The sequence below is a fragment of the Cricetulus griseus genome, chromosome 6 (assembly GCF_003668045.3).
Source record: "Cricetulus griseus strain 17A/GY chromosome 6, alternate assembly CriGri-PICRH-1.0, whole genome shotgun sequence".
Lineage (NCBI taxonomy): Eukaryota > Metazoa > Chordata > Mammalia > Rodentia > Cricetidae > Cricetulus > Cricetulus griseus.
Window position 1 is genome coordinate 58,405,243 of NC_048599.1, and position 256,177 is coordinate 58,661,419.

Here is a 256,177-nt window from a genome sequence, read left to right on the forward strand (position 1 = left end):
TTCCTAGACTGTTCAAACCCCACACACACACACACACCACGATTCTGCTGACTTTGACTGTATTGTCCCACCCTTGTGTGTTAGTTTTCTGCATGTCACAGAAACACTTGACTGAAGTCAGTTTCTAGGAGAGAAAGTTTAAATTTGCCAACTGTTGGGAGAATTCAGCTCAGAGAAACATGCAAAGGTACATTCAGCTGACTCCATTGCTGTGAGCCTGAGGTGAGGCAGGAGCACATGGCAGCCAAGAAGAGAGGAAGGGCGGGGCGTTGGTGGCGCATGCCTTTATCCCAGCACTCAGGAGGCAGAGGCAGGTGGATCTCTGTGAGTTTCAGACCAGCCTGGTCTACAAGAGCTAGTTCCAGGACAGCCTCCAAAGCCACAGAGAAACCCTGTCTCAAAAAACAAAACAAACAAACAAACAAACAAAAAAAGCAAGAGAGGAAGGAGACCCAAGACAGGAGACACACAAAGGCAAGCCTCAGTGACCCTGCCTCCTCATCACCCATTCACCTTCATCCATGGGTAAAGTCAGGGCCCTTAGGTCCAAACACCTCTCTATTGACCAAGCCCTCAGTACTTTTCATATCCAAACCACAGGCCACATCACCCCAGTTTTCAAAGACGCCACCTCAGAGTGTTTATACACAGGAAGAAAGGTGGAAGTGTGTTGTCTGTGACTACACTGCTATTTCATGCTTTCCCTGGTTCCAAAGACCATGTCTGTAACCACTATATGGCACTGGATCACGGGATCCTCTGCAGGTGAGGAGAAGGGAGCTCTTCAGCTAGGTCCTGCCCTCCTCGCCTACCAGTGAAGTCCTGCTGAGCCCAAGGAGAAGGAAACTGGACTTGGCCACGGGGTAGCTCGTGGGGTAGGCAGATGGCCCGACAGTATCACCTCATGCTTCAGTGCAACAGCAAGACCCCAGAATGGGGAGCCTGAGTTTATTCAAGTAACCCAAGGCCCAATTGAAGAGCTTGTCAGATTACATAGTATTTGGCAACAGTAAATATGCAATGCCTCTATTTTTTTTTTATTTTTTTTATTTTTTATTTTTTTTGGTTTTTCGAGACAAGGTTTCTCGAAAACCTTTGTAGCTTTGGAGGCTGTCCTGGAACTTGCTCTGTAGGCCAGGCTGGTCTCAAACTCACAGAGATCTGCCTGCCTCTGCCTCCCGAGTGCTGGGATAAAGGCATGTGCCACCAACCCCCAGCTATTTTTTAAAATCTTATTTGAAAGTGTTGATCCACAGTGGCTCTGGCTTCTTGTAGCTGTGCCCACTTTTCCAGAGCAAAGTGGTCCTTTGGGTCCATTTTGAAAGGAGGTGGAAGAGTCCAGAGAGGTGTGCCTCTTCTCCTTGCCATCTGTGACCCCAGTCCCTCCTGCACCCTGCTGAGGCTCAAACCTCACCTGAGAGAGATCGAAAGTGAAGGCTGAAGGGACTGTGGGCATGGGTACTGCTGGGTTGTGGGGTGGAGCAACGCTGAGCACACTCCTAGATGCAGAACTCTGTCACAAGCCACAAGTGTGCACCATCTGTGGGGACACAGGGCTTTTCCCACTGTCACCCATGTGCCCTTGTGATGATGCCAACATGGACTGTCATTCACGGCATAGTCCTTTTTCATTCTCACCCCAAACCTTGAGGTTTGGGTGTAGTAGAGCCCTCCCCTTGTTCCAGAATGGGTCCTATTTAGCCTAAGTCAATTAAAGTATTTCATCCCCCCAGGTCAGAGACACCAGTTCAAAACAGTTTTCCCAATTCAATTCTGAAGAACCACCACCCCAGCATTTAGGAAGGTGTTCCTTATTCCCTCTTCTCTGGAACTGTAATGTAAAGCAGGGGCCTTATTGGTACAACGCTATAAATGGCATTGAGAGGAGGGGACTAGGGGAGGAGGCTGGGCTGGCAGAAAAGAGGCATTGAGCAAGGAAACCTAGATCTGCAGTGACATCATTTGGGATTAGCATCCTGAAGTCCTATTCCTGCTAGGTTGTTTTCAATTATGGGCCAATACACTCCATCTATATAACTCAATCCAGCTCAAATAGAAAATACAGTCACAGCCGGACATTGGTGGTGCACGCCTTTAATCCCAGCACTCGGGAGGCAGAGGCAGGCGGATCTCTGAGGCAGGTGAGTTCCAAGTCAGTGTGGTCTACAGAGCAAGTTCCAGGACAACCTCCAAAGCAATACAGAGAAACCCTGTCTCAAAAAAGAAAGAAGGAAAGAGAGAGGGGGGAGGAAAGGAAAGGGAAAAGAAAGGAAAGGAAAGGAAAGGAAAGGAAAGGAAAGGAAAGGAAAGGAAAGGAAAGGAAAGGAATAAAGAAACTGCAGTCACTTGGCAAAGATTCCAAACAGCATTGACCTTTTACCAAGGGCTTACTCATTCACAGCCAAAGAGGAGCTGGTCCTTGCACAGTATCAGTAGCTCTAGACAGGGAGGTGTGGGGAGGAGAGCAGTCCTCTAGTCCTAATCCAACAACTTCTTTTTGTAAGATTTATTTTTATTTTATGTGTACAAGGCTTGCCTGTGTGTATGTGTACTGCATGGGTACCTGGTGCCTGCAGATGCCAGAAGAGAACACCAGATGCTCTGGAACTGGAGTTGCAGGTGGCTGTCAGTCACATGTGCTGGAAACTGAACCCAGGTCCTCTGCAAGGGCAGCCAGTGCCCTTAACCGCTGAACCATCCCTCAAGCCCCACATCCAACAACTAAACCGTCACCTCTGCTTAACCCTATCAGCAGAGCGCCATACAGCTCAGACCTCAGACCTCACATCACACAAATCTGGAGGGGCCGAGGGCTTTTCTGAAAGCTTTCCCTTACAGATGAGACTGGGCACCTTCAGCATGGAATGGCTGAAGGTGAGGCTTCCCCTACCAAACAGGAACTGGACCTGAAAGACCGACATCTCCTCCAGAATCTTCCATGGAGCTGACCATGGTCTGGGGCTCCAGGCAGGCCATGCAGAGGGCCGTGAGATCCCGCCTGTGCTGCAGTCAGAGGAAGAGTGAGCTCCTGCCCTGGGGGTTACACACAACTAACTAAACTTGGGCCATAGTCTCTGAAATGTCAGTGAATGTCCTTGGAGGCTCTGGGAGTGGGTACAGGGAGGTGTTCCTGTGTCAAAGGCTTGTGAAAAGAGAGAGCAGGGCCTCTGGCAGGCAGCATTTGGAAGGGGATTGTTGCTTACAGAGGAGCTGCTTTGCTGGGAACCCTCTCCTGTCACGATGCATCTGTCACTGACTGCCTTCTCAGTGCTTGGCTGAGCTGAGCTTGTGGCCCAGATCTGGCCAGAGCCTGGGAAACTGGAGCACAGGACGTTATGGTTCCCTGTGTCTGTTCTCAGGCTAGGGAGGGGCTGTCAGTCAGTTTGCTCCTTCCATCATGCTAGGATGGGGTGTGGAAGAGGACGTGAGTCCACAGCTTTCAGCCAGAAGCCCTGGCCCTTGATGTCTCATTCAGACTTCAGCATCCTGCAGTGTTCTCACCATAGCCAGCAAAACTGCCAGCAGGGGAAGCAGCCAGGGGATGGGGTATAGAATGAAGGAGGAGACCCCCTAGCAATGAGCCTAGAGCATTCTTGAGCCACCCCCTCCTGTCTGGGCTCCACCCTGTGGCAGGTGGGAGGACAATGCTGCCTGTGTGTCATTACCCCTGACAGGCTGGCAAAGGGGAGGGCCACACTGTTGTTCCAGCTCCAGACTGACCTTTCTAGTTGCCTCTCTCCCTCACTCCCCGGGCCCTGCTATCTTGTATCTCCATCTGACAGTGAGGCTTCCTAGCAAGGACCCAGACATCAACTGCCAAGGTGAGCAGCCCCTGTCTTCTTCCCTCTGCCTGCCAAAATTAAGCCAAAGAACGGGGACCAACGGCTGTGGTGGTTAAGACTAGCAGCAGGGGTTCAGAGAAGAATCTGGGAAGTTGGGGTATGGGGTTGCCGGGTCATTCAAGTGCAGGCTACCAGTCAGGCTTCTTAACCTGCTTAGGCTCCAACCCATAATTCCTATCCTTCGTGGGGACAAGTGGCAGGACAGGCCTCCGGCTTCTGGCAGGAGGTTCATCAGTGCCCACAGTGCTCCCCAGCCTCCATGCTCCCCATATCCAGACACAGGGAAATGTCCAGTTGCCATTCACTCTCAGAGAGCTATGGGTTCATAGGCTAGTTGCCCTTCAACCTTCCGGTTCCTCAGCAGCAGTGTCCCTGAGGAGGAGACCCAGGCCCGCAGCTCAGCCCTGCTGAGTCCAAGCTTGGCCATGGACTCTGAGTATGAGATTGGCCATGTCCGCAAGCTCCAGGCTCAGCATGCACAGATGCAAGAGAAGACCTTCACCAACTGGATCAACAACATCTTCCGACTGGGCCGGGTGAGTACGGCCCATGTGCCTCCAGTTCTGGCCAGCGGCCTGGGGTCTGCTCTGGGATCGATCCCCTGCCTCTAGCTGTTCTGGCTTGCCCCTTGGAGGCTTTAAAATGGGGTGGGCAGGAGATGCTGGGCTGACCCCACCTCTGTCCCAATCCACTCATCAGGTGGGTATCAGGATCCAGGACCTGTACACAGAGCTTGCTGACGGTGTCCACCTGCTGCGGCTGTTGGAGCTTATCTCTGGGGAGGCCCTGCCAGCACCCAGCCCAGGCCACCTGCGTGTGCACTTCCTGGAGAACAACAGCCACGCACTGGCCTTCCTCAGGGCCAAGGTTTGTTCTGGGAAGGGGATTTCGGGGTAGATAGCTGAGTAAGCAGCAACCAGAGGTCATCATCTGAGGGCTAGGCCTCAGGCAGAGCTGGAGATCTGGGCTGAATACCAGAGGTGCAGCCGAGGTACAAGAGCTGGGAGTAAAGCCCTCCTTGCACAGTGCACTTGACCTAGAGAGCCACCAGCTGGCCACAGCAGGAACAATCTATGTCCCTGTGAGGACTGAAAACATGCCGGTCTAATAAGGGAGGATTGCAGGATTCTTCGATGAAAAAAATCTGACTGCCCTTAACCTTCTCCTTTCTTAAACCTGACATGTAGATCCAGAATGATTTACCAGGCAGGATCCATGGTCAGCCAAGTAGCAGAGTCCAGGTGTGTTTGTCCCCACAAGAGGCTGGCATAGAGAAGAGCTTCAGGAGGGCACCAGAGTCACCTGGAAAGGGTCAAATCAAAGAGATGGTCATTAAAAAGAGGCAAGAGTTCCCACGGCAGAGGGGCCCTCATGGCCAGTGCCACTGGGCTGTGCAAGGTCCTTTTATATTGGTGAGCTGGCTCCTGGCCTTGGGTACTGAAGATGTGAGGTAGTTGGCCCAGAAGTTGTAAAGCAGTAGAGCTGGCCCAAGCTGGGTTGAGGCTAAGTGTGCATGACTCCTACATCCTGATGGAAGTGACATGCAACACTCTGGAGCCTGGAAACAAGGGGGACAAAAGCCACTGGAGGGAGAGCAACTGCCAGCACCCAGAGGACCAGAAAGCCAGCCCTGTTCAGATCCAGGGACAATGGCCCTGTGAGCCAGTTATCCCCCTGCAGGAATCCAGGATGGATGTGAGCACTGCGGCTCTTCTTGAGCCTATTGTTGTTTTTGACAGGTCACACTGCAGCCTAGGCTACTAAAACTCCTGTATCATATGCTGGCCTTAAATCTTGACCCTCCTACCTCCACGTCCCAAATGCTGGGATTACAGGAATATACCTCCATACCCAGCTTCTTTATGAGTTTTGTTATACAACAGGCCACTGACACTTGCGGCGGTGATATCCTCACTCTCTGGACATCCAAGGCGACTGTACTCAAGACTGGACAAGGGAGTTGCCCCAAGCAAAACCACAGCTTTGATTTCCCCCTAGAGTCAGTTGTTGAGCAATTCCTGGGCTGGGTGTGGACCTTCACATCATTAATACCAGCACAAAAGAAGCTGAGGCAGGAGGATTTCAAGTTGAGGTTACCCTGGGTAACATAGAATACTAATACTGGATGTGTGTTATCTCAACACACATATGCATATATAAACACACACCACCACCACCACCACCACCACCATCACACTAAAGTCTGAATATTTCCTCCCACCACGATCAAGTTCATTGATCAGCTGATATTGCTAAAGCCAGAGTTGAGGGAATTGACTCTGGAGAGCTGGAAGGAACAGATGTGCACTCCTTTAGCCAGGTATCATACCTCCAAGCTAAGGTGAATACAGAGGAATGAGTGGGCCAGGGAGAGAGGGAAGTGTTAGGTGCATTCCTGAGTGTACCCACAATGCCTAGTGAAATTCCATAATGGCTAATGACCAGCTCACAGCTGTTCTGGTCTTACAGGACGTCTCTCCTTTCTTTGTTCATTCAGCTCATCGTTACTACCTGGTATGCGTTACTACCTGGTATTACTAGGACTGAGGATGTATTGGGGAGCAGAACCCACATCCCCACTACAGAATTACATTGGGTGTTTGTTTGTGTAGCAAAAGATGGAAGCAGATGTGTAGTATGTTGAGGTGGAAGGGAAACATGGTTTCAACTGCAAATAAGATGGTCAGAGTAGGCCGTGTTGGCAAAGCAACGCCAAACTAGAGGCCTCTAGTTTGGGAGGGAAGATAGGGAAATAATCAAGTGGACATCTGACGGGGTAGTATTTTCAGACAGCTGAGACAGCCAGCCTGTTCAAGGACACTAAGGCCCATGTTAGAATCAGGCACTGGGGATGCCACAAGCAGAGCCGGAGTGCTGATCTCAGAGTTCTTCCGCCTTGGTGCTGTGTTATTTGGTAGAGAACATGGAGCCAGAGGGTACCACGCATATTCTGTGAGATCCTGCTGTATCTGTCCCAAATTAACCAGTCCTCTCCCCTAAGGGACAAGATCTGTTTGCTCAAATGCAGATTCCTGGGCCTCGGCTCTAGAGGATCTGGCTAGGTGGAGTTGGGGAGTTCTAATAGTTAGATTGGAGAGGAAATACTGACTGAAGACTAACATTTAGGGGTGATCCAGGGACCCAGCCACCCCCTTGAGATGCAATGGCATTGGGAGAAGGCAGACTCTGGCTGTTGTCCATTTAGCTCATTGAGAACTCTCATTTGTAGCCCCACATATCAGGGTCCATTACCCAGGCTCGTTTACCTGCTTAGAGACCACCCAGGGAGATTTGGACCAATGTCCCAACTATTGAAAAAGCCATCCTTTTGCTGGCATTGTCCATTGCCTGCTCTCCCTGGAGGACCTCTGGCTGGAGGAGGCTGGATTCCAGGACCCTCCCATCTCAGCCTCCTGGACTCCAGGTTTCTCGGGAACACAGGCTTCATGGTTTAGCCCAGTCAACCATGCCCACAGGTGCCCATACCCTTCATTGGGCCGGAAAACATTGTGGATGGAGACCAGTCACTCATCCTGGGACTCCTCTGGGTCATCATTCTCCGTTTCCAGATCTCCCAAATCTCCTTGGACAAGGTATGTCTCCCTCTCCAATACCTCATGGCCTCGCCCAGCCATGGCTTCACCTCAGGCCTCTGGGGACAGAGCAGTTCCACCCAGGCTAATGATCCCACAGCTGACCCCTGGTGTTCGTTAAATGAACATTCACTCTTCATCCAGGAGCAGTTGTCAGGTCTAAAACAAGACCTAGAGTCAGGGCTTCAGACTGACAGGAGACAAGTCACTCACTGGGGAGGGGCAGAGTGGCTGGCCACATCCCACTTCCATTCCTGGTCTGTTGTTTGGCCCTGAATCCTTGCCACCTTCACTACACCATAATGTGCCTGCAGAGGAAATTAGATACATAAAGGGACTCTAGCTCAGAGGCTTATGAAGTCCCCAGGATCTTGAAGACCACTGAGACAGTATTTTCGTGGTCTCCATCTTTTCCTATCCCTCCTTTCCCCCTCTACCTGGGTCAGAAAATACAAGCAGAATGTCCATTTATCTATCAAGTTTCTGTTTTATGATTTCCAAAGCACCACCCCCAACTCCACGCCGGTGGGTTGGGCAAGACAAGCTGGAGAGTGAGACACTAATTAAAAAGTCACGGACCCCTCAAAACTCACCATCTAAAGGCCCATGAATTGGCTCAGTGGGCAAAGGCCCTTGCTGCTAAGCCTGATAACCCAAGTTCAGTTCCCAGAGCCCTCTGCAGCCACCTCAGGCCTTCTCCCCGATTAGCTGGGACCCAGACAGTGTCCTAGCTTCTCTTACACACCTCACTGGCACCACCAGAGGAAATTAAATATATAAAGAGACTCCACCTCAGTGGTGTGTGAAAGTGTATAAATACCAACGGTAACTGCCACAGAGTAGAGAGATAAGAGGTCAAAAGGCCTTGTCCCTGGCCTATGGAAAGCCTGGATGACCGGAGTGAGGTGAGACCCACTTTGTATTTAGTTCAGTTAGCTCGTGGTTGGCCCATCAGAAGGGTTGTTGGTTAGTGAAAAGAGCAGACATGTTACTCTTCAGGAATTAGTTTTATTAGGAAGGGCCTTGAGATAGGAAAGCATGAGAAAGAAATATACCAAATACAGTACTAAATATAGTACATCACACTAAAAATACCATGATAGAGCATTAATGGGAAATAAGCAACTTTCTTTTAAAAACCTGAGGTGTTAGACCATAGGCCTTTTCCTTAAACCTGATCGTGTAGTCTGAATCAGGCCACACCTCCCTCTGCTCCCTCTGGGACAGAGTTATGAAATAATCAAGGCTGTGACTTGACAGCTCTCAATGTATGATGTGTGGCTCCTTATGTTGCTGGTCACATATGCTATACTTAACTAAGTCACATGTTGCCAGTCTTCCCTCCATCCCTAAAAGGTTATATTTAAAAAAAAAAAAAAATCAGACTTTTCCTTTGTCCTGTGAATCTGTCCGAGATCCCTCGGGAAGCCTGTTGGGTATTTGGTCCAGAGATGAAAGCTCTATCTTCAGAGGCTCCTCTGGCCTTCCCCAGCATCCTTTCATAGAAAGTCTCAGTGTGTCCCTGCCATTGTCCCCACCTTCCTATAGCTCCCTATAGCTCTCATTTTTACTCTTTTGGGGGGTTGATTTTGTTTGTTTTGAGACAGGGTTTATCTGTAGTTTTGTAGCCTGTCCTGGAGCTAGCTTTATAGACCAGGCTAGCCTCAAACTCATAGAGATCCTTCTGTCTCTGCCTCCCGAGAGCTGGGATTAAAGGTGTGTGCCACCAACGCCCGGCCTCCCATTTTCACTCTTAATAAAGCCCCTATGCAGGCTTCAAAGCCTTTCCCTTGTTACAGCCTACAGGCTCTCATGCCTTCCACCCACCCCACACATTGACCACACTGCCCTGTTCTGCCAGGAGGAGTTCGGGGCCAGTGCAGCTTTGCTGTCTGCTAAGGAAGCCCTGCTGGCCTGGTGCCAGCGGAAGACAGCGAGCTACACCAATGTGACCATCACCGACTTCTCTCACAGCTGGAGCGATGGGCTTGGCTTTAATGCCCTCCTCCATGCTCACAGGTGCCTAAAAGCCTCCACTCACTGAGCCCAGAGCCCCAGGGCTGGAATGTTTCCTGCTCTTCCACACAACCTCTGCACTCAGGGGCCTGGAAAGAGAAGGACAAAGGGGGCCATAAATGGAGAGTACCTGGTCTGATCCCTGCTCTAGGCCTGCCCCTCTTCCGTCCCTTAGGGGCCAGCTTTGCCTTTGACCCATGCCTTCTCTGCTTCCTGTGCTTTGTCTCCTTCCTGTCCTCTCTCTAGCTAGTGTCTGCCCTTTGGGGGTCACCCCACTACATCCTGTGTCCTAGCCCCTCTGCCACATTAACCCTCCCTCCTATCAAGCCCTGCCTATGCTCCAGTGTGAGGCTCACAGAACTATCAGAAGAAAACGTTACCACAATAAGCAGTGATGGCTAATGTAAACCAAAGCAGGCCACTCTTCTGAGGAAACTTCCTGCTCTCTGCCCAGGCCAGACCTGCTGGACTATGCCTCACTGAATCTGGATCACCCTGTGCACAACCTCTCCTCTGCCTTCCGAGTGGCTGAGCAAGAGCTAGGCATTGCCCAGCTGCTGGACCCTGAGGACGTGGCAGGCCTGCATCCAGATGAGCGCTCCATCATGACCTATGTGTCCTTGTACTACCACTATTTCTCCCGCCTGCACCAGGGGCAGACAGCCCAGAGGAGGCTGGCTAAGGTTGGTGATAAAGGGGACAGGTCTGCCTGACTGTCCCTGTGCCTTACTGGCTCCATGGCCTTGGCCAAATTGCCTCACTTCTCTGTGCTCCATGTGTGACATACAGGTGACAACTCCTGCATGATGGAAGGCTGTTTAGTGTCCAAGGGAGTGTTAGTAACTACCTAGCATGGTGCCTGGCATACATGAGAAGCCAGGGGAGCAGTGACCCTTTCTGGCCTTCTGCCTCCACTGCCCTCAAAAACTGTTAAGCTTGTAATGGGATTAAAGGGCTTAGAGAGCCAAATCTTCAAGGACAGGCCTCGAAGAGGCTCTGTTGAGCAGGCACTACACTGCGTCCATGCTTTTGGGGGGCTCTCTCACACTATGGATGCGATGGCAGAGTCTGAGACCTGGAAGGGCTGTCCTCAGGGTTAGTGTCCTAATGTTGGTGTGGGGTCAAGAACTGGGAGCTCATTTAAGGGGGGAGGCACAGGGAAGGAGGGGCAAGAAGGCTGAGGGAGCTCAACCTACAAATAAAGCTGAAGGGGTAAAATTAGATGGAAGAAGGCAAGACGTGATCTTGGCCCAGTTGTGGAGAGAGTACTGTAGACTCGTGGGTCTGAGTGTACAATGTCCCTGCCACCCTGTGGGGTGCGAGGGGGGTATTCTTGTGCATCCTCAGATGAGAGAAGGAGCTCCAGCCACCTGGACAGCTCTGCCTGGCATTTAGCCCCCAGTGATAGGGCTTTTATCCTGAGGCCCACCCCGGGTGCAGCCTGACCAGAGCTCTGCCCTCCACCAGATCCTGCTGCAACTCCAGGAGACAGAGGAACTGCAAGCTCAATACGAGCAGCTGGTGGCTGACCTGCTCTACTGGATTGGAGAGAAGCAGATGCAGCTAGAGGCTCGGGACTTCCCGGACTCACTGCCTGCCATGCGCCAGCTACTGGCAGCCTTTGCCTCCTTCCATGCCCAGGAAAAGCCACCTCGGCTGCAGCAGCGAGGAGCCATAGAGGCCCTGCTCTTCCAGCTGCAGACAACACTCCGAGCCCAAAACCGAAGGCCATTCCTACCTCGAGAGGGCCTGGGCCCTGCAGAACTGGCTCAGCGCTGGGCAGACCTAGAGAGGGCAGAGGCCTCCCGGAGCCAGGCCATGCAGCACAGGCTGCTACAGCTAGAGCGACTGGACACCCTGGCCTGCCGCTTCCAGTGCAAGGCAGCCCTCCGGGAAAGCTTTTTAAATGAGTCAGCGAAGATGCTAGACCAGGCCAGAGACTCCCTCACCAACCCATCCACAGGGGAGGCAGCCACTCAGAGGCTGCACATGTTGGAAGCTAGCATCCTGCCCCAGGAAGGGCGCTTCCAGGCCTTGGGAGAGATTGCAGACATCCTGCAGCAGGAACAGTATCACGGCTGGGTAGATGTGGCCCGCAGGTGAGCTCCAAGCAAGTAAACCCATCCTCACAGCAAGCCAAAGACTCCCCACAATGCACAGAAGAGTGGGGTGGTCTGTGGCCTCAGGGTTCCTGCTAATGAGATAATCTCATGAATGCACAAATTCACACCAGGTGTAATTTACCCACTCTGGTAAAGCACTGGTCTTTCTGGTTAGCCTCTCATTAGTCAGCACACTCACCAAACGGCATTTATTCAATGTCCACACTGTATCCCTGCACACCATTATCAAACACTTAGCAGTGCTGTGGGCAGGCAAAAATCTCTCCCCTCCTGAAGCTTAAAGCATTCTCAAGGAAAACAACAAAGAAAATAAATCAATAAGTATGTGAAAGCAGTTTAAAAAATAAGGGCTGGGGCCAGGCAGTGGTGGCACACACTTTTAATCCTAGCACTCGGGAGGCAGAGGCAGGTGGATCTCTACGAGTTGCAGGGACAGAATGCTCTACAGAGCAGGTTCTAGGCCAGCCAGAGCTACCTAGTGAGACCCTGTCTCAAAAACAAACAAACAAAAATTAGGATCTGGAGTCTACCTCAGTGGTAGCATATGTATAGCATATGCAAGATATGCAAGGCCCTTGGTTCAGGGAGAGAGAGAGAGACAGAGAGAGAGAGAGAGAGAGAGAGAGAGAGAGAGAGAGAGAGAGAGCGAGCAAACATGGGACTATAAGAGGTCAGTGTAGAATCCTGGGTGGGAAGCAGTGCGGTGACGAAAGTGACAGCATTCTGAATATGACTTTATTTTGCTTTTGAGGCAGGGTCTCAAACAGACAGAACTCACTATATAGACCAGGCTGGCTTCAAAACTGGCAATTCAGCATCTCCTTTGTCCAGGGATTACAAGTGTGATAGCCCAGACCAGGGATATATTTTGACGATAGTACCAAGCAGGATTTGCAAACAGATCTGGGGTTAAGAACTGAGCTGTTATAGTTTTAGTCTGTGTATCTGGAAAGATAGTTTTCATCCATGGAGATGGACTAGACACCAAAGAGGTGAGGATCTGGGCATCTGAACTCTCCAGGCTCCTTCTGACTGTGAACATACTCTCCCATGCCAAGCCTTTGACATCTATACCCTACCCTGGCTCCAGAGGCGTCACTGTTCCAGGACAGCCGAACTCCCTTGCTCCAGCCTGCTGGAGCTCACCTCCTGTTATCTAGGCAGAAGGAGATCGCTGGGCGCTGGCGGAAGCTCCTGCAGTGTCTACAGGAGCAGAGGAAGCAGCTGGCAGACACACAGGCTGTGCTGAGCCTACTGCAGGAGGTGGAGGCTACCACCGACCAGCTTGGGGAGCTGCAGGTGGGCAGATCAGCTGAACTCTGGGAGGTCCTCCTGCCTCCCCTCCCCCCCACACCTGCTGGTGCTCACAGGTACCCAGCACCTGGAAATGCAATGAGACTCCTCTCTGGCCAGGTGCTGGCCAGCTCCACAGCCTGTGGGCAACAGCTGGCCGAAGTAGTGTTGCTGCTGCAGAAGCATGACCTACTGGAGGCCCAGGTCTCAGCCCACAGGACCCAAGTGAACTGCCTTGCCCACCACACAGCGCAACTGAATTCTTCCCAGGGCACCCATGTGCAGATGCTGCAGGCTAAAGCCCTGGCACTGGTTGAGCTTCACCACAGCCTCGTGTCTCTTGTCAGAGCCAGGTAAGAGCCCGCCCCAACTCCTCACCCGTCTGTAGCGCTTTCCTGAAACTTTAATTATCTCTTGCCCAAGCCGAAATCCTGGTCTGGCAACCTCCGCTATACTGCTCCTGAGCCCCCAAGACTTCAGGGCTTACTTGTTAAGCCATTCTGGGGAAATCCTACCTAAGGTGCATGCATGTCTGATGCAAATGGGCCAACCCCTTTCTGTGCTCTGCTCTTCCCCAAACCCTTCCTTGGCTTTTCTGTCCCTCAGACGCACCCGGCTAGAGCAGACCCTGCAGCTGGCACAGTTCCTGCACAGCTGTGAGGAGGAGGAGGCCTGGTTAAGGGAGCACAGACAGCTAATGGAGAAGGCAGCCCTGGGCCGGGACCTCTCTCAGATCTCTACGGCTCTGCGGAAACACAAGGTGGCTGTCCACTCCCTCGCTCTGACTCTGACATCCTGACATCCTGACATCCTTGCCTGTCAGACTTGGAACTGTCACTCTCTCCCTCTCTTCACCCCCTAACCGTGCTAGGCTCTGGAAACCGAACTCCATCGCCACCAGTCTGTGTGTGCAGATCTCATGCAGAGGGGACGCAACCTCAGTGTCAGAGGGCCCCCAACACAGCCAGATCCTCTGGAAAGGGCTGAAGCGGTGCAGGGAACCTGGCAGCTGCTCTGGACTGAAGCCTCAAGGAGGCGCGCCCGGCTGCAAAGTGCACTGTTGGTTGAGCAGGTAGAACGTGCAGGGCGCGGGGCGCGCAGGGCGGGGCGGGCGGGGCGGGCGGGGCGCCGGGGCACCTGCTAGCTGTCAATCCTTTCCCACCTCCACACAGTACTTTTCTGACTCCGCCGAGGCAGCTTCTTGGCTTCTCCTACGGCAGAAGCAACTAGAAAACGCATCCTGCGGGAAGGACCAGGCAGAGGCCGAGGCCCTGCTGCAGCGCCACCTGGTCCTGGAGCAAGGCATGCGCGCCTTCGGAGAGGAGCTGCGCGAGCTAGAGGACCAGGGGCGGGCTGTGGCAGCTCTGGTGTCACTCAAGGTACGCTCCTGAACCTGGAAAGGATTCAGACTCCTGTCTCCTACACTAAATGTGAGGCACACGCTGCTCCTTCAGTGAGGGTCTTTGTGGTCCTCCCAGAGCTGGTTGTGCATTCCCACCCCCCACCCCCACCCGTCTCCCATCCCCAGTCTCAGGTCATTTGGAATTCTGTCTGTGCACACCAGTCAAGGGTATCAAGTTCTCCCAAATAGCTTTATTTTCACGACCCTGAAGACCCTTTTAGTTCTCTGATTTGACAACCTTAAAGATGCCCCACATTCGTCTCCCCTTGTCTGCCCAGCTGGGTCCCATACACTCTCTAAGCTGTGTTTAGGCCTGCAGATTGCTTCACCTAACCTAGCGATAAAATTGGTAGATGAATGGAGGAGAGACCTTGACCCCCGCCTGCACACAGTGAATCTCACTCCCAGACCTTACTGGCCCACCGATCCCTTTTCCTTTGTGTTTACTCTCAGACCACATAATTCATCATTTTAAAAACAGATCTATGTGTTAGCAAGCCTCTAGAACATCCACCACACTTTACAAATAAGTTAATCAAGGTGAGGTGGGGCAGGCTACTGCCTAAGGACCCAGCGATCTCTGCCAAAGAGGCCTTTGGATTTCTTGTCCAAGGCTGTTTGTAAGCATACACGCCCCCCCCCCCCACACACACATGAGCAGCTTCACTCCTCGTACTTACATTCTAACACAATGCATTTGGTGCGGTGCTTTCTTCCCACTCTGTGCATCCTGCTTTTCCAGTGTGTTGCTTGTTAAACAACGGGAGCTGTCTCATCCCTTTTGTGTGTTCTGTATCCCCATCTGGTGCAAAGATAGTCATGCAGGCCTGGCTCCTGGCCTTCTCAGTCCTTTCTCACTATTGCAGGAGAGGTTTAGAGTCTGCCCTTCTGCCAGGTGGGGAGCCACTTGGTCACCTAATCAGAACCTTTGTCCCTCTATACAGGAGGAACCTCCAGAAGACTGGAAAAGGCTTGACAGAGAAACAACTGGAGAACCTCAGGGTGGGGTCCAAGTTTTAGCAGCCACAGGCAGCCAGTGTTCACACCAGCAGATGCCCTTCTCCTCCAGAGGTACAAGGCCATGACCCTCACGAAAGCCTGAAGTCTGTCAGGAATGAGGTTAAACATCTGCTCTGTGGCTGTGTCTGGGGCTTCCCAAAAACAAATGGAAGAAGTTCCAGGGAGGCCAGTTTGATTTCAGCAGAAAGAAGTAACTGGGGCTATCTGGAAGCACCCTGTGTGCTCAGAGTAGCATGTAACTGCTTCTAGACAGTCACAGGAAGGTGGTTATCACACCACCAAAGTTTAGATGAGATGGGCTTGTTGGCTCTGTGGAGTTTGAAATTCTCTGGGTCTTCCCCTGATTTCTGTTTTCTTCCCCTCGCTGTACCTACTCTTTTTTTAAATTTTATTTATTAAATATACAGTGTTCTATCTGCATGTTTTGCCTGTACACCAGAAGAGGGTACCAGATGTCATTATAGATGGTTGTGAGCCATCATGTGGTTGCTGGGAATTGAACTCAGGACCTCTGGAAGAGCTCTGTGCTCTTAACCTCTGAGCCATCTCTCCAGCCCCTGTACCTACTCTTTTACAGTATCCATAACCAATTTCCGAGTAGTCCGCTTGCTGCTGCTGCCCTCCACACTTGCCCAGGGACAGAATACAGAAAGATAGAGATGGTGTGCTCATCTTCACAAGGAGGGGTGCGAGCCTGTGCTTCTTCCCTGCCTAGCTGCCGCCGCCACCACCACCACCACCACAGAGCTTTGCAAATGTGTCTTCTTGGGCAGACTCCAGTGGGCCTTGTCTTGCCCTCTTTAAATACCCAGACCATCTGGCCTTTCTTTTCCCCAACACCCATGGTACTTATTTCACATGGCAACACGCCTTGCCTACCTATGTATATCCCTGGATAGTGTCCTGCCTGTTCTGGATCTGTGAGCTCTACAGTCCTGAGGGTCATGAGCCCCAATGGGAAGGTCCAGTCTCAAGCCTTTTTGCCTCTGAAAGCTCTTCACACAGGACCAGGCACAGGGGAGCAATGGGTACTGAACAACCTTGACTTACCTTGTAGTGAGCTACTGAGTAGTAAAGAGAGGACCCCAAGCAGCCCTCGAGTCCTGTGCTTTCATGACAGTATGTGTCTTGTCTTCCAGAAGAGGCCCTGAATACTGGGGAGCTGAAAGACTTGGGGAACAGCCAGAGCAGGATGAACATCATCCACAGCTTAGAACAGAAACCCCAGGTATGACCACAGGCCCCATCGTGGTGGAGATCCAGCCACTTGGTGGGAGCTAGGTGTGGACACACTGCCTTCCTTTTGCACAGGTGGTGTCTGCCGTGTGCCTTCTAGGGGAAGGCCCAAGGATGGCTCTCCAGACTGAATATGACTTTGATGTAGACACCAACACCATACTCCAGGCACAGGCTCATTTGAGCCAGAACTATGAGAACCTATGGGCCCTGGCAAAGGTAATGCTCTTCATTTAAGCAATGTCCATAGCTAAGCATGTGGCATGTGTCTTTATTCCCAGTTGCTCCAAGGGCTGTGGTAGGAAAATTGCATAAGCTCAGGTGTCCATGACCAGCCTGGGAAATACAACAAGATGAAAACCCCCAAAAGTGAAATCATGCTTGCCTGGCATACTTGAAGTCCTAGGTTTCAATCCCTGCACCAAAAGAGAGAGAAGGGCTAGAGCATTGTTCTCAATCTGTGGGTCATGACCCCTTGGAGGGGGTCAAACAACCCTTTTACAGGGGTCACATGTCAGATATCCTTCATGTCAGAAATTTACATTACTGTTCATAACAGTAGCAAAATTACAGTTATGAAGTAGCAATGAAAATAATTTTATGGTTGGGGGTCACCACAGCAAGAGAGCTGTATTGAAGCAACAGGCAGCCATTTAGAAGGTTGAGAAACCCTGTTCTAGAGCCTGTGCATGATCCTAGGAACAAGCAGTGATTGATATGTTCCCTGCTCTAAAGGAACTTACATGATGACCAAGATGTCAACAATTTTTTTCTTCTTTTTCCCCCCAAGAGATTTTTTTTATTAGTTCAACTTAGAAACAAGCCTGCTTGTTTCACATGTCAATTCCTTCTCCCTCTCCCTCCCCTCCCCCTAACCCCCACCAGCCCCTACCTCATCCCCCCTCTGTTCTCCAGGGAGGGTAAGGCCCTCCATGGGGGTTCCCCAAAGTCGGTCATATCATCCTGGGCAGGGTCTAAGCCCTCCCCCAGTGTTCAGGCTGAGAGAGCATCACTCCAATGTGGGATGGGTTCCTAAAGTCCCTTCTAACGCCAGGGATAAATACGGATCCACTACCAGGGAGCCCCATAGAGTGCCAGGTCCTCCTCGTTGACATCCACGTTGAGGGGTCTGGATCAGTCCCATGCTGGCCTCCCAGACATCAGTCTGGGGTCCATGTGCTCCCCATTGTTCAGGTCAGCTGTTTCTGTGGGTTTTACCAGCCTGGTCCCAACCTCTTTGCCCTTCACTCCTCCCTCTCTGCAACTGGGTTCCAGACTTCAGTTCAGTGTTTCTCTGTGGGTGTCTTGACTCTGCCTCCATTAGCCACTGGATGAGGGCTCTAGGATGGCATATAAGGCAGTCATCAGTCTCATTATAGGGGAAGGGCATTCAGGGTAGCCTCTCCACCATTGCCTAGATTGTCAGTTGGTGTCATCCTTGTAGATCTCTGGAAATCTCCCTAGTGTCAGATCTCTCCTCGAACCTATAATGGCTCCCTCTGTTATGGTATCTCTCATCCTGCTCTCCTCTATTCTTCCCCGACTCGACCTTCCTGCTCCTCCTTTTCCTCCTCTCCCCTCCTCTTCTCCCCCTCACTTTCTCCCAGCTCCCTCTCCCCTACCCTCATGCTCCCAATTAGCTCAGGAGATCCTGCCCCTTCCCCTTCTCCGGGGTCCATGCATTCTTCTGTTAGAGTCCTTCTTGTTTCCTAGTTCCTTTGGTAAAGAGGATTATAGGCTGGTAATCCTTTGCTCTATGTCTAAAATTCATATATGAGTGATTACATACCATGTTTGTCTTTTTGTGGATGTCAACAAATTTTAAGTGGATGTGGTACAGATGTGGAGTTAAGACTTGATCCTGCTCGTGGCTGAGGATAGATGGGGCACACCCAGGACCTCTCTGAGCGCCTTCCCCGCCCTCTTCAGCTTCACAGGGCCCGACTAGAGGAGGCAGTAGCCCTGTTTAGCTTCTACAGCTCCTGTAGGGAGCTCCAGTCCTGGCTGGAGGAGCAGACAGCGCTGTTGCAAACATTGCAGCCCCAGGGTGACAACTTAGAGGTCACACAGCTCAAATGTGAGGTAAGCTGCTGAGCCAATGGAGACAGAAGTTTGCACCGCCCTGGCATTGCTTCTGTCTCCCTGTTACTCACTGTTTTTCCCCATTCTTCACATTTGTTCTGGTCCTTTCTGGGGAGGGTCCCAAGGCGGCAGGCCTAACTCTGAGGGCTAGTGACTCACAAGCTTTCCATCTCAAGGCTAGCAGGATGAGTGTTTTAGAGTCAAGCATCCCAATGCCCTTTGTGGTCCAAAGTGGGGATGGGGAGAGAAGAGCCTGCCTCCCAGGGGTCTGGGTCCTCCTCCTCCTCAGAACTTTCTCATGACCTTGGCCATCGGAAAAGGCCACTGGGCCGAGGTCATCAGCACTGCTCAACAACTGAAGCAGAGATGTCCAGGACACACCTCGAAAATCCAACAACAAGAGGAAGACCTGAACCAGAGGTGACAATAAAGGGTGGAGATGCAGGTGGGACAGGGCCCTAGCTTGGTGCCTCCTACCATACCAGGTAGAGAGGTTAGATGGTGTTGAAGACAGTGAGGAGTGGGCAGAAGACCACCAGCCTAGAAGCCTCGATCTTGTCTAAGACCTCAGCTGGGTGGGTGTCATTGGATGGATGGGAGGTGTGATGGATACATCCCTGTATCCTCTGCTCAGGTGGCAGCGGCTGGAGGCCCTGAAAGAGGAGAAAAGCCTGCAGCTGACAAACACCATGGAGGTGTGCCGCCTTCTACAGGAGTCTGAATCCACACGAGCCCAACTGCTAAATATGATAGGCAGGCTGAGGGCTCTGGGACCAGGAGGCTCTGAGGACAACCATGGTACTCTGCAGTGGACCCAGCAGAAGGTGCTGGTACTGGAGAAGAGGATCTCCTCCCTCCAAAGAACAACTATGGAGTATGGCCAGCTCTAGGATGGTGGTGGTGGCTGGGGAAGTGGTGAGGGCAGAGGGGAGGGGCAGGAACTGGGGTGAGGAGAAGATGGCCGCAATGTGCTATTGGAAGGCTGCTGGCAGAAGCCAGAGACTGTTGGCATGAGAATGTGCTGTCTTGACCTGGACCAGCAGGTCATTCTTCAGTGACAAATGAGTCTCAAATGAGGGGGGCCAGGAGATGAGATCAAGACAAAAAAAGCTGGGGTTGGGAGGTCTTGCACAAACTGCCTTATGCCAAGCAAATTTATTAAGAAATACAGAATCTCGTATACTATTTTCAGGGAGAGAATGGCCAGGGTCAGTAGAAATCTAAATCAGACAGTGACAGCCAGAGGATGCAGGGTATCCGACAGCTGCTTTAAGACTGATAACCACAGCATTTCAGAGGGGAGTGCTGGATTCCCAGGAACTGACACCTTAACTCCTTTGAGGCCCAGACCCCAGACTGGACCTTTCAAGGTCTACCACTAGGCAAGGACACAGAATTAGTGTTCTCCTTGTCCTTTCATTAGGACCTCTGAGAAAGTCTTGGATTGGATCTGGCTCCCAACATTCAGAGAAAGGGAGAGCCCCAGGCTCATGCTGCTTCTAGCTAGGGGTAGGGTAGACATTCAGAACCGTCACCATTTCCCTGGGAGACACAGGCCTGGTGTGCTGACTCTGGTTAACATCCTGCAGGGTGATGGGGTCAGGCCCCACAGAGGGCTGGCTGCTTCAGGAGCAGGTGCTGGTGCTGCAGGATCTGCTAAAGCAAGCGCAAGGGCAGCTGGCCCAGCACGTCCAGATCCAGACTGAGGCTCGGGTCCAGCGAGGCATCCTACAAGAGAGCCAGAAGTTGTTGCTGTGGGCGGAGGGCATCCGGGCTCAGCTGTGTAGCAAAGAGGAGCTGGAGGATGTGACCTCAGCCCAGGAGCTGCTGAGGAAGCACGGAGGCCTACAGGAGGAGACCTGCCTGTGGCAAGAGAGGTCAGGACAGGCCGGAGCGGGTTGAGTTCATAAAAGGAGGTCATGAGCCAGGCTGGTATCTGGCATGGCACTGCAGGCAGGTTTCCAGGAGAGAGCCTGGCCTACGTCAGGCAACTTGAATACTTTGGAAGGCACCCCCAGACATCGAGCTGCCAGAGGGGCTCTGAGTTCCAGCCCAGCCACTCTCTTTCAAGCGTTAGGATGGTGTCCCCAGTCTGGCTTCCCATTCTGAGCAGCGCATATCCTGCTGGCCTCTACAGTCAAAGGACCCAGGAGCCACCAATGGGACTAATATTTCTACCTCCTCACTTCCTTCAGAAGTGATGTACAGCCTTATGAGCAAACAGAGCCACCAGGTACACTCCTCAGACTGTCCCCTGCTCCAAGGAGCCAGACAGGTATCAAGTGGGCCCTGAGAGACAGACACCTGGCTTCCATTTATCACACACCCGCTACTTTAGGGTTACGGCAGCTTAAAGGAAATGCTGGTTTTTCCTGCCCCACAGTCATGCCACCCGTTTCCAAAATGCAGGGGTAGCATCCAGCCTAAAGGGGCACCTGTTCTCCTGGGTCAAAGGCTCCAGTGGCCCTAACAGCAGGCATGTGCGGATTGAGTGATTTTTTGCTGAGTTGTGTTGTCCCAGCCTGCCACCAGCCATCTAAATAGAGGACAGTATGATGTAGGTCCTGGGCACTCCACCTAGCCTGTTGCATTCCATCTTATTCACAGGTCAGAACACAGCTGTCCTATGAGAAAGGAACCAATAGGACTGAACAGCCAGTTATCTTCACTTCAGAGCTCTGTGATGAAGGGCTGAATGAGCTGGTGAGAAGGGCCAGGTATGGTTTGGCACTATGTTTGTTGTTTTACACAGGCTGCAGCAGTTGGAGGCTCAGGGCCAGCTGGTGGCAGTCTCAGACTCCCCTCAGTCCCAAGAGGTGGCCAGTGCCCTAAGGTTCCTAGGCCAGCAGGGCCAGCAACTGAAGGCTCTGTGTGGGCTGAGGCAGCAGAAGCTTCAGAACAGGCTGGAGTTGCAGAGGTTTGCCCAAGAAGTGGATAGCTTCATTGCCACCTGTGCCAGCCACGAGGCCTTCCTGCACCTGGACAATCTTGGGGTAAAGAGTTGGGGAAGTAAAACTGGAGTGCCATCCTATTGCTGCTAGAGGGAGCTGGTCTCCTTGGGCTCAGAAGCCAGGGTGGGCAAGAAGGCTCTGAGGACGACCTGACCTCAGGTCTCTCTATCAGGAGGACCTAAGGGAGACCCAGAGCCTGCTGCGGCAGCACCAGGGTTTTGGGTGGCTCCGGAGCACCCTAGGATCTCGGGCTGAGGCCCTGCGGGTTCGTGGTGAGAAGCTGCTCCTGAGCCAGCATCCTGCTGAGCACAAGTGAGCCATTTGCCTGCTGCAGTCTCTGCACGGGGACATACTGCTGCCCTGGAGCTGGGTGGAGTGGGGTTCCCTTGGGCTAGGGGTGGGGTAGGGCAGAGAAGAGCAGTCTCCTCTCCCACACTCCAGGATCAGAGAGCTGCTGCACAGTGCCCAGACATGGTGGGCCAGGGCCCAGGAGAGGAGTGAGCAGAGAAGGGAGCAGCTGCTGGTCTCCCTCCAATTGCAAGTGAGTCCGTACTGCAGTGTCCAGGAGCCCACCGCTACACTCAGGCAGTAGGATCCTGTTTACTGAGCACTTTCCCCACCTGCGGGTGTTTCCAAGAGGGCGCTAGAGCTGTGGTCACTGTGCTTCTCTGAGAAGCACCTCTTGACTAACGGCCCCTTTCATCCTACTGCACACTTGCCCTCACTTCTGACACACCAGGGTTTGCGTGGGTGAGGGAAGCAGCTATAGACCTTAGCCTTGACGCTTGTTCAGGCCCCAGGGCCAGGCCAGGCCTTCAAGAACATCAACCTATTTAGATCAAGAACCACGCGAGATCTGGTGTGGTCCAGAGAAGTGGGACCCCACAGGTATTTCTCTTTCTGGGCACAGTGCCCTTGCCTTATTTGGGGACCAGAAAAATCCAAGCTCTACCTCCCCTGTACCTGAGAATCAGCACTGGGTCTTGTTTTTCCCCCGCAGAGCCCTTCTCTCTAGAGGTAGGTGTGCTGCCCCTCACCCTGGGCCCTGAGACCCACTGTCTCCTGATTCTTCGGCAGGAATGGAAGCAGGCTGTGGCAGAGTTAATGGTGTGTATGCAGGAGAAGTGGCCCACGGTGGCCGGTGAACCCTCCCAAGCATGCTGCAACATTCTTCAGAAACTCAAGTGGCATAAAATAACTAAGAGTGAGCTGTTAGCTACCCATGGGTACATGGAGGACCTACAGCAGGTGAGGAGGCTGGACAGAAGGTGCAGGGCCCCCTTGTCTTCCGATTCCCAGCACGCACTGCTCTATAGAGCACAGCACTGAAGGAGGGTCCCCTCTACCTCCTTCACTTAGCTGGGTGTCCCCCTAGATAGGCACCCAAATCAGCTCAGAAAGCTGCCACCACCCCAGAAAGCTAGGGGAAAGCACTTGTAGCCAGCAACCTGCCTGTGGGTGCAGCATACTGCAGTTGGTGATGGTCCTAGTGGCTCAGCAAGATGGCCTGGCCTCTGTCTCCACTGCAGGCTGGGAGAGAGCTGTTGCATAGCCACCCATCTGCACAGGAGGACATACAGGACAGACTTCAGGGTCTGAATCACAAGTGGGAGGAGTTGCATTCCAGGATGGCAGAGCAAGGGGACAAGCTACAACAGACAAGACAGCAGGAGCAGCTCGTGGAGCTACTGCAGGTCCCTGGGGAATGTGGGATGGGGCGAGGACACAGAAGGAAGACAAGGACTTGGCTGGGGCAGAATGGGATCAGGCAGAACAGTGTGGCTCCACAAAGTCCTGCACAGAGCTCGGGCACAGAGTAAGCTAAGCATGGCTTTGCCCAGCAGCAGGCTACCACACGAGTAATTTCTGTGTGTCTAGCACACGAGTATCACAACTTGAGTACTCCAGAGAGGAAGGTGCATGAGGGGATGGCTTGCACACTACTAGTTGGTAGGCCATGATGAATCTGGGGCTAGGAGCACTGTGGACTCAGAGCCCCACAGGGTGGCCTGCTGGGCTACAGTGGAAAGGTGAATGCAGCCTCTTGTCACCCTCTCCAGGATGTCAGGGAGATGCTGGAGCACCTGGAGGGAGCCCTGCAGAGTACTGAGACAGGGCAGGACCTGTGCTCCAGCCTGAGGCTGCAGAAACAGCACTGTCTACTAGAGGACAAGAGTCAGGCCCTGGCCAGCAAGATGGCTGCCCTCATCTCTCAGACCCACCGTGCATTCACTTCCCTGACCATCCTGGAGGAGAGCCAGAAGTGTCTCCAGAGGTGGCCATTCCATCCTCACTGTGCCTGAAGGCCATGCTTCCCCCTCCACACACAGCTTGTGAACCTAAGGGCTGAATGCCACCTAAAGAACCTGAGGGCATCAAACCCCTTCCTTTCTGAGTAGAATTGTTCTGGGGTGGAAGGGATCCAGAAGTTTCCATCCAGCCCCTGATGTTCTTCTTGGGTCCCTGGTGGGGATGAGGAAAGGACCACGGCCTTGTCTTTATTCTTTCCCCCAGCCTCTTTATCTTTTCTCCTTCTACCAGGTTCAAGTCCCTGCAGAGCAAGCTGGCCACCAGGCACCTGCAAGTGCAGGCATCAGTTGAACTGTACCAGTTTAACTGCCTTCACAACCTGGAACTCACATGGGTGGCTGAGCATATGCCCAGTACTAGTCCCACCTGCCCTGCCCATTGCTGGCATGATGCCCAGAGCCTTCAACATAAGCACAAGGTAGTGTCACCTGTTTCCTCCCAGGGCCCCCAACACATCTCACTCCCCAAACTTTGAAGCCCCCTGCCACTATTCAGGGTATCCTGGCCTCTAAATCCTTCTCCCTGAGTGTCCTGGTTTCCAAATACACTTTGCTCCAGCCTGGCGATCTAGAACCTAGAGACACAGCCACGACTCTAATCTGGATTTCTGTGGCTAAGGGAATCACATTGTTCTGTGGCAGGTACTCCAGGTGGAGGTGAAAACTCACCTGGGACACGTGCATAGGGTACTACGTTCTGGCCAGAGTCTAGCAGCCTCTGGGCACCCCCAAGCTCAGCACATTGTGGAGCAGTGCCAGAAGCTAGAAGGCCACTGGGCAGAACTGGAACAGGCATGTGAGGCACGTGCCCACTGCTTACAGCAGGCCGTCACTGTCCAGCAGGTAGGGGGCCAAGAGGGTGAGGTCTGCAGAGTGGTGGGAGCTGGGCCAGCTGTGGGAGAGGGGAGCTGTAGGACCTTCACGGAGGGAGGCCAGTGATGAGAGCTCTGTGCCAAGTTAGCTGGTTCCAATAAGGGTCCAGAAGCCTCTCTGCTGGCTGCTGGTGACCACGACAGGTGACGCAGGTCTCAGCTAAGATCACCAAGATGAGTCACCATCTTTTGCAGTACTTTCTGAAGGTGTCAGAAATAGAGACCTGGGTGGAGGAAAAGTGGCCTCTGGCGAGCAGTCAGGAATATGGCAGCGATGATGCAGCTACCTTTGGGCTCATTAGGAAACACCAGGTACTGTGTCCTGAACATCTCCATGTGAGTGAGACTCTGAGCCCTGCCTGCTGTTTCCTTCCTGAACATGTGGCTAGCCCCGTCCACCACCCACCCTCCTCCCCTGAGCACACTCTTCTGCCAGCACAGCCTTGTGACTCAAGAGTGTGTTTACCTTCTATAGCCCTCCTGGACTTGACTCTTCATGCAGACTTGGGATGCCTCCGTCTCCTCTTGCTTCATCTCCTTCCCAACACTTTCCTACTCCTCAGAATCACCTGCTTCAGCCTGCCCCATGCCCTTCATATGTGTCCTTCTCTAGGGCTCTGAATGTCATCCTGTCTGTTAACCCAGTCACCATCCTAAAACCCATCTCCTCCCGCAAGCATTCCTGGTAGGAAGGAGGGATGGAGGCCAGAACGGATTCCTAGAACCATCAAGCTCCAAAGCCTCGGCCCCACTGCACTCCTGCTTCTTGTCATGGAATGTCCTCTTGTCACTGTTTTGTGTTATCTTGTGGATGAGGATTTTCAGTGAGCTATTCCTGAAGGGTGTGCCTGCAGGCTTGGCCTCATGCAGCCTCCACGTGCCAAGCATGCAGAGAGGCTTGCTCGGTTTGGTCTATTTTTACACTTTGATATTGGGGTCCAGCATGATGCCTCCTGTACCATCCGTTCCTTGGGCCAGTCTTCCCACTATTTACCTTTCCAGCTAAGTAGTGAACCCTCTTAGCGTGGAGAGCATATCTTCACTCTGTAAAACAGTAAGTGTGCCATCAGTATGGGGTAAGTGGGTAATGGGTGGTGAAGCTGACTGGATGGAATGCAGATGGTTAGATAGATGGGTAAGTACATTGGTAAGTAAATGAGCTGAGATGTAAGCAGATGAATGTATGAGTTGCTGAATGGATGCCTGGGGGGATGAATGTGTAGGTTGTGTTGGGGGTAGATGTACAGAGAGATGAAGAACCACCGGGTCTGGGTTCTTACATTGGCAGATGCTGCAGCAGGAATTAGCTCTTTGTTGGAGCTCCGTGGAGGATCTTGAGCAGAGATTCCAGACACTCCCTGGATTTGAGGCCTCTGAACAGCTGGGTGTGGTACGGGAGCAATTGCAGGCGCTACAGAAGCTGGCAGACGCAAGGTGAGGGGCATTATGGACCCTCTCATCCATGGGCACAGAGGCCCTAACCACAGCCTTCCATCCCCTGCCATGGCCTTATCATGGCGGGAACCCAGGCCTTTAGGATGCTGAGTTTTTGCTATGTGTTGCTTACCTATCTATAAGTTCTTCAGTAAATGCCCACTAAGCAGGAACTTGAGCCCTCAATTCCCAACTCTCCATCTCTTGCCAACATCCTCTGTCCCCTACTCTGGCCTTACTATGTCTTCTTCCCAAGTCAAAGGCTTGGGCAAAGATCATGAATAATTCTATTCTTCAGCCCCCCTTCCCTTCAGGTCCCCGGGGGATGTGTAGGCAGCTAACATCTAGGGAACCCCTGACTGTCACAACAGGGGCCAGGAGCTGGAGGGGACCCTGAAGCTACATGAATTCATGAGAGAAGCTGAGGATCTGCAGGGCTGGCTGGCCAGCTGGAAGCAGGTGGCCAGAGGAGGGGACGACCTTGGAGAGGACCATGAGCACGTTCTGGTGAGGGGCTAGGAACAGGGAAGACACATGAGGCAGATGCTGGATGATGGGGCTAGTCCCGCCGAGCTGAAGGAGAAGGCATGGTAGAGTCATGGGATATGCCTTTGGGGTGGAGTGTGCTGGTACTGTGGCCACACAACTCTGCATTGTCACTGAGCACCTTGACTAGGGCTACCCTGTCATCTACTCCCCTCTCTCCTCAGCAACTTTGCACTAAGTTTGCAAAGTTCCAGAACAAAATTGAAACTGGCGCCCTGCGAGTAGAGACCTGCCAGCACCTGGCAGACAGCCTGCTAGAGTGTGGGCACAGCGCTGCCCCCAAGGCCCACCAGAGGCAGAAGGATCTGCGGTGAGTGTGATGGCCCAGGCAAGGGTCTAGGTTTGGAGGAGGGTGCTGGCCCAGTGTCTTGGAATGTTAACAAAGGGTGACCCACTCTGCAGGTCACAGGGCCCTGCTTGCAGAGCTAGAGAGGGCAAGGTCTTGAGATGCTAAAGCCTCCCCTGTGCTCTGTGATGGAAGATGAGGCTGGAGAGACCAAACAGTTACTCCCATCTCCCCAGGGACACTTTTCTCAGTTATTGCCTCCTTGGGTCTGCAGGAGGAGTTGTAGAAAGAAATTACCTGAGCTAGAGAGGAGGCCTCCCATGAGCTCTGAGCTTCAAATTCCCATGCTCACAGCCCTTCCATGCATTACTTCTAGGTCCACCACCTGCTGGTATGGGGCCTTCTCTAGCCTGTGAGCTTAAGGCAAGCTCAGATCTTCTCATGACCCTCAGCCTAGAAGAAAAGTCTAGCCTAGAAGAAGCCTTTGAGCACAGTGAGAGCATGTAAAGGGGGAAATGGAGGAAAGATAGGGACTCTCTGCTCAAGGAATTTGTAATGGTATCATAGTTACCGTGTATTGCTGTAAAGAGACACTATGACTACAGCAATACACTTATAAAGGAAAACATTTACTTGGGGCTGGCTTACCGCTTCAGAGGTCTAGTTCATTATCATCATGGTGGGGCATGGCAGCACATGGCAGCATGCAGGCAGACATGGTACTGAAGAAGGAGCTGAGAGATCTTACTTCTTGATCCACAGGCAACAGGAAGTGAACTGTCTCACACTGGGCATAGCTTGAGCATATATGAGATCTCAAGGCCCGCCCCCTCAATGACACACTTCCTCCAACAAGGCTACACCTACTCTAACAAGGCAACACATTCTAATAGTGCCACTCCCTACAGGCCAAACATTCAAACTCATGAGTCTATGAGTCTATTCAAACCACCACAAATGGGATGAATCAACATACTGAAAATCAGACACAAAAGATGGGAGCAGTGCTAGAACGGAGAGAGTTGTGAAGTGCTGAGATACCAGGACAGTTCACAGCAACACTCCCTGTGAAGCTAGAGAGGCTTTGGGGAAGAGAGCAAAGTTTGTAGGATGCAGAAGGTTCAAAGGGAAAGCCCCATCCAGGAGCTTTGGGAAATCCATGGATTCCACTCAGAGATCAGACCAGGGCAGGAATGCAGGCTGACCCATGGCTGCTCTTCTGCGTGGTAGGGCTGCCTGGTCCGAACTGTGGCAGTTGACCTGTGCCCAAAGCCGCCTGCTCCATGACACAGAAACCACTCTCAGAGTCCACAGAGACCTTCTAGAAATCCTTACTCAGATTCAGGTATGAACTCTAGAAGTGGATCGCCCAGGCTCAGTGCCCCACCCTCCCTTCCTACCCTGCTCTGATCTTTTTATACCCTAGGAGAAAGCAACAAGCCTCCCTAATGATGTGGCCCAGGACCTTCGCGGGGTAGAGAACCAGCTGCGGAGACACGAGGTGCTGGAACGTGAGCTGGCAGGCATGGAACAGCAGGCACGTAGGCTGTTAGCACTCCCCTCAGGCCCCTACAGACCCTCCAGTCTGACCCACTTTTTCTTCCCGCTGGGCCTGCTGTGCGTGCCAGAGCATGGCCCATCAAGGTCCCAAGCTTGAGTACTGAGACAGAAACTGCTCTCCTCTCCTGCCCCTTACCTGCTAGCTGCAGGAACTGCTGAAGGCTGGAGGCAGGGTGCAGAAGCTGTGTCCGGGTCCCCAGGCCCTCACCAGTGTTCAGCAGAAGCAGCAAACAGTGACACAAGCCTGGGAGGCCCTCCAGCTGAACATGGAGCAGCGCAGGGCCCAGTTGGAGCCAGCACACCTCCTGCTCCAATTCCACACAGCGGTGAGGACTTTCTCCCCTTGGGAGGGGAGCACATGTGCACAGATGAGTACATGCACTGAAGCCCTCCAGTTCTTGAGGGAAAATAAGTATGGCCAGAAAGGGCAAGAGCAGGGGTCTGTGGTCCTGGAAGGACTGGGTTGGATGATGACAGAGAAACCAAGTGACAAAGACTTGTGAGTCACCAGAAGCCCTGTCTCAGACAGCTTGATGTCTCTATATGTGCATGGATCAGGCAGACTGCAGTTGTTTGCCGCCAGCCCCATCTCAAGGGTTCCTCTCTGTCTCTGGGGGGTCAGGTGAGGGACTACACCTCCTGGGTGGCCAGCATCCATCAGGAGCTGCAGACGGAGGAGTGTTCCTGGGAACCCAGCAGTAGCCTGCTCAGGCTCAGAGCCCACCAATGGCTGCGGGCAGAACTGGAAGCCAGGGAGGAACTGCAGCAGCAAGCTGCTAAGCTAGGCCAGCAAGCACTTCTGGCTGCGGGGATACCCACTAAGGAGGTGGGCACTTTCCCCATGCTCCCAGCCTACCCTGTCCTCCTTTGGACTGTCTCCTTCCCACCCACCCCCACCTCTTCTCCAAGGCTTCTGTGGGGATCTACTAGTAGCCGTCCCCAACCCCACCTTTCCACATTCTCGTCTTCAGGTCCAGGATGGGCTTCAAGCCCTACAGAAGGAACGTGACCAGGTATTCAAGGCCTGGACACTCAAGCAAGAGAAGCTGCAGGCCATGCTTCGAGAACAGCGCCTCCTCAGACAGTGTGATCAGCTGGCAGAGATCCTCACAGCCCAGGAGGCAGGTCTTGTAGCCCCGAATCTAACCCTCCTCCTCTTCCATGCCTCTGTCTGCTCCTCCCTTCCTTCTGAGTCTTTGGCTTTTTCTTGGACACAGAGCATAGGGGCTTTGGGTGAGTCCTCCCTGGAGGCTAGTGTAGATCACCAGGGCACCATGGCCTCCACTAGCACCCCCAAGCCAGATCTAGCCCTGCTCTTCCTCAGCCTAGACACTGGACTGAGACCCAAGGAGTTCGATAGAGGTTGCCCATAATCTCCACTTTGTCAGAGGTTGAGGTGTTGCCGGCCTCCACTCTGGGCTCCTGTCCCCCGCACCACTCCCCTGCCCATGTGCAGTGTTCATACCTGCTATGCAGGCCCCGGGGGTGCTGCCTCGGCACACAGTGCCGGCAGCCTTCGTGCCTCTGACCTTTCCACATACTGATCTAGGTATTCCTAAAGGCCAGTACCCTGGGGAGCTCAGTGGAAGAGGTGGAACAGTTGATCAGCAAGCATGTGATCTTCCAAAAAGTGCTCACTTTCCAGGACAAGAAGGTGATGGGCTCAGGGACTCCTGAACATGATGATGGGGGCGTCTTCAGGAGGGGTACGGTGGCTGGGTGCAGAAACAGCATTGGTATGTCTGTGGAACTACGGGTAGCATTGTACATATGGCTCAAGAAAAGACCCAGGCTGGGGTGCTCCACACTGCAGGGGCCCCAGGGAGCATTTACTTAGTCTGAAGTCACTGAAAGGAGAGTGGTTCTGGCTATTGCCAAGGCCATCAGCCAGCCCTTAGCCATGCAGAGCTGGAAGTCAATGGCCAGGTTGCCAGGTAGACCAGTAGACTGTCTGTGTTCCACAGGAGGCAGCTCTGCGTGAGCAGTTGAAAACCGTGTCAAGCCCTAAGGGACAGAACCTGGTTTACCATGTGCTGGAGCATCGGGCTCAAGTGAAGGAGCTGGCAGAGAGCCGGGGACAGGCCCTGCACACCTCTCTGATGATAGCCAACTTTACCAGGGCTGCAACTCAGGTCAGAGGACCATGCCCTGACTATTGCCTAAACCTTAAGAGCACATATGAGGTGGCATTGATACCATAAGGCTATGATGACAAAAAGAGGTTTGGGGAGTTAAGTGGCTTCCTAGGGGCCACGGAGCCCAGAACATTTGATTCGAAGCCCCTGTGGGCTGAGACTCATCTTTTGCTGAGCACTGGCAGAGCCAAGGCAAAGAAGAGCTATAGGAAGAGGAACATAACTGTACAGGTTCCTGGAACAGGGGGCTCACACCTCTGAAATGGACTCCCATCCAAGTTGCTTGCTCAGCCTAGCCTGCAGCACGGCTTCCTGGGCTAGAACCCTGGCTCGTGTTTACCAGATACTCCTACTTTTGCCCGAGGCCAGTAGCCCACAACCTGGACTTCGCTAGTGTGGAGGGGGAGTTGAAGGGGAGTTGGAGGTCCTACAGGATGGATCTCATAGCATTTGTGCCCCTCCCTAACAGGCTGAGGACTGGATCCAGGAGCGGGTCCAGCAACTGAGAGCCTGGAGCCCTCTTGGAAACCTAAAAGATCATCCGAAGCACCTGCAGAAACACCAGGCCTTCAAGGCTGAGGTCCAGGCCCATGAGCAGGTCATCACCTCTGTCGCCAAGGTAACCCCAGCTTCAGCCCAGCCTACTCTCAAGTGTTGATGGCCAAGGTCTCCAATAAGATGAGAGGTTCTGAGCTCTCCCCTATTCCTGTCTTCCAGCAAGGTGAAGGGCTCCTCAGACAGAGCCATCCCCAGACTGGAGAGGTCTCCCAGAAGCTGAAGGCCCTGCAGGAGCTCTGGGAGAAGCTGAGGCAGGCAGTGAGTCTGCAGGGCCAGGCCCTGGAGGACAGACGCAGCTTCCTGGAGTTCCTGCAGAGAGTGGACCTCGCAGAGGCCTGGATCCAGGAGAAGGTGAAGGTTCCACTGAACAGGGCATTTGGGAGCTAGGAGTGGGGATGGGTGACAGGAGCTAAAGGATGGGGTGGGAAAGAGCCAGGCCTGTAGTTCTCTGGCTCCCTGATGGTAGGAGCCTTGGTGGGAAGTCCCAAGCCTGTACCTGCCCTGACAGTGCCCCTGACCAGAGCTGAGCATTGCCCCAACCCTTGGCCTCCACAGGAGAGGATGGTGAACAGTGGTGACACAGGCTTGAACCTTGAGCACTGCCTGCAGCTCTGCAAACAGTTCCGAAAACTACAGGTAAGAGGCTGTGTTCAGGAGGGGTTGACACAGTGTCTGTCATTGGGAGATTTGTCTGATGAACTCCAGAATCCAGAGAAGGCTCAAGCTCAACTTTGCACTACTTCAATACACCTAGGCAAGCTTCCTCATCTGGCCAGTCCTTAGTTTCTTCATCTCTGAAATGGGTAGCATACCTTCCTCAGAGGCGAGGGAGTGCATGTGTGTGGTGGTGGTCACATGATTCTACACACCTGTAATAAAATTATGCCTCTGCTGGAAGCATTGGTAGTCCAGTTTCAATGTTATGGTAAGAAGCAGGGGAGGTGCACGGAGCCACTGCAGGGGAGGTGCGTGGAGCTACTGCAATTTTGTGAACTTATACAAAATTGTAATCATAACTTACTGTTTCAAAATTCCAAAACAAAGATACAACCTATGCTTGGGTGTGGTAGATAATCCTTATGCCTTCCTTCAGTGTGAGTCGTTCAGCATCTCCTCACCCACACCACTGACCAAACACACCAGGAGTCTATTTCTGTAGTACAGAGCAGGGGACGATGGTAAATATGTTCATAGCCAGGTGTTGAAGATGGAGTGTGCTAACCCACCTGTGGGTCAGCTTCATACTTGTGCTAGCCTTGCTATAGGTGTATGGGATCTGTGTAAAGGCTGCAGTCTTAAACCCAACACATCCTTAGCTGGTGGCGGCACTGGGTGGATGCTGTGTCCTGGTCCCGAGTCCTGACCTGCCACAAGTGACCACCATGGCCCTCTGAGTCCCGCTGTGCTCTGGGATCACCTCTCAGATGAGCGGCTTCATAGATGGTGCTTGTAGGATTAAGAGGAGTTAAATGTACCAATGTCGGGAGCAGGAAGCCTGACATCCACCTTGCTGGGGCTCCTTCCCGATATCTGTAAGCCTGCCTGTATCCAAGCTCCATTTTTAACTTTAAACACTACTCATGGGTCTGTGCCCACCTTCCCCTGCCTTCCCAGTCCTCATTCTGAGAAGCCCGTTTCCCCACCCGAGAGACTTTAAGATTGTAGATTCCAGGCTGGTCTTCCTTACTGGAGCTGAGGAGATGGCCTCCAGCACCTGCACTCCACCTCCCACTCCCCAAATGTGCTGTGGATGCTAAAATTCCTTTCTAGGGAGGAGACATAAGCCATATCTACCCCTTCTCCCAAGGCCACAGTGACAAACCAAGACATGAGGCAACGCTCATTCTGGGGTTTATTGGGCTTCCTTAGGGAGCATGATACAGGAATGTGGGTACTCCTCCCCTAACAAGCTGCAAACCATTACCCAAAAGGGATAGATGAGAGCTTGGAAGGAGCCCCTGCCATACTCTTGCCATGTGTACATGCTCTAGCTTCTCCCTAGGCCACGTGCAATTAAGGCAGAATTACATACACCAGATGCTGTGGAGCACCTGGAGACTCAGGTGAGGGTCCTGTGGCCCTCCCACCCGTCCATGAGGGAGTATAAATGGTCAACAAGCCCAGCCGGGATGATCTTGGGCGAGAGACACACCTGAACTCCCCAAGATGGTGGGGAGTGATTGGGAGTGCCCCACACCTTCACCTCCTGATAGGTCACGGTGGATGACACCTACATCAGGAGAATCAGAAACTTGTCACTGCAACTCAAGAATCAGAGCCCTGAAGAATCCGAGACCATCAGCCAGCGGCAAAACCAGCTCAACAATAGGCTAGTCTCAGACTGGGGAGGGCCGTGGGGCTGGAAGAGGGGCCGGGTGCCACCTCGGGCTGTAAGGTTCACCCTTATTCTGTGGTCAGGTGGAAGACTTTCCATGGCAACCTGCTCCTGTACCAGCAGCGGCTTGAAGCGGCCCTGGAGATACATACATTGTCCAGTGAACTGGATGACATCACTGAGCAGATCAGGGAAAAGGTAGGTAGTGAAAAGTCCCCTTGTGCACTGAGTTGGGAGTGACACTGCCTTGAATCTCCCATGACCCCAGTCCCTGGTCCATCTCTGCTCTTCAGCTGGTTCCCACCAGGAGTCTACCAGGGGACTGATGAGAAGCATACTACACCCCACCACCACCCTCTCCTACCACACACGCACCTCTGTGGCTCCCAAGCCTCCTTCTATCCCAGATATGTGATGGGTCTAGAGGCCAGAACACTCCTGTTTTCCTTGACCCTAAGCAAGTCTAAAGTCCAGAAGAGGTTTGGTCCAGGATGGCTCAGTTCCCATAGAGACAGGGGTGGACTGAAAGCTGGAGAATGTACACATAAGGCCTCTGCTACCTGAGAAGTCCCCTGAGGGACAGCACCCTCTTCTACTGCATCCTGCCCTTACAACTATCCCAGGCCTCTGTCCTTTGAGATCCCTCCCCAGATGGATGAGAGTTGAAGAGACAAAATGCCAGGACGTACCACACATACCTTACCAGAGAAAAGTCAAGACCCAAAGTCCTGCCCCAGGACTCTTTTGTTCCTTCCGTGGAGGAAATGCCTCTAGTCAAGTCCAGGGCCCTGCTCCAGTCCCACCCAGTGGACAGGAAGGGATTCCTGAAGGTGCTTGCATTCTACACTGTCACCCTAGGCCAGGCTTCTGTGGTGAGGGGACAGCTGACGCTGTGGCCTAGCCTGTAATGGCTTCCCCTCCCACCCTACCAGGAATCCCTGATCCAGGCCCTGGAGAGTACAGAGGATTTGGAGAATGTACAGAGGCTACCTTGGAAACAGAGAATGCTGCAGCAGGGGATGGCCCTCATCCAGACTCAGGTGGAGGTGTGCAGTTGGGGGACCAGGCCCTAGGTACATCCTCCAGAGCCCTGGCAGACTCCTGAGAGCCAGGCCCCTGCTGCCCAGCCCTGACCTTTATCCCTACAGTCTCTTGAAGGTAAGGTTGGCCACCTCTGCAAGAGAAGTCCGGAGGTTACCCGCTGCCTCCTCCATAAGCAACAAGAAATGCTGGGCCGCTGGTGGGAGGCCTGGAGCAGGGCCCAGAAGTGGTATGAGCTCTTGGGCCTTTGTCCCATGCTGAATGGTCCCCTCCCATTCTCAGACCACACACTTCCCCTTGGCCCCTCTTTTTCCTGAGTTTCTGTACCATTTACCAATTAATTCCCAGCCCGCAGACCTTCTGTGCTGAGGGGGTTAAAGGATACGGGGCCTGAGGGAGAGGGGGCTCCGTGATCCTAAAACTAACTAAGCAGTCCTGTGAGCAGGAGAGAGTCCCTGGATATGGGCCACAAGGTTTGGAAGCTCCGGATATTGCTGCGGGATCTGCAGGACTGGGCACAGAGACTGAAGGCTGAGATGGACATGAGGAGCACCCCATGCAGCCCCGAGAGAGCTCTGTACATGCTGCAAGAGCACCAGGCACACAAGGTGAGCTGCAGTCTCAAGGTGCTAGGCCTTTCAAATGTCACCCCTCACTATCCCCCCTTCCTGTCACCCCCTACTAGTACCTTTCTCTGTCTCCCAACCACCTCTGTCCTTTCCCATCCTCCCCTGTCCTTCCTGCTGGACCTCTGGTAACCCTGATAGGCCTCAGCCTACAGGGTACTGACCTCAGGCCTATTACAGGTCGAGCTGGACATCCAGACAGACAGCCTTAGCCTGGCCCGAGGCAAGGGGCAGCAGCTGCTTGCATCTGGATACCAACTGGCCTCCGGGATTCCACAGGCCCTGGCTGCTGTGGAGCAGGAGTTGAGTAGCTTGGAGGAATCGTGGCAGAGGCGGCAGCAGCAGCTACAGCAGGCCCTGGAACAGCAGGTGGGCCCCAGGCCAGCTTCCAGACTACTCTACTATCAGGACCTATAGTGTCTCCACAGTCCTGGTCAGGGCCAAAGCTGAACAGACTGCCTTCCTTGGGTATTCCTGCCATTCAGCCTGCTACTGTACCATGGAGCCGGGCCCCTGGTTCTCTAACCGGAACCACCAGAAAGGTCACATACATGCCTGTGTAGTCACTGGGCCCTCTCCAGACTTTCCCTTGTCTTTTCACCAGCTACTTCTGAGCTCTGTGGAAAAGGTGGAACGCTGGCTTGACAGTGAGGAGCCCTCTCTACCTAGTGAGAGACTGGTGGTAAGTGCCCAACAGGAGTGGGGAAGGATGGATGAGAGCAGTCGAGCTAGTCAGAACCATTGAGTTCTCTTGGTCAGGGTCTACCCCACTGCTGAGCAGTTACCATCAGGCCTAAGTGTTGCTCTCCTACCACTCTCCTTGCCTCTGTCCTCATTCCAACATCATCTCAACCCCAATAACAGACAAGCATGACTCATGGAGACCTGGGAGAATAATCAGGCCGACATAGTCTTAGAGTGTGGAGGAGAGAGAGAAGCACCCGGCCTGTCTTGGAAATGGACACAGATGCTGTCTCCTCTATCCTAAAGCTAGAGAAACAGCCTTGTGGGGTTTGAGTAATGCCTTTGGAGAACAATCGCTTTGTAGAAAGGGGTTCCAGAGGGAAGCAGATGGTTCAGGGTGGAATGGGGGAACCCTATAGTCGGCATGAGCACCCCACTTCCACCAGGACTCCTTGTCCACGGTGGAGACCCTTCTGCCAAAGCACAAGAGGCATGAGCAGAAGCTTAAGGCAAGGGCTGAGGAGATCAGTGCACTGGAGGCCACAGCCCACAGCCTGCACCAGAGTGGACACCCTGAGGCCCACAGCATCCTGGCCAGGTGCCAGGCCCTACTCCTGAGGTACCTATGGCTGTGGGAGGATGGGAACTGGGGTGAGTCAGCTCGGACATCTATTACCCAAGCTCTTCCCTTCCTGTTCAACCCCTTCCCCCAACTACTAGCATTTCCCAAAGCCTAGGATCAGATACTGGGAATACCCACCACGCCTGGCCTGGCCTTTTCTCCATCAGACCATATATGGCATCCACTTCCCTCATCCCCAGTCTCATCCACTAAGAAGCTCACACTAGAAAACTGAGAGGAAGTGACTTAATGACAGGAATATGCTAGGTTAGTCCCTCACAGCCACAGTCCTACGTCTCTCTGCTTCCCAATAGGTGGGACCCGAGGCAGATTCCACTGTCCTAGTTAAGTCTTAAATCTGCCTCTGAGAGGGCCATGGTGTCTTGGCATGGTGCCTGTCCCTCCTGAGTAGGCTGAAGATCTCTCCTGCAACTGAAGCTCAACCATAGACCTTCATGGTCTGCCCATTTCATGACACTAGCCTTGCCTTCTCCCTCATTGCAGCTCAACTGGCTCAGCTCCTCCAGTGTATAGACCAAGGCAGATACAGCCAAAAGCCATGTCCCAGACTGGCTGGGGCAACCTTCCAATTCTGTGGCTTCTTGTGTTGGTGCTCTACCAGGAACTAGTATAGCTCCTCTTGTTTACTTACTGTTTGTTTGTTTATATTTCATGTGCATGGGTGTTTTGCCTGCATATATGTCTGTGCACCATGTGTTTGCCTGGTACCTACCTCCAAAGGCCAGAAGAGGGCATCAGGTTTCTTGGAACTGGAATTTTAAATGATTGTGAGCTGCCATGTGGGTGCTGGGAATTGAACCCAGGTCCTCTGTTTTTTCTGAGCTACTTCATAGGCCCCAGCCCTCTTCATTCTTGTAGGTAGATTTCCCTGGGTACCCATGGAGGTCTGAATGGACAAACAGCAAGTTAGTTTACCAGTTCTATTACCTTAGGTGGTTCCTGCAGTTGTAGTCAACCCCAGCATGATGGCATTGACCCCTTCCCTCTCCCTAGGCTTGTGCCATACTTGGGAGGGTGTTCAGCTTCAACCTAGCCTCTAGTTTCCCCCAGTTCCATGTCCTTTGGTTAACACCAGTGGAGGGAAAAAGCTGATGAACTGTTCATGGGCCATGGGATGGCGATAATAAAACTTTATTCTGTGTGCATCTGCTAATGTTTTTCATACATTGTTTCAAAGGTATATATATTCCATATATATATATATATAATATATATGGAAAATATATAAATACATATATAATTAATATATAATGTAGCTTGCATATAGTAAATGTTTTAAATGTACTAAAAGGTGTGGTTGTGTGTGAGTGTGTGAGTGTGTGTGTGTGTATGTGTGTGTGTGTGTGCGCGCGCGCGCGCGGACTCTTGTTCACAGCAATCAAAAAAGTGGCTAAAGCCAGATTGTTGCACACACCTATAATCCAGTACTTGTTGGGGGGCAGGCACAGGAGGATGAAGAGTTTTGAGGCCAGTTTGGGCTGCATAGCAAGTCTGAAGCCCAGTTGAGCTACACAGGGAGACCCTGTCTTAAGAAGAAATGGGGGTGGGATTATCAAGATGGCTCAGCAGGGAAAGTACTTGCTGTGCAAGCTTATTGCTGTAACCTATGGGGGAAGGAGAGAACCAGCTTCCAAAGCTGTCCTCGGACCTCCGCATTCACTCCGTGATGTACTTGTATGCATGCATGCACACATACACAGACACACACACACACACACACACACACACACACACACACACGAATACATATATGCACACACATATATATATATGTATATATATATATATATATAATAAAATCAAAATGTAAAAATACCATAAAAACAAAACAGCTCTAGTGGCCTCAGGCCTGTGATCCCAACTAAACTGAGGCAAGGAGATCCCTAGACTTGCCTGGACTGTGGAGTAAATTTATGGTCAGCATGGAAAAGTTACTGAGACCCTGACTCACAAGGTTTAAGCCAAAGGAGGTGCAGTTCAGTGGTAGAGCGAGCACTTGCCTAGCATGTATGAAGTCTTAGGTTCACTCTCCAACACATTAAAAAACAGAAAAAGAAAAAAGTTGTTTAGACACTGTATTAGTTTGGACTATTGTAACGAAATGCTATAGGCTGAATGACATAAACAATAAAAATTATTTTCTCACAATTCTAGAGGCAAGTTCAAGATCAAGGTGTTAGAAAGGTCTGTCTATCTTTGGATTACAGTCTTCTCCCGTGTTCTTACATGGTCACTCCTTTGGGTGTGTCCTGCCTTAATCTCCTCATACAAGGACCCCTGTCCGCTCAGATCCCAGCTGACTTACCTCCAAATACAGTTAATGTCCTCAGATTAGGGTTAGGACATGACTATAAATGACACTAATGTGGAGGGGAAGCATGTGTGTCTTTGCTTCAAGGGAAGCCTCTGATTCAGGGCATTGTGATATGGAACATGAAAGGCTGGGCTACACACGTGCACACACTTGATACAAACACCACACACACACACGCACACACATGGGGAGAGGCAGCACGCAGTTGAGCCTGGGAGGCCATGAGACCCTCTTCTTGCAGGAAAGAGGCACTCACAGAGCGAGCAAGGGCATGGGGTCGCCAGCTGGAGGAGCTTCGGACTTTCTTGCAGGATTCTGATGAGGTTCCCATTGATTGGACTGAGGTGGGCGGGGGTTCACCTTCCTGGGGGCCCTCGGGAGGTTTGGGAAAGCAGAGCCTCCTTCTGTCCTTCTGTTAGGTAGCTACATGGCTGAGGGAAAAGAACCTAGTAGCTCTGGACAGGGGTCAGCAGGACCCAGCCACGATGCAAACACAGTTGCAGAAGCAGCAGAATTTCCAGGCTGAGCTGGAGGCCAGTGTTTACCAGCAACAGGAGCTGCAGATGGTGAGGTTCCATGGGGGCTGGGGGGCCACAGCCCAGCCCCCTGTACCCGGCTTTGAATGATAGTAGTGACAACTGCTGTCCTTTGCATGCTTTCTATGTGCAGGTACTGTGCTAGGCTGTGTATAGATACTCCCTCTTCAAAACTGGCACCTTTCTGATAATTTTATAGAGAGTATATTGAAACAATAAGACACAGCCCTGGAGCTCAGGATATCAAATAGAGTATTGCTTTTTGTTATTTGCTTGTTTTTGTTTTAAACATTCCCTTCTCTACCTGGAAAGGAATGTTACCCCAATATCAAATGCTTTGCTAAGTGTTCAGTTACCCATTGCTACTCTGTTGTATGGAAGAGGACAACGAGACTTAGATCAAGAAATTTGTGAAGCTGGGTGTGGTGGCACACACCCATAATGCCAGCACTGTGAGGCTGAGGCTAGACAGTAGCAAGTTAGAGGCCAGCTTGGGCAGTTTAAGCAAGACCCTGTCTCAGAAACAAAAGGACAAGGAAGAAAGGAGGGGAGAGACAGCCTGGTGTGTGGGCCATTACCCCAGTACTCAAGATTACAGAGGGCGCTTGCAGCAAGTCTGAGGCCAGCCTGGGCTGAGTAGTGAGACCCTGACTCAAAACAGAAAAAAAGGTGGGGGGTGGACACTAAGAGGGAAGAAGGGATGGAACTTTGTTCCACGTCACACAGTCAGAATACAGGAGGGTAATTGGTACCAGGGTACCAGCATCCTTAATCCAGAATATGTGTACAATGTATGGTGTAGGAGGGGCAGAGGCTGCTACAAGGAGGCCACCCGGCCTCAGAGACCATCCGGGAGCGACTTCAAGAACTAGGAGGCCTCTGGGCTGAGCTGCAGACCAACTGCCAGAGGAAGATGGCCAGACTACAGGGAGCCCACAAGGTGAGGCTATGGGCTATGAAGCAACTCACTGGACAGGACTCTAGGACATACCCCCTTCCCACTCTCTTATACTCTTCCATTCTGCCCCAGGCTCTGCATCTGCAGAAGATGCTGGAGAAACTGGAGAGCTGGCTAGAGTCCATGAAAGCAGAGCTGAGAGTCCCTGTCAAAAGCCAGGACCTGCCTGGGGTGGGCGAGCTTCTGGGGAAACAGGGAGAGCTGGAAGCAACTGTTGAGAGTCAGACCAGGCAAGTGCAGGAGCTGCAGGGTGAAGTCCAAGCCTGCGTTCAGGAAGGCCACTGCCTCGCCAAAGGTGTGGAAGAGCGAGCCCAGCAGCTGCTTCAGAGGTAGACTGCCCAGGACCCTGGTTTGATACCTTGGCCTCCCTTGCCTGTTGTCTTGGAGGGGCATCCCTCCTGCTTCCTGCTTCCTAACAGGTTCTCAACTTTTCTCCTGCCCACACTGAAGGGCACAGAGTAAGCGAGCACTTTGTTATAGACTAAAACACGGATGGCCGTGCCCCCCTCTGGTTCCCTTTCAGGTTCCAGAGCCTTCAGGAGCCCCTTCAAGAGCGCCGGGCAGCCCTGGAAGCCCAGAGCCTACTCTTGCAGTTCTTCAGGGATGCTGATGAGGAAATGGCCTGGGTTCAGGAGAAGCTACCCTCTGCCACAGCCCAGGACTATGGCCAAAGCCTAAGCACTGTGCAGCACCTGCAGGAGAAACACCAGGTGCTGGTCCATGCTGGGAGGCTAGAGAGGGTTCCCTTGGAGCTGCTGGAGGCTCACAGTCAAGGACAGGACACAGAGACCCAGCAAAGCCTCTGCTTTGTGGAACACTTAGTTCCTTTTGGAAACCCCGGGGTGGGGAGTCCTTGTAAGTCTGTAGGATCTTTAGGCCCAACTCAAGGTGTAGGTTCCCCAATTGCTAGTACATCCCTGGCCCTTCTTTCATTGCAGAATTTGGAGAATGAGATCAGTAGCCACAAGGCTCTGAGCCAGGTGGTGATGGGTACAGGTCAGAAGCTTGTGCAAGCTGGACACTTTGCCGCTGAAGAAGTGGCTGCCCGTGTGCAGCAGCTGGAGGCTGCTCTAGAGCACCTGCAGACAGAGGCAGCATGGAGGAGGGGGATGCTGCAGCAGGCCCTGGAGGCCCAGCAGATTTTGATGGAGGTGAGAAGGATGCTGTGGGATGTCGGAACTTCCCGAGAGTGTGGGACTTGAAAGATGACTCCAGGGGCAGGCAGAGCGAGGCGTCTGTGCTTCCACTGAGCACACTGAGCTCATTTGCTTTACTTTCACTGTTTCTTCCAAACCTGGGGGGTGGGTGGGAAGTTTTCTCAGCTCAAACTGTCAGAATCACTGGAACCCCTTGCAACTACATCTGAGCCTCCCCACAAACTAAACAAGTAACAAGAAATGTGAGCTGTGTACTCTCAGTGCCTAGAAGGCTGAGCTGTATAGTGAGACCCTATCTCAAACAAACAAAGTAATTAGAAACCAGGGATGGTGGCTCATGCTTACACACAGTTGCAGTACTCAGGAAGCAGAGACAGGGGGTCCACTTCAAGTTCCAGGTCAACCAAGGCCTACAAAGTGAAACCCTGTCTCATAAGACAAAAAATAAATGAAAAGAAATGAAGTAAGGACTGTTGGCTAAAATTTGCTTTTATTTACTTATTTTAAATATGCTTTTATTATACTAAATAGCAGCGCTGTCTCTGAGAAGCAAAAATGAATTGTCTTTATGTTACATGGAGAAAAAGGAGGGAATCACATGGATTCCCTCAAGGTCCTTCCAGAACGGCACCTTCTGGAAGGTGCCGGGGAGGAGCCATGAGAGCTCTCCAATTTTCCCATGCAACTGGCTGAGGACACCCTCCCCAAATCCCATACCATATTCCCTAGCTGAAAGCTGAACCCTGGGGAGCCCTCTGCTCAAGTCTCAAAGTGAAGTGCTGTGCCCAGGAAAACTAATTCCTGCTGTCACACTGCCTAGCTCCTGGAGGCAGGATCCTGGCTAGCTGAACGGGGTCGTATTCTGGACATTGAGGACCTGGGCCAGGATGCTGAGGCCACACAGGTTCTTCTGCGGCGCCTGGAGGCCACCATGAGAGACTTGGAGGGGTTCAGGAGTCACATTGAGCGGCTACAGCAAACAGCAGCCCTTCTGGAGCGTGGGAAGAACCCAGGCAGGTATGCCAGAGCCACACTCCTGGAGAAAAGCAGTGAGGAGGGTGTCCCTGCCACAGAGGCAGAGGACGTTGGTCCAGCCTGGAGAGGGAGGACTGTAGTCTATGCTGTCCTTTCTTCCTGTCACAGTCCTAGGGTGCTATCCCAGCTGCAGGCTGTAAGGGAAGCCCATGCCCAGCTGCTGCAGAGAGCAGAGGGCAGGGGACAAGCACTGCGGGAACAATTGCACCTACACCAGCTGGAGCGAGAGGCCCAGCTCCTGGATGCCTGGCTGACCGCCAAGTTGACTGTTGTTGAGTCCCAGGACTGTGGACAAGACCTAGAAGGCATCAAGGTGGGTTGGTCCTCAGACCCAGGGGAGCGGAGGGAGAAGATGCTTTAGGTGAAGAAGGCATGCATTTGAAGATGGCAGGATTCTGAGGGGTGAACAATGGAGATGCTGGAAGAATCTGCAGTTCTAGAACTCTAGAGCTAAGTGATGTTGGGGCTGCTGGTGCTGCCAGACCCCTTAGTGAGCTCCCTAGGCTGCTAGTAGAAACTCTACAATCCCTGGGCTTACATTCTTCCAGGTGATGGAAGCCACATTTGCTGCTTTTAGCAGAGAAGTTCAGAGCCTGGGGCAGGCAAAGGTGCAGACCCTGAGGGAGCTGATGGCCCCCCTGGAAAGAGGAGCACCCAGGTTCTACCCCCAGATTCAAGCCCAGAAGTATCGCATCCAGGCTGCTTGGGAGAGGCTGAACAAGGCAGTGGAACTCCATAGAGAGGTAGACCATGTCTCAGGGAGCATGGAGCCATGGAGCCCAGCACAGCCCTGAGGAGGTTCTCCCCCCTTCTCTCCCAGAACCTGGCTGCAGCCCGTGAGCTTCAGAGCTTTGAGCAGGCCGCCTCAGAGCTCCAAGGTTGGATACAGGAGAAGACCACCCTGCTGGAGGGAGAGTTCCAGGTCCACAGCCTGTCACCTGCACAGCCCCTGCCGCAGAAGCATAGGTGTCTGCAGGTAAAGGCCTTACCCAGGCCTGCTCACCCCAGCCCCAGTCTTCCAGGCATAAGATCTGTGTGCCTCAGTCCCTCATCAGAGATGACAGGTAACGGCTGTCCACCCGAGCCACTTCTCCAGGATATCGGACCACTCCCCTCTAGCCCAGGGACTAGGCTCAGGTTTTAGAGCAGAACAAAGGGGTCTCCACCTTTGTTCAGTGGCCAGGAGCCACTGAATAGGGGAGCATGTCTTCCCGAAGAGTGAGGTCTGACCTTGTGTTCTGGTTACAGAGAGAACTGACAGCTATTGAAAAAGAGGTGGCAAGAGTCCAGATGGAGGCCCATCGACTGGGCCAGAATTACCCTGTGGCTCAGGAGGGTCTGGCTGAGTGGCTCACCAAGGTGCAGGGGGCTCAGGCCAACCTGGAGGCTAAAGTCCAGGAATGGAGCCAGAAGCTGTCGCAGGCTACCCAGAGCCACACCTTTCTTGGGCGCTGTCGGGAATTGCTGTAAGCAGGGGTCCTGTCCGTACTGTTAGCTCAGCTCTGCCCTATCCTGGCTGTGGGGGAGTAGCATTCTGCCCTTGTCCCCCAAGCTGTCTCACCAGCTCTGTAAGCATCTCTCTTTCCTTGCCTGGCAGAGCGTGGTCTCAGGAGCTGGTTTCCTCAGGGGAGCTGGCTGGGGATGTGGTGGCGGCCAAGCAGTTCCTTGAGCAGCATGAGGAACTGGACCAAGAAATTGAGGAGTGCTGCCTTCAAGCCGAGAACACATGGCAGGAAGGACAGCAGCTGCTAGACAACGGCCACTTCATGTCCCTGGAGGTGTGAATGGAGGGTGAGGAAGGAGGAGAAAGAAAGATCTGGCTTGGCTTGGCTGTCCTGCTGGCACTGCCAGGGTGGGAGCTCTGCCCAGGCTCTCCTGGCAGCAGCCCCTTCCTACAGGTGGCAGAGTGTCTGCAGGAGCTAGAAAGACATCTGCGGGAGCTTCAGGTAGCACGGGACCTGCGTGGGCAACGCTTTGGGCAGAGCCGGGGCCTGCAGCAGCTCCGACAGAGGCTCGAGCTGGCTGAGGCCTGGCTGGCTTCCCAGGAAGGCCTGCTGCTGGACCCCAGCTGTGGGGTAAGTGGAGGCAGATCTTGATGCTCCTGCTCACGGGCCCCTGAGCTGAATGTGGAGGGCAAAGGAGGGCCGGCACCCCAGAGCTGAGCCACATACTGACTCATTTCTGTCAGCGCTCAGTGACAGATGTGGAACACCTGCTCTGCAGACACCAGGCCTTGGAAAAGCTACTGGCGGCCCGTGAAGAGATGTTCACCCAGCTTCAGACAATGACAGAGGTTCAAGGGCTGGATGAGGGGAGGCTGGGTGCACTGAGAAGATGCATATGAGGTAGTTGGGAGGGACAGTTCCTCAATCTATAGGTTAGGGCTCCTGAGGGCAGTGAGGCCTCATGGAGTCTTCCTCAGGGTTTCTCCTTCAGGAAACCAACCACCCCTGCTACCCCAGGGCCCTGGGGAGAGGTGTAAGTAACCCTGTGGGCTAGCAAGGACAGAAGACTCTAAAACTGAAACACAATCATGGAGGAGACCAGCACTCTTGAAGTAGGAGAAACAGGGAAGGATTAAGGTTAATGGTGTACGTGTACATACACACACACACACACACACACGCACACCACACTTAAACATACAATGTGCAAGAGCTGGCAGCCAGGTGGAGCCTTCCTGTGGAGTCTCTCTCAAGTGGGTGGGTGGGTGGGGGTGTTGGCTGCACATCTGGCTGAGATGAGGGACCTACTATAGACTGATGTCCCCACTGGACCACAATTATCTCCCTGGAGCATGTAGCCAGGCCACAAGGAATCGGGACATCTTTAGTCCACATTTTAGAGCAGGCGTATAGGGGCCAGGAGCTCTAGGGCCCACTAGAAATGAGGAATGGGTATCTCCCTTTTCTTGTCTATACTGAGCCTGACATCTGGGCCCCTGCCTTGTATTTTCAGGAGGTGAAGGGCACTCATGTCATGGAGGGGCCTGTGGGACTTAAGCAGCAGCCTCCCGCAAAGGGGAGGCAGGTGAGTTCCAGCCCCCACTGTAGGCAAGCCCATGTGCAGTGGCCTGGCACTGTGATTACCAGTAGACCCCTGGGTAGCTTCCTAGGTGATTTCAGGGAAGACCCATAGTTCCTATCCACAGGAGAGAGGGGAAGAGAACCTTCTGGGTTGTCCTGTTAGCCTTTCCTTGCCCCCTCTTTCCCATGAAGACCATAGGCAGTACTTTCCTGGAAAGGCCTGGGGCCTTCTTCCCCACAGCCCAGCAACTAGCTTCTGGAACAGTAACTGTGGGACCATGGCAAGCAGAGCCCTGAGCCTGTTCCCAGGTATGAGGGAGGCAGTGGAAGTACCAGGTGGCACTGGGGTAAGAGACCAGTGTCAGGGGGGAAAGATGAGAGGTCCCACGGGAGAAAGCTTAGGTGGCTCTGTGACTCCTGTATCTCCTCTCCCCCCGGGAGCTAGCTTACATAGCCCTCCTTATGCCTGAGCATGAGAGACTGGAGGACAGGAAGCATACTTTCTCCCCAGGGTGAGGACTGTAGGCCTGGCCGCTGACAGCAAGCTTGGCTGAGGGGCTGCAGGCAGAGGCCCTGAGCCGGAAGTGGGGGAGTTTACTGGGGCCTGTTTGGGAGGCAGAACAGAGATCTGTTTGCAGTACTATCTGAAAAGCAGGCTGCACTCCGGCATGGCAGGTGGGCTGTAGGGAAGGAAGAAGGTATAGCAATGTCATACATCTAGACTGACGCACATTCCTGTGCCTGGAAGGCTCTTGTGATGCTATAACAGGTGACGGCCACAGCTGTGGTTTCTGACAGAGCCATCGCCTCTCTTGCAGGACTCCTGAACTCCAGCTTGATTCAGATGGTGTGTAGATGAAAAAACAGGATTTGTTCTAGACACATTAGTTTCTGGCGGTCCTGGGAGTGAGCCAAGGGCATTGTGCACATACTCTACCATGGAGATATAGTCTTGGCTAACTTACTTTACAATTAAGTTGTCTAGAGTAGCCTTGAACTTACTCTTGTAGCCCAGACTGACTTTGAACTTGTGATCTTCCTGCCTCAGTCTCCTGAGTAGCTGGGATTACATTTCAAGCATCCCAGCTACATTTCCAGGGCAGGGCCTGAGAACCACTTGCCTGGCTGACAGAGCTTTCAGGACCATGAGAATCAAAGTTGTGACATCCCACTCATCTCACAGCTCCTACTAGGAGCAGGTGGGATGTTCCAGGGAGGCAGAGGGCTGAATACCATGTTTAGTGGGGGATTCTATGGTTCCTAATCTCTGTTCTCCCAACAGGTTTGAACCTTGAAATGAATCCTGGGGAGCCACTGGCCCCAAGGCACCCTCTCTGGGCTGCTCAGGACCAGCTTCTAGAAAACATCTTGTTAGAGGATAAGCACTGCTGTTGTCATGTTGGTACTGGCTATGCCCGGATGAGCCTGAACCTTTTTACTGGACCAGGGCCTCACCCCAAGGTCTCTGTTTGGACAAAGATGGCAGTCTGACCATCTGGACAGGGCTGGAACTTCCATGCTAGTAACCTCTTGGAAGGATGTCCTGTGGAACTAATAGCCTGGTACAACAGATAGTCTTGGGACACGCCACCCAAGCGCCTCCCATTTATAAGAGCCCCTGAAACACGTCATAGCGTCCTTGTCATGTAACCAACACTGTCCCATTTCTAACCTCTGATGAGCCCCAAGTCCTTCCCAGGGGTGAGCTAGGCCACTCCTGGTGCCATGAGTGATGATGGCCCTAGCTCTGCTTGCAGTTTACGGCCTAGACTATGTGACACAGGACTGCTGACAGGCTTAGTGTCACCTCTGGGGATTCCAGACACGTATCTTTGTGGAACTGGACCTGGACATCAGGGTCCCAAGAGGCTCTGGAGCAGCACTTGGTGATACTTGTCTTCAACTCAGAGCAAAAGGGAAGGAGTGGAGGGTAAAGGTTCCCAGGTAGGAACCCCGCCAGGGTATCTCAGCCATCACTCAGGCCTGCACTGTTTGCGCTGTCTCCGCCGCTGCACAGCCTGCTGCAGGGCTTCCCGCAACCGTTCCTGGTTGTTGCAGATATTGTAATGTGTAAGGCGTAACAACTTGTCCACATCCTCCTGGCTGTAGGTCACTTTTGTGTAGTGGTATGGGGAATCAGAAGAAGAGAGGTTCACCTTCCCAGCTGCCTTCTCCTCCAATGCCCGTGGCACCCCTGTGGAGAGAGGACAGTCTAGGCAGGAGGCCTGGGGACACCTGCACTGAGGCGAGTCTGGAAGAGTTGGTCATGGCTCACCAGGGGCCGAGTGGTCCTGGAAGGAGTCATTAACCAGAGGGAAGTGCAGCACAGCTGGGGCTTCGGGCTGGGCAGGGTCACAGAACACATGGCACTCCTGAGGTTGGCGCTGCTCCTCGGGGCTGGGTGAGATGGGGGGGAAAGGGATGCCCTGCTCCTGGCAGAACTGGCTCACAAGCTGCAGCTGCTGCTGGGCAGGCAGAGGGGGCATTAGAGGTCCAGTGTGCAAGGCAGACTACACAAGGGCATTCGCTAAGATGCACAGGACTTGGTGCTCAAAGACCAAGTTGGAGACTTCAGTGGACCTAGAGTCCCACAGTCTGACTGTGTGCCCCCTCCCAGCTCCTGAGGGCTCCCCTGAGATATGGCCAACAGCCCTCTGAAAATGGGAGCCACTCAGAAGCAGCAGGCATGTCAGGATCTCTTCAGGGTCAGGTACAGCAAAGAGAACTGTGGTACAAGATAGGTGAAGATATCAACCAGCTACTCAGCACTCCACTCCCAGAACAGAGTTAACTTCCCCTAGTAAGGGGCTGCCCTAATGGAAGCTGGGCCAGATAACTGGATCCTAAGCAGATCTTATTAGGTTCCTAGAAGACAGGCTAGCCTAGCTGGCCCACCATCTCCCCAACCTGAAAGGCTCCATGGAGGTTATAATCCAGCGACAAGATGAGGTCCACATCCCGTGTTGGCTTCAGGAGTGGTGGGCAGCTAGTATTGATGAAGTAGCCAACATCCAGGAGGCAGAGGTGGGGCTCCATGGGCGTCAGCTGGTTGGGGAACCCATCCAGTTTGGTAGCTACAAAGGTTTGGGGTGGGAGAAGTATCAACCGTCATTGTGGGTCCAGGCCTCTTTAGGCACATAGCAGACGGCACATAGCATTCCCATACATCCTGCCAGAGCAGCATATCGCAGGGAGAGAGAAAAGGAGGTGGTGGGGTGTCCTAAGACCAAGGATGCTGCAGAGCCCAGGCTGAGCAGGGTGAGGTGGGGTACCTTTCCAGGTGGAGAAGTGAGGGTGATGGAAATAGTCCTTGTGGAAATGGAGGCCACGCATGAAATTGTGGGTGGCCTGGGCAAGTGGCCGTTTTGTCAGGAGGTTGGTGAAGAACTCGGCGATCCTCCCAACTGTTGGCGGGGGTTCTGTGATCTTCAGATGGGGGACCCGTTCTTTGTCTGCACAGGAGAGAGTGGGGGTGAGGTGACAGGTGACATTAGGAAAAGGAGGTCTCTGGTCCTTTATCCCAATCTCTATGGTGACCCTTGAAGGGAAGCAGCTGAGGTTTACCATGTCTCAGACTCCCAATTGGCTGCCCATCTCTCTTACAGAAAGCCCAAGCACCTACCCAGGCTGGCCCGATCCTGGGACCAGCGGTCCCAGAACTGTTTGGGTTCAGAGGCCCAGTACAAGCTGTCTTGGAGGCTGGCTGCAAACAGGTTGCTCCAGATACCTGAGGAAGGGGCATCAAGTGAAAAGCTCTCACCTGCTATTACGGTCTGAACCCGGCCTCCCTCTCACCCAGGCCCCCTTTGCCAAGCTGCCCATTATCTACCCTCCTCACCTTCCAGGAAGCAGATGCGGGACTCGGGGAGCTGCTTCACCAGTCGCCCCATGAAGAACTCGGAGCCAAAGAGCTCAGAGGGGATGAAGGCCCCATACTTGGGAAAGCCAACTTCATAGGGAGAGAACTCACACCATTCTGTGAGGACAACACACACCACAGCCATGGAGCCCAGAAACCTTGAGCACCCAGACACCCAACAGGGTCTTTAGTTTAGCTCAGGGGACTAGAAGGCTCAGGCCACGTTACAAGCATGGGACTTAAGGTCTCCTCCCCCATCCCAAGGTTGTAAAGGAGCTGGCAAGATGACAGTCTTTGGTACTTGGACCTGGAGAAGTGGGCATCAGATTCACTTCTTACATACAGGACTAGACACACTATACCCTACCACGCATAAGAGCACAGGCCCCAGCTCTGAAGCCACTCACCCCCAAATTCAAAGGTGGTCAGGCCCCGCTCCTTGCTGTTGAGTGCACAGTAGATAGGCAGAGGGTTCTGGCCTTGACTCAGAGCCTCCCGTTGATCTGAGAGTTTGTGTTCATGGGGCTGAGGGAAAGAGGAGCTCAGCCTAAGCCCTCAGTTTCCTGGTGCTAGGAGTCTTTCCCACATCACCCAGGGATACATCCCTCTCCAGACAGCTTTACCTTTCCTAACCCAGGGCCCTCTCTCCCTGTACCTCATCATGCAGCAAGGCCTCATTGATGAGGGCCCACAAGTTGGTGAAGCAGGTTGGGTGGCCCAGACGGGTACGCTCAGCCAGCTCCTGCCGGTACCTCCACAGCTGGCTGGGGGCCAATGCGCCCAGCTTGCTCTTTGTCACCTGGGTCTTTAGCAACTCGGTGGGCCCTGCCAGGTCCTTCTGAGACCATTCTGGGTCCTCATAGAGGTTGGCCAATGCCCTGAGGAAAGCCAAAGCTTAGACGTAGGGGAATGTTGTCACCAAAGGACCCCATCTGGACTTCACATGTCTTTGACTTTCTCTTGAAGGCCATCAGTCTGGCCAGTGCCTACTTGTTCCCTGGAGCACACTGCACCCTATTGCCAGCCTTTTTCCCAGTCCATGCAGTCTGCACAGGGCCTGTGGGACTTTCACTACGTTCCCTCCCTGACGCCTCCAGCACTCAGCCCCCAACCAGCTCACCAGGTGGATCCTGAGGCCCCAGTGATGTAGGAGATGCAGTCCAAGAGACCAAGCTCCCTCAGGCCAGCCAGCTGTCCATATAAAGAAGTCATGGCCCGGATGCCACCACCAGTGGCCATAATAGCAATCACGGGTATCTGGAAGAGGAGAGCCAGGTTCAAAAAGGCCTGAGGAGTAGAAAAGCCGCACTCTGGGAAGAGATCATGATTACCAAGGGGCCAGCCAGTCAAGATGTGATCAAGTCTTGGGACCAGCTCTGAGTCAGCCCTGTTGAGATCTAGTCTGAAACAGCCTCCCAAAGGCCTCACTGATTCAAACATCAGGGCTCCAGAAGTATGTCCTAACAAGTGCCAGGCCACAAGGAGCCTGCGAGCACTTTCTGGAAGCCCACAAGGTCCTGCTCTCCAGTGCTGGAATTCATTTTGCTAGGAGCCAACTCAGGCTGGTCTGAACCTCGGAGACCATTCTGAGTCAAGAGACCATCCTCATATGAGGTGTGTCTCAGTCAAATCACCTCACTCATCAGTCAGGTGAGGGACCAAAAGCCACAGGGAAGGCAACTCCCATCTGTGAGTTGCCAGTGCCTCATGTACCACCCTGACAACATTGAGGAAGAGGAACAGGGCAGGCAGAGCTTGCCAGTGACAGGCCCCGAGCTGATTCCAGCTCTGGGCTGCACAACCCTGGGCTTAAGCAGACATGAGGAAAACTCCACCCAGTTGTGCTCAGTCCCCAGACCTCATCCTCTTGCAGGTCTTGGTCCAGCTGTAAGGCCTTTTTCAGGGCAGCAGCCACCACCCGCTTCCTCTTGCTTAGGAAGGCCTGCTCCTCAGGGCAGAGCCCACAGCCCAGCCGCACAGCCAGATCCTTTGGTCTGGGGAGAAGGAAGAGACCCAAAAGCAGTTCTCAGTACCACCACAGAAAAAGAAACTGGTTGGCTTCATCTGCCAGACCCTTGCTCTCTCTCCTCCCTTCCCAGTCCTCACCACCACTTGCTGTGGAGTGAGGGGAAGGAGAACCCAGGGCCATGCACACATGAGACTGGTAAAGCATACCATGGGACTGAGCACACCTAGGGTCTAGGGCTGGGCACCTCTTCCAACTCAACTCTCACCCACAGCTCCAAAAATGACAACAGGGTCAGAAAACAAGGCCCGCTGCCCCCACCTATTTGTGATGAAAAGCCACCCCCCCAAGGGCATTTAAGGTCCCTCCTCAATAGCCTCCATACCAAGGGGCATCTCTCCCTCCCCCTTCCTCTTGGTGTCTTTGCTCATTGTCCTTGCCTTCCCACCTGCTTATCTGGACAGACACTGATCCTGGAATTCCCAGGATGTGTGCTGGGCAGGGCACAGAGCCCACACCCATACTGTAGCAAACCTAAGTGGGAACAGTAAGAACAGCCTGTCCATACTGAAGCCTCCTCCTGATGCAAAGCCCCAGGCACCCAGAAACTGCTGCATCTCCCCCTCCAGATCAGAATGACCTTCACCACCCCTGCTCTCCCATTCCCCAGGCAGGCTCTTACCCTTCTTCCTTCTTCAGCTCCAGCCTCATTAGTGGCTCCTGAAAACCGTGAGTACCATGATCAGAAAGGCTGGCTACTTCTATCCCACTGTGGCCTCAGGGCACCCCAGACCATCCTTGGGCCCCAAGAACTGTCACAGGGTCCACACCTCCACCCACTGACTGACTGGGGGCATGGCCTGAAGGGAGACTCCGCCACAAAAGCAGGGTGATTGCTGCAAGGCCAGGCTAATGACAGCTCAGGCCAGTGACAGCCCTGTCCACAAACCCAGCTTCTCTATGTGACCAGTACCTGGGATGTAGGGAAGACGAGTCTCACCAACTGTGAGGAGGGTAGTGTGCATAGTGGTACCTTCAGTTGCTCGTGGGGGTCATCCTTAGGAGTAGGAGGAGAAAGGACCCCCACGAGTCATTACTCCTTTCTTAGCAAAGACCCCACCAACTCCCTGTGGCGGGGACAGAACAGTAGGGAAGGGAACAGGAGGCTAAAGTCATCCCCCAAATGTGACCGGGCAGGGGAAGCACAGCTCAGGTTGAGAGGGTTGCTGGGAGAAGGGAGGGGTCTCAGGAGCAAGGCACACTACCTGCAGATGAACAGTCAGCTCTTGCTCCCAGCAGGTTGGGTAATGGAAGAGGAAAGATCCGGCGCCCACAGAGGCATCCTGTGGGCCCTCACAGGCCCCAGCAACCACAAGTTGAACTCTGTTCTCTGACCCTAGAAACAGGAACCAGAGTCAAAACTCAGGATGGGATCTCTGTCTAATGAATCCCTTATCAAGTGTGCAGGGAAGTCCCTCTGACATGGTCCAGGTGGAGAGATGGAGCCCAGGGGAGTCCCAGCATGGACTTACTTCCCAACTTTTTCTACCTGAAAGCAGCTAGTACAAGGTCACCCCCCTTAGAAAGGGGGTGAGGAGGAAGAGACAGGAAGAAAGGTGGAAGGGCTGCCTAAAGAGGATGAACTCACCCTTTGGGTCTCCTGTCTTCTTCAGCTGAACATGCAAACGGGAGAGCTCCCGAGCCTGTGGCCAAGAGAACCCCTGAGACACATGCTGCACCCCCTCTCTGGGACCCTACATTGTGGGTTCCTGGTTCCTGCTCCCCAGAACACTGTGACAGCACCCTCAGTTATTAAGCATTTGCTTAAGATTTACTCCCTTGGGGAACGTGTATACCAAAGTCCCCAACTCAGCCGAGATGACCCAGGCTGTGGTGAGCCTATTCAAGGCTGGGAGAAAGGCAGATAGCAAAGCTATGAGGGGAAACCCCAGGTTCCTCACTCACCACTAGGATGCCATTGCTGATGAGCTGTTCCTCACGGTCTGTCCTGGAAAGAGGCCCCCAGTGACTGTCTGCAAGAGCCCAGGCACTCCTCCTCTACCAGGGAGGGGTACCAGCCTCAGTGAGCTGGCACTGCCCTTCCCAGAAGGAAGCTCCCAACTGCCACCCACCAGGCTCCCCGGAGTCCTACTCACAGATTCTGCAGCTGAAATTCAACTTCCAGGTGTCCATCCTCCTGGAAGAGAAGCAAGTCAGAGGGACTGGCAACCCAGATGGCAGTGGGAGATGTTGTGGCTACAGCGCTGGGGAAGGGCCATTGTCCCTTTCCAAGCCCCTCTACCCACACTCCTTGGACTGTTCTCAAGAAGCTGTGCTTCTGATCAGAGGCGAGAAAGAAGTTGGGAACAGGGCTGCTCCTTGGTGAAAAGTTGCCTGGGATGCCTGGACCACTCCCTGAAGTAGGGGAGCTTATAAAGTCCTATTCTCAGAATTGGGGACCCCCCCAGTTCCCTGAGCATACTTCACCTGAGTGCTCAGTGAGAAACTCTGGCGCCGAGACTCCCCAGCTCTCAGAGTCCCCACGTCAAACAGCACTGACAGGACAGGGTCATCTCTGGTCACCAGGTCCTGGTCAAAGACTTTCAGTTCCACAACATTCTGGAAGAGGCAGATGGAGCGGTGGCTTATATAGGAAGGAGTGGGATGAGAGGGTAACAGGGCAGGAAATGGCAAACTGGGAGACACAGGTGGCAGTGGGGCCCGGGAAAAGGGCAGGGTCATACTTGATGCCTGGGCTACCTTGAGCTGCCTGTGGATCCGGAAGTGGAAGTTCTGATTCCAGACAGGGTTTCTGCTGTTCTTGACTGTACGTGTCTGTAACGTGTGGCTGGAGGCCGTGGGCAGGCCCAGAGTCACATAGCAGTCAGAGGATGTCACTGCAGGAAGGAGGAGCACGTGTCTTATAATGATCAAGAATCCTTTCCTGCCCACCACTGAGTACTTCCTTCTTCCTGAGACATCATATCCACAGGGCTGAGTCTTCTTCTGCCACTTTGGGGACCCTTCTCTCTGCCAGACCCCTGCAGGGCCTCCTGCCAGCTCAGTCTTCTTTGCAGCCCCTCCCACTGGCACTGACTACTCTCAATCAGCTCCCAGCTGTTCTCTGAGCTTTGCGAAGGGCCAGGGAGGCAGTGTGCTTACCTAGGTCCTTGGAAGGCAAGCCATTAGCCTGGAGGACACGTACAGTGAGCAGGCATGTCCCTGTCACCTTTGCCTGCAGACAGATGGGGCCAAATGTGACAGGGCCACAGGGGAGGTTGGGACAATCTCTCAAGGTTTAACTCTCTACCAAAAGGACCAGGTCCACCAGAACCCATCAGAATCCTGAGTGACAAGAGACACTGTATCTACATGATGACACCTTCTCAAAAATTAAACACCACACTGTGCCAGCTCCATAACAAGGGCTCAGCATATATTTACTAAATTATCATACATCCTAAGAAGGATGCTATGACAATGACCAACCGTAAGAGGAAGCCGAGGCCACTCTCCTGAGGTGTGGTTAGGACTGGAACGCAGACAAGGTGGCTTGTTAATGGCGCACACTATTTCTAGGTATGATACCTTTTCTTTGTATCCCACTGCCTCACCACCCCACCCCACCCCCACCCCACTCCAAGAAGCTTTGAGGCTGGTCTGAGGTGTCAAGGGACAGAAAGGAATACATTGGGGCTTAGGCACCATGAGTGAGTTGCAACCTGTGCCATCTACCCCATCCTGGGAATGGATTCTGCAAGGTCAGGGTAGCATCACCCCTCTCAGGCCACCCCCACATTGCCCTCCTCCAGATCTGATGGTCTCCAGAGCTCCTTCCAAATCCCCTCTGCTGCTGGGGATGTGGACACTTGCTAGTGTGCCAGGGCAGTGGAAGCCTGTGCCACCTGGAAAGGTGCCAATGGTCAAGTTGAGGAGCAGAGCTGAGGAAGTTCATCTCTGAGGCAGCCCTGGGTTCCAAATGCCAAGTAACCAAGTCAGAGGCATGGAGCAGCTACTTCTTTCTAAGCCCCCAGGACAGTGGATAAGAAAGATCTCAGGGTTCCTAGGGTCTGAATCCAGGGAACTCTGCCTGGAACCCATTCCCAGGACAGACCCCATCCCAGTTCTGGCCTTGCCCCTGGCTTCCACTGCCTGGTCCTGAAGCTGGAAAGCATCCTTCCTCTGTTTAGAGAAGCCCACAACTTCTCTTAGAAACAATAGCCACCAGGCCCTGGATGGGGAACCAAGTCAGAAATGGAAGCCCAGTGCCCTATGGAGCCTTACCAGAGCCATGAGACCAAGTCCACAGGAACAGGAATGATGGGGCAGTAGCCACAGGACCAACAACCGTCAGCTTTAAACCCAGAGCCAAGGTGAGCCAACTGGCCACACATTCCTCTCAAATCCCTCCCACAGACTCCTCCGCTCCACCCAAGCCCCACACCCACTGTTGACCCAGCCACCTGCCCAGGAAGTGAGACACCTTAAGCCAAAGCTGGAGTCAGTGACACCTCCTGGAGTTAGCCACAGGCTCCCTGAAGCCCCACTCTCCCAACCAGCCCTAATTTAGAGGGGGGATTCTAAGAGACCTTGCTGTGGTAAAGCCGAGCAGTCAGCAGACTGTGGCCCCCCAAACAGCAGTGAACAGTGGAGCCGAGCATCATGTCGTCGTGGGTCCTTTCGCAACCTTCCCAGTGCCAGTACGACAGGAATGCCCAGTCTGAACTGGAGCCCTGGGCAATCTCAGAAGAGTACCTCGGGCCCCATCACAACCTTGAAGGGGAGTGGCTTTCACATAAAACAGCTCTTCAAAGCCGTGTCTAGGCTGCCTCCACCTGTGGAGATGGGTGACCAGAGATGAGGCCTGTGGGTTGGCATGTGGGGATAGGGGCTCTCCCTGCTCTTCAGCTGGGTGAGAAAGAGTCTGAGTGTGGAGATCAACTCTTTCCTCAGAGAACAGCTCAGGAGGAACATGGTTCCCATCCTTCCTGTTTATACTTGTAGAATAGGGGTCAGCCTCAGGGCTCCAGACCCACAAGTTTCCCTGGAACTAGGGGAGGAAAAGCAAACAGACTGGGACCAAGCTAGAGATAGCATTGGTGGCCCTGAGCCAATCAAGTCCCAGCCAGCCAGTTGTAATACATCTGTTGTGGGTAGCATCCATAGCCCGGATCTGGCCTGCACACCTCAATCAGGGTCACCATGAAACTTTTACCTGAACATTTAAGCCCTCAGCAGGCCATGGAAGGAAACTGTGATGGGGGATATGAGAACAAACATATCAACGCCACCTTTTATTGACTGCTTCCTATGTTGGTCCACGTCTATCCCCATGACAGCCCTGGGAGCTAGAGCCATTATTATCTCCACTTTACAGCCAGACTGATCCCAACATGCAGTGACTCACCCAAGGTCATAGCACTGGTGAGAAGCATTGCTGTACCTGATCCATGCTTCCTTGTCACCTGTGTGGCAACTTCCTGGGCACCCTCACCCAGACCTGTCTGGTATCTCCTGTTCCTCCAACTATATTCCAAATTTCTTTAAGGCTGATCTCAACCCACACAGGAACCAGGCAACAGCCTGAATCAACCCCCCACATCAGCTGTCCTTTGCAGTGTCTGTGAGGGTCCCATCAGTCAAGGCCTGCAGCCCTAGTGAGGGAGTCCACCAGCTGGAAGTAACTGTACTTGAGGTCATACTCCATGTCATACCAGAAATTCACTGTGGAGAGGAGAAGAACCTGGATGTGAGGGCCCCACTTTTAAGCCAGAGTCATCCCCACCCATACCTGGTTGGGCCCTGGGTGTTCCTTACCAGCAATGCAGCCGTGGGACTGCTGGACATGGTGGAACCACATAGCTGGCAGGTACAACAGTTCGCCTGCCCGAACTGTGCAGTGAAGGGCGTGTGCCAGGCTGTAACTGGGGTAGCGGACCAGGTCTGGAGCCAGGGGGTCCAGTGGGATCCAGGGCACCTAGAGATACAGCAGCTACCAGGCCCCGAGGCTCCCAAGATCTCTAGCTCTGTCCCCTCTCCTCCCAGCCTCCCCACAGACTTGGGATTTTCAGTGTGGGATGTCACCTCCCCAGACCCTGTATGCCCATTCCCTGGGAGCCTACCCCTTCCCCAGAGCCAAGAACAGAACAGATACCTTTTCCATGGCCTCCTCGTCTACCACCCTAAAAGTGCCCTCTTCAGTCAGCTGGTAGGTTGCTGGTGTGTACAAACCTAAAGGCAAGGTCAGGGAGATAAATAACCAACAGCACGCCAGGCTCCCCCACCATAACCAGCCCAGTGTTCCCCGAATACAGAGACCAGAGGGTGGGGCCCTGAAGCTGCACCTCAAGCCTGGGCACCCAGCCTGCCCTGGGCTTTTGCTGCCCCCCCCCCGCCTCCGGCTACCAGCTCCTTTTAGGCCACGTCACTTACCATAGGGGATGAAGGGCCGGTCACTGGGTGGATGTAACAAGAAGTGTTTCTCGCCAGAGACCACACAGTAGAGATTCTCATAGTGGTCCTTGTGCACTGCCAACACACAGAGGCCTGGAGATGAGGGGAGGAGAGCAGCCCAGCCTGTCCTCCGCCCCACACCTCAACAGAGCCTACAGAGAAAGGAAAACCCATACAGGATCGGAATTGGGGAGACTCTGAGGACTCTAGCAAGCATCACAGAACTTGGCCACCAGATACTGGAGGTGGGCTCCCCTTCATCAGGAAGGGAAGCAGAACCAACAGGCTCTAGTTCCCAAGCCCTGCTCTCCTAACTATCTGACTTTTGAAGAGGCTTCTCGAGACCTACAGGGTGTGGTATACCCTGTCCCCAATGGCCCTGCTATAAGGAGAGACCCTTTGTGGTGGCCTAGTCCCAAAACACCAAAAGTAATCTGGGCCCACCTATCTTCCCCTGCACCACCAGCTCCCTCCCCACTTCAGGAGTCACCACACCTACAGGATGTCACCGCAGCTGCCTCCCCCAGCCAGAAGTTCACAGCATCAGGCATCTTTCCTGTGGGACAGAGTGAGTTAGTAGCAGGCTGAGGACCACAGGGCAGCTTTTCAGAAATCTGAGTGGGAGCAAAGGAAGGTCAAGGAGTCTAGGAGAAGGTGACACTGGGAATGTGACCCCTGGGGCAGAAGGGACAGCAGCCCTTTCAGGGTTTCTGCTTTCATGTCCAAGCCTGGTGGGCAGGTAGGTGGCACCTGGGCCCAAGGAAACAACACCAAAGCAGAGAGTGATCAAGCACACTGAACCCTTCCCCTCACTTCATCCCCATCCCCTGCCTCTTACCCCCTCCACTCACCCAGTGACTCAGAGGCCCAGGGCACATGGGACTCCATGTCTGACAGAAGCTGAGGCAGTTCAGTGGGCAGATTGGAGCACTGTTTCTGCACATAGAGGACTCCTGGGTGCTGGGCCTGACCCTCCAACACATCCAGCACATGGCTCATGGGCAGGCGACGTTCAGCAGGCATCACAAACCGGTCCCCTCGCACAGCATCCGCATATCCATCTGGGGTCACAGCCACACTCACCTCCGTGGAGCCCACTATGGCTCTGAAGGCATGGATACTTGGTTTGCAGCCTGCCTCTAATGGTCACTGGTCTACCCCGCCCCACAAAGAAAGCATTACCTTAAGTAGGATAGGGACCACTTCTGGAGGGCTGGCCAGTGCTGCAGGGCATTGCGAATAATACAGGGCCTATTGGGACACACCCAATCCCGGTAGAAGCAGAGTGGACTTGGGGGCTCATCCAGGTAGGGCACAGCACGAGGTACACTGAGGTCTGAAGAAAAAATGGGGAAGGGGTCTGAAATCAGCGGTACTCAACTTCTGTCATACTGTCTGCACAAGACATCCTTTAAATGGACATCCGAGGCAAGGCTGCTGCTGCTGCCCGAGGAAGCCTTCGGAGACAACCCTCACATCTTTACCATGAAGAAGCAATCACTCAGCAGCATCCATTAGCAAAGGGAGTCACTGAGCTGACGGCCACGGGCTAACTGGGATGGGGCCTGCCCAGTGTGGATATCAGAGGATGACACTATTGTCTCAAACAATTCAAGGCCTATCTATCCAGGGAGATAACTGCCCAATAACAACAGAAGACAGGTAGGGGCTGAACTGGGTCTCTTGGAACAGCAGCAGCGCCCTTAGCCATCTTGGGCCAACACTTGGGCACTGTGCCACTTACAGAGACATTTAAGTGGCTCTGTGTCACCTTTAAACTGGGTATGGTGGCTCATGTGTAAAGCCAGCACCTGGGAGGTGGCAGCAGGAATATCAGCTCAAAGTCACCCTCAGCTACAAAATAAGTTCAAGGCTATCCTGCATGTGTGACACCATGCCTGGCTCTGAAATCACTTTTGATTTATCCTGCCCTTGGCCCAGCTCTAAGTCCTATTGATTCTACCCTTTTTTTCTCTCAAACCCCACTTTCCTTCTGCTGCTTTGGGTCCAACGTCACACTGATAGGCCTCCTTCCCGGACTACCCTTCTCAAACTGTCACTTGTTAGAAACAAGCCACACTCACCTCCGTGGAGCCCACTATAGCTCTGAAGGCATGGATACTTGGTTTGCAGCCTGCCTCTAATGGTCACTGGTCTACCCTGCCCCACAAAGAAAGCATTACCTTAAGTAGGATAGGGACCACTTCTGGAGGGCTGGCCAGTGTTGCAGGGCACTGAGAATAATACAGGGCCTATTGGGACACACCCAATCCCGGTAGAAGCAGAGTGGCCCAGCTCTAAGTCCTATCTCTTTGCCTATTTTTCTCCACAGATTTATCATTACCTGACCCTGTAGAGTTTTTTTCACCCATTTATTGTCTGTCTCTTTCTGCAGAATAGAAATACTACCACAATGATTTGAATGATGGTCATGTTTCCTGGTACACTCTAGCGCCTTAGCACACAGTAGGTGCTTAGCAAATATAAAGTCAAAGGGAAATGCCCCACACTCTGGTTGGGTGGCTGCTGTGGTGAACAAACTGGTCTTTCTGGTGGAATCCCACTCCCTTCCAAGAACACCAATCATCTATCTGAAATGCAATCTTACCTCGTCATACACCTTTGATGGCTGGCTCACTGCTACCCCTGGCAGGATTCAGTCCACCTTGGCATGCATTCAAGCTGTTCCACCACTGAGCCCAGCCCATTTTTTTCCAGTCTGATTTGCTCCCATCTCATGCCTGCCCCTGACCTCATGCTCTCTGCTCTGGCTGGGCTTTGTTCCTGCCGCTCACTCCCTTGGCTTTGACGAGCTTTCAGCTTCATGTCTGACCAAATGCTTTGGTGCCAATCAGCAGTTACTGCAACCCTTGCTAGATGTCTATGGCATTCATTTTACCCCCCAAGGTCATGCTCACTCATTGTTACATCTCCATCTGACTACTGTCCCTTGCAATTGGTCAGAAAGTGAGTACCTTTCAACTGGATGTTGGGACCACATGGGAAGACATTGGTGGGCCCAAGAAAACTGCAAAAAAAAAAAAAAAAAAAAAAAAAAAAAAAAAAAAAGCTAGTAATATACTTGCTGCCCCAAATAGGGGTAAGATAAGACTCACCAGAGGGAGGAACAGTAACCCCACAAAGCAGTAATCTTAGAAAGGAACTGGGGCTCAACACAACTAAGTTGCTCTTCGGGATCTGTTTATGCAATGCTTAGGATTCAACCCAGGGCCTTCTACATGCTAGGAAAACACTACAGCTGTGTTACTCTACCCTGGAGTTTATAAATGTGTAGAAACTGCCTTTTTTTTTTTTTTTTTTGAAACATGGTTTCTATGCATAGCCTTGACTGTCCTGGAACTCACATTGTAGACCAGGCTGGCCTTGAATTCAGATATACATCTGCCTCTGCCTCCCGAGTGCTGGACTAAAGGTGTGCACCAGCACTGCCTGGCTGAGACTGCCCTTTTCTATCCTTTGGATTTTCTTTAAGTATCCCAGTTTTATTTGCTCACTGTTCCCTTTAATGAATGGCTACTTTTCACCCCTAGAGCTTCAAATTGAACTCCAAACAATTCCTGTGACCCAGAAATCCTGTTATGAATTTAACTGACAAAAATAAACATAACCAGGGAGTCTGCTCCAGGCTCACAGTCCTCACTGTTTCGTATATATAGCAGGTATACTCCCGTAGTGGGCTCCAGTGACCCTGCAACCATCCTCTGAACCACTTGGGTGACACAGCTGGTATGCTCTCATAATTGCTTCCTGAGAAATTGTATGGAGACAGGGAGACAGAATTCTCACTCTCTCTTCGTGTGTGTGTGTGTGTGTGTGTGTGTGTGTGTGTGTGTGTGTGTGTGTGTGTGATATGCCTGGGGGGGGGGCAGTATGTTGACACCAGGTATGTACCTGGAGCTCAGCAGTTGATAGGCTGGCTAGCCAGCGAGCTCCTAGGGTCCTTCAGTCTCTGAACCCCCAGCTCTGGAACTGCATCAGACATCACCATCAGGTGCTGGGGATCTGAACTCAGGTCATCATGCGCTTAAGCACTTGACCCACTCAGCCCTCTCTCCAGCCTGTTTGTTTCTTTATTGATGTAACCTAAATACCCTCGGGCTGGTGAGATGGCTCAGCAGGTAATGGGATTTGTTGCCAAAGTTAAAAACACTGAACACACACATTCTGGCACACAGAGATCCTTAAATTTTGTTAAATGAACAGTCAAGTATTTGCCGCAGAATTATTTAAAACAAGCGGTTGAAATACCTGCATGCCTATCAATAATGGGTGCCAGGTTTCACAGGTGTGAAAATTTGAGGCAGAGGCACCTGGGATGCCCTCTAAAGCACAGTGTGGCAAAGTATGTTTAGCAGGAACAATAAAACAGGGAATGAAGCTTCCTTTATTTACATTGCAGAAAGAGGTGTCTGCACTGCTGTTCAGTAGCAAATGACGTAGTAAGCAGGGGAAAAGAATGAAGGAGGTAGTGAGGAGCAAAGAAGAAACCTAACACCTAGAGGTGGAACAGACAATATGGCTTGGGTAGGTCTCTACGACCCTCAGAGCTTGGAGTCCGCTTTGAGTGAACGAGGACAGTCGAATGACTGCTTCTCTCCTCAGAACCCACCGGCATCCGAGATATTTGAAGCTGAGTCTTCTGTACCGAAAATGCAGCAATGCAGAGCGCAGGGAGTCGGCACCCCCCGGGCCTTGAACACAACCACAACTGCACCCCACGTGTGACCAAGAGCAGCGCACTCGTCCGCTAGCTAGAGAAGGGTGACTGACACACGAAAATGTGAGGCCGCCAATAGGCCACTCGTGAACACACGTCCTGAGCTCCGGTACCCCAGGCTCTCTCCACGCCGTCTTGGCGCTGACGCCACTCACCGCGAGCCGCCGCCGGGAACTCTTGCAACACCTTCCGCACCGTACCCAGCGCCGCCTCCGCCATGACGCTCGCGGGAATAGAACCCGCCCCTATTTCCGCTCTAGGCTTCCAGCCCCGCCCCATTTCCGCCCTCGCCGCGCCGCGCCCCGCCCCTCAGGAGGTGCGACCAGCGGCGCCTTCTTCAGAGATTGCTAGCCAGTTAACAAATCATTGTGTTTATTGACAATTTCATACATCGGTACAAACGAGACGTTAAAACAGCCCCACCCCGTACAGCCGGGGAGGAGACAGGCGCCACAGTATAAAAGTTATAAATAAGGGGCTTTTTAAAACCGGGATGGGACAAATCTGGACGTGGGCAGCAGTGGCCAGTGGCCTCCGACATGCAAAGGGAACCAAGCACCACTGGCCTCAAGACCCCATCCGTGCAGGCTAGAGCGCAGGGAAAGACCGGCTCCCTCAAGAAGAGCAGGCTGGCTAAGGTCAGGGCAGCCCTAGCAGTAAGCAGATATCTAATCCTGACTGCCAAAGGGTCCGCCCCAGCCGCTGCTATTCTTTGGACTAGGAGTTTGGTCAGGCCGGTAGTAAAAAATGGGAATACATGGTTTGGATGTACTTGGGGCACTCAGGCCGAACCACCAAGGCTAAGCACCCATTAAAGCTGTTTCTTTCTAGCCTCTGCCTCCAGAACTTGGAAGGTGCTTCAGCAGGTTTTGTTGTCTAAATCCTGTGAAATGTCATTCTGCGTTACCTAATGCAGAGGGGGGAGGGCCCGGAGACACACACTCACTCCAATTCTGCAACCACCTCACTACTTGTTCCTACCTACAGCCTGCCTATAGCTTCTCTTTACCCTCTAACAATTACCTTAATTCTGTCCCCCTACCTCTGCCATCTACCTGTCCACCTATCACTTTTCCAGCGTGTCTCTTGCCCACAGCCTCCACTCCACAATCTCCAGTACCCAGTGTCTCTGAGCACCCAGTTCTGCCTTTGAAAAAGAGCCTCCTCTGTGAGCCAGGTATCCTATAGCCATCTCCTGTCAACCTGGCTTCGGACACCAAGATTCCAGAATTTTAGTGTGCTCCTTCTCATGTTTCTGGATAAGAGTTCTAACTAAGCCAGGCTAGTGAAGCTGAGGCCAAATGTGATAGAACCAGGTACCTACCAGCCAGGCAAGTATTCTAACAATGAACACTCCAACTGTGTATACGTGTGTGTCTGTGTGTGGCCAAAGTCCTAGGAAGGTGGGCTAGTGCCCTGTAAACCATGAGGGAACTCCCAATACAGTTTTCTGATTGCGCATTGCCCAGGATATAGGGAGAAAGCGGTCCCTGGGGCTTCAGTAGTCCTCTAGGGACCAGGGTTAGAGAATGAGGAAGCCCAAAGGGCTGAGAAAAGTAGGCAGGCTTTGTGTTTGCTCAGCAGAGGGCTTCACTGTCCTGCAGCAAAATCCCACAACTGGCTCCACAAGGAAAAAAAAAAAGGGATTCGGTAGAAAATACTGGGGCTCTCTTGCAGGGAGAATTGGAGTGGAATGTGCGGCTCAGGCCCTGACACCAACTCAAGTCTTCTAAGGGCTGGGATCCCCTGGAGGGCCAGGCAGCTCTACCTTTCTCAACTGCCAGGAATAGGGTAAAACCACTCCTGCTTTGGCAGCCAGGAGAGTGCAGCTGGTGTGAGGGCAGAGGTAAGGGTCTACAGCTGGCTTGAGGGCACTAAGTGCCTCATCTCCTCTCACCGCTCCCCCAGAGTGCCCTGTGTACGCTCCACCCCAGGGAGTACCCTGTGTATGCTCCACCCCAGGGAGCTGATCCCTGAAGTAAATTCAAATGGCTTCTAAGAAGAGAAGGCCAGCCCTTCCCAGTGCCCCCAGATGAGGCAGGCTGCCCTCCTACCCCTCACAGCACCAAGAAGACATAGACTCAAGACCTGCCCTGCTATGAGCCACTGGAGGGGCTTTTGAGGCAGGAGTCCCAAGGAAGTGAGGCAACAGTCATGGAAATAAATTAATAAATACAGGGGCCCCTGAGCAGCAGCTGGGAAAGCTGCTTTGCCTCTGAGCACTGACCCCTGCTGTCCACTCCAGACATTCTCACAGGTTCTGATGAGTGGAAGAAGGGTTACAGGTTCAGTGGGGAGCATTCATTTTGGACAGGCTTCTGGAAATCAAAGTCTGCGCTCCATACGCCGCTCCACAGCTCGAAGTAATAGCTCTGAGTACTGCTCCAACAGGGCTTGAGTTTGCTCAGCCCCCACAGCCCCGGGGCTGCCGCCCGGGCTAGACAGCACAGCTCCAGTCAGGGCCTCTAGTTCCTGCCGCACTGAAGAGAAGGTGTCCCTCAGGAGACGGGTGATGTGGCTGTGCTCTGCTGAAGGTGTCTTACAGCTGGTCACCTGCAACAAGAACACTGCAAGTGAGGTGAGGTTCAGTAGAGAATGATACAGAAAAGGGGGCCCCACCTGGGCCTAGCCTGTCCAGAAGGGACACGCACCACCAGTACGATCAGAGTCACTCTGATGGGTGACCCAGATGAAAGTCTCTCTAGACTAAATAAAACCATCTACTTCTTCTTCTTCACCACTTTCCCCAACAACTCAAACAGGCCGTACTTTCTCTTTCAAACGTGGGCACTGTGAAGTTGTTTCCTACATACAAAGAGCCCAGACCATTTGGGGGTATGAAAAAGCATACTATTAATAGCTACACTGAGACGACGGGCATGATTTGGGATTTTCTTGAACAAGATGATGTTCTAAGTGACCACCCTGTCTTGACTGCTCCAGTTCTTAGCCTGGGTTTGAATGACCAATAGATTCTGGGGTTGAGGCCTGGCCTGGCTTCTGACCCTCTCATTTACTATTCTCAGAATATTTTTGAGCGCTCCACCCAGTATGGAGAAGAACCCTTACTGTTACTGTTCTAGACACTCAAGCGTGTAGCACTGCCGAGAAGCTGTCTTCCTACCATTGCTACCCAACACTCACCAAGTGGTAGAGCTGCACTGCCTGGCGTACATTCCCCTGGAGCTCTGCCACAAGCTGTTCACATTGTTGCAGACTCAAGGCCAGTTCTGAAGGACAAACACCAGTGAGGTCCAGCTGCTCTTTCAGGCATCCCATCCCAGGGCCTCGAGAGCAGTGCCGTAAGCCCCTTCAGCCCACAGTCCCTGCCCGGTGCCTCATTCCCTTCCAGCACCTTTCCTGACACCACATAGACAAGGAAAGCTTAGCGGGAAAACCCAGCCCTAGCTCTAGCCCCAGAGCCAGCCCCAGTATCCAGAATTCACTAAAGGGTTGAATGGGTCATAGGAAGATGATGAAGGGTGGCAGGAGTGTCTCACCATCAGGGGTGTATGACTTATAGACCAAGACAGGAGCAGACAGGATGAAAAATGCCAAAGGCTGGACGCACAGACATGAGATGGAGCCAGAGAGAGACCAACAGAGACAGGGAAGAGGATGGGGTGAGAGATGCGGCTGGGCAGCTGTGCGCACCTGAGTCCTGGCTCAGGGCTGCCCCTGGCCTGGTGCACTCCATGGGGTTAGCAGTCTTCTCAGGGGATGGGGGCTGAAAGCTCTCAGGGCCTTGGAGGAGGTTGCTGACCGGCAGGGCACAGGGGTGGTTGGGGCCAGGGTCACCCTGGCCCTCTGTCCTAGGTTTAGGAGTGGCACCCTCCCCTGAATAGGCCCGCCTTTCAAATGTAGTGTGAGCCTTTCCTAGGCTCACCAGGGAGCCAGATTGTTCTGCTTCATTATGGACTCGGCCCTTGGTTACAGGTGAGAATGTGGTCAAAGTAGGACGGTCAGGCAGTGGTTTGGGGATGTCCAGGACAAGGTGAGCCCGGCTAGGCAAAGCTAGTTTGTTGAGCGGTGAGATTCGGACTGGTGCAGGAGCTTGAGGTTCAGTCGCCAGGCCCGGGTTCTCCCCAACAGAAATGCTACGAGCTAGCTTGGCCGTATTGGTGGTGGTGGGGTTCTGGTAGGAGTGTGTCTGAGATAGGCAGCTATCAGCTTGTGGCAGGGATCCTAAGCTGCCCTGGATCTCCACCTCCCGGAAGAGCAGTGGACGTGATGAAGGCACCTCATCTGCATCGGAGGCAGGGACAGCTGCAGGTCAGGCTGGTATGCCAGACGCTAGGGCTCAATCCCTAGTTGCTACTTCCCCCAAACAAGACCACCAAGGGACATGCAGTGGCAAGCATGGGGACACACCACCTTCCTCCAGCATGCCCACATACATGTCCCACATTTCCCATACCCTGGAGCTAAGCACACCAGGCTCCTCACCCTGTGGAACAAGGCTGTGCACAGACTGGGCTTTCTGGAGTTGAGCTAAGGGGCAGGTTGTAGCCATTTTCTTGGGGGCCCAGCTGTTGTCGAGGTTGCTACGCCTTCGTGGCAACAGCACAGGAGCCACCTGCTGAGGGCCGGAGTTGCCAGAAGAGGGTTCCATTTCTGGGGGTGCTCCTGGGGGAGTGGCACCATTGCCTTTCAGCTGGTCACCAGATATCTGTGACACCTGGTCAGGTCTTGACATCAGGGCCAAGCTTGAGGACGACAAAGATGATTCCCTACAGGGAGAAAGGGTTTGGAAAAAGGTCCAGAGAAGGCTCGGTGTTTTCCTCCCTCTAAGATGTTCATATGCTCTCACAGACAGAAAGGCACCAGAAGAGGACAAGCACAAAGCAAGACAGAGTTTGGGTGAGGCCACTTGTTCCAAAGCTGGGAGTTCAAAATACTCTTCGGGACAGGAGGGAAGAAGGCTCCATGCTGTGCCAGGTGCAGGAGCAGCAGGTCAGCAGAGCCACTTGGGGTGTACCTGAGTGGGGAGGTCTGCACTTGCAGCAGGAATCGGGATGAGATGCTCCGAGACTCTGTCCTTTCCAGGACCCGTGCTGGACCCCCTGCAAGTGGCACAGAAATCATGAACTGAGTCAGAAGTTAAGTTCTTGCCCCAGGTTTTGCCTCTCCTACAAAGAAACCTAAGGCCCTGCCTGCCAGACCCTCCCTCTCAGCTAGGCATGGGAAGGATGGCGCAGACTCCACTGACTGAAGACTGGCCCACTGACCACACCTGGAGCAGCCCCATTGGCTAGCGTCTCAAAGTGCTGTTTCAGAAACTGTTCCTGATCCGGGGTATGAGGGCTGCCTCCTTGTAGCCCACAGAGGCCAGTGCCTCCCTCCTCTTCCTCTTCTTCATCACCCTCGGCTGGCTCTTCAAGGTCTGAGGAGATGCCATCCACACTTAGGGGCTCTGTGCTCTCAGAGTCTGGATGTGGGGGAGGGGAGAGGCATCACACTGTACCTGTCTGTCACAGGTCTGCCTCCCCTGCTTCAGCCAGTTGTCCCTTCCTCACGTTGTAGCCTTACCTTCATTGGGGTGTTCGGGGCTGGAAAGCCGGCTGCTGCTGTAGTCTACAGAGCACGCACTGTCAGGACTGTGTTTTTCTGAGCCCCTGGTGCCTGGGTAGACTCTTCCTAGGGATCCTCTGGTTGGAGCCTGCACCTGGAACGCACTGCCAGGAAGGCCAGCAAAAGAAAGAATAAACAGTGAGCAGGGGTCAGTTCCACTGTAGGAATGAGGTGGCAGGCAAATCTTGAGTGGCCTGGAGACCAACCATTGCCTAACTGAAAAAACTCAGAGGGGAAGGAACACTGAGGGCTACATGGCCCCATGAGCTCTGGCCATGGCACAACCCTTGCCTGGTATCCATGGTAGGGCTGTCACTGGGTTCCGGGTAGACAATACCATCTTCAATGGGTGCAGGCTCCAGATCTTGGGCAAAGACTCCTTCCTCTTGTGATAACAATCGGATAATGTGGGGGCAGGAACAGGGTTGGGAAGCCTGAAGCCGAGGAGCCTTTTCCTTCTGGAAACACACAAAGAAGGGGTACTTGTGAGGGTTGCTGATGTGAAAAGAGGGTGTTGAGAGGAGGTAGAAGTTGGCGAGGGTTTGGTGAACACCAGTTCTGGGAAGAGGCAGCAGGAAGCCAGGCTGGACTCTGGCTGGTAAAAGCTAGCTCACCTGGCTATCACATGAGAGCTCAGGGGGCTGTGAACCATGCTTCCCAGGACCAGATGGGGACACAGCCAGTGAATCCTGGCTGGGACCTCGAGGGCTTGGGGCCAGGGTCTCCAGCTGTCTCAAGTCCAGCATAGAGCGAACACTCAGCTCCACACCTGGCTGAGCCCAGCGCCCTCTTCTTTTGGGTCCTGTGTTAGCTACAGGAGTTGGGCCCAGGAACTCCATATTCTCTTGCGCCTGGTGGTTGTAGGTGAGAAAGGAGTAATAATTAGAATACACAATCAACAAACAAACATCTATGCATGTATAGTTTGCTTGCCTGGCATTTTCCATGTACTAGCTCATTTTACCTTTACAACAATGTTACAGAGAAGGCAGCATCATTATCCCAGATCTCACAAGTGAGGGAACCAGAAGCACAGAGAATTTCAGTGACTAGCCTAAGTCCTCATAGGATAGTAAGTGGCCTGCAGGCTAGGTTGGCTCTAGAGTACATGCTCTGAGCTGCACTCTAGACCCTCAAAAGGAACCTCTCTAGTTTCTGCCTTTTTCTTCTTCTATAGTCTACAGTTAGGATTCCAAATAATCCTATTCTCTGAAGATGCCCCACAGAACCCAGAGTCCCTTCACAGCAATAAGGACAAACCAACAACAAAGAACGGAGACCCTGGCGTGGCCAGAGTGCACCAGATTCCACATCACCAACAGAGTGCTAGGCTCAAAATAAAACTTGGGACATGTGAGGACAGGGCTGCTTTGGGGCTTGCTGAAAATATCTAGCCCTCTCTGCCTCTCTGAAATAGTCACAGCAATGTGTCCTCTTGCAGCCCTTCCCTCTGACTGTTCTGAACTTAATGCCTCACTGGGGTCTTCAGAACTCGTTTCCCTACATTTTTACTTGCTGGGCCCTTGGTTTTCCTAGACTTTCCTTCTAACCATGTGACTCACACCACTTTTTGACTCCTCACCACATGCTGCTTTGTTTGTTATTGTTTAAGCAGAGCATGGTAGTGCAGGCCTTCAATCCCAGCACTCAAAGGCAAAACCCTGTGGGTCTCTCTGAGTTCCAGACCAGCCAAGGGCTACATAGTGAGACCCTGTCTCAAAACAAAACCAAGCTACTCTTGGATGGGATTTCTCCTAGGCTCCTGGCAGATGAGGTAGACACCTCCTTTAGTGTAGCTAGTCATCTGATACAAGAAGGGAAGACTACTGCTCCCTCATCCCTTATCCCAGACCACACCAGCTGCCTGACTTCAATAAAGGCCTCCCTTGGAAACAGGATTGGAGGATGTAGGCAGATGCGATACCCAAATGCCTCACGAGGAACAAAGGACTTTGCTGCTACCCCCCTCACTTCCAGTAACCTTGGAAGCAAGTTTCAGTGATGGCCACTTACCCGACTCATTTCCCAGTGGGACAGGCTTCGGAGCAAGGCTGGACTAGAGACTGAGGCTAGACAGAAATAGGCAGTCAGAAGTGTTTCCGACCTATCCACCTATGGGACCAGGGGCCCACAACATCTTCCCCTGTGTGATCACTGTGATGGCCCAGTTTCCTGAGCCCGAGGTCCAGATGGGGCTATCTGGCCACTACACCAGCTAGTGCCTGTCTGCCTCACACCTGACTGCCACAAACCTGGCTCTTTCTTGGTACTCTTGCCAAGAATGGGTAGAGCTGGCAGTTCTTCTTCTTCAGTACCCTCATCTTCTCCCTCCTTGTCACTGTCTGATGAAAGAGCTGGTCCAGAAGGAGGTACCACTGGAGCCTGGTGCCTGAGTCCAAGACAATAACACAGGGAGATGAGATCCACTAGGGAAGAAGCCAACATGATAGGCTTGTGCATGAGAATTCTGGGAGGTCTAGGGAGACACAGGAGTTGATGAATGCCAAGTTCTAAGCGAGGAGGAGCAGGGAGATCACCAAACTATGTGGACAACAATCAGCACAGCCAGTCTCTGGCCCACTTACTGTTTGGGTCCAGAAGCCCTTTGGGGAGAGGTTGGTCCTTGCTGCTTGCCCCCTCGCTGACGCTGGCGCAACTCAGCCAGGCGCTGCCTCATGCTGATGGTCATCTCAGAGCTCAGGCGCCAGACAAATATGCAGCTAGAGTGGAGCCACAGCATTGGGTGAGGACTCTGGAGGTAGCAGTAACATTCGTCCCTACTTCCCAGGAATTGGCAAGGAGATCCAAGCCGCCCTCCACTGCCAGGCCAGGCCCCACCAAGAAATATCCCTATGTAGACCCACTTCCCAGAGACACCATGAGAGGAAGTGAGAGGAGGTCAGGGTGGCACAGAGAAGAGTCTGTCTCTCAGGGAAATTGGCTTCTGCTCACCTGTCCCCTGACACAGAGATGAGATGTTTGCAATCGTTACTAAATTTCATGCCAGTGACAATCTCTGTAAAGAGCAAAGAATATAGTGTATGAATGCCATGAAAGCATTATTGACCCTAGCCAAATTCCTGCCTGGTCTAGCAGTGAAGATGGGTGTTGGCTGGAGGGGAGAGTGGGGTTCTATTCACGCTTAGGGGCTTTGTGCTCTGACAGTCTGGATGTGGGGAAGGGAAACATACCACACTGTCCCCATCTGCCAGCATGGCTTCCTACCCTTGCTTCGGTCAATTGATCCCTCCCAGGGTAGAACGACAGAATCATAGGGCGGCAATAGACAAGGGAACGAAGTAGAATTCTGGACGAGGAGGTGGGTGCTACTCACCTGAGTGACCAAACATAGTGGCCACACATTCACCTGAGGAGAAGTCAAAAATGGAGAGGTTCTTATCAGAACAGCTGGTGGCAATGTAGATCCCCGAGGGGTCTGTCTGCACCTGAGAAGACACAGTGGAAAGAGGAGGGAAGTAGCTCACCCTCTTCATTTAGTACCTACCACTCCATCCCCGGGCCATCTGGTGTTGTCCCGCTGGGCCCTTACCTTAATGAGAGTCCCGTCCTCACCCTGTGACCCTTTAAACAGCTTTTTCTGCTTCCCACTACTGATGTTAAAGATACTGTAAAGGAAGGCACCTGGTCACACACAGTAGGTGTGAGGATCAAAGCTCACATGATACAGGCACGAACAAGCATTCACTCTCCATGCGATCTGGGAGATCCCTCTCACCACCCAAGGTCTACTCTCTCAGGTAAGGCAAAGTACTTTGCTGCCTGCAAGAGGTTCAAAACCTTGGACAAAAAGACAGGTGATATGGGGAGCGAGCTGCATGAAAGAATGTGGTCCAAAATCTGAGAAGTGGGGACCAGCAAAAGGACCCAGAGGGTAAAGCTACTTGCTGCAAGCCTGATGACTTAAGTTTGATCTTCAGGACCCATGAGACGGTAAGAAAGACACCAGCCCTGAAAACAGTCCTTTTGACATCCACAGGCTTACCATGCACATCACCGCACACAAAATAAATGAATGAATGAAGGAAATGCCCACCGAATATTTCGGTCTTGGCAGCCAATGGCTGTGTATTTCCAGCTGGGCTCTACATCCATGTCATAGAGGGTTGTCTTCCGTACCACGTGGTGTGTTCGTGTAAACTGTACTCCTTCTCCAGACTGCAGCAGGGAGCATGTGGGTAGACCACACCCCAAAGCATCACCCGGTCAGAGCTTGCTTTCTCTCTCTTCACCTCTTGTAAGCTGAGACCCCGCTCCCACCCTACTCTGTCAGGGACACCCAGCGGCCTTACCTTCTGCGCCGTTCGGAAGTAAATGCTCTTGTCTGCTCCACAGCTGATCATGCGCACTTGCCCATCACTGGCTATGGGGACAGGGACCCGGCTGCTTCCACCACATGAAGGCAGCCTCTCCTACCTTCCTTCCCTTCTTTTCCCCAATCAAGCTACTCTACCAACTGATTAAAATGGAATGCATTCCACTAAACCTATGTCCACTAAACCTCAGCCCAGCTTATCTGACTCAGAGTCTCCAAGACTGAAAGTCTGTATTCTACCTGTCTTCTCCACCCAGCCTTATGACTCCCAGCTACGTTCCAATACGTCCCCCCTACCAGAAGACCATACAAGTACAGCAAGGGGATAGGTGGAAGATTGAGGTAGCCTCAATCCCCAGTCCCCACCTGCAAATTTGACAGCAGTGATGGAGGATGAATGCTCGTCTAGTGTCTGTTGTAGACTATACTCCCGCCCAGCATCCAGCACATGGATCAGACGGTCCCGGCTTGCTGAGGCCAGCAGCTTCAAACCTGGAGTTGGAAGAACACCATCAGCTCACATGAGCAGGCTTCTCAATTCTACCCAGTAAAGAGCCCCAAGGGGATGGAGTCTCATATCCCTAAAGCTATATGAACCATGGAACAGGGACAGAGTTACCCTGTGGTAGTTTGAAAGAAAATGGCCCCCAAAGGGAGTGGCGCTATTAGGGAGGTGTGGCCTTGTTGGAGAAAGTGTCTCTGTGGTGTTGGGCTTTGAGGTCTCCTTTGCTTAAGCTTCACTCAGCTTGACACTCAGACCACTTCCTGTTTCTGCCAGGATGTAGGATTCTCAGCTACCTCTCCAGCACCATGTCTGCCCACATGTCACAATGTCCCACCATGATGATAATGGACAGAACCTCTGAACTGTGAGCCATCTCAATTAAATGTTTCCCTTTATAAGAGTTGCCATGGTCATGCTGTATCTTAACAGCAATAGAGACCCTAACTAAGACACACCCTCTTCTTAAAATCCTGCTAAGACCAAAGGATCCAAAGATTACAGCACTCAAGATTATCAGAAGCCAAGACAGGCATGAGTGGTACTGGCAGGGCAGGAGGGGCCCTGTGCCAGAGTAGACCTTACCTGTGTCTGGCTTAGAGTACTCCAGGCACAGGATCTCAGAGTCATGGGCTTCCACCTTCAACATTTCACTCAGGGACTGCAGCTCATGCACCCTGCAAAGATGAGGAATCACTGAAAAGCTGCAAGAGGAGAGGCCTCCTTCTGTTACATCCTCTTCCCACCTTTAAACAAATACTTTTAAGCTGAAAGGAAATTTTCCAATAGTATAGGAGTTCTTTCTATATTTCCCTTGCCCAGTTCTTCTTAATTAACATGCATAACAACAGCATATTACCAGAGCCAGGGCATTTACTAGTAACTAAATATCATATTCATATGTCACAATTTTTCCATATGTCCTTACCTAATCCAGGAACCGACAGAGTCCAAATAGCAATTAATTATCACTCTTAATCTGTGATAGTTTTTCCATCCTTTCTTACCCTTCATGACCTTAACACTTTTGAAGAACACTGACAGTTACTCTGTTGTATGTACCTCATTTAAGTCTCTCATGAGTGAGCTGAGTTATATGCTTTTTTTTTTTTTGCAAGAACACTATGGAAACAATACTATGTCCTTCTTAGAACCCCATATCATAGGCTTCCTCAGGCTGTGCCACTTTCTTGAGATGGCTTTTCCTGAGCTCTCTACCATTAGCTCATTCTTTTCCTTTCAGGGAATAAATATTTTGTTGCTAGATTTTTTTGGGGGAGACAACCCTTCCTAAACGACCTAACTACCCCAGCCATCATGGAAGGCAATCAGTACCTCGCCCAGAACTGACATTACCTAAGCGTCCCCATGCGGTCTCCTGAAGCTAGGTGTTGTCCGTTGGGGCTGATGCACACAGAACGGATGCCTACTCGAGGATCCATCAGGGACCCATCAGCTTTGTCTCCTCCAGGTAGCTCAGTGTCCAGCAGAGCCTGAGTGTTCCCATCCACATAAATGATCTTAATGAGATCCTAGTGGGAAATAAGAGGAGACACAGCTAAGGCAGGACAGCAAGCACAGAGGGATGCTGGGAAAATGTCAGCCCTTGGCTCATAGAGCCCAGCCAAATAAAAGCTGAATGATCAAGAGTGAGGGAGACGGTTCCTGAAAATAAGGTCACAATCTGTAGGTATGGGGACACTGGGCGTGAAGTGGGGGCCCAAGCCTCTGGCTCACATTGCTGAGGATGTTTCGGTGCAGGGTAGAGCCATGTACCCCAGAGCTCTCCGTGTTCCACAGGCGGATGGTGTTGTCTGAGGAGCAGGTAATAAAGGAACTGGGGGGCAGACAGGCCTGATTGCTGTCCTTTACTTCGGGGTAGACCTGAATGGACAGAGGGTAAGAGTTACACTTCCATTTGGAGACAGATTTGCCTATTCAAGGAGATGGAAATGGGAATAAAATCCAAGTCAGAGTACTAAGACTTTGCCAGATGCCTGACATGTGGTAAGGAAACAAGACAGTACTATTATATACACAACATAGTGAGAAAATGCCCATGAAACCAGCACCCTTTATGCCATAATGTCTCAATTACATCATTTCATTTCATTGTTACAACAATTTCATAAATTGGGTACATCATGTTACAGCTAAGGATTCTGAGGCTTGGTTAAGTTTAGTAACTCATCCAAGATCCCTGAGCACAGGATGAGGCAAACCTCAGGCTAAGCAGAGGCACATAAGCAGAAGCCACACAGGTACCAACATTCAAACCCAAGCCCCAGTGTCCTTGACAGAGAAGCTATTGAAAACAGGGAGGCAGAAACCTAAGGCTGTACTTGGTGCTCTCTATTTTCTATTCGCACAATGGTATTCCAGCAAACCCATCCCACATACCTCCACACTCCAGACACAGGAAGAATGATACAGAGCTGAGTACACCTTGCCCACTTTCTTGGGGTCCCTCACATCCCAAACATAGATGCTGTGGTCGTTGTATACACAAGACAGCCACTGATTAGTTGGATCAAAGGTCAAGGCAATGGTGTCTGGGTACCTGGCATTGGCCCCTCCAGAGAAGAGGCGACTGTGGGAGAGAGGACAGAAAGTTATAACAAAGGAAGGGATGGAGCGCTGTCTCCAGACCTACAGATTTGGAAGTAGATCTGAGAAGACAAAATCAGTCCCTAGAGATACCACCCAGGAGCTGACCCAACACTTGCTGCTGAGCATGGTGGGAACACTAACAAGTTCACAGACCACCAGTATCAGATGAGGCAATTCTGTGGACACAATGGGGCACAAATTGAGATGGTTCTATAAGCACTTTGGCACAGAGATCAAAACAAGACCATCATGCAAGTCACAAAGATGAGGCTGGGAATACAGCTCACTTGTCTAATAAGCAAGGTCCTGGGTCCTATCTCCAGCACCTCAAATCACCACCATCACCATCATCATCATCACTGTCATCATCATCATCTACTGAGGGCACGGGCCTAACCATAAAAATGACCAAACACCACTCTTCCCCTTTTAGCATGATTGGTGGCTGTGTCTTTACCATAGTACATTTTACCTTCCAGTGCTTAAAGATTATCAATTTCCTTACATCATCCAACCAGAAGACTTCAATCCCTTGAGTCTTTTTGTTTGTTTGCTTGTTTTTGTTTGTTTGTTTGTTTTTCAAGACAGGGTTTCTCTGGGTAGCTTTGGAGTCTGTCCTGGAACTCATTCTGTAGACCAGGCTGGCCTCGAACTCATAGAGAGAGATCCACCTGTCTCTGCTTCCCGAATGCTGAGACTAAAGGTGTACGCCACCACTGCCCATCCCTTGAGTCATTCTTAAGACCTCTAAGAAGAGCCCAGACTTTATAACAGTTCTTCCCAACACTCACTCAGACATTCTGTAGTTCTCTATGCTATTCAGCCACCTTGGGTCTGACAAATACCAAGAAGCACAGATTTCTTTGTCTACAGAGGTGTTCCAGGTGATCTTTAAGCATTGATATACTCTTCATTCTATTCCCTGAAGTATTGACTAAAGCTCCGAATGGGACAGTGGGCCCCACATAGCTCACCTGGCCTCAGTGATGCTAGCAATGTCTGTTCCCAGGGCATGGGGTCTGGGTAGGGTACTGAGGAAGTGCAGGTTGGAGGGATTGAAAAGACGCACGGTGCCATCAGCACAGCCACAGAAGATGTATTCTTGGCTCACAGAGATGCAGTGGGCCACAGTGGTCTGTGGGCAGATGAGCTTGGGTCAGTAAGGGCCACCTTCCTATTTAGCCTTGTTTGATCCTTGCCAAGCCCTCTGCAGCAGTCACTTGTAAAAGGAGAAACAGGCCAAGGCAGGGGCAGCCCCTCAGTTGTCATCCAGAGATGCCCTCCCTCCAGCAACATGTAGCCAGAAGGCCTAGAGCCCTGCACAAGCTGGGAGGTGGGTTCAAAACTGGAACCCTTCTAGGCATCAGAGGGCCCAAGATGGTAAGGCAGGGAAATCCCAGACAGGAGAAAAAAACAGCCTGAGGAAGAGAGGAAGGCCTAGGAGCACTTACTGTGAAGCTGTCTGTGTTCTGAGCACAAGAGGAAGGCAGGGGAAAGAGACGAGAAAGAACAAGAGGAGGTAGTCATAGAGATCACAGGACCAGCCCTGGGTCTCCTGGAGTCCCCTCCAGCATGCACAAAGGCCCAGCCCTGTGTCTACAGCCCCAGATCTCCCCTAATTTGAGATTTAACCGGACCCTGTTCTGGAGCGGCATTACTTACTCTCAGCTCCACCCATTTGTCCAGAAGCCTGCGGTCGCTGAATTCGCATAGCAGTCCAGATGATGTGATGCAGAAAGTGCTGTCGGCCTTTTTTCCTCGGCCACAGGCCACATCAGTGAACAGGTTGTTCCGCAGTTCCCCCAGCAGTCCCGAGCGGCCCAGCAGGGGCACAGTGGCATTCACCTGTGGAGATACGCCACTACAACCATCTTCCCCTGGAAATGAAGTGCTCAGGAGAGGGCAAACACAAGCTCCCTGTTCTCTGAGACTACTCCTCAGCCCAGGAAGATCAGGCCCATCCAAAACTTGTGACTGCTAAGCAAGCCAAGGGCAGCTGGCTGGAGCAGTAGCCAGGGGAACAGGGTCTCAATCCTCACCTTTGAGGTCTTACTGTCATCGAGATACCAGAACTTGATGTGCCTGTTGCCCGCGGTGACAAAGTAGCTGCAGTCTTCAGAAAAGGACACTGCGGTCACCCGACTAGATACTTTGTTGGAGGCTACAACGATGTTTTTCTGGAGGGAAAGTCAATGGAAGCATCAAAGCTCTGCCCCTGGGGACTCTGAGAATGGAGAAGAGCTAGCAAGAATTTATGCTTGGAAAAAAAAACAAAACAAAACAACTTTCTAGTATTTACTGGTTAGAAAAAAAAGACAAGCAAATCCCTTTCTAAAGGAATTCAAAGGTTTAATTCCTCAGGAGTATGGGAAACACAAAGCCAGCCCCTCTAGCAACACCCTTGGTACCCAGGGACTATTTTCTACTTCAAATACTTTTCAAGAATGAGATGGGAATCAGTGAGTAGATGAAGTTGCTCAGGTCAGCAGTTTTTCTGACTCCCCATGAGGATGCCACGGTATTGGCACCCAGCCCACTCACCTTCCAGGCCCACACGTTGACAATCATATCGTGCTGGTAACCCACAGACACAATGTACTTGGCACTAGGGGAGAAGGCCACACAGGCCACGCCATACTTGTGCTCCTGTAGTTCTGCCACCTGGCTCCGTTCAGTCACATCCCAAACCCGCACAGCAGGCATGTGCCCACTCTGTAGGAAGGCAAGAATGTGAGTAGGGTGTTATGCAGCCTCCTTGCTCTAACCTCCTCAGCTTCTAAACAGTGCTTCTCCTATGGGTCTCTGCTCAACAGCAAAGAGAAGACAAAGGCACAGAAGAGGCACAATAAATATTCAAGGACACCAGTGCTTATCAGGATGAGACTCTGCATCTGGCCAAAGCTCCTTGAATGACTCAGGTAAGCGGCCAGACCTATGAATGAGTACTATCTGACCACTACTGAGCTGACTGTCTCCTTCTAAGACAGAGGGCTGTGTTCCTGCTGTGCCCAGCAGGGGGCATCTGGAGAGAAGAGATATTTTAGGGTGGTGGTTTTCAGAATGTGTGTCCTTAACCATCCCACCCCATTAGAAGCTATAGGGAGGAGGAGGTAAGAGATGGATGGCTTCAGCATGTGAAGACATTTGACGCCAAGCCTGTTGACCTCAGGGAGCTTTGCATGCCCCCTTCCCCACACAAATAAATGAATAAATATTTTGGGTTTGTTTTGCTTTTAAAGAAAAGCTATCTGGGGAATCCCAGGTTATAGAATCAGACAACTTGGGAGCAGGGGCCCAGGTGTGAGCACTTTAAAAAGCCTTCCCAGGGATTCTGATCACATTAAGCATAAGAACTACTGTTTAAGACACAGCAGAAGCCAGGGCATCAGCCCAAGAAGCTAGAGTGAGTGCACCCTAACTGGACACAGGATTGTGGCTTTTTGTTGAGGGCAGGCCACCCATAAGCCACAATATTGTTGACCTGTTCCTCACTCACCTCACCAGTGACCAAGAACTTGCCATCAGGGGAGAAGGCGAGGGCAGTAATGGTTTTCCTACAAGAGACAGGGCAAGCTTAGTTGTACCTAGTAAACTAAGCCCTCTCCCCTACCTAACACACTCCCTTCCTCCCTCCTTCCTGCATAGTTTCCAAACACAAGACCAAAAGATTCCAGGATATATGTGACACTTCTCTATCTGGCCTCAGGGCCAAACCAGGTCCCCAACCCCCAAGGCCTTAGATCCCTTGGGGCCATGCCCACATACCTGGAACTGTTGAGGATATGGTGCTGTTTGTGTTTCCGGGGGTTGAACAGCACAACAACACACCTGAGAAGATGAGCAAGATGTTAGGCTTAGCTCCCAACCATAGTTCCTTCCAGAGCCCTCTGGGACTTCTGGTCACCCGGCAGAGGGAACAGGTCAATCAAGCTCAGAGTTTCTCAGCAGTTTCGGGCTCTCCATGGAAGCACATTCATCAGGACCCTAAGGAGCAGCCCCATCTCTGATCATAAGCACAAAGGAGAGGAGGGACAAAGGCCTTCCCACAACCTTTACACACATCTCAAGGAAGGAACAGAAGATGGAAGAATAATGCCATTTGATCAGCTTAGGCCTCAGCTTGCAACCAGTTCTCAGGTTTAGAGCCATGGCTTAATCACTGTTATAGACAGTGTGCCTCCACCTACTGAGTAAGAAAGAAAGAGCATGAGACTATACAAGACACTAGAACTGCAGGGAGCCCGAATAAACTGAGGTGGAGGGAGCAGACATAACGTGAGAGAGCCTTGGGCAAGACTTGAGAATGTCTCAGAGCTTCCAGCTGAGCCAAAGGACCCCTGAGCTGCCGGGCCTGAGGAGGGCTTTCTGACCACCAGAACAAGGCAAGTGGAGATTCTGCCCCCATTTCACACACGCAAAAAAAGGTTGTTGGGACAAACTTTCCACCCAGGGAACAAGGCTTCCAGATGGGATCAGATCCAGACTGACTGTCCAGAGGCAGCTCTAGGGAGAGAAGCTGGCAGGAGTCAGCAGCAATAAGCTAGAGGTCAAGAGCGGGACAGTGTTCTCAGCAGGCTCCTTGATTGTGAGCAGGCCCCAGCCTGCTGTCCAGCTGTCTACTCTCTTAGCATTGGAGTAACTGGAAAGAACAAGGTTGGAGGCGGCTATACCAAAGAGTGGGAGGAGCAGCGAGCAGAGGAGACTGCAGGGAAACGAAGGAGAGGTGCACACTGATACCAAGCACTTAGCACCTCAGGATCAATAGGCTAATCCAGTGTACAGAGCCCACATGTTCTCTGGAGACACTGGGCCTTTGATGGGACCAAACACACGCAGAACTTCAGCAACCAACAGATTTCAAGTCTTGAGTCTCATCACCACCCCTTCCCTCTTCCTTACCTGTTTTCTTTCTCCTACCCTCATCCCCACTCTTTCCAAGTCGCCTTCTTCTCAAGTGCTATGGTCAGAAGGGTTTTTAGTATGATAAAAGCCATGTTCAGGGGCATAGCTGTCACCCCAGCATTTGGCAGGCTGAAGAATTAAGCTTTGATTCTTCAAATGTGCAGTGTGTAATTTATCAAGTTTGTAGTGGTTTGACTGAAAATGGCCCCCACAAGCTCATAGAGTGTGGCTCCATTAGGAGGTGTGGCCTAGAAGTGTGTCAGTGAGGGTGGACTTTGAGGCTTCAAATGCTCAAGCCAGGCCCAGTGTTACTCTCTTCCTGCCTGCTCATTAGATGTAGAACTCTCTCTCCGCTACCTCTCCAGCACCATATCTGCCTGTGAGCCGCCATGTCCTCCACCATACCAATAATGGACTAAACCCCTGAAATGTAAGTGAGCCTCAATTAAATATTTTCCTTTATAAGAGTTGCTGTGGTTATGGTGTCTCTTCACAGCAACAGAAACTAACTAATGAAGACAGAGTTCAAAGCTAGACTGGGCTACAAAGTAAAACTTTGCCTTAAAAACATAAATCATGCCTGGCGTTGGTGGCACACGCCTTTAATCCCAGCACTTGGGAGGCAGAGGCAGGCGGATCTCTGTGAGTTCGAGGCCAGCCTGGTCTTCAGAGCGAGTGCCAGGATAGGCTCCAAAGCTACACAGAGAAACCCTGTCTCGAAAAACAAAAACAAACAAACAAACAAACAAAAAACCATAAATCATGACAAAATCCAAGATGGCTATGGAAATTTTGTACTCTATCACTTCTGAACAGGTGTATGAAAATGTATGTCAATACTATTCATTGTGTGAAAAATAATATCCTCTAGACCTGCCATCATCAACTTATAACCCACAGAGTTTGTTTTCTGACCTGCTGAAGAGACCTCTATAGGCTCAGCTCTAGCAAAGGTGGCTTTCTAACAGGTTGTGGGCTTTCTGACTAGTAACAGATGAACAAGGGCAAAGGACTTCTGCTCTCTGAGACACAGCTCCTCTAACTGCAAGGATGACACAAGGCAGCCAACCACACTCCACATGCAGAACAAGCTGGTGTTGTGAGTGTTCCCTCCCTTAACCCTACCACCCATAAGACTGCTTAAAACACTCCAATCTGGTTTGGTGTCACACACTTGGGAGGTGGAGGCAGGAGGATCAGAAGTTCAGTCATCCTTGGCTATATAGTGGGTGTAAGATCAGCCTGGGCTGTATAACAAAACAAAACACCAAAACCTTTCTAGTCACTACACACAAATTCGAGTCTTCATGGAACAATTTCTTCTGTTTCCTTTATCTCGTAAGTTTAAGATCACAGAGGAAAGAGGAAGTAGAGCAACTGTGTGTGTGTGTGTGTGTGTGTGTGTGTGTGTGTGTGTGTGTGTGTGTCAGAGAGAGAGAGAGAGAGAGAGAGAGAGAGAGAGAGAGAGAGAATGCAGGCAGAATGATGACTGGCTACAGGCAGATGAGCAGACCCCACCACCCTCCCCACCCTTTGCCTCGTATAACAGGAAATTTTCAGGTATAGCAGGGGTTGAAACACACAGAGCGCAGCCTTTATTGTAAACGTTTTACTCCTATTATTATTAACCCTCAGAGAGAAAGGGAAACACACTGAGCACACATGTGATCTCCCTATGGAGAGCTGGGCCCATGGATGGTAGATATATGCCCAATTCACTTAAGTCCTTCCAAGGACACAGGAAGACGTATTCTCAACCCCTGAGGAGCCTTTTGGTCTTCTTTGTAACTCAGTCAGCTAGGGAGAAGAGAGTGGGGCACAGTTGTCATCAGTCATTGGCCCTTCACTTCCAATGTCCTTGCCCAGCAGGGTAAACCCTTACAGCAATACTCACTGAAATCATCAACAAAGGACTACTGGGTTGGGCTGGCCCAACAGGCTGACTCCTGTAACTTAGAACTTGAGGGCACAGAGAGATTGCTCATCCTCACAGAGGGAGGGTAAGTCTCTTAGGGCCTCAGTTCAGGACACTAGTGCCAGGAAGGGGCAAGAGCTTGACAATCCCAACCCTGCACAGGCCCAGGCTTGCTTCATTCTCACAGGATCTATCTTGTACCATTCTCCATCTTCCAGAGGCAAAGCCAAATGAACACCAGGATGAGCCATGAGTAGAGCAGCACATACATGAGCAAGCCCAAGCTGTTCAACAAAAAACAATGTGCCCTCAAATTTCTTTCAGGCTAAGTAAAATCAGAAGACCACATGGAGGCACACGGGCAGTCCCTTCACGAATGACTCAAACGCCACCCTCTAATCCTATTATTAAGCCTCACCCCCACATTCTTTATTGCACTTTTCCACCATTACTTATTCTTTCTCCAAAGCATGTAGCAACTTACAATTTTCTACATAATTTACTGTGTGAGGAGTGCCTATCATTGCATTTTGAACTCAGCCAAGATGCCATTTTTTTGTGTTTTGTTTACTGTTAAGTCCCCAGTCCCAGGAAGACAGACACTCAGTATTTGTGGAAGGTGTAAATAAATCTTTAAGTCACTAATAAACCAGGCATGGTGGTACATGCCTATAAGCCCAGCACTCAGAGGTAGAGGATCAGAAACTCAAGTCTGCATAATGAGTTTGAGGCAGTGTGGAATACGTAAGATCCTGAGAAAGAAATGGGGGGGGAGGGGTAAGAGGAAGGAATAGAGAAAGAGATAAAAGAAGAGAGGGAGAAAGAAATTAGGAAAGAAAGAAGAAAGAGAAAAACAAGCTTTAAAACACTAACCACAGGACCTCCAAACTCTGCTGAAAAGCCTGTCAGACCTATGACCTAGAGCTGCAGGGGCAGATCCATAGTTCTCCCATAATACAGCCATAATGCACTGGTGCCCAAAAGCAGTATAGTGACAGAAAAATGAAGATCACTGTGGCCAGATAGACCCATCTGCTAATATAGTGTGGCCTGGAACTTGTTTCTTTACTTTCAAAAACCTCTGTCTCCTCATCTGTAAAGCACAAGTTCCTCACAGAACTTTGTGGACACCTCAACCAGTATGGTATTCACTACAGTCTTTACTGTCACCTACCTTCAGAGACTTTAGAATCACCACAGTAACATGCCTCTCGGCACATCTGCAAGTTTTCAAAATAGTTTAACTGAGGAGGCAGACCCACCCTGAATGTAGGTGGCATGAAGCCCATGGGCTGAGGTCTAGAATTGAATACAAAGAAGAAAGGAAGCTGAGCATGGATTTCATCTCTGCAATGTGCTCAGCTGCCTCTCACCTGCTGCCATGGTGTCCCTGCCACCATAGGCTACAGCTTTCTTTTTAAGCTGCTTTGTCATGGGTTCTGTCACAGAAACAAGAAGAGTAGCTGTCTTAGTCACTGTTCTACTATTGTGAAGAGCCACCTTGGCCCCAGAACTCTTAAAAAGAAAGCATTTAACTGGGGGGCTTGCTTACAATTCAGAGGCTTGGTCCATTATCATTATGGCAGAGAGTATGGTGGGGAGCTGGGCACTGGGGAAGTAGCTGAAAGCTCATCCTGAGCCACAGGCAGAGAGACTGGGCCTCAAAGCCCACCCTCAATGACACACCTAATCCTTTCAAATGGTTTCATGCCCTGGTAACTAATCATTCAACTATGGGCCCTATGGGAGCCATTCTTACTCAAACTACCACAGCAACTAATAAAGCAAACTGGGACAAGGGGTTGCTATGATAACCCTTAAGTGGTTCATAAGGTTTGCCTGAGGAATGTGGAAGTGAATAGAGCTGCAGGCTAGAGAAGCCCTGGGATGCTGTGGGCAGAGCTTATTAGACTAGTCTAGGGAGTTTGAAAGATCAGAATGCTGAGGAAAATATGGCAGTCATGGCCTGTTCATGAGGCTTGAAAGGGGAACAAGGACTGTCTCAGGAACAAGGACTGGTCTAGAGGCCATAGGTGTTACAATTTGGCAAAGAACCTAGCTTCATTTTGCCCAAATCCTAAGAACCTGAGTGTAGCTGAATTCAAAAGTAATGGACTAATTTGCCTTGCAGAGGAAATTTCAAGACATGATAGCATTCAGGCTGTGCTACGTTTACTGCTTACTGATCTGATCCAGGTCTGCTTGGAGAAAGAAAAGTAAGTGTGACAGAAATGTATAGATAATGTGTGGTTTGGCAAAGAAAGGAACTGAAGAGTTTAAAATTGTGGATGGAGGGAAAGCTGCTGAATGGTTACAGAATGTCCTTCTGGAGTTGGAACACAGCAAAGGTAGGGAGGACACCAAGGGTCCAGCAGGTAACAGTGCAAACAATGGCCACCTGGAGAATGTTTCCCCAGGTTAAGTTTCAAAGGCACACCGAGCTTACTGCAGCTGTGGTGGGAGGCTTGGGAAAGTTGCATCTCACACTAGCAGTAGAACCTGGCAGCATGGTCCCTGTGTGGCTGGTTCTGCAGGCATGGAAAAAAGATGCAAAGGTGAGGGGATCATGGAGGCTTTCACCAAGGTTTCAGAAAGCTACTAAGGCAAGCAATGTGTAGCAGAGCTGGGGTTCCTGCAAAGAGGCCCTGAGAAGCCACTGCATGGACCTGGGAAAATGAAGCCTACATTCCAAAGAAGACCTTAGGAAATTGAGGAATACCAAAGCTAAGTGATATCTACCTAAAAAAGTAGCAGATATGGAGTGAAGTTAGTCCAATAGTCTCTACACTGCAGACAGGGAGGCAGCAGAGCTGGAGGGACGAAGCTCCAAGCTGTTGGAATTCAAAGGACTCCATCAGGAGACCCAGAAGCTGGGTACGTAACTACAGTGTTTGGTGTTTGCCCTCCTGGGCTTTGGTCTTGCTTTGGGGGTCTATACTTCCTCTGCTCCCAGTTTTCTCCTTTTGCAATAGGAATATTTTCTCTGTGCTGTTTATATTGGAGTATAAAAATTGCTTTTATTGCTGGGCATTGGTGGTGTAAACCTTTAATCCCAGCACACAGGACACAGAAGCAGGTAGATCTCTGTGAGTTCAAGGCCAGCCTGGTCTACAGAACAAGTTCCAGAACAGCAGGGCCATTACAAAGAGAAACCCTGTTTCGAAAAACCAAAAGAAAAAAGAAGAAAGAAAATTGCTTTTATTTTAAAGGAGCTCATAGTTAAGAGACTATCTTGAGTCTAACAAGGGATTTTGGACTTTTGAAGACTATTGAGACTGTTAAAGACTATGGGATGTTTGAAGATGAACTAACTAAATGTATTTTTGAAGTATGAGATTAAAATGAGACTTGAGGTATCATGGTAAAATGTTATTATTTAAAGTGGTGTGTTTGAGTGATACGATGATAAGAGGTAGAGTTATGATGCTTTATCTTGTCAACTTGACAGGTTTAGAATCACATGGTAACAGGTAATGAATGCTTCTTAGCATATCTATGGGGGTGTTTCCAGAAAGGTTTAATTAAGGGGAGGAAGCCTACTCTGAATGTAAATGGCTGGGGTCCTGGACTAAAGGGAGAAAACTGGCTACTGTCAGTACTCGTCTCTCTGTGTGTATCACTGCAGACACAGTGTGTTCCACCACCTCATGCCCCTGTCACCCTGACTCCCCCTCCATTTTGGACTGTACCCTCAAATACGAGCCAAAACAAATCCTGAAGTTGCTTTGTCAGTATTTTATTTTAGCAATAAGAAAAGTAACTAATACAGTGTTCTTGGCAATCTTCTTTAAGGAAACCAGGAAAAGATTACCCAAGGTTACCTTCTGTAACAGGAAGCCCATACATACGTAGAGCATCCCGCAGGACACTCCCTACAAACTAGTGAGCTGCTGCTGTTGTCCAAAAGCTGAGTTACAGACAATGCCCCATACTTGCTCTAATTCTTCCAAGAGATAAAGTGGCTAGTGCATGACCTGGAGCACCCCTGGTTGTTGTCCTCTTGAGATATCTAGAATTCAATGCCTTCCAAACAACCCTCTCGGGCCAGGATGTGGAACCTATTAATGTCTGTTTATGGGACACTTTACAAACCCCTCCTCAAAAACATGTGAAAACCTAGTTGTGAAATGGTAATGTGTCTGCACAGATCAGAAAAACATAAAAAAGACTAACTGTTAACTCCATGACTCACACAGCTAATGGTATTGGGCTATCACGATCATTTTCTCTACCTAGAGGACTCCAAAGATATTTCTTTCCCCAACAAGAGGCAAATCCTTGTGAGCAGCAACATTTAAGAATCAGGACATAACAATGGTTCCTAAGCTCCCTGCTTCCCACTCACTCTAGACTAACCACTAGCTGACTGGTTCCTATAACAAAATAATTCCTCCCGCCCTTATAATCTTTGCACTTGATACTTCCTCCATCCGGAACATTTTAGCATAAAATCTCACATACTGCTTCCCTCTTGTCAAGTTATCAGTTCAATTACTCCCCACCAAAACCTGACCACTCAATTACATTTTTTGTTTCATTTATTTTACATGTATAAATATTTGCCTGAATGTATGCATATGCATGTATGCATATACCCACTTGGTACCTACAGGGGCCAGAGGAGGGCACTGGATCCCCTGGAACTGGAAATAAAGACAGTTTGTAAGCCACTATGTGGATGCTAGGAACAAAACCCAGGTCGTTTGCAAGAGCAGCAAGTGCTCTTAACCACAGAGCCATCTCCAACCACTCAATCTAACACTAGCATCATCTTTAGCTCCCAGTTATTTATGTGTTGTCTCTGCCATCACCCTGATTCTCTGATCCTCCCTTGCTCACTAACTTTTAGAACTCAGTTTAGGAGGAGACTCTGTGACTTACCACTTGTCAAGTTTATAATGCTAGGATTTCAGCATAAATTCCAATATGGGCATACTCGGGAGTTTCCCTCTCTTCTCCACTGACAAACCAAGAGGCTTCCATTTACTAGTATAAAGGTCCAGTCTCTGCAGTCCTACCCCAGTGGTCAAAAAGCTGCTCTGCTCAGAGTGCTCACTAGGTTATGCTGGCAGTGGGGCCAAGGCCAACCAGCCAAGGAGTCAAAGGACTATGACACTAGCTAGAGGGAAAAGCCTAGCTCAACTAAGAGAGTTCAACCAAACCAGGTCCCTCAAAGAGACTGCATGAGGACTATGTTGGCATCCTAAGGTAGGGGTGAATGATAGTAAATATTGATTGTCAGTTGGACAGGATATAATCATAATCTATAATCTACAGGAAACAAGACCTATAATCATGTAGGAGACAAAACTATGCATGTCTGCAAAGAGTCTCTAATTGTAGGCAGTATCATTCTGTAGGCTGGGGACCAAATAAATAGGAGGAGGCAAGCTGAGCACCAGCATTCCCCTCTCTCTCTGCTTTCCACTGTGACCAGTGACCTTATTTTCTTGCTGCCATGCTGTAAGAAGGAAGGGAAGGTTTGTTTTAGATCATAGTTTGAGGGTACCCCTAAGCTGTTCTCTTTTTTTTTTTTTTTTTTTGGTTTTTCGTGACAGGGTTTCGCTGTGTAGCTTTGGAGCCTATCCTGGCACTCTCTCCGTAGATCAGGCTGACCTCGAACTCACAGAGATCCACCTGCCTCTGCCCCCCCAAGTGCTGGGATTAAAGGCTTGAGCCACCAACGCCCAGCCCCTAAGCTATTCTTGTGACATATTTTGTCACAGCAAGGAGAAAGGTAATAATACAAGGAGCTTCAGGTATGACAGCTAAGGGGTGGGTTTCCTGTGGGATAACAAAAGGTAAAGGAAAGCTCTGGAGAAGAGAAGCAGGAGCCACTAAAACTGAGGTGCCTTAGCCCAGAGACGCCGTATTCACTCAAATCCCGCCCACCTCTGCCTGACACACGCTGCTCCCCCCACCCCTGAGCTGTTTTCATTTCCTCTCAGAAATTTTGTTTTGGTTTGATAGTTGCTGCTAGCTCTCTGGGAAGATTCTGAGTTTTGTTTCTCTTCTTGTTTCTAGGATACCTGAGCTGGCTCTAGAGCAAGAGCAGCAGGAACAAGTGTGGGGGCTGAGGGTGGTGCTTGGCAAAGGAGGGAGGAGAGCCTGCCTTCGAGCACACATAATTTGTGGTTCCCATGTGCCCTAGGAGCACAACAGTGAGCACCACCACAGAGAAGTACCAAAGCTGAAGCAGCCATTTGCCTAGAGAGAAACCAAAATTCTAAGAAATGCACAGGTCAGAGAACGGCTTGGGAGTTTTGCCCAGGATTAGCCAAAGCCAAGCATACTCATGAACTCTCCTGAGACACCATACCCAACCCAGGAGGAGGATTCCCAGGCAGCACATTGGGCTTCAAGTGCCTGTAAAGATAAGCACATACTCCAAAGCTCTAGGCCTAGCATCCAGGAGAGAGGGGCATGGCAGGAGAGAGGGGCAGAGTCCAATTCTTCCCAAGGCCTGGACACTGCTCAGCATACCAAAGGCAGTACCCCAAGCTTTCCTGCACAGACTCTATCTAGCCCTAGCCCCACTTCCAACAAGAAGAGACCTGGTTTTCCCTGGCAGTGGCAGGCAGGGAATGAGTGGAATTCCCCTGAGGCAGGCAGCACTAGGTTATTTAGCAGGGCAGGCCTTTCATCAAGTCACTTGGGGGAGGGGTGTCCAGTCCTTTCCAGGCTAAGCCATTGCAGCAACCACAGGGTCCGGACTACGGACACTCAACACCACAGAGCCCCTTAAGAGAGACACCCAACTCAGCACCCAAAGACAGAAGCCTCCCTGGCACAGACTAATCTGGCCATAAACTCAAATGTCAGGTAGGCAGTTTAGAGGAAAAGCAGAAAGCCTGGCCTTTCCTTACTCCATGCCTTGAAGAGCCAGACCTCTATGGTCAGACTACTTAGACTTAAACCTCAATACAGACATCGGCAATGTGATTTTGAAAAAACTGCTTCACCTTGAATCTCAGTTTCCTCCCCTAAACTATGGGGTTGCTAACATACCAACCTCAAGCTCCTATGCTCAAGTGGTCCTCCTGCCTCAGCCTCTCGAGAACTTACTACCACAGAGAAGTCATCTTACTATACAGAGTCTCTGGTCTAAAGTGGATTATGGTGATGGCTGCAAAACTCTAGAAAATTACTAAAATTCATTGAGTTGGATCTTTATTTTGCTGGGAATCAAAACTAAGGCCTTGAGAATAGGCACGTGCTCTGCCAATGAGCTCTATCCCAGCCACGAGTTAGACATTTTAAACATCTGGTGTCACATCACACTAAAGCCGTTAAAAATTACTAGAAGATAGTATTAAAGATGGTGCTGGGGTAGGCCACTGGTGCTGGAGCTGGAGGGGTGGCCAGCAGTGAATAGCACTGGCTATTCTTCCAGAGGACCAGAATTCTATTTCTAGCACCCACATGGTGGCTCGCAACTATCCAGAATTCCAGTCCCAGGGCACCTGATGGTCCTTTTCTGGCCTCCATGGGCACAGGGCATGCACATGGTTTACAGAAGGTAGGCAGAACACTCATACACATAAAATAAAGTTTTAAAAAAGATGGTGTTGGGAATCCTATATAAGAAAAGTACACATCTATATGTGTGGATAGTTAGGAGTGGTAAGATGAGCAAATATCAATGAGTACAGGGCACAGCAAGAACACTCAATAAAGAGTTTTTACTTAGACTGCATTTTCTTCACAGAAATGTCAAAACATTAACCTCGATGTATCTCTCAAAAGATCCCAGACACCTACTGTCCTCAAATGGTCTGGCATAATTATAATTGACACTCTTCTCCCGAGGCTAAAGGATCACCACAGAAAAGAGGGTGGTAAGATGGTTAGGGCCAGAGGCAGGGGATGACTTCAGGGAAACTGTTTTCTGGATACAACATGGCAATTGCACACACGAACTCACAGCAGTTGTGGCTGCATTCACAAGATCTGAGTAAGGACAAGCCAGGCAAAATCCTAACTTGCGGGGGGTACAGAAGTGGTGAGGCGGGCCCAAAGTCCCCTCTTTACTGAGGAGCTATTGGCATTTGACAGCTACTGGGAGAGGGAGAGTCCCTTTTCTTTAATGGTGTGACCCTCTGGTAGGTTGACCACAGCCAAGGACAGACCCCAGACTCACGAGTAGTTGAACAACACATATTTGACTTCATGGGTCTTTAAAAGAAAGAGGGAGATAGAGGAGACAGAGAAGAGGAAGATGGAGAAGAAAAGGAGGGGGGCACAAAGCTGGATGGATAGGAAAGTGGAGTGGACCTGAGAGTAGTAAGGGGAAGGGAATGAATATTACCTAAATAAAATGCAATTCTCAAAGAATTAATAAGATGTTACTAAAAATTAAAAACATAAGCTTTCGTACAACAAGATCTCTTATAAAAGCACTCACCCAGCAGGGTAGGCAACTAAACCTGATCGGGGATCACAAGCCAGTCCGCTGCCTCCAGACACTGTTACTCCCAGCACCTTCTCCAATGTCACCTGTTAGAGCAAACCAGAGAAATGACTTGTTATAGACACAACAGGGCCAAGAGGGAGGTGGTGACAGCACCTACGACAGACACCTGTGCAGCACTGTCCCCTACAAACCCATTCTTCAGGAAACCAAGCCCATGACTTCTTCACGGTCAAAGCCCCTTGATCATATGAGAAAACTCCAGTAGTGAGTATCACCTGCATTTAATAGGCTCTACCTCTGGTTGCCATGGGAAAGAAAATGCAAGGGTTAAAGTACAGGTTCATGACTAAACAAACATTCTCTCAATGCAAGAAGACATCAAGTCCAAGCTACAGACTGGGATCTGGGGTCTGTGGGATTCACATGAGGTCATTGACCTTCAAGCCTTTGCAAACCACTGTGCTCTACCTACCAACAGCCAGAAGCATGTTAGGTATCAATTTGATCTTTGAATCCCATCACATGCTACCCTCCATCAGCGGACCCCACCTCCCCATGTCTGCCAGTTCACACAGTAAGAGTCTAGGAGGCCAAAGCAGGGCTTAATGCTGTGTTTTGCGAATCACAGATTCACAGGGTACTCTGATTATTGTTATTAAGCCACAACTCCCACAGAGATGAAAGGGAAGCCTGTCTAAGATGCTGGGAGAGTATGAGAAGACATGACACATGAGACATTCACCACCTTCATCAACAGGGTTACTGCTGCACGTTGTCTGCAGGCCAACAGAACCCCTGCTAGACTAACCTCAAATTAATTCGTGCGTCTTTCTGTAGATAAGGTCGTGTGAGACCCATACTTCCCTATAACCTCATATAACCCATGGCACTCTTTGTCACACAGTTTTTCTGGTTACTCCAGATCCAGTCCCCTCCAGGGCTGTGTTGAACTTCCTGCATGAGCCTTCCCTCAAGGATGTTCTTGTTCTTCCTTGACTTAGAGTGAGAAGCTTCTGCCTGCAGAACATCCGTGTAAACAGAGTGTGCTTCCCTATGAAAACTCTGACCTGGAGAGCCTCGGAGGGCCAAGGAGTGTTGTAAACCAGAAGTATAGGGCAAGATAGAATCTACTTTGACAGGCCAGTTTCTATAGTGGAGAAGCCCAGAATCAACTTGAATAGTTTTTGGATGTACCTTCTTTTACTGGCCTAAAGGGAGAAAAGTTGAAAGGGTTTTTAGAGATCCTGTTAGACTCTTACCTCCAGAGGTCCTCTGACCACACACATTCACTGTGGAACATATGAGCATGTACACACAATTAATAAACATAACAACAACAAAGCTAAACTCTTACCTCAAAGACCATTTTATTTTGAATTAGGTGGAAAGGAAATGCCCTGTGGTCAATAAAGACTAAAATAAACAAGCCTCCCAAGCAGTACAGTTAAAACCTACAGTCCAGTATAAAAGGCTGGGTTCAATCCCCAGCAACTGAAAATCAAACAAAATGCAGTGGTATAATTACACATTTGTAATCTCAACACTTGGGAAGCTGAGATATGAGGATTACCTTTTGACTTTAGAGTCAGCCTGAGCTATAATGTGAGTTCTAGGCCAGCCTGGGCTAATGATCTATCTCAAAAAACAAAACAAACAAACAAAAGTCAAACAAAATTTTCTCACAGAGTTCTCTAAGAGTCATTTAGGCTTCTTATAGATATAAGCCAAGAATTCCAACATGTGTTTACTCAACTGTAGCTGTGGTTTAGTTACAGTGCATCAGCCCAAGACCCAACTGTTCACTTATCCATAGGCCCAGCTGAGGTACTAAACTCAACATGACATACGTTAATGTTAGCCTGCCTATGCTAGACATCTGGCTAGTAGTGAGCCTGAATTTCTCTTCCATTCTTTGTCTCAGCCTCACACTCACCGGGTGCTGACTGAGAGCACAAACTCACCATAGGGAGACTATGCCATTAGTTATCACAGATTGGGATCTTGGCACTGTGCCTTTAATTATCCCAGAGGAAGGGGTGTTCTGCAACATTCCTATTGTACTTTCTGCCTAAGACGGAGATGAAAGAGGAGCCTAAAGTCACTATGTCCCACACGGGATGCAGAGGTCATTTAACCAAGTCCAGCTATACTCCTCCTGTTCTCTTCAAACTAATATAATTTGAAGCAAATTCTTTAGATTCAAATGTGTACAATCCCTTACCTCCCTATGGTTCAGTGTTGGACCCAAAGAATCAGATCAAGCCTGCTGGTTCTCAGCTGCCCTGCCCTCTCATAGGAATGTGGGTAGGTGTTCTGTGGGTAGAGAATCCAGTTCTATAGAGAATCTTGAAACTAGTTTGTCATTTCCAATAAGATAAAGCAGAGAGATTCAGTTTATGCACACCCAACAGACCAGTTTTCATAGCAAAAAAAATACCATTTTTTAATATGATCCATTCATAGTTAGAAACATGTTTTATATAGTGGCCCAGTGTGTACATACATGTATGTGTGTAGGTAAACAAAACTGAAGTACAATTTTCATAAAACAATATTTAATTACAACATATGCTTTAATGTACTCTAGTGTATTCCTTTTAATTCTGATCATGTTCACTTTATCAATTCCATGACCTACAAACGGGCTGGAAGATTAAGTTTGGGAAGCCTGCCACACACCACTACTTCCTGCCAGGCCAAGGGACCAGGCTAACCACTGGAATCTTTATGTTTTGTCACTTTCCTCTCAGGGCTCTGCACAGAGGAGCATTCTTCCTGGCTAGGAATCCCACAAGCAGGAGTTTGCCTGGGCTAAAATCTTGGCTCATTTTCAAAGGGTTTCCGGGTTTGGGTTTTTTCTGGCGTTCTAAAGTAGTCATCTAAGGGAGGAGAAGCAGTTTCCTTTGGCTCTCTGAAGGGAAGGAGGAGCAGAGGAAAACATTCAGGGGCATCAGCTGGTTTTTATTTTATGTTCTTAACTCAAACCAGCTTCCTGTTTGCAGGGAGGTTTGGGACTAAGCTCCTTTCTCAAAGAATCTGAGAGTCCCAAGCTCTTTTGAAGCCTGCAGCAGCTAGCCTCACTCTGCAATACTCCAACACAAAGGACTTTGCAAAATGGCTCTCCCCCACTGATAACTTTTAATCCCTCATCTCTCTTCAAAAAGATAGTAGAGCTCCCCCTGCTCTACAGAGTGGAGGTAAGCCTGGGCACCAAGGCTGAATGCAACAGAGCAGCATCAGTCTTGCCCAGCAGTGGGCTCGCATCAGCTCACCAACATTGATATGCACAGCTTTTCCCACAGCCAGCAACAGCACCGGCAGTCTTGGCCTCTCAATGGTGGGAGTACTTTACCATGGCGATCAGTCTAGGATTCTCCCCCATTCTCAAGGATGCTTTACTATTTACTAGTGACTATCAGCTTTCAGTTGAATATTGACTGTAACTCCCAAATGTTCCCAGCTTCAGGCCTTGCCTACTGCAGTCTTTTCTCAAAATGGCAGGCCACACTAACTCTTTTAAGCATAAATGAGACCATGTCATTATTCAAATCCTTCCAATGGCTTCCATCTCCCTTAAAGTTCAAATTCAAACACTTGACTCAAACTTAGAAAGGCTTAACTCACCCAGCCTCTGGCTATTTCTCTGAGATCATTTTCTATACTCTCTCTTCACTCCTACCCCAGTCACCTCAGCTCCCACAAGCATCGTAAGCAGACTCTAGTGTACTCCTTCATATCTGCTATTCCTTGGATTCAACAGTTCTTCCCTTAGCTACTCTCAGGCTTTTGCTCAGAGGTTGTCTTCTCAGAGAAGGCTTTGCAGAATTCACTGTCATCACTCTGGCCTTTCCTTAGGTTGATTTTACCTGAGAACACACACAGGCAGGTCTGCCCAGCTTCCTAATCACACAGGAGCCCTCGAGGACAGGGTTTAGATTCTCATTCATGTATCCTAAGCACTTAAAAAAACCAATTTATTTTTATGTGTATGAGTGTTTGCATGCATGTATGTATGTGTACAACATGCATGCCTAGTGCCTGAGGAGGTCAGAACAGGGTGTCAGACCCCTGGAACTGGAGTTACAGATGACTGTGAGCTGCTTGGTACTGGGAACTGAACCTAGGTCCTCTACAAGAACAGCAAGTGTTCTTAACCACACAGCCATTTCTTCATCCCCATCTGCAACACTTGATGGCAAACCTACTACTATTGTACTTCGAGACTGCAGAGTATCAAGGTGCCTGCTAAATTCACACCTCTCTACCTGTCAATTAAGAGTAGCTGTCAGACCTCAGACCTCATAAGAGACATTCTCTGTGCAATGGATGGTCATTAACTCAAAACTAGCCAGGCAGTGGTGGTACATACCTTTAATCCCAGTGGGAGGCAGAGACAAGTGGATCTCTGGGAGTTTGAAGCCAATCTGCTCTACATAGAGTTCCAGGACAGTCAGGGCAACATAGTGAGATCCTGGAGAGAGAGAGACTGGAGGGGGGTGGGCACACTCACAACTAGTCAAAGCACAGACAAAACCAGTGGAGTTCTCAGCTATAAATGGGACCTCTATTACTACACACACTGGCCAAGACTCAGTGACCATCCAGAAAGGAGGTATAAAGGCTGGGGAGGATCAGAGCAAAACAATGCTTTCTGGACATGACAGGAACACTGTGCACATGAACTCATAGCAGCCGTGGTTGCCTGTACAAGACCTGCAAAGATCAAGCCAGTCAACATTCTAGCATGTGGGAGGAGGGAACTATTGACGGTTAATGGCTTCTGTGGGAGGGAATGTCAGAGTTGTGGTTTTTATTTGTTGTTGTTGTTCTTGTTGAGACAGGGTCTCTCTACATAGCCTTGACTATCCTGGAACTCACAATGTAGATCAGGCTGGCCTCACACTTAGAAATGCCTGTCTCTGCCTCCTAAGAATCAGTTTTCTTTAAGGGAGGTTCACCACCTTTCAGTGGATGGCCCCATACCGGTCTGTATGTGGGCAGCACAACAATGACTATGGATTATCAAGAAATGGAGGGATGGAGAAACGGAGGATATACCTGGGAGGAGTTAGGGAGAGGCCCAGGAAGGGAGTGACTAAAAGGAAAAAAAAGGCACTTGATAGACTTGATGAATTGTGACTGTCTGGCCAAGGTTTCAGGAACAGCAAAGGATCAGTCATGAAAAAGCCCAGAAAAATGGGGGTATTTCAGTTAATAGAGTTGTTCTACTCTAAAACTGGTTGGACTAGCTAGTTTTTTGTTTTGCTTTTTAATTTTGTTTTTATACCCCAACAAAAGCCCCCCCCCACACTCCTCCTCTCCTGTTTCTCTTTGGATACAGGCAGACATCCCATGGGCGCCAGCCAGCCATGGTATATCAAGTTGCAGTGAGACTAGGTTCCTCCTCTTCTATTAAGGCTGCAAGAGGCAATCTGGTAGGAGGAAAAGATCCCAAAACAGGCAACACAGTCAGAGAACAGACCCTGCTCTCACTGTGAGGAGTCTCACATGAACACCAAGTTACACAACTGTCACATGCATGCAGAGGATCTAGGTCAGTCCTATGCAGGCTCCCTAGTTGTCCGTTCAGTCTCTGTGAGCCCAGGTTAGTTAGTTCTATGGGTTTTCTTGTGTTATGTTTTGTTTTACATTAACTTAACAAGCAAGAACTATCTGGGAAGATAAAGCTCAATTGAGGAAATGCCTCCATCAGATCATCTGTAGGCAAGTCCGTTGGGCATTTCTTGATCAATGATTGATGTAGAAGGGCCTGGCTCACCGTTGTTGGTGCCATCCCTAGGCAGGTGGTCCTGTGTGCTACAGAAAGCAAACTGAGCAACCCAATAAGTGGAGTTCCTCCATAACCTCTGCTTCCATTCCTGCCTCTGGGTTCTTGCCCTGACTTCCCTCAGTGATGGACTACAACTGAAAGTGAAATAAAACCCAACCCAGGCTGGTGAGAGGGCTTAGTAGGTAAAAGAATGTGCTGTTAAGCCTAATAACTTGAGTTTGATCCCTGGGACCCAGGTGGTTGAAGGTGAGAACATACTCCAACGAGTTGTCCTCTGGTTTCCATATGTGTGTGCAATGCATACATGCAAGCAACATACCCATACAGACTCTGTGTGTGTGTGTGTGTGTGTGTGTGTGTGTGTGTGTGTGTGTGTGTGTGTGTCTGTGTGTGTGATTTAAAAGTATACAGGGGATAGAACTGAAGAACTCCATCTACATAGCTTTGGGGAAATCATCATCCATCCCGGGGCGCACCTGTTGGAGGGTGTCACAAATGCCCCCGAATTTAAGTCCAGTCAGCTCACTTGTTCACCAAAGTATACTTGGTGGAATCATTCCTTTATTATACTAGGCGGTGTCCTACCTTCTATGAGCAGACATCTGTTTATATCTCCCCAGGAAAAGTTAAGACAACACTGGACTTGAACATGACGCAATCCTCCTGCCTCAGTTTCCTGAGTGCTAGGATTACAGATGTATATCACCATGTACATACATGATATATAGATGTATATCACCATGCCCAGATCTAGTGTTATGAAAGAAACAAATGGCAAGAAAACACAGCCAGGGCTGGAGAGATGGCTCAGTGGTTAAAAGCACTGCTTGTTCTTCTAAAGGTCCTGAGTTCAATTCCCAGCAACCACATGGTGGTTCACAACCATCTGTAATGAGATTTGGTGCCGAATACTGTACACATAATAAATAAATCTTTAAAAAAAAAAAAAAGAAAACACAGCCAGCTTAAATGCCAAGAAACATGTACGCTAGTTGTTTTCAGCCAGTGACTTTGGGATACAACTGCATCAAAGTAAATCCACTGCTCTAGAAACATGATTCCCACAGAAGTGAAGACTCAAGAACAGAACACTCACTGTACACCCTGCCATGGTCTCCATTTCCACAATGCAATCTAAAGCTGGAAGGGCACCATGTTAAGAGCCTGAGGCAGCTCTTGCTTTGGCAGGTGGAGAGTGTTGAAATGGAAGAGCTCCTTTCCCAGCCCGAAACTGGTGTCATCTTTCCACCGAAGCAGGGCTCCTGGAGGGCAGGTTTCTATAGTAGCCTATGAGAGAGCTGACACACCCACCACTCCCCATGTGAACTAGACATATCCTCAAGAGACAAAGGAGGTAGGCAATATTTCCCTCACTCTAATAAGATAAAGGGGGTAACGTCGTAACAGCTTATGAGAGGAGAGAGAGAGAGAGAGAGACAGAGACAGAGAGAGACAGAGAGAGACAGAGAGAAAATAAAAGTCTGTGTTTTAGGTGCCCTTCCTGCTCTCGTTAAGAGCAGTGGGGGAAGCAGGTGGTTCAGAGGCATGCATGACTAGTCACTAATTCATACTAGATAAAGCTGTATTTTCCAACTGTAACTTATGAATAGGACTTGAAATCAATTTAGTTAGTAATGAATAAGCAACAAAAATAGATCATGCAGAATCAAGTCACAAGGTAAAGTATATTAATGAGTGTTTTCAAAAATCTGAAAGCTGGGGCTAGAGAGACTGATCATCAGTTAAGAACACTGGCTGCTCTTCCAGAGGACTCAGGTTAAGCTTCCAGCTCCCACTTGTGGCTCACAACTGTCTTTAAATCCAGTTCCAGGGATCTGATGCTCTCTTCTAACCTCCAAGGATACTGGACACAAATGGTGTAGAGATATACACATAGGCAAAAATACTGTGAAATAAAAATAAACCTTTTTTGAAATTTTAATTTTTTTAAGTTATGTGTCTGTGTGCAGGTGTTTGTGCATGAGTGCAGGTGCCTGTGAAAGTCAGATGCCCCTAGAGCGAAGGTACAGGTGGATGTGAGCCTCCTGACATGGGTGTTGGAAATCAAACCTGGGTTCTCTGGAAGAAATCAGTATGTGCTCTTAACTGTTGAGCCATCTTTCCAGCCACAAACTGTTTATTTACAAGTCTGGAAGCCACCAGGATGTTATGGGGATCCCATCCACACTCCTCAAAATCATCAGGGATGGTCTATTACAGAGTAATCCAGTGTGTGACGAAGGTCACAAAAAGAACAGTCTTCAACAATAAGACTGGTGACATCTGGACAGGTTTACAGAAGGCCTAATGGTACAGACTGGGGATTCCATGTTTCCTTGGTATTTAGAGATGAGGTTTCTTTCAAAACTTTGAGGCTAGGCATTGTGGCACACACAGGATTTATTTTATTACATTTATTTATTTTGTGTAGACCTATGTACCATGGTGCACATACATCATTTAAAGGAGAACTTGGGGGAAATCTTTGTTCTCCTTCCACCAAGTGAATCCCAGGACTCAATCCTGGGCCATCAGGCTTAGCAGCAAGCTAAGCCATCTTGCTGGTCTCCTCATAGGACTCTATGACAGGTGAAAACACAGAAAGAATTCTCAGAGGAAGCTGTGTGAGGAAAAGTCTGGTGGCAGGAGACAAGAAGACAGTAAAATTGTGCTCCAGAGAATTCTAAGTCTAGAGAGGCAGAAAGCAAGGGGGCCAGGAAAAATTGCTTGTTTAAGGTAGGTCCTGGCTTGCCTGATACTTGCTACATAGCTCAGGCTGGCCTCAAACTCATGGCAATCCTCCTGCCTTAGACTCCTGAGTTTTGGGATCACAGGCACGTGCCACCATGCCTCACTCTGAAAGGAACTCGAGTGCCAAACTAAGAGGGGTAATCTTTAGGTCCTGGAGACCATGGGAGAAACCCAAGCCAAACTCCAACACAAGCTTACACAGGAGAAAGTTATGAGCTGCCAGAATAGCTCAGGTGAGAAGTAATAAAATCTAGACAAGCATAAAGACAGTAGCAGTAGAACAGAAATAACATCCAAAAGACACAAAACAAATAAAACTGGCAACAAATGGGCACTGTATAGCTGTTGAGGAAAAATACAACACAATTCTGAACCTCCGAAATACCAAAGTAAAGCAGTGTCAAACAGTCAAAGGTCAAGGGACAGGGTGCTGGGGATATTTAGAAGGAACCACAGAACATTCCATTCTGCAACATAAATAGGATGAAGTCTTGGAGAGGTTAGGACTAGACATAGGTATAGACAAGTATTCAAACAAGACAGGAGAAGATAGAAGACAGGAGGAAAGACGGCAGAACTTCAGAGAAAACCCACTTTTACACTACGGAAAAGATGAGGTATCTGGCAGTAGAAAGGGAGAACCAGGAAGCCAGTAGTTTCTTTTCTTTGTTTTTTGGGGGTTTTTTTGTTTGTTTGTTTTTCAAGACAGGGTTTCCCTGTGGCTTTGGAGGCTGTCCTGGAACTAGCTCTTGTAGACCAGGCTGAGAGGGAGAGTTTCTACAGGGGAGCGCCAAGACTCCTCAGATTTCAGAGCCATTCATCCCAGTTCCAAGAAGCCCCAGACTCTTAAACTAAACGCAGCCCAGAACTGTAGGGAGGGCCTCAGCTATTTCTAGTCAGGCTCTCAGTCTCCTGCCTCTGGCTTTCTCACTTGCTCTGATAAAAAGGGACTCCTTGCCTGGACCAGGAATAGACTGTGAAGGTTTTCTCTTTCTTAGTGTGAGGGACCACCACACCAGGAGTCTGACCATGCTGTGATGGGACTGCCCCCTCATGATGGGGAATTAAGAAACCAGAATCACTTTGAAAAAGCCAGGGTCATCTAGGATTGGGGTGACCTCAAACTGATGAGAAACCCCCAACCCTGACAGGAAAATGCTATCTGCTTTTGTTGTCATCTTGTCGTCCCCAGCTTCCTTTTTCCCCTCTTCTTTCCCAGCTTCTCAATCCACTCAATGCAAGTGATAAACCCCAGCATGTAAGTCATTCCAGACAAATGGTAGCCTGTTGCTTCCATAAACAAGCACCTCTCCTAACTGTTCGTAGCTACAAAAGCTACAGAGCAGAGGAGCCCATGGCCAGCAGGCTTTCCACAGAAACTTTGGCAGCTGTGCAGACATCCAGTGGCTGGGCCTGGGAGACAGGAGGACGCTGGCGATTCAGAGGCCAAAGTGTCATCTGGTCAGAGGTAATTAAGAGCAAAAAGGATCCTACCAGGGCAGGCAAACACACCTGGATTTTCAACTCTGCCCCTAGTCTTTACCCACTGTGGATAGTTTAGAATTATACTATCTTCCGCAAAGCCCACCAGCAACCACTGACTCCAGTATGACAGCCACCAACCAAGCTTTCCTGCTCAACAGTTCAGATGAGCGGAGCTGAGTCAATTCTCCTGTGCTGGGATTAAAACAGCATCAGCTTCCAGAGGTCAGTCTGCTACTGCATGGAAGATATAATCGGAGAGATCTCCTGTCACGAGTCCCTGGAGACCAGCCAACTAGAACAAAGGCTACCCAATCTTGGCCCAGCAACAGAATTACTTCAAGACACCCCACAGGCCCAGATAGCAGTTTTTTATCCGTGACTTCATCCCTTGTCCCTGTCCCACGGTTATGGGCATCCACATGGCATTTTTTTTTTTTTTTTGGTTTTTTTTTTTTTTTTTTTTTTGAGACAGGGTTTCTCTGTGTAGCTTTGGAGCCTATCCTGGCACTCGCTCTGGAGACCAGGCTGGCCTCGAACTCACAGAGATCCGCCTGCCTCTGCCTCCCGAGGATTTAAAGGCGTACGCCACCAACACCCAGCTATATATGGCATCTTCTATAGCTTCTCACCTTATTTTTTGAGTCAGGCATCTATTTCCGAAGCTGGAGCTTGCTGATCCGGCTGATCTGGCTAGCCAGCAAGTCTTAGGAGCCAATGCTGGCACAGTGTGTGCCAGTGTCCATTTTTTTTAAGTAGGTGCTGGGGATCAAACTCAGAACCTCCTGCTTGTGTTGCAAAAATTTTACTGACTCACTTCCTTAGCCCCCATCACTTTTTGTTGACATAGGTCTCCCTATGTGTCTAGAATGGCCTCAAACAACCTTTCTACCTCAACCTCCAGGTAGCTGGGACTACAGGTGGACGAAACTATAGGTGGCTTTGCAAGGTGCTGAATAAAACACAAGAAAGGGGTTATTCATCTGCATGTTAAAAGCTCCCCAGAGTCACACCTGTAGTTCCTGCTCTTTCTGGAGTTGAGAGAGAAATGCTTGAGGCCAGGAGCTATAAGTGAGCCTGGACAACATGGAGAATCCCTGTGTCAAAAAAGAAAAAAAAAGAAAGAAAAAAGAAAAGCTTTAAGTGGTCCTAAGAATCAAGGTTTGAACTGTAATATTTATTTGTTTGTTTGTTTGCTTATTTAAAGACAGGGTTTCTCTGTGTAGTCCTGGCTGGCCTGGAACTCACGCTATAGACCAGGCTGGCCTCAAACTCAGAGATCTGCTTACCTCTGCCTCCTGAGTTCCAGAATTAAAAGTGTGCACCACCACCCAGCTTAAACTATATTTAAAGCATTTTGTCATTTCCCCCAAATCTTAGCCCCTGCTGGGACCAAGAGGAAAAACTAGCACTTCAGATCTTGAGACAATACCTGAAGGGACAAAGGGTCTGTGCAGACGTGTACTACAGCAACCAGAGCAACCATTCAATGGACACATGACCTGCCTAGAACTACAACTCTAAACACTCATACTGAGTAAGTAGCTAATGTAACACTCTGGACAACTTTATGAAGGACTAGCATTATACCCATGTCATAGATTGTCGGGGCCCAAAAAATACTGATTATAAAGTTTTGGGGTTCAAACCTCAACTCCATTTTCAGGAGCCTGAATCTCCCATTGTCTTCCAGAAGCTGGCTAATTACCACAGGATGGCTTGGCCTCAGAGAAGAATGTCTCCTAGTTTGCATAACAATAGACCTAGGCCCTGGGTGTGCCTGCACCTGTTCTGAGGGCCTGTTTAGGTGTGCCTCTAAGATTAAAAGAATTATTTGATATCAGCTTTATACATGATAGTAGATGTCTTCTGTGGTCACCCCCAGTGTAGGAAAGCTATTTAAGAGGATGCTTGAATAAACCGTGGACTCCAGACTCCAGCATGGACTGAGAGCCCTCCTAAAATGACAAGATGTCTGTGTCTCGTCTTTAACACCGTTGGATAGCTAGGAGTTTCCTGGTCCAGCATTCCCTGACTCAGGGATGGACCCAGGGCCATTCAGCTGGCTCCGATCGCAGCCTCAAAGACATCAGTCCAGAATAGATAGCCTCTGTAGCGTGGGACTGATACAAGCCAGGTCCCGGCAATAGATAAGTAAAATAAATGAAAACTATGTTAATTAAATAAAATAAATTAAAAAAAAAAGAATCAGGTAAACAGTGAATGTAGACCCAGAGTGGCCTGGTAGCAGAAACTATGGTGCCCTGAGGAAGAGGTCCAGGTTTTCCAACACTATCAGATGTTGTCATTTATGCTTGAAGACACTAGGAGTCACCTCACCTTTGGGTGCATATCAGAGACAGGCCTGAAAAAAAGGGAGGCAGAGGGTACCGGGGCACAGTGACAGGCATGTCTGTCCTTGTGGTACTAGCTACTTGGAAAGTTAAGAAGCCCAAGAGTTCAAGTGCAGCCTGGGGTTTGGGGTAAGGCTAGATAGAGTGACACACATTTGTAATCCTAGCATTTTAGAGACTGAGGCCAGGAGGATCATTGCAAGTTTGAACTTAGCCTGGGCTACATAGCAAGTAGTGAGTTCCAGGCCAACCTATCTCAAAACACACAAAACCACTAGAAAATGGGAGACATAGGGCATCAAGATAAAACAGGGGTAAAATATATGCCTCTCATGCTAGTTTCATATTTTTGTTTTGTTTTTAAAGATTTATTTTATTTTATTTTTTCATCTTTATTTAGAGAGAGGGTGTGTGTGTGTGTGTGTGTGTGTGTGTGTGTGTGTGTGTGTGTGTACACTAAATGTGTGAGCATTCCTGGATTCTCTGGACTGAAGTTAAAGGTAGTCTCAAGCTGCTTGACAGTGCTGAGAACTGGATCTGGTCTTCTGTAAGAACAGTTCGTCGTTTAACCACTGAGCCATCTCTCCAGTCCTGGCTTCAATTTTTTTTTTTTTTTTTTAATGTCACTACTTGGACTTAATTTAGTGATGTATGCCTTTAATCCCAGCACTTGGGAGACAGAGGCTAGCCTGGTCTACATAGTGAATTCTAGGACAGCCAAGGCTATGTAGAGAGACCTGTTTCAAAAAACAAAACAACCAAAAAACAAAAAAGTCACACTTTATTAGTAGCTGAAATAAGTCTATAAAAGTGGGCTCTGGATTCTCCTCAGTAGATGGCTGCAAAGAAAGAGAAAAGGAGGTTTTGTTAATGCCAAACTTCGGATGTGGTCAGAACCTGGCCATGTCTGGGCCATACTGCAACCTATGGTCAATATGGAGAACTGACACCTGCTTCCAAGGTAACCTGCACTTCAGTGTTAGGAGAGTGTGATTTTCATCAGCCCAAGAAAGCAGGTAAACAGTTAAAGAGCCCAGTTACAGTACAGTCACCATCACGTGCCCACAGCCAGTAAGCAGCCTTAACAGCACAGTGCCTGGGCAGAGGAAGCCTTCTGACTCTCTCTTAGTTTTCCATGGTAACCAGAAAAGCAAAGATATGAGACAGTTCAGTTCAGACAGGATCAGGGAAGGGGATTTTTCCCCCTCTAATGTCAGACTTCTCTATACTAAGACCAGAATCACAAAGCTCTATGAACTGAAGTCTGGTCCTCAAAAGAGCCAAAGTAAAGCCAGATATGGTAGCATACACCTTAACCCCAGGGGTTTAAAGGCAAGAGAAATAGGAACTCAGCTACATAGTGAGCTTGAGGACAGCCTCAAATTATATGAGACTCTGTCCCAAAACAACAACAAAAAAGACGCATTTACCAATCTACATAGCTGAGTTGTTTCCCTTGATCTTCTGGTTTCCACTTTTGTCAGCAGGAAGAATACTAACAGTTCCTGGCCAAGATGACCTGGGTGAAGTGAACCTGTGACTGAGAAGATGGGGGTGGGGAAGCCCTAGTGCTCCAGCTGTCATGCAGACTTGGGCCTCAGGACTCCTTCCCACACCTCAAGGTCTACCTCACTTTCCCGGATGTAGCAAGGGCTTTCAGAACAATCCCCTTCCGTGGACTTCGCCCTTTCTTCTTGCTCAAAAACTGTCCAGGGGTCCTTGCTGCCAGTTAAATAAAGTGTAAATGTTTGTGTCTAGCATCACCACCCCCAAATCTAATTCAGTAAAAACTCACCCAAAAGAAAGATGCACATTTGTCAATTCAGGTTACTCATTATTCCTAAAAGGAGCCTCAGGGTTTTAGTTTGTATTTCTTCTGCCAACAAACACATACCAAAATCCTAGCTTTCAAACACAGATCAGTTCAAATGTCACATATCCTGAGTCTGAACGTTCAGTAGTCTCTCTGCATGCTGAAATTATGGGGCATGTTCTTCACGATTCTTTTTTACTTTACCCATGGGTAAACTCTTTCCACAAAGCATGTGCCTGTCGCTTAAAAAGCATCAAAACGTTTTTATTTGTTTATTTGTTTATTTATTTTGGCTTTTCAAGACAGGGTTTCAGCGGGCGTTGGTGGCACACACCTTTAATCCCAGCACTCAGGAGGCAGAGGCAGGTGGATCTCTGTGAGTTCGAGGCTAGCCTGGTCTCCAGAGTGAGTGCCAGGATAGGCTCCAAAGCTACACAGAGAAACCCTGTCTCGAAAAAACCAAAAAAAAAAAAAAAAAAAAAGAAAAAAAAAAAAAAAAAAAGAAAGAAAGAAAGAAAGAAAAAAAAAGACAGGGTTTCATTGTGTAGCCCCAGGCTGGTCTTGAATTCACAGAGATCTGCCTGCCTCTGCCTCTGCCTCTGCCTCCTCAGTGCTGGGATTACATAGTATGCCTGGCTTGAACACACCTGGCTTGAAACAACACACCTGCCTCGCTTGCATCAAAAGATTTTATTGACTAAACATCAACAAGAAAAAATTTCTAAAGATATGAGAAGTAAAGCATCTCAAATTCACAAGGCTAGCTCAGACTCTTGAGAAAAAATTTTTGAAGAATCTATTTTTACTATTTTCGTGCGTGCATGTGCGTGTGCGCTCACGTACGTGTGTGTGTGTGTGTGTGTGTGTGTGTGTGTGTGTGTGTATGTGTGTGTTCGGGTATGTGCACATGAGTGAAGGAGAACAGGGGGGCAGAGATGTCAGGTCCTCTGGGGCTGGAGTTACAGGTAGTTGTAAACTGTGCTCTTAACTATCAGGCCATCTTACCAGCCCCAAGGAAGTATTTTTATGTCCCATTAATACTAATATGCATGTTATATATCCCAAACCACTAAGATCATTATACCAGACATATTTTCAGTAACATTTGTGTATAACTCATAATAAATATAGATTTTAGATTTTGAACTTTGTTTTGTTTTGTTTTTCAAGACAGGGTCTCTCTGTGTAGCTCTGGCTGTCCTAGAATTCACTCTGTAGACCAGGCTGGCCTCAAACTCAGAGATCTGCCTGTCTCTGCCTTGAATGATGGGATTAAAGGTGTTTGCTACCATCCCCAGCTGATTTGGAACATTTTATATTTAAATTTGAAACACATTAAAATTTTTTAAAAATTCACCTTTACTATTCAAATCTTCTAGAATATCAGTGACAGTTACCATAATCTAACTCTCCCTGAAGTAGCCAACTGCTATTATAGCCTCACTTTTTTCTGTACATATACTACTAGATATGTATGTTTTCACAGAAATATAAGTAATCAACAACAGAGTGTTTTACAGCTTGCTGTTGCTCTCCACATGTATCGAATACTACACTGCACAGCAGTACAGAAAGACTGACTTCATCCTGTTCAGCAGATAGAAGGAATCTCATTTCATACAATATGTTACTCTGTCCAGAGTTACTTGGAGAAAATCAGAATTCACTATTGCCAGGTGGTGGTGGTGGTATGTGGCAGCAGTGGCGGCGGCGGCGGTGGCAGCAACGGGGCACGCCTTTAGTCCCAGCACTCAGGAGGCAGAGGCAGGTGGATCTCAGTGAGTTCAAGGCTAGCCTGGTCTACAAAGTGTCTTCTAGGACAGAGGACTGTTACACAGAGAAACTCTGTCTCAAAAAAATTTATTTCTCTACTCTGTTGAAGGCATTGCTAATATAAAACATAACCCCAGTAGCTTTGATCTAACATGGAAAAGTTAGGGCTCACCCCTACCCCTGTGAATTCACTAGTCTGACTTACTTTACATGTATGAGTGTTTGCCTGAATATATGTCTGCACACCACATGCATGCTTATGTGTCCAGAGAGGCTAGAGGTGGGTGTCAGAGCCCCTACAACCTCTGGAGTTACACAGATGGTTGTAAACTGCCATGTGGATCTTGGGAATCGAACCTAAGTCCTTTGAAAAACAGCCAGTGCTCATAATCATAGAGCCATCTCTCCAGCCCCTAGTTTGACTTTTAATTGCAACAAACTTAATGCTATAGCAAAGAAATTAATTATAATGTAGTTAGTATCAAAGGGAAACATCAGGGGCTGTAATAATGGCTCGGTGGGAAGGAATGTTTGCTGTACAAGCTTGACAACCTGAGTTCACATCTCCAGTACCATGTAAAAAGTTGGTGTGATCCTGTAACCCTGGCACCATGTGGGTAAAGGGAAGATTTCTGGGGAATTCTGGTCATTAAACTAGTTCAATGATTTTGTCTGAAGGGAATAAGGCAAAAAGTGATAGTGCAGGACACCTGACTTCTCAGGTCTCCAAGTGTGAGCATGCGTTCACACATGTGCAAATATACTACATATACACAAAGAACATTAACTAACCCTTTCAGTTAGTATTGTTGACACAAGTTAAATCATTGGCAAGGAAAAGGTACTAAGGACAAAAGATGCTGAACCTGCAAAAAGGGACTTCTCATAAATGGAAACTAGAAGAAAGTTCCTTAACATTCTACAAATCTTTGAACTCTGTTACTATTAGCAATCCCTCACAGCTGTCAAGTTATTTGGGTCTTATATTGCCCTTTCATGGTCACTAAATCTCAGTTAAAGTCTCATCACAGCACTGGAAGGCAGGCCTGGGTGTGAGCAATGCAAGGAAGCATGCCTTGAGACCCATGTTTCTGCACTTACAGTGTGGTCACACTTGACTACTTGAGAGAAGAAAAAAGCAAAACCATACAGATCTGAGGTCAGGAAAGAGCAGACATCTGCTGGAGGAAATGCATAAACCTGGAGCCTATGCAGACAAAGGGAGTTGACTGAGCAGGTGGCCTCGTCTCTGCTCTGTACAAATCCACCCAATCCTGTCATTCAGTATTCTCCATGGTTTCAAAAACAAAGTTGGTTATGGACTAAAATAACAAACAGGTACAGTTGGAAGGAAAGATCCAGCATTACACTAGGCCCTCTTCAAGAACATCCGAAACATGATCAGTCTGCCAAACAATACCTCAGATGAAAAGCCAACCATCTCCAGTGCCCCAGAGATGACCAGTTTCTATTCTGCACCAATTCTAAACGCAGCAACAACTGCTTGTGGCTCACAGGCATCTGGAACCACACAGCTGCAATAACTTGACATTCAATTACCCACAGACCCACAATAGTATCACAGGGCAAGTTGTGGGGAAACAGTCAGGAGCGTGTGGGGGTGAGAAGAGAAGCAAGAACAGAGACAGGCAAAGGTTACTACATTGATGGATCTAAAGCATCAGCTGAGGAATTCATTACACTGACCTTTCTAGGGAAGGTTATAGAAAGGAGTGAGCATGTATGTTCACAATTGTGTTTTGTTTTGAGATTGGATATAATGTAGCCCAGGGTGAATTCTCTGTCATCTTGATGATGGGATGGATGATCTTGAAGTTCCCAGCCTCCTTTCCCCACTTCCCAAGTGCTGGGGTTACTAGCCTGTGCCACTATACCCTGATAAAAATGTGTATTTAAAACAAACAAGCAAAAAGCCACCTTCTCCAACCTATACACTGTACTCTGGCTATAGCAATGGCAGGCATTCTTTTGAAGATTTCCTTGGGAGGAATACAGAATAAAGATTAAGCCTGGGCTTTGGAGCTTCCTATCATCCATTCAAACTGTCCTCAATCCCCAACATGCATGGTGGAAACAATTATTCGTGATATACTATTATGTTTCATAAACTTTTCTGTGTGTTATACTTCACATATTTTTAAAAAGTTTCATTTCTCTGTTACATGCCAGCACCTGTAAGAGGTCAGAGGAACATATGGAGAAATGGACAGATCTCAAAGACCGAGGAGAAGTGTAGTACCTCACCAAGTGGAAAAGAATGCTCGAGGCCCAAAGCACAGGGTGGGAGGCCTGGCTCCCAGGAACAGCACTTGCCTTTTAGACCAAGGCCTTGGGTCTTAACCATAGCACCAATAAAAACAAAATTTCCAAAGAACAACAACAACAAAAAGAAAAGCCCACAAAACCTCCCTCCTCATGAAGCCTCTAAAAGAGCACTTGACAATGTGTGTGTGTGTGGGGGGGAGGTAATAGCAACCACATGGTTGCAAAAAGTGTGCCAAGATCTTCAAGTAAGTTTAAATCTCAACTATGAATGAAGGAAAGAGGAGAAAAAGCATCCTTGGTCTCGTTTCAATGTTAGGGGAGGGTGAGATATGTGAGCTTCTAAACCCAGCCTTCAACAAATGCTTGTTTTACAGACTAGGAAAGTCTGAAAAAGTATTACACACAGTTTCTGTTGTCGTGAGAGGGAGTAACATGTACTCCCCAGCAGTCTAGGAGGAGAGCCTGCACTGGGAACTTCTAAGTGTCCTTCAAAACCAGAGTTAAGAAACATTATAAATGCAACTGGCATGTGGGTGCTCCCAATACACAGGCTAGAGCAATAAGAGGGCTGTGAGTTTGATCCTAGCCTACAATTCTTTGCAAAGATTTGTCCCCAAAAAAATAAAAGAAAAAGAAATAAAGAAAATACAAGAGCAGCACTATGGGCTTGCTGTTAAAAATGCTGAGTAAGGAAAGAAGTGGAAAAACTCAATATTCAAAAATTCAAATCCTAAGGATCCACATTACTCGTCGTGGCTGTCAGGCTCACTTTTATTCTCCCTTAATCCCTGCCCTCCTTAATTTTTTAAATTTTAAGCCTGAGGTAATAGAAGTTAAGGGTTGGGTAGCACAAGCCTCCAATCCCAGCATTGGGATGCAGGAGAACTACTATGAGTCCAAGGCTAGCCTGGGCTACATAGGAAGTTCCTGTCATAAGAAAAATAAGTAAATAAGGCAAGCCATCAGATCATCCATGCTTGCCAGAGTCCACCACCAAACTGGCTGTGGTCTGCGGCTGTCCTCTCAGAGAGAGGTGGGAGGGTCACTGCACCTTCCCTGAGATTCCAGCTGCTCTCCTGCACCTCCCAGACACTTGGAACTCTGCCTTAAACTGCACGTGCACCATCAGGGGTCAAGGTATCTGGGGAGGAGCTAGAGCACTCAGGCTGGGGAAGGTTAGGTGAGAGGAGCACCATCTATGAGGCTACACAAGGCTACCGGGAAGCCATCATCCATGTCCTGTGAAGACTTTCCAGAATGGCAACTCTGGGGTCCCCCACACTCCTGTCACCCCTTACCCATGCTCTGTAGCAAGCACAGTAAATTCACTGGCTCCCCAGGAAGGATTCTGGTAGAAGACAAATTTTGGTTTGTCACTGGGACTTCATGAGGAAGGAGTAGGTGCTTGTTTATGTCTCCCCAGGGATGGAATTCTCACAACAATAGAACACTAAACACCAAAAAAGGTGGGTTAGCCTAGGTCTGCATTCTATGAGAGCTAGAGAAGAATGGAGAAAAGGCAGCTGACAGAAAACCCTTTGCTCTGTACTGAAAAAGGAGCAGAAAGAGGCTTAGCTTGTAGCAATGCAAACAGATGTCTAACATAACAAAGCCTGCTGAAAACACTGTAGCTTTTCCCCTAACAACACTGTGTTCTGAGCATGAAGTAAAACCAACAGATACTCTAAGGACAGCTTGATAGCCAATGTTCTCAGAGAAGCTTAGTTTGAATAAACATAGTCCCAGATTTCAAGCCCTTGACTGTTCTCCAAAGGGCAGTGATAACAGTTCCAAGCCCAACTGGAGAGTCAAGGGGTTGGGAGTGGGGGGCAGAGAATCAGGCAGAAGCCTCACATCCTCACTCATCAAGAAATGAAGACACACAGGTAACAAACAGAGGTGAAGTGAGAAATTCCAAGGTCCAATTGGTAGGAACTCAAGCTGATACACTGAGGTGAGGGTGCAGCTTGGAGGCCTGATACAATGTGGCGGTTGAATGTTTGCCTAACTAGCTGAGTTTCTGGGTTTAATTCTAGCACTGAAAAAAAAAAAAAATCACCAAAGGCTGATCCAACAGGGTAACTTAGCCTAAACAGTAAAGAGAGGGACTCTGGAGTGGGTGCAGCCAAGGAGATGAGCAGAGCCTCTGGAGAGACTCAGAGCCTGGAGAGGCCAGGATATTTTTAGACAGGAAAGGAAGAGGTGTTATGGGTTCAGGAAAGAACTCCTCTCTTGGTAAGAATCACTTTAAAGGCCTGGGGCACCAGGAGAAAGATGACCAAACAAAACCAGAGAGCAGCACTGTTCAAGCATACCACCTGTTCTAAGGATTTCAAGACACTTCAATTACCAGAACACATCACAGCCAGGCATGGTGGCAAATGTCAACAAGTCTAGCTCTGGGGAGGCTGAGGCAGGAGAACAGACAGTTGCGGGGAGGGATGTGCTAAGCTACTGACTGAGACCCCTCTATTCTCGGTCATTTTCCCAAGTGGAGAGTTCAGAGAGTATATATCAAACAATAAAATCTGTTCATTCCTAGGAGTGAAAGTAATGGTGAGATGGAGAACTGCCTGGGCTCATCAGATGCTGTCCTCTAGTTTCCTACTCTGATTGGAAGGGAAACTCCTGGGGAACTGTCATAATAAGACAACTGACTCCATAGGTCTGACATCATAGCAGTACAATTTTGTTAGATCCACCCCAACACAGTTTACACAGCTATGAGTCTAGAAGACACAGAGAAGAATAAAAAACTATTCAAGGAAAAGAGAATACATACCAAGCTGGACTGATGCACTGTCAATAAACCTCAGTGAGGATTTGGGTATGAAACCAACATATGTCAGGGATATAGGACTTAGGCCAGAGGTTCATAACTGACAGTGGGCTTCTCATAGAACTTAACACATACCCAGCTACCAAACTCCACTCTAAGAGGCTCTGATTCCATACAGTGAGAATGCAACCTGGAACAAGGTTTACTTTCTTCCTTTTTTGAGACAGGGTTTCATATAATCCAGGCTGGCATCAACCTTCCATGTGCTAGGACTTCAGATGTGAGCTATTTAGATTGGTTGTATAGTGCTGAGGGTGGGGCAGAGGGTTTCACAAATGTCAGGCAAGCACTCTACCAGCTGAGCTGCATACCCAGGCCTCAGAAGGCTTATTTTTTTACATGTTTAATAGTCTGAGGCCCTACTCACCATTCTCCCAAGTTAGAGTTTATGCTTCACAAATGCTTTGAAAATAAGTATGTTTCCCTCTACCAAAGGGGCAGGAAAGGCTTTTTGATACTAATATCTGGGCACAAATACTGAGCAAAGGCTGAAATTAGATTATTGCTGGTTTTCACTCTTTGATGAAACCTACCTACACACTCTTCTTAGAGACAGCACATATTAAAAGGCCCAAAGTAACACCATATAATCATCCAGGAAAAGAACAAGAATAGCTGTGCAATCATAAAGCTGGGCTAGAAGAAAATCTGAAGAAATAATATACACCCTAAAGCAGATTAATAGCGACTAAAAAATTATTTAAAACAACCCTTTAGCAGGGTCCTTTTGTGTCCCTAACTTCCATCCTGCCTGCTCAGCCTCAGTCCATTTCTGTCCTTTGTAAAAATAGAACCACCCAACCTCCCTCTACACAAAAAATCTTCAGAAACTTTAGGAAAAGAGGGGGAGAGAAAAGGATTAGCTACCAAGAGCACACACATTTCATTCCTAAAGAAAGCACAGCCTCAGCTGAGACAAGAGGTGGGAAGTGACAAATGAACAGGATTTGGGTTTGAAAGGTATTTACAACTGAGAGCGTCAAGTTCTTCAAGAATCTGCAGGCCTGGCATGACATCTCAAACCAGTCTTCTCAAATTCACTCTACTGTAGAAAGCTCCTTCCCCGTTGCTCATCTAATCTCCCTGTAGTAATTAAACCACACCCTTACTACTGGCTCCCTCATCTCAGCCTTGAGCCATATTTAAACATATATTAATGGCTCTCTATTGAAGAAAAAGCCCTTGAGCAGGGTCCTCTCTGTTTTCTTTCAGCCATTTCATTACTCCTGGTTTTGACTTCTTAGGAGGACACAACTCTTCCTGATCATTTCTTACTCTTCTGGACGTCTAAGTTCATCTGCAATGACATCATTCCTACTTGATATGTAGTTTACACTATAAAGAACACATTCCCTGTTGTCTTTAGAAAATTAAGACACACATAAAAGGACAACTAGAGATTGGTTTCAAAGTAGTAGAATTAGTCAGAGAAGTCCTTCTGTTTTGTAAGATACGGAGATAGAGCTAAAATAAGTGGAGAATTTTGTGACACAAAATGGTATGATTCAAAGCAAGAGAATTACAAGTTTGTGGCCTGCCTGGGCTACTAGATAGCCAGACCTTGTCTCAAAAAAAAAAAAAAAATTAAAACAGGAGGTTACCTGAGTAAACAGCTGGATAACGTCACTCTGATCCCTCCTTCCTTATCTCCTAAGTGGCATGTCTTTTTATCTTCAAGTTTTGTTTGTTTCAAGATTAGTTACCATGGTACAGTAGTATATAACTATCCTAGCACTCAGAAGACTGAGACAGGAGGATCTCCAATTTGAAGTCAGCCTGAGCAACACAGGAAGTTCCAGGCCAGCCTGGGGTATACTGAGACCATGTCTCATAAAACAAACAAAACAAAATCAAGTGTCCATGAGTCCATGTCACTATTAATTTAGTTACCATGTATTACGGAAACTCATGGGCCAGGTCTTATGTCATAAAGCAAGCTTTTACAATAAGCTTAGGTAGAAAGCCTTCACTGTGGAGTATTTGAGAAGGTCACATACTAGGTACAAAAGACAGCTCATGCTTTGTCACACCATTTCAAAGGTCAGCACTGACTTCCCTTGAAACAAGGACGTTTAATGGTGATGCCAGAGGTGTTTTTCTTTCAGTTTTCCTAGAGTGACCCTTTCTTGCCTCGGGACTCACAATTCAAACAGCCCTTCCTGTCAAGTCTTTCCTAATTTCCTGCCCCTATAATTCCATTGACAACTTAGTGCATATTTCTAGACCAGCACTTTCCAAACCTGTTTGTAATTACTTGTTTACATGTCTAATTTAGCAACAAGCTCTTTGGTGGCAAGGATAATGTTTTATTCATCACTGGTTATTCACCCAATAGGCACTCAATAAATACTTGTTGAACACATTAATTATGACAGACATGGGACAGCTTAAAGAATGGCCATGGCACCTTCCAAATTCTAGACCACTTTTAAGTACTCACACTGCAGGCTAACTTCCCGTAATACATCCCTACTGTGTGTACCAATCCTGGTCAGAAAAGAACCCAAAGATAAGAGAAGATATGTCTAATAGTACTGATATGAATCAGCAGAGGTGCCTGTTGTGGTGGTCCATGCCAGTTAGGATATGCCCATAAGGCAGAGGTAGGAGGATCAGGTGTTGGAGGGCAGCTTGAACATCTTTATGGCCAGCCAAGTGGCTTGGCAGGTAAAAGTGCTTGCCATTTTGACCTCCACAACACCACGGTACATGCGCACCTGCACCAACACATCACGATACAATAATGATAAATAAAAGAGAAAAAAAGGGCTGGGCGTTGGTGGCGCATGCCTTTAATCCCAGCACTTGGGAGGCAGAGGCAGGCGGATCTCTGTGAGTTCGAGGCCAGCCTGGTCTCCAGAGCGAGTGCCAGGATAGGCTCCAAAGCTACACAGAGAAACCCTGTCTCAAAAAAAAAAAAAAAAAAAAAAAAAAAATGGACAAGCAGAGTTGTATCTAAGAGTTTCTAAGTTGGAGGGCTCATTCTTTGCCTCTAGAGAATAGGACAATTGTTAGTAAGAGTGCTTGAAAGGGGCCGTAATTCCACCACCATAAAAACATGTGGCAAATTTTAATTCAATAGAATCCCTGCTAGAATATACAAGAAAGCTGTTCACCTTACCAAAGCCAATTACAGCTCTGTTAAGGAACTCGGTAAGTCCTCCAAGAACTCTGCCACATTGTACATTAAACTCTAAGTCTTTCCTCAACAGGTTTGCTCATCTCTAAAGAGTCACAGTCAAGGCAATAAAATGCTGCTGTCTCAAAGGACTCTGTCCTTAGCAATCCTGTACCACACAAAGCTATTGTGGTTACAGGCTACTAATAAGACACAAAACCTAATTTGATCCTGTGGGAATAATGCTCAAGATTCCCTCAAGGGATTAAATGAATGTATTCTTCTTTTGTATGCCCAAAATTGTGGGGACCAGCAAAGCTGAATAAAGCATAAGCTGGGCATGCCAGAATGGCAACACTCAGGACACTCTGGCAGGAATTTGTACAGTTTGAACCCAGATAGGACTATGTAACAAGGCTCTGTCTTGAAACAAAACAAAACCAAAAACCAATAAAAAACCCAACCCCAGACAAGTGTAAGAATGGAAGATGCTGGCATATGGTAACCAGGATAAGCAGTGTACAATCGCAAACTAGGAAAGATGTCTTTCTCAAACACATTTGGCTCCATGTTTTCATGAGAAACCAAGAAGCTCCTGTTAAATAAACCTAGGTCTCTTAAAGAGATAAAAATTTAGCCAGGCGGTGGTGGCACAGGCCTTTAATCCCAGCACTCAGGAGGGAGGCAAAGGCAGGCGGATCTCTGTGAGTTAGAGACCTGCCTGGTCTACAAGAGCTAGTTCCAGGACAGCTTCCAAAGCCATAGAGAAACCCTGTCTCAAACCCTCCCACCCCAAGATAAAAATTTATATTTATTTCTTTGTGGGTGTTCATGTGTGCATCCATGTGTGGGAGTCAGAGAACTACTCCCAAGAGTTGGTTTACTTTTTTCCATCTTGTAAGTCAAAGGACCATGCTTGTTGACAAGTGTCTTTACCAGTTGAGCCATCTTGTGGGTCAAAGGATCATGCTTATTGACAAGTGTCTTTACCAGTTGAGCCTAGCCCAATCGTCTTAGTCTTTTTTAGATAGGATAGAGTCTCACTATGTAGCCCTGGCTGGGCTGGAACTTGTTATATAGACCAGGCTGAACTTGCCTCTGACTCCCTAGTACTAGGATTACAGACATGCATCACCAAGCCCGTCATAACATTGTTTTGATGTCTCAAATGAAGTGTTTTAGTATGTTTCTTTTTGCAAGCATAGTATGGCATAACCCCAACTGTTACACTAATGCATCCACATTAGTCACAAATATGTGATCGCACTGTCCTCTTCCACGAAGAGAAACTGAGTCATAGCGCGTCAACTAGCTTCCCCAAGCACGCGGTTTGAACTGAGGTCCTATACACTTCTTCCCACGGCAGAGTTTCAGCAAGCACGCCCACGCCTACTGCTGTTCTTCCAACTTCAGATCAGGCAGTCATAGAGAAGCACATCTGATCTTTTAGAGCCAACAGAGGAATTTCATTATCTTCCCCCCCCCCCGCCCCAAGAAAGAGAAAGGTGGAAAGGGAACAGGTACAAGAGAGGGAAGAGTTGGAGAGGTGGCTCCCAGTAGGACTCACCTTGGAGCTGAGGTCTTCTCGCCGGTTTCCTGTTTTACTTCTGCGTAATTTGATGGATGGGGACCGCAGCAAGTTCTTGATGCGGCTGGTAATGGTTGACCCTTCCCCAGCCATCATAACGAGGAGCCCCTAAGGACAGTCCCTGGCCTAGACTTAGGACTTGTCTCAACCGTGGTACTGCCTTCTCGCTTAACAGGGCCTTCGGATATACACTTTCACTGGCCTGAGATGGCAGAAGCAATCTTGGCATCACAGTAGGTGTCTTCTGCCTGTCAGCCGGTCTTACTCTGGGCATTGCCCTGTCCTTTCTCACTCCTCATCCCCACCCTAGCCTGCTAGATTTCTTAGAAAGAGAGGACGACCCTCTAGAGTAAAGAAATGTCAGGCCCACGCCAGCGAGAGGCGTTTAACTGAAGAATGGGATGGGCTCTAGAAGGGCTTGGCGCCGGTTACAGCCCGTGTTCCCATGGTAACTGCGGTGTCCAAGGGAGGAGGCCGCCTAAGCCACCCGAACGGTCCGCAGGGGGCCGGGGCTCTATGCTGGCAGCCGGGGCTCGTGCTGACCGGATCTGATACAGGAGCCTCCCTCCCCCACCCTGGCCTTGGGAGCTCGTTTCCAGCTTCCCCCCACCCCGCCCGCTCCAAAAGCCCCTAATACTCGTCAGCGCCCCCGTTCGCTCGGGCCCAGCTCACAGCGCCCTCGGGGATCACGTTCGGCGGCTTCAGCCCCGCCGCAGCAGCCGCAGCAGCAGAAGCTATGGTGGCACCAGCGGCTCAAAACGCGAACTAGAGCCTGGGCCGAGCTGCGCTGGGAGGCGGGGCCTAGGCGAAGGGGGTGCGGTCTGCGGCAGATCGGTTCCTGACTGGAGGAGCGTTGCCTCTGGGGGCGGAGCCAAAGAATGAACCGTGGAAGCAGAGGGCTCGGGATTCTGCACGGTATAATTGTGGGTACCGCTCTTAAAGGAAGGTCAGCATAACATGGCTTTAGAATTGAGAGAACCAGGCCTTTTACGGTATTATCAAGCCTGGTCCCCCAGAGAACTTCCCAGATCAAGACGATAGCCACGCCCCCAAGCCTAAGGTTGGTATTTGGTAGGCCTGAGACCACGGCTGAAATTTAATTCCTAACTCATTAAAAAAAAAAAAAAAAAAAAAAAAAAGGTTGGGATGCAGCCAAAAGAACTCCTTTCCACTCCAAGTGCTGGGATTTAACACGGTTGGAATAGTTTGTGATTACGGCCAGCCTAACACAATGACTCACGTGGAGTAACGAAACACACACTTTTGAACTGAACCTGTTAAGGATGGAAGACCCAAGCCTCCAATGGAGCCTTAGGTAGGCTGCAAACAGAGAAAAGTAAATGAGTGCACCTTTATCATCCATCATTTCCTTAGCTGCCAACATCCTTACAGCATTTGATTCACAGCATTAACGGTATTTTGCCACTCCAAATCTTTGCTCAGCCTTGTCAAGATTTGCAAACACCCCCAGGGCTGACACCGATATCAAGCTTGCTGCTATCAGGTTTTTTTTTTCCTCCCTAGTTCATGGAGATAGGAGAGATATACATACTCATGCTTCACAGATATGACATGTCTGTTTATTTTTAGAAGTTCTAGAATTTCCTATCTAGTTACTACCTCAAGAAATTACCTGCGGGTGGGGGCCACTGGACAGATGAATCAGAGCACTGGCTTCTTTTCCAGAAGACTCAGGTTTAATTACCAGCCCCCTCAGTGGCATCTCACAACCATTCCAGGGGATTTGTCGCCCTCTCCTGGCCTCCATAGGCACCAGGCACATGGATGCACAGACACAAGAATAGGCAAAACACCCACCCATATACATTTTTTTAAAATGCCTTCTGAAAAGGATAGCTTAAGCCAAAGACCTGTATTGAAGTAGAACAGTACACTGACGTGTCTCTCCCATCTCAGACTTTGGGAATTCCTGAAGAAGATGGTGGGTTTGCAAGAGGGAAGGATCCCTAATATCAGTGTTTAGCGGTACTTGGACAAGCACTGTTCAAACAGGAAGGTTCCTGGGTACTATATAGCTATGTATTAAAAGCAAATGTATAGAGCTCACAGGTTGATATGGGCATCAGGTATGCTACCAACTGGCAAAAATAACCAGAGGCCTTTCAACCACACATTATAGATCTAATGAAATGAAAACGGAACTTCTAAATTTTCTGTCTAAACCTGAAGACAGTAGTGATTATATAACTATAGAAACAGTTGATTATTTAACTATTAGTAATCTGTGGTTTGACCTCTCCACGGAAGCTGCTGTAACACTGCTAATAAATGGCGCCACCTGGTGTTTTCATTTGTGTGCTACAGAACCTGGTCTTCTCTGATGCTCAACTGTTTAGGCAAATTTCTATTTACTAATAGGTATTCTCACTTCTCGGTTCAAAGCTAGTAAATGGATTTACAAAGTGTAATTTCTCATCCAAAAGTACTTTGGATTAGCTCCTTAGAGAGCCCCACCCCATTACTCTCAGCTCATCGGAAATGCACAGACAAATCTAAGTGCTTGCTTTCCTTGTCTAAAGATGAGACTCATCTAATTGAAAAACTGAGAAAAACATGAGGGATTAGAACTCTTTAACTTGGATTATTTTCAGGCTACAGCCAAAAAATCACTTTTAAAATTCTTCCCAATCCAAGCAAACCATCTAAGTATCATGTGCCTTTGGGATGCTAGTATGGCAATAGGTTGAAAGTGTTTCACAGATTCACTCGAAAACACATCCAAATGCAGTGTGAAGAGAAGCGATAACTAACTCCCCTTACTCAGTGTGTCATCCTAGCCTCCAAGATGCAGTTGACCTCCATGGAAGTGTGCTGGTTGTGTTATGTCCAAAGCAAATGTACATGGTGTTCAAGATTCTAAAAACTCCAGATGTTTGGGAATGTTATAGTAGTCTTGCTTAGAATTATTAGAACACATTTTAAAATTCATTCTAGGCAAATAAGGTGCAGAGGTCCTGGGAAATCAGGATGCTAAAATAAACACTTGCTCATCAGTTCAAATATTTATTGAGTACCTTTACAATTCAAGGCACTGTGAGAGCACTGAGACCAATGAATGCAGTTGGAAACAAAATAGATTTCAAGTCAATGCTTCCAAAGCTGTTTTCCCAGTGGCAGGGGAGCTATTTTATGAGCAGTTTATAATCAAAGAATTTATTAGCTTAGATTTGCCTCAAAATTTCCACCTTCTTGTTATGGTTTAGCCTCCAAACCCATATCCATCACTGTTGCTTAACACTGTGTGTCTCTGTAAATCAATTTTAAATATACTAAAATTATACTTTAGTTGGTTAAATTGTATATGAAATTATTTTTATTTCCAATATTCGTAACTCTCAACAGGCAATTTTACCTAGTTTCACTATCATTGGCTTGCCTGAAACTCACTATGTAGACTAGACCAGCCTTGAACTCACCTGACTCCATTCTCCCAAATCCTGGGATTACAGGCATGTATCAAGCCTTTTTCTTCTTTGAGACAGAGTCCAACTATGCAGTCCTGGCTGGCCTAAACTACACATAACAGACTATAAAATGTGCCTTTTTGTTGTTATTTCATGTTGAAGAGTTTGCACACACCATGTTAGTTCATGGTAGTTAGTCGTTCTCTTTCTACCATATGGCTTCTGGATATTGAACTCAGGTCATCAGGGTTGAAAGCAAGCACCTTTATCTAGTAAGTCATCTCACCAGCCCTAGCTTTAATTTTCTATGCACTAGTCATTCATGTGTGTAAATATTTGTGCATGCAGGTGCATCTGCAGTTGTCTGGAGATTAGAGGACCACCTCTAGTGCCATCCTCATGAATACCACTAAGTTGCTGGGACAGGGTTTCTCACTGGCCTGGAGCTCATCAATTTGGCTAGACTGGCTGGCCAGATAACCCCAGGGATCCTCCTGTGTATCCACCTTCCCAGTGCTGGTATTATACACACCTGACACTTTTACATGGGTTCTAAGAACTGAACTCCAGTCATACTTGGAAGACAAGCACTTTTCCTAAATGAGCCATCGCCCCCTCATGTGGATGTGAATTTTTGTTTTCCTTTTATTTAATGTGCATTGGTGTTTTGCCTGCATGAGGGTATTGGATATTCTAGAAATGGAGTTACAGACAGTTGTGAGCTGCCATGTGGGTGATGTGAATTGAACCCAGGTCCTCTGGAAGAGCAGAGTAACTACTGAACCATCTCTCTAGCCCCATGGATGTCAGTTTTAATTAGCAATGATACAACACAGGGTTACCAAAAGGCTCTTATAGCACTTTCTTCAAAACCACAATTCTGTGCAATCAATTTTATTGATTCCTCGAGTACCAGTGATTCTCCATGAAATGAAGGCATAAACCTGAAATTCCTGAAAATGAGCTGCCTATATTATCCATATGGGGCTTAATTATGGAAGAGACAAGGGTTATCACTATTCTGCAGATTTGTCTTCAAGGCCACTGATCACACAGTTCCACTATAAATAACTACTATAGTCAAGAAAATGCATAAAACTTTGCAAAAAATAACGTACTAATACGTGTGCGGTGGCACACACCTTCATTTCCAGTGGGCAGAGGCAGGTGGATCTCTGTGAGTTCAATCAAGGCCAGCTTGGTCTCCATAGAATTCCAGGCCAGTCAGGGTTGCATAATGAGACTGTCTCAAAAAAACAAAAAGTATAAATGTCTACTGTCTTTTGTGTTCAAAGCATTTTTAAACCTGTTAAGAACAGCCTATCAATTCATCCTTAATTTTGGGGGAAAAAGCCAACTGCACTTATCACAAAAGTATACAAAGTAAACACTTTGTTTTTTTTTTTTTTTTTTTGAGACAGGGTTTCTCTGTGTAGTTTTGGAGCCTGTCCTGGAACTCGCTCTGTAGATTAGGCTGGTCTTGAACTCAGAGATCAGCCTGCCTCTGCCTCCTGAGTGCTGGGATTAAAGGTGTATACCACCATCATCCAGCAAAGTAAACACTTTCTATGAAGCATATATAACCAACTAAACTTGATCTGTCAATTACCTTAACTAATCAGGAACAGTTCAATGTTTAAAAGATTCCCATAAGAACACTGTAAAATATGAAACTCCTTAATACCTTGTTTTAAAAACACCTATCAGGCTGTCAAGATGTCTCAGGGTGTCTGTTTGCTGTGAATGCTTGACAACCTGAGATTGATCATGCACGCCATGGCACATGTATCCAATACACATACACAAATTTTAAGAGAACACCTACTGTCCCTAGCCACTAAGATTGTGTTTAAGTCCTGTTCCCCCAAGGCAACAGTGGTACTATGAAACTAGCTTTTCACTATAGAATGGCTATATGTCATCAAATTGTACATAATTTTGAAGTCCTAAGGCTAGAACACCAAAGGTCTTCCCAAATGGCACATAAAAAGCTCTAAGAACAAGAAGCTTCTGAAAAAACCACTTCAATGGCATCCTCTCTCAAATATATCTGAGGACATTGAATTCTCCAACTAGGCACAAACCTCCCAACGCCAAGTTCTGATTTAATAAGTGTAACTGGTTTATTTCAGGTTCACATGTCTTGCCTTTCAACTGCCAAACTTCTGTTATTTCTAAAAAAATAATCACTTTCAAAAGCAGAAATGATATATATTTAATATATAAAAGAAAATGCTAAATCTGACATAATTATATTCTTAAAAACATTCCATTTATTTACAGGTGTATAAAAAGGCGAGTTATTGGTCTACTGAGATCATGCTTCTTAGTTAGGATGGGAGCTTTTTCCAGGTTCCTCCAATGCTCTCTCACACAACTTCACCTTTCATAATCACACATGTAATTTTCATAGACCTGTTTCTCCTAATATAAAGTTACCCTAATGCAAAGGGTAGGAGGAGTTTGGGGAGATTTTGTATTTCTGTCAAGACTACAAGATTGTTCTGAAGACTAAGCCCTCCTCAAATTAGCCCTGATAGCTCCTAAATCTGTCTTAAGAACAATGTATCTTGGGAGTTTGTAATAATATCTGCAGCTTTCCCTGAACACCTAGAACCAAATCTCATTTCTATCTTTCTACATCTCTCACAGACACAGCCAAGTGTCTTCCAATCTTCCAAGAATAAACCCTGACTTGTTTTGCCTATATATTTTTCAAAGAAAAAAAAAACAAAAAAAAATTATTCAGAAACTAAAATGGTCCTTTTCCTGAGGATTATTCACTTCCTTGTCTGCTTCTTGTCTGACTCTGAAAAGCCAGAAGAATTTTGTGAAGCCAGAAGGAAGCATGGGAAAGAAACAGGCAATAAAACAACTGGAAACTGCTATACCCGGGCTAAAGAACTAGGTCTCCAAGGACAGCTGTTAGCAAGGGCGACAGGTGCTGCACTCCTTGGCTAAGGCATTGAATGAAGTCAGTTGGGTAAAGGACAGAAAGGACAAAGGAGAAGCTGAGGAATACTGTTTTTACTATGTCAGACTTTTGTAGTAAACAGGGAAGATTAAGTGCTGATGAGCTGTCCAGGAAGGCAAGCAGCACAAAACCAATGAAGAATTTAATACCACTGCATTTTGCAGTGGAAGTTTTTCCATCATTTCAATCTTGATGATTGTAAGAGTTAATCTAAAAAGGAAATCAAACATTGAAGTAATAATTCACTGGCTAGATTTGTTTCAAAGTTGGTCTCACAACCTAGGTCTGATAATATACTGAATGGGACTTGGGATAAAGAATGCAGGGACGTAAAAGAAATAGAATTACCCAGGCACAGCCCAGGCACCGGAAGCACTTGTGTTAAAGTGTTTTACAACACAAGCAAATCCTGTCCTTGAAGACAGAACGGGTTACATTCCAAAATATATTTAAGAAAGGCAAAATGCAGCAGCTAAATCTCAGTCTATACATTTTCAGAACAGTGATTCTTGCCCCAGGAGTTTCCAAGAGACCCCTCAAATGCACCATGATTATTTACAAACTAGATAGGAAACATCTATACTCAATACAAATCTCTTCTAGGTTGAAAACTTCATCCTTTGAGAAATCTATGAAAACAACTATACAAAAATATAAATATCTTCATCTTTACAGGTTGTCAGTCCTTCATTTCCTGACAGTTAATGAGTGAAAAAGCTCTACAGATCATTGATGCCATGGTAGCAGATAAAAAATATATCTTGTGACTCAAATACTGCCTTACTTCCCTGGTAAAGAATCCCTACCGTGACTTGCCTTTTCTTTACATCCTGTGCAGGTTAACAGTGAACAAAACCTTCAAGCACCTAGAGCTGGATACATATGGGAGATATCCAAGCCCCACAAATTTTTATTTTGGCTATGGTCTCTGGTTTGGGGAGAAACTGCTTTTCATGTTAGCTGTTTCTGGAGTGGCATGATTTGGGAAAGGGAAGGACTGACACTATGTCTACCTCCAAAAAAACTAATAATGGGTAGAAATCCCTGGCATTATGAATGAATCTTTCAATACCCCAAAAGACAGTAAGGACAGTAAAAGTTAAAAGTATATTCTTACTTTACCAGAAAGCTTAAGTTTATAATTATGACTGAAAGGGTTAAGGGATATGAAAGAATAGTCTGCTGAATGACAAAAACCCTTCACTTTGGTATTTATTCCATAGTATCCCTCCTATCTACCGTAACATTCTTCCCTCCTTCTCTCTCCCCCAATTTGTGTGTGTGTGTGTGTGTCGGGGGGGGGGGGGAGTGTTCCTTTATAGCCCAGGCCAGACACAAACTTGAAATCCTCTTGGTGGAATTACAAGTGTGCACTACCATGCCCAGCTCTATCATGCCCTATTGTTGAAATAAGTAAAAATTGTCTCTTCTAGGTCCCTTTACACAACTGTATCACAATTCTCAGATTTTAGAGCTAACAACTATCACCTACAGTTTAGTTCATAGTGATTCCAAGTCTCAAGCATTTTCTCAGGGGAAAAAAAAAGGTACTCCAAAGAGCCAGATTCTTGTTAGGAATTCCTTGGGCAAGAGGAATCACACCTTCTTAGAGAAGATGGGGGACCCAGCACCACAAGTGAGGTAACATTTAAAACATGATCAGAATTTCAAACACCAGGACCAGCATCCTGCCCCCCCTTTCTCCATCAATAGTCACACATATTCAAAACCAAAGATTATAGTTCCATAAGTCAAACAAACAGATGCCTGCAGAGAAAGGAGGTGAAATTCCATTTCCCCTCATAGCGTGGCTTCTGCATGAGGACGAATGAGTTCATTTCCCTGAAGAACTTGATGGAACCCCAGAGCTGCCCAATTTAGCCGCAACAGGTGCCAATGTAGGCATCACCTTGTTCTCCCGGCCTTCCTGGTCATTCCCTGCTAAGTTTATTTTGTGTCCAACTTTGGAAGCTATAGGTGCCAATGAAGGCATCACCTTGAGACTCTGACCATCTATGTCACTGGGAGGATTAGCTACTTTTAAACCCAAAGGGGCCAACTTTGGCATAGGCCTCCATAAAGTATCTGTGTTGCTGTTCTCTGGGCCAGTCTTCATGTGTAGGATGGGAGGTGAGGATACACTTTCGGGCTCTGCAGGGAGACCAGAAGTACTCTTCCCTCCATCACTAGATTTCCTATGGGGAACATGAGAATCCTTTATCTCAGAGTCAATAACAATCTTAAGGACATCTGGCTCAGAAGCTGTGTCCCCAAGTTGTTTTTCATTCTCAGAAAAGTCATCATCTTCCAAGTGCAAGAGGAGGGGGCTGATGGATTCATTTTCCTCTTGGACATCAGGCAACTCCTTCAAACTTGTTCCCAAGTGTCCAACTTGGAAAGTTGATCTGTTCCCAGGAGCAAGTTTACTGATAAAAGCTCGCTGAGCATCCTCTGGGAATTCTGTATCCATAGAGCCAGGCAGTTCAGAGTCATCATTTAGTTGCTGATTAAGAAAGGCAATTTCATTGAGCAGTGAAGTCAGTGTCTCATCCGTGTCATCCTCATCTTCCGTGTTAGTCAGCAGCTCGCTGGGATCCAGGGCTGCTTCCTCAATAGCTGATGCTACTTTCCTCAGTTCCATCTCTAAGCTTGAGTCCTTGAGATCCTTCACCTTTAATTTATGGAACTGGGATTCCTTTGACTTCAGTCTTTCACCTCTCAACTCAGACTCTTTCCACTTATACCGATGCCCTCTCATATCACCAGAAATCTTTTTAGGTACAAACTCCTGTGATGTTTGCATATTGGAAACATCAACTACATGTGGAAACCCAGAATCTTTATTTGCCAAAAACACTTGTGTTGGACCCCGTGTCATTCTGCCATCTCTATGGTTTCCTCTGGAAGAGATTCTATCAGTATCTTCTAAGGAGCTAGCTTCATTCCCAACAATGTCTCTCAGATGATCAAGTGGCTTGCCATCAGGAACTTCACGAGAATATTTGCTTCCACCCACATCTACTAAATCTTCCTCTGCAGCCAATGATGTCACATTAACAATTCGTGGCATCATAAATAAGTCATCATTCTCTGAAAATCAAAAATTAAAGATGGAATTCATTAGATATACAGTAATGAGAATTTCTTTCCCTCTCTTTCCCAAGTCATCCCACCTGAGTTCATCAGTCTACTTTTGTCAGAAAAATGGATAAAGTAGCAACTCGAGTAAAATCTAGCCAAGACACTGAGATATTTCATTATGAATAATAGTTCCATTTAATTATTTTTTAGAAATCTCTACAAGATAATTCTTTTCTTTTTCTGGATTGGGAGAGCAGTGGTAGAGACAGAGAAGCCAGGGCTTTGCCTATTCTAAGCAAGCATGCTAACACTAAGCTACATTCCCAGCCCTGGGTTCAGACTGAGTTGGGATCTTCCTAGTAGTCCAGGGCTGGCCTTCAACTCATAAAAATCTTGCCCTAGTTTCTTGAGTGCTAAAATTATGGGCACAGCTCACCATCAAAAGTCCAGCCTGCCAAGCTAATTCTTGTCCTGAGGCAGAAATACACCTTGATTTTGTTCACCCAATTAAATGCTAGTTAAAAGGGAAAAATGGAACTCTAGGATCAGCATAGTGAGAGAAAAGGGAGTGCTCCAGGGTAGACTTGGCAGCAGAGACAAAAAACTATTGTTGTAATGGCAACAAAACAACTACAATTTTAAGACTGATGAAAATACCCTTCCTTAACAGAGATTTGGATGTCTGGAACCCAAACCACCAAAATAATACTTTAGTCTTTGCTGTAAAAAGGAATGGTGTTCAAAACAATGCAGTGATGGTTACCAGGGAATATGCCCCTTCTGAGTACAACACAAAACAATAAATGGTTAACACCAAGAACTTAAACATTGGCCCTTCCACATCATCATTTCATTTTGACAACATTTTAATTCTTCCCCTGCTTAGAAATTTCACTACAGTTCACAAAACATTTTCCAACCCCAGGTAAAACTACCCATCAAGCTAGGAGGGCCATTTCTTATGAAGGCAAATGCCAACAGACCAGTCCTGTATCACTACCGAACAGATCCAAAGGCTTCCTCTGTCATTGAGATACCAGACCTTTTCCCCTAACCATAGAGGATACCACCACATACCTGACTGAGCCATAGTACTACTTGCACCTTGAGGTTTCAGATCAGCATCTAAGAGAGCAGGAGAAACAGCTACCACTGGTCCTGAGAATAGGGGACCTTTTAGGGTAAGCAACTGCCCTTGTGGAGTCATCACCAGGTTGGCAGAGGAGTGTGGAGTGTTAGAAGGCAAGGCATTTTCTACAAGAAAATGAAAAAATAGTAAAACAAACTTTCAATTAACGTTAATGTACTCCAGAGAGAGGCAGCCCTAGACCCTGACTTGAAAGGTATAAAGTAAGCTTAGCACTCGGGAGGCAGAGGCAGGCCTGGTCTCCAGAGTGAGTGCCAGGATAGGCTCCAAAGCTACACAGAGAAACCCTGTCTGGAAAAAACCAAAAACCAAAACAAAACAAAACCCAAAACCCAAAAAACAATTTTTTTTCTTTTTCTTTTCTTCTTTTTTTCTTCCCTGCTGATTTTTGAGACAGGATTTCTCTATGTAATCCTGGCTGTCATTCTGTACACCAGGCTGACCTCGAACTGACAGATCTGCCTGCCTCTGCCACCCGAGTGCTGGAATTAAAGGCGCGCACACCACCACCCAGCTATAGTTCTTTTTCTTAAAACTCATCCCCAATTCATTTAATTAGAACTATAGCAAGAGATGATGTTCAGTCCACTAAAATAAATTGATATGTATCTACATAAAGGAAAGAAAAGGATGACCCTCCTACCTGTAGCTTGGTCTCTTTTTCTGGAAAGAATCAAAGGTTTCCCCCTCCTGTTATTTGCGAACATCTGTCTGAGATCCACAGATGATGTGGCTGATCCTTCCAGCTGTTTGCTAATTCTGGGAGACACACCAAACTCACTTGATCCCATCTTCTTTTTTCTTTTTTGTGCCTCTAGTGCTTGTTGTTTTGCATAAATATACTCTAGCTTCTTCAGAACCACTTCTTCTGTCTTACCTACGAGTTGATAGGGAATAAAGTATCACTCTCTGCATGACCCCCATATAATAATGAGAAATAGCTGAGATCTAATTGGTTTAACTATATTTCCCAAAACTATACAATTCAGAAGATATAACCCACTCAGTCAAAGGTAATTGCTTTAAACCTGGGATGCCAGGCCTTAATCCAAACAGACTCTGAAGGACCCAGTGAGCATCTCTCCTAGCCAAAGCTGTTTATTATGATCTTTCCCACATTTGCATAGCTTACCTGAAAGAGATGACACCTTCCGTATTAAAATACTTCGTTTTCGACTCAGAAGATTTTTCTGTCCTATCAATTTATCTGCCTGGTCTGTTAGTCCTTGAATTTCACTGAATGCCTAAAATAGAAACAGTAATGTCAATGGACCACTAACTCCTAAAAGTACAGGAGGCCTATATAATTTCTTTAATGAAAATATTTTAAGCTGGTAGTTTAGAGAACATTATAAATTGCTGATGTTTTCAGAAATTGGTTAATGGATTGAACCACTGATTGTGTGGCTAGAAATAAAACTTAGGGCCTGATGCATTCTAGTCCAGTGTTCTATCTCAAGCTCTATCACCAACCAAGCATTATTTGTTAAATTGTTTTCTAGCCTATATCTTTAGGGAATGTAGATAATGATTATTTCTAAAGACCATCATTGAGTGAGAAACAGGTTTTTAACTACTGCAAGAAGATATGGCCTAGATCTTAATCAAATTATAAAATAATGCTTATAAAATCTGTTTCAATAGAGGAATATGAATGCTATATGTATACTTCCCAAACTTCTACTTAAAAGTAATGAAATAACAGTAACTTAGATGATCCATGCACAGAGCTAAAATTTCTGCTAACTTGAATATTTCACTTTCTTTTTAAGTGACTGTGTTTAAGGGTTATGGATGTAGTTAGTTGGTGGTAAAGGACCTGCCTCACATGCATGGAAACACTGTGTTCAATTCCTACCCAAAAATGGTGTGTGCTAATATTCTTCTGCTATGCATATTACACTATGAGAAACTGTTCTAAATGCTACAGGGAATAATATAAAGAGACTAACACTAACACAGAGACTTAAGGATTTCTCATTTGATAGTGCTATCCATCTTTCTTTTTTTAACTTGGTCTCTGACAGCCCTGAAGCTCACCAAAGAGGCTAAGCTAGCTGGCCAGTGAGTCCATGGAATCTATCTATTTCTGCCTGCCCAAAGTGGACATCAAAAGCATGTGCTACCACATCTAGTTTTTTTTTGTGTGTGTTTTTTTTTTCTTCTATTTTTTTGTCCATATGTGTGTATGTCCCATGTGGTGTGCGGTCAGAGGACAGAGAGGGTACTGGATCCCCTTTGAGATACAGGTGGATGAGAGATGCCAAACAAGGATGCTGAGAAATGAACTGGGACCTCTAGTAGAACAGCAAGTGCCCTTAACCACTGAGCCATCTTTCAAACCCCACTTAGCTTAGCTTGTTTTTTTTTTTTTTTTTTTTTTTTTTTTTGTAGATTTTGGAGTTATAGAACTCAGTTATTCATGTTTGCAAGGTAAGCACTTTGTTGAGTGAGCTAGCCTCCCAGCCCTCAGCTTCTGACTTTAAGACCTTAAAATATTTGGGGTTGCCGGGCGTTGGTGGCGCACGCCTTTAATCCTAGCACTCGGGAGGCAGAGGCAGGCGGATCTCTGTGAGTTCGAGACCAGCCTGGTCTACAAGAGCTAGTTCCAGGACAGCCTTCAAAGCCACAGAGAAACCCTGTCTTCAAAACAAAACAAAACAAAACAAAACAAAAAAATTTGGGGGTTAGGGAGATGGTTCCCTGGGTAACAACAGTAGCATTTAAGTACAAGCAGGAGGACCTGAGTTTGAATCTCCAGCACTCATGTAAAAAGCTAAGCATGGTTGCACAAACCTGTAACTCTAGCATCGAAATGAGGGAGACAGGGAGATCCCAAGAGCTCAATGGCTACCTAGCCTAGCCATAAACGCAAGTGGCCAGTTCTATGAGAGACCTGTCTCAAAATAATAAAAATGAAAGTGATAAAGGAAAACACCCAACATCTTGCTCTCATCTCTGCATACATACTCATGGGAACATGTACCTATAGATTAATGTGCTTATTACATATCACACACATACACATCTTCCCTGATTTACTGCCTTCAGACATAAGAGAACTTAACATTCAGTTATTCTGACTTAACATAATGATATTTTCCCCTAACTGTTAATTTACTAGTCCTGCTGTTTTTGACAGAGCATAAACTCTATAGTCTCAGGCTGACCTTGAATTTGTGACAATCTTCCTGTTGAGCTTCTCAAGTGCTGGCATACCAGGTATGAGCCACCATCAAGAGTCACTACCTTCACTCAATTGTTAAGTACAAGTAACTCTGTTTCCACCCCCTTATATGACAGTCAATTTCCTTGCTCATCATATCTGTAAGTCTCTTACTTGAGCTTATGTTTGTACAAGTGATTTACAGAATACTCACCCGAGTGAGAATGAGACTTTTGGAAACTTTGGAAGAATGAAGTAATCCCAATGTAATCTTCAATTTTTCAAAGAGATCCCTCATCTCACCACGCCGCCGCCGCTCATTAGCAGTATGTGTCCGACGGTAATAAGCAAAGGCTTCTGTTTCTTTCTGTAGTTTATCATCACTCCAGAAATCATCTTTCAATTTCGGAGAAATCAATGGTACCTGTCCAAAAAATATTATTTCCTCAGCATCTTTCACATGTACTTGCCCTCTTCCTCCATCCCAAATGATACTGTTCTACCCCAGATACACTTTCTGTCTGGATTGTTGTAATGGCCTCTCAATTGCTCATTTTACCAATCTATCTTTCCTCCAAATATCATTTCAACAACACCCCAATAGTATGAATTCTAATATAGGTTAACATAATTATATTACTTCCCAGCTAAAGTTGTGGTGATTCTCAAATAAGGAGGAAGCATCTGGAACTAGGAAGGAAACAATCTGGAAAGCTTATTTAGCATCATTAAAATTAGTTTTCAGAACAGAAAAATAACAATCTTGACTGGTAAAAATAAATTATTTCCTGAGATAGGGTTTCTCTGTGTAATAGCCCTGGCTGTCCTGGAGCTCACTTAGTTGACTAAGCTGGCCTTGAACTCACAGAGATCAACCTGCCTCTGTCTCCTGACTGCTGGGATTAAAGGGGTGCACCACTGAAATAAAAATATTCTCAGGAGACTGAAGAAATGGCTCAGTGTGTAGAGTGAATGCTGTGCAAGTCTGAGGACCTGAGTTGAGACTCCCCAGCATCCATACAAGATGGGCAGGAGAGTGTGCCTCTGCAGCTGCCGAACTGGACAAGTGGAGACAGGCAGATTTAGATGCTTACGAGTCAGCCAGCCTAGCTCCAACAGTGAATTCCAGGTTTAATAAGAGACCTTATCTCAAAAAATAAGGTGGAGAGCACAGAAGATGACGCTTGATATCCACTTTTGGCCTCCACATCTAACACAGACACAGACACATCCCATCCACACACAAAACTTTAACATGGATAAGAGCTTTCACAATTTGGGAAAGGATCAACTACTGACACTCTGTTCTTCTTCTTCTTTTTTGGAGACAAGGTTTCTCTGTGTATCCCTGGCTGTCCTGGAACTCACTCTGTAGACCAGGCTGAACTCAAACTCAGTGATCTGCCTGCCTCTGCCTTCTGAGTACTGGGATTCAAAGAGTATACCACCAATGCCTGGCTCAACACCACACTTTCTTGCCTAAATTGCTTAGGCTTTCTCATCTGACTTGCATTCCGTATCCCTGTCCCTTCTGATCAATGTTACCACTGGGTATTTTGTCAGGGAGGGCTTCCTTGACTATTTGCTGGTTTTTTGAGACAGGGTTTTGCTATGTAGCTCTGGCTGTCCTGAAACTCAATCTGTAGACTGAGCTAACATCAAAGTCAGAAACCTACCTGGCTCTGCTTCCCCAGGGCTGGGATTAAAGGCACGTATCACCACTGCCTAGCTTTATTTATTTTTTTTTTAAGATTTATTTTTTTAATTATGCACACGTGTGTGCTGTGTCTTTGCGTGGGCTTGTGAACCTGAGTACAGGTGCTAGCAGAGGCCAAAATCATTAGATCCCCAATGAGTTGGAGTTACAAGTGGTTGTAAACCTGACATGGTGCTAGAACTCAAACTTGGGTCCTCTGGGAAAAACAGTACATGCTATTAACTGATGACAGATGTCCTTCTGTATGCTGTAAATGTGTTTTCTCTCATTGGTTGATGAATAAAGCTGTTTCGGCCAATGGACAGGCAGGATGTAGCCAGGCAGGAAGTATAGACAGGGCTACCAGACTAGAATTCTGGGAAGAGGAAGGCAGGGAGTGAGTCGAGAGGGAGATGCCATGTAGCTGCCGAGGAAGCAAAAGGTATGGGCATCACTGGTAAGCCAAGACCATGTGGAGATACACAGATGAATAGAAATGGGTTAATAACTATGAGAGAGTTAGCCAATAAGAAGCCTGAGTCATTGGCCAAATACAGTTTACGATTATGATAAGTCTCTGTGGGTTTATTTGTGACTGAAAGGCTGTAGGACTGGGCAGGACAGAAACTTCCATCTACAATTAACGGCTGAGCCAACTCTCCAGCCCCAAAATGTATTAAAAAAAAAAAAAGTTACTGACAATATATAAAGTTGTAAATACATGCCAAGCTTATAATTACTTGGAAATATGCCCTTCACTTCTAGCAGGGTTCTCAGAAATGACAATGTGTTATATGTTTGTGTGTGGTTTCTTTTGATTCTTAAGTAATAATGTAAGTATTTTTGCTGCTGCCAATGATCTCAACTGTCTTCCTATGCATAAAAGGATTTTGTTCACATTACTCTTGCGTATCAGCACTCTACCTAAATACAGTTTCTAACTCTGTCTACTGATCCTTGAGCAACATAAACATAACACATCATGTCCCTTTGCTTTATGAAATGATTATCAATGTCTGCATCTTTCTAGCTAGTCTTCCTTTATGCACATTTAAAAAAAAATTGATATTAAGCCAGGCACAGTGGCATACTCCTTTAATCCCAGCACTCAGGAGGCAGAGTTAGGCAGATCTCTGTAAGTTCAAGGCCAGCCTGGTCTGCAGAGTGAGTTCCAGGACAGCCAGAGAGACACAGAAAAGCCTTGTCTCGAGGAAAAAAAATTATAATAAAATTTGATATTAAATCTTCTGTATTTTATTCTTAAGTTATAAATGTCTTATATTTTAAATTTATTATTACTACTTTATTTTATGTGTATAGGTATTTTGTTTTCAAATAAATGGATCTATTTTCATAAACTAAATCCATTTTACCTCCTCCAAATTTATTCTATCCTCTGAGAAGAGTAGAATTTTTTTTTAAAGATTTTATTTATTTATTATGTATACAACATTGTGCTTCCATGTATCATGTATATCTGCACACCAGAAGTGGGCACCAGATCTCATAAGAGATGGTTGTGAGCCACCATGTGGTTGCTGGGAATTGAACTCAGGACCTCTGAAGAGAAATCAGTGCGCTTAACCTCAGAGCCATCTCTCCAGCCCGAGAAGAGTAGAATTAAAGGAAACGAACAGGTAGTATAATTTTATTAAGAGGGAGCAAGTTAATTTAAATAAATTAAAATAGTTCTAAAAAGTCAATTAATAGATCTTAAGTTTCAATCATAAAACAAATGTTACCAATTTCATTAAACAATTATATTAAACACATTCTAAATACCTTCCGACTCTTTTCAGAAGCTTTTTCATCTGCAGAGATATGGCTATGACACCTAGATAAAGAAAGTAGTTTTAATGTTTTACTGAAATCCAAATAATATCAAATCCATTTCATACCTGTTATGAAACTACACCATCCCAAACTTCCTAAATTATAACCATTTCTTTTCTCCAAGGTATACAAGACGGCTACAATTTACTCATCAGCACATTTTATCTCTAATATCCAAATAGTCACTATATTTATAAACTAGGTTTTCATCCATTTATTTGTTTGTTTATCGTGAAGTCCTGGCTGTTCTGAACTTGCTATGTGGATCAAACTCAGATATCTGTTTCTGTCTTTAAATTTAATTTCTGTTCTTTTACAGAATGTGATTTTCACATAGTGGTTATTCTTGGCTCTCTATTATCCCAACCAAGTAATACTGCATATCTACTTCCTGAATTCTTCAATGTCTTTCAATATCATTTTCTTTAATCCTTACATAGCTTGTTAGCTATATTAAAGAAATACATACATGGTTGAAATAATTTCAAAAGTATCACCATGTAGTCTTGGCTGGCCTGGACTAGCAATGATCTTTTGCCTTAACCTTTCCAGTACTGGATTATGGGTGTGAGCTACCAGGACAACCCAAAACTATTTTTAGATGTAAGAATTTTCAGGTACATAAAAATTCACTTCATGAATCATAGTGTTAGAATAGTATATGCACTGTCAGTGATTTATTTTCAAACACTTATAGCCTCTGGGGCTATATTATTCCCAGAAAGCTTTTCTTCCTGTCACTGTTGTAAATGATTATTTTTAAAGGAAATAGTTTTTTTGGAGTTTTTTTTTTTTTTTTAAATGTATAGTGTCCTGCCTGCCTGCATGTCTGCAGGCCAGAAGAGAGCACCAGATCTCATTATAGATGGTTATGAGCCACCATGTGGTTGCTGGGAATCAAACTCAGGACCCCTGGAAGAGCAGCAGTGCTCCTAATGGCTGAGCTATCTCTCCAGCCCCCAAAATAGTTATTTTTAATATTACATTTTTCTTTGTTGCTGTTTAATAACTTGGGTTTAAAATGCAGAACTTTACTATCTAGGTGTCTGCAATACTACTTAACTTAGTAAATATAATTAATAGGGATTTAAACTGTTTCACCCTAGGCAACAGGTAACTGAAGGAACCTGTAAACAGCTATGGAGTGAAAACAGTCACTTAGGGAAGATGATAAGAAGCCACATCCTCTTTCCTGTCTTATCTTAACATGCCAATCCCCAATCACTACAGAGCTTCCTAGCATGGGAGTAAGATAGCTCACCACAGCAAGCTCTTCTGCCTTTTATCAGTGGAATAGGTAGAAAGAATTTCGTACCTCTATCTCACTTGTTCAGCTAGTACAATAACTAAATTTATAATTTTAGTGCTTTATTAGTAAAATATAAAAAAACTAACTTTTGTTGAGTAATCAACTCATATTAGCTACTATGGAAAAAGCGTATGCTATTTCATCTTATACTATAAATGGAGGGTATATTGGTTCAAAGAAATTATAAACTTGTCCAAGGTTAAATACCTATAAACTACCAAAATTAGTATTTCTTTTTTGTATTTTTTAAACAGAGTCTCACTGTACAGCTCTGGTTGGTCTAGAACTTGCTATATAGACCAGTCTAGCCTCAAACTCAAGATATTGCCTGCCTCCACCTGTCTCCCAGGTACTAGAGACAAAACTAGTATTTTAACACTAGTGTACCAGTCTCTAAAAGCATGCTACTCATATTTATATGCTACCTGTTGATCTCATCTAAACTACCCAGGAGAAAAGAAAAACAGAACACAAACCAGCAAACACTAAGAGAATAATGGACATGGGTCTGTTGCCCAAAGCTTTTAAATAAAATGTTTGGGTTTGTTTCTGGTTCCCAACCCAAAGGTAAATACGACTTACTGCTGTTTGAAGGACTGTGTATGAGTTGCTGTGGTCTTCTTGTAGGCAATATTAATTTCCTCTGAGAGCTCTTCTATGGTCTCAACATCCACCTGCTCATCATCCTCAATATAGTCTACATAGTTATTCTGAAATACATTATTAGAATAGTGAATAATGCATTAGGAGACATGCATGCTCCCTTATTAAACCCACCTAATTCCAAATAGTTGTCTATCAAGAATACTAACAACGCTAAGCTTGTTAATCACAAAAGGAGATTAAGTCAGAAAGATAACATGATTAGAGTTAACTTCAACAACTATGTTAAGTCACAGATGTATATGAAATAGGTTTTAGGCTGGACGGAGTTTCTAGAAGGCTATATTTGATGCTTTGATGTTATTTCTAGAGGATAGCATTCAGATATGGTGCATTAAGGCTTTAAATAAAATCTTAAGTCATACATGCTGAGGCCCTGGGTTCAATACCTAAAACACTAACCCCTCAGTCCCTAAAAACCACAGAAATTCCTTTTAAGGGGGCTTCATAATCAACACACATCAATGCAAGGCAGACATGAAAATGGGATACAAGGCCACACAATAAGAGTTTTTTTTTTTTAAGAACTTCAGCTTTCAAAAGTAATCCCAAGTGTAGTTCCTTATAACAGCAGAACAGAGGCAACTGAGTAAAACTGAGCACCTGTCCTAGAAACTCACTGAAAGTTGTACATATGATGTGAAACAGGCAGATATTTTCAAGTCCATATTTAAAAGCAGTGCTCACTATGATTGATATATATATCAAACTGTACTTCAGAGGCATAATAAGGTATCCCAATTACCTTATTAAAATGCTTACATTTATAATTTTGGAAAAATCACCACCAAATTAAAAGCTCCATAAGGCTAATGAACACTAAATGCAAGCTACCATTATGGTGCCCATTTTGACTTAATCAGTATCTGTTAAACTTAGATAATGTATATTATAATTACCCCTATGGAACAAAAATGAATAGAGTTACTGCAGGTTTTATAAATAGTATTCAGTAATCTCCATAGAAGACAAAGTAGTTATTTCCTCCTATCATTCAAATACAAGTTTAGTAGTAAGTGTAAAGAAAATTTTTACATGGCACATGTATGTAAATATGATACAGATGTTATTTACATAGTGCTTTACTTTTTTTAGAAGTCAGTGTAAACTTTTCTGTCAGATTATCAGTACATCCAAGCAAGAGCCCCTTTACTAAGGCATTCTACAGGCTCTGCAAAGTCAGTTCCACTGGCAGCTATAGTTCTCACTAATCTTAAAGTTGGACTGTTTTGTTTTTGTTTGTTGATGTAATGTTTTCTCAGACTGATTAAAAAGGAGACTGCAAAAGTACAGTAAGATCTGTAATAGAACCTTGCAAACTCCATAGTCTTGGATTTATGCCCTTGAAAAGGATTAGCCCATAAAAAAAGTATAAGGTAAATGCATATATAAATTATCCAACTTTAGAGCTGTATATAAGTCGAACAATTGAAGAACAAAATATAATACAAGATTAAAATGTTTTAGAGGGTTGTTTTAGTTTTGTTTGTTTGAGGGGATTGTTTTTTGAGACAGAGTCTCAATTTTGACCAGGCCAGCCTCAAATTCAAGAGACCCCACTGTCTCTGACTCAGAGATATGGGATTAAATGTGTGTGCCACCATGCTCAGCTATTTTAGTTTTAAAATACTGTCTTTTTGTTACAATTGGTAAAGCAGTTAGGTATTAAGGAAATACCAGTAAATACAGGAGCTAAATATAACTCAAAGAGCTATTCTAAAATGTAATTGGTACAAAGGTTTTTAGCATCTGCTCCTGAAGAGAGCTGACAATTCAATTTCTGAGCTCCCTGATTTCATGCTTTATATCTGACCCTATGCTAGTTAGTGGTCAGGAAACCAGAGCCCACAACATATTTTGTAGTTTTACTGGAATATAACCATAGTCATTCACTCTCACGTTTGTGGTTGCTTCTATACTACCATAGCAATGGAGTCATTTAATCTGCAAAATGTAAAATATTTATTATCTGGTCCCTTTATAGGAAAAAAATGTAATCTCTTGCCCTATATCATGCCTGACCCAGTTAATTCACTTAACAGATTCCTTAATAGGAAATCTTAAAAAAAAAACCCTCAAATTAAAACATAAAACTATAAAAGTCACATTGTAAAGAACAATTATCAAAATCTAGAATATATAAATTATAGCTATAACATACTTAACATTAGAAGATACACAGCAACTTTCAGGCAGGATTACATTAAAGTACCAGGTATTTTGTAGTTTTTCTTCCTAGAAAAAAAACTTCCCTCTAAATGCAGGCAAATTCCTACTCCATTTCTAAGGCCTCCCATTCATTGTTTCTTATTTTATCTGCATCAGGTAAGTGTCAATCACATCATAGACAATGTGACAGAAACTACTGGGATTTAAAAAATAAAAGATACTCTTTTAAAATTCAACTAGGTAGGCACTCTATAACACCTATACTCCAAAGGATCAAGCTACCTTTACAATAGTAACAAGCAAGACACAGTGTTGCCTTAAAAACTAGTCATTTAATAATCATCTAAACTTAGGCACCCAAACGAATATATTAAGTACTAGTATATTCTAGAAAAGCTACTATCTCTAATCATTTAAATCCATGGGGTTTCAGTCACAACAAAAATGAGCTCACTACCTTTTCTATATCAACCTCCTCACTCTGGTAGCCAGAAACAACATCCACAATCTCATCAAAAGAATCATCTGTTTTCTCGTCTTCCTCATCCTCCTCTTCCAAATCCACAACAGTGAAGTCAGCACTGCTTCTCCCACCCGTTGTCTCTTGCTTTGGTTTTATCTGTTCTCTCGGGAGCAGTACATGACCCTGGAAACACCTGCTCCCTCTTCTTCCTTTTGTAGCTCTCCTAGGAATAATAGAGAAGGCTGCAGAACTAGAAATGCTACTCCAAGAACTATCCTCAGTTTTTAAGATTCCATCACTCTCAGTAGCTCCACTTTTTCCAAGTAAGTCAGAGATGTCCTGTTCAGAATTTTCTTGACATGGCTTTGTTTCTGTAAAGAACTGCATGTTTGCCTCTTTCTTATGGTCTTGTGAAATTCCAATGTACTTCTGAGTTGAGGAGCCCTTCAAATGTTTTCTCCATCTCTCTCTAAGATTGTCCTTCCCCAGAGAGCTTTGACAGTCCTTCTTGACCTCTGCCTGTGAGTTAGATTGCTGTTCCTTAACTTGGCTTCCTGATAATTCAAATTTACTTTCTTCCTTAGAGATGAATAGAAACTCATCTGGGTCCTCTGGATTGTCTGATCCTTGCTGCTGTTCCATCTTTACCTCAGCACATTTTTGAGGCCTTACTTTACTGACATGCTGGACTGTCATACTATTGACCTTTTCAGAAACGGCCCTAACTTCTGGAACAGTCTGTTTTTCCTTTGGACTGTTCTGACTCCTGTTCCCAGATTCTTCATCACCATCTTTGTCTTCATCTGTGTGAGACCCAGTGCTACAAGAGTGTTCATAAGGTCTGACATCTTCCTCATCCAAAAGATCACCCCCATCATCCAACGAATCATTCAAGGTATCTTCTGAAACAATAATTCCTGAGTTTTGCTTGATTATATCAGTCTCAGTGTCCACAGCTTCTTCTTTTGATATTAAAGCTTTCTTAGTTTCCTCCTCTCTTTTGATGGAGTTTATTTCAACTTTCTGGTCTGCATTTTGAGATTCCTTTTTCACCTGAAGGGAAGCAACATGCTGAAGAATGGAGCTAGGAACAGACTTTTGTCCTGGTAGCTGCAACAAGGCAAAGCTACCTGACTGCAGAGGAATGAGACTAGCTGTTCCAACAGGCTGCCCTCCAGTGCTGGGTGTTATTTTGCTTTCAGAGCCTGTTTTACTTGCAAAGTTTTGAGGTTCAGGAGGAGAAATTCTCAGGGTCAGTGTACCAGCCTGAGAGACAAAACTAGATCCAGAGGAAAGCAATGAAGGTGCCTGAGTAATGACATTTACTGTTGGAGAAGACCCAACAGCCTGAATTACAGGACTCATGACAGAGAAGGCAGAGGATGAAGCAGAAGATGATGGAGTCTCAGAAGATTTGGAAGGAGCTGGTAATCGGATTCCCACCACAGATCCTGGTAAGAAAAAGAAAGAACTTAAATCACCACTACTCATCTCAAGTCTCAAAGTATAATTCCCCGTTTAAGGGACTGAGAAAGAAAAGTTATAGTATACCAAACAGACCACATGGTCAAGTGATTCAACAACAAAACCCATCAGAAAGATCTGTAACTTAATACCTGGGTTCCGAAACACCACAGGCTGTAAGCTAGGCTGTGTATTAGAGCCTCGGATCTGATGTAAAGGTAAGAGTTGGACAATCTGTCCACTGGGGTGCCTGAATAGGTTCATTCCACTTGGGCTCCTAACAGGTTGTAAGACCATCCGCTGTCCCTGAAGCTGTGGGTTTGGGATTGGTCTAAGTGTAGGAGAACCCTGCTGCACTGGAATCAGCAACAATCGAGGTCCAGTACGTTTCACGCTGTTAGGAGACATCTGTGGAGTAGTCACTGGATTTTGAGTGCTATTTTCTGAAAAACAGAAAAATGAGAAGCTACTATAAGAATTTATCTTTCAGAATACATGGGCAAAAATGTGACACTAGATCTAATAATACTGCAAGTAATGTCTCACTTGAATTATGATGTTAATGAAATTCTGTCCTGCTATAGTATACTATTCATAGCTAAGAATATAATTCATTTTATTTTTATCTTTTTAGTGGTTCACGCCTTTAATCCCAGCACTTGGGAAACAGAGGCAGGTGGATCTGAGTTCAAGGCCAGTCTGTTCTATGGAGCGAGTTCCAGGACAGCTGGTGCTACACAGAGAAACCCTGTCCCAAAAAACAAAAACAAGACATTTCAAATCATTAATAGTACCAAATGAGATTTAATGTTTAGAAGAGCTATTCAGAAATACAAGGCGAAAATGATAGTATTTTAGAATTATGGGGTAAAGAAATGGGTATAATATAATGGTAAGTACAAACAAAACTGATCTACTAGTAGTTCAAATTAGTACACTTACCTGATATTGCTACTAAATATCTCAAGTTTGCTATTTTATTATCTGTGAAAATAATATTACTCAATTTGAACAAAAAACATGCATCTGAGGGCTAGAGAGATGGCTCAGAGATTGCAGCTCCTGCAGAAGACAGTTCAATTCCTGGCAACCATGTTGGGAAGCTCAAAAACTGCCTGTAACTCAAACTTCAAGGAATCAAAAGCCTCTTCTAGCCTTCAATGATACATGCATAAAGGCACATAGATCTCTCATGTTAAGAGCATTGGCTGCTCTCTAGAGAAGCCAGGCTTACCTAGATGGCAACTTACAACTATCTGTATCTCCAGTCCCAGGGGAATGCAACATCCTCTTCTGGCCTCCATGGGCACTGCACACATCTGGTGCACAGACACACGCAGGCAAAACACCCATACATATTTTTTAAAAAGGAACCTTAGGCCGGATGGTGCTGATGCACAGCTTTAATACCAGCCAGCACTCAGGAGGCAGAGGTAGGTGGATCTCTGTGAATTCGAGACCAGCCTGGTCTACAAGAGCTAGTTCCAGGACAGCCTCCAAAGCCACAGAGAAACCCTGTCTGGGGGTGGGGGGTGGGGGTACAGGAAGGAAGGAAAGCAGGCAGGCAGGCAGGCAAGCCTCTGGAAGCACTCACTGCATGTATGTGGTCCATAGACATACATGCAGGCAAAACACTATACATATAAAAATCTATAAAAAAATTATCAAAATAAATAAGTGTACCATTTTAGAAAATGTCACTGCTGTACATGTTCTTAGAAATGCAGTAACATTTTCCGAGGGAGGGAGGGGAAGAGTAATGCCCACTCCAGCAGCTGTACATGAAATTCCCTCCTTAAAGATGAGCAACCCTAAGCTCTTATCATATAGTATGTTGCACTTCCTCCATGTCATTTTAATGGCTGTTCTAATGGCTCAGAACTTTGGTCCTATTTACATCATTTAATGTCCTTCAGCAATCATTTCCACTCTAATGTTTTTGAATTTTTAGTATTTCCTGGGGGTAAATTCTACTCCTACTAACCTATCAATCAGATTATCTCTAGAAAACATCTGATTCTTATAATCAAGAATCTGACTACAAAACTATACAGATAGCCAGGTGGTGGTGGCGCACGCCTTTAATCCTAGCACTTGGGAGGCAGAGGCAGGCAGATCTCTGAGTTGGAGGCTAGCCTGGTCTACAGAGTGAGTTCCAGGACAGGTTCCAAAGTTAAGAGAGAAACCCTGTCTCAAAAAACAAAAACAAAAACAAAACCAAAAAACAAAAACAAAACAAACAAACAAAAAAATTGTACTGATAATCTGATCATTCCTGATCCTACAACTAGCCATAAACTCTGTTAATTTTAGCGTTCAGATTTGTAGAATTCTAAGGTTTTAAGAATGGTAACATATGGGGCTGGAGAGATGGCTCAGAGGATAAGAGCGCTGCCTGCTCTTCCAGAGGTTCTGAGTTCAATTCCCAGCAATCACATGGTGGCTCACAATTCTCTGTAATGAGATCTGGCGCACTCTCTGACCTGCAGGCCTACATGTAGGCAGAACATTGTATACATAATAAATAAATCTTAAAAAAAAAAAAAGGTAACATATCATACTTGGCCAAAATATATACAGAGTTACTCTAAAATGTATTCAGGCATATCTAAACTAGTGCCTGCATGCATTTTAAGATAGGGCCAGGTGTTGGTGGTGCACGCCTTTAATCCCAGCACTCGGGAGGCAGAGGCAGTCGGATCGCTGTGAGTTCGAGGCCAGCCTGGTCTCCAGAGCGAGTGCCAGGATAGGCTCCAAAGCTACACAGAGAAACCCTGTCTTGAAAACCAAAAAGAAAGAAAGAAAGAAAGGAAGGAAGGAAGGAAGGAAGGAATACAGCCCAACACATTTATAGATGACAATGTCAAAACTGGAAACTCCTAATTTTATTACAACTGGCAAATTCTATTAAATAGCTTTACAATAAAGCATATGAAGCCAGGTGGTGGTGGTAGCACATGCCTTTAATCCCAGCACTCTGGAGGCAGAGGCAGGTTGATCTCTGAGCTCAAGGCCATCATAGACAGTAGAGCAAATTCCAGGATAACCAGGGCTACACAGAAAAACACTGTCTAGAAAAACCAACAGATTAGATTAGATAGATAGATAGATAGATAGATAGATAGATAGATAGAGACATGAATGAATGAATGAATGAATGAATAAGCAAGCAAGCAGATGAAAACAACTAGTCCTTACCTGGTGGTCTCTGGCTCACTGGTGGGCTTCCATTAATTCCTGAGAGTATAATAGGTACAGAACTCAGTGATGAAGTTGGTGTGGTCACCACAGAGGAAGATGCAGCTGTGGTAACCACAACTATGGAGGTGGAGGCAGTGGAAGCAACAGGAAGAGATATGGTTGGAGATGCTACCAATGATTTAGGAAATGCAACTGAAGCCACAGGGCTAGTACTTGTCCCAGTAGTTTTGATAAGGTTCACAGTAGCTGTAGACTGGGTAGATGTTATAGGGGTAGTGTTATTAGTTTCAGCGATCTCAACAACTCCAGCATCAGAGGCACCAGAAGAATAAGTAGCTTCTTTAGCTCCCACATCAGAAATAGCAGACATAGATGTCACAGCAGTAGCATTTTCTAAAAACACTTGAGGGGAAGAAGTGACAGCAGCAGTCACAGTGCTGCACACCTGAACTGGCTCAGAAGAAACCACAGGCGTGACGACCATTACTGGAGAAGGCCTGATACTGAACTTCTGTGGCCCTGTCAGGGGTTGGGGTGTGCGAACTCCAGGTATCTTTTGTTGCAGTGCTCCAACTTTGCTCATCACAAACTGTGTGAACACACCACCAGGAGAGGGCCGAGCCGCTGCAAATAAAAATTGAAGTCAAAAATGTTCAGTTCTCTTACTGTGCCTTCCTAGTAAGCGACTATGCTTAATCAATGAGCTGTGTCCACTTGGTCAATTTCTTAAAGGTACAACCCACCTACATGAGCTAATTTCTACCCATAAAAATCATTTTCTTCAACCTAAAGCAAAGCTTTATAATTCTAATAATAATAATTTAAAAAAAGGTTAAAACTGAGTGTTCTGACTACACTATATATCTAAATTCTTAGGGCATTAAAAAATAAAATAAAAATAAAAAGCTAGCCGGGAGCAGTGGTACATGCATTTATTTAATCCTAGCACTGGGAAAGCAGAGGCATAGGGATCTGTGTGCGTTTGAGGCCAGCCTGATCAATAACGAGTTTCAAAACAGCCAGGGCTACATAGAGACCCTGTCTCAAAAAACACACACACACACACACACACACACACACACACACACACACACACACACACGTCACAAGTCATTAACCTTATCACCTACAACAGATGAAAAAGGAAAGGACAAGATTCCCAACACATACAAAATTTAAAATGTGTTTCTACCACTTCATCCTGCTTTAGCAGCTCCATCGCTATGGCTGCCCTTTTATGAGCTAGCTAAAGTACTATTATTTCTAAAATATGAACACATTTTTCAGAAGAGGAGAGCAGTAGTGTCTTTTGTTGTTGTTTTAAATTCTAATTAAAGCTGCATTACAGAGAGCAAAACTGGGTTCTTTTTAAAGCATTAACTCCCCATTCTCTATCTTCACTCCTGCCTTCAGCCAGATATTTCAATTTCCTGTTAGAGGAATAAAAATGAAGACTTTACTTAACATTCCTAAATGTAACTAAAAATAACAAAAAAGAGGAATTCCACAAACCAACTGCAGATTTTCAACTAAAACAAATGTTTCAAAAAGGCAATATAGTACAGACCATAGCCTAAAATGTTAGGTTTCATCCACAAGACAGGAATATACACTGCACTATTTTGAAAATTATGATTTACAAGAGCCTTCTATTTTTAGCCTATACAAATTCATTCCACTAGCTCTTGCTAGCTTTTAGATTTGTAAGTATGCCGGGCGTTGGTGGCGCACGCCTTTAGTCCCAGCACTCGGGAGGCAGAGGCAGGTGGATCTCTGTGAGTTCGAGGCCAGCCTGGTCTCCAGAGCGAGTGCCAAGATAGGCTCTGAAGCTACACAGAGAAACCCTGTATCAAAAAACAAAAACAAAAACAAAAAAACAAAACAAAACAAAAAAAGATTTGTAAGTACAAGGGATATGCTTATGGATGGTATTTAAAAACCTCAATCCTCACAGGAAAAATAAAGAAAATATTTTAAAGCAAAGTCTTAAGTCTTTTCTACATTAGTATAAAGGTCTCAAAGTCTTTAAAAATTAGAGTTCAATACGTCAAATATCACAGGTTATCAGAATTATTTTTAAAATATTGAGTGAGGGCATTAATAGTAACACCAAATTTTGTATTTTTCTGGTTTTATAACCTTCATATTGTAATCAACACTCAATTACAGGCCTTTCCAAACCACTTACCAATTGGCCTTTTTGCTGGAACAAATGCCTTCGGATTCTTCCCAGAGCGATTTGTTGTTGGGCCAGAGGATGCCATTTTGGAATTGGATGTTGAAGGCAACAGGGTTCGTGGTTTCCTGGATGCAGCCACCTTGGCATTGGATGCTACCTTGGAGATGACAGTACTGAGGGTTGAGAGGTCCAGGACTGAGGGTCGCAACCTGCCTGTGATATAAGCAGCTAGCCTATTGGCTGGATGCAATGCCCCCATCTGTCCCAATAGCAACTTAGCCTGCGGGTAACTCTTACCATTAACCTGAAACAAGTGGCAAAGAGAAATTCTGTAAAGATAAAATTCTCTTGCTAACTCCTCTCCCTTGACAGGGGTTTCATTTTTAAAAGGTATTTTAAAGTCTATGCTTCAGATGCAAAAGGGGAAAAGAAGTGAAGCTTTTCTATTCAGGATAATCTGAATAATTAGATAGTTATCATCTAATATCTGACTAAGCTCATCTTCATTTATAGTTTGTTAACAGGAAATCATAGAAACTAACTTCTACATTATAGGTAAGTGAATGACATAACTGTGCCCAATAATTCACCTGTTATATTTTAATAAGCAATTGTGGTTATTAATGAATCATAAGCAAAAAGCATAACTGTGATCCACAGAATCTCTCTAAGACCAGAGAGGCAAAACAAGCCCTCACACAAGGGTCTTTTGAAGTATCCTTCATATCTTTAAAAAATATAATCTACATTTGAAGTTATAAGATACTCATTGCTGTAATAACCTAAGCTATTAAGTTATCCCAGTTTTTGTTGTTGTTTTTCTCCTAAGACTTCATTTATTTTCATTTTATTTGTATGGGTATTTGCCTGTGTACCAGGTACATGCCTGGTGCCCACAGAGGCCAGAAGAGGATATCAGATCCCCTGGGACTAGAGGTACAGATCATTGTGAGCCACTATTTAAGTGCTGGGAATTGAAGCAGGATCCTCTGGAAGAGCAGCAGTGCTTACAACTGTGAAGCTTTATCTCCTCTAGCTGAGGATTTTGGTTTTCAAAGGGGGCAACTCTAAAGACATTGGCTTCATATTATAAACAGAACATGCTCAAAATAAAATGTTAGCATAAACGTAATTCTAGATGTAGTCACTGAATGGTCAGAATAAAGTGAACTAACAATTGAAGTACATATTATTTTGTGATGCCTGAGTTGATAACTGCCCATTTTAGGCAGCAATGTAGAAGATATACAACATGCGTACATGTGTGTGTGAATGCTTTAAAGATAATACAAAAGCCTCTCAAGTTCCTTACTCATGTTTACTAGTTCACACTACTAGGTGACATCCAGAGAACATAACCTTTCTGTCTCCTCATCATTTAAAAGTACAATCAAAAAAAATGGAGTAAGTCATCTACTCTTCAAATTCATAGGGAAACAGTAATGAAATTATCTATAGCAACCCACTACCATAAAACAAAATTACTCTTTGCTACTTAATTTAAATATTCTCAGCAAAAACAACAATCTCAACCCTCAAATTTGATATCAAAGAGAAAAAGGGAATTATGTATTTAAAGATTCATTCATTTATTGTGCTCTGTCTGTATGAATGCCTTTATGCCAGAAGGCATCAGATCCCATTATAGATGGTTGTGAGCCACCATGTGGTTGCTAGGAATTGAACTCAAGACTTCTGGAAGAGCAGCCAGTGCTCTTAACCACTGAGCAATCTCTCCAACCCAAAAACAGGGAATTTTTTGTATCCAAAAGTAACCATACTAGTTTTTAGTTATACAGAATCTAGACCATTTACTACTGCCTGCTATTGAAGATTATTCACTATCTTCTCCAACGTCTACATAGGGTAACATTCCTTACCCAAATTCCTGGATAAGAAAGAAGCAGTTCAAATTTTCAGGTATACATAATAAGCTATCTTGGAAATGGTATCCAAGTCAAAGCACAACATTTACTTAGGTCATATACAGCTCACATATACCTAAGGATAATTTTACATTAATAGAAGTGTGCTTACATTCTAACTCTAACCCATCAGATGAGGTCAGTTGTGTAATTTTCTATTTGCTGATGATCAAAAAGATTTAAAGTTTGGATAATTTCAAATTTCAGATATGGGGATTAAGAATGTTCAACAGTAATACAAACTGACTAATTATCCAAGTTACAGAATGACTTTCTTTTCTTTGGTTTTGAGAGACAGTGTATCTCTGTGTAGGCCCAACTGTCCTGGAACTCGCTCGATCTGTAGACCACCTGGTTTTGAACTCAGATCTGCCTGCCTCTGGCCTCGTGAGTGCTAAGATTAAAAGTGTGTGCCACCATGCCTAGTGTACAACTCACATTTAATTTAGAACTTCTCTCTCCAAAGAACTTTCTGCAAGCCAACTCACTTCTCAACTTACTAACAGCAAGGAGGTATTTTTATCTTACAATGGTTCTACCCAAAAAATTTCAAATAAAAGGGGTAAAAAATAACTACAGTTCACTTAAAAAAAAAAAAAAAAAAAAACTATATCCAAATGACATCTTACTAAATTAAATTTTTCCTAAGCTACCAATGTAACTCAATGGTAGAGTACCTGCCTAGGTTCAATTCATACTATTGTAAAATACACTACTGGTACTACACATTTATACTACCTATCTTTTTGTTGTTGTTGTTGTTTGTTTTTGTTTTTCAAGGTAGGGTTTCACTGTGTAGCCCTGACTGTCCTAGAACACATTCTATAGACCAGGCTAGCCTGGAACTCACACAGATCCACACGTCTTTGCCTCCGGAGTGCTACTTTACCATTCAGCTTTTGCTACCTATCTTAAAATCAACTTCTTAACTCTACTGTCACAAGTAGACTATATATTTCTGTTCCGAAAATTTTATGCAAATAAGATATTCTAAGACCCAAACTAAATGCCTGACTATTTTTGTTTAGTTATCAAAGAATCACTAGTGCCCAAGTAATAAAGCTTATGAAAAGACACTTTCTGGAAAGAATAAAAAGTTAACCATAAGCGAATGTGAGGCTCCATATTTCTATTTATATGATAGCAGTTCACCTTATTTATCTAACCTACACGTATCACAATAAGGAATAATGATTTTACTAACCAGTTCCCAGAAAATTTGAAGAAATATGATGTAGGATTAACAAAGGGCTTTCAGTATTAAAAAAAAAAAGAAAAAAAAAAGTTGTTACTAAAGTATAAAAAGGTACTATACCCAGACTAAAGATAATTCTCACCTGGATAAGCCCAGATGTAGTTGAACTGGGTTTACGTTTATAAGCCACAAGCTTCCCTGCAGGAGAAAGCCCTGCATAAAAAGGCAGACCTTTGCCTCCATGTAATCTCTCCCTCACTGAATCCAGGGCATCTGTCTGCATAGGAGAGATATCATCCATTTTCCCAGGGGACAATGGACCATCAGGAGTCTCTGATCCAGATTTCTCAGCCATATCATCTTGGCCTTGAGTTGATGGCATAGAGATTTTCACACGAGAAGAATAAACCGGAGGGTTCTTCTCGCCCCGACACTTTCGCTGAGAAGCCAACTCAATGATGAAGCTGCCCACCTTAAGTGACTGTGGCATGTTGCTATTGATGTGCTGAGACAAGATACTCAAGATCTTGTTGCGGTCTTCTTCCCAGTTGCAGTCTGAGATTATCTCTATCAGTTTGGTAGGACCACCAGGTGACTTCTGATGGACATAAGAGGTAGAAGAGGGTTCTCCTTCATTGCAGGGGGGTTTCCAGCTCTTTTCTGTTTAAAAAATAAACACAAAAATCCTCTACAGCACAGCCATTCTATACTGAACTTTGATTTTTTAAAATACATATTTATATATAAATATAACACATAAGTTGTTATGCAATGATTTATACATTATATAAATTATTATACAATTATATGGTTATAATTACATAATTAATAAACTCATGGCAGGGTTTCTGTGTAGCAGCCCTGGCTGTCCTGGAACTCACTATGTACACCAGGCTAACCTCGAACTCAAAGAGATCCACCTGCCTCTGTCTCCGAACTGCTAGGATTTAAAGGCATGCTACAGAACCTTGGAGGAAATTCAAATTTCTCACTATCCCATTTTATAATACTTTCAGTGGTAAACTAGTGTGTAAACTCAACATTCTAGAGTTTAAAGGGAAAAAAAAATCTCACAAAACTAGACAGCTGTCTTCACTTTCTCATAGACTAAATTCACTCATAAAAAGAAAATCTTAGAACTACTCTAAAAGGCCACAAATGTAAGTTCTACTTTGTAAAGTGTGACCTATAACAAAGGTACAGTTTACCTGACTGATAGAGGTTATTGTCTGATAACCAAACAAGCCAAACACAGATAGATACTTGGTAAGCCTGCTTTGAAACATATGAAGGCAAGAATCAACACTCAATAATAAAAGGTAGTTTTTGTTTATAAAAAACAAAGAAGTTGGTGAGATGGCACTTGTGGCTAACCCTGCTGACCTGAGTTCAATCCCTGGAACTATATAATGGAAGGAGAGAACCTACGCCCACAAGTTATCCTCTGATGTGTGTGTGGCATAGCAAGCATGTACCTCCCCAACCCCCTCACACATATAAAATAAACAAAGGGGGAAAAAGCCTTTAAGGCACATTCTACCACTGCTTTCTACTACAAGCTCTGCAGTGTCTATAGACATGATTGCTCCATGTCTACACTGTATACAGATGACTCAGCTTTCCAAATACACCCCTAATCATGGTGACATGATGACAAGATATAGATTTCATAAGGTACCAGATTTCTATAGTGGAGCTTCTCAATCAATATACTAGAGTTATGCCAAGGATACAGGCTCTAGCTCCATCACCCCAGGGTGCACATGGTCTCCAGCAGGCCCCCTCTACCCAAGTAGTCTCCTCTACTTTCTTAAATGTAGAATGAAAATATTTTATTTAATGCATACTATATCATTATAAGAAGAGTGCTGCTGCTTAGGTGTTGTGGGACCAAAATCAAATGGCTAAACTCCCTATTTGCTTTTTTTTTTTTTTGGTTTTTTGAGACAGGGTTTCTCTGTAGCTTTGGAGCCTATCCTGGCACTCACTCTGGAGACCATGTTGGCCTCGAACTCACAGAGATCCGCCTGTCTCTGCCTCCCAAGTGCTGGGATTAAGGTGTGCCCAACCAATGCCCAGCACCTCTCTCTTCAAGGAAATTCTGGCGGTAGAGATTTCTAAATCAACGGAGACGGTTGTTCTTCCATTCTCTCTTTATCCCCAGTGATAGTGGATATGGGAGACCTAAGGCAAATTTTAGCAGCTAATGATGCCAGTATCCTTGAGGCTTGAAGAGAGGATAAGTTTTCACTGACATGATTCCTAAAAGTCTGCTGAAATAAAATACCTTATCAACACAAGCAGACCTTTTAGGGATGTTAAGTCAAATAACGGGGGAAGACTTCTGCTTGTTATCTCTATTTTGATTTAAGCAGAGGTTAGAAAAAGCATATTCTGAATTGCTTTATTCAGAATTACATAATAATTGTTACTAATTGCTAATATCTAGTTTTTATTCCTACCTTGTAATTTATCAGAATCATCCTCTAAGTCACAAATGAGTTGCTTTAAAGTCTGTTCAGAATCAGGTTCCTAAAGAAACAATACAGAAATACATTTTAGTTAAAAATATATTATCAACATAGAGGACGTAAGTTAATAGAATAATCCACAACTTCACATCTGCCCAGTTATATTACTATCATATTATATAATCCTAGGGGAAGGAGGGGGAAATAAATGAAATGCAGCCTTACTCTCAAAGTTCTTTAATAATGACTGAGTCATTTAGGAAATAATTTATTTTATACACTATCATATATTCTACAGGAAGATTATTGGATATTTAACAGAACAAGCTTCATTTACTTAGAAAACTCATCAATGTAAAAAGCAAATCGCACTAATAGGTAAGTATTTTGATTTAAAACCAAAATTATTTATTTTAATTGCTACAGGATTTTAGTAAATAACACTGAGAGATAGGTTAAACAGATAAGAGGAGATACAGGCTTATTTACACATCATAGGACACACAAAGAAGATCGTGGCGATCACAAAAAAACAACAACAACTGGGAACTGGGAATTAAAAGGTTATTATGAAACATGCAATTCACCTTTGTAACATGGTTCTCAGGGCTAGAATAACATGAGCCCTGCTGCTGAAATAATAAGGATGGAGACAAGGGTGGAGATGGCTGTCTCTGTTCTTTTTTTCGTTCATATACTCGAACTCGGGCACAAGTCATCATACTTTCAAAGTACAAATAGACTGGATCTTTGTCCTCTTCTCGTATCTGTAATTTTCAAATAACAAAATACATTATTATAATAACAGGGAAAAACACTTATCCTAGAATCCAAAAGAAGAGTTTAATCTTTGTTTCCAGTACAGAAGTTGGCTTTTTGGTCTTCTTGCCTGCCTGTCTTCCTTTCTTCCTTCCCTTCTCCTTTCCTCCCTCCCTCTTATAATTTTTGGTTGTGAACCTAGCCTTCAATGGCTGAGACATTTCTCCAGCCCTCTTTCTTTCTCAATACAGGGTCTCTCTGTGTAGCCCTTGCTTTCCTGGAACTCCCTCTGTAGGCCAGGCTGGATCTCTCAAACTCAAGAGATCCACCTGCCTCTGCCTCCCAACTGCCTCTAAATCTAGCTGCACAAGATCATACATCCACATCTGGGCTCTGAGAGTACCCATACATATATGGCATATACACATACATATAAGGAATACACACATAAATATACACATACACAAAAATAAAAAATAAATTATGAAAAAGCTCATCTTCCCATGAACTTGAAGAAAAACTAGGCTATCTTTAATTATGACTAGTCATTTCCACTTTTATCACATTTTAAAAGTGAGAACAAGGCCAGGCAGGGGTGACATACACCTTTAATCCCAGCACTCAGGAGGCAGAGAAAGAGGCAGAGGCAGGCAGATCTCTGTGAGTTCAAGGCCAGCCTGGTCTACAGAGTGAGTTCCAGGACAGGCTCCTAAGCTACACAGAGAAACTCTTTGTCTCAACCAAAGAGAGAGAGAGAGAGAGAGAGAGAGAGAGAGAGAGAGAGAGAGAGAGAGAGAGAGAGAGAGAGAGAGAGCAAATAAAGTGATTAAGCCGGAGAGGAAGAGCCTTACAGACACATTACCCAAATTCTTCGCAGAATATTAACAAAAACTCTGCTTGAAATCTAACTCCTTTACAAATGGCTTATGGAACTTAATTAAGAAGCAAACCACAAGTCCAGGCTTACCACAGGATTGGGTTTGGGAGTATATGCTCGAGCTGGTTTAATTCCAGTGGGTTGTTTGCCTTTCGTGGTAGTAGACGATGTATCTGGCTGAGGTGACACCAATGGTTTCACAGGCTCGATGACAGAAGGTGTTGGGATATAAACTGGCTCTGGATCTACTTCCCCTTCTACTTTCACCCATAGTGGGTAATGTCGCACAGGCTGTTCAGGTTCTGCTTCACATACGGCTTAACAGAAGAGGAGGACATGACTGTTAGGTGCTTCCCTCACAAAAGAGAGTGACTTGTAACTATCAAACAGATGCTCCCTGGAAGACCTCTAGTAGTCTTCACATGCCTTAGTTCATTCATCTCCAACCAAGAGAAAACAGCATAGGCATCTTTTGTTAAGTTTATCATGTCTCATCTGTGTGAAACAGAGCATGCGTAACAGTCAGAGAACAACTTCTGGAAGTACTTCTCTCTTTCCATCATATGGATTCCAGGAATCAAACCCAGGCAAGTCTATCAAATTTGGCATCAAACAGCCCAGGTGTTGGTGGCCCACCTTTAATCCCAGCACTCGGGAGGCAGAGGCAGAGGCAGAGGCAGGCAGATCTCTGTGAGTTCGAGGCCAGCCTGGTCTCCAGATCGAGTGCCAGGATAGGCTCCAAAGCTACACAGAGAAACCCTGTCTGTGGGGGGAGGGGACGACTTGGCAGCAAGTGCCTTTAGTAGCTAAGCCATCCCCACCAACCGTTAGATGTTATTTTAAATGGTAATTTTTATTTCAACTTCTGTTTGTTGCTTATACATTACATACTAATGATATATGCAGTGGTCTCACTAAATTAATTCATACTTCTAGCAGTTAAGGATTTTTCTTTCTATGGAAAACATTCATTTTACTTCTTCCTTTCCAATCTGGATACCTTTATTTTTCATGCCATAATATACTAGCTAGGAACTTCAGTGTGTAGATTATCTGGGATTGGTTTGTTTTTGAGATGTAGTCTGGCTGTTACCCAGGTTGGTCTAACTCCTGGACTTGAGCAATACTTCCCCACCTCAGACCCCCAAATGCTGAGACTACAGGCCATGGCAATACACTTGACTCTACAGTGCAGTGTTGTGCAGAAGTGATTGAAAGCACACACATTCTACCTCTGTCTTTCGGAGGAGTACTAGCTCAGTCTGGCAAGATTACACTCAACAATGTAAAGTGTTTCACAGATTTCATTATCAGACAGATAAAGAGCCTTCTGTGTGCCCACAATTCTTACCAGAAATGAATTTTGGCCATTCTTTTTTCTTTTTGGATATTTAAGACAGGGTATCACTATGTACTTCTGGATGTCCTGGAGTCTACTACGTAGACCAGGCTGGCCTCAAATTCACAGAGATCCACATGCCTATGCCTCCCAATTACTGGGATTAAAAAGGTTTGTACCACTACGTCAAGATGGACTTACTGATTCTTTAAAACTACTCATTGAGAGGATTATATGGTTTCTTAAGTAGTCTATTCTGGTCATGGAAAACTGTATTATTTCTTCCTTTTTTTCCTTGAGACAGAGTTTAACTATGTAGCCTGGACCTATGTAGATATGGTCAATGTAGAGCTGGTTGGCCTCAAACTCAGAGCTCTATTCACCTCCGAATCCTAAAAACCAGGACTAACGATGAACACTGCCATTCCTGACTGTTGATTTGGTTTTCAAATGTTAAACCAAATTCAAATTCCTGAGATACAATCTTGTACTCTATTTAGTCATGATGCATTATTCTTTAAATACATAGATTTGTTCTGCTAAATTATGTTTGGAATTTACAAATCTATACTCATAAGAAATATTGGTGTACAGTTTTCTTATAAGGCCACTGTGTGAGTTAAACATGAGTGTGCCCTCCTAGAATAAGACAACTGTCTGTAACTCCAGTTCCAGGGGACCTGACACCCATGGCAAAACAATACTGCTCATAAAATAATAAATAAGAATAAAGAATAAGACAATTTACAAGGATAGTTTTATACATGAGTGCTATTTATTCCCTATATATATTACAGGATTTAAGAGTCAAGTCATGCCAGGCGGTGCTGGTGGCACATGCCTTTAATCCCAGCACTTGGGAGGCAGAGGCAGGTCAATCTCTTGAGTTCAAGACCAGCCTAATCTACAAGAGCTAGTTCTAGGACAGGCTCCAAAGCTACACAGAGAAACCCTGTCTTGAAAAAAAAAAGGGGGGGGGGCGGTTTGGTCATATGAACCTAATGATTTACAGGTATTTTTACTACCTGAATAATTTTTAAAATTTATTTATTATTTTATGAGCAATGGTGTTTTGCCATGGGTGCCAGGTCCCCTGGAACTGGAGTTACAGACAGTTGTGAGCTGCCATGTCCTTTTGATGGGTACCTTATCCTTCTTCCACTTCTGCCTTGTCATCTCTAACAACATTTCCACACAACCATTGGGTTTATGTTACTGGTTCCTGTTTTGAGACTTCACTGGTTTGTATATAAGTCATTCTATTCTAAAAACCACATTTTAGAACTCATTTTCAAAATTATGCTCACATGATTCTTACAAAATGTATGCAAACCACCTTTCAGAGAAGACTTTTAATTGTGTATCACCAAATTTATTACCATTGTTCAGATAAAGTCTTTTTACTTTTACTAATTGCTCAAATTTTTACTGAACCATTTACTGGTTCAGTTACTGTATTTCCTTGTACCAAAACTTTTGCCTTCCCTGTCTTCTTTGTTTTCACTGACAGGGGCATATATCATCTAATCATGAATATCATATCATCCAGGTTCTCAAACATGATTGCCTTTTTTTTTGGGGGGGGGGTTTGAGACAGGGTTTCTCTGTGTAGCTTTGGAGCCCGTCTTGGAACTAGCTCTTGTAGGCCAGGCTGGTCTCTAACTCAGAAATCCACCTGCCTCTCTCTGCCTCCCAAGTACTGGGATTAAAGGCCTGCCCCACTACCGCCCAGCTCATGATTGGCCTTTTAAAAAATAAATCCAATGCTTTTTAAGACACATTCTTATCTGTAATTTGTAATTTTCTACTTTAAAATACACTGTTTTCTAGTCTAGTAATATAGCTAATATCCAAAGAAGTTTTTCTACCCTCTTGGGCAAAGTCAACTTTGTATTAGATGACTCTTTACGCTCTTCTTTGGCTGGGGAGGCAATTGAGACAGAGTATCTCTACAGGCGAGGCTAGCATGAATTCAGCTATCCCTCCTTTCCCAGCCTACTAAATGCTGAGATTACAAGTATGAGCCAGCATGTTTGGAGAGACATCTAGTAAGTAAGTACAGAACAGAGGGCCAGGGAGATGACTCAGCAGATAAAGTACTGCCATTCAAGCATTGAAGACCAGAGTTTGGATCCTTAGAACCTACATAAAAGCCATGCAGGCAAGGCAGTCACTTGTAATTCCAATACTTGAGAGGCTGAAACCAGGATCCCTGGGGCTAGATGCTTCACTAAACTAGCTTGGTTCAACAAGAGATCCTGCTTCCATAAATAAACCAAACCTGAGTTTAGTTCCCAGCACCCTCATGGTGGTTCAATTATTTGTAACTCCAGCTCAAGAGGCTGTCTCTTCTGACCTTTAAGAACTCCTACATGCAGGTGGTACATACATTCAGGCACGCACACATATGTGTTAAATGAAAAAAAAAAAAAAAAAAAGGAGGGTACTGAGCGTCTGGTTCAATTGTAGAGTGCTTACCAAGCAAGCATATATTGGGGTCAATACACACACACACACACACACACACACACACACACACACACACACACACAATGTAATCAAAAAATTATTTTAAAACACATGACTTCAACCTCTGGCCCCTCTACATACACTCACAGAAAAACATACACACATGTACAAAAAAACACACTTTTACAAATAAAACAGTTTTAAATAGTACTCACTGTAGGGTGGTGGTAGCACGAACCTTTAATCCCATCACTTGGGAGGCAGAGGCAGGCAGATCTCTATGAGTTTGAGGCCATCCTGGTCTACAGAGCAAGGCCGAGGACAGCCAAAGACACGTAGTAAAACCCTGTCTCAAAAAAACAAAAACAAAAACAAAAAAAACCCCCAACTCACTGTATTCCAGCTTCTTTCTCTTCTTTTTCTCCTTTGATTGTTCCTCATCTTCTCTGACTCCCCCTCCTTCCCTTGCTTCCTCTCCCAGTGTATCATAAAATAATGGATCTCGATGAGTAGCCTTCTTATGGAAATGCTTTGTTTTGGATCCCCCTTTAACCAATACAACTTTTCTTTTCAAACAAGTACAACCAAACATGCAATCTGGTCGTCGGCAGTGAGCAGGTTGGCGCTTCTCCAAAGCTAGACTGGAACATACACAACCCAGGCGACAGAAGTCATTGTTGCATGGAGGGGCTCGTTTCCTTATGATTGTGTGGATAGGCTTAGTTTTGAGAGATGCCTAAAGTTAAGTAAGAAAGTTAAAATGTTACTGAATCATCCCAATACCATCATCAACTTAAGAGTCACATATTGCTCTACCTTCTGATTATGAGTACAAGACTAACACAGACTCAAAAGTCAGACTATGTATATAATTAGAGTTCTGAGTAATCAAGCCCCTACACTAATGCATTAGTGCATATCGGTGAAAGAAATTTCTCATTAAGAGTAAAAACACCAAATACAGATTATTTACTCACCAGAAACTATACATAATGTTCTTCTGCAGAACTAACAAATCTAAGGTGCATAGGTCAAACTTAGTGTTTCATAAGGTTTTCCTGGTGCACAAGCAGACTCCTATTACCTAGACTGCAACAGCAGAGTAAATAACACTCCAATAGCATATATGGTCTGCAAAATCTGCAAAATAATTACTAATCTACTATTTTATATAAAATGTCCTAAATAAATAATAAAGAGGGAAAAAATAATAAATACATGAATTTTTATGAATGACTAGCAAATACATGACACAAACTAGAAAGTTGACTCAGTGGATAAAATGCTCCTATTCAAAGCAGCCACCTATAATCACAGTACTTGGGGGACACAGATGGGGATCCCTAGGGACAGCTGTTAGCTAACTAGCTCCAGTTTCAACAAGAGATCTTGTCTCCATAAAAAGGGGGAAGAGGGTCTAAACAAGACATTTGATATCAACTTTGATCTACAAACACATATACATGCAAACATGTGTAATACACCTGCACACATGTATGTATGGATCACACACAGAAATACACATGCTTACATGTACACATACAAATTACAGAAAGCATTTACTGCCAACATCTCATGATCTTCAGCTCTAGAATTCAGTATTTTGGTTTTTTACTTATTGTGTAAACATGATGTATGAGGGTGCACATGCCACAGTGTGTATGTGGAGGTCAGAAAACTGGTTGTACAGTTAGTTCTCTTTATCCACCTTCATATTGTTTCTGGAGACTGAACTCAGGTTTCCAGGCTTGTGCAGAAACCATTTTTAACCACTAAGCCAGCCTGCTAGCCCTAGACTTTTATTTTTTTGTTTTTACTTGTGGTATGTGTATAGTGTATGCACATGCAACTGTGTGTGCCACCCATGCATATATATGTGGAAGCCAGAGGTCAAAATCAGGCACCTTTATGACTTTTCACCTTTTTTGTTTGTTTGAGACAGGTTCTGACTATGTAGCCTTGGCTAGCCTGGAGCTCACTGTTAAGTCAGGCTGACCATGAATTTACAAAGATTTGCCTGCTTCTGTCTCCTGAGTACTGGGATTAAAACCATATGTCAAAGTCAGGTGTTGTGTCCCACACCCTTAATCCTAGCACTGGGGAGCAAGAGACAGGCAGATGTCACCAAAGTAATTAAAATGCTAAAACCAAGCTTATCCATTTGCCAAAAGCATCAATGTCTAATTTCTAACTAAGTACCAAATGTTTACAGAAAATAGCAAATACTTACTTGAGCAGTAAGCAGAGTTGTCAATGAGACATCTGCTCGCTCTTCAGTAATATAGGTCCTTGGTCTTCCTTCCCAGAGTGCGCAGTCTTCCAGGTCCATAAGCTTTACTTGAGATTTTGACAAGCCTGGAGGGCGTGTTCCCTGCTGCTGCTGAAGCTGCTGTTGCTGTGCCTGCCGTAAACTAATCTGCTTTGGAAATGCACTTTCATCTACAGTTGGCACAACGAAGTTAGTTGCCTGGTTATCTGAGGTTGTACTTAAGGAATTCTTGGTAATTTTATCTCCTGGGGTCACAGGAGAGTTTTTCTGCTTTGGTGAAACAGAGTATGGTAAAATAGACTTATAAGATGATTTAGTTCGACCACTGAGTGTTGTCTGTTTGTTTTGAGATTTTGTTTTTCGAGAGGCAGTGGTTATAGAATGAGACTTCACAGAATAAGAGGTAGAAGGGGAAACAGTAGATTGCTTCTTTAGTACACTATCAAGAGTTCGAACATAGCTAGTACTCTTGGTAGGTAGCTGGTATACTACTGGAGACGTGGGAGCATTGGAAGAGAAACCCATGCTTGTTTCCATCAGCTTGCCTTCATTTTCCAAGTACTCATCTAGCTTATCACTACAGAAAGCAGAACGGTTTTTCAGTGAAGCCTCTGCATTTCCACCTAGAAATAAGGAGACACAAGACATTTAAACCTAGGAGAGTTTCAGATCTCTAGGAAAAACATTCTACAAGGTGAGGAGTACTGAGCTACATGCTATTGAGACTTCTCTAAACTGTTCCTACTCAGAAAGGAGAACAGAAAACTAAGACAAATGAGACAGTGTCTCAGATAAGAGTCAAAAATCTTTTCACCTAACTATACAAATCAGTGATGAATAAAAGCATAACAGTAAGAAAACAAAAGAAATTAAATCAAAGAAAACTTCAACAGAATGCCAAGGGATTATTTAAGAGACCTGAGTCCCTGAGTCTGAAACTAAAGTTAAGGGAAGAGGGAAAGCATAACTTTTAAGGGTTTTCATTTGTTTGGTTTTACTTTATTTTGAAACAAGTTCTCACTATATAGCCCTAGATGTCTGGGATCTGGCACTAGGCCCCTTAAAATCCTCCTTCATTTGCCTCCCAAGTGACTCAACTATAATGGTTTATCACCAGACCCCACAACATCCCATTTTTAGGAAAGCAAAATAGTAGTAACGTTTAACATATTACAATTGTTATAAGACTATACAGACTCAAAGGTGAAGAAGACTTATTTTGGATAAATGGTAAACTAAGGTGGTTAGGGTATAAATAGCAAACAACACAGTGACAAATAGGTTCATATTGCCCATCAAAACCTTTGGGTTACAAGTTTATTCTAAAGCATGAGACTATCAGAATTCCTAGACAATTTTGAAGTACATAGTTCTGAAGTGATGCTTTGGTAACTAAGCGTAACAAAAGGAAATGAAAGCTACAAGGATTATTAGGTTTGAAATGGATAGGCAGTGGAACCCCAGGGAGTGGCTGGGGAAAAAACAAACACCAGTAAGACAATGTTTTCACTTCAGTTTAAAGGAAAGATGGGGAGGATAAGGACAAGTGGTTGAATGAGACTGATCTGATTTGAAACAGGGTCTCACTATGTAATCCTGACTGACCTGGAACTCGCTATGTAGTCAAACTGGACTCAATCTCATAGAAATCCACCTGTCTCCAGTGCTGGGATTAAAGGCAAGTGCCACCACCCTAGTCCAAGACTATGTTTTTCAGAACATATGTAGTGTTTATAATAAAAACTAATGACCAGCCAGGCTTGGTGGCACATGCTGGTAATTCCAACACTTGGGAGGGTGAGCAGGAGTACTGGGAGCTCAAGCTAGCATTCCATATTCCCTAAGACTACATCTCAAAAACAGAGAAAGAGCTGGACTTGAGCTAGGTAGTAAAGTACTTGAGAAACTGTTTAATCTCTAGTACTAGAAAAACAAAACAAAACAAAAACACAAAACCAAAAAGCTAATTACCTTCATTCCTAGATGCAGAAGCACTATGAAATTTTCCTCTCCATCCTTTGATCTTGGTGAAGTCATTGGTCTTCCCTGTCCTAGAAACAAAAGGAAACCCAGCATCTATAAAAGAAAAAGCAAAAGAAATGACCAGAGGTCTAGTCAGCAAAATATGTTAAATTACTGTTTCTCTACTATGACACATGCTATATACATTAATTCTATGCCAAGAAATAAAAGATTTACTCTAAAATATCTTAAATAGATGTCTAAATGTCCTAAATTGAATAAAAAGTAATGTTTTAAAATTTATACAACAAATAATCTAAACCTAAAGAAGAAAAATAGCATTCTATTATATAAATGCTACACACTCACCAGGAGAGGCGGGGTTGGTTCCTGTAAGGTTCCAAAAGGGAAGGCTGGTGGCTGGAGCCAAAGGTAGTTGTACTCCCAAGTATTTAAGATCAATGCTCATTGTTGGATCCACTGAATTCAGTTTTAAGCCCACTACAAGAAAAAAAAGACCACAGCTCATATTATCTTCCTTTGGGGAAAAAAAATTTTTTTTTGGTGTTCAGAGTTAATAAAGGAAATAGTAAAAAGCAAAATAATTACATAAACAGTAACAGCTCCTCCACTTACCTTACTGTATTACATATTATCTACCCTTGAATATGGGCAAGATCTATGATTTGTTTACAACCAATGGAATATGGCATGGGAACATACATGTGATTACCTAAAAGTAACACTGCAACAGATAGGTAAAACTAAAAACAAAAAGACTTTAATTACCACTAAAAACAAACAAAAAATATTTATTAAATAGGCATGAAAGCACTGGAAAGCCAAGAGAATAAGATGGAAGATTTATAACCCTCTAATAAATTATTATGTAATATGAAACAGGCTCAGGCTTTCCATCAAAACTCACACAGGAGCTAGGAAGTTGACATGTGGAAGTCAGGACAACTTGCAGAAGTCATATCTCTCTTTCTACTACAGGGGTTCCAAAGATTGAAATCCAATCATCAGATTTGGCAACAAGTACCTTAACCCACTGAGCCATTTAAATTTTTAAATTAAGTTCCCAAGCTCCTCCAAATATGCAGACACATAATGAGAAAAACACGCTTTTGTATTTATGTATTAATGTGTGCACATGGGCATGCTCCAACACCTGTGCAAGCACCAGAGGCAGATATGCAGTATCTTCCTCAATCACGCTTCACTTTATTTTTTCTACAAGGTCTCTCACTGAACCTAACACTGCAATTTGGCTTAACTGACCACACAGTAAGAATCAGGTGTCCTTTTGTCGTCGTCCCCCCCCAAACACCAAGATTGCGGGCATATACAGTCATACCTGGCTTACTTATGTGTGTGCTAGGGATCAAAGTAAGATCTTCATACTTCACAGTAAGCACACTTTATTTACCGAGCCATCTCTTCAGCCCCAAATGTATGTATGTATGTGTGTGTGTGTGTGTGGGTGTGTGTGTGTGTCCTTAAATAGGTTATTTAAGAAATACAAATAGGACCCTCAATCCCCAAAGGTGTGGGGGGGGCTCATAAATGTAACCAGCCTTTAAAAAGATGCAAAAACGTCCCCATTTTGAAGAGAAAACACTACTTCTTACTGTGATACATATATTTCAGTGTGATACACACACACACACACACACACACACACACACACACACACACACACACACAATTATTATTAGAATAAGGACCTAGGATAAAAAGGGTAGATTACTTAATCTACTCTGAAAAATATAAAGGATATAGATAAAAGATGAAAAGGTAGATTACTGAAATCCATTCTTAAAAAGCAACTACTAGTTTTAAATATTTTACATTGGATTGGACTTCTGTATATTATATACGAATGTTGTATATTGATACATATTTGAGATCAATTTTGCTAAAACATACTGTTTCTAATCCTTGAAAGTTATTATCAATTATATAAGACAATAAGGAAATGTAGTTTAGTAATTAGTCTACTGTTACAATCGAACCTGTAGTCACATTAGGTATGTATACAAGGTTAAACAGATATTTTAGAAAGACAGGTCTTCAAACACTTCAGAGATCTACAGTGTATGGCCTTTAACAAGTTTTAATAACACAGGTTCTTTTTTTATGGCAATGAGACATGTCTGTTCTTGGCAACACCAATCTATGTCGGAGAAGATGAGGGGCATCGAAGAAACTCAACATGGAGTTTACTTTCTTTGTGGCAAAGGTAAGCCACTGGGCAAGAAAGTGCCCTTGCCTCAACTGCTGACAGTATGCTGTCCAAATTGGACAAACAGGATAGCAAAAGGAGTGACTGCAAATCTTGCCAAGACAAGTCGGTCCAGTCCTTCAGATTATCCCATTCACAGAAATGTCTGTCAGATATGCTAGGCCTATAGGCAGAAGATGTATGCCCCAACATTGCAGAGCACTTTTGGGTCCTGGCAGCCAGCTGTTTCTGTCATTTCCCATACTTTTTGGAAGCGGCTTGCTCACACTTCTTGTTTACTCAGTTAATATTTCCTTCTTCAGTCTCTGAGGGAGTTGAAGACTAAATAGTATAGTTATAGTTTTCCTTGTTTACCAGAATCAGTAAAGAAACTCACTAAAGTTGTTTTAAGTGTAATAGGTTTGAAAGGTAATAAAAGATAATTTGATAATGCAAATTAGAATAGAAAGTAAATTAGGTACAAGATTTTGAACTCATCAAGAAAGAATAGATAATGGAGTTTTTTCTCTGAATTTGCCATATGCTAATGGACTAGACTTTTTTTTTGGGGGGGGATGTTGAGACAGAGTTTTTCTGTGGCTTTAGAGGCTGTCCTGGAACTAGCTCTTGTAGACCAGGATGGTCTCAAGAACTCACGGAGATCCACCTGCCTCTGCCTCCCAAGTGCTGGGATTAAAGGCGTGTACCACCACCACCCGGCTGGACTAGACATTGTTAATGTACTTATTGCCTATATATACACTACATTGCTATTGTATATAGTTTTTCTTACATTAGCTATAATCTGTTTTTGAACTTTAGACAAAAAAGGGGAATATGTGGTAATATCTTGTTTGTACAAATAAAGCCTGTCTGAAGGTCAGAGAATGGAGCTTGCTACTAGCTAACAATAGAGGTCTGGAGGGCTGTACAGACAGACAGGAAGTGAGGTAGCTGGGCAGAAACAAGATATAAGCAGGGAGAAAAAGGAATTCACTCTCTTGTCTGCTGAGACACTAAGAAGATAAGGTGTGACGTGGTTTGTTCCTTCTCTCTGATCTCTCAGCATTTCCCTCAGTATCTGACTCCAGGTTTTAATTACTTAGACCAATTAAGAACTCTATTTACAAGGACCTACTTGTGATAAGTTGAAAAGTACTTTAGAAGCAGAGAAAATAAAAAATTGCTAGTTAAGATGTACTAAAATGAAGTCAAGGATAGAAGGGAAAGAGAAAATAAAGAACAGAGAAATAAACAAAAAGAGGTAGGAAGGAAAAAGACGATGACAACAATGGACAAAAGACAAATTGGCTCGATCACACTTTGAAACTAAACTAGTACCTTCTTGAAGAGCAGGATGTATCACCTGCTTATGCCGCAAAGACTTCAAATCTTCTATTAATTCTTTTTCCAACTGGGAAATTCTTGTTCTGCAGCCTACTCACAAAACAGTGATAAAATAAAAAAATGTACATATCAGAGAGAATAAATGTTCCACACTTCACTACTACAGCCTCAACAGCAAATATATCTAAATTTATACTGTTATATAATACCTGAATCATTTGTGGTTGTAGTCGGAAGACTAGAAGGTTCTTCTGTGGTCCCATCAACTGCATGAATATCTAGTGCCTCCTATATATTAAAAATAAAATCCAGTTTATGTTGTTTCTAAAATTTTTTAAAGGAAATTTAAAGGAAAAAAAAATAAGATGACAATGACCAGAGGCTGGGAATGCTCAGTAGTAGGTACAGTGCTTGCCATGAGAACCTGGCAATCCTGAGAACCTGGTTTATTCCCAGTACCCATGTAAAAGCTGGGTATGGTAGCACCTTTACATAATCCCTAGTGGGGTTCGGGGTGAAGGAGACAGGAGCCTAGCCAATCAGTGAGCTCCAAATTCAGTGAGGATACCCTGTCTCAAAGAATCAAGACTGAGAACAATGAAGAAGGTGCCGCTCTGGCCTCTGCACACAGTCACCCAGACAGACACACTGACACGCAAGCACATACATACACCACTCATACACATTTTTTTTTTAAATAGTAATACTAATAAAGGACTAAGAGTATGAAAACCACCATGTCTCGGCAATAACTTCAAATTCATAAAACAGGAGTAACTAGTCTTGTAATTTGGGGGGTTTCTTGTCTTTTTTGGAGGGGAGGAGGTGGCAGGGTTTCATGTAACCAAAGCTAGACTCAAACTCACTAAGTAGCTGAATGTGGCAGTCAATTCCTGATCATGCTACCTCTCTATCTCCCAAGTGTTAGGATTGAAGACATCCACCACCACATCCAGTGTGATGTACTTTTTATTATTTTATACATTATCAGCACATTATTTTAATCAGAAGGAGCTAAGATGTAGTCCAGAAGTAGACTACCTAGGCTTGCTCTCCAATACTATTCTCCCCAATTCCTGCTACAAACACAGAGGTGGGGTGCTCAAGGAAGGAAGAGAAAGAAAAAGAGGAAGGGGGAGGAGGAAGATGAGAAACACCATCACCACCAGAAAAAGACAAATACAATTTCATACTAAACCAACATCAAACTATATTTACATATAATCTGCATGCTCATGTCTCATAGCCTACATAAAGAAGCTTTCTCAGCAACAGAGGAAAAGACCAGGTAGAAAGACATCCAACATCTACAGTCAACTTAGAAATAGACTTAATAATAGACTCCTTAAAATACCTGCATGAAAATTATTATGCATGTAGAGTCAGGAGGACAAACCAAAAAACAATCTATGGGTAAGACTCAAGTCATTGGGAATGCTAGCACTGAGCTGGACATAGTAGCACACACCTTTAGTCCCAGCTCTCAGAGGAAGCAGCAAATGGATCTCTTGCGTGTCAGAGTTCAAGGCTAAACTAGTCTAAAGAGGAAATTGAGTTCCAGTACAGCAAAACCTATGTAGAGGTACCCTGTCTCCAAAAAAAAAAAAAAAAAGATTGCTAGTATGTGATTCTCCAAAACTCTACACCGCTGTTACTAACCAGTGGTAGGAGAGACGAAGTAGCTTAGAAAACAACAACAACAAAAGTGAACTTTTCATGTATTGTTAAGCTTTCTTTGATTCTACAACAATGAAAATTCCAAGTTCAATTTCCAGCACTAATGTCAGGTAGCTCAAAACGACCTAGCTCCAAGGTAACTGACAACTGTGGCATCTACAGGCACCTGCACTCACATACACAAACACACATAAATCTTTTTTTTTTTTAATCAGAAAAATACACTGCATAAATTATAGTGAGATCTAAGCAAGGGGACATTTTAAAAGTCTATCTCAAAGCAAGAGGTGATTACTGTTAAGTAAATCAAACATGAAGATACTCATTCCCTTTCCAAAACATATTCATAAATGGATTCATTAATAAAAGTAGAAGCTAAATTTTAAGCCAATATACACTTCAAGACAGATCTTAGAAAGAAAGGTAAGAATCAATCTTACCTTTGATTCAAAGGAAACAAAGAGCACACCATCCACATCTTCTAGATCAGGCTTCACATCAGGGAAAGTATTTCCAGGGCCTACAGGAATATTCTTTGTAGAAGTTAAAGGCTTCCCTGTGTTTTTAGGTGGTCTCCCTGCCTTAGAAAGTCTCAACTTTCGAGGTCTTCCTCTTTTCCCAGGAGTATTTGGAGAGGCACTCTGACTAGCATTCACAGTCTTTGAGGGTGTTGTCATTTTAAGAATAGTTGTTCGCTTTCTGCCTAAGTCCTCTTTTCCTGAAAATGAGTCTCCAGTTGATGCCTTTGAACTGTCATTTATTCTTTCTGTGCTACTGTTATCAAATATGTCAGGATATTTCCACTGAGGTTCTTTAAGTAAAGTATATTTCTGTGCCATTCTGATATCTGATGACTGTTTTCTGAGACTATTTTCTGAATCCTTGTTTAAGCAAATGTCAGTTCCACCAGAATTTTCAATATATGCAGGCAAATATTCTAATTCTTCCAATACAGATTTATCTTTTCGAGATAACATATTATCAGGCAGTTCAGAAATTTTCACTGTGCTTTTGGTGACAGCACAGGGCTCTAGGTAAACCACTGGCATTTTTCCAGCATCTAATTTAAACATTTTAGCTTTAGCAACACCTGGGCTACTTGGTAGCCATTTATAAGACTGATGGTCAGTTTCCCAGTTATCGACTTTTTTGTGTCTCTTTAGTTGTTTCTCTAATATAGGATCATCGTCGCTGTTGGAGTATACATCAGTTTCCTCGTCTGTCTCTTCTTGTTTCACGGTGACCCCTTCTGGACATTCACCAAGTTCATAATCATAATCATCTAGAGGCTCCTCTTTAATGACGACATTAAAGTTTCCATTTGGGTTTAATGGTGAAACAATCTGGGAACCATCTTCAAAACTGTTTGAAATAAGACTAGAGAGATAGAAGACAAAAAGTACAGAACTATCCATAAACAAAACTCAAAAAGGAAAAAACATTTAAAAGCAATTAATGAATCGGATTTCACGAAGCCATTCCTTAAAAACTCTCTGTAATTTAACAAAGTACTCAAAAGCAATTTATCAACATAACAAATTTATCACTGTTTCATTGAAAACTACAATTTGTTGGGTGGTGGTGGCGCATGCCTTTAATCCCAGCACTCAGGAGGCAGGGGCAGGTGGATCTCTGTGAGTAGAGGCTACACAAATCCACTTTACTGTGTCAGTTGAACAGTACCTAATATCTCAACGGAGTACTAATATTTTTCAGGACTTACTAATTTAATGTACATTGTCCTTACAAAATCCAAATATATCAAATATGCACAATCAAAAACCCTTCAATGAGTAACTTCCACTCTGGTTAAAATGTAGATGGTAACTACTGGCCTCTCACTATCCTCCTGCCTTCACCCCCCTAATGATGGATAGATTACAGGCATTCATCACCACTCTGGCTTTGTGCAGCACTGGGGATGGAACCGAAAGCTCTGTGCATGCTAGTAGAGCATGCTGCCCAAAAACTACATTCCCAACTTCCACTGTATAAATAGGCAGATTTTATGGCATGTGAACATCTTATGATGTAAAAAATTTCTCATTACATGTATATGTGTATGTTTACATGTGTTAGTCAGAGGACAACTAGTGGGAGTCAGTCTTCTCCTTTCATGATGTGAGTTCTAAGGGAATCAAACTCAAATTAACCTGTCAGAATATTCCACCTAACACATGGAACTTTCTCAAAAGATCACACTTTAGGCTATACACACATCTTAGCAATTTTTTTTTAAATGAAATAGTTTCTCAAATTTTTCTATATCACAATGGAATAAAACAAGACATTATCAAAGGAAACTACAGAAAGTGTTCAAATACCTGTGAGAAATAAACACTTCAATGATCAATAGGATAACTGAAGAAAAAGATAAAAGAAACTTTAAATTCATAGAATCAAATAAAAATGAAAGCATAAATTATCAGAATCCTTGGGATACAACAAAGGCAGTTCTAAGAAGGAAATTTATTGTTACAAGTGTTTACACTTAGAAAATTAGAATCCAAGCAAGGTATAGTGGTGCATGCCTTTAAAATCAGCAGAGGCAGGTGGATCTCTATGAGTTCTATGCCAGCCTACTCTACATAGTGAGTTCCAGGATAGCCAGGGCTATGTAGAGAGAGACTCTGTCACAACAAAGCAAAACAAAAATATTAGAATTCAAATAAGGACAGACTTCAAGGTCTTAGAAAACACAAGACAAATCCCCAAATCAGTAAATGAAAAGAAATAATAGATAAAGGAAGTAATTAATGATACAGAGATGAAAAGAACAATAGAGCTGATAAAAAAAAGGTGTTTCTTTGAAAAGTTAAATAAACCCCTTTGTCTAACCAAGAAAGAACATTCAAACTCATAAAACTAGAGATGACAAAGGGACATTACCATAGGTAACAATGGAATATTGAAAATTATTAGGAAATTGGAAAATCTTTCTAGAAGGGGTACTTTCCTAGACACATAGGCCTAACAAAATTACAAGAGGATACACAACTTAAACAGATCTAAAGTAAGGAAAGAAACTAAGGCAACATAAACAGTTAACTCGACCAGAAGAAGCTGAGGGCTGATGTAATACCTGTGGATTTCTAGCATTACCTATAAAGAAAAACACCAAAGTGCATCAAAGTATTCCATAAACCAGAACATGAAGTAAGTAGTGTTACCGAACTCATTCTACAAACCCAGTATTATCCTGATTAACAAAACAACAAAACCAGATAAGAATATAAAAACAGAAAACTAAATCAACTTCCCTGATGTACAAAGATACAAGAATTCTCAATAAAAAGTTCAACATTTTTCAATAAAGACCTAAAGAAACTAATAGAAGAAGCACCTCAACATCATAAAACAACATAAACACACCTGTGCTAAATGGAAAAAGTACAAACATTTCCTCTAACATCAGGAACAAGACAGGTGTGTCTACTCTGTTCATTCTTTTCCAAGATAGTGCTTGAAGTCTCAGTCAAAATAATAAGACAAGAAAGAAAAGGGATACAAATAAGAAAGGATGGGGGTAAATCATACCTATTAGCAGATTATGATATGAAACAAACATTAACATGTTACAAAGGTCCGTAGATTTTCTATTCATTCATTCATTCATTTATTATTTATTGGTTTTTATAGACAGGGTTTCTCTGTATACCTTTGGAGCCTATCCTGGCACTCGCTCCGGAGACCAAGCTGGCCTCGAACTCACAGAGATCCGCCTGCCTCTGCCTCCCAAGTGCTGGGATTAAAGGCGTGCGCCACCAACGTCCAGGTGATTTTCTATTTATTTATTGTTTTTTTGTTGTTGTTGTTCTTTTCAGATATGGTCTCACTATGTAGCTCTAGCTATCCTAGAACTCACTATGTAGACCAGGCTAGTTCCACAGAGATCAGCCTGCCTCTTCCTCCCAAGTGCTAGAATTAAAGGTGCGTACCGCCGGGCGGTGGTGGTGCACACCTTTAGTCCCAGCACTGGGGGGAGAGGCAGAGGCAGGCGGCTCTCTGCAAGTTCGAGACCAGCCTGGTCTACATAGTGAGTTCTAGGACAGCCTCCAAAGTCACAGAGAAACCCTGTCTCAAAAAACCAAAACAAAACAAAAAGTTTCTCTTACTGGGCATGGGCACTGTGTCCCCACCTTTGGTCACAGTCTTACTCCAGGAACCTTAAAATGTAAAGGGTTCTGCTCTTACCACTCACCCAAAGGAATGTGCTTTTAACCAATGAGATGTAACTCTTGTAATTTTTTTTATTATTGCTTCAAGCCTCCTGTAAAAAAAAAGTGTATTTAAGCTAGGTGAACATAGAAGCTAGGAGAGAATTAAAACAAAGGAGAACTAGAAGCTGCAGAGGTAGAATGAGAGTCAGCAGAAGAATAAAGAGCATGACTCGAACAGTAAATGTGTAAGTTACTCCATAACCCTTCAGATTAGAAATCTTCTAAATTCCCTTCAGTACGCTGTGGCCTCTGACCTGAGCCCTGGAGGTAGTTTTGTGAGCTTGATGCACAGGCTCCGAAAACAGTAGTAATAATTATAATAATAATAATTGGGGGGGGATTGAGACAGGGTTTCTCTTTGTTAACAGCCCTGACTCTCCTGGACTCACTCACTCTGGAGACCAGGCTGGCCTCAAACTCACAGAGATCCACCTGCTTCTGCCTCCCAAATGTTGGGATTAAAGGTGTGCTTCTAACTACTGAGTTATCTCCTTGGCCATCTCCCCGCCTCCCACTTTTTTTGAGACAGGGTTTCTCTATGTAACAGGCTTGCTTTGTAGACCAGGTTTGAACTCATAGCAGAATCAACTCTTATTCAGGCTGGTCTTGAATTCATGGACTCAAATTATTCCTCTTTCTCAGTCTCCTTTCCATTCCCGTGTGAGATGTATAGCTGGCAAAGATTTTTTTCCTCCACTCTATTGGCTTTTGTTTTTTGTTTTTTGTTTTTTTTTTTTTGGTTTTGTTTTTTGTTGTTGTTGTTGTTTGAGACAAGGTTTCTCTGTGGCTTTGGAGGCTGACCTGGAACTAGCTCTTATAGACCAGGCTGGTCTCAAACTCACAGAGATCCACCTACCTCTGCCTCCAAGTGCTGGAACTAAAGGTGTGCACCACTATCGCCCGGCTTTTTTTTTTTTTTTTTTTTTTTTTTTGCTTTGGTAGTACCAGGAGGTAAATGCTTTACCCTAGAGCTATAGACCCAACTGTTTTAGGCTATTTATTTTGTTCCTTTTTGTGGTACAGGGCTTTTTTTTTTTTAACTTCGTTCAATCTGCTTGTCAATTTTTGCTATTTCTCAATCTTTAAAAGTTCTTTACAAAAAAGTCTTTGCTTATTCCTGTACTTTAAAATTCATCTCCTCCCCTCGGTGTTTTCCTCTAGCTCAGGTTCTCAACATGTGGGTCTCGACCCCAATGGGTTGTATATCAGACATCTTACTGGATATTTGCATTATGATCATAATAGCAAATTACAGTTATGAAGTAGCAACAAAGTAAGTTTATGGTTGGGGGTCACCACAAATAAAGAACTGTACTAAAAGGTGGCATCATTAGGAAGGTTGAGAACCACTGCTCCAAGCTGTTTGAGTTTCAGGACTGACATTAATGTCTTTGATTCACTTTGAACAGATTTTGTTTTTCTTTTGTTTTTTTTTTTGAAATAGTGTTTCTCTGTGCAGCTTTGTAAACTAGGTTGGCCTCCAACTCAGAGATCCACCTGCCTCTGCCTCCCGAGTGCTGGAATTAAAGGTGTGTGCCACCAACGACGGCTCCATAAAATCTTTTTTTTTTTTTTTAAAAAAAGCAAAACAAATGAAAAACAAGAAAAAATGTGTATATGTACTTATATAATATTCTGTTTTTAAAGTTAATAGCACAGAGCTTCTTAAATATTTGAAATTTTCTGAATAGGAGTTATTTTTCTTATACATGAGCATACTGCTCACATTTAAGTTTATGCTAATGAGTTGACTACATAGTGCACCCCCATCTCAAGCAGCTTCAATATCAGCCTGGCTACCAAAAAGATGGAAAGTGGTTAGAGAATTGGCACTCTTGAGTCTCAGTCAGTTCAGCCTCTGGGAAGAGCAAAGTGGACAGGAGATCTGTACAACATTTCCAGAGTTCTGTAAATGAAGCAAGTTAGTGAAATCTAAGGGAGATTAGAATCTCCAGATCTATAACCTGCTGATCAAAAAAGGTGGCCTGGGGCTGGTTTCTGAAACAGGGGAAACCTTTTTGGTGATAATACCCTTAAAATTGTAGGCCTAATACTGAGATGTTAGTGTCAAAACCAAATATAGTATATCATACATGGCTGAAACATGATAAACTAAAACTACCTTGTCCTCAGTTTTGCTTTCCTCATTTTCAGTTGCCTGGTCGTTAGCCAAGGTACAGAAGTAAGTAGTGCCTAGTGGTAGTGACACACGCCTTTAATCCCATCACATAGGAGGCAGAAACAGGCAGATCTCTCTGAGTTCAAGACCAGCCTGAATTCAAATTCCAGGACAGACAGAGCTGTTACACAGAGATACCCTGTCTCAAAAAAAAACAAAACAAAAAAAAAGACAAAAACAAATTAGTAAATTTAAGATTATAATTGCTGCATTGTTTTTATAGTTAACCTCTTATTGTGATAGTTAACATGTACATAGAAAAGAACATAGCAAGCATTCAGGCTTTAACACCATCTGTAGTTTCAAGCATCTTCTTGGTCTTAGAATTTATCCTCTACTGAGAACCAGGGCTTATTATAGTACTATTTTGACTTTTTGTTTGTTTATTTGAGACAGGGTTTCTCTATGTAACAGTCCTGGCTGTCCTCAAACCCACAGAGATCCACCTGACTCTGTCTCCTAAGTGCTGGGATTAAAGGTATGCATAACCATTTTGAAGCTTGCCTTTGTTTTTAATTTGGAATGGAATGTATATATTTATACCCTTGAAAAATTACACAGATTACTAACAGTTATCAGCCTTCCATTTAAAAATTAAAAGTCTAGAGCCAGCAAGACAGCTCAGCAGGTAAAGGCACTTAGTGCCAAACCTGATAATCCCTGGGACCCACATGGTAGAATAAAAGAACTTAATGCAACTTGTCTTCTGATTTCCACACAAGAGCTGTGCACACACAAAATAAGCAAATATTAAAGAGTAACACAGGCCAGGTGGTGGTGATGCAGGCCTTTAATCCCAGCACTCAAGAGGCAGAGGCAGGCAGATCTCTGGGAGTTAAAGGACAGCCTGGTCTACAGAGTGAGTTCCAGGACAGTCAAGGTTACACAGAGAAACCCTGTCTTGGGGGGGGGGGAAGGCTGGCATGAAGCCAGACATTTTCAAACAGCAGCTAAGGCAGAATGGTGAGTTAAAGGACAGCTTGTACTACATGCAGACAGTATCCTCAAAACAAAGCAAAAATGACTGACTACTAGAAGTCAATGCAAAATTGGAAGAGATGGTGCAACAATCTGAATTATAAATTGCAATCAAGAGACAAATCAAAGCTAGGCAAGCACACCTTAAATCCCAGCGCCTGGGATGCAGACACAGGAGTATCTCTGAGTTTGAGCCCAGCTTTGTCTACATAGTGAGCTCCAGAGCAGCCAATAGTGAGACCTGTCTTAAAAAAGAGAGAAGGGGAGTTGGGAAAGAGAGCACAAAATAAAAAATACATCAAAATAGCTGGGAGCCAACAATGACTAATATTAGAAAAAGGCCCAACAGATTATATAATAGGACCATAGTCAGTCAGTTGGAACTATAAAGCTCTCTTAGTTTAAAAAACAATGTAGTTGCCAGGTGGTGGTAGCACACACCTTTAATCCCAGCACTAGAGAAACAAAGCAAAAGCAGGCAAGCGTAGTGGTGCCAGCACTTGGAAGGCAGAGGCAGGTGGATCTCTGAATTTGAGGCCAGTCTGGTCTACAGATGAGTTCCAGGACAGGCTCCAAAGCTATAAGAAACCCTGTCTTGGAAAACAAAAGACAATGTAGTTTTGACCTTAAAGGTACACAATGTAAACAGGGGGAAAAAACAATGACCAAGAGAAGACTATCTCATATATAATCTCCTGAGTGACCACATCAACCAAAAATTCTCAGTCATCAGAAACATAAAAACTGAAATCATAAACCTTTAACAGTTCTACACAACACTACCCAGGACACTCTAACTAGAGCAACTAGGCAAGAAGAAAGACAGAAAGCTTAAAACAATTTTTCTTAACGACAGGGTCTTATTTATTCAGGATGATCTCAAATTTTGATATATAGGTGAGAATAACCTTGAACTTTTTATCTTTTAGCCTGTCTTCCTTCCCCAAGTGCCAGGATTAGACAAGTGTCACACTGTTTTTATGTGGTGTTGGAAATCATATCCAAGGCATGGCCTATGGTAGGCAGGCAGTCTACCAAAAAAGGTGTATCAAAAGTCCTAGAGTACAATTAAATCATCCCCAAGAAATGTTTGCAATCCCTATATATTTTTCTATACACAGGTAATTAAGATAAATTTCAATTCATAAATTAGGCATGATAATAGATTAAAAACAAAAACTAATTATACCACAGAATTTTAACAATACACTATAAGAAATGTGAATGAGGTCTCCTATTCTCTAATAATATTTTACTATACTGAACTCACCCTTCTTGTGATGAACTTACAAAGTGCCTATGTGATTAGATACATGAGGTAAATGACATAGGCACTATGCCAACAGCATAGGATAATATATAAAAAATTAACCAAATGCAACAATTACAATCCTTCCACAATTGAGAAGGCTACTAAGTGACTAATTATTGTGCAGGTAGCATACACCACATGGATATACTGGACGCTGGAATGAACATCTCATGCAGGACAGAGCAGGACAACATAGAACTTCATGTTACTCAGAGATGTACAACTTAAAAATTTATACATCTTTTTGCAAAGAAGGGCAGTACTTACTATATATTACTCAGAATTTTGAACATGCTACGTAGACATTCTACCATTGAGCTACACCCTTGGCTTGAGAATCTTTCCGTAAATGTTTAAAGTCATTTTTTTCTAAATGCTTAAATAAAGGGATGGTAAGAAACAAATGTATTTTTAAAAAACAAATCTGGGTGGCTGGAGAGATGGTTTAGTAGTTAAAAGCACTTGCTGCTCTCCAGAGCACACACATTCTGTAGCTCAAAACTACCTGTAACTCCAGCTTAGGGGAATCTACCCTCTCTTGGCCTCCACAGGTACCCACACACACATATATAGATAGCATGCAGATACAAATATATACACATTTATACACATTAAAAAGTAAAAATCAATCAGGTGGTAGTGGCACATGCCTTTAATCCCAGAACTCAGGAGGCAGAGGCAGATGGATCTCTATGAGTTCAAGGTCTGCCTGGTCTACAGAGCAAGTTCCAGGACAGCTAGGGCTACACAAAAACTCTTTTGAAAAAACCAAAAATAAATGAATGGATAGATGGACAGATGGACGATTTTAAGTCAGGCATGGTGGTCCACGCCTTTAATACCAGCACTTGAGAAGCAGAGGCAGGAAGATCTCTGTGAGTTCAAGTCCAGCCTGGTCTACAAAGCAAGTTCCAAGCCAGCCAAGCCTACATAGTAAGACCTTCTCTCAAAAAAAAAAAAATTGAGAATAAAAAGAAGCCAACCATCTTTGGGTGGACATCTGCAATCCCAGTACCTGAGATTTAAAAACAAAAACAAAAACAAAAACACCCCAAAGGTTCAATTATATAGAATGAATTTATTTTTAGAAAATACATTAGGATATTTTCATAAATAATTTTTAGATTCTATTTAATTTGGATAATTTATGGGTTAGGATGGCCTTAAGGCAGTAAATTCAGCTTATAATGAGAAATCTTATGCCTTAATTGGATAAACTTTCATTTATAATTTTTCCTCTTTTCCACAATCATGAATTGTCTACATGTGTTAACAAAGAACAAACCACAAATAAATAAAAGTCCCTTATTTTGAAAAGTTCCTTATCTTGATAAATTACCCAATCTGGCTGCAACTCTACACCCTAAACCCAATGGATATACCTTACAGAAAAATAAGCTGTAACATCAAAGAATTAGAAACAGGTGTGGTTTGCTTTACAACAACTGATAATCAACATCTACGACATTCCACAGAGCCAATGAATTAACTCCAAAAAGTGGTCCATCTCAATCTTCTTTTTATCTCTAAGAACAGAAAAACTATTGCCCGACTGAAAAGATGATCATTGATTGGGTAAAGGTGGTTGTCACCAAACCAAATTCTGAAGTCCCAGACCCACAAATGTAAAAGGAACACCAACAAGGAGTTCTCTGATCAACACACACAAACACACACTAAGTAATGTAAGTTTAAGAAAACAAAAACTGGGCTGGAGAGATGCCTCAGTGGTTAAAAGCACTGGCTGCTCTTTCAGAAGTCCACATGGTGGCTCACAACCATCTGTAATGAGATTTAGTGCCCTGTAGGTATACATGGCAGAACATTGTATACATAATAATTAAATCCTTTTAAAAGAAGAAAAACTGTGACTTACCTTTCAGAAATTTCATGCTTCAATTGAGGGACTTCAAGTGTTGAATCAGTACTCATAAAACCAAGAAAGTCTTGTTTTACATTACGGGGTGGCTTCTCCAAACCTAGGCCTGATGTTTCATGACCCCTTAACACAAGATCACCTGGATGTATCTCTGATCCTTCACCTTCAGTAAGACGAACACGATGACCAGGAGAACTAGAAACACTATTCCCTTCTTGATCAGAGCTATTCCTTTGTTTTCCATCTCTCTGGGGCTTACTGCTCAACCCATCATCCCGGAAGCCTTTGGCAAATGGATTATAATCTATTTTCAACTGGGTAATCTGAATGTTTTGATAAGCTGTTACTGCAAAGAATTCAGTCTGGGGGAAAGTAAAAGTATGAACACCAGGACCATTTAATTGTATCACTTCTGTAGCCTTTTCTGCAGGCACCAAATGAAGCCTTGGCAGGTAACGATGCATAGAGTGCAAGATAATATGCCCTTCTTGGTCCAGTGTATTGTTGGTAAGTTTGAGTTTATAGAAAGATACTGGTTGATGCATCCAATAATGACCTGTGGAAGGAGATTCTGGATGAATAAAAACTCTCCCCAAAACATGGGGTTCAGCCTTCCCACTGGGCTCCCACCAACGACCATTCCACTTATAACGATGGTTATCCACAGGAGATATGTCCATTACAAGGATATACTTTAAATTTGAATCTAAGCCTGTTATCCAATAGCGACAATAAGGAAACATGCGTCTTCCCTGCTTGGTCAGAATCATCTCTGTACTTCGATTATGGAACTCATTCCACATACTATTGTTATCAAGGGTAACAGTGATTCTTCCCACAGTACAATCAGCTGGAAGGCAAATCTTCCCTTTAGATTTTCCTGGTGAAGACACCCTATTCGACAAAGCACAGGCATCTCGATTAGTAACCAAAATTCCTTGATCAGTTTTGCCATTTCCTGGCTGTTTTAGGATGACAAAGAAGGTAGGTGCTGCTCCAGTCACTGTCCCACCATCTTGATTAGCCAATATAATTTGCTGTTTCTCTTCCATGATTCCAGTAAGAAATTCAGTAGAAAGAAAACTGAAGTCAACACATAGTCACAAGCGCCTTCTCATCCTAAAAACAAAAAACAAACAAACAAAAAAAAAACCTTTAATCTACTCAGAATTTTTAAACAAAAATACAACTGTTATGGCTGAACTGGTAGATCAGCTGGTAGAGATTTGCCTAGCACTCATGAAACCCTGGGTTTAATTTCCAGCACTGCATAAACCAGTAGTGGTGGTGTTGGCCTGTATTCAACACTTGAGAAAAAGAGCACAAGTTCAAAGTCACTCAGTGGTGTAGCCACAAATAAACCTGTAAATAACCCCCTATCCATGCTACTTAAACTCAGTGGAGGTCAGCAAGATGGCTCAGCAGGAAAAGACACTGGTCAGACAACGATGTTGATCTGAGTTGAATCCCCAAACCTTACATAAAAGTGAATGGAGAAAACTGAATCCAAAATATGTCCTTTGACCTCCACATTCATCAGGAGGCATGCAAACCCACACAAGCGCACCAAAAAAAAAAAAAGAAACATTAATGCAGGAGGATGACTTGAGAAAACAGGTTTCAACTGGAGAGGGAGGGAGGAAATGAGGGTAATGAGGAGTAGGGGTGAAATGATTTAAAATCCATTATATGCAAGTATGAAATTGCCAAAAAAATAATTAAAAAAGAAATTCAAGATCACCCTGGAATACTTTAGATCCTGTCTCAAAAAAGAAAAATACAACTATGTTATCCAAAAAAAATATTCCCAGTTATTTTATATAAATTCTTTAAATATAAGACACTACTTATATTCTTTCAATCACTGTTTAAGGATATTCATTCTGGAATATCTAATCATTCTCTAAAAAAAAATGTGGAGGGGTTCTTGAGACAGAGTCAGGTTCTTACTATGTAGAACAGGCTAGCCTCAAACTTACAGCAATCCTGTGTCTGCCCCTCAGGCACTGGGATTGTAGGCATAGACCACTACACCCAGTTACCTAATCATTTCTATCATTTTTGTAAACTAATTTTAATCTAATCTAACTAACTAAAATTACTCATAACCTATCTCTTCAAAAAATTAATAACCCTGTAATCTTATACAAACTAAAATTATGTATTCATTTTAGAAAACTATATAAACTGGTGTGGCTCTCATGATATCCTAGAACTTAGAAGGCTAAAGCAGGAAAATTATGTAAGCTCAAGGGCCAGTAAAAACAAAACAAAAAAGAACTAAAAGGGAGAGAGGACAATCAGAGGGGAAAAAATATATAAAAGCATAAAATGGAATAATTAGCATTTTAAAAGGGCTCTGATGCTTATGAAATAATTTATGCTCAGAAAAAAGTGCTCTAACATTGACCTATATACACAATCCCAAAATTAATTCTTTATATGGCACTGATATGACTTCATAAATAAATATCAGATTCAGCCAATTCTAGAGCAGTTAATTCTCAACCCATGGGTCAAGACCCCTTGGGAATCATCTAATGCCATCAGAAAACAGATATTTGAATTACAATTCATAACAATAGCAAAATTACAGCTATGAAGTTATGTGGTTGTGGGGGAGGGAGGAACATAAGGAACTGTATAAAAGCGTCATCCATTAGGAAGGCTGAAAACCACTGTTCTAGAGGCATCTATCCCATCTTGGCCACACTAGAGCTATAGGCAGAGCCTGGTCATCAGGGGAAGAGCCTAGCCACTTCCAACCCAGCGGCTTAGGAGGAGGTCTAGTTCTTAGTACTAAAACACCAGAGTAGTTTTTGTTTAATCTTGACATTTCTTGGTTGGTTGGTTGGTTGGTTGATTGGTTTTAAGACAAGGTCTCACTCTTAGCTAGGCAGACCTGGGGATATATTCTTCAGGAATATACACTGGGCTCTGGAGTCCTGGGTTCAAATGACTAAAGTATGTGGATGTTTATTTTACAGTGCTGGGATTAAACCTAGGGCCTAAAGTAGGTAAGATTTAAAATAATTATTTTCTAGAACAGGCTTTAAGATTTTATCCATAAAGATAACTAGCTTTCTAAAACTAATATGCTTGGACCATACCCATCACACACTGACAAAACAAAGTTTCACAAGTCACCTGGGGACTCTGTAATATGTTGAAGCTTAGATAACTCATCAAAAGCTATAAACCATAGTAGAATATTTAGTTTTTCCTTTGCCTAAATAAAGTTAAGTACTGAAAACTCAAATTGGGAAGATGTAGCTCAGTCACCATTGTGCTTGTCTAGCATACACAAAGCCACTGCCCAGCATCACATTAAAAAAAAAAAAAAAAAAAAAAAAAAAAAAAAAATCAGGCAAGGTGGTGAATGCCTATGTCCCCAGACACTAGAGGCAGGAAAATCAGAAGTTCAACATCACTCTCAACTACATAGCAAGTTCAAGGCCAGCCTGGGTTACATAAGACCTGCCTGCCCCATCCCTCTCCACAAAGAAAAAAATCAAATTGCCTTATTTCAACTTTGTACACAGGCATCTAACAAAAATATGAAAAGTCAGAACTTGCAGGCTTCCATAAAGCCTTTTTTAAAAAACTAAACCTATCAATTTATTCCATCAGGTAACCAAAATACATAAAATCAAAGAGCTAATTTATGACCCCAAACTATCAGGAACTTGAGAAACAATGGCTACAATTAAAAACAGGATTTTGCCCCCAGTAGAACTGATAACTGAACCCAGCCAGGGATTCTCACATGATATGCAAGTGGAATACCACTGAATTACATTCCTAGCCCTATGTTTGATTTTTCTCATTTACAGTTCATCAGTTGGTGAATATGCTGTTTCACTCATAACCATACAAAGACCACTCTGAAGTCGAAGATAACGACAAATGTTCACTGCAAAAATCAAATGTACTTTAGAAGTGCAAGGCTACTCCAGGAAAAGAAAAAAAAAATCCTTTCCAGCAATAATGGAATACTCTGTATTTTGCTCAAAGAACACAGGCTTGTGGTATACACCTCCAATCTCAGCACTGGGGAGATAAAAACAGGAGATCTGTATAAGTTTTAGGCCAACCTGGTCTACTTACATTTCAAAATTCAAAAATGTTTGGTTCAGCCTTTCCTCATCAAGCATTTACCTAGATTAAAGTAAGTTAGAAAGGACCTTAAGAAAGTTTAGTTGTAAAGGGAAGAATTCTTGGCGATTCTTGAAGTCCCCTCATTACACATACACACAATCTCTAAGGAATATGGTTTAAAACAGTGTAGCAAGTTGCATCAATTGTAACAAACTCAGAGTACCAATTTTTTTTTTCATCCAAAGGTCTTTGGTAAATTTTTACTATAAAGGTGACCCTAATACAACCCACAAAACACACTATGTAGCAAAAAAATGATTTACATACTGTGTCAAGAAAATTTAACTACACCAAGTCAAAATTCCAAGTCAATATATCATTTTAAAAAAAATTCAAATTATGGTTAACACATTTCTCAATGTTACCCATGCTAACTAAATCCTTTCAAACAATAAATTACTGTATTACTGTATGACAGGTTCACTATGATGTTTGTTCCTTAAATCGCATTTTGAAACTCAAATTTTATTAAGTATTTCCATTCCTAGGTATCAGTCTGAAACAATTAAGGCTAGTAAGCTTTTAGGTGCCTACCGAGTTACTAAGTAGAATCTGGAAAACTAACCTTTACAGCAGAAAAGGGGCAGAAAATTTGAAATAAATATGCCAAAGCACCAAGGGAACTAAAGTTCCTTCATGTTTCAATTAAGAGGACCCAATTCACTACGTGTGTTGTTGTTTGTTTGTTTTTAAGGCGCTAGTTATTCTGATTTTAAACTACAGAAGATAGCTAGCCAGAAACGTGAAAAAATGTTGCAAAGAAAACTCTTCCAGGGTAGAGTCCCAAGGATCACGTGCAGCCAGGCGGAACCCTGCGATCCTGGGACTGATGTACAGCCGTTTTCGGTTACCTTGGAGACTACACAAGGAACCACCTCGCCAGCCCATTTCCCAGCAGCCGTCACGCCACTCGCCTGCACCTTAACTGCAGCCTTGCTGCGGCGTCGTGCCCGACAGGAAAGCGGGCTAGGCAGGGTTACTAGGCACTCGGCCACTCAAGGTTGGCAAGCTCAACACACACAGGCTGAGTGTAAGTGGCTCCTAATATCTCAAGATCCACGTGTCGGATCCGGCCGGGAACAAGAGTGGGTCTGGAGATTTTCCCGTTCTGCCAATCAAGCCACCACCCTTCTTTTCAGACACTCTCCACCCACCCCTGCTTCCATCCTTTTGCCAGAGGAAAGAGACAGTTCCTGGGGAACGAAAAGTGAACGCAAAAAACTTCACAGCAATACACTCTGCCACCAATTTCACCAGTTCAAAAAAGACTCCCAACTTCTCTATATAATCTTCGAACGCAGATTCCCCAACTTTGTGATGGCAAGCTTACTAATGCCCCTGCTTACCTTATACTCAAGCCAGAACCTACTTGAAAATTCAACAGAAAGGGGAAGTCCTATGAACAGAAAACCAGTCAAGGCTGCCCACAAAGAGAAAAAGAAACCAACACCTGCTCTTCCCCACCTGTTTTCTCCTACTTCGATTTGCACTTGGAAATCACAGGTCCTTTGTTTACAAAGTTCTCACTCATCGCCCCTCCCCATTAAGCTCTGTCCTTGCCTTCATTTGACCAGAAATTCCTCGCTGGGGAGACTTTTGTATAGGTGTCAAAACACTGCATCCAGTTCCTTAGAGAAATCGACGTTGGTTGTTTCTTTCCCTCAGAGAGTTGAAACCCCTACAGCTGAACTCTAAAACCTGCGCTTATTCAGCACAGGTTTCGAACTACAGCCAGGCTAGAAATCGTCACCAGAACGTGCCATGATGTTCAACACCCCACGCACGCGAGGGCAGGGCCGTGCCACGGGCACTTCTCACCCCGCCCGCCTCGTGGCCACGGTCTCCGGCGTCGATGTTCCTAGTTAGTTCTCGGAGCGACACGGAAGTGAGGTCGGGGAGGCGAGCGAAATGACATGCGCAACTCACTCAAGAAACCATAGGCTGCAACGCGCAAGGCCCAGCCAGGCCCAGGCGTGCGAAGCCCTCTCTGCGGAACGCTGGTCAAGCCGTTCAAATACACAAGTGGTTTAAACTCTCAAAAAAACTCCAATCGGGCCACTACTGAAGCGATGCCCTCCACCCAGGCCCGAGAGTTACCGTGCGGGGCGTGGTCGGCCTCACCCCGAGTCCTTCATATCCCTCTAGGGGCGGGTTATTCTGAAAGGTTCGCACACCGTGTGTCCGCTTCAGCTGAAGAGCTTGCGCACGCACCGGCCGTCCACGTCACCGCGCACGCGCTCCTACCCGCTTGGAGCCCGCCGCGCAGGCGCAAAGGGAGGCGCGAGCAGCACCTCTTCACCCCTCCCCCAACATCGGGAGGCCAGCCGGCCCGGAGCAGCGTCAAGACCCTTGGGATCCGCCCCCGGAGCCGAAGCCGCAGGCTTTTCGCGTCTTAGAAACCCAGAAAGTACTACTGGAACTTCCAGAATCAAGAAAGACGAAGCAAGAGTGAGGTACCCAATACCCTCAACCTTGTACTCGAAGCCTTCTTGAAAATTCTGAAACCAAAGCCCACCGGGCCTTTCTCAGCTAGACTTTTCAGCCTTTCCCAGGGGAATCCTCGATGGCCCCGCCCTGCCGTACCCAGCCCCACCCACACAAGGCTTCGTAGACCCCCTAGCTTCACAAGTCCATCAAAAGAATCTGAGGACCTCCTGTGCTGTGGGGCTGGAAAGCGCCAGGGCACTGGGAAACCATGAAAGAAGAGTAAGCAATTTTTCCAATAGTCACACACACAAAAAAAATAGGAAAATAAGAGAAAGCCTCTTTGAGAACAGAAAATGGAAGCTTAAGCCTGTAATCACAACACTGAAGCTGAGGCAGGATGATTGCTGCGAGTTCGAAGCTAACCTGAATTCCATTCTGAGTTCCAGTTCTAGGACAAGCTCAGCCTGCCGAGACACCTTGTCGAAATGAAAAACAAACGAAAGAGAAGTTCGCTAAAGGAAGAAGAGCTGCCACTGAACTGTCTGATACCAAGATGAAAGGTGTCTTAAAAACAAGTGGTCAAGAAATTTGCCTGAGAGCTTTATCTAAGATTCTGTGCCTTGATCCTGTGCAATTGTTTTGTTGTTGTTGTTTCTTCAAGGCACTGAAGCTTTAAAATGCAAAGAAAACATTAACCAACAAGTGTATCAGGCAGTTGCAAAACAAGGTCAAAGAACAGTATTTCTCAACCAAACATCAAAAATTTTAGTTTTCTTTCTCTTCTGCTTACTACTTTCATGCTGCTAACCAACCAGCAAATAATGTTTAAAGTGAAAAGAGGTACAAAGAGTTGAATAGGAAGACAAAAACTGCAGTCCACATTTCCAAACTTTTCACTCTCCGAAGAACTGGGAGATAATAGGAAAACTTATTCTGTGCTAGGTGACAATACAAACACTTGTGAAGAAAAACAAGATTTTAAGGATGGGGCCAAGTGGAAGGGTAGGGATAGCCAACAAAATTTATCTGACTTGCTTTTCACTTAGCTCTTCCTAAGACGACATACAACACAGACAAAGAAATTGCCTATACTAATCAAGCCCAGAACTAAAGTTTACAGACTTCTGAAATCATTCTGAAACCCATGATTTGGAAAGAGCATTTAAGAGCTTAGGCAGAACTGAAAAAACAACCATTTCTGTAGCATGTTCCTCTTCTTTGACTCCAAGAACCTTTCCTACTAAAACCAAGATGCCTTCTCAAGGATTGTAATGCTTCCTCAAAAATCCCATTTTCTGAGACTAAAATTTGAGTTTATGTCTGCCCCTAAGGTATGCATGACTTCATGGCACCTCCAAAAAGACAAGCCAAATAACCTTTCTAATTGGAAAATCTGTGAGACCAACTTGCATGGAAGAGAGCAATGAAAATGCTCTTTTGTGCTTTCCCTACTTCAGGCAAACATGAAATGCCACATTTCAGCAACTTTACTGATTTCCACTGCTAAGACTCATTGGTTTTCTGAGCATAACTTCTATCTCTTTGCCAAAATCCTAAGTATGTTTGCGCTGACATTCTGGGCTTTCTTTGTTTTCTCTGAAGACCTCTTCCCATCATTTCTAGAGCTTCTTACAGACCTCCATTGCTGACCCTGACTTAAAAGGCATGACTTTCTTACAACTCCCTCCAACTGACAAGATTTACAAATTGCCCACCCTCTTTTCTCTCAACTTCTAATGAAATGGTCCTGCAGATCCTTTTTCTTTGTTGTTTTGTTGTTTATTGTTGTTGTTGTTGTTTGAGCGGGTGGTCAAGACAGGGTTTCTGTTGCAGCTGTAGTCCTAGTTTTCCTGGAACTTGATCTGTAAACCAGGCTTGCCTCAAACTCACAGAACTAAAGGCATGTGTGACACCACCATCTTGGTCAGGTTAATTTTTTTTTAATAAATAAATAAAACATTTTCAAGAAGCAGCACTAGATCTCCCAATAGGTACACTACCTACAGGTTTTCAGAGTGAAGTCCCAACCTATAAATGTTGGAAGAGTCAATTCAGTTTGGATTTACCAAGTAGCCATTTTGCTTACAACAGGGTTTCATGTATCCCTGGCTAGCTTCAACCTTACATACTCAAGGATGACTTCTAACTTCTGAACCTCCTGGCTCCACCTTCCAGGTACAAACTGATGCTGTTGCCAAACCTGGTTTTATGCAAGCTAGGCAAGCACTTTACCAATTGTGCTACATCCCCAGCAACCAAATGACATGACTATCTGGGTTTTTTGTTTGTTTGTTGTGTTGTTTTTATTGCTTTTTCAAGTAACTGCATGAATGGTAATGTGGTATTCTTCAAATTGTACTTAGTTATATTCTATTTTCCTTTAAGTCCATCCTTAGCCAAATGTGATGGTACATACCTTTAATTCTGCACTCGGAGGCAGAGGCAGATGGATCTCTGTGAGTTTGAGGCCAGTCTGGTCTACATACTGACAGCCAGAGTTACATAGAGAGACTTTGTCTCAAAAAAAGGGGGGGCAGGGGAGCCAATTAGCCAGAAATGATGGTGAAGGCCTATAATCCTAGCACTCAGTTAGATCATAAGCTACCAAACAAGCCAAAGCTATAAAGTTCCAGGCCACCTATCTCCAGAAGAAAGGAAGCAGAGGAGAAATACAGCTCAGTGGTAGAGTACTTGCACAAAGTACATGAACAAAGCCCTGGGTTCAATCTCCATCATTAAAAACCTGAAATACTACAACTACATGCATTTCACAGTGAGATTGGGGTGTGGAGGAATAGAAAAAGACGAAATACTTATAAAAAAAGGTTTCAAAATGCCAGGGCCAGTCGGGGGTGGCGCACGGCTTTAATCCCAGCACTCAGGAGACAGAGGCAGGTGGATCTCTGCGAGTTCGAGACCAGCCTGGTCTACAAGAGTGAGTTCCAGGAAAGCCTCCAAAGCCACAGAGAAACCCTGTCTTGAAAAACCAAAAAAAAAAAAAAAAAAAAAAAAAAAAAAAAAAGTTTCAAAATGCCAACCCAGAACTGACTTGCATATAGCCCAAACTAGTCACTAAAGCTGATGCTATGCTTCATCTTACTAGAATTTTTGACTTGTTTCTCATAGTTCACTTTGTTCATTCAAGCCTAACTCACAAAAACACAATCCTTCCCTTGATTTTCCTTGTTATAACTTTCAAAGTTTTACTAAATATTGAGGGAGGAAAAAATAATACATAGAATATAAAGGATCTGACTAGAATGTACACAGATTTGGTCTATTTCATATACATGCTTTTTTTTTTTTTTTTGGTTTTTTGAAACAGGGTTTCTCTGTGTAGCTTTGGAGCCTATCCTGGCACTCACTCTGGAGACCAGGCTGGCCTCGAACTCCCAGAAATCCACCTGCCTCTGTCTCCCGAGTGCTGGGATTAAAGGCTTGCGCCACCAACACCCAGCTATACATGCATTTTTTAAGCTAGGAAACTGCCTCCCTGGCACTCAAATTACAAGCCTGTGCCACCACACCCAGCTTTTTATGTAGCTGCTGGGATTTCAAACTCTAAATAGCTCACACTTGTATGACAAGTGCTTTACTGAATAAGCTACCTTCCTAGCCCATCCCTACATAGATACATTTTCTATTCAACAAATATTCACATGCCTTCTATATGATGAGGACAAAGGGAAATATTGTCATTCACACACTGTTCAGTTGTCTACAATAGAACTCTTGACAGAACTTAAGCGACAGATTCAACATAAAAGATTCATCTTAAGCAATTTATTCAGAGTCTACCTTTTCAGTTCTTCCACAATGGCATGCCTTTTTTTTTTTTTTTTCTCCAGATTTTTAGTTATATGAGTGTTTTGCCTATAGGTATACCTGTTCATCATATGTGCCTGGTACCCATGGAGGCCAGAAGAGGGCATCAGATCCTCTGGAACTGAAGTTACAGTTGTGAGCTACCATGTGGATGCTAAGAACCAAATCCAGGTCCTGTGCAAAGAGGACCTCTGAGCCATCTCTCCAGCAGCTAGACATATTTTTCTTAAATGCCTAAAAGAAAGCTAGATGGTGGTGGCACACACCTTTAATCCCAGCACCTGGGAGGGAGAGGCAAATGGTTCTCTGAGTTGAGGCCAACCTGGTCTATAAGACAAGTTCCAGGACAGCCAAGGCTACACAGAGAAACCCTGTCTCAAAAAACAAAACAAAACAAAAGAAGCCAGGTGGTGGTGGCACACGCCTTTAGTCCCAGCACTCAGGAGGCAGAGGCAGGTGGATTTCTGTGAGTTCGAGACCAGCCTAGTCTACAAGAGCAAGTGCTAGGACAGTCTCCAAAGCCACAGAGAAACCCTGTCTTGAAAAACCAAAAAAAAAAGTATACCATCTGTTGTTATCATGTTTATTTGTTTATTTTTCAAGGGGAGTATTTTAATATTAGTTACTGAAGAGGACATACCTTACAGCAAATAATCATTTCTATAAAGCTAAAGTTTATTCAGATTTCCTTAGGTTTGTTTTTTTTTTTACACTGTAAAACTTTACATTTATATTTACTGTTGTCTGTGTAATTTCGTGGGCACACATACTATAGCGCCTTTATGGAACTCAGAAAAAAACCTGGGAGTCAAATCTCTTTCTACCATGTAGGTCCCAGGGTTAAACTCAGATCTTCGACCTTGACATCAAGCGCCTTCATCTACAGAGCCATCTCACTGACCTATGAATAATCCTTTTTTTTTTTTGGGGGGGGGGGAGTTCAAGATGGGGTTTCTCCGTCCTAGAACTCACTTTGTAGACCAGGCTGGCCTCAAACTCACAGAGATCCACCTGCCTCTCCAGTGCTGGGACTAACGGCGTGTGCCACCACCACCCTGCAAATAATCTTTTTAATATATTTATATAGATGGAAAACTTATATACCACTGAAAATGTCCTTGCAGACAGGTATTTAGAAATTATGATCAGGCACATAGCATCCTCCCCAAATAACTATGATTTGGCCTTCTGGAAAAAAAAAAAAAAAAAAAAAAGCATACAACAAGCCCAGAGTGGGGTATAAATTATCTTGCCAATAAGTCAAGGGTCAGCTTCTTCTCAGAACAAAAATATCTAAGCAAGGAGAAACTCCAATCTAGAATAAATAGCACTTGTAAAAATTAATACATTAAGGGGCTGGAGAGATGGCTCAGAGGTTAAGAGCACCGACTGCTCTTCCAGAGGTCCTGAATTCAATTCCCAACAACCACATGGTGGCTCACAACCATCCATTATGAGATCTGGTGCCCTCTTCTGGTGTGCAGATATTCACGGAAACAGAATGTTGTATACATAATAAATAAATAAAATCTTTAAAAAAATATTAATACATTAAATACTGAAAGGGAAGTCAAGTAGTGGTCCACACCTTTAATCCCAGCACTCAGGAGGCAGAGGCAAGCAGACCTCTAAGAGATACACAAAAGAGGGCAGTGACCTTTATACTGATACTTTACTAAGGTATAGAAAAGATAGTACAGCCAAGGTCAGAGTAAATCACCAAATTGCTCCATATCTAAGAACTTGGAACACAACGTGGATCTGGAAGAAGCAGGTCAAGCTACCTATAAACTTAAGTTGGGCTCCAGACATCACCCTAAAAGAGGAAGGAGAAACCTTATTTTGCCTGAAAAGTAAACCAAAAGATTTTAAGTTTTCTGTTAATAAACACTAACTGGTGAGATGGCTCAATGAGTAAAGGCAAGACTGATGACCTGAGTTTGATCCCCAGGACTTACACATTAGAGAAAACCAATTCCCTCAAGTTATCCTCTACCCTCCACACCCATGCCACCGAATACACTCACACACCCACACACTCACACCCCACACAATAAATGTAATAAAAACTTAGAAAAAAAAATACTGTGAGGATCCTGTAACCAACAATGCAGAATCTAAACAATGGGTTCATAGTAACTTTATTAAATTGTAAACTGTGCTATAACCACTGGAGGGCAGAGAATAACTGCTAAGAGAGGAAAGATGTATAGAAATAGACTACAAATACTATTTAAACAACTTGAATATAGTGCATAATTCATTATCTAAAAGATTTTTTTTTTTTTGGCTGCTAGGCATTGGTGGCGCACGCCTTTAATGCCAGCACTCGGGAGGCAGAGGCAGGCGAATCTCTGTGAGTGCCAGGCCAGCCTGGTCTCCAGAGTGAGTGCCAGGATAGGCTCCAAAGCTACACAGAGAAACCCTGTCTCGAAAAACAAAACAAAACAAAACAAAACAAAAAAGATTTTTTTTCCTTCATTCAATGTCTCATATACCCAGCTCATGCTGGCCTCAAAGTTAGATGACCTCAAACTTGATCTTACTTCTCTCTACCTTCCAAGTGCTAGAATTACAAACCTGAACAACCATCCCTAGGGTATGAGGTATTGGGGATCAAAGCCAGGGCCTTGTGCGTGCTAGGCAGGCACTCTACAATCTCATCATGATCACCAACTTCCCCTCCCCACCTGTCTCGGGTTGAGGCTGGCTTTAAAATTGTGGTCATTTTTATGCTTCTGCCTCCAGAGTGCTGATATTACATTCTCAGAGGGAGAGACCGATAGATCTCTGTGAATTCAGATCTAGATCAGATTGCCTTGTGGACCTGTCTGGGTGAATTGATGTAAGAGGGCCAGGGCCGCTGTGGGAGGAACCAGCCCTAGGCAAGTAGTTGTGGGCTATGTAAGAAAGCAAAGTAAAAGCAAGATGGTAGTGAGGTACACCTTTAAGGGAGGCAGAGGCAGGGGGATCTCTAAATTCAAGGCCAGCCTGCTCTACAGAGGGAGTTCTCAAACAGCCAAGGCTACAGAGAAACCCTATCTTAGGGAAGAAAACAAAACAAAACAAAAAACTGAAAAAGAAGAAAGCTAACTAAGCATAGGCCTATGAGTGATGCAGCAAGCTGCATTCTTCAAAGTTTCTGCTTTAAATTCCTGCTTGAAGTCCTGCCCTGACTTTAAACAATGATGGACTTTGTAACCTGTAGGCTGAAATAAACCCCATTCCTTCTTTAAGTTGTTCTTAGAGTGTTTAATCACAGCAAGAGATGCAAACTAAAAAAATTAAATAAATAAATAAAATCACTCAGATATTTGTTAAGTATCTGATTATGTGTACTAATTATGTGTTAAGGAGTAAAGCATGGGTAAAGAATAAATAAAAGCAAGAATCCTCACAGGAGTAGATGCAGTAACTCCAAACCATAGCTTTCAGCGTTCAAAAAAGCTCTGGGGAGCACAGTAGGCAAACAGGTCTAAGGAAACTACAAAAAGGGTCTCCTGTGTAGCCAGGCTGACCTCAAACTCATGATTACCCTGTTATGTCCTCCTGGGCACTAGGATCAGAGGCATGAACTACTATTATGTATATCACCTACACAATCAATAATCAGAGAAAAAGAGTAAGTGATCTAAACTTGGAAATAGGATTTTCTCTATAAAATAAAAGACATTTTGGGGGAAAAGAGTATTGGTGCTGGGAAGATGGCTCAGTTGCTAAGAGCACTGTTCTCTTCCAGGGGACTCAGGACTCAGTTCCCAGCACCCATAGGGCAATTTACAACTGTCTCCAACTCCAGTTCTAGGGTATCTGGTGCCCTCTTCTGACCTTTGCAGGCACCAGGCATACACACAGTATGCTTAAAGACATGTAGTATGTTTACATGCACATAAAAAAGTATTTTTAAAAGAAAAAACACTTTAAAATACCATACATGGTGGTGCACACCTTTAATCCCAGCACTCAGGAAGCAGAGGCAGACAAATCTCTGTGAATTTGAGGCCAGACTGGTCTACAGAGTGAGTTCCAGGATAACCAGGGATACGTAGAGAGCCTGTCTCAAAAAACAAAACAAAACAAAAACAACAACAACAAAGACTTTTGGGGGGGGGGGAATTCAAGACAGTGTTCTCTGTGTACCTTTGGAGCCTGTCCTGGAACTCATCTGCCTCCTGAGTGCTGGGATTAAAGGCATGTGCCACCACCCCTTGGGTACAACAAAAAGACTTTAAGATGCTATCAGCATACAAAACAATACATTTCATTATGAAATTTTCATACACATGTATCATTGTACCTTGTTCACATATATATACACACACACAAGAATAAACCATGAGCTGGGCAAAGTGATACATGCCTATAATTCTAACACTTAGTGGTAAAGGCAGAAGAATCAAGAGTTCAGGTTCATATAGAGAGATCCTCTGTCTTAAAAAGAATGAAACACACCCTGTCTCAGAAAATAAATAAAAATAAAAAAGGAAAGGGCTAGAGAGCGTGGCTATTTTTATGGCAGCTCACAACTGTCTGTAACTCTAGTACTGAGTGATCCATTGCACCCTCTGACCTTGAAGGCACCAGGCACACACACTTGTGATAAACATACATGTATATGCACAGGCAAAAACATTGACACACACAAAATAACAAAACTATACAAACAAAAAAAGAAGAATTAGCAAGAAATGATGGCTATACCAGTAATCCTAGAACCTGGGATTTAAGACAAGCCCCACAAATTTAGCCAGCCTAGGCTACTGTTGTTTAACAGTTTCCTCCCAGGACTGAAACATTTCATCCTTCAAAAAGTCCCTTAAGTTGAAAGGTAAACAACTCACCTCAGCTTCATGAAGTCCCTGAAACTGACCAGAAAAACCCTGTATCTGAAAACAAGCAAAACAACAACAAAAAGTTAAGTAAAATTGTATGGTTTTTACGACTGCATTGTTGTGAAAGTTATATATTAAAATATTTTCTTTAGTGGTGGCCTACATCATTAATCCCAAACTCAGGAGGAAAAAAGAAGGGGGGGGATCTCTGAGACCCAGGCCAGCCTGGTCTACAGAGTGAATTCCAGAACAGCCAGAGCTACACAGAGAAATCCAGAACAGCCAGAGCTACACAGAGAAACTCTGTCTTAAAGAATCAAAATGTAGCCGGGCGGTGGTGGTGCTTGCCCTTAATCCCAGCACTCGGGAGGCAGAGGCAGGCGGATTTCTGTGAGTTCGAGACCAGCCTGGTCTACAAGAGCAGCCTCCAAAGCCACAGAGAAACCCTGTCTCGAAAAAACCAAAAAAAAAAAAAAAAAAAACAAAAAGAAAAAAGATTCAAAATGTATTTTTTTTTCACCCAAAATTTCAGGGATATGTCCTTTTTTTGTCCCCCTAACTTTAAGAGAAACTAAAAAACTACCATAGATTCTAAAACTATGGCCCTAGGCACTATGCCTACTGTGTCTAAATAGAAAATGTCATTACAGCCGGGCATTGGTGGCGCACGCCTTTAGTCTTAGCACTCGGGAGGCAGAGGCAGGTGGATGGGATCTCTGTGAGTTCAAGGCCAGCCTGATCCTCGAGTCCAGGAAAACCTCCAAAGCAATACAGAGAAACCCTGTCTCTAAATAAATAAATAAATAAATAAATAAATAAATAAGAAAGCCAGGTAAAAGTGTTCAATGCCTATAATCCCAGCACTAGGGAAGCATAGAAAGGAATATCCCTGAATTGTGCCAGCTGAATCAGTGAGTTCCAGGATCAGAGTAAAGTGTTTACTGTGCAATCATGAACAACTGAGTTTGGATCCCCATCTCCCTTTAAAAACCCAGACATGCTGGAGAGTTATCTGTAATCTTAGAGCAGGGGAGGCAAACACAGATCCTTTAAATTTGGTAGCCAAAAAGACTGCCCCAATAAGTTCCAGGGATCAGAGAGACACCCTTTCTCAAAAATAATATGGAAAGTAACCAAAGACACTCAACATTAACACCTGGCCTCCAAATGCACATACACATACCTACACAAACACATACATATTTTACACAGATACACACACACAGAGATTGACAAATAGATGGAGATGCCAGGAAGGTACTGTCTAAACAATGCACCCCATCATTAGAAAAGGATATGAAACAAATTGATTTCCCTAATACAGTGACAATGCTTAAGTTTTTAGTAAGAGCCATACTAAAGAGTCGTACGAGTGTGGGTGTGTATAAAGAATAGTAAACTACAACTCAATAGGCCATGCCCTGCATGCTTTTACATGGCCCACAAGCTAACACACACATATACACTTTTTCCATTTGCCCTTCAAACAGGGTCTTACTCTACAACCATGTCACTGACCTAGAACACAAGATGTAGGTCAGGGTGGCCTGTGACTCAGAGCAATCGCCCTGCTTTGATGTCCTGAGTGCTGGAATTACAGGCATGTGCCAAACCCTACTAGGTCTCTGTATCTTTTGTGTGTGTGTGTGTGTGTGTGTGTGTGTGGCAATGGGATTGAATACACAGCCTTGTGCATCCTAGCAAGCACTGAGCTAACTAAACCTTACATTTTTCAGATAGAAAAAATTTTTTAACTTTTTTTTAGTGCTGGAGATGAACCAAGGACTTTCTTTGTCTATGCTACACTTCTGAGCTATATCCCTAACTCTTCAAAATAGTAACTATATTTTACATGAAATTCCAATCCAGGAAGCAAATAAACGGAGCATAAACATGTTTGTACTGCTTTCATGCTGGCAATAACAGTGGGACCTAAAGTATTTACTATTTGGCCCTTTATTTAAAAAATTTGCCAACTCCTGGTCTGCTAGCCTGAAAGACAAACAAGTGTAAGATAAATAAGACAAAGATGTATACGAGGGAAATATATGGCATGAAATAAAACTATGAGACTTGGGGACTTTATATCCAGGAATCTGAATTTGTCACAACTTACATAACCTTGAAAATCCACCAAATCGCTTTCCAACTTGGGCCCCGCAGAATGGCTCCCACAAAGAAGGGTATTGAGAAGAAGGGCCATTCTGCCATCAACAAGGTGGTGACCCAAGAATATATCACCAGCATTCACAAGCGCATCCATGGCGTGGGCTTCAAGAAGTGCGCTCCTCAGGCACTCAAAAGAAATCTGGAAATTTGCCATGAAGGAGATGGGGACTCCAGATGTGCACATTGATACCAGGCTCAATAAAGCTGTCCGGGCCAAAAGAATAAGGAATGTTCCATACCGTATCCATGTTCGTTTGTCCAGAAAGCGTAATGAGGATGAGGCCTCACCAAACAAGCTGAACACATTAGTAACCTATGTGCCTGTTACCACATTCAAGAATCTACAGACAGTCAATGTGGATGAGAACTAACCTGCTGAGTATCAAATAAAGCTGGAGAACTGCCTTCAAAAAAAGAAAAAAAGAAAAAGAAAATCCACCAAATCCCAACACCCAACTGTGAGGCAGAAAAATTGGAAATTCGTGTTCATACTCAGCCAAACAGAACGTTTTAGCAAAAATGGGCTATCTGAGACCCTGTCTCACAAAAATAAAACAGGAAAATGAACATAACTTTAGCCAGGCAATAGTGACTCACATCTGTAAGCCAGCACATGGGAGGCAAGAGGATCGTCAACGCAGTGGTGGTGCTTGCCTTTAGTCCCAGCATTCGGGAGACAGAGACAGGCAGATCTCTGTGAGTTCGAGACCAGCCAGGTCTACAAAGCTACACAGAGAAACCCTGTCTTGAAAAACAAAAACAAACAAAAAAAAAGAGGATCATCAACATACTATCTCAAAAAGAGTACCCAGCATTGTGGCCCATGCCTTTAATCCCAGCACTCAGATGCAGGCAAATCTGAGTTTGTGGCTGCCCTAGTCTACATAGTGAGTTCCAGGACAGCCAGGGCTATGTAGAGAGACCCTGTCTAAAAAAAAAAAAAAATAAAAAAAATAAAACATAAACAGAGATGGTTGAGTCAGGTGGCAAATTCCTGTCATCCACATTCAAGAAGCAGAAGAAGCAAGGAGATCTCTGTGAATTTATGGCCACGCTGTCTAAGCTGCAGGTCAGGCCAGCCAGATCTACAGATCTACATAGTAAGATAGTAAGACTTGTCTCAGAAGAAGAAAGAAAACAACAACAACAACAAAAAAAAAAAAAAAAAAAAAAAAAAAAAAAACAGAGAAAATGAAGGGTACCAGGGTTCCAGCACTCAGGAGCCTAACACAGAAGGCTGAGGTTTGAAGTTAGCCTAAGTGATACACTGTCTCAAGAAGAGAGTGAGATGGCTCAGCTCATAAAGGTGCTTGCATCCAAGTCTAAGGCTGTGTTGCATGCCTGGGACCTACATGATAGGAAGCACAAACTCCTACAAGGAATCTGTTAATCTTTGCATGCTACACATACATAATACACAAATACATATTTTTAAATGTTTAAAGAGAATGAGGGGGAGAAATGTTTACCAGTTCTTAAAGTATTTATAAGTATGAGAGTTGAGTTCAGTTCCCCAGCACCCATGTTTAAAAAAAAAATTTCTGGGCCCAGGCCTTTAATCCTAGTGCTTGGGAGGCAGAGGCAGAAGGATCTCTGTGAGCTCAAGGCCAGCCTGGTCTACAGAGTTCCAGGACAGGCTCCAAAGCACATGGAGAAACCCTGTCTCCACAAACAAAAACAAAAACAAAACAAAACCCTGAGGGCTGGAGAGATGGCTCAGTGGTTAAGAGCACTTCTAGAGGACCTGAGTTCAATTCCCAGTACCTACATGGCAGTTTATAGCTGTCTGTAACTCTAGTTCCAGGGAACTGGAAACCCTCTTCTGGCCTCTGAAGGCCCCAGGTACACATGTGATGCACAGTATACATGTAAGAAAAACATCCATACACATAAAATAAAAGTAAATCTTGAGAGGAAAAAAAAAAAGCAAGTGTGGTGGTACACGATTTTAATCACAGCAGTCAGGAGACCGAGGCATGTGTGTTCCAGGACAACCTGGTCTAGTTGCAAGTACCAGGCCACCAAAGGCTACACAGTGGAACCCTGTCTCAAAAAACAAAACAGAACAAAACTGGTCATATCTGTGTAGTCCCAGTTCTGGGAAGGTGGAGATAAGCAGAACCGTGGCGATTGTTGCCATCCAGCCTAGACAAATCAATGAGCTCCAGATTCACTGGGAAACTGAATCAAAATCATAAGGTATAATAATAAGGACACTTCTCAGTTGGTCAAGTGCCTGACAGAAACCACAGGAATTGAATGTGGATCCCCAGAATCCATGCAACAAAACAAAAGTGTGATCCAATGAACACATTGCTGCAGAGTAGGTGAGGAGAGAGCAGATCCCTGAAACTCATTGGCCAGTCTAGCAAAAATGAGCTTCAGGTTCAGTTGAGAGAGCTAGTGGTAGAGAAAAATTAAGAAATAAAGATGGAAAGAGATCCAGGATGGATCTTGAAGCTTCATACCCTTGCAGACCTCTGTGTATGGATACCCTCACAGACATTTGCACAAATATATATATATATATATATATATATAATGAAAAATGATTGAGGAAATGGTGCACGCCTTTAATCCCAGCACTCGGGAGGCATAGGCAGGCAGATCTCTATGAGTTCAAGGCCAGGCCAGCCTGGTCTCCAGAGCAAGTGCCAGGATAGGCTCCAAAGCTACACAGAGAAATCCTGTCTCAAAAAACAAAAAAACAAAACAAAACAAAAAAAAGATTGAGGAAGACAATAGCTATCAACCCCTATCCCCCACATGCATACAAACACATACCAAAAACATGAATACAGATGCGTTAGGGACAGAGGGGCAAAGAGAAATTATGCATGCAGAATTTGCAAGTCAAGTTGAAATGATGAAAATTAGCCGAGTGTGGTAGCTCACACCTGCAATCTCAACACTTGAGATGCTGAGGCAAAAATACCATAGAGTCAATCTTCAATTCAGGAAGAAGAAAAAAACTGAAAACTGGCATAAGACTGCATATAACTCTTGAGAACATAATTACAGATTTAAGAAGTTCAAGTCCTTGACATATGTACCATATCACTCTGCTTTAACTGACATACTTCTTGTTAAGATCAAACTACTTTTTATTGTTATGTTTGAGTTCCTCAACAATTTGCCAAGATCGCCAATACAGGGAATTGTCTTTTATGTCTTTTTTTAGGCTCCCCAGGGACACCTCATATGTGGCCCATAGATGGATGGTGCTCAATACATGCTGAATGACAAAATAATCAACTCTACTGTGAGCTCACAGACTGAAACTCTCACACCTACAATTCACACCATTAGTCCTCCTTCTATGCAACAACTGAAAGGACATTCCTGGGGTGGACTGCTGAGTCTAATGAATTTATTACATTAGGTTCCTTTTCTAGCAAAGAGCTCAAAGTACATATGTAATGTTAAAATAGAATTCTTGACTACTGAGAAGGTAGGTGGGAAAGCAGGCAAGAGAAGGAAGAATCTATTATAACAGCTGCCTCCAAAGAATAAGCATTATTCAGCCCTACAGACTAACAATACTCCTGTCATGTCTTTGAAGTGACTCCCTACATTATTTCTTCAAACTTTATACTGGTTAACTCATACCAAAATCAGTGAAACTAAAACTTTCCATAATAATAAGATTCTAAAAAAAAAAAAAAAATCAGCTAGTAATCCATGATTACATATTGTAGGAAATCTGTGTTTTTGAGACTTTGAGACAAGATCTCAAATAGCCCAGGCTAGCCTCCAACTCACTATGTAGTCAAGGATGACTCTGAACTCCTAATCCTGCCTCCATGTCCCAAGTGGTTGGATTACAGACATGTGTCACCATGGTCAGTTCATGTGGTATTACGGATTGAACCCAGGGCTTTGTGCATTCAAGGAAAGCACTCCTACTGAGCTACATCCCCAGTGTAATTTTAATTTACTTCTGTCAAATAAAAAAGTTACAAACTTTCTAAGCATTATCATTAAGCATCTACCACATTCGAAGCATAAATAAGGCAATGAAAATCCCAAGTGTTTTTATATTGTGCTATAAGCAAAAATACAAACAGCAGCTCTTAGAAAGGAGGTGCAGTAAGAGATCAACTTCTACCCATCCAAATTTAGAGAAAATACATTGCTACCTAATTTTATTGTTTTAATGTCACAAGTATAATTTCATTAGAATTTAAGAGAAAAATATAGTACAGGTCAGGTGAAAATCCCAAGAGCCACCAGAAGGAGATAAAATTTTGTCTTTCAAGTTAGCCATGAATAGAAATACCTTCTGAAGAAAGGAAATCTGACTGGTGAGATAATTAAGTAGGTAAGGGTGCTTGCCTTCAAGCCTGAAGACCTTCACTGATCCCTGGGATCCATAAGGTAAAGAAGCAAATGGACTCCTGAAAATTTCTGGTGTACACACACACACACACACACACAAACACACACAGAGAAATAGAGAAATAGAGAGATTGAGAGAGAGAGAGAGAGAGAGAGAGAGAGAGAGAGAGAGAGAGAGAGAGAGCCAGAGACATCAGATATCCTGGTCCTGGAGTTACAGGCAGTTGTGAGCCACCTGACATGTGTGGTAGGAACTAAATTCAGGTACTCTCCTGAACAGTTAGTGTTCTTAACTGCTGAGCCATCTCTCAAGCCCCTTTTCTTTTCTTTTTTCTTTTTTTTTTCTTTTTTGTGACAGGGTTTTTCTGTGTAGCCTTGGCTATCCTGAAACTCACTCTGTAGACCCACGCTGGCCTCAAGAAATCACTTGTCTCTGCCTCTCAAGTGCTGAGATTAAAAGCATGCTCCACCACCTCCTAAATCTTGACTTTTTTGAGACAGGATCTCACTGTGTAGTCCAGCCTGTCCTGTAATTGATTATGTACCCAAGCTAGCCTTGAACCTAAAATGATCCTGCTGCTCAGCTTCCCACATACTGGGATTACAAGTGTTATCCTGACTCTTATTTTTTGGGTTTTGTTTTATTTGTTTTCAGAAAAAAATAACTACCTCCCAATTTTTAATTCTAAACCAGGTCCTTTTCCTCTTGAAATTGTGGGAACATGTCCTATCAGGTTTTTTGTTTGTTTTTAAACAACTTGACACAAGCTGAAGTTTTCTGGAAAGAGGAACCTGAATTGAGAAAATTCCTCAATTAAGATGGCCTGTAGGCAAATCTGTTGAGGATTTTCTTGATTAATGATTGATGTGGGAGGGTCCAACTCTTTAGGGATGATGGCACCCCTGGGCAGGTGGTCCTGGATGCTTGAAGAGATGGCTCAGGGGTTATGAGTGCTTATTCACTGCCTTCTCAAAGAACCCAAGTTCAGTTCCCAGCAGCTCACAAATGTCTGTAACTCCAGATCAAGGGGATATGACTCCACTCTTATGGCCTTCAAGGGAACCAGCACACATTATATTCATATACTCACACATACATACATAGAAATAGAAATAACTGCTTGAAAAAATAGAAGTGGGGGGGAAAGTGGGGAGTGGTGCATACTTTTTAATCCCAACCCTCAGGAGGCAGAGGGCAGGTGGATCTCTGAATTCAAAGCCAGCCTGGTCTACAGAGTTCCAAAATGGCCAAGGAACCCTATCTCAAACAACAAAGATAGAGCTCTCGCTACGTTGCCCTGGCTAACCTGGAACTTCCTGGGTAGAACAGGCTGCCCTTGAATACAAAGATCTCTGGCTTCCTCTGCCTCTTCAAAGCTAGGATCAAAGACATATGCCACCATGCTCAACTTTGGGGTAGAAATTTGAGCAACTCCCTATCTCACATCTATCTACTCCTGGCTTTCTAGTAGGTATCTCAAGCTCAAAATATCCAGCTAAATCTCAGTATTGAGGAGGGAAATGTAGGAGGATCATTCCAAGTTCAAGACCAGCTTCCGTCTATACAGAGGCCAACCAGAAATACATAGCAAGAATTATCAGAGTCCAGAACCTAAAAAGACCTAACCATAGCTGAGTATGGTGGCATACACCTGAAATTCCAATATTCAGAAATTGCCAGTATTCCTGCTAGGGTGGGAAATTCAGGAGTTAAAGACCAGCCTCAGCTACATAGCAAGTTTGAGACAAATCTAGACAGGTAAAGAAAGAAAAAAAAAAAAAAAAAGGAGCCAGGTGGTGGCGCTTGCCTTTAATCCCAGCACTTGGGAGGCAGAGGCAGACGGAACTCCGTGAGTTCAAAACCAGCCTGGTCTACAAGAGATAGTTCCAGGAAAGGCTCCAAAGCTACACAGGGAAACCTTGTCTTGAAAAACCAATAAATAAATAAATAAATAAATAAATATGGGGATGGAAAACACAGGAACAAGATTATAACTACAAAAAGTACTATGTTCTAATATTAGGGCTGGGAGATGGCTCAGAGGTTAAGAGCACTGACTGCTCTTTCAGAAGTCCTGAGTTTAATTCCCAGCAACCACATGGTGGCTCACAACCATCCATTATGAGATCTGGTGCCCTCTGCTGGCCTGCAGGGAAATATGCAGGCAGAACACTATATACATAATAAATTAATAATCTTTAAGAAAAAAAGTGTAGCCAGGCATTGGTGGTGCACGCCTTTAATCCCAGAGCTGGGGAAGCAGAATCAGGTGGATCTCTGTGAGTTCAAGACCAGCCTGGTCTACAAGAGCTAGTTCCAGGACAGCCTCCAAAGCCACAAAGAAACCCTGTCTGGAAACACCCCCCACCTCCACCCCAAAAATTCTCCTACTGGACAGGTGGTGGTGGTAGCGCACACCTTTAATCCCAGCATTGAGATCTCTGTGAGTTCAGGGCCAGCCTGGTCTACAGAGTGAGTTCCAGGAAGGCTCCAAAGCTACAGAGAAACCGTGTATCAGGAAAAAAAAATTAAAAAATCTGCACTTTTCCAACAAACTCTGGAAGACTGAAGATGTAGGTCAATTGGTAGAATGCTTGCCTTAGCATGTAGGAAGCCCTGGGTTCTATTCCAGTATTGAATAGACCAGACTCGGGTATTGTGGCACACACCTGTAATCCAGGAACACAAGAAGATAGAAGCAGGTGAATCAGAAATTCAAGATCATTCCTGGCTAGATAGTAAGTTTGAGATCCATATGGCCTACATAAGACCCTGTCACCAAGAAACTGAAAAGAAAAAGAAGAAACAATACTGAGAACACTAGGCTATAAAAATGCTAGCTACTCTTGGATGGTGGTGGTGCACACCTTTAATCCCAGTATCTGGGAGGCAGAGGCAGGTGGATCTCTGAATTGGGAGGCCAGCCTGGTCTACAGGATGGTCAGGATACACAAAGAAACCATGTCTCAAAAAAAAAAAAAAAAAAAAAGTTAGCTATTTGTGTAATTATTCAAGTGACAGCTATTAATTGCTCAATGAATGTTTTCAAATTCTGTTCCCATGAGATTCCAAGGCACTTTAAGAGAAATCAAAAGATATTATAAAATATAAACAGTAGTACATTGAAGTAAAACTCAGTGGTTAAGCTCTTGTCTAGGACAATTGAGGCTCTGGGTTTAATCCCCAGCTCCCCCCCCCAAAAAAGTTAAAAGTGTGTTATTTACCAGATATGTCATGATACACACCTTTATAGGTTTTTTATTTCTACAAAGCCTTGACCTTGGTGAAAGACTGGATGGTAGGAAGCTTCAAAATGTTTACAAGTGTTAAGTCTATACCTTTTCAGACAGCTTTATGAAACAAATATATAGCAGAAATGGAACAGATCAAGACAGATAAGGCTAGTTGGGCATGGCCATACATGCCTTTAACTCCAAAACTTGAACAGAATCGAAGCCAGCCTGGTCTGCACTGCCTCAAAACGAAAAGGTAGATGGAGTGGTCGAGGGAGGTCTTTGAGAGAAAAGCTTCTCCGGCAGTAAATAATAATGTGCTCACTGTGTGATAGGGGATCAAGGGCCTATCCTAAAACACTCTAAACTCTAAGCAAGCAAGCATTCTGTTAGTGAGCCTCACTCCCATCACCACCTGTTATTTTGGTTATCTGCATGTACTGAGGCCAGGGAATCTCGGGCCTTAAGACGATAGGAAACAATCATCTCTACCTTGCTAAAATATAGACAGAAAGATGACAAAACTGGCCAAAGGCGCAGACCCTGCGTCCAACCTCCCGGATTAAGGTCGATTCCGCCGCAGCGCGCGGCTTTCTCACGGACTCTAGCCACGCTTCGAGAAGGGAGGGGTGGAAGCCGACCAGCGGGCCTCCGCAAAGTCGTTCGAAATCACAGGCTCGCGAGCCGCGGACACGTGACTCGCCACGCCCCGGGCCTCCCCCTTCCCCGCGCCAGCAGCACGCGCTGCCAACCTCGTCATGTGACCTTCACGCGGCCCCAGCGTTGCCCCTGCTAGGCGACTGTTTCCAGCAGCCATTTTGCCGAGAACTTGTCGTCCGTGCTCGCGCGGGAGCCGAGCGGACGCAACATCGCAGCCAGATTTTCCAGGCCGCACACGCGCTTCGAAAGAGCGCTCCAACAGTGAGGGCCCGCCCGAGCCTCACGGAACACGTCGCACCCCAGGGCGCCAGGAGGGCTGCGGATGCGCCTCGGCCTGCGATAGGCTGCGGCGCGCACGTGACGCCGCGGCGCCCCCACACACACACTCACCCTCGCCGTCCCCCTGCCCACGGAAAACACCCACGACAGGCTCTCAACGCCTCGGGCCGAGTCCCCGCCACTGGGCGCGCGGGGACGGACGGAGCGCGTGACAAACGAGGCGCCTGCGCGTACCTGCCGGGTGGACGGGAGTCGGCCCACGCCGCGCAGCTCCGGGGTCCCGGGATCGTCGCGCTGCCGGACCACCCGGCTGGCCATTGGCTGCCAGGCCCAGTCACGTGCCGCGCGCAGGCCCGCCCACAGCCGCTAATCACCTGGCACGGTGCTCGAAGCGGCACCGAAAGTGGCTCGCACGCGCAAGGGGAGCGTGGCCACAAGACCCTGCTTGTGCCCTTTACCGGGCAGCGTCCGCAAAGGGGGACCGAGAGAGCGGGGTCCCGAAACTAAGTAAGATCACACCTACCGGCTTAACTTCGCCTGCCCCTCCAGGAGCCGTGAACCATCGCCCTTGGGCGCTCCCCGTTGCACGCCGGGATGCGTCTGGCGCCCCTCAGTGTGCTGCAGAGCATGCCGGGAAAGCCACCTCTCCCGTTTTCCTGGCTGTCACCTTTCGAGCTTTGCTTTGGTGTCCCTTTGAAAGCCGGTCCCAGGACGAGGTGGTTTGGGTAATTACTGGCCTGTGACAGTACACCAGGCACTTTCAGTCCCTCCTCCCCTGGTTGTTTGATCGGTGTGTTCTTGGGGAAACCGCTCAGCCTGCCCTCGTGGAGCCGCGCCTGCTGACTTGGTGAATGTTGCAGAAAAATAGCAAAGGTGTTTTTACCTTCACCAAGAACCAACCAGCCTTCCGTGGTCAACGGACTAGAACGCTAACTTGAATACTGTCTACCGCAGTCTCCACTTAGGAATGGTTGTAATTCTTAGAATTTCTCCAGGAATAGCCGACCTTTCTCAATAAGCTTACGGTTGGGGAAATGGGAGGAGTTGGGGTTGTTTTGTGTTTTTTTGTTTTTGTTTTTAAGATCGACAGCATGCCCCTTGCATTGGCCCTGGTTTGCCTAAACCATTTGTAGCACGTTGGAATTACGAAAAAAAACGTGCTAACACTAAGAAAAAGTGGGCTTTCACTAGGATGAGTTGGTTTTGTAATGCATTAGCAAATTTATCGCTGAGCCTAACCTTGTATTCTACCCACAATGAAGCGCCCGCTTAAAATAATTCACACCTCATCTGCTAAGAAGTACACTTAGCGGCTTTGATGATGTCAAAATTTTTATAAGTCTCAAAGGATGGTCAGCTTGAGAAATTTGACTAATCCTGGCTCTCACAAGCACATATTTATAGACTAGAAGTTAGGTAATAGGCATATTTATAATATTACAAGACAAAACTACAGGGCACACTCCTGGTTATGGGGTACTTCATCACTCAAATATCACAAAATCAATTCCTGGACGAGAAAACAAAAGCATTAAATAAACATATATTGTCATTTCTGTTGAAGCTTATAAAAAAATTCCAGTCTTTATATTTAATTCTAGCAACAACTCTGAGAGAAAGCTACTATACTTATATTTCCATCCCTCAGGGTTTCATGGGAACCAGAAAATATATTTTAATATGTTCTCTAGGCAAATCGATGTACTGGGTTTACTATCTAGTGTCTAGAGCTAGGGATGTAGCTCAGTTGGTTGAGTGTTGTCTGGCATGCAGTCCTCTGCACCCGGATAAACCATGTTTAGTGGCACACATCTGTAATCCCAGCACTCAGGAGGCAGAAGCAAGAAGGCCAAAACTCCTAGGTCATCCTTAGCTACATACAGTTTGAGACCACTCAAGGATACATAACACTTTATCTCAAAAATAAAATCCATGGGCTGTAATAGAAATAGCCTTAAAGTCTGATAGATGTGACAGCTTGTGATTCACTTCCTGGGCTATGGCTGTGAACAGATTTTGGAAAAAAAATTTATATCCATTTCCTTCAGCAAAAAAAAGAAAAAAAGAAAGAAAGAACTAGGGACACTCTTACCTAGTATTTTGTATTGCTAAAAATGATTTTGAGGGAAAAATAGAATATTTGTCATAGTTCTTGGTTACAAAACATTCTAAAATGTCGGTAGTAATTGGTGATGGTTGCATTTGAACTACAGTCCTGTTCTCTATCCAGTACAGCATATTCTCTTTTTCTTTCTAAGATTTTTTTGTTTTTATTTTCTGTGTCTGAGTGTTCTGCCTGCACGCATGTCTGTGTAGCTTAGGAGTGTCTAGTGCCCACAGAGAGACCAGAAGGGGGCATCAGATCTTCTGGAACTGGAGTTACAGACAGTTGTGAGGCCTCATGTACAAGTTGGAAACCAAACTTCTGCAAGAGTAACGAGTGCTGTAACCACTATGTAATCTCTCCAGTCCCCCTTTTTTTTTTTTAAGACAGGGTCTCACTGTATAGTCTTACCTGGTCTGGAAATTTCTATGGCAATCAGGCTGTCCTCAAACTCGCAGAGATCTGCCTGCAGAGTGCTGGGATTAAAGATGCACTATACCCCATCTGAGTAGTACAATATAGTCTTTTCTTTTCTTTTTGTTTGTTTTCTTTTGAGACAAAGTCTCTCTTCTTGAGTACCGGAACTCACTATGTAGATCAGGTTTGCCTTGAACTCACAAAGCTCCACCTGCCTCTCTACCTCGACAGTACTGGGATTGAAGGTGTGCCACGCCTAGCCTAGCATTACATATTCTTGAATTTGGTTTTTTGTTTGTTTGTTTGTTTGTTTGTTTTTCGAGACAGGGTTTCTCTGTATTATTTTGGAGCCTGTCCTGGAACTCGCTCTGTAGACCAGGCTGGCTTCAAACTCACAGAGATATGCCTGCCTCTGCCTTCCAAGTGCTGGGATTAAAGGCTTGTGCCACTATGCCTAGCATGAGTACTGGTAGTTACAAAACTTCAGTTTCTTTGTTGTTTGCTTGTTCTGTTGTGATTTCTTTTAAGGAATATTGTTTGTTGTTTTGTTTTGAGTTTTGAGATAGGGGCTGGGCTGGGACTCTCTATGTAGCCCAGACTGACTCAAATTCATAGCAATCCTACTGCCTCTGCCTCCTAAATGCTGAAAATAATTTTCATACTACTATCAAATATTTTACTTATCACAGCTTCAGAGAATATGGTATAATTATTCATCTGAGTACCTTTGAAGTGGGGAGTGACTGTGTGACTTTTTACCAATAAAATATGAATGGGAATTTTGTGAATCACTTCTGGGACGCTCTAATTATCCGTACAGAGTTCAGCCATTCTGTCCTCCCTTCAGCTATGAGCAATGCTCCACCTGGTGGCTGTTCCATCAGCTTTGGTCTTATGAGGATGACACAAAGCACATAACCCAATCAGTCTGCAATGTTTATGTAGTGTGAGCAAGATACAACTTTCCATAAGACACTCAGATTTGCACTTGTCTGATACAAAACAGAACACACTCAGTGACACAAAAACAGAAGTTGCTAGAGCTCAAAAAGCCAATCTGGTAAAGAAGGTTGCCAATTGCCAGTGTCCAAGTTGTGGCACAAACTTGGAAACTCTTGGTGTGGTGGCACCCTTGCAATCCCAGAACTTGGGGGACTGAGACAGGAGGAGAGAGAATTTTAATCCAGACTGGGCTACATAGAAAAATGTCTCAAGAAACTTAGAACTGGGTGTGTATAGAAGTGGTGGAGCACTTGCCTAACATGCCCAATACCCAGGGTTTAATCCTTAGCACTGCTTAGGAAGGGGGGGGGGGCAGAGCCAGGAACACAGCTTATCCACGGAGTGCTTATGTAGCATACGTGAGGCTTTGGATCACCAGTACAGCAAAGAGAGAGGGAGGGAAGCAAGAGAGGATGGAGGAGCAAAGGAGATAACAGACTAGCAGCATCAAGGGACAATTGTCTGGGGGTAACACAAATGAGTCCAAAGAAAGAACATTCACCAGAACCTTGGTCAGGGATATTTTATTTTATTTTGGGGAGGGGCATGTTTAGTGTCTTTTGGTTTTATTTATTTACATGTGTCAGCATGTGTGCCATGCTATAGGTGACAGGTGTGAGGTCAGAGGACAACTTCAGAAATTGGTTCCCACTGGGAGGTGGTGACAAACACCTTTAATCGAAGCACTCGGGAGGCAGAGGCAGGCGGATCTCTGTGAGCTCAAGGCCAGCCTGGTCTATAGAGCGAGCTCCAGGACAGCTGGGGCTACAGGTTACACAAGAAACCCTGTCTTGGAAAAAAAAAAAAAAGTTGGATCTCTTCTTCCATCAAGTGGGTCTGAGGATCAAACACAGTGGTTCAGGCTTGGCAACAGGAACTCACTGAGCCATCTTGCCAGCCCATAAACCATCTCACTATTTAGTTCAGGCTGGCCTCCAATTTGTAAGCCTCTTGCCTATGCCTCCCAAGTGCTAAAATTTGCCTCTGTGTCCAGCCAGTCATTTCTATATTATGATCTTGTTTTATTTTCTTTCTTTTTTATGACTATAAATAAAAGCTTATTGAACAAAATTAAGGCCTTTCTATTTCATGGTTTACAAAGGCTAGAGAAACACTGATTTTTTTTTAGTTCTTTCCCAAAATTTTGTCTTCACTTCACCAGCCACTGAAATGAGCTACAAAACACCTCTGGCTGTAACTACCTACCCATTTGTGTGGGGGTGAGATGGGAGGTGTTGAAACAGGGTCTCACTATGTAGCTCTGGCTGTCCTGGAACTCGATCTGTAGACCAGGCTGGCCTCTCAAACTCACAGAAATCCACCTGCCTCTGCCTCCTGAGTGTTGGGATTGGAGGTGTATGCCACTGCATCTGACTCTTACCCATCATTTTCAAGTTCAACAAAACCAGTGTCATGCCTGCTGGATACCAAATGAACTTTCTTGCAGCCATGGGATGGATTAAACATCATGAATAAAGTCATCTCATTAGTCTCTTTCAATAAGAGATAAAAGTATATTTGGCTGGTAAGCAGGGACCTAAAAATTTGGTTTCTAGTTTCCTTGGGTCTTAGCTGGATTTGGTATTCCCTGATCAGCCATTTTTGTTTGCAGTTATCAAAGTCATTTCCACAGTTTTAGCTTTCTTCTTTCTTACTCTTCCTCCTCCTCCTCTTCTTTTGATAGTGGCTGGCTGTGAAACTCTGGCTGGCCTGGAATTCACTATGTAGACCAGGCTAGACCTGAATTCACAGAGATCTATCTGTCTCTCCCTCTCAAGTGCCAAGATTTAAGGTGTGAACCACCAGGTTAGGGCCCTTAGCTGCTTTTCTCCCTCCCTCCTTGCTTTTTCCTTCTCTTGTCAACCTAGGTACCAAGCATTTTAGATATATCAAATTTTTGGTTGTTTTTTTTTAAATACTAGTTTATTGCCAAACAGAGGCAAAAGGAATCTCTATGAATTCTAGGTCAGCTGAATCTACATAGCAAGTTCCAGGACAGTTAGAACTAAATAAAGGGACTCTTGTCTTTTAAAAATGTTTATTTTTATTTTTATACATATGAGTATTTTGTCTGCATATAGGTATATGTACAATGTGTGCATGGTCCCTGGAACTGGAGTTATAGTTGATTGTGAGCATCATGTGGGTGCTGGGAACTGAACTCTGGTCCTCTATAAGAGCAGTGAGTACTCTTAACTGCTGAGCTCGTCTCTCCAGCCCCCAAAATCTATCTATATGGCAGAAAAACACATGAACACACACATACACACACACACATAAATAATCATTTTTTAAAACCAAGTAGAACTGTTAGTGGTGGCACATACCTATAGTCTCAGCAGATGGTAGGTAGAGGCAAGATGGTCAGGAATTCGAGGCCAGCCTCAGCTGTATAAATTGACACCAGCCAGAGCTACAGGACCCCTGTCTCAAAATAAAAAAACACAATAGGGAGCTGGAGGGATAGCTCAGTGGTTAAGACCTCTGGCTGCTCTTTCAGAGAACCTGAGATTGAGTCCCAGGGCCCATGTAGCGGCTCACAACTGTAACTCTAGTTCCAGGAGATCCAAGGGTCCTTTCTGGACTCAGAGGGCACCAAGCATCCAGTGATACACAGATCTACATGTAAGCAAAACACTCATACACATAAAATTTAAAATAGGGCAGGCAATAGATCTCAGTGGGTAAAAGCTCCTGCCACCAATCCCCAGAACCCACAAAGGTGGAAGGAGAGAACCAACTCCCCAAGTTACCTCCTGACCTCCACATTCATGCTGTGTCACATATGTACACACACACACAAAAATAAATTAATAAATGTAAAGTTTTAAAAATGAGCCAAGCTTGGTGACTCATGATTGGAAGGCATGCAGGAGAGTCACAAGTTCAAGTGAGTTCCAAGTTAAGACCCTGTCTTGAAAGGGGACTTGGGAGTGGTAGCACATATCTTAAATCCCAGCACTCCAAAGACAGAGGCAGGTGGGTTCCTGTGAGTCTACATAGTAAGTTCAGGCAGCCAAGCTACATAAGTAAGACCATATTTAAAAAAAAAAAAAAAGAGCAGGGGTGGGATGGGGGTGGGGGTGGGGGTGGGGGTGGGGTGGGGGCGCATTGGTGGCGCATGCCTTTAATCCCAGCACTCTGGAAGCAGAGGCAGGTGGATCTCTGTGAGTTCGAGGCCAGCCTGGCCTCCAGAGAGAGTGCCAGAATAGGCTCCAAACTACACAGAGAAACCCTGTCTCGAAAAACCAAACCAAAAAAAAAAAAAAAAAAAAAAAAAAAAAAAAAAAAAATGTTGGAACTTGATTATAACTCAATGGTAGACTACCCTGAAATAACAAATATGGACTAGAGAGACAGTCAGCAGTTAAGAGTACATACTAGGGGGTTGGAGAGATGGCTCAGCGGTTAAGATCACTGGCTGCTCTTCCAGAGGTCCTGAGATCAATTCCCAGCAACCACATGGTGGCTCACAACCATCCCTTATGAGATCTGGTGCCCTCTTCTGGTGTGCAGATATACATGGAAGCAGAATGTTGTATATATAACAAATAAAATCTTTTAAAAAAATAAAAAATAAAAGAGTACATACTACTCTTCCAGAGGACCAGAACTCAGATCCCAGCATGCAGATAAGCCGATCACAACGGCCTCTATCTGCAGCTCTAGGGCATCCAGCACCCTCTTCTGGACTCCACAGGTAATCACAATCATGCACATAGCCCATCAAAAGCCACTTATATGCATAATTAAAAACAAATCTTTTAAATGAATAAAATTAATAAAAAATATTGCCAAGGATGTGGAGAAATTGGAACCCTTGTGCACTGCTTCTGGGAGTGTAAAGTGGTGCAGCTGCTGTTGAAAACAGCATGGCATTTCTTCAAAAAACTAAAAATAAAAAACTAAAAATAAAATGCCATATGGTCCAGCAAACCTACTTCCGGTATATACCCAAAGGAATTGAAGGCAGGGTCTTGTTTTTCATTTTTGTTTTTGAAACAGGATTTCTCTATGTAGCCCTGGATGTACTGGAGCTCCTATGTAGACCAGGCTGGACTCAAAGTCACAGAAATCCACCTGCCTCTCCGGAGCTGGGATTAAAAGCATACTTCACAACACTCAGATTTGTTTTGGTTTTATTGTTGTTTTGGAAACAGTCTCTTGATCCCAGACTAGCCTGAAACTATGTACTCAAAGATGACCTGAAGATATTGGAAAGATGGCTCAGAGGTTAAGAGCACTGACTGCTAGTCCAGAGGTCCTGAGTTCAATTCCCAGCAACCACATGGTGGCTCACAACCATCCGTTATAAGATCTGGTGCTCTCTTCTGGTGTGCAGATATACATGGAAGCAGAATGTTGTATACATAATGAATAAAATAAAATTTAAAAAAAAAAGTCACCAAGCATCAAGTTGAGGATGGATTTACAATGACTTAGGAGCTAGAAAACTACTCAGCAGATAAGAGCCCTTGCTTCCAAGCCTTGATGACCTAAGTTTAATCTCTGGCCTCACATGATGGAAGAAGAGAAGCAACTCCTACAAGTTACCTTTAGACCACTTGACTACAGGTGCACCAAGTTTGTGGGCAAACACACACACACACACACACACACACACACACACACACACACACACACAAATTAATTAATTAGTTAGTTAGTTAGTTAGTTAAAATAAACAGTTTAGGCCATGCAAATATGTATAAAAACACTTGGCACAGAAGCTTCACCACCTGAATTTGGATCCCCAGAACATGTGTAAAAATGAGATGTAATCCCTGCACTCCCAAAGCAGGATGAGAAACAAGATGGAAGAGTCCTCAGGAAGCTAGCCTGGAGTACAATGCAGAGTGGTAAATAAGAGAGACTCTGCCTCTAAAACGAGGAAGGAAGATGGCAATCTGAGGTTGTCCTTTGACCTAACATGTGCATCATGGTACTCACAAGCTCCCACACACAAGTAAACAGACACACTCACACACATTTTATTCAGTACATATACACAAAAGTAAATACTGTGACCAGGCATGGTAGTGTACATCTTTAATCCCAGAACTTGGGTGGCAGAGGCAAGAAAAACTCTGAATTCGAGGCCAGCCTGATCTACAGAGTTCTAGGACAGCCAGAGCTAAACAGAAACCCTGTCTCAAAAAAAAAAAAAAAAAAAAAAAAAAAAAAAAGCCTAGCAGTGGAAACACATGCCTTTAATCCCAGCACTCTGGAGGCAGAAACAGGCTGATCTCTGTGAGTTCCAGGCCAGTTTGGTCTACAAAGCGAGTTCCAGGACAAACTCTAAAGCTACACAGAGAAACCCTGTCTTGAAAAACCAAAAAGGAAAAAAAGAAGTAAATATTTTTTAAACAGAGTGAATGTAGATTTATGGAAAAAAATGAGAGAGAATGCCAGAGTGTGCCAGGAGCTCCAGGGAGGGATGATCACATTTTGAATGTATTGAATCCTACAAAACTAGGTGGTCAAATAGTAATGTTATACGTATTTTATCATAGTTTTTATTAGAAAACAAATCCATGAGATAACACTATACTCCTATTAGGATGTCTAAAATCCAAAACATTGATACCTCCAAATGCTGGTGAGGATGTGAAGAAACAGAAAGTCTCATTCACTACTGATAGAAATGCAAAATATTGGGGCTGGAGAGATGGCTCAGCGGTTAAGAGCACAGGCTGCTCTTCCAGAAGACCTGGGTTCAATTCACAGCACCCACGTGAAAGCTTATAACTGTCTATAACTGGGCTGGAGAGATGGCTCAGTGGTTAAGAACACAAGCTGGTCTTCCAGAGGTCCTGAGTTCAATTCCCAGCAACCACATGATGGCTCACAACCATCTGTGACAGAACACTGTATATATAAGGAATAAATAAATCTTAAAAAAAAAGAACGTAGATTAAAAAATGGGTTAATTTAATAAAAAAAAAAACCCAACTGTCTGTAATTCCAGTTCAAAGGGATCTGACACCCTCATCCAGACATACATGCAGGTAAAGCACCAATGCACATAAAATAAAAATAAATTAGATCATTAAAAAAAGAAATGCAAATTATGTAGTTGATTTAGAAGCTATGCAGTTTCTCAGCTAAACATGCCAGGTAGTAGCAGCTCACACCTTTAGTTCAGGAGGCAGTAGCCGGCAAATCTCTGAGAGTTCAAGGCCATTCTGGTCTATAAAGCATGTTCCAGGACAACCAGGGCTATTACACAGAGAAACCCTGTCTCAAAAAATAAAGAAAGTTGGGGAGCTCTTGGTCCCCAGACTGATAGCTGGGATACCAGCATGGGACTGATCCAGACCCCAGGAACATTTCAGTGAGGAAACCTCGGAAATCTACAGGACCTCCTGTAGTAGTTCAGTACTTATCCCTAGCATAGGTGTGGACTTTGGGTGCCCATTCCACATAGAGGAATACTCCCTGAGCCAAGACACACTGGGGTGGGCCTAGGCCCTATCCCAAAGGATACGATAGACTCTGATGACACCCTATAGAAGGCCTCACCATCCAGGGGGAACAGAAAGGATATGTGATAGGTAGGGTTTTAGTTGGGGGGGGGCTGGTAGAGGAGGAGGGGTGGGAGAGGAAACTGGGATTGACATGTAAAACAATCTTGTTTCTAATTCAAATAAAAATACTTTAAAAAATAAAAAATAAAGTTAAACATATCCCTAATATATAGCCCAGCAAATCATATTTCTAGATAACTACCCAAATAAGCTTATGTCCACACATAAGACTGCTTGCAGATGTTTTGAAAGTTTATTTATAATTGCCAAAAATTGGGAGTAACTAAGGTCTTTTAATAGGTGAACCAATTAGTACAGTGCATCTATATTAAACAAACATTTAGTGACAAAAAGAAATGAGTTAAGGGACAGGAAATAATGTTTAGTGATTAAATATGCTTGCTGTTCTTCCAGAGGGCCTGTGTTTGGCTCCTGACACCCACATCTGGCAGCTGACAAATACCTGTAACTCCAATTCTAGGGAATCTAATACCCTCTTCTGGCCTCCAGAGGCTTTGTACTCAAATGCATAAACACACATACAAATGGTAGATAGATGGACAGACAGACAGACAGACAGACAATAGATAGATGGATGGATGGTAGATAGACTATGAAGTCTTTATTTTAGAAAAAAAAAAGGGGGGGTGGCTGGGCAGTGCCTTTAATCCTAGCACTCAGGAAGCAGAGGCAGGTGGATCTCTAAATTCAAGACCAGCCTGGTCTACAGAGTGAATTCCAGGATAGTCAGGGCTACACAGAGAAACCCTGTCTTGAGAAACCAAACAACAGTTTAAAGTAAGAAAGAAAGGAAGAAAGAAGGAAAGAAAGAAAGAAAGAAAGAAAGAAAGGAAGGAAGGAAGGAAGGAAGGAAGGAAGGAAGGAAGGAAGGGAAATGAGTTACCAGCCAGGCACAGTGACACATACCTTTAATCCCAGCTCTTAGGAGGCAGAGGAAGTAATTCTCTATGAGTTTGAGGCCAGCCTGATCTACATAATGAATTCTAGGCCAGCTAGAACTAAGAGATCCTGTCTCAAACAACAACAAAAGCAAACAAAGTAAAATTCTCCTTTAAAAAGATTGACCCAGGGCTGACCATCAGAGACTAGAGTCCTCATCCAGTGGCTGATGGAAGCAGAGACAGACATCCACAGAAATACACTGAGCTGAAATCTGGAACCTAGTTGAAGAGAGGGAGGAATGAAGAATGAAGGGGTCTGTACCAGGTTGGAGAAACCCACAGAAACAGTTGGCCTAAAAAAGGGAAAGCATATTGACCCCAGACGCTCTTTGGGAAGCCAGTACGGGACTGATCCAGCCCCCTGATCATGGATGTCAATGTGGAGGCCCCTGCACTCCGGGGAGCCTCCAGAGGTGGACTGGCGTTTTGCCCTGGTGTGTGTGGGGGACTTTGAGAGCCCATCCCACTTGAAGGGATGCACTCTGTCTCTGGACACATGGGGAGGGGCCTAGGCCCAGCACAGGAAGATTTGGTGGACTTTGTGGAGCCCCTGTTGGGGGCCCTACCCTGCCTGGGGAGTGGTGGGTGGATGGGGTGGGGGGTAGGTTGGAGGTGGGGGAGAAGGAATGGGGGTGAGGGGAGGGAGAGGGAGAGGGGACTTACATGTGAAACAAGCCTGTTCCCTAACTTGAATTAATAATAATAATAATAATAATAATAATAATAATAAATAAATAAATAAAGATTGACCCAGAGCCTGCAAAATGGCTCAGCAGGTAAAAGTGCTTGCCAAACAAACCAGATGACCTGAGGTTATCCCAGGAGACCAAGGAGAAAGGAAAGAAATGACGCCCTAAAGTTTTCTTCTGACCTTCATGAAAAGATGTGCACACACACTCATATACACATTTTTTAAAAGATTTATTTATTTATTACATATACACTGTTCTACCTACATGCCAGAAGAGGGCACAAGATTGAATTGTAGATGGTTGTGAGTCATCATGTGGTTTCTGGGAATTGAACTCGGGACCTTTGGAAGAGGAGTCAGTGCTCTTAACCTCTAAGCCATCTCTCCAGCCCTCGTATACACATTTTTTAATTGACCTGTATACTTGGTCATGATGGAACACATCTCAGGTAAGCAAAGGTAAAGGGATGGTCAGCGAGGACTACAAGGCAAAACCCCATCTCAAACACACACAAAAGAACGTTGAGTAGGGCTAGGGAAACACTTTGAGGGCAAGAGCACTTGCTACTCTTGTGTGGACCTGGGTTTGGTTCCTAGCACCCATATCAGGCAGCTCACATCCACCCTTAACTCTAGTTCAAAGGGATCCAATGCCCTCTCCTGACCTTGGGTTCCTGCATATATATTGTGAGTGTTACAGCTCAGATGGAAGGTATCCTGGCAGTCAGGAACCAAGGAATACGGCAAAGTCACACTGCACAACAAAACTCACACAGGAGATTTATTGCGAAAGGAAAAACCAGGAGGGTGGCTGTCTCTGCTCCAGTGAGAAACAGCAAGAAACTGAACGGAAGTCAGGATTTACATTGAGTTTCTTGGGGACGGAGGTGAAACTTTTCAGGGTGGGGACTGGTGGGATTTCAAGTCCAGACTTTTTTTTTTTTTTTTAACTCTATGGGGTGGAGGCAGGGTCCAGCTGCTAGGACAGAGTGTTCTGTGGATGGAACCTGGCAGCTGGAGGTCCTCAGGAGAGGCGCCTGGCTTGAGGAGCTTACACATACACTTGAGTACGCACACATACACATAAAATAAATAAATCATCAAAAACATTGATTAATTGAGGCCACCCTGGTGTGGTAGTTTGAATGAAAATGGCCCCTATAGGTTCACATTTTTGAATATCTGGTCCCTGACAGGTGGCTATTTGGTAAGGATTATCAAGTACAGGCTTGTTAGAGGAGGTATGTCACTGGAAGTGGGCTTGAGGTCTCCTGCCTGTGCAATGAGATGTGAATTTCAATTGCCGCTCCAGATGCCTGCCTCCACGCCCTATCATCATTGACTCCAACACTCTGGACCAGTAAGCCCAATTAAACTCTTTCTTAAGGTCTCAATATTTTGTCACAACCATAAAAAGTAACTAAGACATCCTACATTGTGAATTCCAAGTCTTCCAGGGCTACATAGTGAAATTCTGTCACCAAAAAATAAAAATAAAATAATAATAATAATAATAATAATAATAAGAAGAAGAAGAAGAAGAAGAAGAAGAAGAAGAAGAAGAAGAAGAAGAAGAAGAAAGACAAATGTTTATTAAGTCCAAGTTAGCAACCGCCTCTTTTTCTCAAACAGGATGTCATCATAGACTGGTCTCAAACTTGCTTCGTAGTCCAGGCTGGCCTTAACCTCCTGATCCTCCTGCATGGACCTCCCTAAGTACTGGGAATTACAGGTCCACACCATCATTCTTAGCTTGGCTTTCATTTTCATTTAAATTGAAGAATTGTCTTATCAAATTCTATGAAAAACTGTTAGGACTGTTATTGGAGTTTCACTGAATTTATCAATCAAATTATGAATAACTAATATCACAATAAGATTTGAGCTGGTACAGTGTTACAGGCCTGTACTCCCAGCATTTGGGAGACTTAAGGATTTCTGTGAGTCTGGGGCTAGTGAGTCCAGCCTGGGCTATAGTGTCAAACCCTATCTTAAAGGAAAAAATAATAATAATAATAATAATGATGATGATGAATCATCTGGCTGATACATCTAGCAAAGGATAAAAATCCAAAATATATATTTGCTAAAACCCTATGATCCAATAATAACAAATCAAGTCCCATCTTTTTATTTTGAAGGAACAATAAAGTCTTGTGTAGTGTAAGTTGGCCTGAAATTCAATCTGTATCTAAGGATAACATTGAACTTCTCATTCCCCTACTCCCATCTCCTAAGTACTGGGATTCTGCCATCCCATCTAGTTGCAGGGATCCAACCCAGGGCTTTGTGTGTGCTACGCAAGCACTACCAACCAAGCCACACTTCTAGCCCTGATATTTTTTTACATAAGCAAAAGATTTAAACTGATGTTTCTTTTAAAAGTCATACAGATGGCTAGCAATCACATGAAAGCATTCATAATGCTACTTACTAATTGTCAGGGGAAAACAAAACCACAATGAAATACCACTTCACATCCTCCAGAATGTCTAAAATTAAAAAAGACTGACAAGTGCTGACTAGGATTTGGGACAACTGAAACTCCCATGCTCTGCTTCTGAGAGTACAAAATGCTTTGGAAAAGTATCTGGGTGACATCTTACAGAGCTTACGGTTTACAGGCTATTGTAATGGGCTGTGGCTATCGGAAAGTCTACCTTGCTTTATTCATGTTCCTTTTCTCATTCTCAGGGTTTCATGCTACATTCTAAAGGAATAGACCGTCACTAAGAGAATCTGACCTCTGGTCCACATCCAAGCACTAAATAGAAGCTGACGTACAGCTCAGCTGCAGGGTGTTTTCCTTCTGTAGGTAAATGGGTAAGGCCCTAGGTTTGATCCCTAGCACTGAGAACAAACAAATGAAAAAGACAACAAACTGTTTCAATCTCAACCTTCTGGGAAATGTTCCTTGCCCTAGCTTTGTTCTCATGTAAACTTCCCCTACTGCCTCAGATATTTGAAAGGGCTGGAGAATTGGCTTAGCCATCTCTTATTGCTCTTATAGCAGACCAGGTTCAGTTCCCAGCACCCACATGGCTCACAGTAAGCCATAACTCGAGTTCCAGGGAATCTGACACCTTCTTCTGGAGTTCAGGTGCATCAAGTATGCACGAGATATATGTACATGCTCATACTACACATAAAATAAATGAATCTCAGAAATGTAAAATTAAATTAATTTTAAATTTTGTAAAAAGTTTATAAAGGAAAATTTGAGTCATTAGTCCAGCCCTCTTTCCATGTTAACATTCTTAATATAGGTTAGCCTCTTCTTATCCTTCCTCCTTTTAGTTTAGACAAAAGGTGGTTACATCTGGTCTGGAATTTATGATCCTCTTGTCTCAGCCTCCTCAGTACTGGGATTACAGAGAGAGGAGGGAAGATGGAGAAAGGGTGGGAGAAGAACTTCTGACACTTTCTAGTGGATCAGCAACGACTTGGGCTGGTGAGATGTCTCAGTAGGTAAATGTTGTAGGATGCTTGCTCACACTATGAACCGTGAGATTGCGTTATTTACTGGGGGGGAGGTTGCTGTTTCTAGCTGTGGTGTGGCTTAGCCCTAGCACACACCTTTAATCCAAAAGCTTTCTAATTGACTATTGTAAACAAGATTATATAAAGTCAATCATAGGTGGGGGGGGGGGCAAGCAAGTGACAGGGAGTGAGCATAAGATTATCAAGAAAAAAACCATAGAGAGTATGAGGGATTCAGGACAGAGAGAGAGAGATGCACAGGAAGTAGAAGGGAGGGACATTCAGTGTGAGGAGCTGGTTTTGAGATGGCAGAAGAGAAGGCAGGAGGGTTCTGAGATGTTGGCTGAGGAGGAAGGTCACCTGGGTGTTTTCTCTGCCTCTCTGAGCTAGCAAGCTTTCACCCCAGCATCTGGCTCCCAGGTCTTCATTGGTAAAATCGAATGGTTGAGATTTTGTTAAAAACAACATTTAGTGGTCCAACTCGTGGCATGACCATAGGTACAGAATAATCACACCAGCTGAGGACAAACTGAGAAACCATCAGATTTGGTAAGACACCTGGGAAGTCCTCAAGGAGAGTTAAATAATATTAAAAGGTAAAATCTTTCTCATGTTAAGCATGGGAGATATCATAATACAGGGAGTTAGGACCCTATTTAATGTTACTTTACATTGGCTTGAAAATAGAAGCAGAAAATGAAAAGATAAATGACAACTGAGATTGACATAATACTGACTATAATTACTATCAGTCTGGTAATTGATATTTTATCCCTAATAGCCATTGTGGTTTTTTATGCCAAATATGAAAAGTGGATTGATAATTGTACCAAATATGAAAAGTGGATTGATAAGACACAAGCCTTAGAAAGACTTATAAATGAAAATAAGGAAAATGCTCAGACACAGAGGAATTTAGACAAGAACCTACCATGCTGCCACCACTGAAGAGGACCCCAAGGTTGTTAGAAAACTAACCTTAGTTTATCCAGTGACTGTACAAGAATGACCAGCAGACAATAGGCACCCCCAACATTATGAAGAAGTTAAATGGAATCCTATAGAAATATGAGATTTGAGGAGATTTAAGGAAACAGTTATTTCTTATGGTCTGCATTCACCCATATGTGAAGCAGTATTAAATTCACGAGCAATTCAGAGCAGAAGTATCCCTTAGACTGCAAGTATTTGGCCGTAGCAATATTGGATGCTGATCCTCAGTTACAATGTCCAACATGGTGGGAAGAGAAAGTGAGGGCCAGAGAGCAACAAAACAGAGCTAGAGGTACAAATATTCCCCAGTTTCTTGGTGAAGGTCAATATGCTGAGTTACAAAGGCAGCTTGAATTTGATGATCACATCTTGGTGCTATGTAGCTTAGGAGCTCTAAATGCTTGGGACAAGGTTGAAGAATCAGGAAGGAGGTCTGAGTCATTTACTAAAATTATACAAGGCCAAAAAGAAACCTTCACTGATTTTTTTCAAAGATTGACTTTAGCTATAACAAGAATAATATCAGATTCAGACGTCAGTATTAATAGAGTCTTTCAGCTTTTGAAAATACTAATTCGGAATGCAAAAAGGTGATTAGGCCTTTAAAGGCAAGATTAGCACCAATAGATGAACGGATTAGAAATACGGCTGATATTGTTTGTATCTCACGTTTATAATGCTATTCTGATAGGAGAAGTAATTTCTAAAAGTTTTAAGAAAAAATCAAAATGTCAAATGTTTTTATTGTAGTAAGCAAGGTCACTTGAAAAGGGATTGTAGGCAAGGCACTCCTAGATACAATGTTTTCTCTAGAGATAATCCAAAAAGAAGGCCCCAGCCTTCTGGAGCATACAGACGGTGTGGTAAAGACCAGCATTGCACTAATGAATACAGATCAACAAGGGACAGGCAAGGTGACCCTTTGTCATCAGGAAACACCCTAAGGGGCTTCCAGCAGGCCCCAATATCAAATTTGATTTAATCACTCCCTGTCTTCATTGGAGAAACTCATCCACAGAGCAATGCAAAGAATTAATGCCTGTTGTTAAAAACAACACTGCTCTGGATATAATCAAGGACAGAACAGTTTCAGTAGGTAAAACAAAAAATTCAGGAGAGAACAGAAAACAAGTATTTTGGCACACTGCTATAAATGATCAGCTAAACGTACAAATACATGGCAGTGAAATGGATGGTTTAGTAGACAGAGAACAGCTGGTACAGGAGCAGCTAAATGCTCAACATATTGAAGAATCTACTAGTCCTTGGAATTCTCCTATATGTGTCATTAAAAAGAAATCTGTTGTGGAACAAACTTTGTGTACCTTGTGCAGATGTGTTGCTCCCATTGGCTAAACAGGAAGTGGTTAGTCAGGGCTTTGAGACAGGGATGAGGATGACATTTTACACATTGAAACTGCTGAACTTACTCCTGATGATTCAGAATTAACTTTGTTATTTATTCAATTACAAGAAATAATCGGGAATAGGAATCATCCATTGTATATAACACATATCAGATCCCATACAAGATCTACCAGGCCCTCTAGCACAAGGCAATGATGAAATTGGTCAGTTACTAGTAGAAAATATGCTAGAAGCCTCAGAATTGCAGAAGAAACACCATGTTAACAGCAAAGGTTTGAAGAAAGATTTTTCTATCACTTGGCGATTAGCCAAGGAAATTATAAGGAAATGTCTTACTTGTTCTTTGTATAACAAAACTCTACTACCTTCAGAAAATAACCCAAAATGTAGGCAAAGAAATGAAATTTGGCAGACGGATGTGTTTCATTTTGCAGAGTTTGGAAAATTAAAGTATGTGAACCTTACCATAGATAAATATTCAGGATTTCAATGGGCAACTGCTTTGAGTTCTGAAAAGGCTGATTCTGTAATTACACATTTATTAGAAGTTATGGCTACTATGGGGATACTTGTACAAATTAAGACTGACAATGCCTTTAATCCCAGCACTCAAGAGGCAGAAGCAGGCGGATCTCTGTGAGTTCGAGACCAACCTGATCTACTGAGTGAGTTCCAGGACAGGCAGAGCTACACAAAGAAACTCTGTCTTGAAAAACATAACAAAACAAAAAAAGAATTACAATGATTTAAATTTAAAAGCCACTTGCAAAAGGCAGGCTGAAGTTCAGAGCAAATGTCCTTTATGATCTAAAAATAAATACACTTAAAACTTGAATTTATATAAATGTATATATTCACACATACTAAGGTTTATTTAGTTTCAAATTTTCAAAAGAATTTTTTAATTGAAAGATAATACTTTTTCTGTTGTCAGAACACATTTTTCCCTACAAAAATATAACCTACCAAAAAAGGAACCCCCCAGAGTTAGGATTGGGACAGGGTTTGCTTTTACCTTTCCAGGAGAATAAAAGCATCCAACTAAGGAATCCAGAGACCACTGGACAAGTGAAACAGCTAAAGAAAAGGGACTCATCAAAAGAAAATGTCCCAAGAAAAGAGTGGCAAAGTGGTATCACCCACCTCCAGCTAACTAGCCTGAAATGCCAATTTGGAGCCCCAGACTAGTGCTGGCACCCATGCCACCATCTTGCCTAGGCAGCTGTTTCTAGTTGTGGTGTGGCTCAGCTCTAGCACACACCTTTAATCCAAGAGTTTTCTGCTTGAATACTGTAAACAGAATTAAATAAAGTCAACCTTAGGTCAAGAGCTGGAGCAAGCAACCAGGTGACAGGAAGTGAGCATAAGATTATTAAGAAAAAAAAAAACATAGTATGAAGGATTCAGGAGGATGGGGGAAGGGGTGTCGATTGGTTTGAAGAGTTGGTTTTGGTTTTGAGACAGCACAGGAGAAAGCAAGAGGCTTCTAGGACATTGGCTGAGAAGGAAGAAGCAACTGGATGTTTTCTTTGCCTCTCTGAACTAGCAGCCTTTCATCCCAGCATCTGTCACCTGCGTCTTTATTGCTAAAGTTGAATGATTAAGATTTTGTTAAAAAACGCCGAGCGTTGGTGGCGCATGCCTTTAATCCCAGCACTCGGGAGGCAGAGGCAGGCGGATCTTTGTGAGTTTGAGACCAGCCTGGTCTCCAGAGCAAGTGCCAGGATAGGCTCCAAAGCTACACAGAGAAACCCTGTCTCAAAAAACATTTTGTTAAAAACAACAGGTAAAGGAGCCTGATACCAAGCCTAATGACCTGAATATGATCCCTGGAACACACATACTTACATGAGCACTCTGTACCATGTGGCATGTTCCTGTTTACATGCTTGAACACATACACCACATGCACTCAGATAAGTAAAGTTTAAAAAATAACAAAAAAACACTTTTTTTTTTTAAGTAAATAGGGAGGCAATGTCAGGAGAATCCCAAAAGTTCCAGGGTAGCTTGGTAACATAGTGAGTTCAATGCCAGATGGTCTACAGAGTGAGTTCCAGGTCAGTCAGATTAAATAGTAGACCCTGTCTCAAACATTTAAAAAGTGCTGTGGGACCAGCAAGATGGTACAGCCAATAAAACCACGTTGGAAGGGGAGAACAGTCTAAAAGGATGCACAATGATTCCCACACGGGTCCCATGGTGGGTTCTTGAGTATTCAAGTACAAACACACACAGGCACATTATTGTTTTTTGTTTTTCCAGACAGGATTTTTCTGTGTAACAACCCTGGCTGACCAGGATGGCCTCAAACTCAAAGATCTGCCTGCCTCTGCCTCCCAAGTGCTGGGATCAAAGGCATATGCCACCACCACCTGGAACATTTTATTATTGGAGAACTAGAGAGATGGCTCAGCCATTAAGAGCATACAGTACTCTTGCAGAGGACTGAGGTTCAGTTCCCAGAACTCACATCTCACAACCATCTAGATAGCACCAGCTCCAAGGGCCCTGATAACTTGGCCTCTGGGGGAATTGGAACTCTCATGCCCATACCCTCCTATACAAATATACACGCAATTCACGATAAAATAAATCTTTGTTGTTGTATTGTTTTGTTTATTTGTTGTTGGTTTTGTTTTTGGTTTTGTTTTGTTTTGATACAGGGTTTCTCTTTGTAGCCCTGGATGTCCTGGAAACTCGCTATGTAGACCAGGCTGGTCTCAAACCCAAAGATACCCTCCTCTAGCACCTTTCAAGTGCTAAGATTAAAGGCATGTGCCAAAACTGCCCAGTTAGAAAATAAATATTTTTTCTTTATTTTTAGGTTTTTTAAAGGGCTAGGCAGCTAGAGAGACAGTTCAGCAGTTAATAGTGCTGACTGTCCTCTCAGAGACCCAAGTTCAGTTCAGAGCACCAATGTTGGGTGACTCACACGGCCTCTAACTTCAGCTCAAAGGGATCAGACTTTTCTGGCCGCAGAAGCAGCCACACTCACGTGCACATACCAACTCTACACACACATAATTTAAAGTAAAATAAATATTTTAAAAGGAGGGAACTGGGAATCTATCTTAGTTGTTACAGTACCTACTTAGCATGAACTATGCCCAGAGTTTGATCAATACTATGTAAGCTGGGCATGGTGGCAAATGCACCCAGTATCAAAAGGTGGAGTTGGAAAGTTCAGAAGTTCAGGGTCTCCTTCAATTACATAGCAATTCAAGCCCAGACTGGGGTGTAGAAGACCCTGCCTCAAACAAGCAAGCAAGCGAATAAACATGAACCAAAGCCAGACATATACTAAACTCTTGTGAGACAAAATGTTTCCTGGGGAGATACAACACGTGTGAACCAATACCTCTGGCCTCCATGAACATCTGCATTCATGCTCACACTCCCCAGCATGCAGAGTGACACATACACATAATTAAAAACTAATAAAATCATCAAGCATGCTGGCACACATCGTTAATCCAAGAGCTTGGAAGGCAGAGGCAGGCAGATCCCTGTGAGTTCAAGGCCAGCCTGGTCTACATAGTGACAGCCAGGGCTATGTAAAGAGACCCAGACTCAAAAAATAAAATAAAATAAAGACAGTTTTGTCCTAGAACATGAACCCCAAACCTGTTCAGGCTGGATCAGCCCTTCTAATCTTCATACCAGACACGTGGGAATACACATTGATAGGACTATCTAAATTTGATTCTTACTAAGGGCAGAGGAATTTATACTACTGTTCAGAGATTGTACTATGTGTAGCCCAATGAAGATGAGGGCTCTAGAAGGTTCTGGGTTTGTTAGGTGAGCAATTTGGAGAGGAAGTGTGTGTGCACACTAAGGTTGGGGAACTGGGCTGCCAAGTGCATTACTATGAAAGGGGGGCTATATATTGCCAAAACCAGATAGGGGCCCAGACTAAACTATCTCCTATGCTTACCTGATTCATAAGGACCTGAACTGTGATTCTCAGCATTCATGTGAAAGTTTGGCATGTTTCTATAACCCCAGTGAAAAGCATGCAGATCCCAGGGGCTAGACAACCAACTAGTCAAGTCAAAACTGGTAAGTTCTAAGCTCAGTGAGAGAGCTTGTCTCAAAAACTAAGATGGAGGGCCAGGCATGGCAATTCAGGCCTTTAGTCCCAGCACTTGGGAGGCAGTGCTGAACTCACTCTGTGAGTTCAAGGCCAGCTAAGTCTACATAGCGAGATTCAGTCAAGTTGAAGCTACTTAATGAGAACTTGCCTCAAAATAAATAAATAAATGAATAAATAAATAAATAAATAAATACACCCAATATCAACCTATCAACCTCTGTTCTCCACAGTCATGCATGCCCCCATTCCCTGCAACCCCCGCACACTACTTTATCATTCGTCTACAACTGTATCTCACCAACCCTTTGAAATTTTTCTAAGTTTGTGATGACCAAAGAATGCACTAGAAATTGCTAAGTATGGTGGCAAAAACCTGTGATACTTGAAAGGCTGAGGCAGACAAATTGGAAGCTAGAGCTACATAATAAGAATTTATCTCAAAATAAATAAAGAAAACAAAAACATCCAGCAGAAATGACCCTGTATCAGTTTTAGGTTGTGCGTGTGCGAGTGAGTGTGAGTGTGAGTGTGCATGTGCGTGTGTGCGGGTGGGTGGGTGGGTGGTGTGTGTTCACTCACACTCAAGAATTTGCAACACAATCTGATCATCCTGCTTCTGCTCCCAACTGCTGAGATAACAGTTGTGAACCACCTTGTCTATTTTTTCAGCTCTGAGAATTGAACCCAGGACTTTATGCTTTCTAGGGTAGCACTCAATCAATTGAGCCACATCCCTAACCTGGGATTTCTATCTATCAATAGACTGCCAAAACATGATAATAGATATTAGTAGTAGCCTTGGAAAAGATGCCAGATCAACCCTAGAAAAGCATGAGGGGACTTTCAGAGGGGATGAAATCATCTATTTTTTATCAGGGTAACAGTTATGAGGATGTCTACCATATCAAACTCTGAACTGAATACTTAAAATTTATATGCTGTATATAATTTTTTATAAGAACAACATTCATCAAAGGGTACAGAATAGTGTTTTTTTAGTAAGTATTTGTTTTTTTTAAGATTTTATTTATTATGTGTACAGTTTTCTGCCTGCATGCAGATCTCATTCAAGGTAGTTGTGAGCCACCATGTGGTTGCTGGGAATTGAACTCAGGATCTCTGGAAGAACAGTCAGTGCTCTTAACCGCTCAGCCATCTCTCCAGTCCTGCTGTATATAATTTATACAACTTTGTTTTGCATTTTTGGGCATTCTTGGCATTTAGGGAGTAGATGGCAAGCAGCTCAGTTTTAGGACCTCATCAGCAAAGTCAGTTTCTATTCCAGGCTCAGCATTTGGCTTCAGCTCCATCATGTGTATGACATAGTGGCTGTCATATATCTTTAGGGTCTTGTCCCTCGTGAGAGGCAGAAGGACCCTTTGCCTTATTCTTTTTTTTAAATAATTTAGCTTTATTTTATGTTCATCAGCGTATCAGATCCCCCTGAAACTGGCATTACAGACTGCTGTGAGCTGCCATGTGGGTGCTGGGAATTGAACCCAGGTACTCTGGAAGACTAGTCAATGCTCTTAACCGCTGAGCTATCTCTCCAGCTCCAGTCTCTTTTTTGTTGTTGTTGTTTTGTTTTTTGGTATAGATGGTTAATTTATTGAGGGGAAATAACTTACATGAGAAACGGATAACCAGATAGCGCTCAGAGAACCCAGTCTCAGGAGCACTCAGAGACCCCACCCAGAACCCTGAACAGGGAGCAAGTACCCTTTCCTCAGATCTTTATTTCCCATACCCCATATGCACCTGTAGCCATGTACCAATAGGTGCAGTCAGCGCCAAGGTGTGTACAGATCCCTCCCTACATTTGCCTATTTTTTTTTTTTTTACAAAACCACAGTTATCCTTGCATGTATTTTTTCCTCCATTTTTATTTAAATTAGAAACAAGATTGTTTTACATGCCAATCCCAGTTCCCTCTCCCTTCCCTCCTCCCCTGCCCCCCACTAATACCCTGCCTATCCCATACCATTTCTGCTCCCCATGGAGAGTGAGGTCTTCCATGGGGGGTCTTTAGAGTCTGTCATATCCTTTGGGATAGGGTCTAGGCCCTCCCCCATGTGTCTAGGTTGAGGGAATATCCCAATGTGAAATGGGCTCCCGAAGTCCTTTCCTATGCTAGGAAAAAGTACTGATATACTACAAGATCATAGATTTCCGAGACCTCCTCACTGACAACCACATTCATGGGGTCTGGATCAGTTCCATGCTGGTTTCCCAGTGATCAATTTGGGGGCCAAGAGCTCCCCCTTGTTAAGGTCAGCTGTTTCTGAGGGTTTCACCAACCTAGTCTTGTCCGCTTTGCTCATTACTCCTCCTTCTCTGCAACTGGATTCCAGTTCAGTTCAGTGTTTAGCTGTGACTGTCTGCTTCTACTTCCATCAGCTTCTGGATGAAGGCTCTGGGATGGCATATAAGTTAGTCATCAATCTCATTATCAGGGGAGGGCATTTAAGGTAGCCTCTCAACTGTTACTTAGATGGGTAGTTGGTGTCATCCTTGTAGATCTCTGGACATTTCCCTAGTGCCTGATTTCTCTTTAAACCTATACTAGCTTCCTTTCTGATGGTATCTCTTATTTTGCTCTCCTCTGTTCTTCCCCCTACACAACCTTCATGCTCATTTATGTCCTCCTCACTCCTCCTCTTCTCCCCTTCTCATTCTCCTAGCTCCCTCTCCCCTCGTCCCATGCTCCCAATTTGCTCAGGAGATCTTGTCCCTCTCCCCTTCTCTGGGGGACCATGTATGTCTCTCTTAGAGACCTCCTTGTTTCCTAGCTTCTCTGGCAGTGTGGATAGTGGGCTAGTAATCCTTTGCTCTATGTGTAAAATCCACATATAAGTGAGTGCATACCATGTTTGTCTCTTTATGACTGGGTTACCTTGCTCAGAAAGGTTTCTTCTAGTTCCATCCATTTGCCTGTGAATTTCAAGATTCCATTGTTTGTTCTTTTTTTCTGCTGAGTAGTACTCCATTGTGTAAATGTACCACATTTTCTCTATCCATTCTTCAGTTGAGGGGCATCTAGGTTGCTTCCCGATTCTGGCTATTACAAATAATGCTGCTATGAACATCATTGAACAGATGTCCTTGTTGTAGGAATGTGCTTCTTTGGGGTATATGCTTAAGAGTGGAATTGCTGGATCTTGTGGTAGACTCATTCCCATTTTCCTGAGGAGTCGCCATACTGATTTCCAAAGTGGCTGTACGAGTTGGCACTCCCAGCAGTGGAGAAGTGTTTCCCTTTCTCCACATCCTCTCCAGCATATATTATCATGCTTATGACAACTGGGTGTTTTTGACCCAGTCTTATTCTTCATGAACACGACATTGCTGGTGTCTTGCTCCTTCCATTCTGAGAAGTTCTTCTCTGAAGCAGACTAGAAGAACTTGGCCACAGTTGCAAAAGCTCCTCTTTGTCTCCCTGCATCATTTTAATTTCTTGCTCAGGAAGGGAAACTATCAGTTTGAATTGGGGGTCATGGTCCTCCTCAGTGGAGATATTGTAGTCTTCGTGACTGTTATTGGTAGTCACACTGACGAGGCTGAGTCAGGGATCTCTAGGCAGCTGGTCATAGATCCTTTCTTTAAAAAACAAAACAAACAAACAAAAAAGACAACTTGATGACAGTCTACTCTTAGGTAGAGAATAAAGACCAGGCTCCATAACTGTGTTATAAACTCTTTACAAAACATCATCAGTCCCTGCTCCCCTTGAAACTAAGCAAAATGATTTCCAGTTCCATAAGGTCCCAGGCTCCATGAGGCTGTGCTGTCTTCCTGCTATGCCGCCCATATCAGGCTGCTAAAATTTCAATCATCGGAACGCCCACATTTACCCACCTCTGTGCTGAGTCTTAGTCACCATCTTCTCTGGCTCCAAGAACACTTTGTGAATACTCTTATTATAATACTTACCACACATTGTTTTATAAGTTTTTGTTTACGTATTTCTCTTTTTCACTGACTTCCTTCAGGAAAGAAACAACTTCTGATTCATCTTCCTATCATTACCAGGCACTGGGCGGGAAGTAGATTTCTCAGTAAACAGAAAGTGGGTTGCAATGAATTAATCAGGCTCTCTTTGGCTTTTCTCACTACTTTGTGGTAAGTATTCTCCTGTATCCTGGAATAGGGCATGTCTTAGATTTGGGCCCTCTGCTATCTTCTGACCCTGCTTCTTCCTATTCTCTTTCTTCCATCTCTTTGGTAGTCTCTGGAGGTTGACTAACTCAAGACTGTAACCATTTCCCCCTCTGCAGATAGCAGCAAAAATTATACATTACCAGAAACAAGTTATAGACCTGAGAAAGTAGCTCAATGATGCACACCTAGCATGCCCAAGACCCTGGGTTCAGTCCTAACACTGACCACCTGTCTTCGTCATTGTTCTATTGCTGTGAAGAGACACCACGACCTAGGCAAACTCTTATGGAAAAAAAGCATTTGTGGGGGGAGGGGCTTGCTTACAGTTTCAGAAGTTTAGTCCATTTACACCATGATGGGGAACATGGTAGCCCACAGACAAGTGCTGGAACAGTAGCTAAAAGCTACATCCTGATCAATAGACATACTAGTATATGTTTATTGAGTATTAAAGACACAGTACTAAAGTCTAAACACAAGAACTCAAAGGACTTCAGAATTTGAAGAATACTGAATACAGGATATAAGAGAGAGCGAAGGATTCAAATGTCTCCAAGAAACTGCCTGTGGGCCCGAAAGAACAGAGGCAGTCATCAGATGGTGACATCTGAAGGAGAAAACGATAAGTTTTGTCTTAGATATGTAAGGGATGGGGTATAGAGTGCTTGATTAATATGCAGAAAGCCCAAATTAAATCCCTAACATTAAGGTTGGATACAAGTAAAATTACAGTTCATAGTAAATACTATAAAGAAATACATATTCAGGGCTGGAGAGATGGTTCAGCAGTTAAAAACACTGGCTGCATGAGAGTATAGAGACAGCAAAACGTTGCCCAGCAGTCTTCCTCCATACCACACTACAGAGTGGCAAGAAAGCAATGGAGGCTGGGAATGAACTGGACAAAGAAATTATTTTTTGTGTTTGTTTGTTTGGTTGGTTGGTTGGTTGGTTTTTTAAGACAGGGTTTCCCTGTGTAGCTTTGGAGCCCGTCCTGGAACTAGCTCTTGTAGACCAGGTTGGCCTCAAACTCACAGAGAGCCTCCTGCCTCTGCCTCCGGAGTGCTGGGATTAAAGGCGTGCACAAAAAATTCTTCTAGCAGGGGATAAGCCACAATACTGACTACTAGGAAATGGGTGAAGAGACCAGAAACCATCCGGTTGTTGTGGCACAGATATTTAATCCCAACACCTAGGAGACAAGAGGTGAGCTGATCTCTGTGACCCCTAGGTTATCCTGGTCTACATAGTGAAACCCTGTCTTTAAAAAAAAAAAATCAAGGGAAGTCTTTGTGGTAGTGTGAAAGAAAATGACCCTCAAAGGCTGTGGAGCTATTAGGAGGTGTGGCCTAGTTGAAGTAGGTGTGGCCTTGTTAGAGGAAGTGTGTCACTGTAGAGGTAGGCTTTGAGGGTTTCTATATGCTCCAGACACCACCCAGTGTTACAGTCCACTCCCTGTTACCTCTGATAAAGATATAGCCAGCATCATGTCTGCCTGCAAACTGCCCTGCTCTGAGCCACGATGGCAAAGGACTGAATCTCTGAGCTGTATGCCACCACCTCAATTAAATATTTTCTTTATAAGTGTTGCCATGGCCGTGGTGTCTCTTCACAGCAATAGAAACCCTAACTAAGACAGTCCTTTAGGCAGGTATGTAATTCTGACATTCAGAAGGCAGAGACAGAAGGATTAGGAGTTCTAGGCCAGCCTACTGTGTGTGAGATTCTGTCTCAAAAAAGAAGGGCTACAGGGCTGGAGGACTAGGGCACCGGTTGCTCTTGTACCCTTTCTCCCCAACTTGCTTCTGTCATGATGTCTCTTCACAGTAATAGAATAATGACTAAGACACCCCTTAAGCAGGAAGGTAAACAATTCACAATAATTTCAGGAAGTCCCTGAAACTGACCAGATTCACTATGCCCCTCTCTGTCAGTGTAAGCAATGAAAGCTGAGAGTCCTCTCAAACAAGAGAAAGCAGAACTCCTAAGACCAGAGCAGCTGCCTGGAAAAAGCAGAAACCAGCCAAGCTGCCGGGAAGAGGGTTAAACCAACAGAGGCACCTGAAAAAAAAAAAAAAAAAAAAAAAAAAACACTGTCTGACTTGTGTGCTATAGGTTCCCAGCTATAGGTTCCATGCTGGAGTGGGCTTTGGTGATGCACCTGTCTTTGAGTCATTTCTGCTCCTGTAAGTAACCACTTACCTACATTCCTGAAAGTAACCCCAATAAAACTCACTGGTTCACAAGTTGGACTTTGATGTTACCTGTACTTTGATCATGGTGTGTTCCCTGGGTGTCTGGTGTGTGTGTGTGTGTGTGTGTGTGTGTGTTGTATCTCTCCAGGAAAAGTTTTGTCACACAACATCAGGTGGCTCAAAACTCCCTAAAACACCAGTTCCAAGGAATCCAATGCCCTCTTCTTGCCTCTGCAGGTACCTGCACTCATGTGCACATTCCTAAAAGTTTCTTTTTAAGAAGAAAAATGAGTCTTTCCTTAACTGATTCTTTATTTTAAAAATTTATTCATTTTATTTTATGTGTATAAGTGTTTTTCTAACTTGTATGTTCTGTGTTCTGTGTGACCATTTGATTGCTTGGTGTCTGAGGAATTCAGAAGAGGGCAACAGATCCCCTGGAAAAGGAGTTATAGATGGTTGTGAGCCACCATGCACGTGCTGAGAATTGAATCTGGGTCCTCTGCAAGAACAAGTGCTCTGCTGGGTGTTGGTGGCTCACACCTTTAATCCCAGCACTCAGGAGGCAGAGGCAGGCGGATCTCTGTGAGTTCAAGGCCCACCTGGTCTCCAGAGCAAGTGCCAGGATAGGCTTCAAATCTATACAGAGAAACCCTGTCTCGAAAAACAAACAAATAAAAAAAGAACAAGTGTTCTTAATTGCTGAGCCATCTCTCTAATACCACACACACACACACACACACACACACACACACACACACACACCATTTAAAATACAACAAATCTTTTTAAAAAGGGAGATGCTGGAGTCTGGGAGATGGCTCAGTGGGTAAAGGGCTTGTTCCCTTTGGATTCCCCAGTGCTCATCAAAAAAGAAAAGAAAAAAGCCAACTGTAGCTTCCAAGGCAGGCAGACCTTATCTCAAAAAAAAAAAAAAAAAAAAATCTACAGATCTGGAGATGGATGACCACAAACATAGCCACGGGAGTGGGGGCTGGGAAGAGCCAGATGGCGGAGGAAATAATCCAAGAGTGAGTCACGGACACATGGAAGCACACAGTATTTGGCAAGAAAGGGAAGGGAAAATGGGACAGCAGCTTAAAGAGACTGAGGTCATGTCATACAAAGGCCTGTTCCAAACAGGCAACCTGGAGTGAGAAAAGAGGCCCAGAGCAAAGGAACCAGCACAAAACATGACAGTCAAACAATTCATGGGACGATCCTCCAGGGGAGACAAGAGCAGAGAGAATGAGATGCAGATGGACCATGTCCACTCCAGAAATGAATCTTTTCCTTAGAGTATTAGAAAAGTGACAAACCAGGAGTAAGGCATCTTTTTAAAGGTGAAGAATTTGGAGAATGGAGTTCAAGTCCAACTTGGTCCATGTCTTCCCAGTAATAGTAAGGAACCTAGCATTTAATAAACCTCATGACGCCAACTTCAACTATTTAACATTTGCCTTCTTTTCTTTTGAGACAGGGTCCCACAGTGTAGCTCTGGCTGTCCTGGAACTCACTAGGAAGACCAGGCTGGAGAGTTCAAGTCTAGTCTCTGCCTCTTAAGTGCTGGAATGAAAGGCATGGGCCACCACACTGGGCCTCAGGTGCTTGTTTATAGTGACCTTGAATTGAGTCTTAGGCAGGCATGGTAGAACATGCCTATAATCCAAAGGACTTGGGAGGTGTAGGCAGGATGATGAGGAGTTTAAGTTGATCCTAAGCCACATATTGAGTTCAAGCCTAGCCTTGGCTACATGAGACTGTGTCACAAACAAACAAATAAATAGAGCTAGATCTTGACCTCAGGGCTAGGGAGGTGGTTTCGTGGACAATGGACCTGAGTTTAGATCCCCTAGTCAAAACACACACCTGTAATCCCAGAACTGGGGACACAGAGATAAGCAAGTCCCTAGGACTTGTTGCCAGTCTAGCAGAAAAGGTAGCTCCTCCAGGTTCAGAGACAGACCCTGTCCCATGAAGAAAGAGAGTGTTAGAAGAGGACATTGGACTTCAACCTCTGGCCTCCATATGTATGCACCCACACACACACATACTCATAAAAAAAAAAAAAAAAAAAAAAAAAAAAACAGGTCTGAGCTAGGAGTACACTTGTAACCCGAGCACTGGTGTTGGGAATCCTATCTTTAGGAAGGATTCTTTCACTTAAAGTCATGGTTCACATCTGAATTCTCAGCACTTGTGGGGTGAAGGAAGGAAGGCAGGCTGTGAGGTCAAGGCTAGCCTGAACTATCAAGGCAGATTGTTTCAGAACAGTAGATTAGCTGGGCCATGGTGGTGCATGCCTTTAATCCCGGCACTCAGGGCTTAGAAGCAAGTGGATCTCTGTGAGTCTGAGGCCAGCCTGGTCTACATAGTGAGTTCCCGGCCATCTACAGCTTAGTGATGACCCTGCCTCCAAAACAATAAAAATAAAAATAGGGGCCAGAGAGATGGTTGAACACATAACAGTGCTAGTCACAAAAAGCCTAGTTGCCTGAGTTCTGTCCCAGGAATCCACATAAAATGCCAGTAAAAGCCTGGCAGTGGTGGTACTCTAGAGGCAGAGGCAGGGGGAACTCTGTGAGTTCAAGACCAGCCTCATCTACAGAGTTAGTCCCAGGACAGCCAAGGCTACATAGAGTAACCCTGTTTTTTTATTTGTTTGTTTGGTTTTGGTTTTTTGAAACAGAGTTTCTCTGTGGCTTTGGAGGCTGTCCTGGAACTAGCTCTTGTAGACTAGGCTGGTCTCGAACTCACAGAGATCCCCCTGCCTCTGCCTCTGGAGTGCTGGGATTAAAGGTGTGAGCCACCACCGCCTGGCGAGAAACCCTGTTTTGAAAAACAAACAAACTGCCAATGCAGTGATGAATCTGATCCCATCACTCCTACAGATGGGAGGCACAGACAGCAGAACTGACCAGGAGCACCTGGGGCAGCCCGCCTAGTGTACTCAGAATAGCAGCAGCAATAACAAGAGGATCCTGCCTCAACAAGGTGGGAGATGGAACTGACTTCTGAAAGTTGTCCACGGACTTCCTTTGTGCACCTGCATGTGTATGCACACGCATGCACACATGCACGCTCACATGAAAGGAAGAAAAAAGAAGTAAATGGTTGTAAAAGGCAAAAAGTAATTTCTAAGAAAGTAACAGTAATGCAATACACAGAGAGAGCCAGTTTTAAAAAATTAGTTAATTTAAATAAGGTGAGTTTAAAAGGAGCAGAAATGGCTCAGCGGTTAGAAAAGCCAGCTGCTCTATCTGAGAATGGGGGTCTTGGGTCCCAGCACCCACATGGGAGCTAACAACCATCTGTAACTACAGTTCCATTGGATCTGATGCCCTCTTCTGGCTCCCACAGACACTGTACACAAGTGGTACACAGATGCACAGGCAGGCAAAACACCCAGATACATAAAATAATACGATGAAAGAAAGGATTTCTTTCCCAGGTTGTTCTTGTAGCTCTGCCCATAGGTAACAAACCTATCTTTTCCAAACCAGATTATAGGTTGGCACACACCTATAATACCAGCACTTTAGGGGCTGAGTCAGGACACCTCAACTTCCAGGCCAGCCTTGGCTACAAAACAAGACCCTGTCTCAAAAACGAACAAAGAAACCCAAATCGTCTAGAGAAGACTTTTGAAATATTCCATAATTATTTACATCACTAAGGAAACAGAAGGCTTTACAAGCACAAAGCCAAATTGCTCTATTCTGTTTCTCAAATGTCAGTGGTATGTTGGCAAAGACTTCTAGAGGAGTGAGAAGAGAAAAGCAGCCATACTAAAGAGTCAAAATGCTCCTCACATAGATGCATCAATCCAAAACAGACAAACAAACAAGAACTGAAAAGAAAGATGGCATTCAGGACAGTTTGCAGGCAAATTTACATCATTGGTATAACTTCCTCCAGTGATACATATTAACATTTTTCACATCAAAATATGGTGAGGAACAAGCAACTTAATAATAACTCCCTTGAGATATTCCAGTTCACTTGTACACGTACAGCAGGACGGGTGAGGTTTTGTGACTCCAAAGGATAGACCCTGGCTCGGACACCATGCTGGGCAGCCTGGATGTTCATCTAAACAACCAAGCCAGAATCAAACTTAGATATATGTAACCATCTATTGTTGTTGAGATATGAACAAGGAGCAAACAGCACAGAATGCCGTCAGTTTAAGGATGTGTCATGTGAATCCGCCTACAGACGACTCCGGGAGCTGTTCCTGAAACGGGAGGAGGCTGTCACCACCTCTCCTGGTGGCACAGGCACCATGTGCTGCAAAAATCATTTTCTTCTGTGTATTCCATACGTTGCCTCTCTTCCCCTGTCTTCTCCCCATCTTGAGAGATGAACTTGATCCTCACACTAACCTCGGTGATGGGTAGCTGAGGAGGGAAGTGGGTAGCATTTTATAAGCGCCTGTGAAGTTAGGAGCTGGAGCATTACCGGGCAGGCATCCCCTGAGGCCTCTGGTGGGTGTGGAGGGAAGCCTGGTTATCCACAGTGAAAGGAAGAGTCAGACTGAGGAGCCTACAGGAGTCTTGTTCTTACTTCTCTGCAATAGACTTCAGAGGAGTGACAACTGGTAATGCCAGGTTCTCTTTTAGGAGAAGTCTGAAGTTTTTACTCATGGAACTGAAAAAAGGCTCAGAAGACCTCAAGAATGCCTGATACTGAAAAAGTGGCTTTAGGACCACAGAATTGGCTTAGTGGGTAAATGTTCTTGCTGCCAAACCCCATGACTTGAGTTTGGTTCCTGTGATAGGAGTCCACTGACCTTCACATGTTCTGGCTTCATATGCATGCCCATACACAATAAATAAACTCATAAAAATAATTCAAAAGTAATAAAGTCTTTAAATAAAAATTTTTAAGTCAATTTAAACTGTGAAAGCCATTGGGTTGAAAGCTCTTTGATTTCCTCAGCCCCAAGCATTGGGGTATCTCAATATTACTACACAATCTGTCCTAACAAAGCAAGCTGGCCTCCTTGTCACCCTGTTAATGTTTCTAGCCACAGGCAGACACCATAAAACCACATATACAAAGTAGACCACAAAGTGAAGATTTATTAGACTATTTGACCTCAAGCTGTCTGTGATTCTTTACAAGAAAGTCCTCTGTAACCCTAAAGCCCTAGAAACCTTCTATAAGTCTATCTTAATCTCCTGGTACCATGCTAAATCCAGACTGTCACCTCTTGAGTTTAGAGGGCAATTCATATCCCCTTCATCACTGTTGGCCTGTGTAGACTTGGCTCCTTAGATTTCTACCAAAAATCAGTTCCCTTCTTTTAGTTATCTTTCTTGTTCATGTCTCCTGTTGGGTTAGAATGAGCTGACCATAATTATACAGAAAACCCTTCTTACTGATAACTATTTATTCACATAACATGATAAAGTTCTTCCTACACACACACACACACACACACACACACACACACACACACACACACACCATTGTGATGATTTGAGACTAGCTCCCATAGGTTTACATATTTGAATGTTTGTTCTTAAAGTTTTAGAGGGTTAGTCCATGACCCTCATGGCAGGGACGATGTCAGGCAGGCATTGGAGCAGTAGCTGAGAGCTCACATCTTGATCCACAAGCAGAAGGCAGAGAGAACTAGGAATGTCAGAGATATTTGTTTTGTTTTGTTTTGTTTTTCAAGACAGGGTTTCTCTGTGTCACCCTGGCTGTCCCAGAACTCAGCTCTGTAGACCAGTCTGTCCTCAAACTCACAGAGATCTGCCTGCCTCTGCCTCCCAGGTGCTGGGATTAAAGGTGTGCACCACTGTTGCGCTGTGGCATGAACATTTGAAAACTCAAAACCTGTCCCCAGTGACACACCTCCTCCAACAAGATCACACCTCCTAATCCTTCCCTAACAGTTCCACCAACTAGGAATCAAGTATTCAAATACATAAGCCTATAAGGCCAGTCTCTTTCAAACTACCATACTTAGTAACAGCATCCACTCTGAGAGTCATCTGAATGAAATGTTTCTGTGTTGTGGCAAGCAATTCAATCCTAAGTTACAGCTTTCACAAGGAATACTCACACAGAACCCTTTTCTGTTGTTTTGGTTTTTGGGACAGGTCTTGCTACATAGCCTAGTAGCCTAGGCTGCTTTGGAACTCCCTCTGTAGCCTAAGATAGTCTCCAATTTATGTCAATTCTCCTCCCTTGATCTCCCAAATTCTGGAGTTACAGACATGAACCACATGCCACTCCCAGCTTTCAAAAGTCTCTTATAAATAAAAGCTCATTTCATATTTGCAGGGTTAATGCAAATGATGTAGTGAAAGCCTAGAAAAATGCTCCCTTCCCCCTGGCAGATGAAAACTATTTGGAAAAGTTATTGACCTATTCAGAGTAAACTAAGCCAAAAGAAGACACCATAGAATGGAAGGGGAAAAGCCCTAAGAGAGAAAGCAATACACTGAACTGCCCTCAAAGAAACTGTGGACACTCAACCACAATGATGTATGGGATCCTCTGCTGCTGTTGGGAGGAGGAGGAAACAGAAGCCACTGAGTTTTACTAACCTCCCAATTTGGACAATGAACCATGTTGCCGAGACAAGGAAAACTTGGGAAGGCAACCTGAAGCTCTCCCTAGAGATGGAGAACTTGGAAACACTAAGCTTTATCATTAATTAAAGCTGCAAGTTTGCTAGCTTATTTTCTCATGCATATTTGAAAAGTCACTATAAAATGTTAACTAGGAACTCAGGTTAATATTATGTGTTGAAGAACCCTATCTTTCTGCCTCCTTCACCCTCATATCCCCGCTGCTGTCAGTTGCTGTGTGGTCGCTGTTTGCCATTTCCTCCTCCCTCAGCTTCACTCACTTCCTTTCCCTTTTCTGCATCAGGCTTTCTCTCCTCACTCCTCCTCGCTGTTTTCTTCCTGTACTCCTGGAGGAACCAAACAGCTCCATTTAAGGAGTTTTAAAGATTATGTGAAGCAATGGAACAGGCTATGGCTGGTGGCTGATCCGGGGAGTGGAGACATCACAGGAAACCACACTGGTATCCTAAGGCTGGTCAACACAGACCAGTCTGGAGTTTCCCTGCTGTCCTATTGGCAGAGGCTCCAGGGAGTCCAGATGGTCCTAGAAAAAAGTCTCTGGTCCAGGGACGTTAAGACAATTGATTTTAAGCTCCTAGAAACAGTGAATCGCTGTTTATGTACTCTGAAATTTAGTTGAACCTGTGAGCCCCTAATAGGTAGAATGTGGCCTCAATGTGCAGTGGTCCAAGGTGGCTTCATGAAGAGTCATTTATTTTAAGATGCCGTGTCCAGTCCTGGGGTAATGCCAGTGAAAGGACTTCAGCTCTGGTTCTGAAGACAAGGAGACATAGGCTACTTCTGGATGTCAAGACAGCCCAGAAGCTTCTTGCCAAAAGGAAGACTGTAGTTCAGGGATCTGCTCCATGCCCAGTCATGCCTGCTGTCTGTTCCTTTCTACTCCTGCACACTACCAAAATGCTATACCGAGCCTAGTTCACGCATACATCTAAAACTGTGCCCCTTCTGCTGATAAGAACAGATTATATTCTGGTTTGATGCTTGCTTGGAAATACTCTAAAAGATAAATCTAGGCACACTGTAACACACTTGCTATCCCAGCACTCCAGAGAAGAGGATCCCTAGCCACTGAGGCGACACTCTAATGATCAGGGGAAGAAGATTCAACTGCATTCCAGTGTACAAGTCATCCCTGAGCTCCTGATTCTATTTAGCAAGTCTGATGCCAGCCTGAGCTACATGAGATCCTGTCTAAAAAATGAAAATATAAGACCAACAAGATGGCTCAGTGGGTAAAGGTGCATGCCACATAAATCTGACACACACACACACACACAGACAGAGACAGAGACAGAGACAGACTATGTATATGATAGTATAAAGGTGACAGTGTGACTCCATAGAACCCATTTTCCCATTCTTACCCTGCTCTAAGAAAAACAGACATTTGCAGCTAAGGACAGGAACTGCAGCACTAAATGCACAGAATAGGTCATGAGCCATCCCTGAGGCAAGTGACTCATCAGCCTCGGGTTGCAGCAAAGAACTTCTCCAAGCTACAAGGGAGGGAATCTAAAAGACAGGTTCTTGTCCAACTTAGAGTTAAGAATAGAAGCCTATGGGACCCCGGAAACTCAAGATGTGGGCAAAACAGTCAGCCTGGTGCAGCGGTACAGGCCTGTAATCCCAGAATATGGGAAACAGAGGCAGAAAAATCAGAAACTCAAGGCCAACCTCAGCCTGGGCTGTATGAGACCCTGCCTCTAAAATCTAAACCATGCTGGGCATTGGTGGCACACGCCTTTAATCCCAGCACTCGGGAGACAGAGCAAGGTGTATCTCTGTGAGTTCGAGGCCAGCCTGGTCTCCAGAGTGAGTGCCAGGATAGGCTTCAAATCTACACAGAGAAACCCTGTCTCAAAAAACCAAAAATTAATTAATTAATTAATTAAAATCTAAACCAAGGTTGGCAAGATGATGGTGTTTGTCACCCAGCCTGACAACCTGAGTTTGATACCTGGAACCCACAAGGCAGAATGAGATAACTGACCACACAAAGTTGTCCTCTGAGTCCTACATGTTCACCGAGGTACACAGGCACCCACATACACAAAGTAAACAAATATGAGAATAACTAAAACACACACACACACACACACACACACACACACACACACACACACACACACACACACACACGGCTACCCTGTGGACAGTAGAAACTTGTAGAGAAAAGAAGATGTGGGCATAGGTAGAACTACATCTATTCTGCAGGAAAATTTGACTTCTTCGTCAAAGAACTGCCTCTGAGCATTAAGTGAGAGATCATAGGAAGCAGAATTGTCAACAATCAGAGCAAAGAGGAGATTTGGATCCTTCACCGAGGAAAGAGGCTCTCAGTTCTACCATCTTCCAACTAGAGTCTTTTTTTCTTTTTTAGATTTTATTTATTTATTAGGTATACAACATTCTGCTTCCATGTATATCTGCACACCAGAAGAGGGCACCACATCTCACAATGGATGGTTGTGAGCCACCATGTGGTTTCTGGGAATTGAACTCAGGACCTTTGGTAGAGCAGTCAGTGCTCTTAACCGCTGAGCCATCTCTCCAGCCCCCCAACTAGAGTCTTTTATTTACCGTTTTTTGTTTTGTTTTTCAAGACAGGGTCTCTCTGTGTAGCTCTGGCTGCCCTGGAACTTGCTCTGTAGACCAGGCTGGCCATGAACTCATGGAGATCTGCCTCCCTCTGTGCTGTTATTTCTTTTTAAATTTTTATTTGGTTTTTCAGGACAGGGTTTCTCTGTGTAGCCTTGGTTGTCCTAAAATTCACTTTGTAGACCAGGCTGGCCTAGAACTCACAGAGATCTGTCTGCTCTGCCTCCTGAGTGCGGGGATTAATGGCATGGCATGTAGTACCACTCCTGGTTCTTTTTTATTTTTTTAAGATTTTATTTATTTGTTATGTATACAACATTCTGCTTCCATGTATATCTGCATACCAGAAGAGGGCACCAGATCTCATAACAGATGGTTGTGAGCCACCCATGTGGTTGCTGGGAATTGAACTCAGGACCTCTGGTAGAGCAGTCAGTGCTCTTAACCTTTGAGCCATCTTGCCAGCCCCTCTTTTTTATTTTTATTTATTTATTTTAGATTTTATTTATTTATTATGTATACAACATTCTGCTTCTATGTATATCTGCACACCAGAAGAGGCACCAGATGTCATTACAGATGGTTGTGAGCCACCATGTGGTTGCTGGGAATTGAACTCAGGACTTCTGGAAGAGCAGTCAGTGCTCTTAACCTCTGAGCCATCTCTCCAGCCCCCTCTTTTTTATTTTTAAGTGTGACTAGTATTCACTGGATGGAGGGCTATAGATGGAGTGTTTGCAGCCAGAAAATAACACACAGAAAAAAGCAAAGAAAACCCTCATAATCTCCACAAAGCGGGAAGTACATGGGTACAGGGAACCTAACTCAGGTCCTCATGGTTCACACAAAGGCTCTTAACTACTGAGTCATTTCTCCAGCACCATGGCTGGAGATCTAGCTTAGTCTATGCGTCAGGAAGCCTGGAACTAGGCTGATGTTACAGCACTACCCTGTAACTCAGCAGGATGGGGCAGGAGGACCTTGAGTTCAAAGGCAGCCCAGGCTGCACAACAATCTCCATTTTCAGAAGAAACATTCAAACAAGATACAGCATGAAATACTCAGAACTCTGTCCAAAGCAAAGTATAAACAACATGGTACCAAGAAAATGTAGGGACTCTCCGGCATCCAGGAAGAAGGCTAGCAAAAGTCATGCTCAACATAACCAAAGGTAACATAGGAAAGATAAGAAACAAACTCATAGCTGATACCTGTTTGCCTGAGGCTTTGGTGAATACTCTGTCCATGAATGGTCAACAAATTGAGCATAGTCATAAGATAAGATGACAGCCATGGAGCTGGAGAGATGACTCAGTAGTCACAAGCACTTGTGTGCAACCACGAGACCCTGAGTTAGGTTCCTTGTACCCACGTACCACTCCAGACATGATCTGACCCACACCTGTGATTCCAGAGTTGGGGGATGGAGACAGGAGAATGCCTGGGGTTTATTGGCTGTCAGCCTAGCCAAGAAGTATCAATTCCTGGTTTAGGGATAGGCTCTGCCTCAAAGAAATAAGGCAAAGAGTAATAGAAGAGGCCTCTCAACAATCACCTCTGGCCTTAGGAAGTACACACACAAACACACACACACACACACACACACACACACACACACACACACACACACACACACATATGCTGTAAAAATACACCACATACCCACAGAATAAAGTGAGCTAAAAATAAAAATAAAAGATGTTAAGATGTTTGAAAGATAAGGGCTGCTGGGGTTGGTGTCGAACACCTTTAGTCCCAGCACTTGGGAGGTGTGCAGGCAGGCGGGTCTCTGTGAGTTTGAGGCCAGCCTGGTCTACAGAGTGAGTTCCAGGACAGGCTCCAAAACAATACAGAGAAACCCTGTCTTGAAAAACAAAAGAAAAAAAGAAAACAGAAAAGAGAAAGAAAGGAAGGAAGGAAGGAAGGAAGGAAGGAAGGAAGAAAGAAAGAAAGAAAGAAAGAAAGAAAGAAAGAAAGAAAGAAAGAAAGAAAGAAAGAAAAGAACTGAGCAGCCGGATGGTGGTAGTGCGTGCCTTTAATCCCAGCATTCAGGAGGCAGAGGCAAGAAGATTTCTATGAATTTGAGACCAGCCTGGTCTACAAGAGCTAGTTCCAGGACAGCCTCCAAAGCCACAGAGAAACCCTATCTCGAAAAAAAACAAAAACAAAAAGAATGGTCTCTGGCCTCTTCCAGAGGTTCTGAGTTCAATTTCCAGCAACACTACATGGTGGCTCACAGCCATCTATAATGAGATCTGGTGCCCTCTTCTGGTGTGCAAGAATATATGCAGGCAAAAGGCTGTATACATATTAAATAAATAAATCTTTTTTAAAAAAAAAAAAAAGGTCTCTTGAACCAGGCAGTGGTGGTGCATGCCTTTAATCCCAGCACTCAGGAGGCAGAGGCAGATGGATCTCTGTGAGTCTGAGACCATCCTGGTCTAGTCTACAAGAGCGATTTCCAGGACAGTCTCCAAAGCCACAGAGAACCCTGTCTCAGAAAGGAAAAAAAAAATCTCTCTTCTGGCACTTTTTCTTTCATTCTTTATTTTATTTTATTTTATTTTATTTGAGATAGGCTCTCGTGTAGCCCAGGCTGGCCTCAAACTTGCTGTATTAGTTGGGGTTCCCACTGCTGTGATGAACACGGAGACCAAAAGCAGCTTGGAGAGGAAATGATTCCTTTAATCTTACAGCTTACAGTCTATTAGGAAGGGGAATCAAGGCAAGAATTCTAGACAGGAAACTGGACACAGGAACTGAAGCAGAGGCCAAGGAAGACTGCTGTGTACTGGCTTGTTCCCCATGACTTTCTCAGCCTGCTTTCTTTCTTCTTTTTTTAAATTTAAATTAAAAACAACCTTATTTTACATACCAATTCCAGTTCCCTCTCTCTCCCATATTCCCACTCCCCCCACCATCTTTCCATCCCACCCCCCATTCCACTCCTCAGAGAGGGTGAGGTCTCCCATGGGGGATCATCAAAGTCTGTCACAACATTTGGGACAGAACTGAGTCCTTCCCCCTTGCATCTAGGCTGAGAAAGCATTCCTCAATAGGGAATGGGTTCCAAAAGCCAGTTCATGTCCTAGGGATAAATACTGGTCCCACTGCCAGCAGCTCCATAGACTGCCCCAGCCCCCCAACTGACACCCACATTCAGGGTGTCTAGTTCAGTCTTATGCAGGTTCCCCAGCGGTCAGTCTGGAGTCTGTGAGCTCCCACTTGCTCAGGTCAGCTGTTTCTGTGGGTTTTCCCAGCATGGTCTTGACCCCTTTGCTCATTACTCCTCCCTCTCTGCAACTGGACTCCAGGAGTTCAGCTCAGGGCTTAGCTGTGAATCTCTGCTTCTGCTTCCATCGGCTACTAGATGAAGGCTCTATGATGGCATTTAAGGTAATCATCAATCTCATTAAAGAGGAAGGGCTACCTCTCCACTATTGCTTAGATTCTTAGTTGGGTTGGGGTCATCCTTGTGGATTCCTAGGAATTTCCCTAATGCCAGATTTCTCGTTAACCCCATAATGGCTCCCTCTATCAAGGTATCTCTTTCCTTGCTCTCTTTCTCTGCCCTTGCGCCAACTTGACCTTCCTGATTCCTCATGTTCTCCTCCACCTTCTCCTTTTCCCCTTAAGGTTTTTCAAGACAGTTTTTCTGTAGCTTTGGAGCCTGTCCTGGAACTCACTCTGTAGACCTGACTGGCCTTGCACTCACAGAGATCTGCCTGCATCTCCCTCCCAAGCTCTGGGATTAAAGACGTTGTCACCACTGCCCAGCCTCAGCCTGCTTTTTTTATACTACTCAGGACCAACTGCCCAGGGGTGGGATGTCCCATAGTGGGCTGGGCCCTCCTATATCCACAGACATGCACATAGGCCAATCTGATGAAGCCATATTCTCGGTTGAAGTTCTCTCTTCCTAGCTGTGTCAAGTTGACAAAAAGGTAATGGGTGCAATAGCCTAAACTGACTTTGGATGTCTGATCCCAGAGTGCTGGAATTACAGGCACGCATAACCATGCCCAACTTATTCAGTGCTAAAAGGTCAGATCCCCTCACCCCCGCCACTTTCCCTTTTACTCTCTCTTTGTTCATGTGTTCCTTTGTGGGACACCAAGATTGCCTTTTGCTAGCAGCCCCTATTTTGGATGGTTTTTGAGATAGGATCTCATGTAGTCCAGGCTGTTCTAGAACAGCTACATTGCTGAGGCTGACTTTGAACTCCTGATGTTCCTGCCTCTGCCTCCCAAGTGCTACCATGTCCAGCCCTATCTTTTTATTTAGCATTTCCTTTTTTCTTTGTTGCTGGGTTTGGCACTCAGGTCTTTGTACATGCTAGACAAGCAGCGAGCCTGTGGACTCACTTGGGAGCCTCTGCCTCCTGAGTTAAGGAATTACAATTATGAACCATCATACCTAGCATAGCAACATTTATTTGCTTTAAAACAAGACTCTTGGCCAGGTGTGGTGGCACACTCCTCTAATCCCAGCACCTGGGAAGCAGAAACAGGAGGATCTCAGAGTTTCAGACAGTGAGGATAACACAGAGAATCCCTATCTCAAAAAACAAAAACAAGGCCAGGCGTTGGTGGCTCATGCCTTTAATCCCAGCACTCGGGGACAGAGGCAGGCAGATCCCTATAAGTTCGAGGCCAGCCTGGTCTACAAGAGCTAGTTCCAGGAAAGTCTCCAAAGCCACAGAAAAACCCTGTCTCAAAAAAAGGAGAGAAAGAAAGAGACAGAGATTCGTGTGTGTGTGTGTGTGTGTGTGTGTGTGTGTGTGTGTGTGTGTGTGTGTGTGTGTACATGTGTATAAGTGAACATGGAGGCTAAGGATAATATTGGGTACTATTTCTCAAGCACTGTCTATCTTTTCTATTTTTATTTTTTAATTTGAATATTTGAAACATGGTCTATTGCTAGAAACTTGCCAAATAAACTAGGCTGGCTCGCTAGCAAGTCTATGTCTATTCTCCCTGCACTGAGATTACAAAGGTTTACCACTGCATCTGGTGTTTGTATGTGGACTCTGGGGATAAAAATCAGGTCCTCATACCTGTAAGACAAGCTCTTTACTATTGGAGCCATCTTCCTTTCCTAAGCCAACCATCCTGCCAAGCTTGATGAAGCAGGCCACTAATCCCAGCACTTGGGAAGAAGAGGCAGGAAGATCAGAAGTTCAAAGTCAGCTTTTTTATTTACTTATTTATTGCTTGGTTTTTTATTTTGAGCCAGGGTCTCACTATATACAACAAGCTAGTCTTGAACTCACAAAGATCCACCTGCCTCTGCTTCTCAAGTGCTGGGCAAAGTCTACTTTGAATCAATGCAAACTGAGTGCGGAAGTGCACACCTATTAGCCCAGTAGTTGGGAGGCTGAGGAAGGAAGATCTCAAGTCCCCAGTCTGAGGTCAGATGGAAGCACTTAATAAAACTGACAGGGGATAGAGGCAAAAGCAGGGGCACTTTATAGTCTTTATCACAATGGCATACTTGTGTCCCTGGAGAAGTGGCAGGTTGATATCAGTAAAAACTAACTATAGTCAGGGTGCCAAGAAATACCTGAGCCCTGACACTGAGAGAATGAGGGACTGGTACCAAGAGAGGCATGCACATGAAAAATCTGCCACAAATGCGGTAAACACCCGACCAGAAGGCTAAGATGGAGCTCTGAGGTGTTGACTGCCTCTGTCTTTCAACCCTATCTTCTCTATGTATAACCTGCTCTCTGGGAGCATGATGGATGGCAGAATTTTGTTCATTTGCTTGTTTCACAGAGAAACCCCAACTCAAAAAACAAATAAATAAATAAAATAACATAAACAAATAAATAAATAAAAAGGGACTGGAGAGAATGGTCAGTAGTTAAGAGCACTCACTGCTCTTTCAGAAGACCTGAGTTCTGTTCCCAGCATCTTCACTGGGCAAATGACAAGGCCCAATAATTCCATCTCCAGGAGATCTGGCCTAAGTGGACATCTGCATTCACATGTAGGCACCTACATGCAGACACGAATACATGCACATAGTTAAAAATAAAATAAATACTTAAATGTTTTTTTCCATTTTAATTTTATTTAATACATTTGGATGTTTATAATGCATGTTTGTCTATGTGAATGCCTAGTGCCTGAAGATGCCAGAAGAGGGTGATGGATCCTTGGCACTAGAATTACAGACTGTTGTGAGCTACCATGTGGGTTCCAGAAATTGAACGCAGGTCTTCTGGAAGAGCAGTCAGTGCTCTTAATTGGTGAGCCCCAAATACATCTTTTTTAAAAAGATGTTAATCTGCTTTGTTCCCAGATTGCCTTCTCTCTAAATTAAGCATGACTTAAAGATTACTATTCCTATCTCTGCTGCAGGCTCTTGAGGCAGGAGGGTGGCCAAGCTCTGCCCCTGAGGTCTTCCAATCTCTCGGCTCCACTCACAGAACACTTTAATGGCCATAACTGCCAGCCTCCTGCCCCGCTAGATCTTCAAGTTGCAGGTGACCAAGCTCCAATATACAGAGTAAAAAGCCCAAGATCAGGCCACAAAATCTCTATAATCCTAGGCAACCCTAGGGAAAATTATTTCGTAAAGCTGGGCATTGGTGGCCCATGTCTTTAATCCCAACACTCAGGAATCAGAGGCAATAGGATCTCTGTGAATTTGAGGCCAGCCTGGTCTATAGAGCGAGTTCCAGGACAACCTCCACAACAATACAGAGAAACCCTGCCTCAAAAAACAAAAACGAAAAAAATTATTTCAAGTGTGTGGGTATTTTGCCTGCATGTATATTGGTATACCACATGCAGATTTGGTGCCCAGGGAGACCAGAAGAGGGTGTCAGATTCCCTGGAACTGGAGTTTCAGAGGGTTATGAATCACCCTGTAGAATCAAAACCTGGTCCTCTGGAAGAGCAGCCAGTGTATTTGATCACTGAGTCAACTCTCCAGACCTTGCTTTGTGTCTTTCAGGGTTTGTTGAGGGGAAGGCAGTTGGTTGTATTATTATATTCTTTTAAGATTTATTAAGGGGCCGGAGTTGTTGGTCAGGTTTGTCCAAAGACTGGCAAAATACTATAGGCTATTGCTATGACCTTTAGTTGCCTCTCCCCCGGAGGTAGAAATTAAGTTCCTGTTGCTAAAGGAACATGCATTTCAGATACACAGTCCAGAGGCTCCTGAGCTGGAACTGTCTTGAGAGCTTCCTCGCTGAGAACTAGCTAGCTTTCATGGTGCCAGAAAGTGCCATGAAAGACTCCAAAGAGGGAAACAACCAAAAGTCCTACCCAAACGTGACGTCTATGAACCTCAACAATGACCAGCACAGCATGATAATCCTAAAGGCACAATGTGCAGAAGTGGCTCACTTACCTTGGTGATAGCAACACCTGCCCCATTCCCTGCGCCTGATACAGGGATTCTTTGTGTAGCCCTGACTGTCCTGAAACAACCTGTGTAGACCAGGCTGGCCTTGACTAATCTCATAAATACTATTCAAATATATTCAATTATTGTTTGAATATATTCTCTTAAATATTCAAAACTATATTTATAAACATTATTTTTTAAAAGATTTTATTTATTATGTACACAGTCTTCTGCCTACATGGCAGCAGAGGACATCAGATCTCATTCAAGGTGGTTGTGAGCCACCATGTGGTTGCTGGGAATTGAACTCAGGACCTCTGGAAGAACAGTCTGTGCTCTTAACCTCTGAGCCATCTCTCCAGCCCTTTATAAACATTATTATTGATATAAATAATTCCTTACTTAGCTCCTTGCCATTTAAGATGTTTAAACTTCTCATAATAAGTACAACTATGCCTTGTTCTAGTTCCTGCCATGGTTCTGTTTTAATTATATGTACACTTTGGAGTCAATTGCCTTTCTTTATCTATTAAAAGGACAGGGTCAATTCTCTCTTTCTAAAAATAATCTCAAAATCTAAATTTAACATCTATAATCATTGTCCCCTATAAAGGTATGTCTAGATAAACTGTTTAGCCACATAGTATTTTATATTCCCTTTCACCATTTTTAAAATGTAAAACTTAAAAATTTTTCTGATTTTGATGTCGACATCTCTTTAATTTATATACTTGCAGCCTTCTAAACAGGAAAGGGAATATTACTACTTGTAACCAAAATTATTTTTAGATTTCCATACTTCTTTTATGACTCAAAAAATGGTTCTCTTGCCTCTTCAACATGGATCTCAAGCCCCCGGTGGTGACGGCTCACACTTTTAATCCCAGCACTTGGGAGGCAGAAGCAAACAGATCTCTGTGAATTCGAGGCCAGCCCAGTCTACAAAGTTACACAGAGAAACCCTGTCTGGAGAAGCAATACAACAAACAAACAAACAAACAAAAAACCAAAACAGAATTTCAACACAGACTACAAATAACAAATAACCTGATATATCTAACATTTTTACCTCTTAAGAAAGGTTCTTATAACTTCAAGAGATCAATTTGGATCCTTCAATATCATCAAAGGTCAAAATAAACTCAGTTAAGTATTACTTGTCTACAGCTTGTTTTCCCACCTGCCTAATTTTTTAGGTGTGGGGAGAAACTTTCCCTTTCTCCCTGGCCTGGATTGCTCTTCTCTCTTCTGCCAAAACTGTACACTTAAAATTTTCAAGTGTGTACCCAAGAAAGTTTCCTCTCTAAAATTCCTTAACTTTATGTTCTGCCATTAACGTGTATTTATTCCACTCGATGTATAATCTTTTAAAGTGTTACATATTAGCCTTCTTCTGACCATGGCCTTGCTGCAGCCATGTGCCTCACCCTCTAGTTCTCACTCCAGGGGGCCCTATTGCATTCTTAGGACACAGACAGCTCCAAAGCTGCCTGCAAACCTCACAGCCTAAAACAGCCTGCTCTTCCCATGGTTTCCACTGCGTTCCAGCCTTCAAGACCTCCAGTTTCACCCCATATCAGCAGGAAGCAACCATGAGTGACTTCTACAACCCTATGTCACTTACTTCCCTTTTTGCTATATTGAACTCTATAGCCCAAGGGCTAGACTGACTTTAAAAAATGTTCTATTGCTAATTTCATTGATTCACCCCATGATCCTGTAATGTATATGCTATCAGACAATCTCCTTATGTATCTCTGACAATTGTTCTGTTGTAAAAATTTTACTATGTATGTTTTGAGATAGTTGGTACTGCCCTCTCATAGCTAAAATGGTTTATTATTGCTTTGATAACAAATTTAACTTATTAGGCCAACTTCAACTACAGCCTTGGTCCTACAGATGCTCACCACTAACTCAGGTGAACTCTTTATCTAACAATGCTTCATCAATATACAGATTAATCAATTTAATACAATTAACCAAAAACTTAATAGACAAAGCTAACACCCTAAACTAACATTTCTCTTATGATAACTCAAAACTACAACTTTTAGACATACTTAATAACATTGTGTCATGCTGATTTTAGATGGATTTATGTCATAGGATCAGATATAGGCTCACTTGAGAAGTGTTTAGAATAGTTCCCAGCTAGGCATAGACATGGGTACTTTACATTCTCTGATCAATACTATTGTTAGACTCCCAAAAACTCAAGTATCCGGGGTCCCAGGCTACGTTCGAGGTCACCCCAATCACCAGGTGGATTCGAGAGCTTGCTGCAAACTGCACGAGGCATTATTGTAATTTAACAAGCTAACCCCATGTTAGCTCGGGTCTTTCACCCACCCACCATGGCGGATGGCCAGAAAAGACGGCTCCTAGGGGCTCCCAAAAGATCTTATAGGGCAGCATAAGGGGAGTGTCTAGGGGTACGCACAGGCTTACGATTGGTGTGCCTCCAGGCTTGGAGGGCTTGCCCTGTGTTGATTGGTCAACTGGTTGTTATGGCCCATAGGCCCTCCCAGGGTGGTTGCTATGCTCTTATGTCATTGCTGTGCGCTTGTCTGTAAAGCACACCCAGGGTCGTAAAGCATAGCACCACCAGCTAAGTTCAGATTGGTTCCTTGTCACGAGGCAGGCATCTGACTTCCTAGTGACTAACTTCTGATGGGTTCCTTGTCACGAGACAGGCATCTGACCTCTAAGTGACCAAGGCAGGTTTATGGCAAGCACGTGTTCAGCTGTTATGGCTGCCGAAAGGGAAGCTGGTCCCTTCACTATTAGCCATTCCAGGCTCCAGCTCTCTTCAATGGAGGACATAGTTAATTACCTTGTTAATTCAGTTAAAAATTTTGTTAATAATAACTCCTTATGGAACCTTATCAATTTGGGAATTATAGGAGTACTAATCCTTTTACTTTTATTTTTTATTCCAGTCCTCAAATGAGTAGGATCTGCTATGCCCATTTCTCAGAGAGAAATTCATACACTTCATTTATTAAATGAAATATGGGGGATTGCTACAGACCACAGGGATTATACAATCAGATCTCTGTTGACAAAATCACAAGGTTGACCCATCATGCATTCCCTTGAAGGAATCCCACTTGCAGAATCTTGGGGATACCTGCCTTTTGAATCATCGCTGTCATCTCTGTAGAACCCTGTGAGCTATAGTGCTCCCCTTTTCCACAGTGGGATTCATCCCAAATAACCCCTGCATCGTATTAATCATTTATTCTACTTTAAGTCATCTTCAGACTTGTATTTATCCACAGTTTACGATGCCCAAGGAGAGAGAGCTATACACTTTTTTAAAATAAGCTATGAGCCTTTATCATTTATTACAGAGTAGCAATTAATATTCTAGGTATCAACTCCAGAATATGTGTTACTATGAATTTAGTTGTATATAGAAAATAAACTGGGTGTTTTGTATTCTCAAATAGGTCCCAGAGAAAGGAATTCCTTCTCACCGGGGTGTCAGTGATAAGGGCGCCCCACTGCTTACTGAGGCTGGAAGCAGCAGCCTCCGGATCTCACACTACATAGCCTTAGTGTTTCCTTATGATACAGTGCTGAGAAGTTCCCTTTAATGAGTTAACAGCGTGGTTGCTCTTAACCTCTGAGCCAGCTCTCAACACGCTGAGACTTAAGTTTCCTTGGGGGTTGGGGGGGGGTGGAGACTTTGAGGCACCTGTTTTTCTCAAGACCCTACTAGCATTCCTGGCTCTGAGAGATATGCATGCCCTATGGTCAGAGAGTTGCTGGTTTTTTTTTTTTTTTAATAAATTTTTATTTAAATAAAAAACAATCTTATTTTACATACCAATCCAGGTCTCTCTCCCTCCTGTCCTCCCATGCCTCCCATCCACCCCCCATCTACTCCCCAGGGAGGGTGAGGCTTCCCATGAGGGATTATCAAAGTCTGTCAGATCAACAGAGTTGTTAAATGTGCCTGTGGATACAAAAACTAAAAGCCTTGTGGGATGAAAAGGAATTTTTAGAGAATTTTTGAAGAAACTTTTTGGAGAACTTGTAGAAGGAACTTTTGGAGACTTTTTAGAAGGAATCCCAAAAGAATTTTTAGAAGGACCTTTTAGGGAATTCTTAGAAAGGACTTTAGGAGAATTTTTAAGAACTTTTGAAAGAGAACTTTAAGAGAGAGTTAATAGAGGGAAAATTATTAGAGAGAACTTTTAAGGAGAACTCTTCTCTTTTTTTTAAAAGATTTTATATACAACATTCTGCTTCCATGTATATCTGCACACCAAGAGAGGGTACCAGATCTCATAACAGATGGTTGTGAGCCACCATGTGGTTGCTGGGATTGAACTCAGGACCTCTGGAAGAGCATTCAGTGCTCTCAACCTCTGAGCCATCTCTCCAGCCCCAAAGTATTCTTAAAGAGAGCTCTTGAGGGGCTGGAGAGATGGCTCAGTGGTTGAGAACACTGGCCATACTTCTTTTCCAAAGGATCCAGGTTCAATTCCCAGCACCCACATGACAGCTCACAACTGTCTGTAACTCCCAGATCTGATACCCTTACACAGACATAAATGCAGGGAAGGCAACAATGAACATTAAAAACAACACAACAATAAATAAATTTTAAACAAGAGAGAGAGCTTTTTGGGAAGAACGTTTCTTAAAGAATGAAAAGCCATGAGAGGAATGCCTGGGTGGCTGGTTTATTTCCTTTCAGGCCTCAGATCATAACTTTTTATTTACTTATTTATTTATTGGGGTTTTTTGTTTGTTTGTTTGTTTGTTTTGTTTTGTTTTCAAGACAGGGTTTCTCTGTGGCTTTGGAAACTGTCCTGGAACTAGCTCTTGTAGACCAGGCTGGTCTCGAACTCACAGAGATCCACCTGCCTCTGCCTCCCGAGTGCTGGGATTAAAGGTGTGCGCCATCACCACCCAGAAGATCATAACTTTTTAACAAACCCCTATCCACCTGCTATAAACCTTCTCTCTGAACCCAAATTAGGGACCCAACTCAGGTCCCCTGCAAGAGCAAGAAGCAGTCTTAACCACTCACCCATCTCTCCCACCCTGAGGTTTATTTTGTTGTTGAAGAGGCACGGACTCATCTGTCCCAAGTTTGTCTTGAATTGACATTAGAGGATTTGGGTTGATGCTCTTTCTTCTTGAGTCTGTGGGATTAACAAAACAAACAAAAACAGGGCTGGAAATGTAGCTCAATTGGTAGAGTATATGCCTAAGGTGCTCAAAGCCTTGGTTTTGATCTCTAGTACCACAAAAAGTTGGTGTGATGACATAATCCCAGCTCTCAGGAGATGGAGGCATTCCCAGCTACACTGCAAAAAAGGAAAAAATTTAGTTTCAGTTTGGTGGCAGAGAACTGTTGTGAGTAATTCCATTTTGATTTGCTCCCTAATCCAGTGTAAAAGGCCAACCCAAGCTTGGCTGTCCTATAAGCCTTACTTATAGAGGTTCCACATATCCCTTGGCTCATCCAGAAATGTGAAGGAAGTCCTGAAAGGTTCAGGCATTATGCTGGCCTGCCCCTGTTACCTGGTGGAACAGGCAGTACCCTGGTCAGCCCAAGGTTCCATGGGAACTAAGTCTGCACACAAGTGCAGAGGACCCCTTTAAAAGACAGATCCCTGCCCATTTACTCTCTCTGCTTCCTCTCTGCTTCCTCTCTACTCTCTCTCTCTCTCACCTATGCTCTCTCTCTGCCTCTCTGACCCGGCCATGGCGGTCAGCCATTTACCCTGTTCTCCTCCTCTTCTTAGTCTCCCTACTCTGCCGGGCCTTATAATAAACTTATAGTCAACATGTCTCATGTCTCAACATTTCTCTTTTCTTCTTTTTAGACAAAAGAATAACACGTCCAGTGCCATCTCTCTGGCGTCCCTCTTTTGCTTCGCTCTTTTCCTGAGGTCTACCAGCTAGTAGAGGGTAATCTCCCCTTCGCAGATGGGGGTCATTGAGACGGTTTCTCTGTGCGGCTTTGGAGCCTATCCTGGCACTCCCTCTGGAGACCAGGCTGGCCTCGAACTCACAGAGATCCACCTGCCTCTGCCTCCCGAGTGCTGGGATTAAAGGTGTGTGCCACCAACGCCCGGCTTGTTTCCCTTTTTGATGGAGTCTAACATAACTACAGGTACATGTTCCTGAGGTTAGGCCGCAGACATCTGGGGTTTGCTTTATGGCGATGGGGATTGAATCCGGGAAACTGTGCGTGCTAAGCACACACTCTCTACCATTGAGACACACACAAACACACACATATCTTCCGGGGGCCATTATTCTGCCTTCTACAAAAGCTCTCATGGTCTTGGTAATTTTCCAGGAGCTTGCCAGAGAGAAGTAGGACTAGGAGGTGGCAGTCAAAATGACCTAGGTTGTTACTATATGTAAACAGCACTTAAAGAAGCTTTTAAAAGGTTGACACTTGACAACCAAGGCCCTCTATAATCATAGTAGTAGTTATTAACTACCATTGCTTGTTTTTTTAAATACATTTATTATTTTATTTTATAGGTATGGATATTTTGTCTGCATATATGTCTGTGCACCACATACATGCCTGTGTCTGCAGAGGCCAGAAAAGGACTCTGTCTCCTAGAACTGGAGTTACAGCTGTTTGTGAGCCACCGTGTGGGTGCTGGGAATTGAACCTGAGTCCTCTGGAAAAGCATCGAATGTTCTTTCTTTTGTTCTCTCTCTCTCTCTCTTTCTCTCCCTCCCTCTCTCTCTCTCTCTCTCTCTCTCTCTCTCTCTCTCTCTTAAAGTAGGGTTTCTTTGTGTATTCCTGGCTGTCCTGGAACTCACTCTATAGACCACACTGGCCTTGAACTCAGCTCTCTGCCTGCCTCTGCCTCCCAAATGCTGGGATTAAAGGCGTGCTCCACCACCACCCAGCTGCATCAAATATTCTTTTCTTTAAAATATTTTTTAATTTTTTGCCGGGCGTTTGTGGCTCACGCCTTTAATCCCAGCACTCAGGAGGCAGAAGCAGGTGGATCTCTGTGCGTTCAAGACCAGCCTGGTCTACAAGAGCTAGTTCCAGGACAGCCTCCAAAGCCACAGAGAAACCCTGTCTCGAAAAACCATATATATATACATATATATATGTATATATATATATATATATATATATTTTAATTTTGTAAAAAAACTTATTAATTTATTTTTTACATTCCAACCCCAGTTCCTCCTCCCTCCTCTCCTCCTGATCTCCTGACTTCTCCCCCACTTGCATCAGTGTTCTTACCATTTCTCAGACCCTGTTTGCTTTCATGCATGTGTTCATGCACACATAGCAGGTATGTGTTTGGGCATGCATGTGTGCACATGCATGTGGAGGCCAGAGGACAGCCCTGGGTGTCACTCTCTGGAAAGCCGCATGCCTCCTTTAAGGCAGGCTCTCATTAGCTTACCAATTAGATGGTCGGTCGAGCCCCAGGGATTATAACTGTGCATTATCACATCTCCCTTTTTTGTTTGTTTGTTTTTTGAAACGGGGGTTGGCTGTCCTGGAACTCACTTTGTAGACCAGGCTGGCCTCAAATTCCTGCCTCTACCTCCTGCATGCTGGGATTAAAGGCATGCGCTGCCACTGCCCGGTTTACACCTGGCATTTTTTTTTTTAAATTATTTGAATTACAAACAAGATTGAATTACATGACAATCCCAGTTCCCTTCTCCCTCCCTTCCTCCCCTACCACCCCCCAACTAAAACCTTACCAATCACCTATCCTTTCTTCTATTCTTCCCCTGACTCAACCTTTCTGCTCCCTCATGACCTCTGCATCCTTCCTCTTCTTCCCTTCTCATTCTCATAGCTCCCTCCCCCTCTTCCCATGCTCTCAATTTGCTCAGGGGATACAACTGGCATTTTTATCTGGGTTCTGGGGATAGAACTTATGACCTCATGCTTGTGAGGCAAATGCTTTACTGACTGAGTTACCTCCCTAGTCTGCCATTCACTGAGAGTCTGCTATGACTTTACATGCTCCATTGCATACCCACAATTATCCTCACAACCTTATGGAACTGAAGATGCTGTGTTTATCTTTATAAATGAAACCAAGTTTCAGACAGACAAAAAAAGATGTCCAAGCTCACACCTCTGGAGTGGTGGATCTTCTCTAAGATCATAATTAGGTCCAAGAGAAATTCATAGCCTGTATACTAACCTTTAGCCATCTGGGCCTTCGGTAGAGCCTCTTCAACTGCCTTTCCTCATCCCCCATTCAAGGGGGCTATTTCAAAGCCCCTCTATCAGAGAAGCTTTCCCCAAGCCCTCAGCAGGAAGTTCTTGCTTACTCCTCTGGGCCCACATAGGTCTCAACTACTTCTAGTAAAACATTTTGATCCGAATAAAGCAGAAGCATTAAGGAGCCACCCTTCTCCCCTCTGATTCTAATCCCTTTCAGATCAGCAGTCAACCTTCCTGGTGTTTGCTCCGCACGGTGTCTCGTCAGATCATTGTGCAGCCATGGGTATTGGCTGGGATACTCTGAATCAGTCAGGTGCCTCTGAAATGTTGCTCTTTGGGTGCCCTTTCCACTGTGCCCCACTCTAATTGCATAGCAACCGTAGACAGAACAAAAGAACACACCAAAATGATAGTGTTGAGTTCAAAACAAGATTATCATCTCTGGGACCTTCAACTAAATGGAAACACAGTCATGGACAGAACTGGAGCTCCAGGCTACAAGTCCTTGCAAGGATGGGGAAGTGACAAACAGGCACAGAGGGCAGAAAGTCCTCCAGGCAAGGGGAGCTAAAGCCACACACACTCAATGCTCAAGTACTGGGGTGACATTCTTCACTACAAAATAACCCTGGAGGAATAAGACTACTGACAGCCGCCCAGGATGGCGATTATTGACTCTAAAAAGGAAGGTTTTAGAACTCAAGAGGTAGCTCAGAGGTGTGTGCTTGCCTAGTGCTGGTGAAGCCCTGGGTTTGATCCTCAGCACTGCACAAACCTGTTTGCATCTGTAATCTTAGCACTCAGGAGTCCAAAGTCACCCTCCCTTGGTTACACAGCAAGTGGAGACTTCTATGAGACCCTGTCTCAAAAACAAGGGTTAAGAGCCAGGCATGGTGATACACACCTTTTATCCCAGCACTTGGGAGGCAGAGACAGGCAGATCTCTGTTAGTTCAAGGCCAGACTGGTA

The 256,177-nt window shown here is 45.1% G+C and overlaps 5 protein-coding genes and 1 pseudogene across 13 annotated transcripts; 2 read left to right on the forward strand and 4 right to left on the reverse strand.

Moving 5' to 3' along the window:
* The first annotated feature begins 2,302 nt into the window (after nucleotides 1-2,302).
* Sptbn5 (spectrin beta, non-erythrocytic 5) lies at nucleotides 2,303-46,860 on the forward strand. Its single transcript, XM_035446466.1, is given in 65 exon segments — nucleotides 2,303-4,378; nucleotides 4,542-4,709; nucleotides 7,319-7,435; nucleotides 9,297-9,454; nucleotides 9,906-10,134; nucleotides 10,919-11,550; nucleotides 12,735-12,873; nucleotides 12,988-13,220; nucleotides 13,474-13,627; nucleotides 13,739-13,939; nucleotides 14,040-14,297; nucleotides 15,214-15,340; nucleotides 16,429-16,517; nucleotides 16,601-16,744; nucleotides 18,455-18,607; nucleotides 18,897-19,027; nucleotides 19,242-19,481; nucleotides 20,197-20,484; nucleotides 21,360-21,600; nucleotides 21,731-21,870; nucleotides 22,000-22,099; nucleotides 22,636-22,806; nucleotides 23,088-23,252; nucleotides 23,619-23,833; nucleotides 24,100-24,286; nucleotides 24,510-24,710; nucleotides 24,935-25,051; nucleotides 26,028-26,173; nucleotides 26,545-26,680; nucleotides 26,884-27,029; nucleotides 28,236-28,350; nucleotides 28,432-28,542; nucleotides 28,709-28,891; nucleotides 29,188-29,391; nucleotides 29,537-29,686; nucleotides 30,115-30,219; nucleotides 30,530-30,697; nucleotides 31,170-31,319; nucleotides 31,418-31,609; nucleotides 31,814-31,894; nucleotides 33,472-33,587; nucleotides 33,677-33,791; nucleotides 34,526-34,639; nucleotides 34,742-34,863; nucleotides 35,080-35,242; nucleotides 35,441-35,629; nucleotides 35,865-35,942; nucleotides 36,391-36,563; nucleotides 39,143-39,224; nucleotides 39,321-39,467; nucleotides 40,240-40,377; nucleotides 40,468-40,724; nucleotides 40,919-41,105; nucleotides 41,334-41,546; nucleotides 42,373-42,569; nucleotides 42,696-42,900; nucleotides 43,136-43,330; nucleotides 43,408-43,563; nucleotides 43,836-44,053; nucleotides 44,185-44,365; nucleotides 44,486-44,662; nucleotides 44,776-44,880; nucleotides 45,546-45,621; nucleotides 45,860-45,960; nucleotides 46,055-46,860. Coding segments are annotated over 65 exon segments (10,776 nt in total). The 5' UTR covers nucleotides 2,303-4,267; the 3' UTR covers nucleotides 46,130-46,860.
* Nucleotides 46,861-47,185: 325 nt separating this feature from the next.
* Pla2g4b (phospholipase A2 group IVB) lies at nucleotides 47,186-56,158 on the reverse strand. Of its 2 annotated transcripts, XM_027420889.2 has the most exons (20): nucleotides 56,028-56,158; nucleotides 54,601-54,673; nucleotides 54,199-54,335; nucleotides 53,926-54,057; nucleotides 53,595-53,635; nucleotides 53,404-53,446; nucleotides 53,087-53,141; nucleotides 52,704-52,834; nucleotides 52,412-52,495; nucleotides 52,121-52,158; nucleotides 51,331-51,466; nucleotides 50,593-50,729; nucleotides 50,128-50,350; nucleotides 49,880-49,997; nucleotides 49,452-49,589; nucleotides 49,236-49,340; nucleotides 48,886-49,065; nucleotides 48,521-48,687; nucleotides 47,889-48,075; nucleotides 47,186-47,807 (listed from the first exon to the last, which is right to left on the reverse strand). In XM_027420889.2, the coding sequence occupies exons 1-20, from the start codon at nucleotides 56,100-56,102 to the stop codon at nucleotides 47,587-47,589; spliced, it is 2,421 nt and encodes an 806-aa protein (XP_027276690.2). In that variant the 5' UTR covers nucleotides 56,103-56,158; the 3' UTR covers nucleotides 47,186-47,586. The 2 variants fall into 2 exon arrangements, with proteins under 2 accessions (XP_027276690.2, XP_035302356.1); XM_035446465.1 differs by lacking the exons at nucleotides 54,199-54,335; nucleotides 54,601-54,673; nucleotides 56,028-56,158 and having other exon boundaries at nucleotides 53,404-53,441; nucleotides 53,926-54,062.
* Nucleotides 56,159-56,719: 561 nt separating this feature from the next.
* Jmjd7 (jumonji domain containing 7) lies at nucleotides 56,720-62,877 on the reverse strand. Its single transcript, XM_027422136.2, has 8 exons — nucleotides 62,785-62,877; nucleotides 59,074-59,227; nucleotides 58,743-58,996; nucleotides 58,391-58,447; nucleotides 57,871-57,966; nucleotides 57,593-57,669; nucleotides 57,256-57,415; nucleotides 56,720-57,162 (listed from the first exon to the last, which is right to left on the reverse strand). The coding sequence occupies exons 1-8, from the start codon at nucleotides 62,846-62,848 to the stop codon at nucleotides 57,074-57,076; spliced, it is 951 nt and encodes a 316-aa protein (XP_027277937.1). The 5' UTR covers nucleotides 62,849-62,877; the 3' UTR covers nucleotides 56,720-57,073.
* Nucleotides 62,878-62,984: 107 nt separating this feature from the next.
* On the reverse strand, nucleotides 62,985-117,258 carry Mapkbp1 (mitogen-activated protein kinase binding protein 1). 3 transcript variants are annotated; one of them, XM_027422137.2, is made up of 30 exons: nucleotides 116,650-117,258; nucleotides 90,867-90,958; nucleotides 79,411-79,473; nucleotides 79,142-79,199; nucleotides 78,187-78,357; nucleotides 77,685-77,822; nucleotides 77,308-77,490; nucleotides 76,620-76,780; nucleotides 75,436-75,625; nucleotides 74,773-74,919; nucleotides 74,392-74,567; nucleotides 73,621-73,712; nucleotides 72,900-73,025; nucleotides 72,511-72,581; nucleotides 72,255-72,376; nucleotides 71,751-71,826; nucleotides 71,535-71,646; nucleotides 71,153-71,216; nucleotides 70,786-70,920; nucleotides 70,453-70,589; nucleotides 70,214-70,269; nucleotides 68,815-69,051; nucleotides 68,492-68,658; nucleotides 68,159-68,304; nucleotides 67,863-68,057; nucleotides 67,608-67,692; nucleotides 67,076-67,359; nucleotides 66,284-66,874; nucleotides 65,774-65,859; nucleotides 62,985-65,182 (listed from the first exon to the last, which is right to left on the reverse strand). In XM_027422137.2, the coding sequence occupies exons 1-30, from the start codon at nucleotides 116,764-116,766 to the stop codon at nucleotides 64,955-64,957; spliced, it is 4,506 nt and encodes a 1,501-aa protein (XP_027277938.1). In that variant the 5' UTR covers nucleotides 116,767-117,258; the 3' UTR covers nucleotides 62,985-64,954. The 3 variants fall into 3 exon arrangements, 2 of the variants coding, with proteins under 2 accessions (XP_027277938.1, XP_027277939.1); XR_004770486.1 differs by having other exon boundaries at nucleotides 65,044-65,182; nucleotides 66,516-66,874; nucleotides 116,650-117,257; XM_027422138.2 differs by lacking the exon at nucleotides 66,284-66,874.
* Nucleotides 117,259-120,885: 3,627 nt separating this feature from the next.
* Nucleotides 120,886-202,761, reverse strand: Mga (MAX dimerization protein MGA). Of its 6 annotated transcripts, none has more exons than XM_027422145.2 (25): nucleotides 202,682-202,761; nucleotides 191,777-191,821; nucleotides 176,523-177,644; nucleotides 166,398-167,334; nucleotides 164,490-164,568; nucleotides 164,275-164,370; nucleotides 161,076-161,207; nucleotides 160,716-160,820; nucleotides 158,706-159,367; nucleotides 156,869-157,211; nucleotides 152,758-152,984; nucleotides 151,619-151,798; nucleotides 151,023-151,092; nucleotides 149,033-149,220; nucleotides 145,450-145,597; nucleotides 143,259-143,885; nucleotides 140,213-140,503; nucleotides 138,591-140,047; nucleotides 135,884-136,011; nucleotides 133,942-133,993; nucleotides 130,678-130,887; nucleotides 128,430-128,541; nucleotides 127,941-128,174; nucleotides 127,228-127,404; nucleotides 120,886-126,159 (listed from the first exon to the last, which is right to left on the reverse strand). In XM_027422145.2, exons 3-25 carry the CDS (start codon nucleotides 177,575-177,577, stop codon nucleotides 124,904-124,906), a joined length of 8,766 nt encoding a protein of 2,921 aa, XP_027277946.1. In that variant the 5' UTR covers nucleotides 177,578-177,644; nucleotides 191,777-191,821; nucleotides 202,682-202,761; the 3' UTR covers nucleotides 120,886-124,903. The 6 variants fall into 6 exon arrangements, with proteins under 6 accessions (XP_027277946.1, XP_027277945.1, XP_027277940.1 ...); XM_027422144.2 differs by having other exon boundaries at nucleotides 148,703-149,220; XM_027422139.2 differs by having other exon boundaries at nucleotides 145,450-145,744; nucleotides 148,703-149,220.
* LOC118238790 lies at nucleotides 193,923-194,307 on the forward strand (annotated as a pseudogene).
* Nucleotides 202,762-256,177: the final 53,416 nt, after the last annotated feature.

Excerpts from the sequence above, each read along its gene's own strand:
- Pla2g4b (XM_027420889.2), bottom strand. The coding sequence starts at position 56,102 with ATGATGCTCGGCTCCACTGTTCACTGCTGTTTGGGGGGCCACAGTCTG. Across the intron at positions 54,058-54,198 it reads GGATCCACAGGCAGCTCAAG|AATGTTGTGGAACTGAAAGT; the intron begins GTAGCCCAGGCA and ends TGCCTCTTCCAG. Across the intron at positions 53,447-53,594 it reads GAATTTCAGCTGCAGAATCT|GACAGACCGTGAGGAACAGC; the intron begins GTGAGTAGGACT and ends GCCTCTTTCCAG.
- Mga (XM_027422139.2), bottom strand. The coding sequence starts at position 177,577 with ATGGAAGAGAAACAGCAAATTATATTGGCTAATCAAGATGGTGGGACA. Across the intron at positions 140,048-140,212 it reads TGTGGTGTTTCGGAACCCAG|GATCTGTGGTGGGAATCCGA; the intron begins GTATTAAGTTAC and ends TTTTCTTACCAG. Across the intron at positions 126,160-127,227 it reads TAGTACTATGGCTCAGTCAG|AGAATGATGACTTATTTATG; the intron begins GTATGTGGTGGT and ends TTTGATTTTCAG.
- Jmjd7 (XM_027422136.2), bottom strand. The coding sequence starts at position 62,848 with ATGGCGGAGGCGGCGCTGGGTACGGTGCGGAAGGTGTTGCAAGAGTTC. Across the intron at positions 57,967-58,390 it reads GGCAGCTGCGGTGACATCCT|TGCACAAGGACCACTATGAG; the intron begins GTAGGTGTGGTG and ends GTGTGTTGGCAG. Across the intron at positions 57,670-57,870 it reads CCGGCCCTTCATCCCCTATG|GTTTGTACACACCAGCAACC; the intron begins GTAAGTGACGTG and ends CCTTGCCTTTAG.
- Mapkbp1 (XM_027422137.2), bottom strand. The coding sequence starts at position 116,766 with ATGATGGCTGGGGAAGGGTCAACCATTACCAGCCGCATCAAGAACTTG. Across the intron at positions 79,200-79,410 it reads CATATCCTCAACAGTTCCAG|GAAAACCATTACTGCCCTCG; the intron begins GTATGTGGGCAT and ends TGTCTCTTGTAG. Across the intron at positions 66,875-67,075 it reads GCACAGCCTTGTTCCACAGG|ATGAGGTGCCTTCATCACGT; the intron begins GTGAGGAGCCTG and ends CCTCCGATGCAG.